General features: G+C 39.3%; 1 protein-coding gene across 1 annotated transcript; it reads left to right on the plus strand.

The window, feature by feature from the left end:
• Window positions 1-20,118: 20,118 nt before the first annotated feature.
• Window positions 20,119-228,098, plus strand: LOC109621685 (scavenger receptor class B member 1). Its single transcript, XM_020075805.3, has 11 exons — window positions 20,119-21,220; window positions 143,290-143,633; window positions 180,528-180,619; window positions 193,917-194,074; window positions 205,841-205,979; window positions 206,039-206,242; window positions 226,124-226,379; window positions 226,459-226,587; window positions 226,648-226,766; window positions 226,829-226,954; window positions 227,011-228,098. The coding sequence occupies exons 2-11, from the start codon at window positions 143,501-143,503 to the stop codon at window positions 227,470-227,472; spliced, it is 1,818 nt and encodes a 605-aa protein (XP_019931364.2). The 5' UTR covers window positions 20,119-21,220; window positions 143,290-143,500; the 3' UTR covers window positions 227,473-228,098.
• The last annotated feature ends 15,428 nt before the right edge of the window (window positions 228,099-243,526 follow it).

Below are 243,526 nucleotides of genomic sequence, written 5' to 3' on the forward strand. Positions count from 1 at the left end.
GTCGACAATCTGAATGTGCACATCGTCGTACCCGTGTGTTGTTGTAGCAGTTCAGTGTAATTTCGAGGCTAGTTAGTGGAAGATGCTGCAGCTCTGGTTTTTGTGTATTTATCTAACAAATATTGAAAAGTTCGTCACGTGATGTGTCGGCGCTAGTTCCAAATGCACATTTAGTTGATAATAAATAATTTCCTTTCATTTTTTGCATGAACACAAAAATTTGAATGGTTCGTCATCTTCGGTGTCGACATTTGTAATATTTTAGTCCAAATGAATAAATGTTTTGACTCAAATAAAGGTTGCATGAATATCTGGAAAAAGAGAGGGTCGGTAAAAGATAGACGGCGAACCATGCGGTAAGATCTTTCTGATTTATTTATCACGTGTTATTTTGTTAATACTTGTGAATTGATCGCGTTCAGCATTGTCTCGCGCGGAAACGCAAACTACAGATGCGTCGGTGTTTAGCATTGTGTTCTCCTTAGCTGCGAATGAATAACTTATGTAGGGTGAGTTTTGAGGCACAAAAGATCGCGTTCGTCGTCCAAGGTTTAGTAGGGTATTTCTTCGCGAGCGTATTATTAATCGCGAATCAAAACATTACACTCGTTTACCACGGCAAAATCCTCAACACATCTCCATTTCCCCTGTCCAAACTCCTAGTGATTTCTCGTAGTAACGCAGAGAATTCCTCGGTTATTGGCCTAAGCGAGAATCACGTCATAACTTCCTTCCCTATCCTCAATTGACCTGCATTCGGACTCGGCTGGCGCTGGTATTGCTTATTGAAAAGTATTGGGATTCCAGTATTTACACAATGAAGAGAAAGCTAATCCCAAACATCATCTGTTGGTTCTTTGTGTAAATGTAGTTGTCCTTGCAATAACAGAGGAGCAACCGCGGGCGGTCAATCATGCTCATGCTCATGCTCAATTTTTAGTCGAAACCATCACAATCAGAGACACGCTTATCATATTTTACGTGCCTTCTGTTAGTAATGTGACACAACACAGTGTTTTGTAAAATAATCTCATCGAACTTGTGAATTGGTAGGTATCGACTTCAGCTGTACCCACTCTACTTGCTTGGATCCTTGTTGGAATACAATTCGCTCCATTGAATCTAAAACGAACGAAGCATCCTTCTTAACTGGACCCAAGTCTGGTCCTGTGTCATTGGTTTCCAGTCCCCTTAGGTGCTCTTCAACCACCAACAGCCGTCTTGTGCACAGTCCGCTACGAGATGCCGGACACTTCATGATTCTCTACTCGATATTATCTTCGCCTGTTCTTTTTCCGGTATGCTTGCCCTTATCTCGGTCTTCAGCGTGATATTAGCAGCGGTGAACACCACCCGCCGTTCGTTTGGCTCACCCTCAGTTCGTGCTCACTGCATCCGTCACCTTGCCCGAAACTGGAAGCATTTTCTCAATTTTTCGGTTTTTGATTTTTTATTAAATAACGAAGCAATATTTTCAAAATCGGTTTTCGTGCACATGTAGAGTATGGATCAAGGTACCTTCTGATTTTTTTTGAGGTGGAAAATGTTTTCCATTTTTGCAGAAACCATTTTTTCGTGAAATTTCGTTCAAAAATGGTTTCTGCAAAAATGAAAAACATTTTCCACTACAGAAAAAATTCAGAAGATACCTTGATCTATACTCTACATGTGCACGAAAACCGATTTTGAAAATATTGCTTCGTTATTTAATAAAAAATCAAAAACCAAAAAGTGAGGAAATGCTTCCAGTTTCGCCTTAAGTAGGTGCGGTGTAGGTTCGCAATCACTTGAGTCCACCAGTCCGACGGCCTCCCTTGCCCAGCATGCTCGTCACCGCTTACACCGAGTAGGTCCGCTTACGGCGGAGCAGTGTTGGTAAAATCACACTCAAAGCAGACTCATTAACCGCTCCTGCGTGAGCAAACTCGCGCGCGATTCTGAATAATTTTCTCACGCGCGAGATTTTCATGCAAAATCTCGCTCTCACGAGTCAACCGCCGAAATCTCGTTCGCTTGTAAAACGAATCCAAATCAATTTGAACAGCATTCCATGTTATTGTACGCTAGATTTGCTTCTGTTCTATCATATAATCCTAAAAACTTTGGTGTAAATAATAAGAACACTAAGAAATAAAGCAATGAGTGAAATCGTGAGTCAACTCATGCATGATTTTTTCAGCGGTGAGTTTGGCGAGTCAAGAATCGCGCGTGAAACAACTCAACCATGAGTTTTGAGAATTTGAGTTTTTACCAACACTGCGGCGGAGCCTCGTCGTCTAAGTATAATATCTTCGACCTTCGAGGGCTTGGCCTTGGCCTAGCCACCTCTTCCTCTACCTGCTGCCTGCTGTTTTTGTAGTCGATACTGTAACAAATCGCCAGGTGACCGCTGTGAGCGAATTCATCATCTACCCTCCAGTTCAAACCAATTGTTAGGCTAGGACTACAAAAAGTAATGTCAGTAATCCACTTCACATCGTTCCGACAAAAGGCACTCTTGGTACGGATATTAGCCAGGTCGACATCTGGCGAGGCCAGTGTCTCTAGCAGGATCTTTCCCCACTGGTTCGTGAAACGGCTTCCCCATTCCACGGCCCAGGTACTGAAGTCACCCGCTATTACAACCGGCCTTCACTCTTTCAGCACGGTCATCATACAGCCCAGCTTCCCAAGTAACACACTTGTCACCGAAAAGTCACGGCGGCGCAGGTTTTTGTTGCGCATAAGTCACTATGACTTTTTTCTAACAAATAAAACTTGGTAGAAGTAAGTCACAGTAACTTCTGCGCAACAAAAACCTGCGCCGCCGTGACTCTTCGGTGACAAGTGTGTTACTTGGGTTCGATCGACCACTGCGGAGGCGCATGACAGAAGACTCCGTTTATTTTAGCGACTACGTAGCCCTCATATGTAGTAGACACCAACGCCTGGACGGGATATTTACCTGTCGTCCATATCGCCGTCATTTTTTCCGGACCCATCTACGAATCAATTGCCGTTGCCGGCGGGTACTCGGTATGGGATCGCTATGATGGCAATATACGCCCCACTCAGAAACTGCCTAACAAAGCAGTTTGCTGAGATTCAGGTTCATCGGCAGTGATTCAAATTTAACTGCATTACCTGTACCACAGACAAACAGACGTAACTCTTAGAATAAATTCACCAAAATCTTTGCCCGGTGTCATTTTCATGAGCACACTGCCACCTGTTGGTAGAACCGCGCGCGACACTGGATTTTGATTTGACGTTTTGCTGACACGCACACTACTACACAAAGTGCCTGTAATTTTCGTTTGCACCGTTCAGCAACGTGTACACTGGCAGTAGAATAACTAGCCACAGAAGTCCAATGTCGCGACTGTTCGTGTGACTAACATCTAGTTTGCCACGCCCTTACAGCGTCAACAGCGGTACTAGAAGTGTCAAGTTAAATTTGTTTACCAAAACAAAAGGTCCTCTACAAGATGGCCACTTAAAAATAGTAAGTTAGTGCAATTAAAGTTATCAAAACAATTAAATGAGAAAAGTGATTACAGCGCCATTGGATTCTAGCGTATTTCTATTACACTGGCAAACGTCAAAGCGATCGAACACTAGCACATCTGGTAGAACGATCACACAAATCAAATGAAATTTGAATTGATCGTTAAATGCATGTGCCATGCCGTTTTGAAAAGTGTTACGTCTGTTTGTCTGTGCCTGTACTGTGATTTGTTCGCCCGTTGGGTGGTTGTTGTTCACGGATTTCTTGGAACCAATGAAACACTTGGGTGGACTGGTGCAGCTTGTACCTTAGGCAGTGTTGGGGGTAGTCATCTCCAGTTCGGCCAAACTCATATCGAAAGCAGCGTTTACTTTACGTCAGCTTCAATGCTGCAAATATATTTCTGTTTGAATTCAAAATATACTTATAATATAGAGTAAGTGTCTTACATGGTAGTTTCAGAGCCTATACTGGTAGAGATACATCCGCTCCAACCGATATCAATTTTCACACTGCCTAATTCCTATCACAATATACATATAATCATTGTGCGAAATACTACTTATGAATGTGTTGCCAGTTTCACCAAATTGACTTCAAGCGCGCCGCAACAGGCAGCATCCATTAATTACGTAACGCTACAATCGCCATTTTTTGACTCCCCCCTCCTCCTCCCTTCGTAATGCTTTTTTGTATGAAAACCCTGAAATTTTTGTATGGATCGTAATGCTTAGCCACACTCCCTCCTTCCCCCTAGAGCGTTGCGTAATTTATGGATGGCGCCTTATGGTTTTCCCCGTCGCATCGCCTGCACCGCTTGCACAAGTCCAGGGCCTTTACAGTCCCATGACTTGTGTCCTGGTTCCAGACACCTGAAGCAAACCTCCCGTGGCTCATGCAAGGCCAGTTGGCATACTGACCAGTACTGTGACGATCTCTTCCGCTTCGGTAATCTTGTCTAGACTCTTCACCATCAGAGTTGCCTCAGTTGTAAGAGCCCTCACCTTGACTCCTTCTCCAAGCACCTCTTCTGCCAGACACTTGTAGGCGGTGCCCTAGCGCTTCTTGTAGCGCTTGAGCTTGAGGTTCATTCCATTCGTACGGGTACGTGTAATACTGTGCGAGTCTGCTCCCAGATCCACGACCTTGGCGTCGCTTCGCATCGTCTTCAAGACGCCCGAGTTCTTAGACTGTTCGGTCTTGATGAAGAGCGCGTTGCCCTTCTCGCGTTTGGCACCTACTCTGCTATGTCCGCCGTGGATATGTATCCCTACGCTCTTCTCCATATTTTTTTTTCTTTTTCTGACCTACTTTGGTCCAAAAGGGGTCCTTCTCCCGACACGCCTTGACTTGTGGTTGTTGAGAATCAATCGTGGTCGTAGCCCCCTGTTTCCATCAATCCAGAACCAACCGGCCTTTTCAGGCCTACCCTTCCCATCTTACCGGAACGCCTAGCTGGGGTCCGACTTGCCGGTTTTACTGCCGATCTTCGGAGTTAACGGCCGCCTAGCCTTGCGGGTGCCGCCTTTTTTTCCTCATAAACCATAGGGGAAAAAATCTGCTCAACAGACACCACTCGCCGCACGCACTCGCCTGCTTTTGATTTGTTGTATTGTCTCGTAGCAGCGTGTGCGGGTGTGCAAAGAGTTTTGAGTCGCACCCTATCCCTGCTTGTACGAGTACGTCTACTACTACGCACGTCGGCTCCCAGATCTTGGCTTCGCCCCTCATTGCCTTCAAGGCTTCCGAGTACTTGGACAGTTCTGTCTGGATGACAAGCGCACCGCCTTTCTCACGCTTGACACCTGTCCTCCTACGTTTCCTAGGCCTGGTGATCTTACGCTCATGTACTTCCTACGGTTTCTTTGTCTTCATTTTCCGCTCTACTTTGGTCCGAGGGGCGTCCTCCTCCTAACACGCCTTGAATCCTTGAATCAGTGGTCGCAACTCCCTGTTCCCTTCGATCCAGAACCGGCCGGCTTTTTCAGGCCTACCTTTCCCGTCCTTCCGGGACGCTCGACTGGGGTCCGACTTGCCAGCTTTACTGCCAACTTTCGGGGTTAACGACCGCCTAGCTTTGCCTTGCCTGGTACCCTAGCAAAGTCTGACAGCAAATTGAAAACAAATTTTGATGTTGTGATATTGCAAATTATGATAACTCAGGTTATTTTCATTTTGGTCGTTTTAACGGTTAAAACATCAAAAATGAGAGCAGATAAATGTTCCCGAAACAGCAAGCTGAAATCAATTCCTGCTATCAATGATAGCAAATTGATAACTATTTTTGTTATCAGTGCAAAAAATGGAATAACTATTAAATATAGTGGTTTTTCGATTGATATGAAATCCTAAATGCCATAAGATAATTACACTAATGGTAAATCCTTAGATTTATTGTACAAGGCTGCCTAGGAGTTTAGAAATAACTTAAAAGCTTGATTTTCATAATAGTTTGTTGAAGTGACAGCAAAACGAAATCTAAATTTGAAATCAAATTTAGCCAAGACAACCTGATATCAAAATGTGATATAAATTTGATGCTTAATACAAATCGAGTTTTCGATTTGCTATCATTTTGTTGTTAGACTCTGCTCGGGTAGCTCCCCACATGACGGCTGCCTCACACGCTTCTACGATTACTTGTCATAAGCAACCGCATCCGCCACACTTTGGGAGCTACCCACGAAAGCGAAGACCTCAGACATCAGGGTAGAACTCGGAACCTTTGAATGCACGCTCATGGGTTCTGCCTCTACCACAGTTGCCATAAGCTTCTCATGGTCTTGCTTGGCCGCCGTCATTGTTTTCCGAAGTCTTAACAGGGCCTGCTTGAGATTCTTGCTGGTAACGTCGCATCTACCACTACCGCTTGATTGTTGTTATTCGTATTCTCATAATTTGAATCGCACGAATAGCTCGAGAAAAAAAAGGTCCACCATGATGTTGTAGTCAATAGCTGGCTGCTTTACGGGATAGAAATCTCTGGAAGATCTTTCGAAGATCCTATCGCCCGCGTACAATAACTGTGTCCGAACTCTGTCCGGTCTTCTTCCATCAATTCCCGCAACAACGGCATGTGTGTAGGCTTTTCGACCATGACACTGTTTTCGCGCAATGGGCTACTTGAAGAGAACTAGAGGTAGGGAGCAGGACCTCTCGAAGCAGGCAAACCGTGCCCTTAAACTTTCACCGAAAATCATCAACAAACGTAATATATAAGATTTTACGGTGACATAAACTCAACAAAGTCTGTGAACAATGGTCTGAAAACTACCCGAATGCTGATGTGTACTATACAGACGGTTCAAAACTGTCCAAGTCCAACCGTGTTGTAGTCGGAGTGTTTGGCCCCGACACTGAGATAGCATTCTGAACCAATGCACAGTGGGAAAAAAACAGTGCAAACCTACACTAAATTCTGTATCTCACGAACGCATCCGGCTTTTCTAATGAACAAAACGGTTTTAGGCGTAAAATTGTCTGGAGAATCGAATGGAAGTGTTAAAACAGACCGCACGGATCATTATCTTGCTCATTTTGCCCTAATTCCCCAATTTTTATTAACATTTATATGAAACTAGCTCCAAAACAATTATGAAACATGAATGTGGTTTGCCTTGAAGGACTTTTGTGAAGGATTAAGATGTAGAGAGTCGATTTGAAGGGATTGCAGTGACCGCATGAATGTATTTATGCTTATTTTACCCTAATTCCCCTCATATATAGAGTTTTGTATGAAATAGCTCCATAACTCGCAAGGAAATTATGAGTGGTACGCTAAGAAGGCTCTCTTTAGTGAATTATGATACAAGGAATTGATGAGAAGTGATTGCAGTGACCGCGCGAATGTAATTATGCCCATTATACCCTAATTCCCCACATATATTGAATTTTGTATGAAATTAGCTCCTTACTCGCAAGAAAATTATGAGTGGTATGCTAAGAAGGCTTTCTTTAGTGGATTATGATACAGGGAATCGAATAGAAATGGTTGCAGTGACCGCGTGAAAGTTATTATGCTAATTTTACCCTAATTCCCCACATATATTGAGTTTTTTTATGAAATTAGCTCCATAATTCATAAGAAAATTATGAGTGGTATGCTAAGCAATAGTTTTTTAGTGGATGATGATACAAGGAATCGATGAGAAGTGATTGCATTGACCGCGTGAATGTTAGTATGCTCATTTTACCCTAATTCCCCACATATTTTGAGTTTTGTATGAAATCAGTTCCTTAATCGCAAGAAAATTATGAGTGGTATGCTAAGAAGGCTTTCTTTAGTGGATTATGATACAGGGAATCGACTAGAAATGGTTGCAGTGACCGCGTGAATGTTATTATGCTTATTTTACCCTAATTCCCCACGTATATTGAGTTTTGCATCAAATTAGCTCAATAACTCGCAAGGAAATTATGAGTGGTATGCTCTGAAGGGTTTCTTTAGTGGATGATGATACAAGGAATAGATTAGAAGTGATTGCAGTGTGTGTGTGTGCGAATGTAGTTATGCTCATTTTACCCTAATTCTCTACATATGTTGAGTTTTGTGTTGCATTAGCACCATAACTCGCAAGGAAATTATGGCTGGTATGTAAGAAAGGCTTTCTTTAGTGGATTATGATACACGGTGATTAAAAAAGATTCCAGTGAACACATGAATGTAATTATGCTCATTTTACCCATTAGCATACCAATTATAATTTTCTTGCGAGTTATGGAGCTTATTTCATACAAAACTCAATATATGTGGGGAATTAGGGTAAAATAAGCATAATAACATTCACGCGGTCACTGCAACCATTTCTAGTCGATTTCCTGTATCATAATCCACTAAAGAAAGCCTTCTTAGCATACCACACATAATTTTCTTGCGATTAAGGAGCTGATTTCTTACAAAACTCAATATATGTGGGGAATTAGGGTAAAATGAGCATAATAACATTCACGCGGTCAATGCAATCACTTCTCATCGATTCCTTGTATCATCATCCACTAAAAAACTATTGCTTAGCATACCACTCATAATTTTCTTGTGAATTATGGAGCTAATTTCATAAAAAAAAAACTCAATATATGTGGGGAATTAGAGTAAAATAAGCATAATAACTTTCACGCGGTCACTGCAACCATTTCTATTCGATTCCCTGTATCATAATCCACTAAAGAAAGCCTTCTTAGCATACCACTCATAATTTTCTTGCGAGTAAGGAGCTAATTTCATACAAAATTCTATATATGAGGGGAATTAGGGTAAAATAAGCATAAATACATTCATGCGGTCACTGCAATCCCTTCAAATCGATTCTCTACATCTTAATCCTTCACAAAAGTCCTTCAAGGCAAACCGCATTCATGTTTCATAATTGTTTTAGAGCTAGTTTCATATAAATGTTAATAAAAATTGGGGAATTAGGGCAAAATGAGCAAGATAATGATCCGTGCGGTCTGTTTTAACATTTCCATTTGATTCTCCAGACAATTTTACGCCTAAAACCGTTTTGTTCATTAGAAAAGCCGGATGCGTTCGTGAGATTCAGAATTTAGTGTAGGTTTGCACTGTTTTTTTCCCACTGTGCAATGCACCAAAAGCAGCAGCAATACTCTGCCGTTCTACGCATAATTGTCCCATGTTACATGGGATTCCCATATAACATGGGACAACTTGGCCTAGAACGGCAGTACTTCTCGCTGCGAAAATACCATCTGATCAAAGAAAATTTATTGTTAGTGACTCAGCTAGTATTGCATCTTGCTTTGCTTTATAGATTACCGTGCAAATGTTGAATCGTCTAAAATATTTGTTCACACGTCAATCACAAAGGAAAGTAGCAAGTAAACAAACCGATTATTCCATGCACCACCGAAAAAGTGTAACCGACGCTTAAAATTTCTAGCAGCGAAACGAACCAATGTATGCTGAAACTGGTGGGAACATATTGTGGTGTGACAAAAAATTTCTGCAGGGGGTCGAATACGGTGCAAAAAAAGCAATACGATCGCCGCTATCTGCTCCGATACAAACGAATATCCTTTCATTCAGGCCATTCAGGATCTCTTTGCTGATGCGGAAAACCAGCCAACACTAATGTGGGTCCCTGGTCATTGTGGTATCCTGGGTAATGAATGTGTTGATAGATTGGCAGCCATAGGCCACCAAAAAATTCTTCTGACTACAAAAAATCCTGGCGACGATGCCAAGACCTGGGTGAAATCAAATATCAGAAACGGTTGGGCTTCAGAGTTGCACAGGGATCGGTCACTCTTCCTGAGAAAAATAATCGGAATATGGTTGAAGACGAAACGTACAAATATCTCGGCTTCCTGCAATTTATTAGCGATTTCTTCACCCTGGCTTAAGCGCCGATTTCTTCACCTCGGCTTAACTGGTAAGCCAGGCTTACCCATATACATATATTCAATGATAAAACGTGTCAGATAATTATTACTTTATTACACACCATAAAAAGGGGGATCAATTCTCCCCATTTTCAAAATACGGCATATCCTTAACACTTTAAGAAAATCTTACAATTCCAAATACACTATATTCGTCAAAAATAAAAAAAAACAACTTTAAAAGAAATGAATAGGAAGCTTCTGGAGTCCTTTTCCCTTTAAATGAACCATGTACTCAAAAGGGGATCAATTGTGGCCCATTTTTAAAAAATACATCTTAAGACATGCCTCCACAAAAACACAGTTTTGAAAACTTTAACAATAATTTGAAGTCCTTCTTTGGTGTATAAACTTGCAATAGAAGCTTACCTTCCATTGTGTACGAAATACGGATCAAGTTTTGTGTTTTTCTTGAAATTACAGGTAATTTAAGAAAAAGGGATTAAGTCTACCCAGTCTCCCCTAAGGGTCGCACACGTGTACCAAAGTCGTGATGAGGCCATGAAAACAACTCTCCACGAGGTTAGCGTAATTTACACTCATCTCATGGAGATTTGCTTTCAAAGCTCTGTCACGACTTTGGTAAACGTGCTTTAATCGGAAAACTTTTAGATAAAACTGTCCTCCCTACACTGTTTTTGAAAGCATGCTTCTGAGTTGAGAAAATAGCAAGTGAGTGTTCCCATCCCTGTGCGAATATCCATACAAAACTTTTGTTGAATCCCTCCAGTTTTCTGCATAAGCTCAATCGCAAACAAACATTTCCTTACAACCGAATTATTAACGAAGTTTTACCAAATCATCTCCAATTCCAACAGATCATGGCGCCTCCAAATTCGGAATCTGCACATAAACCACAAACCCTTTTAGAGTGTTCTGCCTTCATAAGAACAATGCAAATCCAACCCAAGTTATGTAAGTTTAAGCAAAAGGCAACGACCGTTCCGCGTTAGCAACACTCATTGAAATCGATAATAGTAATGTGGAACCACTTCTGATAGAGTACGATAACAGTACTAACAAATACTAGATTCAGAACTGTTAAAAGAATTTGTCAATTGCTACTTTAGCGAACGAAAAATGTCAAACACAAACTCTTCCAATACACACCTATTTCCTAAAATCACGACTACCTAGCATCGCGGACATTTCAATCGTTTCGCGCGTGCAATCACCCACCCAGCCGTACCGCATCACTCGTGGTGAATATTTTGCGCGCGCGTTTTCCAATCAGCAGAACTCGATCACTCGAGGTGAATATCTACCTGTGAGAAACCAGCAACTCAGAGCTCACGAATGCGCGCAATTTCAAGTGAACCAACCCCGATCGTGGTCGTCGTCGTTGCCCCATCCAAGCATTCAACGATTCAACCGAACCACGCTGTTAGGCTGACTGGAACAGAAGCAGTCAGTCAGCTACAGCGATCACACTGCACTGCGCTGTGGTGGAGACGCTTCGTGCCGCACCGCACGTCTGTATTCGCAGAAAACGTTACATGTCCTCGCTAGCGATTTGAATTCCTTTCGTGGGGTCAAGTTCACGGAACTCTCGCTGTACATGTTCGCGTTGCTATATGATTCGTCGCGGAAAATTTGGCTATACATACGCTGACGTATGCAGTGACGAAATTGCTAAAATAACATGACGAATATGTATGTTAAACAAGCGCGATGGGAATGGGACTTGTTTCCAGAAATTCTACACGACGAGCAGACACAACACGCGTCGTCTCGTCATGCGCTTTATGGCATCCGGGGGGATGCGTAAGCGGGTGGAATCTTCCTACAAACCCAAATGAGTGTAGCCGAGGCGTTATAGCTTGCTGCGAAGAATTGCTTGTTTATGCGAAGATATAAAATCAACATGTTAATTGCATCAAGCACATTCGGAGGAAACAATCGCATTTTGCATGATTGTCTTATAAACTTTCCATTTCAAGGAATGGAAAAGACTTCTGCTTTAGAATGCTTTCTGATGTGCAAGTTGTGCACCCACTTTATTACCCACACAGATCAAAAAAAGAGTGTAAAATTCAGTGACATATGATGCACAAGATTGGACCGTGGGATATCACAGAAGTTTACATGACATGTCATGTGAAAGTCATAAAATATCATGTAAACTTCCATTATATGTCATGTAATTCAGCATGACTCTGTGTGTTTACATAACATATAACACAAATTTACATGATATATCATGTAAACCATCATAACACTAAGTTTACATGACTAAAATGAAGTTTACATGACGTGTAAATCTCATTATTTTTATCTGTGCATGTAAATGTGCGCGTCCTGAAGGGTTAATGAAAATTGTAAATTCGTCTTCTATTAAGGTAACATCACCTAGATAGGATTTTATTTGTACTCTGAGCTATTGGGGATTTAGGTAAGAAATTTCCGGAAAGGGATGGAGGAGGGACTAAGGTGAGCCCGTGTAGTTGCCGGCTTAGATTAGCACCACGGACCACCTGTTCCGGGGGTAAAAGTCCACCAAACAGGTAACTCCAATCCAATGTGTCAGGCGACCCGTGCTGATGAATCCTAAGAATAGCATCAAATGGGACCAAATTACTTGCTTTCCTTCTTTACTGTGTCGCATTCCCACTTGACTTTCACCTGTTTCATGGCGAACAATCTTAAATTTCCACATTACTTCGAACTATGACGATTATTTTAAAAGTTCTGTATAATCGTCATCGAGTGAGGTTGGGTCACTGTCATTGGCCTTCAGTGCTCGGTAGTGAGCCGAGAAAAGGTTACCGTACCCGTGAACCCGTTGGTGTGATGAACTATTCCCAACTCTATTCAGCACTCACCACCCGGGCCAGGCTACCAGCAGAATCTCGTGTTCTTTCTGTTGGAGGTATTTGGAAGCATCGTTGACTAATCATATCTGACAGAAAGAAATGCCCAGCAGTTGCGAGCACTTACACATCCTTAAACTAAACTAAAGTCCCCTGAACCCGAATGAAAGCTCTTTGAAAAAAAAAACTCCTATAAATACCTTGTAACGCCTTTGAATCCCTCAGAAAACCTCCTGCGACCCCCGTAGACTTGCAATAAACTGTGTTGAAGCCTCTTAAACCCCTTTAAACTCCCTTAAGCCTATCAAAACGCCTTGAAACGCCTGGAAACCCCTCAAAATTCAGAGCTCCGTAAACTTCCCTTGAAGTACTAAAGCCTTCTGAAACCGCCATGAAACGCCTCGAAACCCCTCAAGATATCCTCCATTCCCCACCACTATGAGGGCCTCTGAAACTTCGCAAAAACCCTTCGGGAGCCCCACGACACTAACCGAAGGAGTAATTACGCGGGGATTCAGCAATACCATTCTGAGGGTATCGGAATTGATTCCCGGTTGACCCAGCAGCATTTTGTAATGGGAATTTCTTTGACTTTATACAGAAATGAGTATCTTCTTGCAGGCCACACGATATACATTGACAGTCAGTCTCAGTTATCAGGACAACCCCTTAAACCTCTCTGAACTCCGAGTGAAGCCTGGAATCCTCATAAAACTTTCAAATGTATCTTTGAATCCCTCGTTGAACTCCATCGACCATGTTTAAATCCACCCTCCTTGGAACCATCCCTTCCTAGGGTAGACCCAAGAAACTTGGATTTGGTTGATCTTTTTCAAGCTTCCTTGAAAACTCTCTGAATCCTCTGAAGCTCCACATGGCCTGCTCTTGAACTCTCCATAAAACTCCTTTGGAGATTTTTCGTCCTTGCAGTCCTCAGTGAAGTTAAAACGACATATAGTTCTCAAGCCCGACGTTTCAATGGTCTGTGACATCTATCTTAAGGGTTAGAAACCTCCTCAAATTCTCTTAAAACCTTAAAATCGTATTTAATATGATAAAAAGACATTCCTCCATGAATTCTTCTTGAAAATCATCCTTAATTTTCCCCAGAAATTTCTCCGTGGATTCTTTTGGATTCAAAAATTTTCCCGGGGATTCTTGCAGAAACTCGTCCTCGAGTTCTTTTATGAATTCTTCTGGGATTCCTGCGAAGTTCAGAATTCCTTCAGATTTTTTTTCCAAGGATTTTCTTTCGAAAACTTCCAAAGATTTCTATTGAAATTCTTCCGAAAATGCCTGCAGATTTTTTTTTATGGATTCCTTAAGAACTCAGAAAGAGTTATTCCAGAATATTTCCTTAGAAATTCTTCCAAGAATTTCTTTAGCAATTTCTTCAGAAATTGATTCAGAAACTCCGTCAGAGATTCCTCCACGAATTTCACAAAGATACCTTTGGAAAATCTTCTATTGATTCTTCTAAAATCGCTTCATAGATTTCTTCAGAAATTATTTTTGAAATTCGATTATTAAATCTTCACTGTATGCTTTCAGAATTTACTCCAGCGGTTTTTATACATAATGTTCCTGAGAAACTCTAAGGAATTTCTCTAGAGATTCGTTCGGATATCCCAAAAAACAGAAGTAGCTGAACAACAGCGGGTTATACTGAAGTTTACTTAAGAATGGTTTATTTCTCTTCTTGAAAGCAAAATGTTTGATGCAAATCTCTGAAGAACTCAGAAAATTGATTCATTATCGTTGCTTTGAAAAAATTTTACATGGATACCTTCTGAAACTCCTTTCAGAAATTCTTGCAGTGAACTCTTTAGTAAATATTCCAAGAATCCCTTCAGGAATTCGTAAAATATTTCTGCAAAAACTCCTTCATAAATTTCAGAGGTTTCCGAAAGGTATTCCATTGGAAATTCCACCACCAAGTATTCTTCCATATATTTCCCAGAAATTTCTCTAGCATATCCTGCAAGGATACTTCTTTTTACAATTCATTCAGATATTTCTCTATTTCTGTTATTTCCGAGAAATTTTAAGAAGTTTTTTGAAAATTTTACAAGATATTTTGCAAGAATCTTAGCTGACATTTTTTCTATGTATTTCTCCAAATATTCTTACAACGATTCCTTCAGAAAAAGGTCCACATAATTATTTTTTAAGACTGAACGAAACGTACACGACGTACATAACGCACCAGTAGATACGAGGAAGAAACATTTATAACGAAAGGTTTCGTCATTCGGAGCGGGAATCGAACTCTCACCCCATGGCTCCCATGACATGGCGGTTATGCGCTTGTTGACACTAACCGCCCTACCAGGAGGCTCCACATAATTTCACCAAGAGGTTTCCGAAGAGTTTTTCCAGGTATTAGCAGAAATTTCTGCAGTAATTCCTCCACGAATTTCTTCAGGGTTTGTTCTTCCGGGATTGCTCTGGATATTCCTCCAGGGAATCTTCCAAGGTGAATGTATCAGTAGATCTGTTCCAGAGGCACCTTCTTCTCCATTTGGGAAATTTGTGACAAAAAGGAATTTCTATAAGGTTTTGTTTCAGAAAAATCATTCCCAGGTTCCTTCTTTCTAAAGATTTTATTTCAGGAATTCCTTCAGAAAGTCCTTTAGAAATATCTCCTGAAAGCATTTCAAGGATTTCTTCAGGAATTTTAGCATGGGATATGTTCTATAGTTCTTTCATGCTTTTTTTTCAGAAATTACTCCATAATGTTCTCCAAGGATATCTCTAAGAATTAAAAAAAAAATGTAGAAATTTTAAAGTTTTTTTTTATTAGTTCATTCAGATATTACTTTATTTCCATCTCTTCCTAACAATTTCAACAGAAACCCCTGTAATAGATCCATAGAATCATTTTTCAAATTTCTCTATAAATACTTCTACGAAATCCACCAAAAGCACTATCTGCAAAAAAATGTCCTTGAAATAAATCAGGATTTTTTTCTGGGATTCCTCTGGATATCCCAAGTAACAATTCCATTGTTTTGTTCAATTTTTATTAAGGTTTTATTACAGCTATAGGTAAAACTCATAGTTTTTTGACTACTTTCATGAAAACCATTGATGAAATGTTTTATAGTATACATACTTGAAGATACCCATAAACCCAGATTTTAAGAGTAAACAAAACTCTCCGATATGTAAACCTTCTGGCATTCATCATTACCACAATAAAACTGTTCAAACTCTCAACAGATGGCGATCTGTTCGATTAGTAACGACTTCTGTTGATGGAAAAAGCATAAACTACGACACTGTGGTCATCATAAAAGTAAACTTGTTTTCGTTTTATTTTCGCTAATTATGGTCGTCGAAGAATTAGCTGACGTGAATGAAAAATAGTTTATTTTGCTCACATAAGCAATGAATTGATAGTTTGCAGTCATTTCCATAACATGCTTATATAAATAAATTCTCTCAGTTGAGTTTTCTTGTGATTCGAGATAGTTTTACTAAATTTACAAATTTTATTTTATTTTATTCGAAGATGATAATATCCACCAATTTCGAAGCGCATTAATTTTATGTTTCTGCAACCTCTATATTCACGGTAAAATGGAATGCGAATAAGCCTACCAACACAATAACTGCTCAAATATTACTTTTCAATGATAGCTTTCTACTTATGATGTATCCTCCTGATTTTTACGTGCCATCGAAGAAGCATCTCTGCATCTTGAGCTGTCATAGTCATCATCATAATCTCTTTTGAGAATATAAAATTTTTCAACTAGGTTTTGAAACAGTTTTATTGCTACTCTTAATGTGATTTATAAAACCTCTCCGAGAGTGGTCCACTTAACCGGAAGATGCTTTTAAAGAGGTTATCAAGAGGTTATGATGTATACATCAGTTTTATTGCAAGTTTTATAAAATAGGTCATTAAGATCTATTATAGAGCCGAACAAAACATAAAATACCACATAAAGAGTGGATAACTGACACTGAGGAAGATTACAAGTGTTAGTCGAAATAAGTGTATCTGTCAAAGGATAAGCAATTAGAGCGGAATTATAAGGTACGAAACTGATTACACTCATTCAAATAGGGTATTCTGCTTAGAGGGTTCGAGAAGCTGGTACAAGATAAAATTCTACTTGTCTCCTAGGTTTCTTCTAAGGATGCCTGTAGGTGTAGAGATTTAAATATGAGCTAAACAGGATTTCTTTCGGAAAATCATTCACTGGTTTCTCCATAAATTCAAACCACGATTCCTTCTCGAATTTCTGCAGGAAGTCCTTCAGAAATGTCTCCTGAAACTATTTCAACATTTCTAACATTTCTTCAGGAATTTCAGCAAGAGATTTGTTCTATGATTCTTCCATGAATTTTTTCATTCAGAAATTAATCAACGAATTCATTTGAAACCCTTCATTGGGATTTCTTCAGAGCTTTAGAGAGCGTTTTCCTTAATGCATTGAGCCAACAGTAAACGTATTTTTCTCATTGTTTTTGTTTTACTTGTTTTTACTTTATGCATAGGTTTTGTCTCAACACCCAGAAGTTTGTTAACCGAAGAAAAAGCGAATATTTGATTAATCATTTCGTGTGTGAATAAAAAAGAAAAAAGTAGTGCAGTTGTGTTTCTTGCGTGGTTTTAAAGGATGACACGGCTAGTTTACATTCTATATTTCTCCGTTTGTCGCGTTACTTGTTCAATTTTTGTGTAAAATTGTCTTCTTTTGAAAATATGTTTGGACTGTGTCGAAAGTGAAGCTAACTGGTGCAACTTTCGGCAAAGATGGCATAATCCGGTCGAAGAGATTTTGGGAGATTGTTATTTTCACACAAGAAAAAGTTGTGAAAATTTTCACGTGAGTTCACCCGTTTTTCGTCATGGAGAAGAGGGCAGTCAAGACACAGTGATAAGTTGCATGCGGTGCCATCTTCGTGGAACACAAAGAAGAACGCAAAAGAACGAAGACGCATAGAGTCCGTGGGTTACACTACGATGGAACTAGGTGAGATCTTTGTAATTACATTCTTTTTGTTCTAATTTGTTAAATAACTACATATAAATTGAAAATTCACTATTTTCAACATAGTGTAGAACTAGCATTTAAGTTAAAATACACAAAAATAAAAACTAAAAAAAATATTTTCAACATCCGTTCATCTATTGGAAGCCGCTTCAGTTCTGGGCTCTTTCTAAGTTGATGATTGGATTAATAAAATGCTTGCAAGGACTTGGCCAGGTGTGTGGAGTTGAGTGGGTCTATGACATTATAGATAGTAGCGACATCAGCAATGTCAATGGATGTATTCAACTTTGCAACTCCATCCACGATTTGTGCAAGTATTCATGCTATGCTATGCTAGGTTTTGTCTCTACACCCAACCATATTTGTGTTTTAGAGCAAATTTGGACCTTTTTATATGTTATCCGAAATGATCTGAAAATCCACATATCTGAAAAATAATTGATTGTTTTTTTTTTATTAAACAGTAAAACAGTAAAAAAAAATCTCGCATAACATTTCACAAGGTCCCATACGTTTTTCTTAATTTTTGAATTCGCTGTAACTCAAGTTTGGTTGGATGCAGGAAAAACATATATCAGGCCAAACATTTCAATAGTCTTATCTGCATTTGGGAGGCTCTCTTTGTTCACTTTCTCTTTCAATTATTGCAATGTAATGGTACACTTTTCAACTACTTTTGCAGTACAAATCAATAGACGATTATTTTGACCATCGTTCAATGCAAGAGGACAATCATAATTCAAATAAACAACTGAGATATTAACGAAAGAGAGGGAAACCAAAGAGAGACTCTCTTTTGCAGAAAGGACCTTTAGATATGTTTGGCCTGATATAGTATTTTCGCTGGAGCTGGTAGGTAGAATGGCATACTTTTTTTAATTGTTTATTTTTGCTCGTTTTAATAACTGATGAAAAAAAACGAGAAAAAAAAACAATTTGAAGCATTGGACCATTCTGAGCTACTTGGAAAATTTCGAGGCTGTAGGTAAGCTTCCTAAAGAAAACTAATAAAATAAATTGAAGTAGGGTATCGCGCCACTTGGGCGGTGGCTTCTATATTCGTCTGTTTTCCACCATAACTCAGTCAATTTTGAACAAATTGACTTGAAATGTTGTACACGGGTAGATACTATACCTATCTCACCGCATTCCAAAAGTTGTGTCAATTGGTTCAAATTTGACTGAGTTATAGTGGAAAACAGACGAATATAGAAGCCACCGCCCAAGTAGCGCGAATTCAAATAATATGATATTTAATTCACATTTAATTAATCAAAGATCAGGAAAAGAATACCTAAATTGACATGGTTTAAAATTGGGAGAATAACGGAAGCAAGCGGAAAGACCCCAACCGCTTATGTTAAATTAACACGCCTCTTGGAAAGCGACAGAGTATCCGGATCTTACATTCATGATTTGATGTTCAAGGTTCGTGTGAAGGGATTCACGATCGTGTTAATTAAATTATATTTTGTTAGCTAAGACGTTCAGTGTTATTCAAAGCAGCAGCAGCTGTAGCTGTGCAGATGATTAAGAGTTGATCAATAAGATAGGTTGATAAGAACAAAAGCTGTCTTGTTCCGGTAGAGATAACTATGTGTTTGTTAAACCTTTTACATTTAAAATAATAAGACTATTGATTATTTGGTTGAGCTCTCAATAAGTAATTTCTATGTTGTGAGTTATTTACTGTGAACGATAATTCCTGCAACAGCATAAGATTTAAATATAGATGTTCAACAATATAAATAATGACAACGAATGATAAAAGGATACAACCGAGAATGTACTAACAGATCATGATTCGATATAAAATATTTAAACAGAAAAGTTATGGGGAAAAGATATAAAAGATTAAAATTAAAATAAATAAACATAGGAAAAAGAAGGAGTCAAAAAGTAACAACAGATAATAAAGTTGGAAAAAGAGAATAACAATGAAATTTATAAACAGAATATTTGAAAACTTTCAATCACATGGAACATTGGGAAACCGAACGCAATTCAAAACGCGTAAGCCACACAAACATCCTGCTTGCTGTGAAGAGCCACATCAAAAAACACCTCTCACAATCGAACCACCCTCCGATCGATTTTCCACCACACCAGGCAACCCAACGGTTACTCAGAAAAGCTTCTTACGAGAAGTACTTGATCTCACAGCAAACACACTCTCATTGCGCTCGGCTTTCAAGTACTCAGCAGGGGTTCATTTGCGCGCGCGCCCCTTAGTGTACCTTCTCAGTAAGTACATACCGTACGTGTGTGCTGTTGCCACAGCCTGCCATGCCATGCTGCCCCGGGTATTCTACAGCAAGTACTCGTTCGGGCGCGCGTCTTCTCCTTACTTTCAGCTCACACACAGTCAGTGGTGTCTGTCTACTTAGCAGCGCGCGAAGCTCACTCTAGCCCACTAGGGGGTAGTAAATTGCTAGATCTTTGCCCGTTCGGATCGTTCAGTGTGGAGCTCTCGGGGTGCGCGATCGACTAAAGGTGATCATCGTATGATTTCGCGCGTGCTAGCATAGTGGTAGTAGCGCAGTACTAGAATCGAGCCAGGACTCTTCTGTTCTGAACTCGCCAGCGGATCTATCATTCGGTTGCAGGCCTCTGCCAGTCGTGGACGTGTCCGGTTTTCAGTGTTGCATTCTGTCGAACGCGTGTCGTGTCTCTGTCTGACCAACCAACCAACGTGTGAGTGTGCCGCGGGGTGATCTTCTGTCGCCATTGTTTCGTCGGGCTTGTGTCTAACACGGGATTAATTTCCTGGAAGGTGGCCGGCGGCGTTGCGTACGGAGACGCATCAGTTATATTAGTCTCTCTCGCGCGCGGGAATTAGCGTTGATCTTGACCCATCATCGGGGGCATTGTTGATTGTTCTGCTGCTGCAGCGTGCTTAGATTGTGTGAGTGGGGATATAAAGCAACGGTTCCCGACCGTGAAGCCGGTCAATTGCAACCTGACAGTGAAAGGATACGTACGGAGAAAGCTTCCAGAATCGGAAGGAAATTTTCTCGGTTTTTTGGAAGATTTTATGCGGAATGTTTTGAAAGTGCTATTTGCTGATAATTTGCTCAATTGAAAGCAATCGCAAGGAAGATCGTGAAAACGGAAACCATATCGTGGAGAGAAAGGTTGTGAATCAATTAGTAATGCAAATTCGGTTCAGTTCTGTTGCACACCGATGATGTCAGTGAAAGTGAATTCTATCACTAATCATTCCCCGCAAACAAAAGTGAAACAAAACAACTGTAGTGTGTTACGACAGTGGACGAACGAAAGGAAAATTCAGCAACCGCACGGGATTATCTGCTGATACAGAGAAGAAAAATTGCTCCAGCGCCCTCTCTCCAAACTATTGTGTTCTGAAAATATCCTCGTACCGAACGGATCGTTCCTTTTATCGACCAAATCTACCAAAACCATCATCTTTAACCAGTTTCAAGAGCATCATTTCAAGGTCCTCGTAGTTGGCTGCCATCTATCTATCTGTCCATCGAGACCCATCTGAGACGGTAAGTGCACTTTTCCTACGGTTTTGGGTCAAGCTTCAAACAACCTGTGCGAGTCAACAAGCGACGAACCGCGCCAAAACAATCCCGTGTACCATCATCAGCGCGCATCGCATCGATGATAGTCAATGGACACATGCTTGCCATTTGGGCAAACAACCCGAGCCCGACAGGATGGTTGCGATTTTTGGTTTTTCTTGTTACATACTATGTGAATAAAAGTTACTCAAGTTTGAACTGCATTGAGTTGCTGGAAAATTCCTTGTTAGTTCGTGTCTTTATTCAAATGTTTGATTATTATTTAAAAAAAATGCTAAAATTTGGAAAGTTTATAATAATGAAACAAATATTTGAAAACATTCAAAGGAATATTCTTTTTCATCAAAATGCTTCGTAGGACCTAAGAACAGCTAACTACACATATTAAAAACATTATCCGCAAGATTTATGTTTACTCTTTCTGAATTGGTGCTATAGTTTGCATGGATAAGTTGATTAGAACTTACTCAGAAACGTGCAATATCATTGTTTTCTAATAAAGAAACGCATTTCTCTAATGTTGTTCCAGATAATATCAGTTTTTCAGTTTTTTATGCAGTTCTTCATTTGTTATTTAGGAACAAAAATGTATTCGACTTCTTTTCAATCATTTTTTTTTTCAATTCAAAAAAAAATACTGACAAACGCGAGTGTTTGCAAACCACGTTAAAATTAGTTTTAACAAACAAAATCTGTCGCTATCTTTTCATTAACATAAAAAACGATGGTCGACTGTTACTCTACGATATTTAGGTTAAAAGGGTATAATGCGCCCCACCGGCGCAAAACGCCCCTCTTCATTTTTTAGCGATTCAAGCGCATGCGTGATCGATTAGAAATCTCAAATATTGAAGAATTATTGCCATCAAGCTGGTCCGTTAGTGGATTGGTACAGAAATGCAATAAAAATATCAAAAAGTCTGAAATCGAGGCTTTTGGCGTAATATTTTACCTCTTGTAAGCTGACTTCATTGTAAACGAAGCTAGTTCTTTTCGCTTGTGTTACTTTGCTGCTTTAATGCAGTTAAACACTAGTTAAAAGACTCTCCTAGGATAAGCATGTGGTAGAATTATCCACTGGGACAGTTTTATCACGGGGCTGAACGTTTTTCTTTTGATGGGGCGTATTGCCCCGTTTGTTTTGATAAGGAAAATTTTGGAACGTTTTCGAAAAACGTTTCAAAGCTTCAAGCTGGCAACGCTGCTTTATTAGAGAAATAAACTCCATTTACTTTCGTTTTTATCATAAGATAGTAATTTCGAATGTTACGCAAACCTAAAGGCAACATCAAGGTCTCCTCAAGGCAGGGACGCCATATACACATATTTATCTGTATTATAATGATTTTTAAGGATCCGTACAAATTCATTTATAAGAAATAAAGATTTTTGAGCTATTATATTTTTGTATGGGATCCGGATTTTTTTTTATTCTTAATCACTTAACCTATTTTACAGCTCTATTGTCCACTAGGGCACTACGTGAGCGATTACAATTGACAGCTGCACTTACACTTTGTACAGCGTCTAGAAGTGTTCTATTTTACTATATCGAATTGGTTGCCGTCTTGCTGCTTTCACTTTTCTACTCTTTTCTCGGTAGAATGATAAGCACGAGGATGTCGATGGAAGCTTGTTGTTCCTTTTCCAGTCCGATTGGGGGTCCATTATGAGTTGCATTTCGCCGATGTCCAGGAATCCGGGTCCGTTTGAGCCATGGGCTCAGAAGAGGGTCAATGTCAGGCACTCTCGGGGAGAAGAGTAACTGACGCAAAATTGCAAGTGCCGGGGCTGGGAATCAAACCCATGACCATGCGCATATGAAGCGAACGTGTGACCAACTACGCCACGGGCCCTGGCTCCTGGGATCCGGATTATTCACCCAAATTTTGCATGGGATACCGGTTTTTGAAAAGAGAGATAAAGCTTTTCAAAAAATCATGTGGCTTCTCTGCTTCAGGGATCCAATTTTTTGATTATTTTTAGAGGCTGCAAACATTGCCGATATACGATACAAACAATCTTAACTTTTGGGGTTCATTACAATATGGTTGTGAGCCAGGTTCAACTGGATACAAGATACGTCATAAATGGACAACCCTCTAGAAATTATATAGTGGCAGTGATTTTTTTTTTTTTTTTGAGCTGGTATTATTGCTCAATTGACGCTGCAGAATCACACAGCTATCTTATCACTCAGGACAAATTGCAAAACAGAATGTTCTGCAAATGTAAAAAAAGAAATTACATTAATTGTGGAAAATTGTTGCATAGCTGGCAACACTGCAGTAGTGCCAAATGATGATTTCTACAGCAAGAGTCGTACATTTATCCAACGAGGCTTACCAAGCCAACTAGTATTTAACATGGAGAAGCATGATGTTCTTGGAAACTGCCAACACTGTCCGAGTTAACTAAAGTTGTACTCAATTCAATTGTATTTTCTTTTCAGATATCAATTTGATGTGGCAATTTGCCAATTGCTGAACTGTTAGCACTGGAATTTTCGTTTACATTTGTTTTGCCGTGCATTAGTCCATGGTAGCAGAAAAATATTCAGTGTACGTCTGAATAAAGTCATTACGTATACTTCTCATTGAATGTGAATTCCCTTGAATATCAGGTGGTTTCTCAAAGAAGTTATCCTAAAACTAGCCCATCATTATGTTGACCGATTCTTGCTAATTTTCAATGGCTTACTTCAGTAGTGGAAGTTTTAAATTATCTATTACAAATTTGTCACTTTTTCATTTCCAAGTTTCATAAGGAATTCCAAAGGGGCTTCGGAGGGGTCCTCGGGAGTTCTAGGGGGCTTCAAAAGGGATTTGCGCATTTGTTTTGAAGGAGTTTCAAGGTTTATCAAGGCTTTTCAGGGGGTTTCAGGAGGGTTCCGAAGGGTTTTCCTGTGTAGATTCAGGGCATTTCATGGCGTTCAAAGGGGTTCAAGGTGGTATCAGGAATTTTCAAGGAGATTTTGAAGTGGATCCGGGGGTGAATCTGCTTAACCCACGAGCGATCGCGCTGTTGTATTTTGTACAACACGTTGAAAAAATCTCGCTTTTAGTACTCAGCATTAGCGTGGTGCTGTCGGTGGGGGCCAACTGCGCAAGATACGGAAGGGTAATTGCAAGGAGGTCTTAGAGAGATGTTTCAAAGGGGGTTCAATGTGTTTCAAGACAACCATTCAGCGGATTTCTGATGTTTTTCTTTTTGGGGGTTTCAGGTGGTTTCCGAGGAGTATTTCTGGGTTTATATGAGCTTGCGAGAGAGTTTCAAGGAGTTTTATTAGTGGTTTCAATACGTTTTCGGGTATTCCAGGTGGTTTGAAATGGTTTCAGGATGCGGTTTCCTATGGTTTCAGGATACTTTTGAAGAAATTTCAGAGATGTTTCAGCTTTGTTTTAAGGCATACCAAGGCGTTTCAAGATGTTTCAGACGGTTTTAGGGGACTTTCAAGGGACTTTCAGCGGGGATTCCAGAGAGGTTTCAAGAAGCTTCAGTTGGTTTTAGGTGGTTTCAGAACACCCTTGAAAACTCCTGAAAACTTTTGAAACCTCTTGAAATTTCTCCAAAATTTCCACTAAAACCCTCTAGAATGTCCTTGACACCCTTTGGAATCCTCTGGGGCATCCTGGAACGCCATTGAACGCCCTGGAACGACTCGGAAACCATCTGAAGCGCCCTCGAAGCACCTTGGAATGCACTATTCTTGGGACTGGCTGCAATACCCCTGAAGCTCCATAGAACACCCCTTGAACCTCCTGAAGTCTGCTCAGACTCCAAGAGCACCACTGGAACTCCCATGAAACCCTCAGAGACCACAAAATACCCCTGAAACGCCCTAGAGGGCGCCTGAACACCCTGAAATCACCTAGAACTGCTCTGAAAGCCCTTGAAACTCTCTGGAACCTCCCTGGAACACCATTAGAACGTCCCTGAAACTCTAGAAAATCCCTGGAGTATCCCTGAAACCCCTGGAATGCTTGAATTCTCTCAAGGGGGTAATATATGTTGAGGTCGAGAAAAACGTTTTTTTTTTTATTTTTTGAATCTTAACTTAAAAACTCATTTAATAATGCCGTGCTAAATTTTCAAAGAGATCCCTGCAGTAAAAACAAAAACATTGCGTTAAAACGTGTTTCGTGCGAAAATGGTGGATTGCCTCACGCTTTCATGGATATGTTATTGTTGCGGTCAATGCTCACTTGAATATTTTAATGTTCTGAAATGCTTAGACTTTCAGCTTTCTTATGGTGAATTCAGAATTGAAAACTGTAATTGTGAACGCTACTAAAACCGAGAATAATTGATAAAATTCAAAATGGCATCTAAATCCAAGATGGCTGCCAAAAAGAATTCAACTTCAAATGAAAGGAGCATATTCTCCCTTCATAGAAATATGAATTTTTGTACATGTTACGACATTAGACTGTGGCTTATTTTTCAAAAGTTGTTGAAAACTGGAATTCGTTAACTCTTTTGGATTCAAATGACATTAAAAGAGAAACTTCCGAGTTTAAGCCAAATATATTGAGACTAAGAGGCGGCGTTTGTTTGTTTGGAGTTTTTTCTGCAAAGTATGGGGCTTAAAGTAAGGAAAAATATTCAAAATAATCATATGGAAGCCTAAAACTTCAATTCACAATGATACATTATGCCCAGGGAAGTCGAGAAATGTTCCCGACTGGAACGGGAATCGAACCTGTCGTCTCCGGATTGGCGATCCATAGCCGACTAGGCTTACTAGAGATTCCATGATGGATCAATACTGCCAAAAAATCGTCCCAAACTTCAACTTTACATGAAAATATCAAGTTTTAAGGTATGTTTTGGCAGTTTTCGGTGATATATATCATAAAAATTAAAATTTAAACAAATAGCCTTCTCAGGACATGTAACGGCAATAAAAATATCTACAAAAGTACGCTTAGAGATTTGAAATTGGTCAAACGGTTTGAAAGTTATCGGTTTGTAAAGATATTTGTAAAAAAAGAGAAAAAAAACCCTAATTAATCCACCTAGCGGTGATGGCGCCTTTCTCGTGCCTTCGAAACCCCATTTCAATAAAACTCTTGCGAAATGTTTATGTATATCGCACTTTCATACAATTAACAGAAACCCATTTCATGATACCAGACATCATATCGTTTATCTGGCTTTTAATGTTTGAGCCTCAAACTCTTAAGAAAAAGACGCTATCTTGAATTTGAAGCCGCCATTTAGGATTAAAGATTGCCATCTTGAATGTTCTGGTCTGGAATCCAGACATCATCCCCATACCAAATATACCAATCCAATACAATGCATTGTATCAGGCCCTAAAACTCCATTAAACAGCCGCGATATTGAATTCGGAGCCGCCATCTTAAATTTTAGATCGCCATTTTGAATATCCTGATCGTCATTTTGGACTCTGGAAGTCTTCCCCATACCCAGTGGTGGAAAGCATCATGCGCTTGACGTGTTTTTTGGTTCGCATCAAACACAATCTTTGCTCACGCGCTCGCGAACCCAGAAAGAGAGAACGGTTCACGATTTTCCGAATCGACGAACCAACACAAAACAAATATCGAGCGAGCAGAATCGCAGTTGGTTCGCTAGAAGGATCACAATGTAGAACAATTAGTTTGTTGCCATTTTTTGTGCACTTAAAAGTTATTATTTGGGTGTTTTTTGATTATACTGGTCAGGTACCATTCCAATAAATGACATCGACGAAAAAGTTTACCAATATTTGATTTCATTACAGAAATATCGGCCGCGAACCTCTAAAATAAAAAAGCATCGCGCTTGCAAAAGATGCGATGCACTCGTTGGCGTTCGTGTCGTACGATCGTGAGCCACAGACGTACGAACACCATCGCACAGCAAATGTTTGCGATGCGATGGCATTTTTTTGTAGCGCGTAAGCACACGTTCGCGATCAATTTCCACCACTGCCCATACCAAATATATGGTTTTAGAGCCGAAAACTTCATTAAACAGCCGTTTGCGCCTAAATCTCCATCAAACAGCCGCCATCTTGAAACTGAAGCCGCCATCTTGGATTTTAGATCGCCATCTTGTACAGCCTCATTTTTTGACATTTTTTGACTCCGGACATCTTCCATGGTTTTAGAGCCTTAAACTTCTTTGAACAGACGCCATCTTGAATTTGAAGCCACCATCTTGGATTTCAGACCGCCATCTTGGATATTCTAGTCGCCATTTTAGGAGTCCAGACATCTTCCCCATACTAAATATTCCCATATAGCATGCTTTAACAGCCCAAATCTCTAGTAAACAGCCGCCGTCTTGAATTTTGAGCCGTCACCTTGAACATTTGGCTGCCATCTTGAATTTGGCCGACATCGTGGAGCTTCTGGTCTCCAGTGTTGATTTCCGCACAAAACTCGTCAACCATGCTAAGGGTTACAAAAATGGCCGCAGTTTGATTTATCGCATGATAAGCTAGTTCAGTTTTATATACGGCCTGTTCTACCGGTGCTGGTCCGGATCACTGAAATGGCCATAACTCTGGAACGCCTTGGCGGATCTGGACCATTTTGGATAGCAAACAATTCCGGTTCGATTCAAGCTATAATCCGAAAAATCGGCCAATAAGAAGTGCCTTAAAAGTGAGTGAACTTATTTTGCGCACATCAGGTATCAGTAGGTCGGCTCTAGAGGCACGTTCTCCTTCATTCGGGAAATTTGTGCCTTTTTTCGAAAAATCGTTTTTTGGGTGAACATATAGTTTTTTAGTACGCTAAGTGTGCGAGAAAGGCAAAACACTACTTTCGAGCTTTTTTGCTTTAGTTATCAAACTAAACCAATAGATTCCAAGATCTTTTTGGTAGCAAATTTAATAATCTATCAAATGTGATAAGTTTGATCATTTTCAATTTATAGCCAGCTTGAGACAAGCAAAGTCAAAAACATGTAATGTTCAATTAGGCGCCGTCCACAAATTACGTAATGCTCTAGGGGGAGGGGGGAGTACGGCCGAGCGTTGTGGCCCATACATTTTTTTTTGGGTTTTCATACAAAAAAGCGTTACGGAGGGGGGAGGGGGGGGGTCGAAAAATGTCGATTTTAGCGTTACGTAATAAATGGATGCTGCCTTACTACGTAACGGTTGATATTTGACCATATGCGTAAAACATTTTTTTCACCAGTCGGAACCGGTTTGCTTGCTAACGTTCATCAGGTTATCAAAAAAACCTAGCCTTGCTGTGACGCATACATAGGTTCAGTTCAATTTTATATTTAGCCTCTTTCGGAGGAACACCCGGAACTGGTTACGGCACTACCGGCTGTCCCTAATGTGATTCTTACCTATTTCTTTTATAACCAGTCATCAGGTTATCAGAAAAGCCGTTTTTGTTGTATCACATGCATGGGTTTGGTACTCTTTTATATTTGGCCACATCCGTCGAGACCCCCGGAACCGGTTCCGGACAACTACCGGTTCAGATATGGTCTGATACTGTTTTCCTGCTAACCGTTCATCAGGTTATCGAAAATGCCGCTGTTTGATGTGTCGCATGCATGGGTTTGGTACTCTTTTATATTTGGCCACTTCCAGTGGGACATCCGGAACCAGTTCCGGAACACTACCGGTTCAGATATGGTCTGATTCTGTTTTCCTGCTTACCGTTCATCAGGTTATCGGAAATGCCGCTGTTTGATGTGTCGCATGCATGGGTTTGGTTCACTTTTATATTTGGCCATTTCCGGCGAGGTACCCGGAACTGGTTCCGGAATACAACCGGCTGTCTCTAATGTGGTCCTAATCTATTTATTTGATAATCAGTCATCAGGTTATCAGAAAAGCTGTTACTTTTTGTATCGCATGCATGGGTTTGGTACTCTTTTATATTTGGCCACATCCGTCGGGACCCCCGGAACCGGTTCCGGAACACTTCTGGTTCAGATATGGTCTGATATTGTTTTCCTGCTAACCGTTCAAAAGGTTATCGAAAATGCAGCTGTTTAATGTTTCGCATGCATGGGTTTGGTACTCTTTTATATTTGGCCACTTCCGGTGGGACATCCGGAACCGGTTCCGGAACACTACCGGTTCAGATATGGTCTGATTCGGTTTTCCTGCTTACCGTTCGTAAGATTATCGAAAATGCCTCTGTTTGATGCGTCGCATGCATCGGTTTGGTACTCTTTTATATTTGGCCACTTCCGGTGGGACATCCGGAACCGGTTCCGGAACACTACCGGTTCAGATTTGGACTGAGACTATTTTCCTGCTTACCGTTCATCAGATAATCGTAAATGCCGTGGTTTGATGGGTCGCATGCATGGGTTTGGTGCATTTTCATGTCTGGCCCCTTCCAGGGGTACCGGTTCCGGAACACCTAAATGGCCATAACTCCGGAACGGCTGGACCGATTCGAACCATTTTCAATAGGAAACAATGGGACCAGATTCCGCGTCGAATGAGCCGTCGATCGTTAAAATCGGTTGATATTTACTATCTAAAAGTGAGGTGACCTTTTTTTGTACACATACACACACACATACATACACACACACACATACACACACACAGACATCATCTCTACTCGTCGAGCTGAGTCGATTGGTATATGAAACTCGCCCCTCTGGGGGCTCTATCGAAATTTCATTTTTGGAGTGAACATATAGCCTTTCGGTACACCTTGGTGTACGAGAAAGGCAAAAATAATGTAATCATAAAAAATATATTTTACTTTGGAAAAAAAATAATGTTGAACAAATAAATCCATATTAGGGAGATTCATGAAAAGATTGAAAATCGGTTGAAAATTGAAAAAGTTATGAAAGCACCTTTTTATTACTCGTAAATTTAACTTTGAGGTCTTTTACCTCTAAATTTCAATATTTTGGCTCAAACTCAGAAGTTTATCTTTTTTGTCAGTTGAATCCAGAAGAGCTTACGAATTCTAGGTTTCAACCATTTTTCCAAAATATGCCGCAGCCGCATTTTTGTCACCTTGTCAACCCCTTGGCAAGCGGGGGTCCTAAATTGACCCAGCCAAACTGACTTTCATTCTTTTTCACGCAGAAAAAAATATATTGAACTCAAAAATAAAGTGCTTTGAATCAAAGAAAATAAATCATTGAACTACGGCCTATTTCGTTTTTTGCTTTGAATCTAAAATATTTGGCATTAGTTTCAAAGCATTTATTTCATTGTTTCTAAAATCAAGCCGCGCGGCGTTGATTTTAGTTTCAAATACTTCTTCACTTTGAATCTATAACATTATCGCTTTGAAACTAAGCAATTTTGTGATTTCAAAGTCTATATTTTTTAGAAACAAATATCCATCGACTTAGATTCAAAAACAAAATATTTTTGTTCAAAAGTGGTAACGAAATGAAAAAAAAGCATGCGAGAATTGAACACGGGTACTGTTATAATATGCATCACTGATAGCGAGCTATCGTTCACGGCCAGATCTGCCCTTGAAAATCTGAGGGTAAAACTAAATCATCTTTCTCATTATTGGCTATGTGCAGTGCATTCTCCGATATTGAAATCAAAGAAAATATTTTTTGATTCAATAAACCCCGCGACTTAGAAATGAAGTCTCTTTGAATTTGGTATAACATGTGTTATTTTTCTGCGTGTTTACTATATACTTATGAATATGCAAAAAAATGTGAAATTCCAGATTGTGTGCGATTGGCGGCCTGTTTTCAGAGAGAATTACCCATTTCTGGATGTACTGATCTATTTCCAGGCACAAAAATCGAAACCCCACTGTACCGACAAAACAAGTGCGTACACCACTCAAAGTACTCGAACTAGGCTAGGCCTAGCCCCTCACATCGTATACATGTTTGTTCAATGTCCAAAATCCAAAACATTCGACCCTGACCATACACAACCGCGGCGGCAGGAGATCCATCCCCAAAAACTGATCCCACAAAAAGAGATAACTCCACTAAAATTATCACCTCTGAGCTGTCTATGAGGGGTCGGCCGAGGCGCCCATTAAGTAACCAACCGCGCAGCAAGCGGACGGAGATGATCATAACGCGCTGACTGTGGACGATCTTCATGATGATGCGGTTTCAGTTATATTTATTTGCATCTGTTGTTTGGGAGAGAGACGCGAGCAGTTCGACGTGAGCATTGATCTTACTACCCACCAACCGCCGCACCACCGCCTCACACTTCCCCCCATCCTATCCACATTCCAATAATTTTCGGTTAGACACAGACGCCTTGTTGGAAACAGTGCACCACCATCACCAATCAGTGACTCGTGCATGTGGTGTGAGCGCTAAAAATTGAAGGTCGTCCGTTGTGTGAGGTGAAATGGATGTGGTTTGAAATTTTGCACATCCCGCGCACTCGTTGACCTTGGCGAGATCACGCCGATCGCGATCGATCGTCGAATTTGGGGGCGCTACACGGCGTAGTCCGGCATTCGGCCGGGGAGTGCCCCTCGGTTTGAACTTGGCGGATGACTTCGGAAAGGTGACAAACAATATGTCATCGCGGCTTCCCGAAAAGGAACGGGCGGGGTTTGTTGGGTCCGATGGTTGAAGCGATGCGATGCTCGTAACTGTCTATGATGATTTGCAAGAATGGATTATTGTGTGAGAGTAGAAGAAAGGCCCATGTAGCAGGTAAGCTCACGGGTATTCAGCAATGCCATGCTGAGGGTGACAGGCTCGATTTCCGGTCTGTCCAGGAACTATTCGTAAAGGAAATTTCCTTGACTTCCTTAGACTTAGGGTGTGCTCGTGCATGCCACATAATATACAAAGCATTATAAGAAGAATAAGATGAATATGAGAAAAGTGAAGTTTTTCGAAGAGTATAATGCCGAATGTTGTTGCTCATACACTACAGATGAAAAATAAGAACTAGTCGTTGCAAAACTCGTACTGAATAATACAGTACCTTGAAAAGTTTCACATTATTCTGCACAAAATATTCTAACTTCCATGATTCTCTTTATAAATGCATTTCTAGGTATAATCAAGTTGTTTTATCATTTTCTCGTTGTTTACTTTTTATTTTGGGATGTTGCTTGAATAAGAAGATCTTATCACGGATTGATTGTGTCTTCAATAGCCTCGCTGAATGGGTTTGGAAAGTTTAATTTTATGTAAGAAAAATAGTTCTGGAGCAACATTTGAAAAGGGCATACAAGCATTGGTAAACAAAGACTTCAAACGCCGCTGCTGAGCCTCCATCAGTTTATTCACACAAACTAAGACCGTTGGGCTGTCAATCATTCATATTAAAATTAATAAGTAACGTATAATAACAAATCTCAATTATTGCTTACTGTTGGTTCACCTCTTCCTCCCATCCTCTTTAACTTCATCGCATACATGCTTCGAACATGGAAACACCGAAAACTCCGCCCACTTGCTTTTTGAGCTAAATCATGCCGGCTTGATTTTTGCCCGCTGAAACTCATTTTCTGAGGAGGAGTTCGTATTGATGGTGTATGAGAGCTCAGTATCCGAACACTTCTAATGCTCATCGATTCCACACTTATACACTCATCCAGAAGCACGTTGTAAACAACAAGACTCTCAAACTATTCTGATTACCTAGTGTGAACTAGTATGAATAGAAATGTTAGTTCACTAAATGCAATAATTTGATAAATTTATTGACAGGTAATGTCGACAAAAATCTGCTGATATGAAGAAACAATGTTTCTGGGGACATTGGCCACCGGGAATCTGCTACATAGGACACCATGTAGGGCATGTGGAATAGCATAATATTTTGACAGTAGTTGTGCAATTTCTTGCGTTTAGAAGGTTTCCCAAAAGACTAAAAACTTGCTCATAAAAGAAATAGTTCGAAATTAACTCACTATTGGCGCCAGTGTTCTTATCAGCTTCCAATTCAGCCTAAGCGTAATATATCTCACATTCTGGAAGGACACTGTCTTCGTCAAAGTTGCACAAAAGAATGAGAGCTTTCACCTAGCAAACAATTTAGTTCGAAATTTGCTCAATAAGTGGCCTAGTACTGAAATGCATTGCTAGTTTGGTCAGGGTGTCGTATATATCGCATTCTTGATCACTTGATTGAATACTGTCTTCGGTAAAATTGATAAGAAAAATAAAAGTTGTGATGTACAAAACAGTTTAGTTCGAAATTCGCTCACTACGTGGCGTTATTGTTTCAATAAGTTACCAATTTGGTCTAAGCGCCAAACATCTCTCATTGTGGGCCACTTAAAATTATATTGATTTCGGAAAAGTTACTTTGAAAAGTAAATGCTTCCATATAGAGAAAAAAAATAGTTTTAAATTCACCTTCAACGTGACGCTAGTGTTTTTGTAAGCTATCCGTTTAGTCCAAGCATTATATATCACGTTAAAACACCATTATATGCAGAGTTTTTCAAAAGACGCGGACATCGTCTTCAGCCAGAGGCTGTACAGACTAAACGAAACTTAACACTAGAAAACGAACACGACATATATTACGAGCACCAGTGGATACGAGGAAGAAACATTTCTTGCGAAAAGTTTCATCACTCGGAGCGGGAATCGAACCCATGGCATGGTACGTTTATACGCTTGGTGACGCTAATCGCACGGTCACGAGGCTTCACAAAAGAATGAAAAATATTTGTTTGAAGCTTTTTTTTTTTTCAGAAAATCGGTTTGGAAATTCCCAAGGAAATTTCTCAGACAATGAAATTGAAAAAAATCTAGGTTTTTGTTTATATTTTGTTTATCGGGAATAACTTTGGGAAGTGCATCGGCAATTCTTATAGTGAAAATTCTTCTGCATTTAATTAGAGAACTCAAGCAGAAAATACTCTATGTTTTTTTTTCAGCTATTGATTTGAGAAATCATCAAACCGTCCCTTTGAAAGCTTGATCCGAAATTTTCTTGGCAGTTATTTAGGCATTTATTTTAGAACTTTTTCAAAAATTACTTTTGGAACTACCTGGCCATTTCTTTAGAAATACACTCACCAGTGCTTTTTAAAATTTCTTGTACATGTTTATGATTTTTTCGGCAATTTATTTGAAATCTTCTTCGTTTATTGCTTCGGAAATTTCTTCGACAACTACCTCTTCGGCACTTTCTTTGAGAAGAGACCAGACGATTCTTTCGGAATTTTCTGCGAGATTTCTTTCAATAATGCCCTCATGAATTTCTTCAGCAATTCCTTTAAAAAATCTTCCTTTTTGTCAGTTTCCTTGGAAAATTGCCCTCATTTTACTTTGAATTTTCATCATTTTCTAAGGAAATATCTTTGGCTCTTCATTCGGTAATTCTGTCTGCATAATTTTTGTTTATATCTGGCAATATGCTTGCAATTTCTTTAAATGTCTCAAAGGAAACAATTATTAAGGAAATTCTTTCTTAATTGTAAGAATGTAAGAATTTATGTTTCTGCAACTCCGTCAGTAAATTCATTGTGATTTTCTCTGGCAATGTCTTTGGAATTCTCTTCGGCAATTCCTTTGGGAATTTCTGAGACAACCCTTTGAACATTCAATCAGAATTTCTTTTCTTGGGACTTGATGTGGCTATTTTAGTAAGATTTATTTCGGCAGTGCCAATGAATTTTTCTTTTGTAATTTATTCAGCAAATGTTTTAGATGCTTTTTCGGAAAATTATTTGGGATGTCCCTTAGGTACCCTATGTCTGTTTTTGTTGCAATTCCTTTGTAAATCGCTTAGGGATTCCTTCAGCCATTGCTAAGCGAGCTTTTTTGGAATGGCTTTGCGAAATATTTCAGCAAATTATTTGGAGATGCCTATGGCAATATATTTTTATTAATTCCTTTGGCAATTTTCTTTGAGATTTCTTTCTGTCTGTGAATCATTATTCTGTGGAGTAATATTTGAAATCTTAAAGAAATTCCTAAAGGGATCCCAGATGGAATTTTCGAAGCAATTTCTATTGGAATAGCAGAAAAAATCATTGAGAAAATTTTGGTGAAATTCCTAGGAGTATTTACTGATAAATATGAAAAAGAAATCCTTGAGTAATTATTTTTATAAAATTGCTGGAGGGTTTTTGGAAAGTATTCCTGGATATATTCCTTCAGAAAAGAAAAAAAAATCCAGTAGAAGTATTTTTGGAGAAGGAAGTATCTTTAGAGAAATTTCTTTACGAAATCCCTAAAGAATTCGTTAGGAAATACCTAAAATTTTCAAGTTATTATTTTTGAACTCTTAGCAGGTCCCCAATATAAAATATAACAGAGCCGAACAGTTTTAGAGCTCAAAACTCACTAAAACAGATCTTGGATTTTGAACCGCCATATTTGAATTTATGGTTACCAGTTTTGATCATCATTCTAATAATCTTTTCCCGACTCCGATTATCTTCTTCATATTTTCCATTATCTTAGATTTCAGTCCGCTATCTCGGATTTTCTAATTGGCATTATTTCAACCATAGACAAAATTCGTCAACGACGTGATTTGATATGATGACGATAGAGTTTTGTGCAGTTTCAATTTGGCCACTTCCGCCGATCCAGATCACCTAACTGGCCATAACTCCGGAACGCCTGGACCGATCTGAACCATTTTCCATAGCAAACAATTGATTTGTACTTCGGTTTGATTCGAGCCAAAGTTTTTTTTTAATCGATTAATAGAAAGAAAAGTTAGTGAAATTGTCTGAACACATACACACATACACACAAACACACATAAATACATCATTTCATTATGATGATACATTCCAATGGACCAGTGATGCCATATATACAGATTCATCTGTATTACACAGATTTTTGAGCATGCGTACAGATTTCGTTTTATATGAAATACAGATTTTTGAGCTAGATGGGCTATTTTATTTTTGTATGGGATATAGATGTTTCTCCCAAATTTTGTATGGGATACCGATTTTTGAAAAATGTGATACAGATTTTTCAATACATCATCTGGCATCCCTGCAATAGACCCATAATTGATAAACTAGCAACACTGTTATAAATAATATTTTTGTCTTTCTCGTATTTTTGTACGAGTGTACTTTTTTCTTTTAATTTATAACATTTTACACTAAGAGTGCATTCACTCGTGTCAAAACTAAAGTGTACTGAAAGGCTATATACTCACTCAAAAATCGAATTTTTGATGGAAGGTTCCGAGAGTCAACTCACATATACCAATCAACTCAGTTCTGTTTGCGTGCATATATGTGTGTGTGTATAACGAAGGTCACTCACTTTTAAGGCACTTTCCCATTCTATTTCTCTGATTTTAGTACGAATCGAACCGGAATTTTGCCCCATTGTTTGCTATTGCAAATGGTTCGGATCGGTACAGGCGTTCCGGAGCTATGGCCATTTAAGTGATCCGGACCACCACCGCCGGAAGTGGTCAAATGTGAAACTGCACAAAACCCTATCATGCGACATATCAAATCACGCCAAATTGTAATCTAGGTCATAGTTGACGAATTTTGTTCGCAGTCCAGGTATGGAGACCATAAAATACAAGATGACGGTATAGAAACCAAGATGATGGACAAAAATTCAAAATGGCGGCTGTTTTGTGGAGTTTTGAGCTCCAAAATTATGCAATACATATAACTTAATCACTTTATGGCAATATCGGTATTTTTCTACTCAGAGTGTAAGGGAGTAAAGATCAAAGTGAATAATGAAATGATAGATATGATAGTATTCGCTAGATTGCGAACAAGTGTGATAAATTTAAAGAACGTGAAGTTAGGCAAAGTAGGCCATGTATTGAACGTTGGTGACTGCTTTGTGGAGTTTTGAGCCCTAAAACTATACAATACGGTTGTATTTGGTATGGAAAAGCTGTTCGGAGTTCAAAAATGGTGACCAGAGAAACCAATATTGTGGTCCAAAATCCAAGATGGTGGATACAAATGCAAGATGGCGGCTTTTTTGCGGAGTTTTGGGTTTTTAAATAATGTAATATATGTATAGTTAGTATGGGGAAGATGTCCGAAGTCTAGAAAAAGGTACTAGAAAATTCAAGGTGGCGGTCCTAAATTCAAGATGGTGGGCAAAATTCAATATGGGTGTTTTGTGAAATATTGAGCTCCAAAACTATACTCTATGGGTATGTTTTGTATGGGAAAAATGTTCGGATTTAAAAAATGGTGACCAGAAAATCTAAGATGGCGATCAAACCACGCCAAGTTTGGTAATCTTACTCATAGTTGACGAATTTTGTTCGCAGTCCAAATATAGTGACCACAAAATTCAAGATGGCGGTCTAAAATCCAAGATGGTGTACAAAAAAAATTAAAATTGCGGCTGTCTTGGTAGTTTTTGAGCAAAAACTATGAAATATGGGTATATTTGGTATGGGGAAGATGTTTGTGGTACAAAAATGGTCACCGGAGAATTCAAAATGGCGGTCCAAAATCCTAGATGATAACTCATCTCTCAAGTTAGAGCCTATTTAGTAGGATTTTGAAACCTTACAATTCGGACATATTTGGTATGGGAAACATGTCTAGAATTCAAAATGTGTATGGGAGCGTCATAATTTACGTAGCATTTTAGGGCGGAGGGGGGAGGCTGGGGCTGTGTAACGAGTCATGCATTAGATATTTTAGAGAGGGGAGAGGGGGAGTAAATAACCGGCCAAAAAATGCTACGAGTATAAAATCCAAGATGTCCACTATTTTACGAGGTATCTCAAACCATGCAATATGACTATAATTTGTATGAGGAAAAGTGCCGGACTCTGTCCAAAACTGGTAACAAGAAACAAGACGGCGTGCCAAATTCAATACAGCGACTGTTCTATGTAATTTTAGGTGCTAAAACCAAGAAATATGGATATATTTAACATGAGAAATACGTCCGGAGTCCAAAAATTAGTACCAGAACATCCAACATGGTGTCTCAATGTTCAAGATGGCGATTGGTATGCTCTGAAACCATGCAATTTGAATTTCTTTAGTAGTTGGGAAAGATACTCGGTGTCTAAAAATGATGACCTGAAAGTCCTAAATGACTTGAGTATTGTAGAAAGGATATTTTAAAGCACAAGAAAGGAACCATCACCGCTAGGTGAATTAATTAGGGTTTTTCTATTTGCCTTGGTTCAAACCTGAACAAAACACACCTTCATTGCATCGAAGAATTTTTACGCGAAATTTTTAAATTTGCACCTGATTTTACATGAGAAAACCATGAAAACGCTATTTCTCAGGATCGGCTCAAAATGCTTTTTCGAACAGAAAACGTCTGATAGGAAAGTAAAACCATCTCGACAGGGCTTCTATTTTGGGCACTTTTCTGCTATAACTCAGTCAATTTTGAACCAATTGACACATTTTTTGGAACGCAGAGAGATACCTATAGTATCTAGCCGTGAACAAAATTTCAAGTCAATTGGTTTTAGAATTGACTGAGTTATAGCGAAAAACTGTCCAAAATACCGGCCAAGTGGCTCGGTACCCTATACATGGTGGAATCAATATTTTCAAAATCAAAATACACATTTACGTATTCGAAGAGAAATCTGTTTTAAATTTTTAAATAGAAAAAATATCATAGGTACTCAAAAACTAATAAAAATATCAGCTCTAATAAATGAATCGACATTGGTTACAATTGAATGATGCTGTATCTCATCGGTATTTTTGTGAGTTAATTAAAATTTCCATACAACGTAGAGTGCACTAATTTAGATTTTTTTTTCTCTCCTGTTTGGATCAAATTCCATGCGGTGTTGCATCTGCTGAGTGTTGACTGTTGCTTGATTAGCAATGAACTGCCCATAAATAACGCAACATTCGAAGGAATAGGGAAACTTTTAACTTTGTGACGAGCTCTGAACGCCACATGCTCTTAGTAAGGGGCATGGGCAAAATTCTACCACAAACACTTCCCGTCATTCATGGACGCCCCTTTACCCGGTCCAACGTACGTCCGTAGGTAATTATTTAATGTGTTCTCGTTTCACATCCCCGTCCGAGCAATAATTCGATTAATCACGGTTTCTCATGTCGTCACTACTGCGGGTGCCCCTGAGAGTTCACACAGTAAGTACATCTGGGGAAACCCACTCGGAACATATTGGTTTCGGTGCTTCCATTTTCCTCGCGTGTGTGTGTGAACTTCCTTCGCTTCGCAAGAACAATAATGGGAAGGTTCCGTCATACCCAGCGCTAGTAGAATGCGATCCTTCCGAAGCTTCATGCGGAAATTATGGCCGTCGTGAGGAAATTTTCCTGCACAGGTGAATCGATGCGGAAAATCCTTGATCATTGTGGAGAGCTCTGTGGCAACTTTTCGCGCGTGTCTGCTGAACCTTCTAAGCCACTACCAATAATAGGAAAGCGAAACAGCGTTGACCTTCCTCACGAGCAGAAATGTACGCGCGTCATGTACCGGCGGCAGAGAGTTGCACGCACAATTACCAATAATTGCATTGATTCGATTATAAGATTTGGCTTTCCGATCGTCGGATCGATCGTTCGATCGGTTCGTTCAATGTTGATGCAGGGGTCCGGATCGGTGAGTCCGAAGGTGCCATGGTAACAGCGCCAATGATGGACCATTTTACCAACCGATTGAGCCACTGACCTACAGACGGACCGCCGCCACCGGACCACCGCTCGCCAATAGCAATTGCCCGCCGCCATCATCGCCTGCTGCTTTGCCGCCAGCCAAACAACCACCACCAGCGCCATCCCTCGGTTCTTGGAAAAGCTATTACGCAACAAAGACGGCCTTGAAAAATTATAAAACATTTCCAACATTTGTTTCTCGAAAGCGATTATTGATTTGATGGTGTGTTGCTTCTGCAATCCTCGGTGCTGTCCGTCTCTGTGTGTGCGCCCGCCCGGTTGGTGGGTTCGGAGTTTGCCAAGTACCTAAGCGGTCGGTAATTGAAGTGTGGTGGTTTAAAAAGTGCTAAACGTTAGGAGCCAACCGAAGCATATCGGGCAGCTGCTGCGTGCGTGAATCGAAGCCAAACGAGCATACTTTGTGCACTTGATTAACACAATTCGACGAATGGCCATTATTGGCCGCAGGGTGTTTTTTTTTATTACGGAACCGACGATCGGTAACGAGTCGCGTGGAATACACACGTGTGTGGTGGCGGCCCGCAATCACTCGATTTCGAAGGATTGTTGTTTGTAAATTCTAAGTCCAGTGGGGGTTGGGGGGCTTTCGAAATTCAAGAAGTGCATGCTAATGCATGCCGTGCGATAAACGGTGGTTTCCAAGCCGGGAATGAATATTCAGCGGGGACCGGTCATGAACTTGAACGCAACCGGGTGGTGGAAGTAAACCTGTAGCGGAACACTTACGTTTGCAGACTTATGTAGATCGTACTGAAGGTGCGATGAATAGGTAGGACAGGATCGGCGTGTCCTATCAAACAAAAACTCCAATCAGTTAGGGTCCCATTACACATGACAAATATTTGGCCAAACAAGCTCGAAAAAAAGGCCAACACAACGTGAATCATGGCAAGGAGGGATTCCTCTCCAGGATTCCTCATCGGAGAAAACTCTGGAGCAACCTCCGGAGGAATCCCGGGAGAAATTTCTGGAGGAATTCCTGGCGAAATCTACGAAGAAATCTCCGGAGGAATTCCTGGAGGAATTTTTTAGAGGAAATTCTGGAAGAATCTCCGAAAGGTTTTCCCCGAGGAATTTCCGAAAATATTACTGCAGGAATCTCCGGAGGAGTTCTCGCAGGAATCTTCGGAGGAACTCCTGGAAGAATATCCGGAGGAATTCCTGGAGTAATACCTGGAGGAATCTTCGGATATGCCACACAAGTTCAGCCTATTGGACGTAGTGGCTTAATTTCCCCAACAGGGGAGGAAAAAAAAAATCTTCGGATAGATTTCTGAATTGGATTGGAGATCTGATTAATGGAGAAATTTCCCCGATGCCACTCCTGGTGTAATCTTAAGAGATAATCTTGGAGAAATACCAGAAGAAACTATGAGGGGAACCCATAAAGTTACTCCTAGAGGAGACCTACAAGGAGCTTCTGATGGAATCTCGGTAGAAGTTGCTGGAGGAAGGATTTCCCAGATAAATCTGATAACAATTCCTGGAGCAATCCCAAAAGCAATTTCTTGAGGATTCATATAAGAAACGCCCAGAGAAAACCTAGAGGAATCCTAAATAATTATTTTTTAGAAAAAAAAACTCCTGGAGAAATCTTAGAATGCATTCCTGTAGAAACCCTAGAAGGAACTCTTGGAATGATCCCGGAAGGAATTCCTGCGGGAATTTCCGAATTAATATCTGAGTGCACCCCGGAAAAAAAAAATACTAGAGTAATCCCGGATGAAATTAACGAAAAAAATCCTAGTAGAAGCTTAGAAAACACCTCTGGAGAAAATCCTGAAGGAACTCCTAGAAAATCCCATGCTTTTAAATCCTGAAAAAACGTGTCCGTGTGTTTTTAAAAAAAAAACATTAAAAGGAACTCTTGAAGGGATATTTTGTAGAACTTATAATGAAAATCTCAGAGACAATTTATCAGAATCCCCGACGAACTCCTGGTGGATTTTCCGGTGGAACACCTGGAAGAATTTCAAGATGATTTTCTGTGAAATCTCAAAGAAAAACCTTCGTACGGAATGCCTGAAGAATCATCACAAATAATCCTTCGTGGATCTTCATTAAATTTCCATTAAATTCCCCGTGAATCTTTGTACCAGTAACCATAAAGTGCAGCCGTCAGTGTCCGCAGAGCCAGACACGCGCGCGAAAAAGTAAATTTCAATTTAAATAACAGGCTGAGACTAAGTCTAAATCGTAAACAAACTGGTGCACTTTTCGTCACATCCTTCTTACAGCATTGTTTAGTTAAGTTTTGTCAATTAAACAAATGTCAAAATTACTTAAACTTAGCTTTAATTGAGAAACTCGTCCCGAAATTTCTTCCCAAATTTATTCAAGTTATACCCCACAATGTCTCCCAGGAATGCCACTAAGAGCTCATTAAAAAATCTTTTAATGTTTCGTTTGGACTTTTTTTAGAAATAAGGAATACAGATATTTTTCCAAAATTACACAAAAGATTATTTAAGAAAATCTTGCATTTACATATTGTTTAGAAATTTCTCCATGATATTGTTCAGGAATTCTCCAGTTAGCCTAGTGGTTAAGGCTATGGATAGCCAATCCGGAGACGGCGGGTCAGATTCCTGTTCCGGTCGGGAAAATTTTCTCGACTCCCTCCTAAGCATAGTGTATCATGCAATGGCAAGCAAAGAAAGCCAGCCCTTCAATTAATAACTGTGGAAGTGCTCAAAGAACACTTAGTTGAAGCAAGGCAGGTCAAGTCTCAGTGAGGACGTAGAGTCATAAAGAAGAAATAAGAAGAAGAAGATTGTTCAGAAATCCTTGAGAGATTCCTTCAGAAATCCTTGAGAGATTCCTCCAGAAATTCATCGAAGGATTTATTTTGAAAACCATCCAAGGACATTCCCACTTCCGAGAAATGCTTCCCTCCATGAATTATTAAAAAAAAATCCTCCAGGAAATCCTCTTAGGGATTTTTAAGAAATACTGCCAGAAATAAGATCAGAGATTTATATGAGAATTCCTTCGGGAGTTTTTCCTGAGAATACTCAAGAAAATTCATGATTTTCTATTGAGTTTTTTTCGAAGATTTTTAAAGATTACCCCAGAAAATAATTAACCAACTCTTTTACAAAACCTTCCTTGGAATCCTTCCGAAATTGTGCTATAAATTTCTTTAGAAAATGCCCCCCAGAAATTCCTTCCAGAGAGTCTTACGCGAATTTCTGTTGAAACTTCTTATAAATAAAACATCTTGACTGGTTTAGAAATTCCTCTAGTATTTGATTCAGATAATTCTCTAGAGGATCCCATGAGTATTCTTAGAAATTATCCTATAAATTCTTTCAGAGCTCAGTACAAGATTTCTTGCAGGAAATTATCCACGGATTCCTTCAGAAATGCTTTCAGAAATTCTTTAAGAAAATCAAAATTTCAGATTTCCTTTAAAAGTTTCTCAAGAGATATTTTACGAAAATCTTCCAGACTCCTTCAGAAATTCTTCAAAGTTGCTTCCAAAATTCTTCCAGAGACTTTTGAGAATTTTCCCTGGAGATTCCTTCTGAAATTTTGTTTGAGATTCCTAGATAAATTTGTCCAGGGATTTTTCTGTAGATTACTTCCAAATTCTCCAAATTCTCCAGATTATTCCTCAAGAATTTCTTCAGGATTCCTTCTAGGTAAATTTTCAAGAGGTTTTTTCTTCTACAACTCCGTCAGGTTGAACATTCTTCCAGGAAAATCAATCGGAAATTTCTCCAGGAATTCCTTTAAAAGTTCGTACAGATATTCCTTCAGAAACTCTTTCGATGATTTCTTTAGGAATTCTTCGAGAGATTGCTTCGGAACTTCGTACATGCATTGCTTCAAGAAGTCAATAAGAGATTTCTCAAGAGAGTTAATTGAAATTTTCACAGATACGTGTCAAATAATATCTTCTGGAATTCATCCAGAAAATCCTTAAGGAATTCCTCAAGTGATTCTTGCAGGGATATCTACAGGAGCTCGTACATCGTTTTCTTCAGGATTTCGCCCAAGTTATTGCTTCACGTGTTTCGCTTGAAATTTATTCGGCATTTCCTCTTAAGATAACTATAAGAATTTCTACATGGAATTTTAAAGGAATTTAATCTTACATATTTCCTAAGAAAATCTACAGGAATTTCTTTAAAAATATCTCAAGAGTTTTTCCCAGGGCTTTTATAAGAAGTTTATCTATTATTTCTTTAGAAATATGTCCGCAGACTGCCCCAGAAATACTTCAGAAAATCCTCCGAATATATGATTTAGGATTTTTTCGGAAATTCCTATTCAAGTTCCTTCTGAAATTCCTTCAGTGATTCGTTCAAAACTAATTTTAGGAATTTCTTCAAGAACTTCAGCAAGGGATTTCTTCCTTAGTTCCTTTTCTGGAACTCCACTAAAAATGTATATAAAATTCGATTCATTCTGAAATTCTTGAAATTGGAATTCAAAGAAATCCGTGAGAAATTCTATGGCTGTTTTCGTTAACGAATAAATAAAAAAAACTCCTTAATTCTTACAAAAAAGTAGTTCCAAAGAAAAAAAAAAATGCTTGAGAAATTTCTGGAGAGGTTCCTAGAGAAATCTGGAGGTAGCTATGGAAAAATGTCTGCAGAAATCCCTTCAAAAATTACAGACAAAGTTACTGATGAAGTTCTGAATATATCTGAAATATCCCTGGTATTATTTCTGAAGGAATCCTTGGAAGAACTACTGAAGATATCGCTGGAGGAATTCATAGAAGATTATCTTATACAATTTCTGCAGGGATTTGTATATAAGACTTCTTAAGGACATCCTAAAGGATTTTTCAGGAGAGCTAGGAAATGATTTTTTTTATGGAAGCTTTGTAATAATACTTGGAAGAACTGGAGAACCCTTTGCAGGTATCTAAAAAAAGAATTTTGAAAATTCCTGGAAAAATTATAAGGAACACAATATTATTCGAAGGAATTACTGAGAGAATCTCTGGAGAAGTTTCTGAAGCATGACCGGAAAAAAATCTGGAGAAACCCCCGGAGAAAGAGTTTCTTAAGAACTTTTAGTGCCTCTAGAAATATTTTTAATTTTTAAATAAATTAAAGAGAAAATTTCTGATTATATGGAGTAATACCTGTAGGATCATCTGGAGTAATTCCAACAATTTCTGAAAGAGCTCCAGAATTTCTAAAGCAAACTAAGAATAATTTCTGAAAGAATCCACTGAAGAATTTCTTCAAAAATTTCCGACAGAATTCTTGGAGAAATTCAAATCAAATTTTCCTTGAGCAATTTCTTGGGAAATATTTGAAGAAATGCACGAAGGGATACATGTACGCGCTTCTGTAGCAATTTTTTAAGAGATTTTCTCGAAAACATCGGAAAGAATCCCAATATGAATTTCTGAAGGAATTTCTTAAGAAATTTTTCGTGGTAAGTTTGAAAATAAATATATCGAGAAATTTCTTGAAAAAAAATCCTGAGGAGGACCGAAGTAAAATTCCTGGAGAAAGCCCTGCAAAAATCTCTGGAAGAATCTCTATAGAAATTAAAAAAAAAAACATGGTTTAGGATACATTACAAAAGGATACTTGGAGGAATCTTTGGAAGAATTCTTGCTGCAATCATTCTAGGAAATCCTCTCTCTATATTTTTTATAAGAAAGTCGAGAAAAAAATGACGAATTCTGAGAGAATCGCCTTTGAAATTTCTGGAGGTGTCCCTGCGGGTAATCATGCAGAAAATTCGAAAGAAGTACACGAGAAAGAACACGTTCCAAAAGAAATCTCGGCGGAATTTTCAGAAGAATTGAGCATGCGCATGAGCATAGATGACCGTGAATATCTGTTTATTTGTATAAGGATCTAGATATAATAAAACAGTCTGTACAATCTGTTGGGTTGAAGACGTCGAAATAAATAAATAAATAAATAAAATAAATTCGTAGTTGCTACTCCGTGATTGACCAGAACAATCGAAATTGCACAAGGAACCAACAAACGGAGCTTGGGAGTAGCTACCGTTCTCAATGTGCATTTTCGAGAATTCAAAGCATTTTAAGTCAATAACAGCGCCGGCCACGTCCTTACGGTCATCGAGGAAGGGAAGGAATGGTAGTGTGACGTACGTTGTTACTAGAGACCGAGATCATCTCATCTTCTCCACGACCGTCACGGGAAGGAGTTTTGTTGTGGGGAGGGGGAGAGTCACATGATTTGGATTCACTTTGGCAAGTGATGTGATTCATGCAACCTTTATTTGAATCAAAACATTTATTCCTTTTGACTAAAATATTACAAATGTCGATACCGAAGATGACGAACCATTCAAATTATTATGAGAGTGCAAAAAAAAATAAAAATATTTATTATCAAAAAAAGTGCTCTGGGAACTAGCGCCGAAACATGACGTCACGAACTTTCCAATATTTGTTAAGTAAATACACAAAAACCAGCATAATTTTCTATTATAATGGTGAATTTTATACATCAGCATTAATTATTATAATAGAAATAAAATGGAACAAGCTCACCAATAAACATCCATCCAAGTGTCCACTGCAGCATCTTCTACTAACTGGCTTCGTCTCCGAAATTACACTCCTGCCAAAACTACAGAGCTGCCAGATATACAGAATTATCTGTATTTTACAAATTTTGGACCATTCATACAGATTGCGTTTTGTACGAAATACAGATTTTTAAAATGATGGATTATGTATGCGATGCAGATTTTTTATAAGAATTTTGTGTGGGATACAGATTTTCTAATATTCTCATACAGATTTTTCAAAAAAAAAACGTCTGGCAGCCCTGCACTCAACCGCTCCGATTACACCCAAGAAACGACGCTGCGTACAGTCAAATCGACGACGACGTGACCAACTCGAATGAAAAAAGCGGCACTTCCACTTTGAGCATGAGCATGATAGATGACCGCACAATTCGTAGTTGCTACTCCGTGATTGACCAGAGCAATCGAAATTGCATAGGGAACCAATGAATAGGGCTTGGGACTAGCTTACTTTTCTCAATGTTCACAGTTCGGGAGCTCTCAACTTTAATAGGGCCAATAACGGCGCCGGCCACGTCCTTACGGTCATCGAGGATGGGAGGGAATGTTAGTAAGACAAACGTTGTTATAAAGACCGCGAATCGCTGCATCTCCACGTTTGCCTCATTGTCAGTCCGGGAGTCACCTATGGTTGGTGATATGATTTGACAATGGATCAATATACACAAACCGCCGTTAACAACCGACCACTTTTCGACGCAAAAACTAGCCAAAAAGAAATGCTAGCGCGCGTCTCCATTCCACTAGGAAGCAGAAACCTTTAGTCTATTCTACACAGAAATACACTAAACGCGACTCACTTGTTGGCGCCCAGATTTTTCTCTCGACCGGCGAGCCCGAACTAATACTTTTCACTCTTTTGTGTAAATGCAAAAAATGAAAGAAAATATTTATTATCAACTAAAAGTGTATTGGGAACTAGCGCCGACGGGAAGCGAAAAATTCGGAACCGACTCGATCAACCGCACACTAAATTCAACCGCGTCGATTTTATTCTTTCTCGTTCACACTGCAGCACGATGGGAAGCGAAAAATTTGGAACCGACTCCGCCGTCGAAATCTGAAAAAAAAGCGGCACTTCCACTTTGCCTCCCAAAACACACTAAGCCGCTCCGACTGCACGCGAGTACGACGATGCACATCTCTCGGCGGAATTTTCAGAAGAATTCTTGATAAACTCATAGAAGGAATTCCTATAAGAATGACCCTTCCGTGATTATTACAGAAAAATTGGAGAGATTTCTTGGAATTATTCGACCAGTAAAACAGGCGCTGAATTTTGGAACTCTTGAGTAACCAGCACTGATTTCACCATGATAGGGTTCCCAGGTCAATGTTATCTCCACCATTCAGGTGTTGTTTCAACCTTCAAGGGGCTTTTGTTTTTATCCCTGCATATTGCAGCTTCCGTTTCTTGAGAACTTAGCACTTCCATTTCCTTGCACTTCCCTGTTTCCTGGTGGCGTTTTTTTTTCTACTAAAAGAGTCGAGTCTGCCCGTTTCCAGTTCACTTTGTATCCTGCCGCATTCTGTCGGATTCCATACTGCAGCATTACCTTAGCATTACTTGTGTTGCGTATTTCTCCTCCAAAATCTTTCTGAATTCTTTGTCAAATCATCACTTTTTTTTCGTTGACTTCTACTTCTCTGTCAATCTATGATCAAAGTTCTCACCTACGTTGGCTACCCGATCTTCCCCAAGATTTCTTGCAGCCTGATCGAAACCACGCGGGCGTATGGATAGGAATTACTGGAACGAAGCTAAGAAACATAGTCTAATTTATTCCTTCAGGTACGCGATACCAAGACTTCACAGTGCCTGCCGTATACCAAGTTAAAAACAAACATATTTTCTGTACCTCTAGTCTTGTTGTAGGATTACTTTGTAATGTACACATTATACAACATGCGCAATGAAAAACATCCATTCTCTCGTTGAATCATCCATCTTCAACCGACTATTCACTTACCACTAAATCCTGACACTAAAATTTTATGCAAAATGCCTCACGTGTAACTGCAAGTGCAAAATTCCACAACCTTCCAGCATTTATAGAAACATGCCGCTCCAACCAGTTACACGAGTATACCAATCACAACAGAACCCTGACACATCAGTTTTCTCCCGTCCGCATGGCCTGGAAGATGCGCTCCCTTGGCTACCGCAACCTACCCGTTAAGGCGATGATGACCAAGCGACCCTATCGATTCCACCCAGTCATGCTCGTTCGATGTCATAATCGCCGATATCGCCAACCACCCAACCGCCCGACCTGACGATATGCTATTTATTGTTGTTCTTAGCACGCTGCGGCATGCCACCCGATCGGTTGTTGAGGTTGAGGGTGCAGGCTCCGCCCTAGCGTGCACGTGAGGACCGGTTTCAGTGTGATCAACGTGACATCGCATCGTCAGCGGCAACGTCGGCGGCCGGCCAACTCATTTTCGCGCATAGTTTAAGACAGTGCCCGCTGGGCTGACGACGGTTATTTGCTTCATCGTTGATGAAGTCGTGCGGAGATCAACGAGCGACGCGGCTCTCCGATGGGCATTCCTGCTTTTCAATAAGGGATAGCGGGACTTCACCGATTTACTGATGAGGCGCCGCTGCGCTGTAATTGTTAGGTCCCTAGGGCTAATCAATTTCGCTTTCGTCACAAGGTCAGCGTTGATCCGGGAATATTACTCATTTAAGCGGAGCTCGACGGTGTAGGGAGAAACTTTTCCATTCACAAATTTAGAAGATTAATTTAAAATTTCCACTGGAAAGCTATTTATGTTTGCGTGACCAGATGAAACAAGACAGTAAGAGGTGTGTGCGCCATGAAAATGTACAGCGTTTGTATAGCTCTTACTTTTCCCTATTCTTGTCAACTTGCAGAGTTTCAACCCGCTCTATTGAGTCAACACTGAATGAAGAATCTTTCTTCATTGAGGTCCACCCTAGATAGGCCTATCCTTTTCAGCCCCCCTGTGCTCTTAGGTCTTCTTCAACTATACAAACGGCTATCGTCTGCACAATTTGCCACGGAGCCACGAACTCCACCCTGGTTATTTAGTGATAATTATCTTTCCATGTCGTGCTTCCAGCATTCGTGTGACGTAACCAGCCCAAGGCATCCTGATAGCCAAAAATGTGCTCAGAATTGCGATATTAGGGATGCAGTACCGGTAGTACCGGTACCGAAAATACCGGTATTACCGACCAATTTCTGGTACCGAAATACCGGTACTGACTGGACCTTGGTACCGGTACTTTCGGTACCGTGAAATCTTTCCCGAAGTGCTGAAATCCGGTCATTATAATGAAAATAAACGAAAACATTTAAAACCAAGTATTTTAACAAACAAACATTTCATATATGCAACCTTTCTGCAAATCAAGGATATCATAGCAATGATTGGTTTATTGAACGTTGAATTTTGGAAATGGATTTACTAGTATGGAAACTTTTTCGGTTATGATTTCTTGTTATTTCTTCAGTTTTGAAATTGCGTTGCTAGCATTATCAAGGAGAAATCAGTTAAATCTTCTTCTGTTTTCACCTTGCAGCTATCTATCTGATTTTGGTACACGTAAGGTGGTTTCTGTTACATTTTAGACTGACCAAGATACTGACTGTGAAACTGCGCAGAAGCTTAACAAAAACTCTTGCAATAACTCCAGGTTCATACAACTCATTTCTTTCTATATTTTTTGTTTAATTTAGTATTTTCTGGTTAGCTTCTATGACACCCTTAAAACCAAAATTAATATAAGCCGGGAAAATTGTAAATTTTCTGTGTAAAATCGATTACTCTTCATTTTAGTGAAAATTTTCCAGTACCGGTATTTTATCGGTACTACCGGTACTGTAAGTCCCAGTACCGAAATACCGGTACTCAACAAAAGTGGTCGGTACTGCGACCCCTATGCGATATCTCTTTTCGTTTTGAGTTATTGGACAAAATATGGCAGGTTTCCTCAGGAATCTTATGAAATGGTCAAAAAGTTTTTATGTAGTTTTTCGTCAATAACTCAGAAACGAAAAGAGATATCGTAATATTGAGCACACTTTTGGTCTTTTAGGGTTGTAAAATCACCGATTTTAGTAGAATTGGGTATTTTTTTTCGTCGAAAAAAATTCATGATTTATCTGACCCCATATAATTTTTGAGAAGTTTAGGCCCCGTGGGGGACCACTTAGCCTTGAGATAGGGACTTCAAATTTTGGCATGATGGTTTTTTTTAGCTAAAACGATCGTTTTGCACTATTGAACTTTTAACATTTCCAACTTTTGCAAAAATAGGGACGGCCTAGCGCACATCGATTTGATGATCCCGCAAATAAAGCCCTATCAGTCAGCACAAAGAAGGACGTGTCGACATGGGTCCTCCACTTGTCACGACCTTGCAAAGACTGTTTCGCAACCAGGGCACGGATCCAACCAAGGATGGAAACACTCACTTGCAAAGAGTTACACTCACTTGCTGTTTTCTCAGCTCAGAGGCGTGCAGTCAAGAAACGATGTATGGACGACTTTTACATTGTCGTTTTGTCTAAAAATTTGCCGAATAAAGTAGAGGTCGCACACGAATCCCAAAGTCGTGAGGGAGCTGTGAAAGGAACTCTCCACGAGGTGAGTGTAATTTACATTCACCTCGTGGAGAGTTGCCTTCGCAGCTCCCTCACGACTTCGGTATGCGTGTGCGACCCCTACTCTATTCGGCAAATTTTTAGACAAAATCACAAGGCAACAGTCGTCCATACATCGTTTTTTGATTGTACGCTTCTGAGCTGAGAAAACTGCAAGTGAGTGTAACTCTTTGCAAGTGAGTGTTCCCATCCTTGGATCCAACCCAGTAGACCAACGCTACAACGCGACAGCAACGCTACCAGGCTGTTCTCCCCGCGGCCACCTAATCGCTGTAAGGGTCGATTTCGACCACAGGGCATCGGTATGACCTACGTAGCCGTTGATTTTCAACCTGTCCTGTGCAACAGATAGTTCCACATAATTTTCACTAAGAAGCCGAGAAGATTGTGAATCTGTAGCTTATACACCACGCCATCGTGCCATCGTGGCAAGGCCATCGCAGGATTCTTAGATACGGACTTGTTCTGCTTTGCAAGTTGGTTTCTCGGGTCAGTTGTGCACGGTGGATCAACCGCGTCGAAAGCCAAACTGTACCTCGAGTAAGTCGTCTGTAGATCGCCTTTTCAAAGGGTTTTGATTACTTTTAGAGAAAACTAGTAGGATGATATCTTTTAAGGTAGGAAGAATCTCCTCCAGGCTTCCAAATAGGTATGACTTCAGCTGACCTCCCGACAAGGGAAAGTAGCTAAACCAGAACAACTGAGCAAAACTGAGCAAAAATCAGTGCCTGATGTTGGTATAACTGGAGGCTCAAGTTCTTTGGCGTAAACCTGAGACGTTCATATTTTTAGAAACTTTGATATAGGTCGTCAGTTCACCAGCTGTGATCTCCAGTTACATTGGAGATCAGTTGCAGATTTGAAACATGCTCGATAACGACAGCTTTGTGCGGGCTGATAATGGCGTGACCATTGTGTGAACTGATAAAATGCCTACCTATCTCGGCAGGAGTTGATAATTGATCTACAAAGTCGGTGTTTAGTGGACGCAGCGGTGGAATGGGTCGCGGCTTAGTTTTTAAATTGTTCGTCATCTTCAAGAACGGCTTATTCAGCATGGTCTGCGAGAGAGCGGATCTAATTGGAAAAATCTTTGCTTCTAAGGTCCGCCATTCTAGCCTTAATCATTATATTTATGCGATTTACATCGCTTTTTGAACGAATAAGATCTCTGGTAAGCGTGGAGTGGACCTGGTGTGATGGTTAGAACACTTGACTATCACGTCGAGGACCTGGGATCGAATCCCACTCCCGACAAACTCGGATAATGTGAGCTCTTCCTTCGGAAGGGAAGTAAAGCGTGGGTCCCGAGATGAACTAGCCGAGGGCTAAAAATCTCGTTAATACATAAAAAAAATCTCTGGGAAGACTATTAATGTTTGGGGAGTTACTGCCAATTGATGCCTTCAGGCGTGTCTGAGTACATCTCGTAGTCGACGTTCTTATCGATACAACAGTGGCACTGTCTCCAGTAGGGCTGGTGGTAGTTCCTCTAGGTATCGAGTCCCGGTTGACCGGGGAGCCAATCAGCCAATATTGATCACTACCGGAGCTAATTGTATGCACCTGGTGAACGGTCGACTGGAAGATGTTGCTAGCCATGTTCATATGGAGTTAGCTGCAGTACGGTTCAACCGATTGGGAGCGCTTCCAAGCACAGGATGGTGTATTATCCTTCCTCCAGATCCTGTTACGAGAACTTTTCCATTATGATTGCAGCGAGTATTTCGCCACGCTACGTGCCTTGCATTTGTTTCCAACCAGGACGAACTGTCCCCAGCACCTAATGAACTTTTGGAAAACTTTGTTTCACATCTGCCGATGGCACAAACTGATGATTTTGTTGGCTGATTTGGAGCAGCATACTGTAATAGGCCCCGGTGATGGTATTGGTGATTGACCGACGACCTTGCTGAATTGTAGCATCGCAAGGTGATGGCAACTTCTCCTCTGTCGGACCCGCACCGGCACAGCCCTAAGATCTGGAAGGCTGGTAATAAGACGGTGAGCTCGGTGCGTCTTCGTGAATATGAGGATGTCAATCACATCTTTAGGATCTATACTTATTAATTGCTGTCCTGAACCGTTTCGCAGTCGGTGTTGATCTGATTCCGTTCAGAACAGCACGAGTGTAGCCGTTCGAAGAGATTTTGAGGGCATAATCGCTTGCGATATCGGGGAGGAAAAGGTCAACGTTTACGTATGACCCAGCCAACACACGATAGCATTTTTCTTTTTGTTTATTTTTGAAGTATCATAAGACATTGTCTTTCATGAATGTTTTTTTTTTGTTTTCTCTCTCTATACAGGTGAGTTCTACATACACATAGATCGGTTCTCTGTATTTTTCACCACATTGTAAGTAAGATTATGTTTCTTGCTGCGTAAAGCAGTATTAACAGAAAACGAAAATATTTATAATGTATTTAACAAAGGTACACCGGGGCAAGTTGAAACGAGTGGGGTAAGATGAAACAGCGGGTTAACATGATGTGTTCAAAGGATAATTAACCATTTGATTGCTATACTGCCGTTCTAAGCATATCTGTACCATGTTGTTTTTCTACTCATACTGTCCCACCGCTCTAACTTAAGTGACAACTAAAAATCAATGTCAGAAAGATGCTTGACGTTATCGTGGAATATTTATTTGTGATGCAAAATGAAAAAAATATTAAATTAACTTCATATGGCTCTGTTACTGAGAAAAACACGGTAAGAATGCAAAACAACATGGGACAGATATGCTTAGAAGGGCAGTATAACTATGTCATAGTTTTTGATTCAAACAATCTTTTAGCGAAGGATGAATTTCCAAATTTGATTGAAATCTGTTTCCAAACTTCGTGTTTCAACTTTCCCCGGTGTACATTAACCTAAATAGATTTCAAGGTTGTTTAGGAACGGCGAATGACTAGGAGATTAAGAGAGAGGATCATACGGGATTACAGTGATCTTCGATCGAGTTTCGGGAAGGCGGCGGAAGGGATTTCAGACTCGTTTCAAAGCATATCAAAGCGTATCAACCAAGCTAATCATGGTTGCATATGATGTTGAACAGGATGCAAAAGTGGAGGCGATATGCGTATACTTTACACACGGTCAAATGGGAGCATGTACGCATATGGTCTCCACTATTCCACATAATATACGATTTCGTGTAAGCTGGGTAGCTATTTCTTGATAGATGCCTTCTTGCGGATTTCAATGAATTCGCTTAGTACTTACCACACCGTCGGAGTATTTCTTCTTCCTTGGTCGATAGCAAGGCAGTTGGGCCATATCCCTTTCGTGACGGAGCGCGAAAAAGTGAAATCTCCATACAAATTGCTCAACTTTGGATCTCCAGAACTCTTAGATTTCCCAACAAACCAACAATTATTTTTCCTCATTTGAAAGAACTACTCTTTATCTTTCGATTTCTAGCTTTGACTGCCTTTATAAATCGGAAATAAAAAATATGCGATAGATAAAACTTTTTCATGTTTTCGGTTTTTGTCCACTTTTTGTTTACCTTGTTGTGGTAAATCCCACAGGCAACATAAACAAAAGTTTATTTACACACATACAAGTACAAGTGATGGCTGAATTATGGAAACAGTTTACATCACTTAAAACAAAGTCTAAACAGATGAAAAAAATATGCAAACCTGTTACTGCTCAACAGCCGGTTCGTCACGAAAGGGATATTGGGTGGCGTCACGGTTCATCAGGTTGTTTTTATTATGGCGTTCTTCAAGAAATGCATTATCTATCGTCATAAATAATTTCTCCTGGGAGAAGAGATAGAGTTTTCATGCCTGCTGTTCGCTAATATAACTACTTGGAGAGTCTTCTCTTGCTACACTATCTCACAATCAGGGTACGAAAAATGGATCACGTCGAAAAACAAACGCTTTGTCCTTAGCGGTGCATGCTGATAACAAAGGCGCTCCGCAACAAGCGCATGTCAGGCGATGAGAGCAATAAAACAAACATCGCTTGCCGTGCGTGTACCGATATTCCGGCTTTTCTGCTGAAATTTTCGACCCACATCATCGAATTCTTAAGCATTTTAACGAATTAAGACTCTTGCAAACCTAAAAGTTAAGTTTCAGTAGTAAAACAATGTGACAATCATGATGTGAATAGAACGAGACAAATATTCCTACCGTTTTTGTTATGAACAAACTCGGGAGCGATCTTTGTCATTATCTGCTAACGAAAAAACAAAGCGTTGTTGTCGTGCCTTCTTTGTTGCCTATTTTTCGCTTGCGGTGCTATATTTTGCGTACGCTGAGGCACCGTTTGTCGTGTGAAAGTTAAGCAAGAGAAGACTCCCCAAAATTTAAATATGAACACTATCAAATGACACTCAGATTCTTTTTGGAATTATGAGTTACAGGTTTTTATAATTGCTATCGGTGTTCGAAACTGATGAGAATGCCTCTTGGAAATCACCAATGAACAATGTTCTTTTAGGATGTGGAGTTTTGATAATCTATCCTCTCAAAGATTGTAGTTTCGAGTTACACAACTGATAATTGCCAAATTTAGTTCTACTTGCAAATCATCTCATTACTGTCTTTGTGTAATCCCATGGAACCTATGTCAAACCCAGATAGGTAGTCAATTTGCATATTTTAATTTGATAAAAGTATACACAGAATGCATTCGAATATAAGTAACTTTCCACTGATCGCTGTACATATGTAATCAAGTTATGCAATTCTGAACCAGGCAGGATGCCCATGTAAACTGTTGACAAGTCCATTCGAGCAAGGCAAGCGTTTACAGCCGATCATCACTTATCGGTGATTACGGTTATAGGCATGACTATTCAAATTTAAGTTCCTGTGTAGCGTGACGGAAATCACGAAACGGGCAGCTCCCTCGATACACACGCACACTCGCATTAGAAGAAGCCTATACCTACAAGATCTGACACACCCGCCTCTGTCTCGGCGATTACGGCGGTAGTCGTCACCGAGCAAGTCGGAAACTCCCCGTCTCCGATTCCGGAGGAACTCAGAAAGTTTCCATCCGAGAAGCAGCTCTACATTGTTGCTACCTACGTGTATCGTGTTTCGCTTACTCAGAAGCACCGACCGACCGCCCGGTCTGGATAATTTACGTCGAGCTAATCAAATGCATCCATTCGCACATGCATGTTATCACAACGCAACAAGCCACACTTTCGATTTCGCAATCTTTCTGCACAAACAAACCGCGCGCAGAAGAGATCTACTGACCTGATGATCGTCATGGATGGGGAAGAGCTGCTGCTGCAAAACCGGTGCGCGGATGATGGAGACAAGCGAGCGAAGCGACGCGCCACCACCAGCATAGGCAGAGGAGGTAGGTAATAACAAGATCTGATTCATGAAACTTGCTGGTAGCTGCTTTACTGGGTGAAGTTTTTCATTCACACCCAGCCAGTCCAGCCACCAAGAGACGGAATGGGAAGCGCCCGAAGAAAGAGAGAAAAAGACGTATTATCATAATTTATTGTTATGACCCCCTATTTACAACAATATGTGAAGAAGCCCTGAAGCATCGGTACAACTTATGGGACTGCTGTGTCGCTATTAAAGGTATCGAGATAAAGAATTGCCAAATGAACTCGATTGGAGCTTCTTAGCTTAGTAGCTTGTTACGATTGGAATTGATGGAGCATATTTTTAACCCAAAATTCAATATAAGAAGGCATCGTAGCACCACCGGTGTAAACAGAGGCGGCGCCATCGATCGTGGTCTTGATTACGTGTGTGCGAAATAAAAACAATAAAATCAACTTCTCCGACGAAGAAGGCTGCCGTTTCTGCGGTGGAAAGAAGTCTCCAGAAGAAGATAGTGGTTCGATTCACTGAGGAGAGAGAAACGGAGGAGGAAGGAAGATCGGCACTTTTATTACTCTCGCGTACGTGAACATGTTTCTCCGTAATTCAGACGGTTCCTCAAGAAGCAACCAGGGGTGTAGGTAGTTGTGGGGATTGTTGCCTGCACCACTGGTGGCCTAAAGATAAACCGCTTCTAATATGTATGCAGAAGGCGCAGAGATTAGTCTGAGAGTTCCTGCATGGATTCCTTCAAAAGTTCCTTCAGGAAATCCTACAGGAGTTTCTTTGGGAACTAGTCCAGGAGTTTCCTCAGAGATTCCCCCAGGAGATCCTTAAGAAATTCCTGGAATTTGTTTAACAATCCCTCCTGAAATACCTTCGGGGATTCCTCTTGGAATTACTTCGGGATGCCTCAAGAATTTTTTTTTTCTGAAATTCTTTCAGGAGTTCTTTCAAGGATTGCTCTACAAGTTCCTTCGGTGGTCTCTCAGGGATCTCCCTAATAGCTCCAGGAGGATCCAGAGATGCCCCCAGGTGTTTATTAGGAATTACTTCAGAAGTTCCCTAAGCTATTTCAACGGGAGTTCGTTCATGTATCCTTCCAGAAGTCCCTTTAAAGATTCTTTTAGGAGGATTCATAAATGCCACCTGGAGATCCATCATGAATCCCGTGAGAAGTTTATTCAGGAATTCCTGCAGGAGGTCTTTAGAAATAAGTCTAGGAGTTCCTGCAGAAATTCCAACAGGATTTCTTTCCATCAATTCCATCAGAGATTCCTCCAGGAGTTTCAGGGATTCTTGCAGATGTTTTTTCAGAGATTTCTCCTGAATTTCTTCAGGGATTCATACAGAAGTTCCGTCAGAGAATCTTATACGAAGATCCAAGGATACAGGGGAATCCAGGGATTACCCCAGAAGTTTATTCAGGGATTCCTATATGAAAGTTGCTTCCAAGATTCCTTCAGGATATCCTTAGGGAATTGTTCAAGAAGTTGCTTCAGGAATTCTTCCAGGGATCGCTCCTGGGGTTTTTTCAGATTGTAGGTTGTGATTGACATTTTTCCAGGAAGATTCACGGATGCCTTCAGGAGTTACATCAGACATTTCTCCAGAAGCTCATTCAGGAATGCCTACAGGAGTTGCTTCAGGGAATCATGTAGGAGTTCCTTCAATAATTTCCTTTGCATTATAACAAGGCATATCTCCAGGATATTCTTGAGGGATCTTTCATGGAGTTTCCACAAGAATTCCTCATGGATTTCCTTCTGGAATACTTAAAGGAATTCTTAAAGGAATTCTTTAGAATACCTCCTGTAAATCCTTCCCCCTACTCACAAAGATCCGCTGAAAATCCTTCGAGGATTCTGCCTGGAAATCCTTCGAATATTCCTACCGAAATTCTTTCGAGCATTCCCCTGAAATCCCTGCAAGGATTTCTCCTGCAATTTTTTCGGGGATTCCTCCTAGACTTCCTTCAGTGGTTCCCCCGGACTTCCCTCGGGGATTCCACTTGGCTTTTTCCTGGAATTCTTTCGGGAATTCCTCCAAAGATTCTTCCTAGATTTTCTTTCGGGGTTTCCTCCTGAAATTCTTTCGGGGATTCCTTCTACACACTTAAAACAGTATGCCGAGATCGGCTGAGCGGATCTCGGTTAAAGTTCATTTGCTGAAATCTCGGCTGAACGCTTGACGTTTGATGTTTGATGATAGCGGCACCCATGGGTGCTGCTATGAATAAACTTTAATTTTTGCTGATATCTCAGTTAAAATGCGATTGCCGAGCGCTCGGCTGTGCGGATCTCGGCAAAAGAATGAAAATTAGCCGAGCTCAACTGAGTGTGTAGTATTCAGTGGTGATTCCTCTTAGAATTCCTTCGGAGATTCCACCTGGATTCCTCATGGAATTCCTCCAGGGATTTCTCCTGCACTTCATTTAGGGAATCCTCTTGGTCTTCTTTCGGGGATTCCTCCTAGAATTCATTCTGGAATGTCTCCTGGAACTCCTTCGGGTATTCCACATGGATATCCTTCATGAACTTCTTCTGAAATTTCTTTAGGATTTCCTCCTGGAATTTCTGTGATGGTCCATCTTAGAATTCCTTCGGATATTTTTCCTGGACTTCCTATGGGGATTCCTCCTGAAAGTCCTTCGAGTATTCCGCTTGGAAATGCTTCGGAAATTCCTCCCAGATTTCCTGCTGGGATTCCTGCAAGGATTTCTTCTGTAATTTCTACGGGGATTTCTCCTGGCATTCCTTCAGGAATTCTTCCAGGGATTCCGTCGAGTATTCCTGCTGGATTTCCTTCACGGATTTCTCCTAACAATTCTTCGGGGATTCCTCCTAGAGTTCCTTCGAGGATTTCTCCTGGAATTCTTTCGGGAATTCTTCTGGAACTTTCTTCGAGGATTCCTCCTGAAATTCTTCGGGGATTCCTCCTAACGTTCCGCCGGGGATTCCTCCTGAAATTTCTACGGACAATTCTCTTCGAATTTCATCGGAGATTCTTCCTGGTTTCTACGAAGATTCCTTATTGAAATACTTTGAGGATTTCTTCTTGAATTCCTTTAAAAAAAATTGGAACTTCTTTGAGGATTCCTCTTGGACTCATCAAATCCTACTGGGATTTTTCGGGGATTCCTCTAGATATTCCGTCGTGGATTCCTCCCGGAATTCCATCGGGGTTACTTCCTGGAATTCCTTTGGTGATTCTCTTAGACTTCTTTCGGAGATTCTTCCTGAAATGCCTTTAAAATTTCTCATGGAATTACTCCAGGATTCTTCCTGGAATTATTTCGGGATTTCCTTCTGAATTTCTTCGGTTATTTCTCCTAGAATTCCTTCGGAAATTTTTCCTGGTATTCGACGAATCTTCCTAGAGTTCCTTCGAGGATTCCTTCTTGAATTTCTTCGGAGATTCTTCCTGAACTTCCTATGGGGATTCTTCTTGGAATTCCTCTGGGGCTCTACTTTGAAGAATCCGCTTGCAATTCCTTCGAAGATTCCTCCCGAAATTCCTTCGGAGGTGTCCTCTCGGATTCCTGCAAGGATTTCTCCTCTAATTTCTTCTAGGATTCTTTCTAGACTTCCTTCGAGGGTTTCTCCTAAAATAATTCGTGGATTCCTCCTGATATTTTGTATGGGATTACTCCCGGAATGCCTTCGGGATTTCCCTATGGAATTCCTTTGGTGATTTTTCTTCAAATTTCTTCGGAGATTCCTCCCGGAATTCTTTTGGGAGTCCTCCTAGAATTCTTGCAAGGTATCCTCCTGGAATTCCTTCGGTGATTCTTCCTAGAATTCCTTCGAGAACCTTGGACTAGGAGTGTTCTAGCGACGAGTGCCAATGAAGATCTTTGGCAGCGTGCAGAAGAACGATGTATAGTGACGAAGGATGAATCACGAGCTTGTTACACTCTACGGAAAACCCAACATCCTGAAAGTGATTAAAGCCGTTAGGCAGAGCGTGTTGCATGAATGCCGGACGACAATCCTTCAAAGTTAATGTTCGCTACTGAACCGGTTGGCATAAGAGGGCGTGGAGCGCAAAGAGTCCGATGGGCGAACATGGTGGAGCACTCTGGTGAATGACGTTGAAGAGCTGCAGCTGCAAATCGAGTATTAGGGCCGCTCTGATATCAGTTGAACATAAAAAAATGAAATGAACACACTAGCATTTTTTTTATATAAACAAATATTTTATATTATATAGATGTTGTTACAACCTTCGTTCCGTACCTGACTACGCCCTAGAACGCATTGCCACCTTTGTTCGACACGCAAATACGGCCTACTACGTTGATTCACCGGAGATCAGTTGGTAACCATGGTAACGTGCCGGTACTGAGGCAAGATATGTGTATGGAAAATGTTTCATGGCATGCGTAGTTGAGAGTTAATCATCGTTTTATTGCAACCCGGGCGAGAGCGTTGTCAAGAAGAAATTCGCCTTGAGTGACCAGCAGAGGAAATGTTTTGTTGCTTCTCTATTCGTTGCTCGTCGTAGTAGTTGATTTCTTCCTTTATTGCTGCACTGTCGCGGCGCTGGTTTGCCAGAGGCAGTGCAGATGCGTAGCAAAAGTTGTCTTCTGACCTCTTCTTCGGGCAAAAATTGGCTGCGGCGTTCCAGCTCGGCCGCAGTAGTTGAGTATTGATTTACCACCGCAGCTCAAGATCTGACCTAATTGCGACGTGTACCGGAGAGAGACCTGATCCGAGTAGAGCCGAAAAGCTGTTCATTTGGTCAGCTCTGATGGCACAAGTTCAAGTTGATAGCTCTTCTCTTCGGGCTGAATTACGTCCTTTGGACGGCCCATGTACGGTTTAAGGCTGTCGCGGCCTTCGTTTGAATCTCCCTGTGTCGAAGTGCGGGAGATTTTTTACTTACGATGACCGACACGTGTGGGAATTTTAACGATTCGAAAATTCTTCACTGTTAATTATGACCGCCCCTGCGAGGATGTTAATTGGGTGTCGTGATAGTTGACAACGACTGGCGTTCTTCAGTTGCAATTACATATGCCATTGCTGTTGACTGGAAGATCCGACTTCAAATGTCATATTTCTCTACTTTTCATAAGAGTTCACCTCGAAGTTATCTAACGAAGATCAGTGCAGGAAGAGCGCTAAATGAAAGTTAAAACTTCATAAACTAGTCTGGTGTTCATGTCGAGATGCTTGGGTCGTTTCTATTACTCCACATGCTTTTGCGCCAACTTCCATGGAAATCCAAACGATTCGCAACGATCTCACGACGATTATGTAACCAGACCCACCAGACGCACCGCGTTCAAAATAGAGAGTGAAAAGAGTGTTGTCATCTCATGCGCTTCAACCCCACACGTCCGTCAACTTCTGATCTGAGTAGAACACCTTCCATCCGTTCGCGTGGGGACCCTTGACAATGACAGCTCGACTCCAGAAGAGGCTGCTATCGTCTCGGTGTGTGATGTGAAGTGCCATTGTGGGGTGAAAAACAACATGTTTTCAGAGTTGTAGGCATGTTCCGCCGCGCTAGAAATGCTGGTCACGATCGGACGGGCGCAACTACCGAAAGGGAGGGGAGGAATCAATTTGCCGGATAAGATCATCATCATCATGTGCTTTATCATTGCGCGCGCGCGGTTTGAATTGATCGTAAGTTTGCTTGATTAGTGTCTCCGATGTGAATTCCGGGAGGAGGGTAGCGGCGATTCGAAGATTAACTGCCGGAAGGGTTAAAAGTTAATCGATCTGGCTATCAATTAGAACATTTTGTGATCAAGTTTCGCTGGAGGTCACGCCAGGAACAGTGATTGATAATTGTAAGGAAAATGTAATTTGCTCATTGCTTGTTGATGTTTTCACAGGTAGGTACATTCGATACTGCCGAATGCTACATTGAATTATAAAAAAAAAGATGAGAGGTGAGAGAAGGGCGAAAGAGATTAGAAAAAAATGTGTGTAGTAGTTACCCAAGTACCATCCAGATTACCTATTAGTCTTGTAGAGGTTTTTATAACTGTCATAAAACCTTATACTGTTTATTTTTGTTTTATGATGGATCCAAGAATCTCTTTTAGTCTGTTGGACTAAAATATGTTACTTCGAAATACAAAGCTTTAGAAACTTACAATGAAAATTGTTTTTTTTTTCAATCCTTCGATGATTAGATGTTTATGGTATACAAATGTTTTTTTTTTTAATTCAGTAGTGCAAAAGTTATTCAAAAAAAAATTTGATTATTAACCTTCTTCGTGCATTGACTGATGCTCACCTCGCTGGTGTTGTGCACGTTTTGGGGTCATAATGACTCCAATGCACGACTAGGGTTAAAATAAAATGCTTATGTGGACACGTGCGCGAAGACGAGGGGGAAAACATGGGACTGATTCCTCTATAACTTCCTTTTCAAAATTTCACCTGACACCTCTTACCCCTTGAAGCCGGAATATTTCGAAACGTTATTATAGAGTTTTTTCACGCATTTGTGTATTTTTGGTGCTCAACAGCATAAAAAGTGAAGAATATTATGCAAAATATTGTTTTCTGGATATCCTAGGTCATCCAACCTGTTCTTGAGTTTAGATCCTAAAGTCTACGGGTGTAACGATAACTCTTTAACCCTCGAGTAGTCGCGCTGTTGTATTTTGTACAACACGTTAAAAAAACTCGCTTTTTGTACTCCGCTTTAGTGTGGTGCTGACGCAGGTAGCCAACCGCGCGAGTTACGGAAGGTGATTAAAGATAAATAAATTATAAATCTTCCATAATACAAAGCTACGATTTGTAGCCTATCATGTCTAGTAAGTCATCTGGAAGGTCAATTGACAATATCAGATCAGTAGGGATATCCTTGGTCAATCAAACTGCTCTTGAGTTTAAAAATTAAAGTCTTCGGGTGTACCGATAGCTTCTTGCTTTATACAAAGCTACGATGTGTAATCTATCATGTTTAGTAAGTTTTCTCAAGGTTCAATAGACAGTATCTGATCAGTCGGGATATCCTAGGTCATCACAACTATTCTTGAGTTTAGATCCTAAAGTCTACGGGTGTAACAATAACTTCTTCCATTATATGAAGCTACGATGTGTAGTTTATCATGTCCAATAAGTCTTCTGAAAGGTCAATAAACAGTATCAGATCAGTAGGATTATCCTAGGTCATCCAAAACTGTTCTTGAGTTTAGATCTTAAAGTCTACGGGTGTAACGCTAACTTTTTTCATTATACAAATCTACGATATGTAATCTATCATCCCAAGCAACGTTTTGAGTTTTGATCGGCTCTTTAAGAGATCTTCATGGCCAATTTTATGAAACTTGCAATAAAACTGATTTATACATCTAAACCTCTTGATAACCTCTTTAAGGGCGTCTTCCGGCTAAGTGGACCACTCTCGGAGAGGTTTTGCAAACCACAATAAGAGTAGCAATAAAACTGTTTCAAACCCTAGTTTTAATTAAGAGGTTATGATGCTTGTTGATGTTTTTTTTAACAAAAACTATGGCAGCTCAAGATGCAGAGAAGCTTCGTCAATAGCACGTAAAGTTCAAGAGGAGACATCATTCGTAAGTAGAAAGCGATCATTTCAAAGTAATATTTTAGTATTTATTGTGTAGGTAGGCTTATGTGCATTCAATTTTACTGTGAATATTGGGGTTTGCAGAAACATAGAATTAAAGTGTTTCCAAAATGGGGAATATTATCATCTTGGAATGAAATAAATCAATTTGTTAATTTAGTAAAATTATCTGGAATTACAAGGTAACTCAGCTGAGAGAGTCTATTTATGTGAGCATGTTATGGAAACGACGGTAAAGTTTCAATGCATTACTAATTTGAGCAAAATTAATTATTTTTCCATTCACGTTATCCTTTTTTTCAATATGTTGACGACCTAGTGAAAATAAAACTGAAAGCAAATTTACTTTTATGATGACCTTTATAAACCTAGCAGCGTAATTGTTTCAGCTTTTTCACCAACAGATGATGTTACTAATCGAACGGATCGCCATCTGTGGAGAGTTTGAACAGTTTTATTGTGGTCATAATGAATGCCAGAAGGATTACATTGCACACTGGCCGGGCTCCATACTAAGGGGCGGCCAAAACTCCCAAAAAACGAATTTGATATTTTTAAACTTTATTTCACCTTATTACAAAGTTAATGTTTTGTATTTTTATGATCCTTGATTAAAAGCATATCAGCTTTTGAATTTCAATGACATTTTCACTGCCAAAGAGACCTATGTCATAAAGTTGAAAAAATAACCTTTGGAAAAAAGTAAAATATTAATATTTTGAGAATGGAATGTATGCTTTAAATTATCCAGCATATGAAAGCTTGGTATTGGACAGTTTGAATGCACGTATGGCATAAAATTAATATGTCACAAAACTTTTGAAATTTTCATATATATTGTACCTATGGAATTTTAGTAATTTTGAATCTTTTCGTCATATATTTTATGTTATTTTCCCATTTTTCACTGAATTAAAATTATTCTTCTCACGAGAGATCACAGTAGTCCGTGCGTGCGCGTGGTTGTGTTTTCGAATAGCTTGTCGCGTTTTTTCTCGTCTCCGCTTTATGTCAAGTTTCGGCCGAATGACAAAATTTACTAGTGAAAATGGGAAGTGTTGATGGAATTTAGCAATATTTCAAAGAAAAAGTACTCTTTAACCTGTCAGTATTGTATTCATTTCGATTTTTTTAGTTTATTACAAGATTTGAAAAATGTGCTTTTATGGTGCCGTGAGTTTCGGCCGAAGTTTCTCGTGTCGCGATTCAGTTCATTTCGACTGGTAAAAGTAGTAGTCTAGTAGTATGGCTTCTATGTTAAATTTCGCAAACTCTAAAGAAAGTTTTAGAATGTGATCGGGATACGCATTTGAAGCCGTGGTTTGCGACTGAGGTTGTGGTGTTATAATTCGCGATTGTCCGAGTTCTCGATGCTATCGGGGTGCCGGTACTCGTATTCATTGTCGTGTTACTTTCACGCGATTTTAAGCGATATCGCTGCTCAGGGTCGTGCAATTTCGAAAGGAAAACATGACGTACGAAAGCTGTAGCAAATCGTTTCCCATACGAACGGACTGCTGTGATGCTTCATCTCTCACCCAGCAACACACTCGTTCGCTGCTGCTACCGAAACAAGTGTGTATGAAACATGGAATGACACACTTGGATTTTCGTTTCATTTATGAGTCATTGAAATACTTCAACATGCTAAAAACACTTATTATAAAACGAATTTTTCAATAGTGGTGCACGCCAACAGAATGATAATTATGTTTTATGAAAGAGGATTACAAATTCGACTACTTAAATCCAATTATTTGGCGCCCGTAACCATTGAGAGACTAGCGCGCACCAGTGAGACACTGATGCTCTGCCGGATGAAGCACAAGCAATGCGACCGGGTGGGAGACTACCGAGTGCTACGATGAACGGAAAAGTTTTTTTTAACGAACTAGTGATTAGAAAAATGTATGAAACGGTTGAAGTGACTCATTCAAATGTAGCATGAAAGTGTATCATTGAAACGAAATTGTACGCCCCTGTCGCTGCTGGATGTCCGGGATACACAAAAGTCAACAGTTTCGTCTCGCGAGTACAGGAATTGATATGATTTGGTGAGTTTGTTCCTGCATATCGTTTTAAAACATTATTGGTGCCTAAACGTTGACCAACCGTGTCCTTTGGATATTATCCTTCCACAAACAACCCCCAAATTCACGTGACGCCTCGGCCTGAGAGTCTCTATACCTTTCATAGGTGTTCAACTAATCTTCTTTCCCCATAACTCAGCTGTCGCAAGGACGTGGCCAGGACAGCTCTCCACTGTTTTAGGATTGCGTCAATCTTATCTTAGAGTCAGTGATTAATCCTAAATCTTTGTGCTTTGGTAACGGACGGGAAGGAGGCAACCCTCATAACAGAGGTCTAGACTGTACCACCTACAAATTTGTGCGACTTGCTCAATGCTAATGCTAATGCTAATTTTAATTATTCTTCTCACATTTTTTACACGTTTTGAACAAACATGATTCAATTTGATCATAAGGTGATCATTTAATTGAATTGAAATTGAATTTCTAAGAAAAAACGCAAAAAATGTGGGATTCACTGACTTACAGGGTGCGGCAGGAAAAAAAGGCGAAAATCTCAAGGCGCTATCACACGCTAAATATGGGATATATGTGACTATTTTTTCATGACAGTGTATCAGTCAATGACTATATTCTAGCACTACAAAATAAAAATAAATATATGTATTTGATTTTTTACATGTAATAATGTAAGCCTAAAAAGCGGGTGTCAATAAACTGCTCGCCCAATGGTCATAAGACAAAATGGCTAAAAAAGTAAGCTTTTATTAGATGAAAAACCAGCTCATACTAATCCAGATGCATGTAGTTTCACATACCAGATGAAATAAGCACATAAATATGATGATTTTATTTTATCAGACATGGAAATTAGCGACTTGTGTACTTTTAAGTGGTTTGAAAATTTTGATTGTCTGCAGCTTCAGGCGCCGTCTTGTAAAGGTGAATGACCAAAATGTGATTTTTTAAAATAACTTTTTAGAAAATTAACTTGTTAGAGATCATGGAACGTTAGAACATACATTGGTTAACGTCAAATGGACGAAAATGAGGCTTGAAATTGAATTGCATATCATCCGCAAAACAGACAAATTGGCCGGATTCCGTGAAGATCGTACCCTGGCTGTTGAGCCCGGCTCGTCGCATAACACCTTCCAGAGCGATGTTGAATAGAAGGCATTACTTGTGCTGTACATACCGTGAAATGTACCGATCAAGTGCTTCTGCATATCGCACATCAAGATGAAAGCTGTCCAGTATCCATGGTTCATCAGTTGATCGGCGAATACGTATCATCTCTCACTAATTGAATCGGACATCCTAATTAACGCCATGAATGCACTAATAATCGATTAGCATCCCAAATCAGCACCATCACCGTCAAGCTAATAAAACTCCCAGCTACCTACTAGCCCCTCAGTAGTAGCCAACCGCATGAAATCCAAATTTTCTGCAGAGCCATAAAATCAACAAACAATAGGTCTAAAACCGTCCGTCTCCCCGCGTCCAGCCGAAAAGACGATCCACTCGGTAGCTGCTAGTGCTACCGCGACCACACGCACGCATCCCCAACCATGGGTCCCACAAGTAACGGCGCGTAAAATTGGCCGAATGTGTTTTTGTCGCGTGCAGCGTGGCGCGGATACCTACCGCGCCGTCATCTGTCACCACCAAGCCACGCCACCACGCAGCATGTGGTTTTCAGTCTCGCCCATGCGCAAGCCACTCAACTCCGTATATCACTCACGTGGTGGAAAATTGCGCGAGTCACTCAAAAAGCTCGCAAGTCTCGTCGCCGCGCCATGCCGCGATGGAAGACAAGTTCATTTCAGTCAGATGACGATGGGCTGAGAAACCGTGAGGCGGTGAGATGTCTACGCTGTTTTTTTTCCTCCTGAGACTGTTCTTCTTTTTTCGTTTGACTCCGAAGCAAACAACCGGAAAATTGGCGCGCTCAGCTTTATATCACCTTTTGTTGGTTGTTTAGAGGGGTGATGTTAGACAAATCGGTTTTCAACGACTGTTTATTGTGACGATTTATTGGAGCAAGTTTTCGTTTCGCAGTGAGTCAAGTTGAGATTTGTGGTGTTTTGTTTTTGTGAGCGCAATTTCGTAGGGAAGAAAGCATAATAAGAGATTATATCTTCCTATGTTTCAACCGTACCGATCGTTTTGCTTTAGGTAATTAAGACACCAACAGAGATCATGTGGCACACTCGCAGGGTAAAAAAGTGCTGGTTTTTTTGCGAACCAGCATGCGCGACTTAACGATGCCGAAGGTATCGTAAACAAGTTGGAGTCTATATGGTGTCAAGGAGAGGTCATAGCCCAAACAAGAAGAAATAGTCCTGCTACGATGACTGTGTAGACATTTGAACAGACTAGTTTTTGGGAGATATATGTATTTCCAAGCGTTTGCATTTGGAGGTGGATTCAGTTGTGGGGTCGTGCAAGTGCACGCATATCGCCCGCGGATTTGTCACGCTCGAGCACTTTATCGGCGTTCGTTTTGTCGGTAAGAAGAGCACAATTAAGGCGGTTTGGTCAAGTACCGCTAGGGGTCACGATGAACCTTGAAAGAGTCATAAGGTAGTTGAACAGGTATTTAAGTGTGAATCAAACACCCCATAGTCTAAGCGAAACAACGTGAATTTAAGTACTTGGACGCTGATTCAGTGTAGAGTCCATTCATTTTGTTTTGCCTGTCATTGTGAAATTCGCTTCAAAATATTTGAAAAGGTAAAGTTGCCGAACACACGATTTGATTTATAGAATTGCAAGGAATCAAAGTTTTTCAAAATGCAACATTTGAAATAATTTGTAATCTTGTTGCATTCTATTTGTGTTTGACATAGATCGATGAAGGTATTTTGTTACCAACAATATTCATGAAATGTTAAATTTCCGATTCTGAAAACGCCTTGATTGTCAATCATAACTGCCGACACTCAAAGCAGAAGCTTAAAAAACAATACAATCTTAGTTGCATCTTTGAAATGCAAATTTTGAATTGGTGTCATCAAACCTATCCATCATGACATACACTTAACACGCCGTTTGACAAGGAACCAATTCCTTTTATGCATTTATCTATCTTCAGCTACACAGTTTCCTACGGGTCAGACCTCTCACTTTTGTCTTGATTTGTCGAAAACATGCAAGATGATCAGGGCCCATATAGCCGAGGCGGTAAACGCACGGGTATTCAGCATGACCATGTTGAGGGTGACGGGTTCGATTCCCGGTCGGTCCAGGATCTTTTCGTAAAGGAAATTTCCTTGACTTCCTTGGGCATAAAGTATCTTCGTGCCTGCCACACGATATACGCATGCAAAATGGTCATTGGCAGAGGAAGCTCTCAGTTAATAACTGTGGAAGTGCTCATAGAACACTAAGCTGAGATGCAGGCTTTGTCCCAATGAGGACGTTACGCTAAGAAGAGAGAGAGATGCAAGATGATGTCAATTTCTTGATTTTGCTTAGGCTGACCAAGCCATGTGGGAAATTACACTGTTGAAAATGCTTTCACATCCATGTGCATAACAGAACTTGTGCTCGATGAACAAATTGAGATTTGAATTATGAAAAGGAATTCATGTACTCCGGCGAGACTCGAACTCACGACTCCCAATTCGCTAGACGGGTGCTTCTATTCCTTCAAGCTACGGAGTCACTCGACTATCTCCGTCCCCAGTAGGCCTAAACTGAACTCGATTCCACAGTCGCACATGGTTATCTTCTTATGTGCACAACAGTATGTGTTCAGGGGTTCCCAACATTTTTCAGGTGGTGACCCCTTTTAAGAATTTTCAAAACATCTGGGGCCCAATAACAAATTTAGAAAAAAAAAATAAATGAACGATACCTATTTGTTTTGGGTACAGTGACGTAGCCAGAAATCTACTGTGGAAGGGATTTTCGACGATCAATGATACGCTTTTTTATTCAACACTCACATTTCGTAAACAATGATATCATAAACACTAAATTTGAGTCGTAGCTGAAAAATAGCAGCGCAGCCGAAAAAATATTTCTTCTGAAGGCGTTTTATACTGATAATTTGTTCCTAAAATTGTGACTTTTGGAGGTGACTGTATATAAAATTAAAAATTGGTATCATTTGCACAAAATAGTATAACAATTAAGGGTTTTTTTTTTTGGTAACTTCGCGGCCCCCTTGGACTGGCTTCACCCCCCCCCCCCCCTGGGGGGCCGCGGACCAGCGGTTGGGAACCCGTGTGTTAATCCCATCCGAAGGAGGTTTGCATTGTGAAAATTGTGGATTGTGAAGATTGTGAAAATCAATCAATATTCACGATGAACAATACAGTTGCAGCCGAACCCGTCCTTCTACACGGTGCGAACGGTAAACTAGCACTAAACTTCAAATAGGAATATTCCATCAACAGGTTGGGGTAAAATATAAATCAAAATCATCACACGCACCACGTCTCTAGCGCACTTTGAAAATATTAAACCATTAGTAATTAAAATAGTGGCGGTCGGTAAGTGAACAAAAAATTCATATTCTATTTGTTACACTAGCGCGCCCAAGGTTCTGCTCTTTAACGTGTGAATAAGATGAAACCAGTATGTAAAAGCCTGACAAACATACAACGTACCGAAAAATTTCAGATAAATTGGGGAAATCATTATATAATAAATTTTTGAATAGTGATTTTAACATTGCCAGGACCCATATAGCCGAGGCGGTAAACGCACGGGTATTCAGCATGACCATGCTGAGGGTGACGGGTTCGATTCCCGGTCGGTCCAGGATCTTTTCGTAAAGGAAATTTCCTTGACTTCCTTGGGCATAGAGTATCTTCGTGCCTGCCACACGATATACACATGCAAAATGGTCATTGGCAGAGGAAGCTCTCAGTTAATAACTGTGGAAGTGCTCATAGAACACTAAGCTGAGAAGCAGGCTTTGTCCCAATGAGGACGTTACGCCAAGAAGAGAGAAAGAGAGAGAGATTTTAACATACTATGGAGCATCAATAGAAACCGGGTGTTTTTTGTGTACGTAGCCTTATGCATAACTTCGTTCCTACAAGCATCAGAACACTTTGCTGTCATAAACAAAATTGATGTGTACAGAATTCTCGAAAATAATACTAAAAATAGGGGAGGTATCAAGTAACAATTCCATTGCTGATTGATTTTGTTTGATTTCTTAAATATAGGGTTTTATAGGGTAGAATTCACTAATTTGTCATTTATATCTCACTTCCAAGCTCACTTCCATCTTCTTTCGCACTTTCTATATCTAACTTGGCTGATTTAGCATGGATTTTATGTACCGTTTTCTACCTTAACTTCAGGTATTAGAAGGCCGGCTTCAGAGGCACGTAATCCTCAATTTGGGAGATTTGTGCCATCGCCATAATAATAGCCTATTTGATCATCTACCTGAGCGAAACGGAAGGAAATAAGGATAAGGATGATGATAAGGACAGGTAAGAATAGGAAAAATACCCAGGCAGAGGATACTAACGCATAAGCGTACCACAATGGGTTCAAACTGCGCCCTGAAAAGGGCACTGTATTAACGCATAAAGCGAAATAGAGCCAATAGCTCTTTACCATAGCGAGGTAAAAACAACAGAATATCCTGAAGATTCAGGTTTCTGAAGCCAGTTTCCGTTACCGTGTTTACCGAGTACTCGGAAACGCAGTTGTTGGACAGTTACATATCAAATGGTACGAAGTTTCATAATCAGATTCACAGCTATCACACACAAATGAATCAGCTTGCTGAATATTCGCCATGTGATAGCTGAGTCGGCAGTGGCCAGTCAATGCTTTGACCAGAATGCTGCAATTCTGCTTTGACAGATTTGTAGAATACTTCGCCACCCTTGGAGATGGGTCAGTACCATACAATTTAGTTTGACGACATGACTCCAAACTATTCCAGTATTGTTTGTGCTGAGTGGCAGCCCAGGTGTCAATCTGAAGCTTCACCCAACACTTGGATACTGGATTTGCTGGCTCAGGGCCAATGAGATCATGTGATGCTCCAGTGCGAGCTAACTCATCAGCCAATTCATTTCCAGCGATGGAAGAATGGCCAGGTACCCATACAAGGTGAACAGCGTTTGCTGAATTCAGCTCCTCGATTTGAGTTCGACAAGCAATAACTATCTTCGACCTGGAGTTGACCGTAGCAAGTGCTTTAATAGCAGCCTGGCTATCTGAACAGAAGTATATTACTTTGCTCATTACGTGCTGCTGAAGTGCCGATTGCACTCCGCACATAAGAGCAAAGATTTCGGCCTGAAAAACGGTACAGTGTCTACCAAGTGAGTAAGACTGATACAGCCTTAGCTCACGAGAATAAACACCAGCACCTGCTCGACCTTCGAGAAGGGAGCCATCAGTGTAACATACGATGCCGTCTGAAATACTTCTCTCCAGATAACCAGATGTCCACTCTTCCCGGGAAGGGAATTTCGTGGAAAATGTCCTATATGGAAAATTACAAGCAATTGTAAGATCACTTGGAGCAAGGACAACTATGTCCCAATTCACCAAAAGTGGAAACAACGAGGTGTGTGTTGAACTGCGGTTCACAGGAGTTTCCTCTAGTAAACCGAGTACCCATAGGCGGTAAGTGCAAGAAAGTGCTTCTTGTTTGAGATGAATGTGTAGTGGGGCAACGTCAAAGAGAACTTCGAGCGCTGCCGTGGGAGTTAAAGAGAACGCTCCAGACATCGCCATTAAGCACATCCTTTGGAGATGGCCTAACTTTGATTGGACCGTTCTCACTTCGCCCTTTTGCCACCACACAAGACATCCATAGGCCAATATTGGCCGAACAACAGTTGTGTAGATCCATTTGATATACTTGGGTTTTAGACCCCAAGTTGTACCAAAGGTTCGCCGGCATTGCCAGAAGGCCATACAAGCTTTCTTGATTCTGAACTCAACATGAGGTGTCCAGGAAAGCTTGGAATCAAGAATGACTCCAACATACTTTACCTGTTCAGTCACATCGATTTCAGAATCAAAGAGACGCAAAGGTCGAACGCCATTACGGTTTCGCCTTTCCGTAAAAAGAATAATAGATGTTTTACTCGGATTAACCGAAAGGCCATATTGGCGACACCAATGCATCAGGTCGAAAAGGGTGGTGATACACATACCAACTAACAATGTTTGGTAGTCGTCGGCAAAACCATCAGTAGGAAAACCGCTATTATTGAGTTTCCTCAATAGCGTATCTGCTACGACATTCCACAAAAGCGGTGATAAGACTCCCTCTTGGGGGCATCCACAAACACTCAATTTCCTAATTCCTGCTAGACGCAATATCGAGAAGAGATATCGGTTTTTAAGCATTTGATGAATCCAATTGAAAATCATTAGAGATATACCATGACTCCGTGTGGCTTCTAATACAGCATCGAATGGCACATTGTCAAAGGCACCCTCGATATTCAAGAAAACACCCAAACAAGATTGCTTTTGAGCGAATACTTTATCGATATCGTAAAAAATCACAGTGGACTTACCAGATTGGTAGGCATGTATAATGCTACCACATAATGTATAATGCTAGGTTCACATGAAGAGGCACGTTGACCAGATGAACATCACGGATGTGATGATCCACAATGCGTTCTTTTCAGAAGAAAAGAGGCCAAACTGATAGGTCAGAAACTCTTTGCTTCTTCAAACGACGCACGACCCACTTTTGGAATAAACTTTACAGTATATCCCGCCAGGATTTGGGAATATACCCTGTAACAAAACTGCAAACAATTAGTTTTTAAACATCTTTGAAACAATCAGATCCCTTCTGAAATAAAATAGGATAAATCCAATCTGCCCCAGGAGATTTGAAAGGAGCGAATCTATTCTAAAGTGACAATACTTCGAACCGAAGCCAGGGAATCATAACTACAAGAAAAGACATCAGGTTCATCCAAAGATGTAATATTCATACATCCAGGGAAGTGTGTGCTGAATAAACATTCCTGAACTTCCTCATCAGAGGAAGTTCACTCGGAAATCTTACGATTTCGCAAGGATTTTGTTTAACCAACTGGCTTCACTCAAACTGGAAACATTTGTACAATGGTTTTTCCAGCCGGATCGTTCAGCAGACCGGAAAGCTTTCCTATAGGCCTTGCGAGCCGATCTGAAAGTCTCCGTATCAGCCAAACGTCGTCTGTTCCAACTCTTTCTAATTTTACCGCAAGCAAATCAGTAAAAAGATCCCAGTTTGTTGACCGGGGATTCCTGAAACACGATGTTTGCGAAGTAGCGATAACATGTTCAAAAATGATGTAGCGATGGTCAAATAAAGATTCTTCATCTGACACATGCCAATTGGTCAGCTCGTGACTAATTCTGCTAGAGCAAAGCGTTATGTTTATCACTTCCTCTCCAGCATATACTATGAAGGTTGGGCGGTTGTCTATGTTAAGTAATGAAAGATCTGTACTACTTAAGTACTCCATCCAGCCTCTCAAGTTGATGTCTGAGCTGCCCCAGATGATATGGTGAGCATTAGCATCACTACCAACAATTAGCGGAAGGCCTTTTTATAAAAAAGACAATTACACCGTCTTCGACCTTGCGGCCTCTACAGACTGAACACTACTAACATTTGACACGGACAACACATTTGAAAGCATCCGTAGAGGATGGTTCATCATGCGATACCAAACAATAGACGTATTTCCTGTTGAGGTTTCCAACAGATACATCAATTATGATAGCACATACATCTCTGGTGGTTAGTTCAGAGATGAGTGTAGCAACTATTGCGTTGTTGACAAGCACACAGGCTCGAGGCATGACACGCGAGTTTGCCATTTCATGTTTACTGAAAGTAGCAAACACCGGGTTCACAAGGTTTCCTAGATAGAAATTCCCGGAAGTAAGATTCTTGGACCAAGGTCACTTTGGTTGTACCATTTTGCATAAGTCTGCAAAGATTGATTGTTGCTGTTCTTTTATGCTGAAGATTGATCTGAGCTATCCTAACCGTAGCCACTACCCAAACTAGGTAAGATTAAACTCTTCGCAATTACAGCACAACAAAGAACAGCAGCAATTAAACCAGATCGGTATCGATTGAAAAACGCCAAAGGCGAGGATACCCAGAATACACTGTGTAAATCACATAATGCGAAACCATATAGGTGAAAATTTAGACTAATTAACAACACCTTCATAATCCCGCCTTTATTTAGCCTCAAGTGAGACTAAAGAAGGGCAGCCGATTGTCTCGGAGAAACACAAGGTCTGCTGCACCATTGCTTCGGCTAGCGCAGTAAGGGCAACACACTGTGGAGGGCGCTATGGTACTCCACAGGCTCCGTTTGCGGTTAGGTTTTTATTAGACCCCCCTAGCCATTCATTCCTAGGCACGGTAAGCATAAAGCTGCATCACACCATGAATTGGTGACCCTGTTGGTGGACTTTTACCACCGGAACAGGCGGTCCGTAGTGTTATTCTTAGCCAATTGAGACAATCGCTACCGACACTACACAGCTATCTAGGCTGATCGAGAAAAGAAGTTAATTTTGATGATCAACTTCATACGGGCTCGATCAGCCGTAAATAAAAATCCGACTCAGTTTTCATTTGTAAGGAGACCCCAAACTTTTGCACGGGTGTACTTTTCTGTATTGAACCAGCTGTAACATTCACCAATTCTAACCTAGCGTTTGAGCTCTCGTCTCATTCATGCAGAGTGATAAATTATGCTGGCAACTTCGAAGCTTAAATTCAACTAACAGATATGGATCGCCACGATTTGTGTGCTTTGTAAGAGCACAAATTGGCTTCTTGCTTACCACCTGAGACCAGCATCTGATTACCACAACAAAACTACCTTGGCCATCTATGTGTGCATCTGATCCTGCATTGAAGATACGCCAATCAAACGTGTTTAAAAGCTTATTTTTTTAGAAACACTTTTAGGTATACCACACGTGATGGTGTGACGCGCAAATGTTTAATTACAGTCTCGGTTGCAATGGAATGTTTTGTTCCAGTCCTCACCATGTGATTCATTTACCCGAAATATATTATCCCGGGGAGTTAATTTTTCAATCAAACTCACACGCTGTGAGTGGGCGCAAATCATGAGTTCGAAATAATTCGCAATCTCAGTGCATCCTTGATCTCTGTACTCCCGGAACGAACGATACCACCTCCCCGACAGAACAGCGCACTTGTAAAACACGTTCCTAATCTGATTGAACGCTTGATTATTTTCGAGCAATGAGAAGAAAAAAAGAACAAGCCATTTTCATTACCGACAATTCACCATCTCCTTGCCCCGGGTGCTGCTGGCTGCTTGTTTGTACATCTAATTCTCGTTCAGCAAGCCACAAAAGATCGCTTGTTTGATTTCTTCATCCTTCGTGAAGGAATCCACAGTCTTTGGCTCCGTCGCCATCATTGCTGGCACAAGTACAATGGAATTAAGAAGACAAACCCACCCGCCAGGATGTCAAAGATCACCGCACATATCGTGCTTTCTGGTTGTTGTTTTTCTGGTGTTCTGCCGATCAAGCGTGATCCTCATGGCGGTCGGCGGGTTGGTATTAGACGAATGCCAACGACGAGATGGTGACGAGCAAAAGATGTTATTAATACTATAAATATCAATTACGCAAACGTACTGCATGCACCGTGCAAAAATGGGATACATGTTTTGAGCAATAATTTACATTTCATATTTCTTCAGTTAGCCTAGTGGTTAAGGCTATGGAACGCCAATCCGGAGACGGAGGGTTCGATTCCCGTTTCGGTCGGAAAAATTTTCTCGGCTTCTTGGGAATAGTGTATAATTGTACTTGCCACACAATGTACAATTTCATGCAATGACAGGCAAAGGAAGCCCTTCAATTGATAACTGTTAGTTCTCTCAGGACCCACGGCTTCACTTCCCTTCCGAAGCGAGGGGAACTACAGGAGTAGGGGAACAGAGCCCAAAATGCCAAGATGGGGTAAAACGGCCAAGTCATAAAATCATTCCTGACTGGGACTTGGTCATTGCTATAGGTGAATGGTGTCAAGATATGATTGCATTAAACATTCTTCTAGAAGCTAGACCGCCAAATTAAGGTTTTCGGGTGATTTTATAACCAACCACGTGTTTCCAAGGAGATTAAGGCACCCATGGAGGCGCATGGTTGTTGATGTCTACGCTATCCATGTTAGGGGTAATTCAATTATAACGACCATCGTTTAGCGGGGAGGAAGTTGTGACACTCCATGTATTGAGTATACGAAAAAAAAAACGTGACAGAGGGGTGAAAGTCAGTCGAAAATGCCAGAAAACTGACGGACGTAATTTTTGACTGTTTTCATGAAGTGGCATGGGAGATGGCCTTTTTGCACCACTTCCGTTTTACGAACCAGTTTTTTAAATCGATGAAAATGCAATAATTTAGTGAATGTTTTTGCTGAAGCATCGAGCAAATATTGTAAAGTTGCTGTTACCACTTTGAAAGCTTAACAAATGAGGCTACATAACATTGAAAACGATGAAAGCTTAAAAAATGGCATCTTACCCCATTTTCCCGTACTGTTTATGCTTTCCAGGTTCGGTTTCATGGGGCAGCAGGGATTACAGTCCCGGGACCTGAAGAGCCTCCCGCTTGCGAATCACCGCGTAGTCGCCGGCTAAGAATAGGACTACCAATCCCAATTCAAGGTGTCAAGCGACCCGCGCCGAGCATTGAGTGATCGAGGGGATGAAAAAGATGCTCGATCGTTAACAGAGCCTCTCCCTCCGCACAATATTTCGTCCCTTACCGCGTTAATGCAGGGTCCACCATGCCAGGGTGGACCTCTTCTCCCGTGCTACTCGTGGGATTGAATATAAATTTAAGGACAAACGTCTTGAAGTCCCGCTTCAACAATGCATCAAACCTTCAGGCGCACAAATCTCAAGAAGCAAGCTTCAAACAACAGTACATTTCATTATTCTGCTCCTGCTCACTTGTAATAAGTTTAAAATAAGGAGATCAGGTGTACTGGTTTTGTTTACGAAGAGATTTGTGCGCTCGAAATCGTGAGTAGGTAACAAATTCGGCCATTGTGGCAGCCATTTTGGGATCCTAACAAGTCTGTCCTTAAACTTAAATAAACAAAATCAAACAGGACGAAGTGGTAGTGGCGAGGCTAACCCCATCGCAAGAAGTGGTTGGCGAGGTCTCCGTTAAGGAGAAACAAGGAGGTAGGATTGGGAAGCTGCCCACGCACGTACTCGTACGGGTGAGATGTTCCTAGAGCTAAACGACATCGATGTGGAACTTGCGGGGATAGCGAAGTCGCTTACCGTAGGTAAGGCCCTAGGTCCGGGAAGAGTTCCAAACCTGGCTTTAAAAGTAGCTATTGCTAAGGCTCCTGAGATGTTCTGCTATGCAGAAATGCCTGGACGAAGGACGCCTGCTAAAGAGCCTCCACAGCTATAGCGGCACTATCCTGAATAATGTCCAATAGCTTTGTGGTGTATGCCAGCAAGCGCAAGCTTCTGGGTAGTGTCGCCTCGTCCATTCTAAGGTTTGGCTGCTACAGTGGTAAGCTGGAAAGTACTTATAGGCTAATGTGTGTCATCACTGGTAGGGTTCCTATCAGTAATCGGTATCCTCATCGCGGAGGACATAGCATGTTTCAAAATGCGGCACAAGAGGCATACGCAGACTACTAGTTTGCCTTCCATGGTCAAATGGCAGTGGGCGTGGGACAGTTCCACCAAAGAAAGGTGAATCCACAGGTTGATCCCAAGGTTAGTTGGTTAACATATGCCATGGAGAACATTCCACCTGACACAGGTCCTTTCAGGCCATGGTTGCCTCCGAGATTATCTGCATCGTTTCGGCGCATGCTTGCCACATGCGGAGAAAACACAACAATTGCACATCCGCTGGACAATCGTGGATGTGTAATGACGATTTTGGCTAGAATGCTGTTTCAAAGGCTATCACCCACATTGTCTTGGAGCTACAGAGGAGGTGGCGCGTGGACTCGGAAAATGGCTAGTGTAGACACTACACAAGAGATGGTCCAAGGTTTCGCAGTTGGCTACGTAGGTCATACAGTAGCACCTCTCTGAAGTAACGCCTTCTTGGGTGTTTCTGAGAGACGAAGGGCGTGGTGACCATGGCAATGTTGTTTAGTGGGTCGAGGACAGAGTAGTCCTAGTTTTTTTTTGTAGATGCCGATTCTTAACCCCACGCTACCTGGAGCTAGTTCCACATACATTTTTGTACATATTTGTATGAAGGAAAGTCTACAAGGTGGTGTGGGATCTGAGATGACCAACATTTGGTCTACATGGTTTATGAAAGGTCCCTTGGTGGGACTGATATACGAAGTTATGCTAAGTTATATGCAGTGCATTTTCTGCTGGGATTCTTCCAAAAATTTCCTCCAGAGATTTCTAGCAGGGTTTTAAGAGATACCACCATTAATTTTACTTGAGACTTCCCCCCGGACGTTCGCCTGTTCGAGCCCAAAACTTCAACAACGCTTGTGCTGTATACGACGAGCGAGTTTTACAACGGCGCGCGTCCTGAAGGGTTAAAAAATTTCTGATGGTGTTCCTCCAACGATTTCTGCAGGAAAATAATCCCTCAGATTCCAGGCATTCATTCTGTGGTACCTCCAGAAAAACTTATGATTTATTAAGGAACTTTTACTGGGATTTCTCCAGATCTTTTTGCTGACAGGAATCTTTCCAGATATTTCTACAAGAACTCTTTGCGGGATGTACCCAGAAATTTCTGTAAAGATTTTTACATTATTTCTTCCTAGAATTACTCCGTAGAAATCCATCCAGGGATTCTTTAGTCTAAAATTGCATCGGGAAATCTCGCTGAAATTACTCTAAAGATTTCTCTATCAGGCTTTTTGTGTGGATTTCATGCGGGTACCTCTTGGTATTCCTCCCTGATTTCCCCTGATTGTAGTATTTCTACAGGAATATCTATGAAAATGCGTTGAAAATTATCTTGTGGTTTCTTCCGGAAGAGATTTTTCAAGATTTTCTCTTTACTATTACTTTGGAGCTTTTAGTAGAACTTGTTACTTCAGACTCTAGTTTAATTTAAAAACACTTCACTAATACTTCACTTTTGCAAAAGAAAATAAAAAATGAATAACTCTTTTAAAGAAAACTAGAAAGGACGAGCAAATTCCTTTTAATTCTACTACTGTGCTTATCTTCGGACAGATAGGCCTATTTCGTCTGTGACTTACAGACTTCTTCAGTGTCAAGTGCTCGACAGTCGAGCACTTGACACTGAAGAAGTCTGTAAGTCACAGACGAAATAGGCCTATCTGTCCGAAGATAAGCACAGTAGTAGAATTAAAAGGAATTTGCTCGTCCTTTCTAGTTTTCTTTAAAAGAGTTATTCATTTTTTATTTTCTTTTGCAAAAGTGAAGTATTAGTGAAGTGTTTTTAAATTAAACTAGAGTCTGAAGCAAGATTTTCTTCCTGAATTCATCCAATAATTTTTCAAGTCATTTCTGCTGGGGTTCCTAACAAGGATATGTTCTATAGATTTCACTAAGAATTCCTCCAATAATTCTTCTTGGAAATACTTCAGGGTTTTTTGAGGTTTCTCCGGAGATTGCAATTGCAATTCCGTTCAAAACTACTCAATGGATGTATCAGGGAACTCCTCTAGAGGTTTTTACAGAAAGAACTTACGGGATTCCTTCAGGAATTCCTGTAGAGTTCCGTGTATTTATCCCTCGGATAATTTCTCCAGAAATTCTTCCAGAGATTCCTCCAGAAACTTCACCTAGAATTCCACCAAGGAATACTCTACCTTCACCTGGAATTCCATCAAAGAATACTCTACCTGTTCCTCTCAGGATTTTTTAGAGTTTTGAGGGTTTTTTTTTTACAACTAAGCGTACTTTCCCATTACTGACGCAACCACTCCCAGTATCAAGTGTGTGTTGTGGACTAGCGGCTGGGATTTTTTTCGTCTAGGAATACTTTGGAATTTGAAGCGGAAAATCAGCAGAAACAGCTGCGCTAAACCGGTTCCGCTTCCAATCCCCTCTACAGTTCTTTCACAATTACTATAAGCTGCGAGAAGGCTGTGTTCCAGTGGGGATATCAGAACAAGAAGAAGAAGAATCAATGATTCAAAGGTGAGCTTTAGATGCAAAAAAAAAACATTTCTTATATTAAAGCACTGAACATTCACTTTAAAAATTTCATTTGTTTTTTCTCTGCCCTTAACATCTACTTAAGCTTTTGAACATAAAGCATCCCCTCCCCACATCCATCTCCGGCACACCTTACACGCAGCTTTTATGTATGGTTAGCTCAGAATCATTTTTATGAGTAAAGATATGAATTTATAAAATATCCTGGTTTTGTCAGCATGAAATTATACTAGGATCCTTACTGTTTGTTAGGGCTTAGAACGATTCTACCCCATTACCCCGAATGCCACTACCCCGAACGCCATTACCCCGAACGCCATTACCCCGAAAGCCATTACCCCGAATAAGACATTACCCCGAATGCCACTACCCCGAATAGGCCACTACCCCGAACGCCATTACCCCGAAAGTATATTTTAAAATGGGTTGTTCGGATGATGGTTTATATATATTTTTCGTAAAGGATATTGAAAGAGAAGCCATTGTTGAAAGAAGAAATAATTCAATAACATTACTGACAGCTTCAATACCAGAAGATACTGTTTGAAAGAATAACCTTATAACAACATAAAGGAGTTATGCGTACTCTAGCGTGCGCAAGTTTTATTTGGGCTGGAAGTCTCTATAATAAAGATAAATCAATCAATCAACTTTTCTTTTTTTCTCACTCACTCTCGTAAACAAACACGAGAAAGAAACAGATAAAAGAGGGGGCATTTTGCCTCTTCTATCTCGCTCTTTCTTGAGTATTCAACTAATGGGTATCTTCTCTGATCAGAGTGAAAACACTTGTTTTTGTGCACGGTATAAACAATGATCATATGTCTTATTGAGAGGCCTTTTTATACTCGCATATCAACACTCACAACTACAATGGTATACAATGATTATTCTAAGTAACTCAATGATGGGGGGGGGGGGGGGGTTTAGTTCACATGGTCGAAACCTTATACCTTACAGAGTACATCAAAGAGAATGAACGAGAAAAAAGAAAAAGCTGCGCACGCAAGTGAATGCGTGTTAGAGCTGATCTTGCAAAGGTCCGTTAAATACTGGTTGTCAATACTGGCTCATAAGGCCGCAAATACATTTGGACAAACTATCACTAATGCCAAATGATCATAAGGCTAGATCAAAATAATACCGAGCCTCGAAAGAATAGCCTATACCTAGAAGAAGGGAAAATCTCTTAAGGAGGAATAGACAGTTTGGTAATGAAACTCTGTAACAATGTAACTTAAAGAAAAAGCAACACATTCTTAACAAGAGGAAAAATGTTATTAATAGGTTGGTCGCCCACAAGGTCTGCAAGGTTATAACGTCTCAGGTTATAACTAGAAAGAACAGCCTATAAATTAAAGAAGGGCAAATCTCCTATGGGTCCATTCATAAACCACATAGACCAAATTTCGGTCACCTCAGACCTCTTCTCCTCCCCGTCATATGATTTTGTCCATACAAAAATTTGTAAAATTGTATGAAGCGTAGACTATGGCTAGACCCCCTTCCTCTGAAACTCTATCTAGTTTATGCACGGCTTCTATACAGAAACCTGCAAGGACCAATAAACCACCAGGCTACCGAACAACTCTGTAACAATAGCGTGATTGCACCCGAAAAGCTAGTTTTTAGGCCACATTTGGCTTTCACGAATTTTAGTAATTTTTGCTCAACTCCTACAGCATTGATGTCAAAGTAGCAAACAATCAAAAAACATTGGAGAATATGATGCTGTTTTGAAAAATCCAACTTATTACGTGTATTAGGGTGTTCCAGAACGAAATCTTTCAAAAAATCAACTTTTTAAGGTTTTTCTGATTACAAATGTGATAATTACACATGTTTCCTTTAATTTTATTGGCACATGTTTTTCGGAGAAGTTGTAACAAACAAGTATAGCTTTCAATTTCTGCTGAAAGAATTAAGTTTTGACAAGTTTTAGTGTAGTTATGATTTTTTAGTCGAAAACACACAAAATTGATTTGATGCACCTCTTAATTTCAATGGATTTGGCTGAAATTTTGACCAGTCACTTCTTTTAGGATGCCAATCAAAATGTGGGGGTGGACTTGAGAATCAGAGAACATTTTTGAAAAGGTGGACAGGCCTAGTATTCATACACTAGTTACTGATTACCGTTTTCTAACTTATAACCATCAACTTATAATCGGCCATCACTTTTTTGCTGATCTCCTGGATGATTGGGAGTAATGCCCATTCGGGGTTGTGGCTTTCAGGGTAATGACCCATTCGGGGTAGTGGCTTTCGGGGTAATGGCCTATTCGAGGTAATGGCATTCGGGGTAGTGGCTTTCGGGGTAATGGCCTATTCGAGGTAATGGCATTCGGGGTAATGGCTTTCGGGGTAATGGCTTTCGGGGTAGTGGCGTTCGGGGTAATGGTCTTCGGGGTAGTGGGTGGAGCCGCTTATAACACATATCAAATTAACCTCAGGAGCGTTAAGTTGAAATGTAGGCTCCTAGGGAAATCTTCACCAAGGAGAAGAAGAAAACGAACGTATGTCACATTTCTAAATGAACTATTCTTCAACAGTCAAAGACCCATAAATGCCACCACCGGGTAACGAATATATGGCAAAGACTGGTGCAGGGACCACTCTATTTACCGCCAATTCAGTACGCCATGGCTGCACCTCCCGGCCATTGCTGGACGGACTGGAGGGAAAAGCCACATACCAGCTTCCAAAGGACCTTCAAATTTATTAAAGCCAAGCTCTCGCTTTCAAACGGCAGCAGCCAGCCAGTGGCTTGGACGCGAAAGATCGATTAGAATCGTACTTGTTGCTCTCATTGACGACCAATTGAACGACTACGACGGCTGCACTGCTACCGTCTATTTGCAGAGCAAAAACAAAAAACATTGTGCAATCCACCACGACCAGTAAGAGAGAAGGTCGTGATCACGCGGAAAATCTTGTAGTTGTTTGAGTCACTATTGCGATTCACCACCGCGCACCGTCCGTACCCGGGGTGGTGGAAGGGGGTATGTTTAATGCATAATAAATTCTGTACTGGTTGGTGCAAAGGGGGGTGTCACTACTGCTGGGGAGTGGTGAAGGAGAGGTTCAAACGGTTTGATGACAGTCGCGTATGCTACTTGTTTTCGAGCTGGAGCGCAAGTGCCATATACCATGACCAGCGCACCGGTGTAATGGTAAGTGCTGCAGCTTAACGATGTAATGAGGGGTACCTACATTGGGGAGGGGAGCGAAAGTCTGCCGTTTTGTAAATTGCATTGGTCCGTTGCGCTACTTATTGCAGGCTGAAACGGGTTTCTAAGTCAGTAGGCGCTGATGTTGTCATAGGGCGTTCGTGTCACGGTTCGTTGCCGGATTGGGGGAGGAAAATCTGAGTGGATTGCTTCGATGGGTTTTTATTTTGACATTTGAGTGATTATTTAAATTGTCACAGCTTCTATAATAAACACAAAAATAAATTGCCACTGGATGAACTTTTACCCCAGTAACAGCAGCATAATCATATCGTTATTTCTGCTGGATTTTGTTAAATGTCATGACTTTGACAATTGGTTTTTAAAATTTTGAAAAAAAAATGAAATTGATTTTATACGAAAGAGCATCTATGATTTTGTCCAGATTTTTAGAACTTTATTTTTGGTACCTAAAATCAATTTCAAAGAGATTTTTTGAAATCACCTGACAGCTGGGCAACTGCTTGACAGCTCCGCACAGTACAAAATGCGACGAGGGGTGATTTGACAAATCGCTCCCATACAAACTTCAAATTGATTTTTAAATAGGTTCCCGGGCACCAAAATTCATGAAAATTTGGATTTCGGCTCAGTTTGGCATGCAGATTTAGAATATAGAATTATCCCAACACCTTTAAAGAAGCCAATTGAATATTAGGCAAAGTACACAACCTTATTATGTTGTTGCCTTAAAAGGTCAAATTTCCATAGCATCTTGCATTAAGAATCAGGACATCTTGTTTCCAGCAATCAAACGCGCGTTCTGTTACTACTAAAAACCTTGGGTAGACGTGCAATATCCGTATCATGATACATGTTCTTCATATGGCCAACGCGATAAGCGTGGCGATATTCATCGAGATGGTTCGATTCCGGTCGGTCCAGAAGCTTTTCGTAATGGAAATTTCCTAGACTTAAACACAATAATCCAGGATTTAGGTAGATGAGGCAAAGTACTTTAAGCGCCACTGAATGAATTTTAGACAAATATGGCCTTTAACAACGTTGTTTATAATATTGTATATTGATTCTTTACATGAACATAGTAAATTAGAGTAGGCCGAGCAACGATATTCATTAATATTCATATACTAGCAGTCCCGGCAAACGTCGTCCTGCCTGCCTACTCTGTTTTTTGACATCCGATTCCATGAAGAAATGCCCCTCAAAATGGATTTTCAAACTTTCTCATTTTCGGTACGTTCCCGGTCGATTATTCTTATTATTTTTTCGTACGAACACGTCGGAGCCCTGTACGAATGAAACACTGAAAGAATGGTGTAGATCCGTTGGCCCGTTCCCGAGCCTTTTTGTGACATACAAACACCAATCCATTTTTATTTATATCCCTTTCGTGACGAACCAGCGCAATTGTGCTGTTGAGCGGTAACAGTTTTAAATATTTTTTCCATCTGTTTAGACTTTGTATCATTGATGTAAACCGTTTCTATAATTCAGCCATTACTTATACTTGTTTGTGTGTAAACAAACTTTTGTTTACGTTGCCTGTGAGATTTACCACAACAAGGTAAACAAAAAGTGGACAAAAACCGTAAAACATGAAAAAGTTTTATCTGTCGCATATTTTTTATATCCGATTTATCTAGGTAGTCAAAGCTAGAAATAGAAAGATAAAGAGTAGTTCTTTCAAATGAGGTAAAATAATTGTTGTTTTGTTGGGAAATCTTAGAGTTCTGGAGAGCCAAAGTTAAGCAATTTGTATGTAGATTTCACTTTTTTGCGCTCCGTCACGAAAGGGATATAGATAACGAAGCCACACCTCCATTTTTGAAGAGCACAAATCTGAGGAACCAAAAGACGGATTGCGCTGAAAAGCTGACCAACCGATATGACCAACCGATCAACTTTTCAGCGTAAACCAATACTCCGTTCTTCAGATTTGTGCTTTTGAAAATTCGAAGTGTGGCTTCGTTATACAAAATGATCGGGACAGGCAAAATTTTCACTTTTCAAAAAACGTTCAACTAGCTGTAACTTTCCGTAAAGTGCATCAAATATTCTCAAATTTTTACTGTAAGTTCATCAACTAGTTGTGTATCAGTGGTCAACATTTGGGGAAGATCGGGACATTTTCCACGAAGTTATAAAAAATTTTGAAAAAGGTAAAATTATCCGATAGTCAACTTTGAGCTATTATATCTCCGGATTTAATAAACCGATTGCAATGAAATTTTGACCATACATGACTTATACAATGAACTCTAGAAAACTTTTGACTAAACTTGAAATTTTCAACAAGAGAAAAAATTGTAGCGATTTTATTTTTTTCACGATTTTTTAGCAAATTGGTCTGTTTTTAATATGTATTCCATTACTTTTTCAAATTGTTGGCGGCTATGTTGTTAGTTTCCTTCAAAACACGTTTATATATAAGTCAGTTAGAGGGAAATTAAATAAACTATAATTTGCATCTTGAATTTTGAAACGATGTTGAAGTTTTTGATAATTTGGTGTTTTATTAGAAAAATAATCTAATCGTTATAATTTTCTTCCGTGTTAAGAATTGCAAGTTAAGTTAACGGTTTTTCATAGCACATTATATAAGTCATAAATGGTCAAAATTTCATTGCATTCGGTTCATTGAATCCGGAGATATAACAGCTCAAAGTTGGCTATCGGATAATTTTACCTTTTCCAAGAATTGTTATAACTTCGTGGAGAATGGTTCGATCTTTCCCAAATTTTGACCACTGATACATAACTAGTTGATGAACTTACAGTAAAAATTTTAGAATATTTGATGAACTTTACGAAAAGTTACCGCTAGTTGAACATTTTTTGAAAAGCGAAAATTTTGCCTGTCCCGATCACTTTGTCTATCCCCTGTATATTCACCTTAATACAGTTTTGTTAGAATAGGCAGAAAGCTTCAGCTTTAGTAGATTCCGCAGGGTCAGGCGACTGATCGAATAAAATGAATCCAGTACTAAGTTCCGTGATAAACTCAGACGCGATGCGTTACACATGTACGTGTCACGAGCTTGCAAACATAACTATTGCTTCTGGCTGTAAGTAATTTGACTTATGAATAAATCGTACTATACTGAAGCAGCTACAACCGGTACCTGAATTCGACCACCTCCTTTTTCCTCGAAACCCTTACCCAAAACCCAATGACATATTGGACGCTTCCAATCCAAACACTAAAACTTCCCCATTCATCAATTAGTAGTACACACAACCCTGGGCAATGTCAAACCACAAACAGAGTCCATTTGAAGTACACCCGGTCGATTACCAGCCAGCAACGGCCAAATTCACGGTCAATGAAAGCCTTTACCTACGGCAAGCTCAGCCTCAGCAGTGGAACTGAATTGTTCTTGCCGTACTTACCGTAGGTACTCTATGAGATGCCGTGAAGCTGTTGAAAATTTCGACTCCGCTCCGTCTTGGCCAATGAACGACGACCATTTGGATATAGATGTTCCAAGGTGGACCACTCGTCACCAGCCGCCGCCACTTCATCTCCCTCCATCATAGCGTCCCAATGGCTTCCACGCGAGAGCAATTGAAGCAATTAGGCATTAGTTATGATCGTTCATGTGCTGCATATGCTCCGTGTCCGTCCGTTTGTCCATTCATGTGTGGTGCCCAGGCGGTAGGTAAGCCGGTAAGTCGTTGAGCTTGAACCATCCACCATCCATCCATCCATCCATTCAGACACAAGTGCACAAACCCTCCAGCCAAGATTGGCCCGGGCAACGAGATGCCAACAAGATCTATGGCACCGATCATGGAGTGAAAGACTCGGCCTCCAACGGGGTTCGACCTTCGCCATCGCATTTCTAAACCAACAGCCGGTGGTTACTCTTAATGCACTTGTGGGTCCTGCAATATGGTCTGCGACGTACTTACTGTCGAAAGTTGAGACTTAGGAATCGAGCAAGTCACCTTCATCACTCCTAAATCGATAATGTGCTCACCAAAGTAATCAAACAGATTCAAATTGGAAAAAAGCAAGACAAATGAGCATTCTTCGGATTCTAAATCCGGCAGGCCATAAATGTTGTCGAACACACGGAGAACAAATAAACGTTTGGCCGGCTAATTGTCATTCAGTCAATATTTGACTCGAAATTTTCGAAGATCGTGCGGTACACCCGTGGCTCAAGGTTCCAGCATTGGGTTGGCCAACGCAGTTATCTTCAGGAAGTGCCTGTTTGCCAAGTATATCAAACAACTTATTTACATGCAAAATATATTCGTTTTTTCATCTGTTCGATTTGAGCGAACTACCTACCATCATTGTGCGAAACATTTCCTATTTGATTGTGATTTTGTCGATTATCCTTAGGATTATTTATTATTCGTCTTGCTTGGCATTCAAAATCAAATTTGTTTTTACTTTGTTCCGATGAATTTAAAATATTCGTATGCATTTAGATTTCAATGTCAATGCACACCAGCATATGCAAGATGAAACAGTCGAAATTTGTCGCGAGAGGCAATTGATCTCTGCGGTGACCCTGTTTATTAACGCCGACATGCACGTATGTATTCCAAAAGTGAAACAAAATCTAAATCTAGACTGAGTTTTCGTGTGTCTTAGTAAGGCATTATTTGACGAAGTGGTTTACCTTCAACAAGAACTTTTATATTGATAACTAGCTGTACCCGGCAAACTTTGTCTTGCCTACTGCGTTTTTCGACGTTTCAAGTTTCTATCCAAGCCCAAATCCTCGGTCACAAAATGTATGGAAGATCGAATTTCAAAAACTCAATTTTTCCATGTTTTTTGCCTCATAAACCTTCCTTGGGTGAAAACTAACAGAACAAAACTAAGACGATCAAAATCGGACCATCCGTTCGTAAGTTATGCGCGGTCCCACGTATGCCACTGCATTTATATATATATATATATAAATATATATATATATATATATATATATATATATATATATATATATATATATATATATATATATATATATATATATATATATATATATATATATATATATATATATATATATATATATATATATATATATATATATATATATATATATATATATATATATATATATATATATATATATATTTATATATATAGATTTCTAGATTAACTTTTGAAAAAGACTCATGCAAATTGCTTTTAGTTCTTTTTCAAATAAGCACAATATCATGGCTTACGCAGCAATTTAATCTGTTTAGTGAGTCCCCTAATATATATATATATATAGATGATTTAACCTGACTAAAAAAAACCCTGTCTGCCTTTAAAACTATCACTGGTTTCGTGAATTACTTCACGAAGCTTATTTGGAGTATTTTTAAGCAATGTTTGACGACTTTCATCCGAAAAGTGTTCTAGGATTCATCATAAATTTAATGATTTTTGATTGATTCTATAAAAAACCGCGTATCATTGAAAAGCAAAACTTTCTCATCAAGTAAAAAATACAGTTTCTTTCATTATTTTGACAAAAATCAATCATCAATTTTCGCCAAAGAATGTTTTTATATATATCTATGTATATTAGGGGACTCACTAAACAGATTAAATTGCTGCGTAAGCCATGATATTGTGCTTATTTGAAAAAGAACTAAAAGCAATTTGCATGAGTCTTTTTCAAAAGTTAATCTAGAAATCTAACATGGGTGCAGTGAATCATTTAGCACAGGCACAGAGTTCAATAAATTCAATTTTGCATATGATTATCTATGTACAAACAGTGAACAATTGCCGCATCTGAAGTTCGAATCGATAGAATACAGAAGCAAAAATGCTGAAGGCTAGTATTCACCAGCCCTATTTTCTCATATAATTTTATTTGGTATTCTATAAAAAATAGTTTTATTTCATTGATGTTTTTTTTTCATTTTTTTCAGGTAAGTTTGATGAACACAAAGCTGCATCCTCTTTACAACATGGGTGTCATTGTAAGTACCATTACATTGATTTCTAAGAAAAAAATGAATACAAATGTGCACTGAAACTCCAATTAACGTTCGCTTTATTTGCGCAAAACTTAATTTTTGCTCCTTAGTTTTACGCACTGAATGAAACCCCCAAATAACCCCCTCTCAATTTACGCTCCTGGGCGTTTAATTCTAGATAACCGTGGACCAGAGCGTTAATGATTAATCATAAATTTAATCATGATTAATGATTAATGATTAAGATTAATCAAAATCATTAATCATAATCACAAAAACAATCTCATTTAATCATTAATCATTAATCTTAATCACAATGTTTTTGCAATCTAATCATTAATCAGTAATCATAATCATTAGAAAAAATATTAATCAATCATTAATCATTCATCACCAAAAATGATTCATCATATAAAATATATGATCCAATTTAAATTGGTTCAAATGCTGTTCTAAATAATATAATTTATGATTCATTTTTCAAAAAATCTCCCGGACAGAGTTACCTTTTACTTTTGAAACTTCAAAAACATGTTAAACAATAAATATATTTAATCATTTCCAGTTTTTTGTGATTGATTAATCATGATTTTTAATCAATGAGCCATTTTTAATCAATAATCATAGATAAAACCAATTTTAATCATTAATCATAATCTTTAATCATTCTAAAAATCAAATTAATCATTAATCATAATCAATAATCACCAAAATTGAAATTTTAATCATCAATGAATAATCATGATTGAAATTTTTGTTAATCATGAACGCTCTGCCGTGGACAACCAACATATCACACATTCCGATATTTAAGTGTTTTTCAAATTGTTCGTATCAAGGAGCACTTGCACCAGCACTGATGTTACATTTAGTGGTTCCAATTTTAAGTGACGGCAACGGGCTACGTAGTTTTCTGAAGAATCGAAAATGCTAGCCTGTTCATACAGATTTTAGCAATGCATCCAGTGAGAACTTTTATTTCTAAAGTGGCTTGAATCATACTTAACTAATAGGGTCTTCAAATCCTCAATGACAAAATCCCGTTTTTATTGAACGATACGATCGAATATGGTATTCTTCTCGGAACAACATTTTTTTTTCACACTGGGCTTCGTGGCCGAGCTGTTCGCGGCGTCAGTCCATTAGGTGTCTCGTAAGCCTCCTCGTCAAACGGAAAATTGTATACTGGGCCACTTGGTGTTATATGTTTTGTCCATTGTCGAATGTTATCAGAAGTTTGCAACTTTTCCGCATAGGTGGCGCCACCATCTAATTTTTTAGTTCCACGTGCTAGAGACTTCGTCTTCGGCAAATTTGTTCATTTTGACAACATGTGAATTATAAATATTGTCTGATGCAGATGTGTCAAATAATTACTTTCGAACAGAAGTTAGTGGAACATTAACATTAGAAATTGATGATGATGATGATGATATTGTTCTACCATCTATTGTAGCAAGGCAGCTGCCTATAGCACTGGAATAATCTGAAAAGCGATTTGATCAAGATTGTACTGTTGTTAGTGGTCAGTCATTCTCCTGTATGAAGGGCCAAAAAGGGTTGTGCGGACCCGCAAGCAGAAACACTTGCGCGAAACCCGCGTCAGGGGAAAAGAATCTCCTTCCAGAAGAAAGTTCTCACGAACAACTGCAAAATCAAGCCGTCGATTGACAGAATACTCCCAATAGATGGGGTCGAAGAGCCCGCCCTCAATCCACGAAATGTTAACAACAAGGAGGAGGCAGTTCCAAGCTCCTGTCCAAATCGTTTCAATCGGGTGCCCTGATGGTCCCTCCCTTTCCCAATATATGATGAAATATGTATATGTAATGTATGTCAGTGTGTGTTGTGTATGTTTTGTTATACATTTGTTTGAAAAACAACCATAATCATGATTAATAAGCATTTATAAACAAAACATTTACCTGATTACTCCTGGAATAGAATGTGGATTGGCAACAAAACATTAAAAAAAAGCACATCAAATCTCCATCCTGGAATGTCTGCTCACCACTGATCGGCCACTTTAGGCATGAAAACATTAACAAGATCGAAATTTGATGCGGTGGTAGATCTTACGCCGCAACACACCATTCTAAGGTGATCTACCCACGTTACGGGGCTGGAACATAAACATTAGAAATTGAAGGAAAAACTAAAAAATAGTAAATATGGTATAATTTTCAAATTATAAAATCTCACAAAGCGCTAAAAATCACAACGTTAAATTTTCAGGAAAAACATATCATTACTAAGCAAACATGCTGTCAAAAACATGGAGATGTGTGTTTTGGTGTTCGTGAGATATTTGATCTGTATAAGAAACTTTAACAACGTCACCATGTGTCGGAAATGTTTTGTTTCGGAGTAACTATTTTGTCCCGCTAAATTGCGATCCTGGTCCGCAGTGCAATGGCAGACAAAGAAAGCCCTCCAATTAATAACACGGTGTAAGTGCTCAAAGAACACTAAGTTACTAAGAGAGGCAGGCTAAGCCCTAGAGGGGACGTCAATCCATAAAGAAGAAGAAGAGGAAGAAGAAGAAGGTTTGTGAAATTCTAGCACAAAGTCCACAAGAAATTCCAGCAAGATATTCTAAAGAAATTCCAGAAGCATTACGAAGAAATCCTAAAGGAATAACCAATAAAAACCCTGAAATCTATAGAAGAAGTCCGTCAGAAAAATCTATAGAGAATTTCTAGAGAAATTCCCAGATGAATTCCTGTATGAGTAATTCCTGGAGAAATAACTGAAGGCATTCATAGAGAAATACTTAAAGAAATCTCTAGAGGAATTCCTGAAGAAATTCCTAGAGAAGTTCCTTAAAGAATCCCTTAAAAATTCTCAGATTAATACATGGAAAAATCCACTGAGTAGTTCTAGGAGGAATTATTGCAGAAGTACCTACGAAAATCTCTGGATGCATACCTAGTGGAGTTCCTGTAGAAATGACTGAATGAAGTACTGCAATATTACCAGGAAGGATTTCTGGAGGAATCCCAGCATAAGCACCTAAATCCCTGAAGGGATCACTGGAGAAATGCATGGAAAATTATTACGGAAATAACTGCACGGGTTCTCATATAAATCCCTGAAAGAATTTCAGGAGGAAGACCCACTGAAAATTCTGGTAGACTTAACCCTTCAGCGCTCGCGCTGTTGTAAAAAGTACAACACTACCAAAAAACCTCGCTTTTGATATACAGCGCGAGCGCGGTGCAGTTTCGGTTGCTTGATGGCGCGCGTCCTGGAAGGTTAAAGCAGATATTTCTGAAGGAATCTCACAAGGAATTCTCAGAAGAATCCCTTGGAAAATCCCTAGATGAATTCCTGGTTAATTCCACGTAGAAGATATAAGAGGAGTTATTGGAGAAATTCTCACAGAAATCCCTGGATACAACCCCGTAGGAGTTCCTGTAATGTTTCAATAAAAAAAAACCCTACAGGAATACCAGCAAGGTTTTTGGAAAGAATCCCAGCAGGACTTCCTGCAGGAATCCCTAGAAAACAAACTTCTGGAGGTAATACAGGAGGAATGCCAGGGATTTTTTTTTGGAAATATCTGAAGGAATTGTAATAGAAATCTCCGGAAGAATTCTTGGAGGATTTTTTTTTTTGCAGATTTTTTGGACGAACACCAGCAGAATTGAAGCAGAAATTTTCGAACGAATATCAGCAGGCATTTTTGGAGGAATTCTCATAAAACTTCGAACTGAAAAGGAGACTGTGTCAAATTTTGGACATTACGACATTAAGAAGAGAGAGATAGAGTCTTTCAGCGATTAAACAACATTGGTTCAAAATATTGACTAGGGTTAGGCATCAAAGAAGCAGAAATGTTTAGCCGTTTTTTAAACAACGGGAGATTTTTTCGTTATGTAATGGCAATGCTGCGCGTGAAATTTGTGTGAGCGAGGGAATTTTTACATTCTTGGCCGGCTGAACTCCTCAATTGCCGACTGCACGTCATTATACGACCGGTTATTCGCGAGAAAGCAACTATGCACTTCCACCAGCATGGTAAAACGCCGACTCAGACTTATTATGAAGACGATAGAAGGTGAAACTTGGCATTAAGTGCATTTCCACCCGAAATTACCAATCGACCAAACTTGATGGCTCATGATTCGAATGAAACTTTCACCTTTATTTCAAAATAGGAATCAAAATAAAATCCGATGAAAAAAATGTTTCGACCCTCGAGTTATGTTTTACAAGATGCTAAGTGTTTTCGTACAATTGCTTTGAAAAATTGTCGCTTGGAACCCAATGGTGCTATGAAAAAAAAACCAGATTAATCCACCTAGTGGTGATAGTGCCTTTCTCGTCGAATATGTACTCATAAACTTTTCTTCGACGTTAGCCAAAATGTTCCTGAATCCTGAAAACACTAGCAACAATTTTAACAAAGCCATCATCGATTTTCGAAACTTATTGATGATACATATTCCGACGTTATGTTCAACAACAAAACAGAGCAGAAAAAGATCAGACCTCTCAGTTGACTGCTTGACCACCTTAAACCTAGTCGTGTATTGGGGTCATTGTGACCCCATTCCATCCACTACGGCAGCGGGGTGAGCGTCAGCTAATGCTTGAAGAAGGTTAACTTTATTCACAATCACAGATCATCTTGTGATCTTCGCCAATGTTTATTTCAGCACACTTTAGGCTATATTTTATTATCATTGGTAACACGATTCATGTAAGATTTGACCTTCCTACGAGGAAAATGCAGAAAATGTAGATTTTCCATTCAAATTTCAATCGCAATGAGAAGAGTGAGGGCTCAACCAGCCGCACCCAAATTGTGAGCCGTAATTTTAGAAGCATAAGGAGATTGGAGATTGAAAAACTGTATAAGGTTGATGCGATTAAATTATATTTTTATAGAAAACGTTGATCCATTCTGCTATACATTTATACCGCAGGAATCTGAAATAGTGTGATTTGAAGAGATCGCTTTGATCACGATTTCGTTCTCTCGCATATATGAAGACTTTGATCATTTCTTCATTTATAATCTTACCCAACGTTTACACGCTATCAAAAAAGCCACAATTTGATTTATCGCTTTGACATTTATTTTGTTAACCTCTATAATTCCGCTATTTGATGTGCAGCTTGCATGGGTTTTGTTAAATTTTACGTTTGACTACTTCCGGCGGGACACCTGGAACTGATTCCGGTTGTCTCAAATATGGTCTTAGACTATGTTTTTGTCAACTGTTCATCACGTGACCTGAAAAGCCGGAAATTGATGTGATTTGAGGTTATTTTCTTGCTAACCGTTCGGCAAATTTTTGAAAATTCCGCGATTTTATGTATCGCATGCATGGTTTTGGTTCACTTCTATCAAATCACACCCGCAACCGATTCCGAACTACTGTGGCCTGAGACTATTTTCTTGTTGACCGTTCATCAGATTATCAAAAACGCCGCTATGGTTAAGTTCCTTTCTATATTTTACCACTTCCGACGAGTAACGCGTCTTGTCACCAGTTCTGGAACACTACCGGTTCTCCCAAATATGGTCTGAGATTATTTGTTGGTTAACCGTTTATCTTGTTACTGAATAAGTTATCGATATGTCGCATGTATTGGTTCTCTTTTACATTTGATCATTTCTGGCGGGATACCCGTAATCAGTTCCGTAACACACTGATAGGGCTTGCGTCTATTTTCTTGCAACTGTTCATCATGTTACCTAAAAAGCCGTGATTTGAGGTATCGCATGCATGGGTTCGGTGTCACTTCCGGCCCGGAACCGGTTGCGAAACACTACCGATAGTCTCTTAAATAGTCTGAGCCTATTTGCTTGCTAAAGTTTATTAGGTTATCAAAAAAGCTATGGGTTTGGTTCAAATTTAAATTTAGCCGCTTTCGGAGGGAACTAGTTTCGGCACTACTGACAATCCATATTGTGGTGTTAGCCTACTTCCTCAATAACCGGTCATCGAGTTGTCGAAAAAGCCGTGATTTGATTTGCCGCATGCAAGAATTTTGTCAACTTTTATATACGGCCACTTCCGGCGGAACACCCGGAACCGGTTCTGAAACACTACCCGTTCATATAAGGTCTGAGACTGTTTTCTTGCTAACTGCTCATCAGGTTATCGAAAATGCCGTAGTTTGATGTGCCGCATGCATGGGTTTGGATCACTTTTATATATGACCACTTCCAGCGGGACATCCGGAACCGGTTCAGATATGGTCTGAGTCTTTTTTTATGCCAACCTTTCATTGGGTTATCAAAAAAGTCGCGCTTTGATATATCGCATGCATGGATTTTTTTCACTTTTATATTTGGCCACTTCCTGCGGGACTCTCGGAACCGGTTCCGGAACACTACCGGTTCAGATATGGTCTGAGACTGTTTTCTTGCTGACTGTTCATCAGGTTATCCAAAATGCCGCAATTTGATGTGTCCCATGCATGGATTTGGTTCACTTTTATATTTGGCCACTTCCGGCGGGACTCCCGGAACCGGTTCCGGAACACTACCGGTTCAGATATGGTCTGAGACTGTTTTCTTGCTGACTGTTCATCAGGTTATCCAAAATGCCGCAATTTGATGTGTCGCATGTATGTGTTTGTTACATTTTTATGTATGGCCCCTTCCAAGGGTACTGGTCCGGAACACGTAAATGGCCATAACTCCGGAACGGCTGGACCGATCCGAACCATTTTCAATAGGAAACAATGGGACCAGATTCCGCGTCGAATGAACCGTCGGTTATTAAAATCGGTTGAGGTTTACTGCCAAAAAGTGATGTGAGTTTATTTGTACACACACATACACACACACAGACATCACCTCAATTCGTCGAGCTGAGTTGATTGGTATATGTGACTTGACCCTCCGAGCCTTCTATCGAAAAGTCGTTTTTGGAGTAAACATATAGCCTTTCCAGTATACTTAGTGTACGAGAAAGGCAAAAAGTGCTATATATTTAAAGTTACTCATTTGATTGTTTTGGTGTAAAAGTTTAAATTTTCATGTACATTTTGGAAAACTTAGGGATGAGGATGAAGAATCTCGAGTAACTTTTGAATTTGTAAAAGACAAAAATTACGAATATAAAAAGTAAGATATTCAAAATTTTTAATTAGTTTTGAAGTTTTTTCTTGAAAAATAAAATTTAATGACCAGTGTAATGTTTTTCTACTCCGAAATGAACTAGCATAGGGTTAAAAATCTCGTTAATACAGGCAAAAAAATGCTTTTCCACAAAGCATTATGAATCCCCTAGAGCTTGTTTTCAAACGGTTTTATTATTAAAATCACCATCGGATTCCAAGCTACAGTTTTTCAAATTAAATGTGTGCGAAAACACTTAGGAACTATTAGAAAATTACTCAAGGATCACGAAATATGCTTTTTAAGTTATTTTTTTTTAATTGCTATTTTTGAAACCACAGTAGGTATTATCTAAATCGCAGTTGTTTATAATTCGACTTTTCTCGTCATTGTGTGTGGAACTCAAGGCAGAACTCGTCATGTATCAACGAATACATCGGGATGCGTGAAATCTTCTTCCGTACGCATTTGGGCAATGTTTGTTGCAAGAATGCCAGATAACCCGAGTAGAGGAGAATAGCAAATTGATAACAACAGAATCACATAGCCTGTTTTTATATCATAATTTGTTATTGTTAACTTATCAAAATATATCTTTTTAATAACATGTTCTGTTGGGCAATTTTATTTTGTTATATTCAAATTTTTGGGATATATCCACAAGATAACATTTCAATAATATATTTTGTTGTAGAACATGTTTAGTTATTATTCTGCTGTAGAGAATGTACAAATATGTGATGAAGAATAACACAACAGTAACAAGTTCACAAATTTCCTAATATTAAGTTGTATTTGATCTAACAAAACATGTTATTGAATTATTCTTCTAGGAACATTTTTTTTGTTATGATATTTTTTATTTTGCCATTTTGATTCCATTATACAGTTATTAGGCCAAAATAACATATTTTATTATGCTGTTGATATTTTCTTCTGCTCGGGAACAACCTCACAAATATTTTGAGGCCAATTCAATACCAAAACGCGAATTCATAAATTAGCTTTCATCTAAGTATTTTTTTATAAAACCACAACAATTTCTTTAAAATATAGATAAAAGTGAATAATAATTCCACGAAGCTTATTTCCATATACCTCAATTCTATTCTCAGCGCCACATGAATTCAATTTCAGTCATTACTTCAAGAAAGCACTATGGTACGTAAGATGGTCATAAACTATAATATGTACAACCCTAATAGTGTATTAGAAAAGTCGGCCAAATTCTTCGCTATCCAAGTAAATTAATGTTTTCAAAGTACTAATACCTCTAAGCAAAAATCTTCGAAGTTAAACAAATTTTGCCAATCCTACACATCCAAAACAAACTAGGCAATCATTTTGTACACCATCAGTGCACCGAAAAATTATTTCTGTCATTACGTTGTGAAAACGACAACTTTTCACTGACAAAAAGAGCGCTCAAACAGCCTACATTGAAACAAAAGTGCTACTTTTCGACACTTGTGCTAAAAAGTAGTACTTTTCGGCACTTTTGCCAACATATATTCACAGAGAAACAGACGTAACTCTTAGAACAAATGTCATTGGAAAAACATACATCAAACCATAACCGTCCAATGCTAAACATACTGTACTTGGGGAACGTTCAAAAATTACGTCCAGAAAAGTGTGACAGTACGTGTAATAGGTATAGGAAAATAGCGTGACAGAGGGGGGAGGGTTGTCTAGAAATCCCAAAAGTTGATGGACGTAATATTTGAATCTTCCCTTGGCCGGGCAATCACTAGGTGACAGTAGGGAGCAAACGTCAAACAAAAGCAAAAACGACGCCAGCGCAGCAAGTGGTCAATCGACCTACTACCGAAAATTTAAAGCAGCCGCTGAAAAGGTAATCGATGGGAAGCGAGCGGAGTGTAACGTCTGTTTCTCTGTGATATACGTTTCATTCATTTTCGTGTGTGCAGTCAACAGTTGGATGAACTACATGTTAAATAAGGTTGATTGACCATGATACTCAGTCGTACCTAATTCTGTAGACGCGTGTAGCCTAGAAAAAATCCTTTTCAAACCTTCTTTTTCGTAATTCCAAACAATTTTGTATGCAACCCGTTGCAAAACTCGATTTTTTTTCAGCACTAGTGTTGCATAGATAACTATTACCTGTAGTAGTAAAATAGTATGTTTCATACGCATAAAAATTACGCACACATCTGCTTGTACTCTCCCTGTGACGAAGACAAAAGATTTATATACATGTCATCAATGGATTGATTGATTGATCAGCTTTTGCTGCATTCTGCAGCAGTGACATCAGACATTGAAGTACCACAGAGCTTTTGTGGAGTGTGAATTTGATGATCAGATCAATTGATGAACTGAATATTGAACGGTGACTAAACACCATTTCGCTAACTGCTGCTTCTGCTTTGATGCGGTTTTCTTCGGCATATTCAAATCGGGAGGTAAACGTCAACACATAGGTGGAGTGAAATATTAGTGTGCAATTTAGAAGATTTATACGATTTCTTGTGCTATGATGGCTGGTTATTGATAGTCTACATCCTTATGCTTCGATCTATTCTGTCATAGGCGAAGATAATTTTAAAAATTCGTGATTATTGATTAATTTCCGTCTGATATGACAAGAATTACCACAAATGGCGAAGTAAATTTTTACCCTACTATTCGAGACAGACCTCGAAAACAATTTATTGTTTCTCTGACAGAGTAAGCAATATTTTATTTTATATGAAAAAATATGTGATTTCGTGCATTTATTTTCTGCAAGCCACTTCTCGAATTTCTCATTCCTTTAGTGAATACCACCCTGCTCCCTAACCATGGAATCACTTATGCTGCACTCCTCGGTCACAGTCAGTTAACGTTGACCGTTCGCGTTGGTCAGACAAAACATCCAAAGAATGAGCGAAACCACCCTTGTATGGACATCTCGGCGCTATCCGATCTCGGTCTCGATTGGCAGATCGAAAGTCAAGTGAGACCAAAAGGCATCGCGCGCGATCGAGAATTCAAACCCAATGCTCTGTGGTGGTGCGATCCGATGACAGTGCACAAAACGATCTACTGTACATACCTACCTAGTTGGCTGCTCCTAATCGAATCTAATCCGCGCGAGTCCGTTCCGTATTCATCGTGCCTACCACCCACCCCCCTGCGGGCATTATTTGAACGAGGGGGGCTCTAATGTGTGAAGAGTTGATTGAAGGTAGCAGTCGGCGGCGGCAGTGCAAATCAAAGCCAAACGACTATGCACAGATTGGCGCGGGGCCTCCTCAAGAATTGAGCCATTAAAACACCATCGACCGTCTCTACGTAGGAACCGACAGTGCGAAGTGTGTGCGCGAAGGGAAGGCGCTGTGCATTTTTCGATGAAAAAGTGTAGGTAGGAAGGAAATCGCTCGTTCGCAGGTGGAAAAAACAGAATGAAGCGGATCGAGCTCAGTGGCGGTGAGGTGCTTGCTACTGCTGCTGCTATTGGTGGTGGTCTATGGGCTATTGATGGTGTCTGCGGGCTTTGTTGTGGCTAATCTAACACACAGTGCTCAATCAATCCAAGGTATATTTAATAAATATGTGTAATTTTGTTTGCGTTTAATTGTACGCCTTTGGCGGAAGACCGATGGAGGACGATGCGCGAGAACTTCTTGCGATGGGGTGTTATAGGGGTTTCCAACCTGTTCTAACGTCGAGTACCGCTTCCTACAGCAGTGACCAACATTGTTTTAATACTATCTAAGAAAATTGAAATAATGTGCTACCTGTTAAGTTATAAACTGAAAGCTTCCTCTGCCAATAAACATTTTGCACTCGTATAGTGTGTGACAAACACGTAGATACTCTATGCCCAAAAAGTTCAAGAAAATTTATGTTGCAAAAAGTTGCCACTAGAGAAATAAAATTCGCTCTGGACGAAAATCCACCACCGGTTGGAAACCACTGGTATCAGCTGGCTGGCGCTGGCTTCCAGTTCTAGAAAGGCTCTGCTGGCTAACAGGGCCATGGGTTTTCCGTACCTGAGTGCTAATGCTAGCGGAATTTGGTTTGGACACTGAGGGGGTTGATGAAAGAGCATGGAAATTCCGCACCACCACCGCCGCCGACATCAGCCACCGTGATCGCGTCTTTGCGTCTTCTATTGTTGCAGAGTAGTTGCGCTTTCGATTCGATGGATGATGAGTTGTGATTTATGGATGTAATCAGCACCACCAGCCAGCCAGCAGCAGGCGGCCGACGATCAGCTGACGGTCAAAGCTCCGTGTGGCTGTGCGGCATGCCTAATGCGTAATTAAGAGAAGCAATCGACCTTACCGGAATCGGCGCGGTAGAATCCTCCTGTTTGAAAACGAAGCTTGACGCTGTTGGCGTATGACGATGGCGACGACGACGGTGATGTTCAATGATGATTATTATTATGACTGAACTTGACTCTCGGCAGTGAGGGTCATTGAAGTGAGCGTTACGCTTCGAATCGGTGGTCAGTCAACGTCCAAGTCTACGTAAGATGTGGCTCCGATACGCAGCATATTCGGTCCGTTGAGGTATAATGCTTCAAATTCGGTTTGTTTTCCGGTTCACTTTATGCTGCAGGCTTAATTGACTCAGCCAGGATACCTGGCTGCTGGCATGACGTCGGAACAAAAAAAAACTAGCTGTAGCGAATAACGCATACATTTTGATCTTCATGTTGTTCTACGCCAACGAACGGGCAGAATGAGCGAAGATGGATGTATAAGAGTCTGGTCGACAACCGACACTTTTTCTGACGCCATAGATATTAGGTCATACGGGTACAATTGTCCTGTGTTTCGAGCACCGGAAGCAAAAGAACCATCCAACGCTTGTCATGTCAGCCGAAGCGGTTGCTGCATATAGGTATCCTTGGACAGATTGATGATACCTTGGTGAAAATATTCAGTCTGGCAGCTGCGGTAGCTTTTCAATCTTCCGTAAAGTGGAAAGTTTTCTCTAAATTTGCAATATCATCAGAAACTAAACGAGAAGACAGGAGTCAACATGAAACAGAGGAAACAATAGCTCAAGAGGTGATTGGTACCGCTCAGCGAGAAGAATGCGACCAGGAATCGAATACTAGTGGCCAGTACTTGGCTTACAGAGTATGGTACAGAGTAGCAACTAGCAACTGCAGGAAGGAAATTAATCCCCAATAGCAAAAACCAGCAGCATGAAGAAAGTGTGAGAACCGAAGCTCAGGAAAGATTTGATCGGTACGATATGAGTAGGTTTTATGCAACTTTCAACGGTACGTGGCACAAAACTGTACTAGAAAAGAAATATTTTGTGGGATTTATCAGTAGTTGATCCAATAATCCTTCAGGTGTTTCTTCAAAAATTTCTTCAGAAAGTCTTCTAGGGAATTTTAAAGAAATTCTGCTATGGATGCCTGCGGAAATGTCGCTGAGAAATCTTCAGGAATACTTTTATTAATTTCTTAAGAAATACTAAGTTTCCTTGAAAACCCTAATTAATCCACCTAGCGATGATAGCGTCTTTCTCGTGTCTTCGAAACCCCATTTCAACAAAACTCAAGAGACATGTTGATGAATATCGCACTTTCAAAAGTTTAACAAAAATCCATTTCATGGCACCAGAATGATTCGCTTAACTGGCGTTTGATGTTTGATCCTTAAACTTAAAAAAGCCGCTACCTTGATTTTGAGCCACTCTTTTGGATCAGTCCGCAATCTTGGATATTTTGGTCAACATTTTTGGACCCTAGCCATCTTCCGCATACCAAATATACCCAAATACGTGGCTTTAAAGCCTGAAACTCAATTGAACAACCGCCATCTTGAACTTGGAGCCGTTATCTTTGATTTTAGACCTCCATATTGGATATTTTGCCCGCCATTTTTGGACTCCGGACCGGACATCTGCTTCATATCAAATATATAAAAATTTCATGATTTTGGAGCCTTTGACAGCCGCCATCTTGAATTTTGTGACGCCATATTGTATATTCTGATCGCCATTTTTGATGCCAGACTTCTTCCCTCTACCAAATATACCAATATTGTCATCTGGAAGTTTAGGCCGCCATGTTGGATTGTGCGCCGCCATCTTGAAAATTCTAGGCGCAATTTTTGGACTTCGAACATCTTTCCCATACCAAATATACCCATAAAGCATGGCACTATTAAAAAACTGCCATCTTAAATTGGGAGCGGTCATCTTGGATTTTAGGCCGCCATCTTGGATATTCTATTGCCACTTTAGGACTCCAGACATTTTCTCTATACCATACATACCCATACTGGATGGTTTTAGAGCCTAAAACGCTATTCAGTAGCCGCCATCTTGGATATTTTGGTTGTAATTTTTGGACTCCGGATATCTTCCCCACACCAAATATACTCATATAGCATGGTTTTAGAGCCTAAAACATCATACAACAGCCGATATCTTAAAGTTAGAGCCGCCATCTTGGATTTGGAGCCGCCATCTTGTATTTTATACCGTCATCTTGGATATTTTTTTTGTAATTCTTTAACTCCGGACATCTTCCTCATACCAAATATACTTATATTGCATGGTTCTAGAGCCTAAAACACCATTGAACAGCCGCCATCTTGAATTTTAAGGAGCCATATTGGATTTTATACCGTCATTTTGGATATTTTGGTCGTAGTTTTGGACTCCGGACATCTTCCCCATACCAAATATACCCATATTGCATTGCTTTAGAGCCTCAAACGCCATTCAACAGCCGCCATCTTGAATTTGGAGGCCATATTGGATTTTATACCGCCTTCTTGGAATCTTGGATATTTTGGTCGTATTTTTGGACTCCGGTCATCTTCCTCATACCAAGTATACCCATATTGCGTGGTTTAAGATCCCAAAATACCATAAAACAACCACCATCTTGAATTTGGAGCCGCCATCTTAGATTTTATACCGTTATCTTGGATGTTTTGGTGGTTATTTTTGGACTCCGGACATCTTCCCCATATCAAGTATACCCATATTGAGTGGTTTTAGAACCTAAATCACCATTAAACAGCCATCATCTTGAATTTGGAGCCGCCATCTCGGATATTTTGTTCATCATTTTTGGACGCCGGACATCTTCCCCATACCAAATAAACCCATATTGCATAGTTTTAGAGCCTAAAACACCGTTAAAAACCGCCATCTTGAATTTGGAGCTGCCATCTTTAATATTAGGCTGTCATCTTGAATTTTGGGCCGATATCGCGGAATTGGTGATCTCCAGTGTTGATTTCCGCACCAAATCCGTCAACCATGCTTAAGGTTTCAAAAATTACCGTAGTTTGATGTGTCGCATGATGGGGCTTGGTTCAGTTTTATATACGGCCAGTTCTACCGGTGCAGGTCCGGATCACTAAGATGGCCATAACTCCAGAGCGCCTCGACCGATCCGAACCATTCTCAATAGCAAACAATGCGGTAAAATTCCGAAAAATCGGCCAATGGGAAGTGCACTAAAAGTGAGTGAACTTATTTTGCTCACAGACATATATACAACACACATACATACACACATACAGACATCATCTCAAATCATCGAACTGAGTCGTTTGGTATATGCGACTTGATCCTCCGAGCCTTTTTTCTTTTCGAAAAATCGTTTTTTGAGTGAACATACAGCCTTTCCAGTACACTTAGTGTACGAGAAAGGTAAAAATTCTCAAAGTTTTCTAGAGATTACCCCAAACATTAATTTAGGAACTCTTTTTTATCTTTCCTCCAATATTGCTGCAGAGATTCCATTAGAAATTATAAGAAAATCCTCCAGGAATTCCTTTTGGAAAGATATCCGCGGATTTGTTTTAATTCTTCAGAACATCTTCCATAGATCACTTTAAAATTTCCGCTAGGATTTACTTCGGAATTTTCGATGGATTTCTTCAAGAAATCGTAGGCGATTTTTTTTTTCAGAAAACCACCCACGGATTTATTCAAAAATGCACTAAGCGATTCCTTAAGAAAATCAAAGGTTCTTAAAGATTTTTTTCCAAGGATTTTTTAAGAAAATGTTTCACAGGTTCCTTCAAAAATGAAATATGAAATTAGAATTAGTTAAAATACACAAAAATAAAAACTTTAAAAAATTTCCTACAGAAACCCCTTTTGAGATTCCTCCATAAATTTGTCCAAGGATTCCAAGTCAAAGGAAATCTTCTAAGGATTTCTTCTAAGATCAATCCATGGTTTTCTAGGAATTCGGTTTGAAATGTGGTTTGTTTCAAAAACTCCTCCGGTGATTTTGTTCCTTCAGAATTATTTCCAAAGATTCTACAACGAAATTCTCCCGCACCTCCTTCTAATATTCTCTGATGAATTTCTCTTGAAGTTTCTCCAATAGACGAAAAAAATCAAACTTTTTCGAAGACACAGTCTCGGATACTTATTCAAAACGACGTATCAACATAGGATTTGCGTGTATTATACGTCGTTTTGAAAAAGTATCCGAGCAGTGTGTGTTTGACAAAATGAGAGATAAATTTGTGAAAAAATTACCACTTGTTTTGGTGGGATTCGAACCCACGACTCCGTATCGCTTGTCCGGCGCTTTAACCAACGTAACAGAACAAGTTACGATTTTGTGAAATAGAAAGTCAAACTAGATTCCAAGCACCACTCTTACAACTTTATCTCTCTTTCGGCTTAGATGTCAATCTCCCACACTCTCGCGGATGCGCCTTCGGAATTATGAGGGTGAGCGAATTGTTTATGCGACGTGATATGATGCCCTACGGCCGCATGCTTCTCCACCGACCGAATGGAACTTTCTCCAAGAATTTTTTTGGTAGATTCCTTCTGAAACTCCACCAGGTATTACTTCCGAAATTTTTGTAAGGAACCGTTGAAACAGTTCATCGGTTATTTCTCCAGGAATTCCTCAAGAGTTTTCTACAGGGATTTCTTTAGAAATTCTTTAATAAATTCTTCCAGTGGTTTCTTCAGGATTTTGTTTTTTTAATATTCATTAAGAAATTTGTTGAAGTATTTCTTCAGTCCACCAAAGATTTTTTCTAAGGAATTGCTTTAGGGATTCCATTGAAAATCCTCACATGATTTTTTTCCTATAAATCCCTCAATACTTTTTTCTAGGCATTTCACCAAGAGTTTCCCGAGAACTTTCTCCATGTATTTCTCCAGGAAATTCTTAATAAAAACCACGTAGGACGCTTCCCGGGTATACTTTGGGGATTTCTCCAAGGATTCCTCTTGTATTTTTACTCCTGAATTCCGTTAGGAATTCCTCCCGAGATCTTTCCATTGATTCGTTCCAGGATTCTTTAAGAGATTTGTTCCGGGATTCCTTTACCAACTATTCCCAGTATTCCTTAAAAGATTTTTCCTGGGATTAATTTCTAGCTCTATCTTATTTCCGAGATTCCATCAGGGATTTATACCGAGCTTCCTTCAAGGATTCTTATAGAGGTTCTTCCCTGCATTCCTTTCGATTTTCCCGGTTTTTTAGCGATTCCTCCCAAGATTCATTCAGGGATTCTTTCAAGGATTTTTCCCGAGATTCCTCTATAGATTTTAGGGATCCCGTCCAAAATTCCATCATTGAATTCTCCCGGGATTCCTTAAGGATTTTTGTTGGACTACTTCCGGCATTCTTCCAAGATCTCTTTAATAATTCCTCCGAGGATTTCTTTTTTTATTTGTCGTGGGTTTTTGACAACGTAAAGAAATCGTTGTCAAAAACCCACGACAAATATCATAGTCTGTCCGGAGACTATGTTTCTTGACGCTAGTTCTTGACTTCTAATTACTACCCTTGATGGAAGCAGTACCTGGAGACCAGGGTGCTAAAGGATGTTTCGGTATGTACAGAGTACATTGAAACGCATAGCATTTGAGTCAGAACTAGACTGACTTGGTACTGGATCCTACGTTCCTTTTATTTGGTTTTCAAATCGATTCTTACAATATAATCAATAAGTGTAAAAAGGATAGATATAGACGCCTGGGGCGGCGGTGACAATATTTCGGCAGTAACATATTTGGGTTTGAAACATGAGCAAAAAACAAAACAAACAAAAAAAAAAACAAAACAAAAAAAGAAATCCCCGGAGGAATTATTAAAGAAATCTTGGAAGAATGCGTTTCCTCTCTATGTTCCTTTAGAGGTTCCACCGGGATTTTTTTAATGATTTCTCCCGAGAATATTTTATGGTTTTCTTCCCATTCATCCCTGGGTTCTTACAGAGATTCCCTTGGAATTCCTTTATTCATCCTTCGTAGGCTTTCTTTAGTGATTTCTTCTGGGATTTCTCGAGAAATCTGTCAAGGACCCCTACGTTTCTTTTTCTGGAATTCCTTTAGATATTCCAGGATGTTCCAGGATATTCTTGGGATTTTGTCAATGATTCTTACCGAGTTTCCTATAGCGATTTCTGCTGAGATTCTATCATGAAATTCTTCTAGGATTCTTTCGGAGATATTTTCCGGTAATGCCACTTTGACTCCTCCCAAAATTCCTTGCAAAATTTCTCCTGGGATTCTTTCCGAGATTCCTTCACGTATTATTCCTGAGATGGCATCAGGGGTGATACACAAATTATGTCACGCAAAAATCGACCTTTTTCAACGCCCCAACCCCCCTCCCCCCTATGTTACACTTTTTGTATGGGACCTCAATATTTTTTGTAAGAGTCGTCACGCTCAGCAAAACCCCCCCTCCCCCTAAAAGCGTGACGTAATTTGTGTACGACCCCTCATTGATTCTTCCTGGGTTTTCTCCCGGGCTTCTTCATGGATTTCTTCCAGAATTTCTTCGGGACTTCGTTCATTGATTTCTCCCGGAATATCTTCATTGATTTTCAAGGTTTTCTTAAAAAAAATATTCGGGGATTCTTCACGTGATTCCTTTGAGTATTTCTCACTGGATTGCTTTTGAAAAAAGTCATTAATTGGTTTCTCCAGGACTTCTTCCAGAATTTTATCACGTATTCATCTCAATATTCATTTGGGTTTTCTTAGAAGAATTCTCCCAAATTCTTTCAGGGATTCTTTATAAATTCTTCCTGGAATACCTTCATTGATTCCTTCGGTGTTTGCTTCAGGGATTTCTCACAATATTCCTTCACTGATTTTGGCTGAGATTACTTTAGGGATTTTTCCAGGGATACCTGCCGGCATTCGTTCAGGTATTCCTCTCCAGATATATTTAGGAACTCTTTCGAGATTTCTTTGGATTTTTTATGGATTACTTGAGAGATTTTTCCCACGATTCCTTCATTGATTCTTCTAGGGTTTTCTCAATGCATTTCAGTTGGGAATTTTATATGATTTTCTACGGAGAGTTTTCAGGGAAATCATCCGAGATTCTATTAATGATTCACCCATGAATCCTTTCGAGATTCCAACAGGGTTTCTTTTAATATTTTTTCCTAAAAATCATTCCGAGATTTCTTCAGGGGTTTTTCCAGGTAAAAAGTATTGCAGAGTTAACCTAAGGATTCTTTCATGAATTGCTCCCGGAATTCCATGAGATTTCTACCGAAACTCATCCTGGATTCTTCTACACTGAAAAACGGCTTGAGGTTGAAATTTCTATTAAGAGGGTCAACTCAAATACACAACGCCACTAAATTTGTGCAGGCTGAGTTTCGTTTCAATTGAACAGATTAATGTTTTCAATTGTACTATAGTCCGATTTACAATTAAAAAAAAGTTTCTGTTGGCAATCGGATTCGAGCCAAGAACCTTGAGATCACCAGGCTCGCACGCTACCACTCGGCTATCAAACCGGTTGATGTAAGAGGAAACAAAACGCACACAAGAAGCGTTTGTTGGTGGATGGTCACGGTTTGCCATGGTAAATTTGAAAACTTTTTATGCTTATCATTACCGCAAGCTGTCTTTCAGTGTAAGAGTCGTCCCGAGATTCCTCCCCAGATTTTTCCCGGGATTCCTACAAACATTTCTCCTGCATTTTTTTTTACGGATTCATACCGATGTTCTTTCTAGAGTTCCTCCCGGGATGTTTGCTGATATTTTCCCACGGTTCCCAAGAAGATCACTTCCTGGGTTAGGGATGTGTTTATGAAAAGAGAGCTCCTCAACTCGCGTACGGAAAAATATGCTAAATATAGGAGGCTCGAGAACATCAAAATTGATGAAAATGCAACATCATTTATGCATTCTTCCTTACGAAAACATACTGGACCGAACAGGAGCCACTAGGTACTTAAAAAGATATGAGGGAAGACAGAACTGCCCAGTGCCCACCAGCTGGCCATTCCATTGAAAATCGATACAGTGGATCTCCGAATGTCGTGATACTGTGGGTATACAGTCATAGATCACTTAGCGGTATTTTTGGCCTCCAAAATTCAATAAAAAATAAAAGAAAACAAAAACTACTCACCGTTGGCTATGTTTTGATTCGAACTTTTGATCACCGAACCATTTGAAGTATAATGGCAGTCATGTTTGCGTAAAAAAGGAATATTTTACTGTTTATTGAAAGCCCTATTATAACCCGTAACGTGGGTAGATCACCTTAGAATGGTGCGTTGCGGTGTAAGATCTACCAAATCAAATTTTGATCTTGATATTTACCGTATTTATAAATATTTCAAGATCAAAGTTTGATGCTTTTTTGTGTTTTGTAGTTAATTTTGTTTAAATGTACTGCTATTCAACATTTTATTTCAGCAGGTTTGAGGTAAATTTATCGCATGATATAAATAATATTGTAAAAATATGTAACTGTGGCGAGCGTATCACTAATATGTAGCTTATTTGACGTACGTTGTTAATATTATTTTATATTTCAGATTATCAACCGAAGAATCTAGTAATTCAACCAAATGCCATCAAGACGACGAGGAAGCCATGATGAATCGGGCAGACAACTGATTCGAAGAAGACTTACCGTGGTGTGCCTGAACGTTGACCAAGCGTAATCTTTGGAGTTTACCCTTCCACTAACAACACCCAAAGTCCCGTGACACCTAGGCCTGAGAGATCGTAGAGTTGTCTACATTTTTCATAGGTGTCCAAAACTAACCATCCTTCCCCATCCCTCAGCAGTCGCAAGGACGTGGCCAGGACAGTGCTCGACCATTGGAGGATTGCGTCAGTCTTGTCTAAGAGTCAGAGATTAGTCCCAAATCTTTGTGCTTTGGTTCGGACGGGAAGGAGGCAACCCTCATAACAGCGGTCTAGGACTGTACCACCTACGATTTTGTGCGACTCGCTTAATGCTAATGCTAATGCTAATGCTAGTTTATTGAAAGCCCTATTATGGATCAGCACCACAGACTCCCATATATTAAGGACCAACGTATGCCAGTGCGTCATTACTCCAAATTCTTGGTTCAAAATTTATTAAATTTGCGTTAGTAGTGCTAAACTATGTAGTGTGTTGACTATTTTATCGATATAGTACCCGATATTATAACAGAAATAAAAAGAAAATATTGAAAAGTTCCAAATCCATATAGGGTATCGGGATGCTTCGTTGGCATAGTCCCCTCGTTCGGCCTATCTCAACGTTAACCAAAAACTCAAACAAACACGCATAACTGGATATCGGGAAAGCTATGCGGCAAACAACTGTAACATTTCGTTTCAATTTGAGCACTTTGGAGCATTAAAACTAAATGAAAATGTCACTTTGTTTAGCTTTTGTAGATGCCATGATTCTTCGGTTTAGTGGGTAGTCTATACACATGATCATAAATGGCATGATTCTGGAACATTTCGAACTGACTTTTCAATAACTGAACATTTGATGCGACGGTCGAAAACGCTATTTTGATCTTGTATATTTGTTTCCAACGAATAATAAATATTTTACAAATTGAATGTGGGCCGAATATTGAGGACATTTTTTTTCACTATGTACCCAAATCTTGGCCCATCAGTAAAGTGACGTCAACAACACCGATAAAGTGACGTCAACTACATTGCTTGCGTAAGAACCTGAAAGAACGAACAGGGAGAAAGATTTTGTGTACGGTGACTGTAAAAATATAACACAATAATAGGGTTGCGTTGTTTTCGTTAATAAATTAAGAAAGAACTTAAGTTTAAGTAATTTATTTACAATTTTTGAAAATTAGGCTCCGAAATGTGATGTACAAGTAAGATTAGTGAACAAACAGAGATAATACTTCAGCAGAAATATTGAAAAAATGAGATAATAAGTGGTTCTAGTGCATGGGAAGTAATAGGCCAACGTTGTATCCACTAATAGGCCAATGTTTGTACCATAGACCAACGTTGCATACCATCGCATCGAATCTTTTCAACTTAATTAAGTAAATTCTTAAATATTTACGTTAGTTTACTTCCAACTGGTGAAACATGCATTGCCTAGAGTGTGTAATAGGGTCAACATATTATTTCTAGTGCTATTAATTCATGAGTTATGGTCAAAATTGTCAATGCGGCTTGCAAATTAGGCCAAGGAATGGTACATATACCCTACTTTGCAAGCGGTACGCCACTAGGGTTCAGAAATGCTCTACATCTTAAGTATAATTATTGCCATTCTACGCTTGAAGATCCTTGGTTTTCAAGGTTCTATGTTGTAGAAAGATGCTTTTGACGCTTTATGCAAAAAAAAATGTTTAAAGTGATCCATGATAGCGCCAAACAATCAGTTTCTGGGTCACATTATGGATCACTGTTGAAAGTCCTTTTTTTTTTGTATTTGAATCCCAGAATCAAGCAAAACTTTGCTGGATAGATACAAATATATCTTACCCAAGACGTTCGAGCGGTTTATATATCAAAACCGATGGATTTCGACACTTTTCGAGCATAGGGAACGTCCATAAATTACGTCACGCAAAAATTGCCCATTTTCAACCCCCCCTCCCCCCTATGTCACTTTTTTTGTATGAGACCTCTGAAATTTTTGTATGGGTCGTCACACTTTGCTGAAACCCCCCTCCCCCCTAAAAGCGTGACATTATTTATGGACGTTCCCATACCACTGCCCTGTAGGAGTGCATTTTTATAAAATTCCGCTATTTTTCTGGCAGTTATGAGAAGATTACTCCATCGTTGCTTTATAATACAGTTGATTTACAGATTCAGCTCTTTTAAATCGCTTTATTTGTCAGAGAACATGCTACGAAAAATAATTTCGTGCCGAAGTATATGTTTTAAGCAAGATATACGACTTTTTTTTTTGAAGTGATCCGTAACTGCTGTGATCCATAACTTTGTATGGACGTGGGTTTGTAGTTCTTCGAAAATATGGAACGCTGGAGTAAAACTACGCTGTAGTCAAAAAGATATATTAAGCTTGGTATCATTAAGCAATCAAGACTTCAAAGCACGAATCAAGAATTAGTTCAGATTTGAAAGATAATGTCTTTTAATGTTGGCTCTTAATCACAGCCTGTAAAAAACTATGTCTAATACTCTTAAAAAAAAAATAATTAACCATCGGATTGCCCAACATCTAAGATACCGAACAAGTTTACAACTTTGTAAATTATATAAATCATCACTCAAAGCCTACCCAGTATCAAGTTTACACTAATTACACATCCATACAACTGACGTCGCTGCTCGTAGTGACTCGTCATCCTCGTCCGGTTTTCTTTCAATTCAATGGGTAAAGAGCTACCTAAGGGTTGTCAAGGCACCTTCGTCGCATCGTAGGTCAAGCCGACTGCAACTTTCCGCGGCATGACGGCATGTGGTGGCGAGGCTTGGTTGGCATAATTCGATTATCCAATAACAACAACCCCGTCATGAGGCGATGGCTTCCACACGACGACGACGACGACGACGGCCTATGTGTATGAATGCATGTTTAGATTGAAAATTAACAGCTCATTTATCAGCGCCGGTGACCGCCGGTACCGATCAGCGTGTGCGCAGCGTAGTAAATCGATGTTTCCAAGAGAACCTTCGCATCGATCGGCTGGGTGAGCTAGAATTGATCGACGCTTTTCCACTAATCGGCTTGTTGGCAAAACAAGGGTCTTCTGATTCATTCTTAGCACACATCCGACTCACGCGCGGTAGTAGGTCAGAATGTTCTGCCATCGCCGCCCCTCAACCGCGGTTGGTAATTAAATTTCTTTAGGTGCTGAAACTCCTCCTTGCGAGTCAGGTAGGTAGTGCGGACGCGCGAGAAACCGATTAGGAATTACAGCAACCAAGCACGACGACTTGATCGGTCTACTAATGGAACGTGCGCGAGGTGTCGGTTCTAGCGGCGTAAACAAGCGTTTTTATTGCCCCTACGAGGAAGGTTCTTGCAAAATCCATCAAATGGTTCGAGTGCTTTGCAGGGCTTTAAGAATCCGGTGCGGTGGATAACGATGACTGAGGGGGCTCCTAGCCGAGCACGATATGCCACTAAGAAGCGAATTCGTGAAAAATGGTGACGGAAAAGTCGCGTGATGTCAGCGCAGCCCTCAGCCGACCGAGAAAGGCATTCAGCGTTGTATGTACATTTGCGACAGACGACTTTTTGCGGACGGAGGAGGGTGGGAACGGTTTGCGTGAGCAGAAAAACAAACCATTTATAGCGGAAGGAATTTTAGGTGGCTGCTTGGTTTTGAATAGCTGGGATTTCTATCGAAAGTGATGAGAAACTAGTATGCCTGTTATGATTAATTAAAAATATGTGCATGGTTGACTTTCAGATAGAAAATTACTAAATCACTTATTTCGATTCTATTTTACTTGCATAATAATTGATAGGCTATGACTCGTAGCAGTGAGTCTTCGTCGAATGAAGCATTCCCCTGCACTGGTCTCGGACTGAGCCGGTCCCTTCAGGCCACCCTGAACATCTATAGTCCTTAGAGGTTCTTAGGTCCTCCTCAACTGCAAAAAAAGCCAACGTTTGAGCAGCCTAAAAAGGCGACGGCCACTTCCTAAATTTCTGCTGAACATGGTTTAAGCTTGTCGTTCTTCCGGCATACGAGCTACGTGCCCAGCCCACCGCAGCCTGCCGAGTATTGTTCGCAGCCCCTTGCGTTCGCCGACTGCAAAGACTCTCCGATCAACTTCTCTCAACGTCCACGATTCTTGATCGTGTAAAGCAACCGGAAGAATCAGAGTTTTGTACAATGCGAGTTTTGTCTTCGTTCGCAGCCCACGGGACTTCAGCTGGTATCGCAGACCGAAAAAGGCTCGATTCGCAGTCGCAATCCGTCTTCTTACTTGGCGGGTAACATTGTTTTGTACGTCACTAGTGAGAGAGTCCTTACACTTAGTCTTTGTAGTGTTAATCGTAAGTCTAATCGACGCAGTCTCCCTCTTAAAAGGTATGAACGCCTCTCCATCGCCCCAAGGGTCGAAACCCAAGTACATATGCGACAGCGTGACAATAGCTCCGCTCCTTTGCACTACAGCTCTCCAGCTATCGATACTTCCATGTTGAATAGTAACTTCTAAAAAGCATGGCCTTGTTCCGTCCAAGGTTACGAACATTGACGAAATTTGGTCCGTAACCCGTACACTGTATTTCGATCCTTCATACGTCCCACGAAGCAGTCTTAGCAGCTTCGTCGGAAAACCATGTTCGATCATAATCTGCCATAACTCGTTCCCCTTCACTGAATCGGACACCGCATTAGAATCAATAAACAGATAATCAGGCTTATTCTGCGCGGCGTGTGAGGTGAGACGAGTCGAATGAGGTGACAAATGTCGAATCGATCCCATTTCATTTGCATTAGTCGTCTCACGTCACGTGAGATGAAACCGTCCGTCTCACCTCACACGCCGCGCAGAATAAGCCTGAATGTGTCCGCAAGTTTTACTCCCGAAACCCATCAAGAATCTACTGTAGGATGAAACATCTGATGCGTCATCATTGTTCTTTATCTTCTTCTCCTTTCTCTACTTCCTCTTCTTCTTCTTTTACTTCTTCTTCTTCTTCTTTTTATTCTTTTTCTTCTTCTTCACGGCTCTACGTTCCCACTGGAACTCTCTCCCTTTATCTTAGTGTTCTTTGGGCATTTCTACAGTTGTAAGTTGAAGAGCTTATTTTGTCTGCCTTGCATGAATTTGTATATTGCGAGGCAAGGACAATGACACACTATGCCCAGGGAGTCGAGAAAATTTTCCCGACTGGAACGGGAATCGAACCCGCTGTCTCCGGATTAGCGATACATATCCTTAACCTCTAGGCTTACTGGAGATCTCGTCGTCGTTGATCACCCTGCACGAAAACCCTCCTGATAATCATAGATGCAGCACTCCTCAATCGGCTTCAGCCTGTTAAACGGAATTCCGAACAATTTTTGTACGCTGAAATTAGAAGTGCAATTCCTCTGTTGATCGAGAGCTCCAGTCGATGCACTTTCTTGTATAGAGGGCAAATGAAATCATCCAACAAACTAGCAGTCAGTTCTTCGTCTTCCCATATCTTCAATGTAATACGGTGTAAGATTTGATACAGCTGATCACTACTGTGCTTGAGAAGCTCGACTGAAAATTCGTCCTTCCCAGCAGCCTTGTTGTTCTTAAACCCTCAAATGGCTGTCTTGACATCGTCTAGTGTTGTATAATTTACAGCCTGTCCATCGTCGTGAATTCAAATTCTGTCTGTCGTTCTTGCATTCCAATCGATTAACAATACCTCGAAGTGCTCACTCCTCCTGGTAGCCACCATTGTTTTATCCGTCAGCAATTTCCATCAACGTCGTGCTCAGCACTTCGTAAAATTTCTGCATGTCATTTTGTTCCATACTCACTTGTGCCTGTGTAATAACATTTGCTTCTTGCTTTCTTTTCTTTTTTTCGTTTTTCGTCTACTCTATATCGCTCCCTACATCAGCATAGGACTTCTGTCTACATTCTTCTCGTCCGTTACACTCATAAACCGGAACGAATCACTTGTGCCTGGACATGTGCGCCGACTATATTTTCTTCGGCGGTGGCGTGAGGGCCAATTTGGGCCGGCAGCGTCATCGGCGCAATTATCAACTTTTCAAGGATTTTTCCTCAAAATTTTTGTAGGCTTTATTCTAAGGATTCCTCTTGGGTTATTTCAACAATTCTTCATGATATAATTCTAAGGGTTGTTCCTGAAATACTTTATAAAACTTTTCCAGAAATACTGCCATGAATTTCTCCAGAAGTTATTTCTATAACTCCCACAGGAATTCTTCCTAGGACTTCTCCAGGATTTCCTCTTAATGTTCCTCCAGATATTATTTCAAGGAGTTTTCTACGGAATTATCTCAAGATTATCTCCATGAACTAGCAAGGACTTACAAGGAATTTCTCTAAGATTTTTTTCTGGAAATCCATTTTTCACTGAAAAGTTAAACCAAGGATCTCACCAAGCATTCCCTAAAAAAAACTCCCCGGAATTCTCCCAAGGATACTCCCAAGAATTTTTCTAAGGATTCCTCAGGAAAACCGTTATCTTTCTGGGTGCGAATTGTTCTATCAGTGCTGCCGTGAACACGTTTGTTATGTCCGGTTTCATTGCTGGGGTCATATACAGCATGCAGGGATGCCTCGTATACAGATTTATCTGTATTATACAGATTTTCGAGCATCCGTAAAAAAATCTTTTTATATGAATTTCAGATTTTTGGGCTAGAGAGACTATTTTATTTTTGTATGTGATCCAGATTTTTCACCCAAATTTTGTATGGGGTACAGATTTTTGAAAAGTGCGATACAGATTTTTCAAAAAACAATTTGGCATCCCTGGTTTTATATGATCCTTCTGGCTCCAAAGGCTTAAAGGGTACTTTTGAGATTATTTCCATGAATCCTCAAGAAAATCTCATCAGGATTTTTCCAAATATTCATTCATGTATTTCTCTAGGATATCTTTCAAGGATTTTTCAGTTTCTTTGGATTCATCTAGGAGCTCTAATAAATATTAAAGAGTTTTTCAAAACAAAATCTTTAGAAATTCTTGTGATGCTTTTCTTCAGCAATTCTCTTAATTAAATCTTCAATCATTCTTTAAAGACTTTGTCCAAAAATTCTGCGTGGGACTTATCCGAAAATTTCCAGTTTTATGTTTTAAGAATTTCTTGCAATTCCACTAGGAATTCTTTGTAGGTTTTTTTCATAAATTCTTCTAGGGATTTTGTCCATTAAATGTTTAACAGTCCTTTCACGAATTTGTTCAGAAATGCTTACAAAGATTCCTCCTTAAATTCCACCAAGAATTTCTTCATCAGTTCTTCCAACGTCTTCTCCAGGAAATTTTTGAGGCCCTTGTCCACGACATATCTCCAAAGCTCCAAAAAATACTTTCAAAGTTTTATCAAGGAATCCTTCCAATGATTCATATATAAATCTCACCAAGGACTTCGTACAGGGCTTTTAAAATACTTTTCTTTAAGATTCTCCCAAGAATTTTTCCAAAGATTTCTCTTATAAATTAAAGAAAAAAAGACACTACACCGTCTTCAACCAGAGGTTGTACAGACTGAACAAGCACTAACATATGACAACGGACAACACACATAACACCCAGTGGCCCAGTGGAGAATTTTCCGTTTGACGAAAAGTTTTCCCCGACTGGAGCGGGAATCAAACCCACACTCCGAGGCTTACGAAACGCCTAGATGACTGACACCTCTAGCCGCACGGCCACGAAGCCCACTAAAATAGTCTACAAAACTTATATACTAAATAAGTCTTCTTTCCTGTAATTCATCCAGTGAGCAGTACCCTTTGCAGTAATTCTTCCAATGATCTCTACAGATATTTTTCCAAATAGATCTCCAGAATTTCTCTCTAGGAGTTTCTTAAAAACTCTTTCACGGACTTTGTAGGTAGTCCTTTCAAGATGTATCCAGGAATTCTTGTAGGAACTTCTTCGGGGATTCCTCCAAGAATTTCTACAGAAATTGTGCCAAACATTTATATCAGAAGTTCTTACGAGGATTTCTTTCAAGAATTCTTTCAAGGACAGCTCTGGGATTCTGAAATTCGAACTAAGATTTCTCCGGAAAGTCTTCTGCAGAAGTAGCTAGAGAAATTCTTTATAAGAATCCCTAGAAGATTTTTGGATGAAGTTATGAAGGAGCCTTCGGAAGAATTCTGGTAAGGAATCCTTGGAGGAATAGTGTGAAAGAGTTTTTGGAGGGTTTTAAGGATAAATCCTTGAAAGTTTTCATTTAATTATTTCTTATTTTTTTTGGATTTTCTGAATATTTTTTTTCCAAAGATTTTTCCCGGAGATTTTTTTTTTTCAAAAATTTCTAGAAGTTTTTTTTTTGGGTTTCCTAGTAATTCATTTTGTAATATAAATGATCAGATACACTTCGCAGTAATTCTTTCAATGATCTTTGCAGGTAATTTTCCAAAGATTTCTCCAGAATTTCTCTATAGGATTTTTTCGAAAATTCTTCCAAAAATTTCCTTAAGAATTCTTCCAAAGATTTTTTTCAGAAATTCTTACGAGGATTGTTCCTTAAATACTTTGTTTAAAAATTCTTCCTGGGACTCCCAGTTTTTTTTAAGAATTACTTGCAATTCTTCCAAAAATTTCTTCAGAAATTCTTCTACGGGTTTCTCAAGAAATATTGTTTCGAAATGTTCGGCAGTTCTTTCAAGAATTTGTTCAGTTATTCTTACGTAAAATTTATCAAGATTTTTTTCAAGGATTCTTCCAACGTCTTCTTCAGGAAATCTTTTATGCTCTCGTCCTCGATATTTTCAAAAAACTTCAAAGGATTTCTCCAGATTTTTCTCCAAGAACACTTAAAGATTTATTAAGCAATCGTTCCAAGGATTTCTCTTTAAAATTCACTAAGGATGTCGTTATGGATTTTTTAAATAATTTTTCCAAAGATTTCCCACGATTTTTTTTCTGAAATACCAGTAAGACTTTTCTCCAGTCTTCTTTTCAGTAACACTTCCAATGATCTCTATAGGTATTCTTCCAAAGATTGCTCCAGAATTTTCTTCTAGGGTTTTCTCAAATATTCCCTCACGGATTATTGTAGGTAGTCTTTTGAAGATGTTTCCAAGAACTCCTCCAAGAATTTATTTGGAAATTCTTCCATTTATTTCCTCAGGAATCCTACCAAAAATTGTTTTCGGAAATTCTTACGAAGATTTCTTTGAAGAATTCTTCTAAGGACATCTCTGGGATTTATTTTGAAATTCTCACAATATTTTCACCGAAAATTCTACTACAGAAGTTACCAGAGAAACTCTTTGAAAAAAATCCTAGAAGTGTTCTTGGATGAACGTATGGAGGAATCTGCGGAAGTATTCTTGTATGGATTCTTGAAGGAATCCTTCGCGAGATGATTTGAAAGAATTGTTGGAGGTTTTTAAGAATAAATCCTTTGAAGTATTCATTGAATTATTTCTGGAATCAAAGAAGAAACTGGAAGAAATTCTTGGAGAAAATCATGGGATGAAAACCAGAATATGTCATTGAAGCTATTCCTAGGTGAATCCTTAGAGGAACTCGAATAGGAATCATGGAAGAATTCAAACTGCATTTTATGAAAAAGTGTAGCGGACCTGGTGTGGTGGTTAGAACATTTGACTATCACGCCGAGGACCTGAGATCGAATCCCACTCCCGACATACTCACAAAAAAATATGGGTTCTTCCTTCGGAAGGGAAATAAAACGTGGGTCGGTCCCAAGGTGAACTATCCTAGGGTTAAAAATCTCGTTAATACAGATAAAAAAAAATATGAAAAAATAAAAGAAAAGCAGTTTGGAGAAAGTATTGTAAGAAGTTATGTACAATATCCTGGATTTTTTTGGGATTTCGCGTAACAAAATGATAATGGCTAATGATTGAAGAAATACTCAGATAAATAAATATTCGTTGGAGCAATCTTCTGAAAAAAATACTGGAGAAATCTTTAAAGAAATCCCAGAAAGATCTGCGGAATAATTCCTTTAGAAACATCAGATTTTAGAAAATTATTGAATAAATCCTTGTAGAAACTCAAGGAGGAGGCCTTGGAGAAATCACCGAAGGCACGCATAAAGTAATAGTTGGAGAAATACTGCAAGGAATTTATTAGAGTAATGCTTGGTAAAATTTTGAGAAAAAAATCGAATCTATTTGGAGAGTTTCCAAAAAAAAGTCCTAAAGGAAATCTTAAGAAACTATTTAAGAAAAATCCTCGGAAGACCTTCAAAATGATTGCTTGGAGGAATCCCGTTTCTATGAGAAATTCCTGGAGCAGAGCATAGAGAAGTCATAAGAAGTACTCGGAGAAACTTTTAGAAGAATTTCTGGAAAAACTCTTTAAAGAATAACTCGAGAAACTCTTACAAAAATATCTAGAGGAGCTACGGCATGAATTCCTGGTTATATTGCTGGAAAACTGGTTATATATACGGCAAACTCCTGGAAATTCACGGGGAAGTCCGAGAAGATCTTCCGTAAGAATAACTATACAAACTGCTGGTAGAACATCGGATGAATTTTTGAAAGAATACCTTTAGAAAGCCCCCTACAGTAACTTTCGAAAAACATTCCAAAGTAATTATTGTAAGAATGCCTGACACAACTATTTGAAAAAATACTACCAGAATTGCTGGAAAAATTACCATAACCACTTCTTAACCAGGAACTGTTGAAAGAACTCTTCAAGGAACTTTTTGAAAAACTTTCCGAAGAATTTATTAATTAACTCTAGAATGAACTTTTTACCTAACTCACGAAGGAAGTTCTGAAAGAACTATCGGTAGAAATTCTAGAAAAATTACCAAAAGTAGATTAGCAAGAATGTTTAGAAGCTGTTGCAAATGAATCCAACGAGCAACTTTTAAAAAAATCTCAGACAAATTTCTCTAAAAAATTCCAAAGACTTCCAAAAGAGCAATTCTTGTTCCAATAAAGTTTCAATGAAGTACAAAACATTATCTTTTTATAAAGTATAAAATAATCAAAAAAGTTTTGGCTGCCATTTTGTTTGGAGCCCGACCTATGCAGCTTTTTTCAGGAAATAGAATTCAGGAATCCGGAGAGCTCAAATCCAGCTATTAAGTAATTAAACCTTTATCTAGAATCATTGTAACTTCGAATAACCCGATCTTTTACAAATTCGAATCACTTCCCGAGCAAAGTCTGACAGCAAATCGAAATCAAATTTTGATGTTGTGATATTGCAAATTATGATTACTCAGGTTGATGTCGTTTTGGTCGTTTTAACGGTTAAAACATCAAAAATGAAAGCAGAAAAATGTTCCTGTGAGAGCAAGTTGAAAACAATTCCTGCTATCAGTCATGGCAAATTGATTACTCTTTTTGTTATCAGTGCGAAAAAATGGAAAAATTGTGAAATGAGAGTTTTTTCGAATAATATGGAAATCTAAATGCAATACGTTAATTGCACTGATGGTATATCATTAGATGCTTTATACAAGGTCGCCTAGAAGTTTTGAAATGACTTAAAAACTTAAATATTTGTAGAAATTTTAAATGACAGCAAAATGATATCAAAATTTGAAATCGAAATTTATCAAGATAATCTGATATCAAAACATGATATCAATTTGCTGCTGATTCCAAATCGTATTTTCGATTTGCTATCATTTTGTTGTTAGACTTTGCTCGGGTTATGAAACAAGTAGTTGATCAACTTACAGTAAAAATTTGAGAATATTTGACGCACTTTTCAAAAAGTAACAGCTATTTGACCATTTTTTTAAAAGTGAACATTTTTCCTTTCTCGATCATTTTTTTCTTTCCCCTGTATCTGGCAAAATTCTAGGAAGGATTCAAAAACTTGTTAATATTTGATGCACTTTTCGAAAAGTTACAGTTAGTTGGACATTTTTTGAGAAGTGAAAATTTTGCCTGTTCCGATCATTTTGTATGCCCCTCTGTAGTTTGGGTGGATAGAAAGTATAATTTCAATTGAAGCACAGATTTGTATGTCAAAAATCATTTGAAACTTTTATAAATCTTTAGAAACACTGCTAAAAAAGAGGAAGCCTACAGCCACGTTTTTAAATTATATACAAATTTTCAAAAACTTGATTTTTTGAACTTACATTTGATTGCATTTTGTGTTTTCAATGTTTTATGACACAGTGCATTTAGTTTATGAAACAAGTAAAATTTCTTAAAAGTTTAATCACTCAGCTTATTCTGCTGCAGTGATCGTGTGGCACCATCGCCATCAGCCCTCAAATGGCTGGTCTGACCGAGCCAGGTGTGACGATCTTGTTGGGTGTGCAGAAAGCTATTTATTATTTGCTGAAACTATGTATGCTTCCACAGCACCGGCAGCGCAGTCAATGAATGAATGGTAAACGCCAACCGGTAGCTCTAGCCGCAAAAGCTTAAGCCCACTTGACTTGGGCTTTTTGCGAAATTCAATGAACGCGTTCTTATGGTTGTGCTCTAAATACTCCGTTTATGTGCGCCCGAAGAAATTGAAAACATTTATTAAGAATTGTCAAAAGTTTTTTTTTTTTTTTTCATTCGAACCGGTTTGACTTCGGGTAGAACTCCGCTTTCCTTTCACTCGATTGTCTGCCTGGAGCTCAGTGCCAAACGTTTCCACGTTCTGTTAATGGGGCACGTTCGGTGAAGTACTAGATTTGTAGTAATGAGCTGGATTTTAGTATGGTGAGAAGGTCAATTCTCTGTTTCTGCAATGAAATGGTACAAAAAGCGTGAGTATTATGATTCTTTACCTAATTTGAGGCTGTTTGAGCAAAACTTTGGATAACTATGTTGTTTATGTTGCTAGAAATTGAGAAAACGACAACACTGTTGCACAAAGTTTTGCTCACACAGCATCAAATTAGGCAAGGAGTCATAATACCCACGCTGTTTGCACCATTTCATTTCAGAAACGGAGAATTGACCTTCTCACCATACTAAAATTCAGCTCATTACTACAAATCTAGTACTTCACCGATCTCTCCCATTGAACACGATAATTCTGACATTGCTCCCACAACTTTACAATAAAACCACTGTAACTTTCACCTTAACCCAATTATTCTCAAAATGGGTGAGAATGCTCAACAGGCTGCACAGTCAAGTTCAACTTTCCAGTCCTACTGCTGAACTCTCCCGGCACTCATTATGCCGATACGCCCATCAAGAGACGGGAGATCCAACGAGCGGTGACAGAGTGGTCCAACAAGCGCAGCAAAAATTTCAATAAAATATTTTCGCCGACAGTTATTAACGCATTCCCTGCCGAGCCAAGGGAGCGCGAAAGAGTTGAAGTTCACGCCGCCGACTATTTAAATAAACGAACCTACCTTACATTCAGGTTGGTACAAGAGAAGACAAGGCACGCGAGATGTCCGATCGCGATCTGAAGCCAGCCAGCAGTCAGTGATGTAAGCGAAACCGGTCCCAGCTCAGTGCGCGGTCCCCCTCAATTTCCGTACGCATCTATAAACTACATGAGCAATAGGCTGATTCACGGTTTTCAGTATGTTGATCGCTGACTAAAGTATTTTTATGGTAAGGAAGGCGAATACAAAAATTCTGGGTCAACTTTAATTTAAATTTGAAATATTCTATATTTTATGCATCTTTTTTTTCTATTTTGTTTTTTTTTTTCCTTTTTTTCCTTTTGTGTTTATTTTTACTTTTTTTCTTTTTTTTTCTTTTTTTTCTCCTTTGATTCATTTATTTTTCTACTTCCTATAATAGTTTACTTTTTTTTCTGTTCACTTTAATTGAGACAGAACCTGCATATTAAATAATTCTTTTATGAACCCGTCTACCCTTCCCATGCGTGGCTTTTCTCTTGGTCTGTTAACAACGAGTCACATATACATGGTGTCTTATCGTATCAATTTCTGAGCTCGGCCGCCTGACCTTTGCCAATTTATCTTGACTTGCGGTATGTCACTGACTGACTGGTTCACTGGTGGTAGGTATCGATCGAGCGAGCAACGGTTCACGAAGCGGAGGATGGACGGAGAAATTGAAGGAGAAAGGGGGAAGCTGCTACGCAGCGGAGGAATGTAAAAAGAAGGAATTAAGCCATAGCGGTGCCGGGTCTGACAGGGCGTGCTGAGGGCAGCTTCGATGGCAGCCAGCCAAGCCAGCACACGGTACTTATCACACGGGTGTCAACTATGTGGCGAGCCTTGTGAGCGGTGCCGATGGTTAAGGTTGGGAATTTTGCATGATAAAATATGACTGATTAAGGGAACGAAATATGAATGTCTGAGATTGTGAAAACTGTGGTGCATGGTACATCAATTGATCGAAGCTTATCGTCAGCAAGTACGTCAAACTATAAGTGAACATTGTACTTCTAGGATTGTTTCCATTAAATGGTGTGGACGCCAATTTTTTTTATTTAAACTAGGATTGAAATACTGGAAATTCTCCCAAATTTCTCTAGCGGACTTTCTCCCAGAATCCTAAAAGAGATTTCGCCTGGAACTCCTCCAGGAATTATGCTTGGACTTCCTTAAGGTATTCCTTCAGTAACTCTTTCAAGGATCTCTTCAGAACTCTCTACAAGGACTCCTTAAGGAATTCCTCCAAGAATTTCTTCAAAAGGGGCTCCAATGATTCCTACTAGAAATGCTCCAAATATTCCGTCGGCAATTACTTCAAGGATTCTTTTAGGAATTTGTCCAAGGATTTCTTTAGAATTTTTTCCAAGGATTTCTTCAGGAATTCCTACAAAGATTGCATCAGGAAATTCTGCCAAAATTCCTTACGAAATACCTTCACGTATTCTTCTGGGATTTCGCCAAGTGATGCTTCACAAATTCCTCCGTTGATTTTTTCTTGGATTTCTCCAGAATTTCTTCGACGAATTCCTCCAATGATAAACGAATACTCCCAAGAAATTGTTCTAAAATTATTCAAAGTATCGGTGATAAAATCCTGCAAGGATTTCTTTAGGAATTCCTCAATTAATTCCTTCAGGAAGTTCTCCATTGATTCCTTTAAGGATTTCTTCAAGGATTACTTCAACAATACGACCCAGGATTTTTTCAAGAAATATTCCCCAAGATTCCTTTAGAATTCCTGCATAAATTTTTGTTTTCAGAAATTTTTCCAAGGAGCTCTGAACCAATTTCTCCGATGAATCCATAGAGAATTCCCCCAAGAATTCACTCAATAATTCGTTTAAGAATTCTTTCAGATATTCCATCAGAAATATCTTCAAAAATCTCTCCATGAAATTTATTCAAGAGTACTTTTAATATATATTCCCACGGATCCTTTGAAATATTTTCCCAAGTATTTATCCAAGAATTCCTTCGAAAATATTCTCCTGGGATTCCTCCGAAGGGTTTCCTCAGAAGTTTATCAAAGTTTTTTGCTGACATTTCTCCAAGGATTCGTTCTGGAATTTTACCAAAGGTTTCTAGAAAATCCTCCAGATATTTCTCTATGAATAAGACAAAAATACCATCAATGATTTCTCCCAGTATCTAAAAATTCCTACGAAGTTTCATTCCGGAATTCCTTCCAGGATTCTTACACACTTCTGGGGGTTCACAAATTCCTCCGTTAAATTTTTCATGGATTTTGACTTTGAGCATATTTTTGACGAATTCCTCCAACGATTCGTTTACGAATACTTCCAAGAATTTGTTCAAAAAATTTTCGCCAATAAAATCCAGCAAAGGTTCCTTCAGGAATTCCTCAATTGCTAACTTCAGGTATTTCTTCATTAGGGATTTTTTTAAGTTTTTTTTTAAATCGATCCAGGATAATTTTAGGAAATTTTCCCCAAGATTCTTTAAGAATTCCTACAGAAATTCTTTCAGGGATTTCTTCAAGGAGCACTGAACTAATTTCTCTGATGAATCCATCTGGAATTCCTCAAAGGATTCTCTCAAGAATTCGTCTAAGACTTCCTTTGGATATTCTTGGAGAAATATCTTCAAAAATCTCTCCAAGCGACTAATTCATGAATACTTAAAAAGTATATTCCCATGGAAGTGTTTATACAAGAAATCCTTGAAAAATTTTATCCTAGGATTCCTCCGGATTTTTTCAAAGATTTTGCTGACATTTCTCCAAGAATTCGTTCAGGAATTTTTCATTTTTTTTTTTTTTGAAATTCCTCCAAATATTTCTTTAAGTTTTTGCCAAGGGTTGCTTCCGAAATCCTCCGTTAAATTTTTATGGATTTCTCCAGAATTTCTATGACGAATTCCTCCAGTGCAGTGATTTGTACTGCATTCGTACTGCAGTGATTCGTACAGGAATACCCCCAAGCATTTGTTCAAAAATTATTTAAAGTGTCGTTTAGAAAATTCTGCAAGGAGTCCTTCAGGACATTCTTAATTGATTCTTGCATGAATTTCTCCATGGATTCCTTTAGGGATTTCTGCAAGGTCTACTATAAACATTAGAATTTTTTTAAAGAATTTCTACAGATTTTTTCCCAAAATCCCTTTTGAATTTCAGCAGAGATTCTTTAAGGGATTTTTCCAAGGAGCTCTGAACATACTCTTCCGACGAACCCATCTGGAATTCTTCCAAGAATACTCTCAAGAATTCCTTCAAATTATATTCAGATTCTTCAGAAATATCCAAGCGATTTCTTCAAGAATACAACATATTCCCATGGATCCTTTGAAATATTTTTCCAAGTATTCAATCAGGTATTTATCCAAGAATTCCTTTGAAAATGTTCTCCTAGGATTCCACCAAAGATTTCCTCAGAGGTTTATCAAGGATTTTCGCTGACATTTCTCAAAAGATTCGTTCAGGAATTTCTCCATAGATTTTTTGAAAATTCCTCCAAATTTTTGTTTGAAGCATAATAAAAAAATACCTTCGAACATTTCTCCAAGTAACCAAAAATTCCAAAGAAGTTTCATTCCGGAATTCCTTCCAGGATTCTAACACGCTTCTGGGATTTCGACTAGGGCTGCTTCACGAACACCTCCGTAAAAATTTTCATAGATTTCTCCAGAATTTCTTCGAAGGATTCCTACAATGGTTCCTTTAGGAATACTCTAAAGAATTTGTTCAAAAATTATTTGCTTATAGAATCCTCTAAGGATTTCTTCAGGTATTACACAATTTATTTCTTCAGGAATTTCTCCTTTGATTCCTTTAGGAATTGCTCCAAGGATTCCTTCAAATTTTTATCCGAGGATTTTGTCAAGGTATTCAGCAGAAATTTCAAGGCATTCAACAGAAGGTTCCATCAAAATTCCTCAAAAAATTTTTTCAGGGATTTCTTCAAGGAATTCTTAACAATTTTCCCCAACAAGTTCATATGTAATTCCTCGAAAAATTCTCTCAAGAAATCGTCTTGAAATTCCTTCAGATATTTTTTTCGGAAATATATTCAGAAATCTCTCCAAGTGATTTACAAGAATACTTTTTTTCTCAAATTTTACGGCTCCTTCAGCCTTTCTTAAGCAGCTTAAACGTCTTTAGCATCTACTGTACTGCGTTTCATTTGAAAAAACTACACACTGTCATGAACGTACAATGTATTTAAAAAAAATACAAGCGTAGGACAGTAGACGCAAAAGGCGTTGGAGCTGCTTAATAAAGAGTGAAAGAGCCGTAAAAATTAGGAAAAATATATTCCCATATTTTCAAAATCAAGGATTCTCCGAGATATTTCTCTAACGTTTTGCGGAAATTTCTCTAAGGAGTCGTCCATGAATTTCTCCAAAGATGTTTTGAAAATTCCTGGATATTCCTTCAATAATACCAACCAGGATTTATTCAGTATCTGCTCCATATATCTACAAAAATCCTTCAAAGATTCATGCCGGAATTGCTTCCTAGGTTCAACAGGATTTACTGCATGAATTCAATCAGGGTTTTTTGTTTCAGGATTCTTTAGGGAATTCCATAAGTGTTTTTATGAGAATTCCTCCAAGGAGTTCTACAACAAATCCTTCAAACATTTTTTTTATTTCTCTAAGGATCCTTACAGCAGATTCTCTCAGAATATAAAGAGAAGTTCTATCAATGATTCCTTCAAAAATTCCTCCAAATATTCACCAATTTCTCAAAGATTCCAAAAATTTCAACAAAAGTTCATTCTAAAATTCCTTCTTGAATTCTAACAGGATTAACTGCATTCTCAATTTTTCAGGATTTTTTTTAGAAATTCAGGAATTTTAGTTAATTCTCCAATTTTCCAAAAATTCCACCAAAGATTTCACTAATTTACTACTAATTTCACAAAAAAAAAACACTTTCATAAGCTCGTCCAAAGATTTCTATAGAAATTTCTCCAATGATTGATTGCTCCATCAACTTCTCCAATGATATTTTTAGAAAGTTCTCCAAGAATTCTCTCAGGAATTCATCCACGGAATCATTCAGGAATTGCTTCAAGGGTTCTTGCAGGAACTCTTCTAAGAATTCCTTCAGGAATTCTTCCAAAAATTTTTTTCAGGCAATACTTCATATATTCGTTATGGACTCCTTCTAAAGGTTTCTATAGGAATATTTTTTTTTAAATCCTCCAAAGATCAGCTTAGTAATGCTTTTAAGTATTATTTTGTTTTCCTTCATAATCTGCTGCAAGGTTTCTCTCTGGAAATCCTCCAAAAACTTATGGAGGAATTCCTTCAAAAATTCTTCCAATGGATCCTTTAGGAATGCCACCGGAGCCCTTGTTGGAGCTCCTACACTAATTTCTTCGAGAATTTCTTCAAAAACTTATTCAGGAATTCCTTCTATTATTGTTTGAGATATTCCTACAAGGATTCCTTAAGGTAATTCTCCAGGAACCCATCCTGAATTCTTCCAAGTATTGTTGCAGAGATTCCTCCAAGAGTTCCTTTAGAAATTGCTCAATAATTTATTTTGAAATTGTTTATCCTTCTTCGAGCATTATCTGACGCGCACCTCGTTGACGTAGAGTACACTCAACGTGCCTGTCTGGGTCATAATGCAAGACTAGGGTTGAAGGTTTTCTCTAGAAACTCCTTCGATGAGTCAATCTGTCAAGATTTATTTAGGAGATGCCTTTAAAAATTACAATATTTTTTTTTCTAACTAATTCTTCCTTTCAGAAATTCCTCTCAAAGATTCGTTCTTTTTTTTTCTTCTCTTCAGTACTTCTCCATTTTTTCACAGTTTTGTTCGGAATTATTCCTAGGGATGCTCCAATTTTTTTTTTCTAAAGAATTTTAATGAATTCCTCCTAAGATTCTTTCGAAAATTCCTCCAAGGACATTACTGTCAAGCATTATTTCAGAAATACCTCCAAGGATTCACTCTTAGGCTGTCGTTAAGGTTTACTTCTAGCATTTCTTCACAGATTTTTCTTCTGGAATTGCCTTAAACATTTATTTAGAATTTTTTTCAAGGATTCTTATGGAAAATCCTTAAATGACTCGCCTAGTGAATCTTTCAAGAATTCCTGTGGAAATTTCTCCAAGGATTCCTTCACAAATTTGTTTTTTCAAGAATTAATTTATAATTTCCTCCAAGGATTTTATTGAGAATTTCTCAAATAACTACGTCAGAAACTCCTCAAGGAATTTCTTAATTTATTCTTTAAAGCTATCTTTCAGAAATTTCTCCAAGAATAACTTCGAAAAATCCTCCAAAGATTTTTTTTCTGGATTTTTTTTTAGGTCTGGTCCGAAAATGTATGCAAAGATTTTAATGAATTCCTCCAATGATTGTTTTGGGCATTTTTTTAATTATCGTACAAATTGGGCCGAAGGGTCTCAGATTTTCATGAAACTTTTTCCATAGGCAGGGCTCATGGATATATGAACAAAAAAAATGGGAAAAACTCAGGCCTGTTTTCCCGAAAAACTCAGGTGGTAATTTTTTGTTTTCCCCTGACACTACTGACTTTAAAAAATCATAACTGAAGAACGAAGCATCGTAGAAACAAAGTTTTTTAATGAAAACCATATTCTTGTTTATCGACCGTATTCTATTATTAACTTGATGATTTTTGTGGCTATATCGGTCTCTTTCTACTCATAGTATAAGGGAGTAGAGATCAAAGTGGATAATGAAATGATAGATATGATAGAATTCGCTAGGTAGCGAACAAGTGTGAAAATTTATAGAAGGTGAAATTAGGCAAGTAGGCCATGTATTGAACGAATACATCGAATGCGTGAAACTTCTGCCGTGCGACCTGTGCTTTTAAACAGATCGGCTTGGTTGGTAGTTCGTACCACCTTACCAAGACTGGCAAAAGTTTCAGGCACCCGACTTTAATGAAAACGAAAGAAAATTTTCTCAGGAATTCAAAAAATATATGAAGTGGAAAAATATTTCCTCAAAAATTTTCAAAGCTTATGCAATTACCTTCTCAAAAATATTTTATTGAAAATTTTCGAACATAGTTTTTCCGGCTTTTTTATAAATTTTCTCAACGGTGGGAAATTTTGTGAAAAACTTTTTCCACTTCATATTTTTTTTGGATTCCTGAGAAAATTTGCTTTCATTTTCATCAAAAAACTTTGTTTGTACGATGTTTCGTTCTTAAGTTATGATTTTTCAAAGAAAAGGCTTTTATGGCACATTTGGATATTTTTCAACAAACTTGGCCATAACTCAAAACCGAAAAAAAAGTGCATTCCAAAAATTTTAGCGATTGAAGCTTATAAAATAACCTTCTCAAAAATATTTTTTCGAAAATTTGAAAATTCAGGTTTGTCTCCAATTTTACTCCAATAGCTTTTCAGAAAAAATTTCCAAAGTTTCTAATGAACTTCCTTCTCGCGAATTTAATCAAAGATTCATTCTGATATCAATTTCAAGGATTCTTTTAAAAACTCCTGCTTAACTTACCTTATATTTTCAATGTTTTTTTTTCAGAATTTCTTCCACGCAGTCTTTCAAGAACTCCACCAAAGATTTTTTTTCGGAATTCTTCCTAAGGCTGCTCCAAAAAATGTTCCACAGATGTTTGGGAGTTCCTCCGAAGATTCTTTTGAGATTTCCTCCAACGACTGCTGTAGAAATCCTTCAAATACTATATCGGGAACTCGTCCAAAAATTCCCTCTAAGGCTTTTATCAGGTATTTCTTTTGAGATTTTCCGTGGATTTTTTGTTGAAGGAATTGCTCCATAAACTTTCCGTAAATGTAATATTAATGTAAATGTAAATCATTAATTATGATGAGGGTTCCTACGGATCTTCTTCCAAAAACTCCTTCGTGCATTCTTCCAATGATTTATTCCGGAAATAATTTTAAGGATTCTTTCAGGAACAAGGATTCCATCAGAAACTTTCCCATCGATTTCTTTAGGATTCAATCCAAGGATTCTTCAAAAATTCTTCCAAAAATTCCTTCAAAAAATTTTCCTATGAAAATATTAAGGAGTTCAGTCTAGAAGAATGTCAAAACGCAGAATAAATTTTCAAGTCATGTATATCTAATAATATGGCTCTACCTGTTGAAGTTTTTGATTTTCTCGTCAGTCTTAACGTTTATGACATTTAAAAATCGTAAAATATGTAAATGAAACAAGATACTTGAAATCTCGAGCGTTACTAATGAAATTTATAAAGCCACATCCAATTGGTAAACAATGAAAACTCATTATCATTTAAAAACATTTGTAAAACAATCCATGCACGTACGTCGTACACACATCACAGCTTTGACAGCGAACCGCAACGACTTCTTCGCCACTTTAATTGATTTGCTCCGCTCTTGACAGCCCGATCCGTTCGCGAGTGACACTTCAGTTTCGCACGCCTCTTCAATCCCATGGGTCATTGCTGTTGTAGGCTTGCTGTAGCAGAAGGTACACCTCCTATAAGTATGCTTTGCAAACATTTCGTTTATTGCCCAGTTATGGGGCGACGGTTCGCACCTTTGCGCTGCACACCGACCGGACTTCTTTGGCGCTGACTGGCTGCAAACATACCCCAATACCCATATGTGCAAGCCGTTTTGTTGGCTGGCCACCACCACCGCAGCTCGAGCATCCTCCTCACGATGCGCGAGGAGTAGGCACAAGGTCAGCTTTTTTCTTCGCCACGGCGGCGATGCGCGGTTCAGGTTTCGGCGCGACGCGAACTATCCGACCAAGTTCACCCAATGTTTGTACCGGTTTATTATGTGAATGCATCCGGACGACAACGCGACGGGCTGAGTCAACCGCATAATCGGCGGAACGTGATTCCATGCAGCTTGTGTCGCTGCATCATCGTCCAAGCAACCAACCAAGGGAGAGAAAGATGAGAAGATGCTGCACGGCGGGTTCAGCGGTGATCGAGGCATCCCACGGTGTGGTGTGGCGATACAACTTTCCTAACTGATTTCGTCTTCGTCCGTATATTCTCAGGGTCGTGGCCGAAAAGATGAACCGAATGTCAACGACTTCGAGGGGGTGTTTGTTTATATTTTTGAGTCATCCGTTATCAACGAGAAACGAGTTGGTGGCTTTTCAATGTCACGACGGATACTGACTTAATATATTCTTATTTTAAAATTAGACTTTGGTAGAAAATTCCAGTGGAGTTCGAAGGGTAATTCTGGCAGATTTCCATAGGAAAAGTATAATTGAAGAAATTTATTCTGCAATTTCTGGGAGATTGGAAGAATCACCGGAGACAATCCTGGGAGAATCCCTGAAGAAAATCTACGGGACATTTCGCACCGAGTCTTTGGAGAACACACTGCAGAAATCACAGAAAGAGACTCTGGAGGATACGATTTTCTTATGGCATTTTTTTTTTCCGGGATACTTTCAGCGATGTCCTCTAACATTCCCTTCGGGATTCTTTGTAGGATTCTTTCACTAATCCTTCCTGGGTTTTCTTTAGTTATTTTTCAAGGAGTTCGTCCAGAACTTTGACAAGGATCCTCCAGATTTTTTTTCTGCGAATCCATTAAAAATTCCTCCCGGGAATCTTTCATTGATTGTCACTGGAATTCCTTTAGTCACTTCTCCCGGGATTCCATCAGGGATATTTTCCGGCATTCCATGAGGGATTTCTCTCGAGATTACATCATTGAGTCCTCCCGGAATTCATTCCAGCATTCTGGGGTTTCACCCGAGATTCCTTCATGAATTTCTTCCAAAATACCTTCGCAGTGTTCCTGTATTGATACCTTCCGGGGCTTCTTCATTGATTGTACTCGGGTTTGATTTAGGTATCTCCCCCACGATTCATTGAGGGAGTCTTTCAATGACTCTTCTCTAGATTCCATTAGAGATTTTTCCTTTAATTCCTTCCGATATTCCTTCACCGACTTCTTCTGGAATGTGGACCACACCCCTTATTTTTATGAGAAATTCTTTCTCATGGCGACAGTAAAGCATTCCACATTCCACAGCGCATCTGGATGACCGCACCCCATACTTTTGTAAGAAACTCTTTCTCATGGCGACAGTAGAAACAGTTCACAGCGGATGATAGCACCCTTACCTTTGTAAGAAACTGTATCCAATTCTTTCTTGTGGTGACAGTAGAAGCAGTCCACAGCAAGTCCGGATGACTTCACCCTTACTTTTGTTAGAAACTCTGTCTCATGACGACAACAAAAAATGTTCAGAGTGCGTCCGGATGACCGCATCCTTACTTTTGTAAGGAATTTGTCTCATGGTGACAGTAGAAATAGTTCCCAGTGTGTCCGGATGACCCTACCCTTACCTTAAGAAATTCTGTCTTATGGCGACAGTAGAAACAGTCCACAGCGCGTCTGGATGACCGCACCCTTATTCCACAGCGCGTCCGGATGACCGCAGTCTTGCTTTTGTATGGAACTTATGTCGAATTCGTTTTTGAACCTGGGTTGGAACTGGATCGGCGGAAAATGTGTAAACAAACAACGTCAAACAAACTTTAATACAAGCAAAACCGAAGTCGGGTTGGGGTTGAAACTGTGATCTGATCCAGTTCCAACCCAGGTTGGAACTGAATCAAAAATGAAAACGACATTAGTCTCATGGCGACAGTAGAAACTCTCCCAATCAACCAGTCATCGTATAAGATGTGGCATAGGATGTTAAAGTGGAGGCGATATGCGTACAATTTACATGCGCCTAAATGGAGGCATGCACGCATATGGCCTCCATTTTATCATCTTATGCAGCATCTTATACGATGACTGGTTATCTGGGCTGTCTCATTGCTGCAGAAAAACAGACCACAGTGCGTCCGGACTCTTACTTTTGTAACCAATTCTGCCTCATAGTGAATTGAAACCATCATGTGGTCTAACGTTTAAACTTTTCCTTGATTGATTTCCCCCGAGCATTTCTTCTGGCATGCTTTCTGTTATTCCTCCCGAGGTTCATGAAGGGTTTGCTTCATACCATGTAAGTTTCTCCCGCGATTAAGAACTTATCCCAGAATTTCTGCGGGGTTTCTCCTGACATTCTTCAAATGTTTATCCACGAATTCTTTCGAGGATTCCTCCCTGAATTTCTTCAGGGATTTCTCCTAGTATCTCGTCAGAGACTCCTTTAGGGCCTCCTTTCCTTTGCATTCCTTCCGTGGTTCTTTCAGGGTTTCCATTTGGTCTTCCTCCAGGAATTTCATCAATGATTGCTTAAATGTTTTCTCCTGAATTCCTGCTGGGATTCATCCAAGATTATTCTGAAGACCCGGGTAGACGAGAATATCTAAATCATATCTCAAATCGAACAATATTTGCTGTCATAGCTCGATGTGGTTTTGATGTGTTATTCAAAATTTAATGAATATCGCACGAATAATTCAAAGTGATATGATATCAGTTTTTGTTCTTGTCGAAATATCTGAAAATTTCTACATGAGATCTAATATAGCTCTTCTGCACGAAATGGAACCCATACACCCATAGAGTTGGCTGAATGTTAGCGAAATGCCATGTGCCCCTTTCTGAGCTGTGGAAACGAAGAACGTCATGCTCCTTTTCCCATGACATTTACTACAGTGAGCTACAGTTGAGTGGTAAGCATCGCTGCCTGTGAATCCTAAGATCGTAGGTTTGATGCTGGATGTTGGCAATTTTTTTTTAGAAAAATGTCAACAAATCTTGTCTGATATTGATTCGATCTTGTAATATCTCAATGAGCTATTATTTCTGATCTTTTATCTCTTATATCAACCAAACCAATATCAGATTTTGTTCTTCAGAAATTCAATCAGTAATAACTGAATATGCTATTCGTTAGATTTTTCCTCCTACTCGGGGATGTCTCACGGGATTCCTCTTCAACAGACTAATTTTGAAATTATGTCATGGATTATCCAAGATTCCTTTTCTGCTGCTTCAGGGTTTTCTGAAGGGATTCCTTCAGAATTCTTCCTAAAGCTTTCCCCTCGATTCTTCATTTTGGAAATTCCTTCCCTACACTCTTTCAGGTATTTTCATTGATTTACCGATTACTCCCGAGATTCCCTCAGAGATAATTCCGGAATTACTTTAAGATTTTCCCCGGAATTCTTTGAGAGATTCCTCCAGTGATCCTTTCGATATTTCTCCATGGATTTCTCCCAGGCTTTTTCCTGAGACTGGATTCCACTAGATAATGTTTCCAGGATTCCTGAGAGGATTACTCCATGTGGGGGAAGAGAACTCTCCGGTATTGTAAAGAGCCTTGTATTGAATATGGAAAAATATGCTGCAAAAAGCAGGAGAATTTCAAAAATTCAGTAAAAAAAGCAATAAAAAGTCATGTATGAATTCTCACTATCGAATAAATCCTGGTCTAGCGGAAATCGAATCCAGACACTCACATCACTTACTGAATTAAAAACATTTGAATTAGTTCAAATAAAAGGATTTTTCATATAGACAGACATTTATATTATTCAACCGTAATGTAATCTGACAGTTCTTTTTCTATTCTTTATGAGTGGCTTCCTACTCTTTCACTCTTTCTGAGTTGCCTTGTATCTACACGGATCAGAGTGTAATAATAGCGAAGAAGTTGTGCTGAAATGAAACTTGAAAAAATTATCAGATGTTAGAAAGCCACATTGAATTTTCTTTAACTGCTTTCTATTTTTCTTTCGTGAAATTATAATCATGTTTATTTTATTTGGTGTGGCAGTAAACTTGACAGATTTTGATGGGTACACAACTTGGACGTTAACAAATTAAGTTGGATATGTTCTGCCACATATTCGTCTACTTCGGGAATTGGCCTGTTTTAAGTTTGTTATTTTTCTTTTTTTTTTAATATTTTGGACTTTTGGTACTCTGTAGTGGTTTTTATATATGTATGGAAATGAGCCAATTCATTAAAAAAGGTCTTTAAGCAGTCATAAGTAACAAGAAGTTTCACCAGAAAGGGGAACAACATTGGATTCAGGGGTAGTTTACCTTTACCCTTTCTTGATACAATTTTGGTTGACGTAAAATGACTAAAAATTCATATCATCGTTGTTTCTGGAACGATTTTCTTAATTTCTATATCTAAAACAGAAATGTCATTGACCACAAGGTTCCGGAATCATTCCGGGTTATCATTTGGCACGTATTTTCCTGGGTTATGGTACGTATGCTACATTCTACCGATAAATGCTCTTAGATATACCAAACATCATGAATTCACGATACAAGTTCAGTTGTGGCCATTGTGGGCATTTTTAGTCACATTGACCGCATTCCAGAAACTTCCGCCTCCTTTTCCCAGGGAAGTGTCCTGTTTTTTTTATTTTTTATTTTTTGCGACATGTCAAATTTTATGAATTTATGAAACAGAGCAATAGAATCTTTCACCAGGATATTTTCCAGTAGTTTCTCCCGGAACTCAGATATTTCTTTTGGGTTTCATACAGAACCTTCTTCACGAACTCCTCAAGGAGTTTCTTAAGGGATTCTTCAAGAAATTCATTCAGGGATTTCTCCTGGAAATCCTCCTGGAAATCCAGAATGTCCATACTGTACTGTCATAGTTTTCCAAATTTTTTCCAGCTTTCAATCTATTGTTTTTTCCTTGACTAGATAGATTGTTATGTCACTAATAAATTTACAAATTTCAAAAAAATATATCTGGGATTAATCCAAATAGATAAATGAATATTAGGAATTCCAGATGAACGGCGTTCAGAAACCCCAGAGAGAAATATTTGATGATTTCAAAGGACCTTCTGAATGGATCGTAGAAGAAACTTTTGTAAGTATACGAGAAGGAATTTCTGACAAAATTTCAGAAGGATTTTCAGTCATTTCTTTTGGGGATACGTCTGGTCTGGAGCTCCTCCTGTATTTTTTTGTACGTGTGTGTGTTTTTTTTTTCAGGAATTGCTTCTGGTGTTCCTCAAGATATTTAGCTTAGGATTCTTCCAGAAGGTTCTTCCAAGATTTGTTATAACTCAAAGGATATCATCCCGAGACGCTCGTTGGAGACGAGACCTAACAAACCTGGCCACCAGAGGTTCCCAATCTCTTCTTTACAGGGTCGGATCTTCGCGCTGATCAGAAGCTCAAAACCACTATATTCCTTCTTTCTAATCACTTTATTCAATTTACTGTTGTGTAGTTGGATCAAAGGGAAAAGTACCCGAAATGGTAACGGATTTTTCTAAACTTTCCTGTGCCTTCTAGAGTTTCTTCTGGAATGTTTTTAGGATTCCTACCTAAGATTCTGGGATTCATATTTGGGATTCTCAAGAAATTCCTCCCCAGGTATTTCAAAGAATTATTTCTGCCATCCTACATGAAGTTCCTTTGGAGATTTCTCCTGGAAGTCTTTCTGTAACTTTTTCAGTTGTGCCTCCTGATATTTTTCAAGAAGTAACTTATGGAATCAAGAAGCTTGGGATGCATTGGAGAAATCACTGCACAAGTAAAGTAATTTCAGAAAATCCAAAAGAAATTCTAGTGGAAAGTTCAAAACGATTTTCTTGAAAAATAAATTTCTCAAAAGAGTAGAACTTTGCAGACGAATCCCACGCAAAATCTGTGGAGGAATTATAGAAGTAATGAGGTATCTAAGATTATTCATTGAGAAATATCAGAATAAAACTTTTGGAGAAATTGCTGAAGAAATATCCTTAGTAATCTCAGAAGGAATTCCAGAAAAACGACACAAGATCAGGAAGATTGCCAAAAGATAAAACTGGAAGAATTCCAGACGGATCTCCAAGTGTGAAAGAACCTCCCTGAAAAAACTCCTTGGGAAATCCCAGAGAAAACGCTTCGAATATCGGAAGGAGCCTTTTGCTGAGATTACAGTAGAAATATCTGGAAACATTTCTTAAGAAATTCCTAAAAATATTCCCAGAAACAATTCCAGGAAGAATGCTAATATGAAATCCAGTTGAAATCACGAGAGAGCTCCTTGAAGAGCTTCAGACAGATCATCTGCAGGATTCCCAGAAGGAATTTCGAAAAAATAAATAACAGAAAGAACTCCTGGGGGTACGCCTTGCAGTATCTCACAAGGATCTTTCGGAGGACTCCTTCAGGAATTCCAAAAGGAATTCCTGGGAAAACTACAGGAACTGCAGGATACACACCAAAAGAATCTAGGAGAAATGCCTAAAAAAACTACTGGAGGAATCTCAGAAAAAACTCTTAAACAAAACACGAAAAGCAATCCAGCGGTAATACCAGGATATTTTTCTGGAGCAAATCCAGACGGACGTAACGAATAATAGTCGTAATAGCTTTCAATAACTTTGTTTTGTAAATTCATGGAATTTGAAAAGTCACAAGCCTGGATTTGCTATAAAAATTACTAAACCGACTAAAAGGTGAATGTTTTGATGAAGATAATGTTTTTAGTCATTCTACGTAAGCTACAAATGTATTAAGGAGGAATAAAAGTTCATGAAAAGTTTAAGGAGAGGCTTTCAAGGGTAGTTTAAGGTTGAGTGGCTAAGGAGGTTTTATGTTTCAAGGAAAAAAAAAAAGAAAAAAAGCACCTTCTTAGTGTGTTTAGGCGACATGCGCATGTAAAATAATAGTTTTTTTTTCATGTTTTCATGGTCTCGAGACCAAGGAATGCTGTTAAGATTTTTATCAAAAATTTTTAAATATTTGACGTAACATAAAAAATACAACGATACATTCTTAAGTTAAAAAACCCCAATTAATCCACCTAGCGTTGATGGCGCCTTTTTCGTGTCTTCGTAAACCCATTTCAACAAAACTCAAGTGACATGATGAATATCGCACTTTCATACGTTTAACAGATATCCATTTCATGGCACCAGAAATCATAGCGTATTTCTGGCTCTTGATATTTGAGCCTCAAACTCTTGAAAAAAAAAAAGCCGCAATCTTGAACTTTGAGCCGCCATTTTGGATTTAAGTCCAGCATCTTGGGAATCGTGGTCGCCATTTTTGGACTCCAGACTTCTTCCCCATACCAGATATGCCCATATCGAATGGTTTTAGATCCCAAAACTCAATTAAACAGCCACAATCATGAATTTTGAGACGCCATCTTGAATACAGTTTCTAACCGATTTTGGCAACACGAGGTGAATTTTGTGTTGCCAAAATGGGGTGTTGCCAAAATCGGTAAAAAAAATTTGTGATATTTTTTTCATTTTAATGCGTTATTTTGTCTTATTGTATAAATATGGACTATTCAAAAGTTATCATTATTCCCTGAGGTGACGTTCATATATTACGTTATGATTTGTAAAATGGTGGTTTTGAAAAACTTGATGATTTTTTGCGTTATTTTGGAGAAGTTTATAAATATTCACAAGATTCACAAGATACAAATCAATCCCATAATGTATCGTTCATAAATTACGTTACGATTTTCATAAAGTGGTGGTTTTGCAAAACTTGACGATCCGTCTATTTCTGTTTTCGAAATTCCATTACAACAGTGTAATGAAGGGGTAGAGAAAATGATTTAAAGAGTTAAATGTGTGTGATTTACAGTCTCGATGTTGCTAACGGCACCATCATCCGTTACAACTTTTTGTTGAACTTCCTTTGGTTTGGGGTCTTCAGTTGTAGATTCCAGATTCCAAACATTTTCTTCATCATCCTCATCATCATGCAAAACCAGCTTTACCACATCATCATCGCTCAAAACTTTGCATGAGTATCACTGATCCACATCATGAGGAACTATTTCCGGAGCGCATTCTGTTTGAATGTTGTACAGTTTGACCAGCGGAAGATCATCTTTGTGCATCAGTAAGTCTCCATCGATAATTCCAATCTTCCTCCAGGATTGACGAATGACTTTGGCTTCTACAGCATCCCAAGCCTCGTGTAGCCAAAAGCAAACGTTCTTCATGTTTACTTTGGCCAGCCGTTCTTCAGCATCATCGTCCTGGTCCATTCCCATTGTCTCCAGCAATAATTTGTCCCGATAGCGAAGTTTGGCATTTTGAATAACATTCTTATACATTGGCTGGATTATTGTGGTAACATTGGGTGGTAAGAAGAATACCCTAATCAGCCCGTCATCACTTACAAGTTCATCATTGAAGTGATGTGCAGAACAATTATCCAATAGCAATATGGCACTTGGAGAGATGTTACGTTTCGCTGCATAACGCCTAACAGCTGGGACAAAGTGCTTGAAGAACCATTCTTTGAATAAGGTTCTTGTCATCCATGCGTTTTTAGATGCCAAGTAAGTTACTGGTACACGAACATTTTTCATTGCCCTTGGATTTCGCGATTTTCCAATAACCACCATGGGTAACTTATGACTACCTGTAACATTACAGCATGGCATAAACGTAACACGCAATTTGGAGGCTTTATGACCCTGGGCACTTGTTTCGTGTGGTGCAACCAAATTCTCTCCTGGTAGCATTCTGAAAAACAGTGCCGATTCGTCAGCATTATAAATCATTTCCGTCGTCAAATTTCGCAAAAAACCTTTTACGGAACGATTCAATGCTGTCAACGTCGCAAGACAGCGACTCACCACATACCTTCAGTTTTCGTATTCCATAACGAATCTTAAAATTGTGGGACCAGTGTTCGGAGAAGCGAACGGTATTCGGAACACCAAATTGAGGAGCAAATATTTTAGCCTTCCTGATGAGCATCATGGTTGATACCTTGAGACGCAATCGCCGTTGGTTAAGAAACCAGAAAAACAATGCTTCCTCCAGTTGTCGATACTTGCCTTTTGCCGCATACTTCCAGTGTTTCCTGTTTCGGCCAGTTTTATTCGCTGCAGCTGCCAAAATTGATTCAGAATTTTTTCAATTTTTCGAATCGTACACCGGTGGACATTGAATCGCCTTACCAATTCAGCTTTTGGCGTTGAATGCTCCCTTATTGCTTGTAGAACTGCAACCTTATCGCTCAAGGTGAGAGAGTTTCGCATTTGTTTCTCTACGCTTGCAATTTTTCGTGATTTTGCTGTGAACAACAACAATTTTGTAATTCAGTCTGCAATAGGTTCACATGAAACAATGAAACTCACGATATGATCAACAATTTCAACGAATTTCGATCTAAAGCTGCTTAACAGGTTTTTTCAGACAAATGTACCAACACTGTTTACACAGATGTATCAACTATGAAAATCACACGGTCATCGGAATCTGATCAAAACTCAACATTCTTTACTCAATCGCTCGTGCCGAAGGGAGGAGGAGGGTCCTATTTAAAAGTAAGGCAGCATCCTTACGTAACGCTAAAACCTACATTCCTTGACCCTACCTTCCCCCTCCGTAAAGCTTTTTTGTATGAAAATCCCTAAATTTTTATATGGACCGTAACGCTCGGCCATGATCCCCCTTTCCACTAGAATGTTACGTAATTTGCGGACGCCGCCTAAGGCTAAAATATACATTTATCGGTGAAAAAATTGTTGTCGAAAATAGGTGTTGCCAAAATCGGTGAAAAATTGATGCCAAAAACGGTTGTTGCCAAAATTGGTAAGATAATGTTGCCAAAAACGGGTGTTGCCAAAATCGGTAAGAAACTGTATTCTGGTCGCCATTTTTGAACTCCGGTTGCATCCCCATACCAAATATACCCATATTAAATGGTTTTAGAGCCAAAATCTCCGTAAAACAGCCGCCATCTAGAATTTTGAGCCGCTATTTTAAATTTTGAGACGCCATCTTTGATATTTTGGTCGCCATCTTGGATATTTTAATCGTCATTTTTGGACTCCAGACATCTTCTTAATATCAAATATACCCATATTGAATGGTTTTAGAGCCTAAAACTCTTTTAAACAGCCGCCATCTGGAATGTTTAGCCGCCATCTTGGATATTCGACCGCCATTTTGGATATTCTAGTTGCCATTTTTTGAGTCTAGATTTCTTCCCTTGCTTCTTCCCCATACCAAATATACCCAAATTGCATGGTTTAGGTCCTAAAACTCCATTAAAAAGTCGCCATCTCGAATTTTGAGACGCCATCTTGGATATTTTGGTCACCATCTTGGATGTTTTATTCGTCAATTTTGGACTCCAGATAACTTCCCTATACCAAAAATACCCATATTGCATGGTTGAAGAGCCTAAAAGTCCATTAAACAAGCGCCATCTTGAATTTGGAGCCACCATCTTGGATATTCTGGACGCCATTTTTGGAGTCTAAACTTCTTCTTCATACCAAATATACCCATATTGCATGGTTATGGAGCCTAAAACACCATTAAACAGCCGCCTTGTTGAATTTGGAGCCGCCATCTTGGATTTTAGACCGTCATCGTAGATATTGTGGTCGCCATTTTTGGACTCCGGAAATCTTCCTCATACCAAATATACACATGTTGCATGGTTTAAGAGCCTAAAACTCTTTTTAACAGCCGCAATCTTGAATTTGGAGCCGCCATCTTGAATATTCGGCTGCCATCTTGAATTTTAGGCCGACATCGTGGAATTTCAGGTCTCCAGTGTTGATTTCTGCCCAAAATTCGTCAACCATGCTAAAGGTAACAAAAATCGCCTCAGTTTGATTTATCGCATGCTGGGGCTTGGTTCAGTGTTGTATACGACCAGTTATACCGTTGCTGGTTCGGATCACTGAAATGGTCATAACTTCGGAACGCGTTGACCGATCCGGACCATTTTAAATAGCAAATAATGCGGTAAAATTCTGGTTCGATTCGAGCTATAATTCGAAAAATCGGCCAGTTGGAAGTGCCTCAAAAGTGAGTGAACTCTTTTTGCGCACAGACATACATACATACACACATACACACATAATCTCAATTCGTCGAACTGAGTTGATTGGTAAATGTGACTTGACTCTCCGAGCCTTCTATCGAAAATTCGTTTTTTGAGTGAACATATAGCCTTTCAGTACACTTCGGTGTACGAGAAAGGCAAAAAATAAAAAATACTAATAATGAACATTTCATCTCTATTTCCAGATTGTTTCAATAAGAAAATTTTTCCATCCACCATCCGGAGATTCAGCCACCATTTCCGTTTCGGCTCTCGGGGCCGACACGACGACGACGGCGACAACGACCTCCGACAATCGCCAACGATATCGTCGCACCATACTAGGACCCTCCGGGACCACCGACGACGACGATCCCCCTCCGACGCGAAGCTCTCAGGACAGCAGCACACCACGGGATGGGATTGCACAAAAACTATTTCAAAGTAGGACAAAATGCCAGTAATCAGCTGTTCGGCCTGCCACCTCGGGGCCCCAGTGGCGCTACGCCGCTATCGATGCTTATATCGCAGGGAGCGAAATTCAATAACAGTGAGTACCCCATACCGACCATTATTACCATAAATCAGCATAAATGACAAAAAAAGTCAAGGATCGCAACCGCCCGTAAAAATTAACAAACTAATTCGAAAAACCCACACTGCCACTCCAAAAATGTCAGTCCCCAAGCTCTTCATCATCAGCGTTCAGGTTCCAGGTGTGGAAAAAAACGGACAGCATTCGACTCAATTACATCAACGTCAACCCGTGCGGCCACTTGATGTGTAAATCATTTTCTGATTTACGACCAAGAGCTGCCCCTACTGCCCTATCCTGCGGCCTACCTGTTCTCACATTGAAACTGATCTCCACCCGGGAGAGTACCTACCATCCAACATGTAGTTCAATTTCTTAATCATAGAACTGAGTCTGAAGCTTGTCGTCAGTAGATGCTCTCATCCTACCAGGCTGGGTTGTTCGACCAAGGCACGTGGTAGTGTGTAGTCCAGTGCGGTTAACCACAAAGGTACTCCTGCTTGCCAACTGCATTTTCCTCTGGTGGCGTCTTATCACTGCACTGGCTGTGAGGGAAAAGATGCAGATGTGCAGCTGAAGCAACAGTGCTGGTATTGGTAACTACTAATGGGGGTTTTTAAGAGGCAAACCTGAAATGTTTCACGCATGCGTTAATTGAACAGTTTCTACAGAAGCTATTAGGAATTTCATCAAAATAAATGTTGCATTTACTGCTCAACATTTGGAATAATTTCACTTGATAATATTATCCACACACTTTGTTTGTTCATTTACGTTAATTTGTTAACGTGTGCTGCCTGTGAGAGCGACGACGCTCTAGGATCGCCTATGCACTCAGCCAGCCAGTGCATTACCTACCAACCAGAGAATCATCTCGCTAAAGAACCTAACGAACAGCTATCTTGGTAAATTACGACCCGCGGTACCGCCCACCATAGAATTATCGGTGATGTATGCAGCTCTCTACACGCAAGGAGGAACGATATTAATTTGCGGTTAAGCCCTTCCTCTGTTTGACTAGGCGGCTACACGCAGAACTCGATGTACACAGCGCAACGAGTAACTTTCACGCAGTGACCGAAAAGACAAAAGAATTTTCACACAGATTTGTGTAACACCGGATCAGCACATTTTTTGTGTTGATCCAGTCGTACGCAAATATGAGTGAAAAATCCTTTGTGTTTTTGCTCGCTGCGTGAAAGTTACTCGTGCGCTGTGTTGTTTCATTTAAGGGTGTAGTACATCGGATCGGTAGCCATAAAGAACCATACACAGAATTGAACCGCAGGCTTCCACATACCTGTGCGGTGGTAACCAGTAGTCGAGGAAGCAAGAGGAGGACGAGGTGGACAGTTTTGATTTATATGGAAATTTGTCTACTGTGATATAAAAATTGTTGGGTGAATGGGGAACTTTTTTATTGTTTTTATACTTAGGAAGGTTTACTCGCATGATGATGAGATTCGAACAGGTGCTAATTTTTTTATAAGCGCCATTCAGTTTTACTGTTAACCTCGCTGGAAATGCGATTCTATACTTCCTGGTTCTCAAATGGTTTGGCTTATAAGTGATGCAGAATGAAATCATAGTCGTGTACATGAGTAAGCCAAAATTGGATAACTGAACTTCTGACAAGGAAGTAAACCAGCTTACTCCCTCTTTCGACGCTAAGTGATCTAATTTTGTCTAGAAAATGTCACAGTACCTCACCAGAATCAAAGGATCCGACAGAAACTCGATTATTCTGTAATATTTTTTATCTTGATCATCGGAGCAGGAAATACCAAATTCAATAATCTTTTTTGCTCAGTGAACTTTCGGCCTGCTGATTCGGCAGACTGATGGATAACAATTTTGAAATTGGCGACACAGTTCGGCGAACCTGACCAGTCCACGGTTAACATCTATCGAAAATGCGCAACGTACAAATCGTTGTCTATTGGAACGGGTTTTTATACTTATGAGATTGAGGGGACCATACTGTCAAGTCAAACATCCATCACGTTTGATATGTTAATATGCTATTTATAAATTGGCAAAGCACACACCTTTAAAATCAAATGCTGTCTCGATAGCGGCTGGAAAGAAGCTATGATACAATGCGGAATAGATCTTTTTTTTTTCATTGGGTTCAAGGATATTGTTTCAAAATTTTTGATTGGATCCAACTTGTTCCACCCGCTCAGTAATAATTTGTTAAGCCTTAAACATTTCTCTCATACAAAGCTAGCGTCTGTTGAATTCCACGTTGCAGCGATACATCCAAAGAATCCGGGAATCATTTCAAGGGTTCTTCCAGGAATTCTGCCTAGAAAGCATAGAATTTAACCGCGCGACTGTGTGAAGATTAATCCAAATACCTTTCTAACTATTCTTCGAAAAATTTCTCCAAAGTTCTCCTAAGAACTCCTCCTGGGCTACTTTCAAGGATTTTACAAGAATTTCCATAAATGTTTCGTCTACGAATTCCTCCTGGAAGAATTCTTCTAAGGACTCATGTAGGAATTCTTCCATGAATTTCACCATAAATTCTTTAAAAGATTCCTAAGATAATCATTCGAGGGGCACTTTTGTGATTCTTCCTAGGTATCTTTTTTTTTCAGAAAAATCTCCCGGAGATTAATCAAAAAAATCACTAGGATCTCTTCCATGGAGTTCAATTTCTTCTAGGAATCTTTCTAAAGATTTCCCCCGATATTCTTTAAGAATTCGGGAATTCTCCCAAGATTTTTGGCCGGAATTCCTGCAAAAAAAATCTTCTAGTTGTTTCCAAATAACTATAAGTCAAAAGATCGACAATTCTGGAGCTCGATTTGAAAAGGTCGTATGTGCTTTTGTCGATTAAAAATTCGATCAGTTGGATTCGCTTATTATAGCAAAAACCGTTGAAATTGAACAAAGTTGATACATACAGCAGAATCGTCACAAAACAGGCTTTCCGTTCCATCATTAAAAGTCTCCAAAATATCTCCCTATTGCTACAATAACTAAAATAAACTGATTGAATTTTATTTCGACAAATGTACATACGACCTATTAAAATCGAGCTCCAGAATTGTTTTAGAAGAAATTCTTTCAAAATTTTTTGGGAATTCTTCCCAGGTCTGCTCCACGAAGTCGCCCAAGTCCTCGTGCGCAAGTTTTCAAATAATTTCCCCAAAAAAATAATTGAAGGATTTCCCCGAAATTCTTCCCGAAAATCTTTCAAGCACTTTCTTGGTAATTTTTTCAAGAATTCCTGCAAAATAATATAAGGATACTTCCAGAAACTTATTCCCTGATTTTAGAAGGCATTTATCAAAATTTGTTGAAGAATTATTTTAAGCATCTCTGTAGAAAATATTACATAGATTTCTCTAAAAATTCTTCCGACATATACTCCAGAAAAGATATTTCTTTATAAAATAAGGATTTTTTTTTCAATGATTCCACTAAAAAAATCTCTAAACAGTGCTGACAAGGACACTCTTTTGTAAAAGTATCCATGAATTCTTGTAAAAAATCATAAGAAATCAAAGATGTATTAGGAATTCTTTCGAAGATTTATCAAAAATTCCTATAAGAATACCTTCCGAGAATTCTTCAAAGGATTTCTTTTTGGGATTTTTTAAGAATTTCTTCAGAAATTCTTCAAGGATTTTCTGCAGAAGTCACAGGAGAAATTCTGGGAATTCTTAGAAGTGCTCCATGGAGAAACTTCCGATGCAACCGTGGATGCAACACTTGGAGGTGGCATTAAAAGAAGCAATTGAAACCATTCCTGAAGGAGTCCATGGAAAAAAAAAATGCTGGAAAAGAAATTCTTGATATAGTTCATGGTAATTTTTCTAAAGCAATGCATGAAAGAAAGATGGAATACTGCATAAATTTCCAGCTGTAGAAACCCCGGAATATTTTCTTGGAGAAGGATTTTTGGAAAAGTCATTGGGCGTATCCTAGGAGAAATCGTTGGAATATTTCCAGGAGGATTCCTTGGAGGAAATCCTAGAAGAACTTCCTATAGGAATCCTTGGAGGGATTTCTGGAGGAAATCCTGTAATAATTATTTTGGGAATGCTAGAAGAAATTCTTGTAGCAATTCTTGGAGAAGTTTGTAGAGAAATCCAAAGTGGATATATTTTTTTTTATTTTGAAAAAAAAATGTCTGAATGTCTGTTAAAAAGTATGACTGCATGCGTTTGGCAATCTTTTGATTTTTTTCTAAGAATTCTTCTAGGATTTTTTTCTAAAAATTCCTCTAACAATTTTTCCGAGAATTTCTATAGAAAAGTTTCAGCACAGTCTTCAGATGATTGTCCAAAGATTTTCACTAGGAATTCTTTTAAGGATTTCCAATTTTGCCATTAATTCTTTTAAGGATTGACCTACGCATTGATTGACGACAAATAAATAAATTAATAAATAAATAGAAATTCGTTTAAGGATCCCTTATAAAAATCTTCCAAAAATTTCTGCAGAATGGCTTATCCAGCAATTCTTGCATCTATAATTTTCCCAAAGAGTACTCCAAAAAAATTGAGAATTTTTCAAAAATTTATTGGAATTCTTCCAAGAATTTCCTAGAATTACTTCAAAAATTCTTCTAGTGGTTGCTAAAGAAAACTGTCCATCAAATGTTCGGCAATTCTTTCGAAGTTTTGTCCAGAAATTCTTCAAAGATTTTTATAAGAATTCTTTCAAAGTCTGCTCCAGGAAATCGCTCAAGCCCTCGTTCGCTAATATTTCAAAGAATTCCCCCAAAAATTATTTTAAGGAATTTTTCTGAACTTGCCTTGTAATTCTTCTGAGAATTCTGAGAATTATGATATAAGGGATCCTCCAGAATTTCCCCGCTGATTTATCTAGGTGTTTGCCAAGTATTCTTCCAGATTTTGTTTTCTATATGCTCCAAAAAAGGTTTATCAAGAAATAATTTCAATGATTCAGAGTGTGTTTTGGGAGGCAAAGTGGAAGTGCCACTTTTTTCATTCGGGATGACGTCTTCGTCGTCGATTTGGTTACGTGCATCGTCGTACTCGCGTGCAGTCGGAGCGGTTTCGGCGCTAGTTCCCAGAGCAATTTTTGTTGATAATAAATATTTTTATTTCATGTTTTTGCACTCACATAATAATTTCAATGGTTCGTCATCTTCGGTGTCGACATTTGTAATATTTTAGTCAAAACGAAAAAATGTTTTGATTCAAATAAAGGTTGCATGAATTGCATTACTTACCAAAGTGAATCCAAATCATGTGACTGCCCCCCTACCCACTAACAAAAACTCCTTCCTGTGACAGTCGTGGAGAAGATGAGGTGATCTCGGTCTCTAGTAGCAACGTACGTCACACTACCATTCCTTCCCTTCCTCGATGACCGTAAGGACGTGGTCGGTGCCGTTATTGACCTAAAAATGCTTTGGATTCTCGAAAATGCACATTGAGAGCGGTATCTACTCCCAAGCTCCGTTTGTTGGTTCCTTGTGCAATTTCGATTGTTCTGGTCAATCACGGAGTAGCAAATACGAATTGTACGGTCATCTATGCTCATGCTCAAATTAGTTCAATGATTCTTCAAGAAAATTCTCCAAGAATTTCTTACAAGGATTTTTGAACAGTTTTTGAAAGGTTCCTCCAGGAGTTTTTTTTTTTTTCAAATATTTCATCAATAATTGCTTCATGTTTTCTTGCAAGGCTACTTTCAGAAATAATTTCAATCATCTATACAGATATTATTCCAGAGATTTCTCGAAAATTTCATTCTCAGATTTCTCCTGGAATTCTTTCAAGGATTCTCGTAGGCACTCTTTTGACGATACATCCAGGAAGTCTTCTAAAAATTCATCAGGAATTGAAGATGTGTCTTTGTGTGACTTTCAAAGTTTTTTTTTATATAAATTTCTACGAGGATTCCTCCCAATATTTTTTTCATGAATTTCTTTTGAGGTTTTTTTGGATAAACCTGTAAAAATGCGTCAAGGAATTCTGGCAGGAATCCCCTAAAAAGTCAGTTATGGATTTTTAGTGTGAATCGTTGGAGGTAGTTTTGGAATTATTTCGGGAGAAATGCCTGGAGAAATCCTAGAATCTTTGGATGAAATTTTGTGGGAACACTTGGAGGTAGTAATAAAAAAAGCAATTGAACCCATTCCTGGAGGAATGCATGAAAAAAAAATTCCGAAGTCATCCTTGTTATAGTTCTTGGTGAATATTTCAAAGTATTTTTTGAAACAGAGGAGTATTACTGCAAGAATATCCAGATGTAGTAATCCCGGAGTATTTACTTGAACTTATTTTTGAAAGAGTTCCTGAATGAACTGCTTCCATCCTGAAAGAATTTCGGGTGATTTCTTCAAACAACTCCCTTAGACATTTTTGTAAAAATTTCCATAGAATCAATAAAAGAATTCCTTGGGAGGATTCCTGAAAAAAAATCTAGAAGAAGTCGTTTGACGTATCTAAGGACAACCCGCAAATTGGAATATTTCCAGCAGGAATCCTTTGAGTAAATCCTAGATGAAAGTACTATAGAAAACCTTGGAGAGATTTCTGAAAAGATCCTCAAAAAATCGTTTTCGGAATCTTTGGAAAAATTCGTGAAGGTTTTTTAAGAAAAAATCTGAAGGAATTCTTGTTGGAAGTTCTGTCGTAAATGGAAAAATTTCACAAGGGTTCCGACAAAAAAGTTGTTCGAAACATTTTCGAAAAAATCCTAGAGCAATTAATTGGAAAAACATCTAGAGGGATACTTGAGAAGATTCCTGACAAACTCTTGCACGAATTGAAGAATATTGCGGAGGAATCCTAGTGGAAATTATGGGAAAATTGTTAGCAAAAATTCTTGAAATAAACTTCGGAGAATTTCCTGGTATAATCATTGGAAGAATGTCTTTCCAAGTATCAGAAGGGATTGGCAAAAAAAATCCTGAATAAAAACCTTGCAGAAGTTGACAGAAGAGGCACTGGAAAAATCCCCAGAGGAAAAATTTTTAGACTAAATGCTGAAGGAATTCTGCAAATAATGCATGCAATTTATCCTTGGTCAAATTTTGGGAAAAAATTCTGATCAAATCGAGTCGATTTGACAAATTTCTGAAAAAAAAGTCTTGGAATGAAGTTCTGAAAAAGGCAGAATGCTAAGATGAATTCCTGGATGATTGTTTGGAGAAATTTCTAAAGGGTTTCTAGGAGGAATTCCTGGAGCAGACCTGAGAGAACTCCCAAAAAGTTCTCCTTGAGCAATTTCTAGAGAAAAAAAACTCCTAGAAGAATAGCTTCAGATACACTTGAGAAAATCTCAAGAAAAACTGCAGCAAAAATTCCTGGTGATATTGCTGGATGAAATTTTAGTGAACTCCTGAGAAAGTTTCTGGAAAAACTCCAAGAAAATGCCTTTGGGAGGTCCTCATAAACCTTCGAGGGGCATTACTATATGAACTTCCAGAAGAACACAAAAAAAATCAGGAGAAACTTCTGCATAAAAAATTCAAGAACACTTGGTAACATTCCTACGAGGAACTTCTAGAAGATATTCCAGAGCAATTCCTGTTGAAATTCCCGGAATGACGCTTTCTTAAGAATTGCCATAGGATTTTCGGGAGGAAACTTTTTGAAGAATTCCCTGAAGATTTCTTGAAAAAAACCTTGAATGTACTTCTTTGAAGGAACTTCTGTAAGAATTCTCGGTGAGATCTCAAAAGATTCCCCAGAAGAACACGTGGAAGTATGCTTTGGAAAACCTTTGGGAAAATCTCAGGGAAACTTCTCGAAAAATTTACGAGGAGAAGTTCTTGGATGAACTTAAGAAAAAAAATCCTCAAGAAATATCAGAAGGGACAAACTTCAGGAAAAATTCATAAATGAGGCTCAGTAGAAATTTCTAGAGGATTTCCTGAAAAAAATCCTTGAAATAATAACTGAAGGAATTACGCAAAAAAAAAAATCTGGAGTATTTTTTTTTTTTTTTGATGGTGTCGTGGGAGAATACTTAGTTGTATTCCAAGATGACTGTTTGGAAGAGTTTCTAGAGGGTTTCTAGAAGGAATTTCTGGAGCAGGTCTATTAGAACTGCTAAAAACTATCCTTGAAAATTTTCTAAAAAAAAGTTTTAGGACAATAGCTTCAGAAACTGCAGCGTAAATGCCTGATGATAACGCTGGATTTGGTTCCAGTGAACTCCTGAGAGAGTTTCTAAGAAAACTTAAAAAAAATCTGGTAAACCTTCAAGGGGAATAACTTAATGAATTTCCGGAAGAACATTGAAAAAAAACTGGAAAAGCTTCTGGATTTTTTTAAGAATACCTGGGAACATTTCTACCAGGCACTTCTCAAAGATATTCCTGAGCATTTCCTGTGAGAATGCCCGGAGTAAGGTGCTCTGAAGAATTTCCAGATGATTTGCCAAAGGAATTTCGAGAGATTTTTTTTCAGGAAGTTCCCGAAGGTTTTTTGGAAAACTGTAAAATGTACTTTCAAAAAAAACGCTTACAAAGGAACTTCTGTGAGATTTCTGGGTGAAAAATTCTGAAGAATGTTTGGAAGCTCTATAAAAAGAGTGCACTGAGGAACCTTTAGAAAAAATCTCAGGGAAACTTCTCGAAGAATTCCCAAAGAGACTTCTAGACGTATTTACGAAGAGAAATTCTCGGATGAACTTCCTGGAAGAAAATCTTTGCATTAGTTCATAGGATTATCTCCTGGACAAATCTTTGCAGAAGTGCAAAAAAAAACCTTGGACACACTGTAAGTATCTGTACAGCCAGACAATACTGTAGAGATTCCTCCCAAAAAAGGGTTTCTAGGAGGGATTCGGAGAGCAGTTGTATGAGAACTTTTAAAAAAATCTACAAGAAAGAATTTAAAAAAATCTATTGAAAAATAGATTGACAAACTCTTTTGATAATTTCTGGAGCAACTGTAACGATTTTTGAAAGAATTGATATTTCTGGAATAATTTTCAGCAACCCCTGAGAAATTTCCTGATGAAACTATTAAATAGTCCTTGTAAGCCTTCAAGGGGCATTGCTATGGGAATTTCCGTAAGAACATAGAAAAAAAATCGGGAGAATTTTCTTGAAGAATTTTTTAGGAACACCTTCTAAGAGAGATTTCAGAGCAATTCTTGTGACAACTTCCATAATAAAGCTCTCTCAAGAATTGCCAAAGGATTTCCTGGAGGAATTTCCTGAGAAACGTTTTAAGAAATTTCCCGAAGATTTTTTTATAAAGCTCAAGGAAAACTTCTCGAAAAATTTACGAGGAGAAATTCTTGGATGAACCTCAGAAAAAAAATCGTCAAGAACTCAAATGAGTGGTCCCCAAACTATTTTCTATTGCATCATTTTATCAAAAAGTTACTAAAATGTCGGAGCACATTAAAACAATATCGTAAATAACATTCAGTATCATATTTAGCAAAATTTTGAGGAAATGCAACTTATGAATATAAAAGTAAAGTGTACATTAACCCCATGTAACTTAAACAGTTTGACAAGCGATGTAACTGTATCGAAAGTTCGATCATTCCGTAATAAATTTTTAAAATAAAAAAAAACGGTTACAAATTTCAAATATTTTGAGACTATGAAATTTGATGAAAGTTTTAAAAATCTGCTAGGACTTCAAAGATGCTAAGTAGTTCAAAACAGTAATGTTCCGATTTTATTATGCCCTCCGCACGTCAGTACTTCATTTTTCATTCAGATGCTGCTACATTTGAGAGCAAATGTTTCCCCTCTTCTTCAAGATAAATGTTGAAAACATTTTGCAACGTTAAAAATATTTAAAAGGCGTAAAGATTTTCTAAAATATTAAAAACATTTTTGAAAAAGGGGCGTGGTACTTCGAAATCGTTTCAAGAAGTGTGGCAAATTTTAGCAATCTTACTATTGTAGCGAGGTAGGCGAAAGATGTCTACTTCATATTTCTGAAATATTCACTTCAAATTACTTTGATTTGAAAATGTTACATACATTTTATTTTGAGCTTCTCACACAAATTCCTGAAGAGTCTTCTTAAAAAATTAGCAAGGAAAAAACTCGAACCATTTTCGTCAACTTTAACACAAAAATGTTGCTGTAAAATCTCTCACGGCATTTAGTCAAACAATGTTTCAGAAATTCCTCCCAGAAATGTCTCAAAGAATTTCACAAGAAATCTTCAAAAAACTTTGCCAAAAAATAAAATAGAAGTTGCATTTGGAATTGTTCCATGAATTTCCCTAGCTACCCAAAAATATCCTTCGCAAATTTTTCTAGGATTCCTACAAATGTTGAAGTTCACCAAGAATATTAAAACAATCTACCTAAACCATTCAGATGGCTGGCTCCAGAGGCACGTTATCCTTCTTTTGGAACATTTGGGATATCATTTTCCCTTGATTTTTCTAAACAGCATTGGCAACATTTACACAAGAGATTTTTCAAGGAATATAAATATTTGTTCGGGAGTACAGTATCTTTTTTAGAATTTTTATCGAAATTCTTAAAAAAAAAAGTATTTGGTTAATTCTTTTAAAAATTTCTGCAGATACGTCCCCATTTTTGACAGAGGAAATACTCAAAAATTCAGGAATTTTCTAGGATTCAAATATATATTTAAAAAAACAGTCAAAAATATCCTGTTGTTTATTGTTAAAATATAGGAGACATTTCTTCAATATTGCGTCCGTCTCACATTTATTTTCAAGAGTTTTACATGAATATCTTCAAGATACATACTCTTAAGGACAAGGTATTTGGAGTACATAGCTCAAAATTTCTAGAGCACCGTTTTTTAGAACCGTTGAACGGATTTGGATGAAAATGCATCACGCTAATTGTTCAGTGGTTGTCAATAGCGTGATGCATTTTAATCCAAATCCGTTCAACGGTTCTAAAAAACGGTGCTCTAGAAATTTTGAGCAATGTACTCCAAATACCTTGTCCTTAAATAATGCTAACATCATTTTATCAAGAAATACCTGTGGAATGTATGAGCAAACATTCTCTGAATCTGATTCAGTAGGAAAGAATTCCCTGCAATATTGTTCTCAATTCCAGTTTCTCATACCATTGCACTGGGAATTCATGCGGAGACACTTACACATCAAAGCTTTGACAAGATTGGTCTACTGTCTCAGGTTCTACCATGGCTGACCGAGATATGATTGATGGTCTTGTCGGTGACGCTTGAAACACACGCACGTAATCGTAAACCATGAGGTCGGTAACTATAAAACATGAAATCCATAATTCACTTCCTTGCGTTAATTGCCCATTGTCAAAAGGCGCCAATTGAAACATCTCTAGGGCCAACGATGGCGACGTTGTAGTTGCTGGGTTGTTGTAGGTTTCGCTGCTTTTTAATGGGGGTTTCCTAGTACGCAAAACACGAGGATGTTGGAAATGTATTGTCATTGAAGGGACAATATTAGCCAGTGGAATTAGGTTAGAACTTCTATATTTTATCGCAGCGCCATCAAGGGTTTGTAAATGTTCCACATTTGAAATCTACAACCACCGAGCGGTTTCATAGAAAATCATTCGAAACCAGTTCTTGCCAACAATGAAGCCGGTGCCACCCCGCTCGCTCTGAAACAATCATCACCATTTCTTAAATTGGCCGTTTAATAACCCCCGCAAGCCACAAAACAAGAAATGTATAATTTGCAACCGCAGCCAGCCATACTCATATTGCATATTGTAATAGCTTATGTCCATAAATGCTCAACGACCCTTGCGCGACTTGTGTCGTTCTCCGCTCATCATCTTCTTCATCGCCGTCCGTCCGTCGTTCTGCAACTCTTCGAGCTACAACTACTATGTGATGGCCCAATCTGTACAGGACGAGACTCCGAACGAATGCTTCTTCATTCATAGGATTGCTCACTGCATACATTATGGTTCGAACGGCTAGCAGACCTTTGCCTTTGCACTGTGGAACAGATGTGAAAATTTCATAATAAAATTCAACAGTTGTTTTGAAAAAGTCTTCAGTAACTATTTTCTGGCACAATATTTTATTTCAAATACTTGAAAAATGTTGCCCAAGTAACTGTTTTAATACAAATAGACCTGAAAAGATTGTTCAATTGATAAGCATTGGCATTTTAAGTCGATTACAAGTTTTAACTACGATGATTACAGTTAATCATTTTTATGATTATTTGGAATGATAACACCATTCAGTAACGAAAACTTCGTTTGAAGGAACTATTAAAATGATCCAACAGTGGCACACATTTATCGAAGAACTTCTAGTTTTTTGTCGGATTTCTAATTTTTGTCCCACGGTTCATCGGAGGTAGTGCATTCTACCCCGATGAGTTCGATGTTAGCCTTTTCGATATTTAGGGTTTGTGTGCCATCAGTAATCTCATGCTCCCAATTTCATCCTATTTGAAAACAAGCGATTACGGCACCGATTAATTCCGTTCTTTTTGTTTTCATGCGTGCTCACTTCTAACAAAAAATACAAAAATAAGAAACAAAACAAACAGTGCTTCAATCCTTTGTTTTTCGTAGGATGAAAATGGGAGCCACATGCTTAATAAGGGAACTAATACCCTATATGCACTATTATATAATATCCCCGCAGCAGCTCGCAGCAGTCGACCACCTCCAACCCTCAGACAGACAGCCTCAAATTGATGCTGTTGTCTGATCGTCAACAACAACCAACAACGGGAGGGACTGACAACGTTGATGGCAAGAATGACTGAGCACAGACAGTACAAAGCGAAGGGAGGGAAAATCAATCATTGACTTTCTCGATCTCTCTGGGCTTCGTTTTTTCCTCCTATTTCTAATTTCGATCTACCAATTGAGAAAGAACAAATTTGCATAAACGCATGCGATTGCAGTAAAGAAGGGGCAACCCATAGGTGACGAAGCAGTTCGATGTGGTTTTGTGCAGTTAGTCAGCAGCGGTTGCTTATACGGTTGGTTTATGGTGTCGTCGAGCAAGTGGGTTCGTGATCAGCTGATTGGTAAATGTTGCAAGTTGCTCGCAGTCAGTCAGTGGATGGTGGGTTGACCGGAGAAATATGCAGCTCGTGAGCGCATATATGGCGGTTTTTTTTAATAGTGACAGTTTAATTGATCACTTTCAACACACTTTTGGTCTAAGCGGAGTGGAAATTTTTTTGCATCGTTCTGGTGCTACATAGTTAGAAGGACTGATATTTGAAACATTTAGGGTAGGGTTTGTGATATTGGTACAAATCTTTAATTATTTGAATCTTGTTATCATAAAGTGGATTATAAATCGATGATACAACGAATCCCATCAATGATAAAACTCATCATTTTTGAGAGTATTTCCACCAAAAATGACGATATTTTGTCCAAATTTAGTTCTCTTTTTTAATTGTCTCAAATTAAACATAAGCTTTTTTTTAATACCAAAAAGAATAATTTGCACATTCTCTCTCTCTCTCTTGGCGTAACGTCCTCCTGGGACAAAGCCTGCTTCTCAGCTTAGTGTTCTATGAGCACTTCCACAGTTATTAACTGAGAGCTTCCTCTGCCAATGACCATTTTGCATGTGTATATCGTGTGGCAGGCACGAAGATACTCTATGCCCAAGGAAGTCAAGGAAATTTCCATTGTGAAAAGATCCTGGACCGACCGGGAATCGAACCCGTCACCCTCAGCATGGTCATGCTGAATACCCGTGCGTTTACCGCCTAGGCTATATGGGCCCATTAGTTCCCCTATTTGACACTAGCTTTACTTTCAATAGCCTAAGTAAATTAGTAATTTTGAGGTGGAATATAATATTTTATTGCCTAAAATATATTTTGTACACATTTGTAGAAAGTATTCCTTTTTTAATCGTGTTTTTATTGGTTTGTGATCTAGAACATTTTCCTCAAAAAATAAATTAATCGTCAAAAACGGTTTGTTAGATTGAAATGATTTCTTTGAAGATATTTGGGGATATTTGAAGGACTTCTAGAAGAAAATCATTGATCTATGTTACACAGGAAATAGACAAAATACAATTTTTACTTTTCACAAAATGATCAAACAGCTGTAACTTTCAGAAAAGTACATATTTTTTTATTTTACTGTAAGTTGGTCAACTAGTTGTCTATCAATGATTCTAATTTGAGAAAGATCGGTCTATCATACATAAAGTCAGAAAGATTCTAGAAAAAGGCTATATCGAACTTTAAACTGTTATATCTACGGATTCCATGAACCGAATGTTATTAAATTGTGAGCGTTTATTGTTAAGCTCAACTTAAAATTGTTAATAAGAAAAAAAAGTTATATAGATTTTATTTATACGTAATATAATTTTTTGAACTATTTTTAACATGCATTCCATATTTTTTCTCATTTTATTGCCTGAAATTTTGTTGCTTTCTTCCAAAACATATTTATATTCAAGTCAATTAGAGTGAATTTAAATAGCATAGCATAGCATAGCATAGCATAGCCGACCGCACACATCGTGGGGTGGCTGTCGATAGAGACGTTAAATGCGTCAGAAAAGCTGCCTGGGACTTGACAGACCTTTCATTGAACGACCTCTTTGTTCGACACCTGGCCAGGTCCTTACGATCAGCGGGGATGGGGAGGAAATGTTGATTAGATATCTACTCAGAATATGTCCAAGAACTTGGCCCACTTCATAGATATCTGGAGTTGGAATTTGGATGGGATTCGATGGGATGCTTTCCATGACGAAAAAGCGTACTACCAGTTATATTAAATTAATATTTTACAATTTTCATTTACCTGATTACCGCTGGAAGAGTAAAAATTAGTAGCAAGTATTGGAATTGTTTAATCTCACCATAAAAACGCGTTATCCGGGTGCTATTTGACTATTGGAAAAAGCCGAACAACGGCCATGAGTAACCTGCAGTCCGAGTTCATGCACCGCTGGGAATCCGGCTTGGTGAATATATGGCGTATTTCGGACGAACCAATTCTATAAGTTGCCTTGTATCCTTGAAAATCTGCCGTAGACAGCCAGGAGGCACATATCCGACGATTGAGCAACTGCGTTTGAATGTCCCTCGTAACTTCCGGATGTTTTTTTACTGTACACAATTCGATTTTCGATTTCTTATTCATTAAGCACTGCACAATCTTCACAAATTATGTAAAACGGGTGACATTGGCAAAATCTGTATTAGGTTCAAATTGAAATTCCACAAAAACGGAAAAAAGCCGTGACAGAAATTTTCTAACACACAACCGCGCGCACGGCCTACTCATGTTCAAGTCAATTAGAGTGAATTTAAATGTACTAAAATTACTATCTTTAATTTCAAAACGATGTTCTTACGTGTTAACAATTTTTAGTAAAGTCAAAAGTTTTTCGAAGGTCATTGTATAAGTCATAAACGCTCAAAATTGCATTGCATTCGGTTCATTCAATCCGGAATTATAACAGTCCAAAGTTGGGTATCGAATAATTATGCCTTTTTTTAGAATATTTTTAACTTCATGTAGAATATCCCGATTTTTCCAAAATTTAGAACAATGATAGACAACTCGTTGAACAACTTTCAGTAAAAATTTGAGAATATTTGGTGCACTTCTCGATAAGTAACAGCTAGTGAGCATTTTTTTTTGAAAACTGACAAAATTTCCAGTCCTGATCATTTTGTCTATCCCCTGTAGATGTCATAATTTATTTTTTTTCAAAAACCCTATCCATCGATTTTTCTTTTATTTTTCTGTAGGAAGCTGAGTTCCAGCATCAAAATTAACCAAGCAGCCAGGGATGATCTTATGCTGATAACAACTTCTTCTGGAATTTTTAAATTTCATTGATTATTAAAATATATATCAAAACTTGATTCTTGGTACAGACTACAATTAAACATACTTGAAATACAGTGAATTTGAAAAAAAAACTAGGAAAATAGTTTGAACCTTGTTAAATGATATTCTAGACTGAGAAATAATCGATCGTTTTTCGATAAAATCTGTGAAACAGAAAAAATCTTGAAATCACAAAATAAGCATACATTTTTCTTATTTTTTTTTATATGCAAGATATGTTTTTTTAATACGATTAAAAGAATTTCCCAACAAACATTTTTGCTGTATAAGAGTGCAAACTTTGACTTATGAAACGGCTATTCAACTAGTTCTGATACCTGGGATACCATCCTGGACTGCTAGACAAGTTTTGAGACTGGTGTTCGACAAAAAATTTTAATACAATTTAAGAATAAGGCTTTTGGAATACTGAAATTATATGACATCAAACAAAATTTCGGGATGAATATTACTTTCAGTGCATTTTTTTCTCTCTAAAAGTCATCATATCAATTCAAGAAACCGTTTTTTAGAAAAAGAAAATCGGGTTAAGTACTGTTTTTAGTGATATTTTTTAAAGTAGAAAATTATGTTTTTCATATGTTCTTTTCAAAAGTTAGGTGAGAAAAAATGATTAATGTGTTAATGCAAAAGTAAATGATTCACGAAATCCAGCGCTTGATCAAAATAACAATGAGTAACATAAGATCTTCTGAGAAAAAACCTTCATGAAAAATATTTAAAAAAGTCCAAAAGTTGGACATTTTCAGTAAAATTTATAGCAAAATCGCCGTATCTGGAAATTTTTTTTTATAAATTAAGTTCAATGATAACCTAAGTATCAATTTGCCTTCAAATTTAGCTATGAAAATGGGATAAAAACATAACAAGACAAAGGGTCTTCTATAAAGTATGCTCATTTGTGCGCAAAAGTACAAAATAATATCTTGCAATGCTTTAAAAGTAATATCTAGCAAGAGTGAAAAGGCAGCTCTTTTGGAGGTTGCCTGGACATAAATCTAAAGTGCAACTGCTGGAGCGACTTTAGAGAACTCTACAAATAAATCACAAACACAAGTTTTTCAACAACAAAAAAAAGAATCCAAATCCAATTTTAATGGAAAAAATGGAGGTTAGTGTACGGAAAGTCATGAAAGCAAAAAACTACAATGATCCTTGGCTTTATTTCTAACAACACGTTTAAAGTATTTATGAACAGAATTTCTGGAAAATTTCAAACCAAATGTTTCAAGAAACTTAAAACACTGGTCAATGGTTTCAATCACAATTTATGTCGGTATTTTTCTTGCATAGATTTCTTGGAGATCGTCGTGAGAAATTTGAAGTTGAACACGAACGAGAGGATTTTAAAACGGTTTGTAGGCAAATAAAAGCAGTTTTGAGAATTTCCCTGGCGAATAATCAAAGGATATAATGAACTTTTTAATGAAAAAATTAAAAAGGAATCCTCAATTATTTGTACATATTACCATATAATTTGCAAGAAAAATAAATAGAATGGCCATCGTAAAAGCCCTTCGTAGTCATTATCACTTACTTAGCTACAGCAACCTCCCTCCAATATAGTTTGAAAACATGACGCAAAATCCAAATTAAAACCAAAGACATCTTTAACAGAAAAAAAACTAGCAGCATTTCTGAAAGTCCAAAATCATAGTTAGCAGCTAGTGTACGTAACTAGGAACAATGGAAATTCGCGAAATTAGGCTCTGGACGCGAAATTTAAGAAATCCCGCGAAATAACGCAAAATTTGACAAAATTGGAAAAATACACTATGAAATTTCAAATATTTTACATTCGGAAGTGTAGCTACGTCATACTTTCAACTCAAGCATTAATCGCCTATTAAAAGTGTGAATCATTTACTTTTTTTAAATACTAATGATGTAACATTTTTTTTGAATACTAATGGTTTGTGCCTATTACAAACCAATTATTTTGAAAAAATGACAATTCAAATTATTTTCAAAACATTACCCAAACATAGACGTAATAAGACGTACATTTTTCTACTTAGTTTCCATGAGTACAGAAGTTATCATCTCAATTCATTTTGCTCTGAAAATTAGAGGAAAACTTGAGTTTTATTTGACATTGGTTACTCTCCATTGCATCATAATCCAAACAAGTTCGATTCATGAGAAGTATCTTTGAGCTTAAACACATCTAGAAGAAATCATTCAAGTCGTTTTCAAAAAAAATATATATTCCACGAATTTCTCCATAAATTTCGCCAGGTATTTCTTAAGAATTTTATGCTGGGTTTCGTTCAGTAAATCTGTCAAAAAATATTTGAGAATTTAAAAAAAATCTTTAAGAATTTCTCCAGAAATTATATCAGAAACTCCTTCAGAGATTCTAAAAGAATACAAATCAAATATTTATCTGGAGATCCTACTTGTAAACTCTCGCAGGATTCCTTTAGAAACTCCTTCAGGGAGGCTTTCAGGAAGTTATCAAGAAATTTATTCAGAAATTAATCAAAGGATTCCTCCCGATATTGATCCAAGGATTATGTTCCATAATTTCTTCAAAGTTACGAAGTTTCAATCGAAATTTCTATAGAGATTCCAGCAAAAATATCTTCAAGGATTACCAAGAAATCCTTTAATAGATTCCTATAGAAATCCCTTCAGGGATTCAGACATCCTTCCAGGGTTTTTTAGAAAATTTTCCAGATTTCTTTAAATCCAGAAAATCTTTCATGAATATTCTCGTGAATTCCCTCCAGAAAATCACAAACTTGTGATTCATTCAAAAAATCCTCCAGGTATTCCGTAAAAGAAAATATGAAATTGATTTTATCCCAACTTTCTCCAAAGGTTTTCTTTGAAAGCCTTCCATAGATTCTTTCAAAAATTCCTCTAAAAATTTCTTAATAAAACCTTCTAGGGATATTTATAATTCGCCAGAGACTTCTTAAGAAACTTTTTCAGAAATTTTCCTAGTGGCTCTCTACAAATTCATGCAAGCATTCTTCACGAACTGCACCAGGAATCCCCGCAAGAATTACTCCATGGATTCCATTGGAAATTATTGCCGAAACTTCACCAGATATTCCTCCGGATATTTTGCAGAATTTCATCCAGCTGCAGTGCTTGAAAAATGAAAAAAATTCTCCTCTTTGACCGGCGCTTTTTAACCCAGAGCGGGAGCAATATGCCATCATTAGCTAACATGCTTCAGAAGCAAGTGAGAGCATGAGCAATCAAATGTATTACTGAGAGTGAGAAATAATGCTTCAGCAAGTGGTGGCTCTCAGAATCTTTCTCTTCGCCGGCGTATACGGTAATGAAAACACTTAGTTTTTATCCCGCTACTACAGTACAAGTGACAATAACTCAAATTAAATCTGTTATAATAGTCACGTACAACATTCCCATACCAACAAAATGGTTGTATTTACAAATTTTGAGAAACAAATAAATCCACTGAATCATTTCCACATTGGCACACTCGCCGCATCAAGTGAGCATGAATGATCACCAGCCAGTTTGCTTCACAAGCCTTACAACGGATGAGGAGCAGCAGTCGCAGTTGGTTCGGTTTCTCGTCGCTCCCTTCGCGTATTCCTTCGTAGTGATTGCTGGTCATATTTTTCATATTCACTCAGATTCAAGCACTGTCATTCAGTAATTCCTGTTGGTATTCATCCATGTCCATGATTCGTCTAATGAAAACTGAAAATATTCTTTCAAGGCTTCTGAGAAATATTTTGATTAAACTTCAATGGAAACATTTAGTAGTGATATTGGAACATTCTGTTGAAAATTTAGTTGAACAAAAAATCCAAAAATAAAAATTAAAAAAAAGTATCGTAAGATTTCCTGGAAAAATTAATGCATAATTTACACCAAGAACAGTCGTAACCAATTTGCATAATTTAGGTTAGAAATCAGAAATGTGATTTCTAACTTTTGTTTTGGTCTAAGTGAAATTTTTGAAATGCAAAATGTGTTCGTACTTATACTTGTATATGACAAATAAATTTCTGATATTTTTTGGGTGTCTTCCATTGAAACAAATAAACACACGAATGGAAAAATATAAAAATAAAAATAAATTCAAAAAATCGGGAGAATTTAATGCTTTAAAAAACCAAGGACCACACTACGGCTCTGGTTAGAGGTTTCCCTTTGGCTTCTTCTAAGCAACTTCATCTTTTTAAGATGAATAAGATTGGTACCATTGTTGTGGGTGAGAATGGGTCAAAAAAGCATATTTCCACAGTCATTTTTCCATAACTTTTGCTTCTTTGCATGAATCACTGAAATGTGATCTTTGGTTATTCATTAGGTTGTCCCAAAATTGCACATGGTCAAAAAGCTTGGGGGCTCACCCTGCAAATGATAGCTAAGGGTGTTATAAACAAACTTTTGTATGACGGCAACTTTCAAAAATGACGTTTAGAGGTCGCCCCGGCGAGATTTTTGAAAAATGGGCATTTTTCGTAATAAATTTCATTCGAATATTTTTAACTGTATAAAAATTGGCAATACTCACTGTTTTTATATTTTTTACAGCTTGATATGGATCCAAACTTCTTGGGAAAAATAATTAACGACACGTTTTGCAAGTAACTTTTTGATACTGAATTTTTGAATTTACTAAAATTTGTCATTTTTTGATCTACTTTGCATTTTATCCATCATAAAAAGAATCTGAACCTAATGCTAATTTAAAACAATTTCCATAAAAAGATAGAAAATTGTATGAGGAAAAACTTTGCCGAAGACAACATGGCGTTTTTTTCTATCCGTTTCAGAGTTATTCACAATTTACTATTTGGTGAATTTTAAATTTTTAGGTATTTTTCTAAAAATGGCACATAAGAACTTCTCGAAAACACATACAAAGTAAAAAATCACATATGCTCAACAAGTTTTTCTTCTTGATTGTGTTATGGAATTATGGTGACATCATTATTTGATTTTTATTTTTTGTTATTCAATCCCGTCATATAGAAATTAAGGGGCCGTTCATAAACCACGTAGACTTTTTGAGGGGAGGGGGGGGGGGAGGTTGTGTTTGTCTGGCCAAAGTCTACGCTCCACACAAATTTTTTGTATGGACAAAAGTCTACAAGGGAGGGGGGGTTCTGAGATGGTAAAATTTTGGTCTACGTGGTTTATGAACAGCCCCTAACTAGCAAATATTTCTTAAAAAGTTAACTCTCTTGGCAAGCTTTGTGCAGTCTATTGATTTTTTAAAGATATTCTCCACAAAATGTTGAGCCATATTTTCGCGTTTATCTTACTTTCCTGTCGATATTCTCAATTATTTTTCTACATGAGTACGTATGAGTCCTGGACCAGTGAAACAACCCAGGAAACAGTGGCAAAGTGAATAAAGGCGAATACGTTGAACCATGCCAAATCAAAATCGCGATTACGAACATCTTACGTAAGAATACCAATTTTTAGATACTAAGTTCCAATTCAAGACATTCTGAAAAGCAGGGTATGTCTTTTTTTACATCTACTGATTTGAACTATCTTATCAGCACCAAAAATAAGATACAGCGAGGTAAATTGAAACGGGTGGGATGAGATGAACCAGTGAGTTAACGTAATGTTATCCAAAGTTAGAACAATTTGACTACCTTAACACATACACGGCATACAATAAGACAAGGTAGGCTATTATTGGTAAACAACAGGTTTGGTCGACAAGTGACGTCATTTTTATCGTCCTATATGTTGATCAAAATGTTAGGGACTACTAGAACGTTTTATTCATGGCTATGAACGATTGATAAACAAAATCGGCATGTTTTGCGGAATGTATCACCTTCTAAATGATATAGAAAATGTGCTGTGCGTTTCATTGTGTATTATGCTCATATAAACCATTGTCAGTACATAACCGTTAAGAATGCCATGGCCTACTGAGGCATCTCAAAATGGTACCTAATGATAAAGTTTCTCGCTAGTAGGTACCTTTCTAGATCAAAGAAAATGGATTTGTTAACGGAAACAAAAATTCAATGAATGATGCCACCATAATTCCTAAACACAATCAAGACAAAAATTTGTTGAGCATTCGTGATTTTTTATTTTGCATGTGTTTTTGGGCAGTTCTTTTGTGCCATTTTTAGAAAAATACTTAAAAATCCAAATTTTACCAAATAGTAAATCGTGAATAACTCTGATACGGATAGAAAAAACGCAATGCTGTCTTCGGCAAAATTTTTCCTCATAAAATTTCCTATCTTTTTATGGAAATTGTTTCAAATTAGCATTAGGTTCAGATACTTATAATGATGGGTAAAATGCAAAGTATATCAAAAAATTAAAAATTTTAGTAAATTCAAAAATTCGGTATCAAAAAGTTACCTGCAAAACATGTCGTTAATTATTTTTCCCAAGTAGTTTGGATCCATATCAAGCTGAAAAAAATATAAAAAAGTGGGTATTGCCAATTTTAGTACGGCAAAAATATTTGTATGAAATTTATTACGAAAAAAGGCCATTTTTCAAAAATCTCGCCGGGGCGACCTCTAAACGTCATTTCTGAAAGTTGCCGTCATACAAAAGTTTGTTTCTAACACCCTTAGCTATCATTTTCAGGGTGAGCCCCCAAGCTTTTCGACCATGTGCAATTTTGGGACAACCTATTATTCATGCACAAATGATGAAAACAAATTTGGAATTCTTCAATTTTCCTTGAAACTACAAGTGCTTGAAAATTGACCCATTCGCATCCCTTCGAGGGGGTGAGAATGGGTCAGGGGAACCGAATTGTTTCGAAGTTCCGAGTAGCATCTTATGCAGCTAACAAGCTAAAAAGGCTAAGCATCGTAATAATTGTTAAAATTTCTGTGTGTAATTCCAGCAATGCTAATTTATAGCCTAACCTATATCACTATGTTGTATTGTCACAAGTATTGTCATACCAAATGCAAATTGTCATTATTGTTGGACGATAGTTCGATATTGATGTTGTGTACATTGATTCAAAATGCATGCTATTAGGAACACTTCATTTACGAGAAATTGAGACGATACATGGTGATAATTGGTATAAAAATAGAACTTGTTTTCTTCTTCTTCTTCTTTATGGCTCTACGTCCCCACTGGGACTTGGCCTGCCTCGCTTCAACTTAGTGTTCTTTGAGCACTTCCACAGTTATTAATTGAAGGGCTTTCTTTACCTGCCACTGCATGAATTTGTATATTGTGAGGCAAGTACAATGATACACTATGCCCAGGGAGTCGAGAAAATTCTCCCGACCGGAACGGAAATTGAACCCGCTATCTCCATTGGCGATTCATAGCCTTAACCACTAGGCTGATTGGAGACCCCAGAACTTGTTTTATATCATGTTTTCAAAAATCCATTTCTTAAAGCTATCGATGAAAACAAACATATTGCGCCTTTGTTTCTAGCATTTCGTGTGTTTGCAAATAACGAAAAACAAAAGAAGGTAATAAAAAAATGTTTATTGAGATCAATTTAAAAAAAATCAACACCAGGAACGCCAGGAGCATCAGTTTTCTCGTTCGTTCTACAAAAAATAAACCACTTATTCTAAAGTGTAATAGATACACGTGTTAAACATTATAGGCTACATTGAGATCCTCATTTAACATTATACTCCCATTAAATATGAAAGCTTTTTTGTTTACTATTCCCCAGCTGACTCTACTAGGTCCGTTACCTATCAGGTCACTGCTACCGGAATGAATCAGCTGTTTTCCATCAAAACAAAACTACAAATCAACAGTTCCCCACCGCCGTTAATGGATCGCGAGTAAGATCGCAGTAATTATGTTCCATCTCCGCGTGTCCGATCCAGCACTACTACCGGCTCTAATTGATGCTGGTGAAAACCCACGTTTGCAAGACCTTCGATGGCCCATTAGAAACCGCGAAGGATCCCAATCCCTCCTCCTCTTGACGGCTGGTTGGTCGCAAACTTTAATTAGAATCTACCACTTCATACCAACAATGTATTTTTCATTGTCTGTATCGGTTCAATTATAGAGATATAGGTCTCTGCGACTGGGGCTTACGAGGATCTACGGTGGTGGCGAGGGAATCGAAGTCAAGCAGCGAGTGAGACGTGTAGTAAATTTATCGATTGATTTAATTGCTCTGTTGTCTGCTGCGACCGTTCGTTCAACACTTCACGTTCGGATGGATGGATTAATACGGGGAGATTCTCGAACCTGTTAATGGGTGTCATTTTCCATTGGCGCGATGAAGCGTCCCCCCGACACGTGTTGATGTACGTGTTCGCGATCGTTGCCTTATCGACTCACACAGAACCGGATAATTGGGACCACTCATTAGAATACAGCTCCTAGGTAGTCCCGGACACGCGAATCTTGTCGTTTAGTATTCATAGCACTTGCTTGTTCACAACCGTTCTGAATGGGTTAATTGACATTAATTGACGAGCGAGATGCAATCTTTCACAATTACGATCGGAAATAGAATATACATAGTAACTCTATTAGAGAACTCCTTCACCTAATGAATTAGTACCCTAAGATCGAACGTTAAGCAGCGTGAACCGGATACCCATAAAAAAAAGGATTGTGTTGTAAACCACAACAAATGTTTAACCGATGTCTCTCAATATCATATAAAGCTCCCTTTTACGTACGAATGAAGAGTCGGAAATGATGCTCATTGTATTAAAATTTCGTTTTCATCCTCAAGCACATTGCGAAAAACAAATCATCAAACATAGCTACTTACTTCCATTTCCATCGCATCAATGCGCCTAAACGTTAACCACATATCGTTTAGTGTTCGCAGCAGTAAATATTGGAAATGCCCAGTCGCAGACGGTAGCCCCCTTCTTCGCCCCACCATCATATGGCACACCACTTACCGACCTACACTTGCACTTGGCTGACCGACTAAGCACCCACCTCCGAGCCTAAACTGCCCTTCCACTCGTCTTTCGATGGTCCGAAGGTGCTACCGCTAATTAGGTTGCCGCAGGTTGCATAAAGCAAGAAAAACTCTAGAGGCCCTCCCTGCCTCCACCTACCTTCCTTTAGTGCAGCGCGTTCCTCGGCAACACCATCGCCGGCTCGACCGCCACTTACTTATTTGCCATTCGGGTGGAAAACTAGGTTAGACACTTCTAGGCTACTGCTGCGCTGGGGCCGGCCGCAAGAAGGTGACGAAAGTTCCTTCCAACCAAAACAAGTACCTACATTCCTACTAGGTACCTAAGGTCCGCTGCGCACTCGAAGCCTGTAATCAACTTGGTCGCCATGTGGTGGTTGGTAAACCTTGCCTTTTGCCTTTGCATACCGGATCGGAGACGCCAGCAAAGATCAAACGACCAACGGAGGATTAGAAAATCTTTCACTGCCACATGTTTACCAAGAAAATTATGGGGGATGGCGGTGTGAAATGCGCACTTGCGGTAATGGAACTACCCTTTGATTAATTTGAGCTTGAACAAATGTTTGGCTAAAGGTGTACAGAAAGCTCCGGAAATGACCGTACTAATCTTGTGTACTGTCGAGCGAGGCCGTCCAACCAATCCCGGTACTTCATTACTACTTTCAGTCCTGATCACCCATAGTGGTGCAAAGGGCCGTATTAAAAGATTTCCATCCTGAGCGATTGCCCGCCATCACCTTGACCTGCGGCCAGGTCTAATTTCAGTCGACTTCCTTTATTTCGTTGTAGAGGCTGTGCCGCCATGATGCTCTAGGTCCGCTTCTACTGTGACGTCCTGCTGGGTTCCAATCTAGCCCTTACTTGCCGATTTTGTTTTCGCCCGTGCATCGAGTGTGGCCGACCCATCTCAACTTTCGCTCCCGAATTTCTGTCGCTATCGGCTTTTGATGACATCGACAATGGAACTCCTCTTCGGAGCCACCATGAACGATGGAGCTCCGAGTGTAAGGCCACCAGACACCGCAGGCATCTATTGATGAAGACCTGTAGCCGTCGAGTGTTCTCCGCTGATACAATCCAAGTTTCACTGGCGTACAGCAGCACATATTTCACGTTCGAGTTGAAAATTCGAGTTTTGGTGCGTTGATTAAACAGATAGTTTTTCCAAACATTATTTCTAAAACTCGCTAAGCCAGCCCTTGCGTTCTTGATCCGTGCACCTACAGGGGATGGCCAAAATGTTTGGGATAGGCAACTTTTTTTCTCTTACAAAAAAGTTCAACATGCTATAACTTTTCATAGAGTGCATAAAAAAATCTCAAATTTTGACTGTTTATCAACCTGTTATATGTGCATCATTGGTACAATTTTGGGCTTGATTGATTAATCTTTCGTAAAGTTAGAACCATTCGGGTAAAACACTATTTTTTAGACAACTCATTTTTGAGCTGTCATATCTCGGAAACCAGTGAACCGAAATGAATCATATTTTGAACGTACACTAACAATGTGTAAATGCTTCACAAACTATTAAAACATAAATACTTTTTGAACGTTGGAAAAAGTTATCATGGATTGACACTTTTTGGATTTTTCTTGAAAAAATGTAATTTTTTTACGTCAATGTCAATAATTTTTAGTGTTGATGTCCAAAGATTTTCCACTTCTGTTCTCAAGTTATCTTCAATCAGATATATTAGAGCCTATTTAGATTAAAGCAAGAACACATTTAGTAATTTTTGTGTGGTATTGTAAATTCGGCTTATTTTCCTCTATAAGGGTAAAAATTTCAACCCGGTATAACTTAATTCGCCGTGAGAAAATATTACATTTTTTAATGTTGTATTGAGTATCAATATATTGTTGATAAACGTTAAAAAAATCATTCAATTCGGTTCACTGGTTTCCGAGATATGACAGCTCAAAAATGAGTTGTCTAAAAAATAATGTTTTACTCGAACGGTTCTAACTTCGCGAAAAATTATTCAATCGTGCCCAAAATTGTACCAATGATGCACATATAACAGGTTGATAAACAGTCAAAATTTGAGATTTTTTGATCCACTCTATGATAAGTTATAGTATGTTGAACTTTTTTGTGAGAGAAAAAAAGTTGCCTATCCCAAACATTTTGGCCATCCCCTGTATGTCGATCTTGGCCATTTGGCTACCAAGATATGGGAAGCTTTCAACATTATCTACTGACTGCTTGTCCAGCTACCGTGAAGCAGGAAAGGTTGACCGTATTTACATCCAACGATTCAGTCTAGTTGATGTTGATGGGAAGACCATCCGCCGGGGAGTGATTGGCATGATCATCGAGCTTGCTCTGCATACCATAGCACCAATGAGCTAGGAGAGCAACGACATCAACTAGTTCGAAGACATTTAGTTGCTCCATGGTAATGAACTGCCACAGAAACCCACGATTTGCTTGACGATCAATCGCACATACCACGATCCTGGACGATTACGATGAGGAGCAGTAGCGGTGATAGTATACATCCTCGTCTCACTCTAGCAACGACACGGATGGGATTGGAATTCGTTGATTTGCTCCAAGATCATACGGAACGTGATAATATGATCCACACAGGATCGTCCGGCACGGGATCCTGCATGCTGCCGTCGGAAAGTTGCGTCAATCTTCCCCTGTATCCTGTTTAGGATCACTTTGCAAAGAACTATGAGACCGATATACAGTAGCATGACTAGTTTCATCTTAAAACTGGTCCACGAATTTCTTCAGTCTACTATCTACCAAAGGAATTTCATTCAAGGATTACTACCTTTCTTGATACCTTGATGGCTACAAAGTAACTTTACTCCAACGCCGAGCGTATAGTAGAGCACCATCTTCGTCGGTCTTGGGCGATGTTCCGTGTAGGGATCGTAGATCTTCTTCAACCGCGTGCAGCCAGCGAGTTCGCGGCCGCTCACGAAGTCGCCTACCTCTACCGGGTTCTCTGCTGAATATTGTTTTTGCTATTCTTTCTTCCGACATTCGCACTTCGTGTCCAGCCCACTGAAGTCTGTCGTATTTTATACGTTTCACAATATTCGCATCTTCGTACACTTGGTACAACTCGCGATTCATGCATCTGCGCCACACTCCATTTTCTTGTTTCCCACCGAGAATTGTCCGCAGCACTTTGCGCTCAAAAACTCCAAAAGCTTTTCGGTCTACCTCCTTCAACGTCTACGCTTCGTGACCGTAGAAGGCAACCGGAAGAATCAGCGTCTTATACAGAGCGAATTTTGTTTGCGTTTGCAAGTTACGGGACCTAAGCTGGCTACGCAATCCGTGAAAGGCCCTATTCGCAGCTGCAATACGCCTTTTCACTTCACGGCAAACGTCGTTGTCACATGTCACAACTGTTCCAAGATAAACAAATTCTTCAACAACTTCAAACACTTCCCCATCAATCAATACCTCAGCACTAACACCACTAGGCCTGCTTCTGTCTCTACCCGCTATCCTGTACTTCGTCTTGGTAGAGTTAATCGTCAAGCCTATCCTCGCTGTCTTTCTCTTCAGAGGAGCATAAGCGTCCTCCACTGCCCTACGATCGATGCCGATGAGATCAATATCGTCCGCAAAACCGAGGAGCATGTGCGACCGTGTGATGATAGAGCCATTCCTCTGCACGCCTGACCTCCTAATCGCTCCTTCGAGTGCAATGTTGAACAATAAATTTGAAAGAGCATCCCCCTGCTTCAATCCATCCAAAGACACAAACGACGTAGACACTTCGTCCGCGATTCGAATACTTGATTTTGATCCATCCAGCGTTGCGCGGTTCAGCCGGAAAACCATGTTGTGACATTATCTGCCAAAGGTCATTTCTTTTCACTGAATCGTACGCTGCTTTAAAATCAATGAACAGATGGTGAGTCTGCAAGTTATATTCCCGAAATGTATCTGGGATCATCCGCAGGGTAAACCATTTGATCCGTCGTTGATCGGCCCTCACGAAAACCAGGTATTCGCCGACGAAGGACTCCTCAAGAGGTCGCAGTCTGTTGAACAGGACCAGTGATGGAAAACAGTGAGGAATGCAGTTGAGCACACACAAACGCAAAACTATCCTATTCGTGAACAACAGAAGCCAGAATATATTTTCGCACTTCCTTCACTCGCGAGCTAACGAAGCTGGTCGCACTCGTGATTGATTCGCGAAGCAACTCTGAACATTTTTCAATTTTGTGAAAAAACGAATTTACGCGGCCAACAGATTTATTTTTCGGGAACAATAAAGCACAAAACACTACTATCTAATGGATAATTACTTGTTTTGCTATTAAAAACGCACTAAAATGCAATTCCCGCAGCTCCACTTGTTCTTCGCGAATAAAAATTCATGAGTGTTTTTGTTTTTGTTTTGCTTCATACTCGTGAAGCAAGCGGGTGCGAATAAACTCACACACGGCTTACTCTTGGCACCGTGAGTAAACCGTTTGTTGGTTTTACACTCGCGAGTTGATTCACGATGAGAGTGTTTCCATCTCTGAACAGGACACGCGACAGTATCTTATATGCTGAATTTAAAAGGGTAATCCCTCTGTAATTGGCACACTCCAGTCTGTGCCCTTTCTTGTAGATTTGGCCTATGAGGCCATCCAACCAACATCCTCCCAAATCTTTATAATAATCTGGTGGATTGATTGATGTAGCTGCTCGCTTCCGTGCTTAAGAAGTTCGACCGGGATCTCGTCCTTCGGAGCAGCCTTGCTATGTTGATCCTGTTCCTGAGGTGCTCCTTCGCTGGTACCATTTAACAAATCTTCGAAGTGCTCCTTCCACCTGGCTGCCACCATTGTTTTGTTTGTCAGCAAATTTCCTTCCCGGTCATTGCACATGGCGGGCACTGGCATAGTCTTGTGCCGCGCGCCATTGACAGTTGCATAAAATCTCCGCATATCGTTCCTGTCCATACTTTCCTGCGCTTCAGCAATAACACTCTTTTCGTGTTGCCGTTTTTTCCTGCGGTGGATTCGTTTCTCTTCTGATCTTGCAACCCTGTACCACTCTCTGTTCTGCCGGCTACCGGCCACTAGCATTCGACTTCTGGCGGCATTCTTTTCGTTCGTCACTCGGTGGCACTCCTCGTCAAACCAACCATTACGTTGGCGTCGCTGAGCGGTACCAACCACCTCTTGCGCTGTTCTTGTCCCTGCTTCGTGGAAAATTCCCCATAAGCTGTTGACATCTCCAGATCCGTTGGTCTCTCCTACCCTCTCGTCTAGCTTCTGATGGTACTGTGCAGCAACCCCTTCGGCTGACAAGCGCTGGATATTGAAACGCATCGTCCTGTTGTTTCTTGAACTCGTGACGCTGGATAATCGCGCACGAATTTTAGCGGCTACAAGATAATGATCCTAGTCGATGTTCGGGCATCTGTAGGACCTCACATCTATGACGTCCGAAAAATGTCGCCCGTCGACCAGCACGTGGTCTATCTGGGAGCAAGTGTCACCACTCGGGTGTCGCCAGGTGTGTTTTCGGATATTCTTACGTGTGAAGTAGGTACTGCTGATTGCCATCCCTCTAGCAGCAGCGAATGTCACAAGGCGCAGACCATTATCGTTACAGTAACAGAATGAAGGCTTTCCGTTCCAATGACAGGCCGAAAGAAACTTTCTCTGCCGATCTGCGCATTTGCATCTCCGATGACTATTTTGACATCTTGTTTTGGGCACTCTCCGTAGGCCTTATCAAGGCTCTCATAGAACTCATCCTTCATGTCATCGGGTTTGTCGTTCGTTGGCGCATAGATGCTGATCAGGCTGTAGTTGAAGAACTTGCCCTTCATCCTCAACACACAGATTCGGTCGCTTATCGGCTTCCACTGAATAACTCGCTTCATCTGCTTCCCGATCACTATAAAGCCAACTCCGCGTTCTGCCTTATCGCCACCGCTGTAGTAGATGTGGTACCTGAATGAAGTGTTGGCGATGGGATCCACCGCTCGGAATTCGCGTTCTCCAGTTTTGGGCCAGCGTATCTCCTGGATAGCGGCCACATTAACGCCGACATTCTGCAGTTCACGAGCCAGGAGCCCAACACGTGCGAGTTCATTCAAAGATCTCACGTTCCAAGATCCGACTTTCCAATCGTTGTCCTTTATTCGTTGCCGGGTTTGTTACCGTTGAATCAATCCGATTACTCTACTTTTGCTATTCTGGGTGTTTGAAGGTTTTCAGCAGGCTACCTCACCGGGGCCGCGCTGCCTACATTGCGTTGAAGGGGCTGCCTTGTTAGGTATAGCTGACGCAATACAGCATTTCATACTCAGCCGCTTGATGCCAGAACAGACGCTGTTTGAGCCGCACCTCCTTGGTGAACAGACGCTCGGGACGTACCTCCTCAATCTAGCTGAAGTCAGAAGGACAACATTGCCCAGGCTGCACTACCAGCTAAGCACACAACTCTTAGCTGGCGGTCTTTGTCATCGCTTCCCAACCAGAAGCACCTAACAAGATAATAACAAATTTAAAACAACCGTTGGTAGAAATAACAGAATTTGATATAATTTTGTTGTAAGGATTCTTATATGTGAATGACCATAACAAAATTGTATCAAAATTTGTTATTATTTTAGAAACAAAAATATATCAAATCTTGAATTATTTATTCAAACAGGTATATTACAAAATTTGTTTCATTATGCATATTAAAATAATTGCCTATAACATGATTTCGTAACAGATTTATTATAATGTTTGCTATGATTTTTGCAACAAAATAATTTCAAAATTTGTTGGATTTTTGTATCGACGCGAAAAAGTTTGATCATTTTTGTAATATTGACCATTCGAGCCAAAAGATTAAAAACAAAACGTATAACATAGGTAGCATTCATTTATAACGCATCGCAACGCTAAAATCGTCATGTTTTAACTCCCCCTCCTCTTCCAGTACACTTTAGAGTATGAAAGTCCTAAAGTTTTTGTATTGACCGTATCGCTCGATTGTACTTCACCTTCAGCGATACGTAATTTGTAGACGGCGTCACATTTCTTATGAAAAAAGAAACAGAATTTGTTATTATTTAGTTTTAATCTATCAAATTCACATACAAGTAGTGTTTTGAAGCTATCATTATGAGATATCTTTTTTTTTTATTTTTTTATCAAAATAGAATGTAAGCTGGATATATAGCTGCAAATCAAATGATTCACAGGTATCTATTTTCTAATTTTTTGGGATTCTTTTATTGCACTCTAATCTAAATCCGGAATAGTTGCTGGATGATATGCCAATCGAATAAGAATCCAACCAACAAAACCGTTGCTTGTATATAGTTTATTTTGTAATGTGGCAGCTTTTGTAGCGTTCTCTACTAGAAATTGAAGGGCCGGTGGAGAAAAAAGGCTAACAGGAAAGAAAAATCTTCTCTAATGAGCTTCGCATAACTTCGAAACTGTGGAAAAGCAACGTAGAGAAAGTCGTGTAGAAGTGAATCCACTATATAGCAAATCTGCACGAAATCGGTAAACGACAAAACTTTAATACCTCGGTTTCAGACGAAACGTAGCTAACGTATTCAGCAATAACAGGATTTTACGTGAGAAAAAATCGCTTGGTTTCGAGAGTAACTTTTGAGAAGAACGAATGTTTTTGACATGAATGTTATGAAAAACTTGTTTTACTCATAAAAAAAAACATATTTTAACACAAAAACTCCAATCCCCAAAATACGTATTTTTTAACAGTGTATAATTTTGAAGGAAACACGGGTATTTGACAAAATGAAACATGCAAACATTATTATAAAAAAGCTTTTCTAATAGCAATTTTTATGAGTTTTTTTTGAAAAATCTCTTTCGGTTAACTTTTAGTAAGAACAAAGAAATATACCTTTGGATAACTAAATTCTCAGTTTGATGATCAACTATACGTTTCATAGTTTTAAACAAGCGTCATTTTTTCTGCGTGAGCAAGTTTAAGGCAATGCGGCCGACAAAACCCTAATGACGAAAATAACAAACCTGCTTATAATACCCAAAGTCACCCTGTCTAAAACGATGGATATTGCATGTGCTGTAATTTCCGACCAGATGTACAATCCTTCCGTTACATGAAACTTGCAATACTTTTGACTTGAATTTTACACAAATGACACGCGCACCAGTTTGATCCTGAAACTGCACCGAGCTCGCGCCGTATTCGATGAGCGAGCTTTTTTTGTGGTGTTATACTTTTTCCAACGGCGCGCCTCCTGAAGGGTTCAATAAGTACGTCACGCTAATATTGGAAATTTTCAACCCTCCATACCTCCTCTAAACGTGACGATATACTTAATGGATGACCACTTATGTGATGGATTTCATTTCATTGCTTAAAACAAAATAAAATTTTGGATTCATATAACTAAATTATATCAAAAGTTGTTATCATATCTGCATATGATATAATTGTTATCGATTAAAACAAGATCTCTATCGACAAATCAAGTCTATTATGTGTCAACGAGCTCAATGTGACGTCATACTACCCCTCTCGTGTACGTCTGATAAACAAGGATTTGAATGACGGAGCTGGCAATACGTAGAACCAGTAAAGCTTTTATCACCGCTCTCCTCAAGAGCCGTGATGGCCTCATTGGCAGAGGCGCCAGATTTCTACTGATGGTAGGTGTCTTGGATCAAATCCTGTTCGGACCCAAAAATTTTATATCGTTCTGGAAACTATTTTTTATGTTACTTACTTTTTTCTAAAAATAGAATAACACACTTAAAAATATTTACCCAAAAATGAGTATAAAAATTAGTTTTTACCCTAATTGGTGCCAAAGGAATTATAACACAATTTGTAATAACTTTGTTATATTCTATCATATTTCATGGAACAAGTTTTGTAGTATTTTCGTTATGATCCTAACACAAGTTATTACATTTTTGTTCTTTTCAGAGGGAATTTTGTTAGAATTTTTGTTATTTTAACTACTAACGGTACATGTTTTATAACAACCCTTGTTATAAAAATTTCTTGTAACAAAATAACACAGCTTGTTATAATTTTGTAATGTCCATCTAGTCGGGTTGACCCGTGGAAGCATGAGGTAGGAACTTGTGAGGACCAGAGCTATGTCGGGCGCTCTCCTTATCGACTCACCGTTTTGGATTACTATGGAAGCGTAATTCTTCCAAGAATATGATCAGAATTTGAACCACGAGTTTTTCTCTCGGATTTCTCTAGGAATGCATCCTGAATTTCTCCACAAATTCCTTCAAATATTTCTTTAAAGAAATGCTCCAGGAGACATTATTTTTTTTCAAAGATTTGGAGTTCTTTTCAGAGATTTTGCAGGATTTCCTTTAAGATTTTGTCTTGGATTTTGATTCAGATATGCGGAATTTTATCCACAAACTCTCCACAGATTCTCTCTAAAATTCCTTCAGAAATTATTCCAGAATTTTTTTCTTGGCATCTTTCAGGAATGTTTATAGAAATTCTCCCATGAATGCCTAAAGAGTATTCTCCAGGTTTTCCAGGTATTCTTTCAATGAATCCATCAAAAAATATTTTTATTCATAAATTTCTTCAATGGTTCTCTAAAGATTTCCCCAAGGTTTTTTTTTTGTTATTCAGCTGGGTTTTGTCTTGAAATTTCTACAGGTTCAAGGATTTTTGTACACTAGTACCTTCAAATATTGAATAGCACATTCTTCAAAGGTATCTCCATGAGATCTTCCAAGCATTGCTTCAGAAAATCCTACAGAGATTCCTCAGAAATTTATTGAGGAATTTCTCAAGAACTGCATTCCAGCAGACATTTTTCAAGATATTTGTTCAGAGAATACTCTACGGATTTCTCCAGGAATCTCTCCAGAAATTCCTCAAGCAATTTTCATTGTAATGGCATCCAAAGTTTCTCCAAAAGTTTCTTATGATTTTTTTCTTGGAAACCTTAAGGATCTTTTTTTTTTCAGATATTCTCTCTGGTATTCACGCAAGAGTTCCTTCAGAACGACCTCCAGAGAAGTTTTGTTTCAGAACGACCTCCTGGATGTTTAGCTCAGGAATCCCTCCAGAAGTTTGTCAAGAAATTCTACTGGGAATCTCAGGAGGTATCTGCAGGAGTTATTTTTAGGATTTATTCAAACAACCTTCCAGGGAAATCTTTAGAAATTCCTTCAGAGATTCCTTCAATAATTCTTACAGTATTTTTTGTGCAATATCTGGAAGAACTTCCGATAAACCCTGGAGGAATATCTGTAAGAATCCCTCCAGGAATCTGCAAAGGAATTCCCGGTCATATTTATAACGAAACCGTTGAAACAATTAAAAAAGTCCTTGAAGGAATTTCTGCAGGAATCCCTGAAGAATTTTTTCAAATTATTCCTGGAGGATTCCTTGACATAATTTCCAAAGGAATCTCTGTAGGATTCTTTACAGAATTCTTTGACTAATTTCTTAAAAACTTCATGGAAAACCCATTACTAAAAGTTCAGTAGAAATACCTAAGATCTTCGGAGATATTTTTCAAAGAATCCCTGAAATAAAAATCTGAGAAGAGATCCGAGCCTGAATTCTTGAAGGAATCCCAAGAGCAATTTCTGAAGAACTTCCTTGATCTGAAAAACCTCCTCGGGAAACCCTTGTTGGAATTCCTAGAAACGTTTACAGAGGAGTTTTAGGAATAATAGGACACGATCGGTGAAGTACTAAAATTGAAGTAATGATCTGAATTTTTGTATGGTGAGAAGGTCGATTCTCCGTTTCTGCAATGAAATGGTTCAAAAAGCATGGGTATTATGATTTGTTGCCTAATTTGATGCTGTTTGAGCAAAACTTTGGGTAACTGTGTTGTTTAAGTTATGACAAATGGGGAAAACAACAACAGGGTTACCCAAAGTTTTGCTCAAACAGCATCAAATTAGGCAAGAAATCATAATTGTGGAAACGGAGAATCGACCTTCTTACCATACAAAAATTCAGCTCATTACTTCAATTCTAGTACTTCACCGATCGTGTCCTATTCTGGAGAAATAATACATTTCCTGGAGCAATCTTTGGACGTGTTTCTGTAGGAATACCTGAAAAATACGCCAAGATAAGCTTCTGTAAAGATCCCCAGAAAAGTTTCTTGAGTTTAGAAATCTAGAGAAATTCCTGTAAAAATTCCTTGGAAATTGTATGAATAAATTCTTTAAAGAATCCAGGGAGAAATTGATATCCTTAGGAGAAATGCCAAAAAAAAATGTTTTGGAGCAATACTAAATGGTGGAATATCTGGAGGTAAGCCAGAAGGAATCTGTATATGAAAACCTGGGAAAAAAACAAACTTTTGTAACAGCCATTTGTATCGTTCAAGACTAAAATTTATAAAACGCATTTCACACCATTTTACGGCTTGTGGTAGGTCAGCGCATTTGGCCACACCAATTAGAGCCTTCTAGCGGCGACGGCCGCGGCTGCCCGACCTACCGACGACCAACTGCCTGACTGACTGGTTTGGCACACCACAGAGGTCCATTATGCAATCGCTCTTCGTTCGTCGGAGTGTCAAAGGACCATACCGTAAGAAGTTGTTGAAATGCAACACCAATTGGTGACGACAACAACAACAACAACACCAATCGAGAAATGTGACGCAGCTGAGTGTAGCTACAGCAAAAGATTAATTCAAATCAATTATCCGCCCGACGACGACGACGACGACGACGACGACGATGTCGACGACTGTAATATGAGAGGGTTTTTCTCCTTGTTGGGGGTGACGTTGGGAACCGCATCTCCACAGAGTCATAACCATCATCATCATCTGTTGGTCTGGTGTGGTAGGTGTCCGTTACCCGTTCGGCAAGAAATGCTAGAAGACACCATCATATGGTACTCCTCTTGGACTGGAGTTGGTGTAAGAAAAACCACTTTTACTCTTTTATGTCTCATATCTCACGATGGGTTGCTGCCACTTGGTGTTTGCACGACGGCGGTGTGGAAGCCCTAAGAAGGCAATCGCTATTCATGGTTCGGCAGTTTTTGCAGGCACTACTCGGTGGTACATACTGCCAGTCATCGAATGGGTGATTTTCAGCGGCACTTTTAACTGCATGATTGTTGCGGATAATGTGACGGGAAAAAACAAAGCCGGCTTGTTTATCAACATATCGGATGATAACAAGCGGTGTTTTTTTTTTCCTGACTCTCCAACTACTAGGAAAACAGGCGTTTGCGATCCGACTTGTCGATGGTAGTGTAGGATGTTGCGAGATGTTTGAGTTCTAACTAGTAGCTTAATGTATGCCTATTTCCATTTCAATCTCGTTTCAGATCGCATAGCAGTAATTATTTTTGGGATAGCAACCCTCATAGCTGGTGTGATATTATCTTCGGTTCCTTGGTTAAATATTTTTATTATGAAGGTATGTATCATTGGAATAACGAAACAGTAGGTACTCCATTTTACAGGGTGGGCCAGGTTGATTGTCAGTAATCTAATCAGTAGTATGTCTGACGACACGAAGAATAAAGAATACAGGTCGTGTTTTCTTGGGAGTGCATTTTATTTAGTTATCATGAGCAAATTGGTTTTAAGAATGTGTTGAATGGAGAACCGGTTCCGTAAGCTTGTCTTCGATCATCACCCCCAAGTGTTTGGCCGAGCGCTTTGAAGCGATAGTGCAACCGCCTACACTGATCACCGCTTGCATCTCCGACTTTCAATTGTTAACAATCACTACCTGAGTTTTGTGGTGAGCCAATTCCAGCTTCCTGGGGCTCATACACTCCCCCACAACTGCGATCGAGTGGGCTACAGTCAAATCCATTTCTTCGATCGATTCACCGTAGATCTTCGACGTAATATCATCAGCGAAGCCGACGGTTGCCACTCCCACCGGGAACTTTAACTTCAAAAATCTGGTCGTACATAACATTCCATAACACTGAACCCAGAGTGGAACCTTCCGAGACTGCTGAGCTGAGGTTATGTGAAAGCACTTCCGATCCACGTCTGTGTCATTTATATGAGTAGTCGAGTCTGGAGTTAACTTCCGAGACTTCTTGTACTTACCCGGGTGTTGGGTACACAACTCTCACACGGAGGTAGGTTCGCTACACAAGGTTGCACTTACCTTTAGCCTTCGATCGTGCCACCGACAGCTGCCCTCTCAGCAATCACCAGCGGTGCGATGGGTTTCCGATATGTGCACTGCCAGCCTGACCGTCGTCACTTGCGTGCCGATATTGACACACCAAGAGTAACACCGAATAAAAATAGGAAAATTATCTAAATAACTCCTGGTGCACTCTTGGACAATCAAACCAGCAGTAAGCACGGCCTCCTACAGCACCACCAGCGCAGGTTAGCCTCGGAATGCCGAACTATTTGCTCGAGATACCCTCGGTGTGCATCAACATTCTGTTGAGGATGATCTTTTCGAGCACCTTCCCCGCCGAGTCGATCAAGCTATTAGTCTATATGCCGACGGGTCTCCGGGTGCCACCCGGTTTCCCCGCCTTCGGCAATAGAGCACGATGTAGTACTAGATTTGTAATAATGAGCTAAATTTTTGTATGGTGAGAAGGTGAATTCTCCGTTTTTACAAGGAAATGGTACAAAAAGCATCGGTATTACGGTATGCACGATTTTTTTGCAGAAACGAGAACTTACCTTCTCATCATAAAAAAATTCAGCTCATTACTACAAATCTAATACTTCACCGATCGTGCCCTGTAGAACCAGGCTCTGCTGCTTCCAAACCTCTGGAAATATTCCCTCATTCAGGCATTTCTGTATTAGCAGACTTGAACATCTCGGGAGACTCTGCAATAGCCAGGTGCGGATCTCCGTCTGGACCTAGGGCCTTACCTACGCACTATGGGCCAGAAATAAAAATTTCGCGACAAAATTCAAAAAAGGTGTTTTTTTTTTTAAGATCGATCAATTTTCATATATGTATGATTGTTTAAGCTATGTTTGATTGTATACCGACTGATTTTTATGATTTGTAACAAAATTGTATCGTTTTTTGTATGGAGAAACTTCTAATAAGCAAAAATTCTCTTTGAGTTTAAATTACAATTGTACAATGTTTACTCAAATTGTACAGTTTATTTGCCAATTTGTTCAAAAAGTAGACGTATTCGACCGTATTCGACATGCAACCGATCTAGGAAGCTAGTTGAGACTCTTCTTTTTCGGATGCTACCGGACTTTTTTTGCGGGAATTAGCGGGAAACCAAGATAGAATGATTTAAGCGCATGCGTTAATTTTACAATGTTTTACGATGTGCTTTAATATCCATCCACTCTTAGATAGACTTTTGCCATTACGACGCAATCTCTTTATAGCTTGCGAAACAATACACATAGCAACATACTACTATTACTCTGGAAGTTTCAGGTAAGAATGTGATTGCAGACGTTTAAATCAGTATCACACACTTACTCAAAGTGCAAAGTTTCGGTACATCAATTCGTGTGGTCAATTATGATTTTTAATAATCTCAATTTATGTATAGATGTCATGTATGTATAGTTTTTGGTGAAACAATTCGCTGCCCAGGTGTTTCAGAGGTCCGGCATTTGGCAGAATGCCACTTGGCCGAATTATGTCCAAAATAATTCAGAGACCTCTTTTCACATTCTAGCTGCCAATTTGATCATCATTAATTTTTCCTTTTTCCTTTCTCCAGTCATTGACTATTCTTTCTTATTTTACAATTCAGGGATTAGTAGTCGTTAAAACTGTCAATATTTTATCAGAGATTTTTCCTCCTTTTAATCAAAGGGGATTATTTTGAGTTATACTAACGTGGTGAACAGTGGCACGAGTGGAGCGGACCTGGTTGGATGGTGAGAACACGTGACTATCACGCCGAGGACCTGGGATCGAATCCCACACCCGACATACTCACAATATGTGAGTTCTTCCTTCGGAAGGGAACAAAAGCGTGGGTCCCGAGATGAACTAGCTTAGGGCTAAAAATCTCGTTAATACAGATAAAAGAAAAAAATTAGTGGCACGATCGTTTTTTCTTCAGCCAAATGATGTTTGGCCAAATGGCGTTTGGCCAAGCGGCAATCAGCCAAATGACACTCGGCCAAATGACTTGGAGTCGGTATTTGAACAATAAATTGTGTTCGCTCTTCGATCATTCATATGTATAAGTGGGATGGATATATTTGCGATTAGGGAAATGATTTGATTTCCTTTATAATATATAAAATGCCGTGTCATTGATAGGCTCGGTAGCTTGTGTAGCATACCCAAGTAACAATCAGCATGCCTTGAAGGTTTATTCATGTTTTATCCTGGTTTTATACGAGCATGTCAAAAAGCTAGTTGTTCTAAATTAGTTTTATGTGGTAGTTTTTTACTTTGAACCTTTGGCGTTCCATAAAACTATCATATAACTTCTGCTATAAACATATTCAATTAAAGACTTGCAAGTAGACATGAATTGGTTTTATCACTCATTATATACCATTTAAATAAAACTTGCATTTGCGGTTGTTGTCGGAGAGATTTTTTTTTGTAAACAAATACACAAAACTGTGAGGCAATGCATAAAACCAACAAAAGATTTCGTGGCCGTAACATAAACCAAAAAAATGCTGTGATAAAACCGCTAGTTCTATCATGAACTCAGTTATGACTACCTCAGGAGGGTTAGCCCTATTGGAGGAATCATCAGGAACACAGAGTTTTATCAGAAAAATATGTCGCCCAGCCGGGATAGTTCATGTAAATACAGAACAAATATTACTCAATTTTATGATTTCACGTACATCTTAAGATCAAATTAAACCACACAACACGTTTCCGTCATTTTATTTTTTCAGAAAAATTACATAATGTCTTTTAAACTCCGCTGTGTTGAAATAACCTTTTTTGCACCCAATTCCACCGAGTAAATTAAATGCATTTATCTTCCAAATTATGCATAGTTTGTGTGGCGCACTTAGTTTTTGTCATTATCACAGTCACATTCACCACAAATTTTCCGTGGCATGTCTCCTGACACGTATTACATAGGAAAACAAATCTGAATTCCATATCTGCATCTTTCCAATTGATGGCTGGATAAACAAACAAGCATAATTTATTCTGACGATCGAACATTGAGAGTGAAAAATAATCAAAACAATTACTTGACAAGTCAGAAGACGGTTTTATTTAGAAGATTGATAAAACTATGATACAACCCGAAATCCTAAGCCGGTTTGCATACGATGTCCTGTACACCCTAATAAGACTGGGCCAACTAGCCAGAACGTGGGCTTATTGAGGCATACAAGAACTCGAGAGCATTTTCAAGTCGGCATCAATGGTTTTATTTTTAGGACTTTTGAATCGCTAAAAAACTTTGATAAAATTAAAATTGTTACTTGGGTATAAGGGCCTGAGTTAAAATCTCACTTGAGCTGTGGATTTGCTCCTAATTTCACTAATAATGTATCCATCTGTAGATGTGTATGTACGTTGAGTTTATTTAAAATTCTAATTATGATTGATATACCGAAACTTTGCACATTGAGTAAGTCGGTGGTCTTGATTTGTTCGCGAGAGCCGCAACCCCTTCTTGTATCGATGTGCTCCGATTGAGCTGAAATTTTCAGGGTATGGTTTTCCATATAAAAGATGATATCTGGCCGATTTTCAGATTTTTCCGTTAGGGGGAAGTGGGGTAAAATAGCCCTCAAAGATTTCATGTCTAAAAATAGGTAAAATCACTAAAATCGCAATAACTTCCGCAAAAGTTATCGGATTCAGCTGAAATTTTGGATGGACACTCTACTCCTATGGCACTTCCATTTAAGCCAAGCGTTGGATATTCTTTGATATTTAATTTGAAGAAATAGGTTATTTTCATAATTTTTTTGACGATTTTCAGGGCTCCTGTTTTCGTACCAACAGAACTAGGATGAAAAACTGAGTACTACGTTTTGAAGGATTACCCAAGAGCTTTCATTTGATATGTGACCCAGATGCGCCAACTTAAAAACTTTCGAAAAAAAATTTTTTTTTTTCTCGGGTATGCATTTTACCCCATATTTTTAGCTGTCTAAAGAAGTATTGTCGCAAATTATTACAACGTTATTTAACTTTCAAGGGTTTTTCTTCAATATTAATTCAACAGAAAAATTATGACTAAGAAATGCAATTATTAGATTTTTTCATTTGGGGAAAGTAGGGTAAAACGGACTAACTCAACCTCCTTTCGAAATAACCTTACTACGATGTTCTCTGATCGGTCTTTAATTTTCAGAGTTCTTTATTCTATTCAAGAAAAGATGCTTTACCACATATTTTTTTCTTGAGAGGATAACGGGGTAAAACAATTCTCAGAAAAAAATGTTGAAAATAAACAAAATTTCAAAACCTACAAATGCTTTGGTAAAACTTGGCGAAATTTCATGAAATAAGAAAAAATTTCTTAATTTTTATTGCTTATTCAAATGAGCAAGTCTGACAACATTTTGACGTCGAGAAATGTCACAGATTAGCACGTGGTGTGTGATTCACCGGATTCTCTCTCGATTTTTTTTTGGCATGTATCTCCGGTTCAATTTTCTCTTTTTTTCTCGTAAAAGTTGCAGCAGTGCACAATGGTCCACGACAAAGATTTAAGAGGAAAGATGCATTCAGCGCCTTCAAATGATTTTTTGGACAAATATGGTCTTCTACAAAGTTGTTCCCAAAAATCAGGCCCTCTTTTCAATGTACATGGGTAAATTAGGGTGGTCCATATTTTCAAAGAAATTGGGAACCAAACTTTTTTATTTGCAAGAATAACTGTATACATTCTTCGGAAAAGTTGTAGATCTATCAATTTTGAGCAAGTTTCCTGAAGACTTTTTTATGTAGCTTTGAAATTGACCGATCTAGAGATGTTTTTCTGAATAAGCTTAGGGTGGTCCAAGAAAAACCGGTTTTCTCGCGTTAACTTTTTCAGTTTCGATTTTTCATCAAATCGCTCATGAAACACTTGTAGAGCATTTGCAGACGCGTCGTTTCATGCGCTGAAATGGTCCTCTTATCTCTTTTGGTTCAAAAGTTACAGGTGTTTTTCCTAAAAAATATTTTTTTTAAAGGTGATATGACCGATTGGTGTGTGAAAAATGCTGGAAAAGTGCCTATTTTTTCTAGAAAACCATCAATATATTTTGAATGGAATGACGAAGCAACATTCCCAGCGCACGAAAATGTGCGTTATTTTTGAGTTCTTGAATTGTTCTTAAACAATTTTGACGTGAAATTTGAAACAAAAAAGATAAAGATAAAGGGTGACGCTAGAACAAATCGTTTTATTGCTTTACCGTTTTTGTTTAAAATTTCTCGTTTAAGTCGCGTAAGAACCACTTTTACAGCTTCCAAAAAAAGCGCATTTTCGTTCGCTGAGAATGTTGCTACGTCATTCCGTTCAAAAGTTATTGATGATTATCTAGAAAAAAATAGGCACTTTTCAAGTATTTTTCACTTGAGTTACAAAAAAACACCCCTCTAATTTTTTGATGTGTTTTATAACAACGTTTCTTCTTTTGAATGCGGGCAAAAGATAATTTTTATGATTGCCCCAACCCGTCATAACACCTTTTCAAAAAACTATGCTCTACAAGTGTTTCTTGGGTAGCTTTGATGAAAAATCGAAACTGAAACAGTTAACGCCAGAAAACCGGTTTTTCTTGAACCACCCTAAGCTTATTCAGAAAAATATCTCTGGATCGGTCAATTTTAAAGCTACAAAAAAGTATCTGCAGGAAACTTGCTCAAAATTGATAGATCTACAACTTTTCCGAAGAATGTATACAGTTATTCTTGCAAATAAAAAAGTTTGGTTCCCAATTTCTTTGAAAATATGGACCACCCTAATTTACCCATGTACATTGAAAAGAGGGCCTGATTTTTGGGGACGACTTCGTAGAAGACCATATTTGTACAAAAAATCATTTGAAGGCGCTGAATGCATCTTTTCTCGTAAATCTTTGTCGTGGACCATTGTGCACTGCTGCAACTTTCATGAGAAAAAAAAGAGAAAATTGAACCGGAGATGCATGTCAAAAGAAAAATCGAGAAAGAATCCGGCGAATCACACACCACGTGCTAATCTGTGACATTTCTCGACGTGAAAATGTTGTCAGACTTGCTCATTTGAATAAGCAATAAAAATTAAGATTTTTTTTTATTTCATGAAATTTCGACAAGTTTTACCAAAGCATTTGTAGGCTTTGAAATTTTGATTATTTTCAACATTTTTTTCTGAGAATTGTTTTACTCCGTTATCCTCTCAAGAAAAAAAATGTGATAAAGCATCTATTCTTGAATAGAATAAAGAACTCTGAAAATTAAAGACCGATCAGAGAACATCGTAACAAGGTTATTTCGAAAGGAGGTTGAGTTAGTCCGTTTTACCCTACTTTCCCCAAATTAAAAAATCTAATAATTGCATTTCTTATTCATCATTTTTCTGTTGAAAAACCCTTGAAAGTTATATAACGTTGTAGTAATTTGCGACAACACATCTTTAGACAGCTAAAAATATGGGGTAAAATGCATACCCGAGAAAAAAAATATTTTTTTTTTCGAAAGTTTTTAAGTTGGCGCATCTGGGTCACATATCAAATGAAAGCTCTTGGGTAATCCTTCAAAACGTAGTACTCAGTTTTTCATCCTAGTTCTGTTGATACGAAAACAGGCGCCCTGAAAATCGTCAAAAAAATTATGAAAATAACCTATTTCTTCAAATTAAATATCAAAGAATATCCAACGCTTGGCTTAAATGGAAGTGCCATAGGAGTAGAGTGTCCATCCAAAGTTTCAGCTGAATCCGTTAACTTTTGCGGAAGTTATTGCGATTTTAGTGATTTTACCTATTTTTAGACATGAAATCTTTGAGGGCTATTTTACCCCACTTCCCCAATCTGAAAATCGACCAGATATCATCTTTTAAGGACTGTTCATTTTATAAAGAGGACAACTTTGCAAGGCTATGAAAAGAAAATGCGTAGTTCAAATTTGAGCATCCTTGGTTAGTTGTTCAGTACATTATATTAGCAGATAATAACCATAAAAAAATTGGTTTAAAATTATTGAACTTCATAGAAATGTGGCAAAGTGTTTCGAGAGATCAATTTTTCAATTCCCAAAAACTAAAGATAAACACAAAATTTCTGTAAAACATCGGTGTATCGTTTTTAATTGCATAAAAGTGGTTGCCATGCTGCAGCAGTTTGAGTGATACATATTCTGGCAAAATATAAACCTAATCGGAATAATGGTTGCTGAGATATTAAAGTTACAAATTGGACTCGATTTTCAGAATAAAATTTATTTGTTAAACAAAAATGTATAAAAATATTAAATTTTGAATGTTTTCAATGGATCTAGTCGAAAGTACTAATAATGCAATTTCAAATGCAGAAAACCGCTTCTTGATAGTAATGTTGGCTTGGTTACTGTGCTTCATGGCAGTTACCGGAGATAAAACCGCTTCGTTCTTTCAAGGTTCTTCTAAATAACGATGTACTCTATTGCAAATACAACTTAACAATGATGTCGAAAATAAAAATTAACATGTAGTTATTTTCAAATAAGGTATTTAATCACATAGGGTCAGACCTTGCTGAAAATAAATAATAATAAGCTTCTCTAGAATCAAAAACTTGCATTTATGGAGCAAAAAGTATGCAATTTTTCATTATGGCCATCATTAAGTATTAAATTTATGATGAAGAATGTACTTTAAAGCATATTTTTCTTCGGTATCATTTAGAATGCGATTCTCTTCTATACTGGACAAATTTTGAACTGATTCCGTAGTGTTATTGCATCACTGGACTTATATAAGTATTTTTTATCAATTTCATTGATAACAAGGTAACTCACTATATCAAGCTGTATAATGCTTGGTGCATTATTACTGACCAACTATTACACTCTACCTTTAGAAGAATAGTATTAGATCCCAACACATTGAAAAGTTCATGAAAATTTTAAAGTTATGTATGTGGAAAGTTGTGTAGAATTTTGAGAAATGGGGTTTTATTGAGTTTTAACGAAAACCGCTTCAGTTCCATAACTAAGGACAATTTGTATGATGTTATATTTTTCCTACACTGTAGAATAGCTATGGAAATTTATGCAAAAAACCGATAATGATTTTATTGAAAAATAAAAAAGATATCACACAAATAAAGTGTCCTCTTTATAAAATGAACAGTCCTTATATGGAAAACCATACCCTGAAAATTTCAGCTCAATCGAAGCACATCGATTCCACTTCCTTTGGAAAGGGGGTCGCGGTTCTCGCGAACTGGCTCTTAAAAGCTTATAATCACATTTATATTTAAAACAAAACCTTCCAGAACGAAAGTTGTTTGTTGCTTTGTATATTGTTTCGCAAGCCATAAAGTCATAGCGTCGTAATGGCAAAAGTGGATGATTATTGAAGCACAGCGTGAAATATTGTTAAAATTTAAGGACAAACGTCTTAAAATCCCGCTGCAACAGTGCATCAAAACTTCAGACGCACATATCTCACGAAGCAAGCTCCAAACAACAGTGCATTTCATTATTCTGTTCTTGCTCACTTGTAATAAGCTTAAAATAAGAAGCTCAGGCACGCTGGTTTTGTTTACGAACAGATTTGTGCGATCAAAATCGTGAGTAGGTGCCAAAGTCGGCCATTGTGGCGGCCATGTTGGGATTCTAACAAGTCTGTCCTTAAGCAAGCACTAAAATCATTCTAACTTGGTTTCCGCAAATTCCCGCAAAAAAGACCGGTAGCATTCGAAAAAGAAGAGTCTAAACTAGCATCCTAGACCGGTTGCATGTCGAATACGGTCGAATACTCCTACTTTTTGAACACATTGGCAAATAAACCGTAAAATTTGAGTGAATATTGTAAAATATGCAAAATATACTAAATTTACTTTTAGGAAATGTATGCGTTATATTTTTTAATCACATTTTTCAACACAAATCACATTTTTCTTAATATTGGTTAAAATCAAGAATTTTCGCTCATAAGAAGTTTCTCCATACAAAAAAACGATACAATTTTGTTACAAATCGAAAAAAATCTATCGGTATATAATCAAACATAGCCCAAACAATCATACAAATATGAAAATTGATTGATCTTAGAAAAACAACTTTTTGACTTTTGTCGCGAAATTTTGATTTCTGGCCCATAGTGCTACGCTAAGGGACTTTGCTATCCCCGCAAGTGCCTCATCAGTGACCCTCATCGCCAGCTCCAGTCCTACGAAAGGAGGCCAAGGACTAGGATCATGACGCGGAAAAAGCCCTTCGATGAACCCCTCCAATATCTCTGGAGACTGTTCTGAAAGTGCCATTACACTTCTTGTCTTGGCCATCATGATCCTGTAGGCATCACCCCCACGGATTCGCATTGGCACTCTGACAGAGACCCTCAAAGCAAAGACCCTCAAAGACTCTTATTTCAGTCTTGAGCACGACTTTAGCAGCGGCGAACACCACCCGCTGCACTCGCCATCTAGCCCATAGGCAGGCGCGGCGCAGGTTCGCAATCGCTTCAGTCCACCAGTAAGCCGGTGGTCTCCCATTTCTTGGTTGGACTTGTCTCGGTATGGTCACATGGTTGAAGTCTGACGTCTTCCACCTTCGAGGGCTTGATCTTGGCCTAGTTGTCTCTTCCTCTACCCGCTGCCTGCTGTTGTGATCACTGTAAGTGTAGCATTCGTCTACCCTTCAGTTTGAACTACTTTTTAGGTCAGGGCTACAAAAAATGTCAATAATCGACTCCGCACCGTTCCGACTAAAGATACCATTAGCCATTAGCCAGATGGACATCTAGCATGGCCTGTGTCACTAGTAGGATCTGACCCTGCTAGTTGCTGGTCTGCGTGATAGCGGTTCAGGTTCTGCTGCCTTACCCGCACTATGATTTGTCAGCTGTGGTTCTTCTGAAAGCCAGGCATCTTTGGACTTCCCGTCGATTGTTTGCTGTTCGCAGTTTTCACGGAACAAATCAAACACTTCGGTAGACTTGAAAGAGGAAATCTGCTTTTACAGATACCCAAGAGGTGGTTTCTCTGGATATGTGGGGTCGACACTAAAACCCCTTTTTCTATCTCTTCCTTACCTTCGCGGTACGCCCGTTTTAGGGATGACTTCGAGAAGGGCGTGACTTCGCACATGAGTACACTCTAATGGTAAGCGTTCCACCTGCTACCGCCTTAAGTTGTTCACCCTTCCCCGGAGGCTCGAGTCCTGGCTAGTACTTAGACCACCCGTTGGACTCAAGCTCCTGGATGGGGAAGGGGAGCCAACTCAACTATCTGTTGTTCGGCTCGCCATTTTTTCTGTTGAACTACACGATTCGAAAATCCGTGGAAGTAACGGAATCCCACTTGTCTCTCCTCGTACATATCCTTTCAACAATGTTGTCAGGAGTGATATCTCTACCGCATACCTCCTGCATACTCGACCTTTGCTGCCTCACGTCTTTCCGTTCTACCCTCATCGGTACGAGCTCTTTGCATACTCCTCCTAGCTCTTAGGCAGGATGCTCGGAGCTCCGCGATTTCTGGACACCACCACTATACTGGTTTCCGTCAATTTCTGGGTACTGTGCGCCTAGTCATCGCGGTGTCGCACGCACGGCTTAGAGTTCCGACTAGATCTTCACTGGACAGATCGTCAGTGTTATCCTCCATAAGCAGTCTCTCGGCAAATGCCGCCCTATCGAAGCGCGAGGTCAGCCATCCTCGATGACTGTCGATGACCTTCGGCCGTGTCCTCCTTCCTCCATGTTCTACCTTATATCGTACCGCCAGATGGTCACTGTACGTGTACCCATCGTCAACCCTAGGATTTAGACCCGGGCTCCAGAAGGTCACGTCGATGATCGACTCTTCAGCGTTCCTACTGTAGGTCATTTTTTCATCTACGTTCGCGACATCCACGTTCAGTCTCGCCATGGCTTCGAGTAGTGCCCAGCCTTTCGCGTTAGTTGATCGGCTACCCCACTCGATCGCCCAAGCGTTGAAGTCTCCGCCGATGACCACAGGACTCCACCCTACTAGCGCGATTGTTAGCGCATCCAGCATTGCTGAGAACTGATCTATCGGCCACCACCTGGGTGGGGCATAACAACTACAGTAGTACACCCCATTGATCTTCGCTATTGCGAAGCCCTTATGCGACCTGGAAATTATTTCCTAGATCGGGAAACGACCGATTGTACAGATCGCCGCTAGCTTAGCCTTATCCGCTACCCAGTTCCCGTTATCGCGGGGGGGGGAGGCGGTAGGAATCATATTTGTCATATTTGTCTGTAAATATTTGACTCCGAGACTGACTGACACGGCAACTGTTGTGCGGCTTCACAGTGGTTCAGGTTTAGTTGTGTAACCTGCATTACCGTTTTAAACTTCGACCTCCTCTAGAGGACTGCTGGAGTACAGTACGGTAAAAGCAGTCATCAACGACACAGCTGAGAGCATCATCGGGTAGGAGGAACGGAGTCAACGGAACGAATGGTTCGACGAGCAGTGCAGAGCGATTTTGGAGGAGAAGAACGAAGTGCTGGCGGTAATGATATTGCAACGAAGGAACCTGACAGAACGTAACAAAGAGAAAGGGAAACAGCAGACTCTCCTATTTCGGGAGAAGAAATTACGCCTGGTAGAAGCGCTGTGCAAAAATGGAACTGCTGTGCCGTTTCCAAGAAATACGAAAGTTGTACGAGAAACTCAACGTATCCCGCAATGAATTCGTGCCGTGAGCCGAAACCTGCTGAAATAAAGGTGGGTGTTTTCCGACGGACGGTTGTGAAGTGAATGAAACATGGAAGCAGCGTCCCGATGAGCACCTGAATGGAGACCAAGACAACATAGAAAACGACTGGATCAGTGCAACAGACGGTAACGATCCAACTCCTACGCCGAGAGATGTTAAAAATGCCATTCTTCACCTTAAAACCAACTGGTATCACAGATGAACTCATCAAAATAGGACAGAAAAGTTGGTCACCTGCCTTCTTCATCTTCTTGATGTAACTTCCTTACCAGGATAAAGCCTGCTTCCCAGTTTAGTATTATAGGAGCAATTGCACAGTTGTTAAATGAGGGCTTTCTCTGTCAATGATTACTTTTGTGCCTTCAGGGGACTGAGATGGTCAAGTGGCTCCGTAGCTTAGAGGTAATAAGCGCCCGTCTATCGAATTGGGAATCGTGGGTTTGATTCCCACTGGAGCACGTGGTTTTCTTTTTATAACTCAAATCTCAATTTGCTCATAAAACACGTGCTTCTGTTAAACGTTGTAATTTCCACTGGGCTTGGTTAGCCTAAGCAAAAATCTTTTTTTTACTTTTCATTTCTGTGTATTTTAACTATGCAAATTCTACACTTTCCAAAAAAAATCGATAAATTGACATTCAACAATTTTGTCTGGACAAAACTGTGCGACGTTGAAGGCTGGACTATGATACCCAATATTAAGCTACGTGGATAATGAAAATCTTCTTGTAATACGAAAAAAAAATCCGTTCTTCAAATCATGATAAGGCAAAATTTCTAGCCATGTATATCAATTTTGAGATACCTGGTGGGTTGTTGACGGCTCCTAAAGTTCAAAGTGGTCGCTAAATGTTTGTTTCCGAAAAGTAACGATTATGTTATTGCCAACACTCTTATCACATTCTCTTTTTTCACTTTATTTTTACAGAATCTAAGACTATGGAACGGCACGATAAGCTTCCATTACTGGCAACGGCCAGGCGTCACTAGGTTAACTAAGGTGTATATATTTAACGTAACTAATCCGGAGGGGTTTCTCGCCGGTGAAAAGCCAAAACTAGTTGAAGTAGGACCATTCGTTTATAGGTGAGTACAATGGGCGGGATGCAAGTCGCTCATTCATCCTTAGAATAAGAGAACACGCTCCTGATTCAATCTTTTGCGGAAGCTGGCAACCTACACGCGGAAACTCCGAACGTGCTTTCGGTGGAAACGCGTGATTCATAATCGTAACCCTAGATCGCGCTCATATGGTGTGGGAACCGGTAATTGCGATCAAAACGATCAATCTCATTAAGATAGCTTTGGAAACGGGAATTCCCGTTTTTCTCAAAAACAACAATACGACTCAACCCCGGGGTGCACGTGAGATTTTGACTTAATGATCTCCCACTCTCAAACAATCTGCCCGGGGTTTGTAGGATTCCACTCTAACGCGCGTTGTTGGTCACAAAAAAATACGGATAAACCGAACAAATCGAAGGAAATTTCCTTTGGAGCGCGTGGCACGGCGATCGTGGGACGGGAGATGCGTTTGAGAACGGTGATTATATGCTAATATAGACATGCACCTAGGCAGGCTTAGTAACCGCGAGCAAGCGAGGGGGATTAGCCTGACAACAACTATCTTAGTTGTGGGGTTGCATTTGCTCTTCTATCAAGGGGCTGTATTCAAAGTTTCAATAATGTTAGTTTGACGTATATCAGGAAAACAGTATTTGAAATATTCACATAGTTGCTATAATTTATGACATGTCGTTCACATAGTATAATTATTATAAAAATATAGTTAGATATTGCTCTTGGTCATGATATTATTGTGAAAGTATAACGAAATCGCACCTCGAATTTTCAGAAGTTCAATTTAAAAAAACTTAAAATTACACTGAAAAGTTGTTTATTTCCACTCCACTAACTGTTTAAATGAATATTTGATTTGGTTTTCTTCATTTATTCTCATGAAATACACAAGTTTACAAAATAAAACGAAAGTCGTGAACATCTGTCAACGACCAAAATTTTTGAAGCACAATTTAGTGCTGATTTCGAAACCGATCTTCAAAAAAATTTAAGTAGAACAGTTTTTGAGTTTTAGCTCAATATCGAGTTTTACTACTTTTCAAAATATGTAATTTATTAAAATTCAAATATATTCCGTTTTGTGAGACCAATTTTAAATCTTTTTTCATCAATTGAAAGCTGAATACAATACCATTCGATCATCTGAATACAGGTTTTGCGTCAGATTGATGAAATTCAAGATATTGGCCAGCTTAAGGGACGATCTTCTAAAATTTTAGTCAAATTCCCAAAATTTTTTGAAGAAATGTATTTTCTTCAATGAGAAAAAGTCAACTTAAAAATTCTTCCTCGACGTTTATTTGACATATCATGAGGAATTCCACGGAGTCATGTCAGTCGATCCTGAGCGACCATTTCAAAAATATCTGAAACTTTGCACAGTTTTTGAACTTCATCTAAATCGCCATTTTTCGATATTAAACCTTCATATTCACTCACGACTAACTTTTCAAAAGGGTGTATGCGAAAATAGTTCAAAAATATTCTAAAAGCTGTACAGCAAAAACGGATTGTTCGATTGTTATGAATTTTTCAGCAAAGTTAGATAACTAAATGATGATTCCTTAGAAAATATACACTGTAAAAAATTTCTTTTTTTACTTTAAAAAAATATGATCTTTGTCACAAAAACTCAAATATCTCAAAACCCTATCTTTTTACCAACGTCAATTTTTTAGGGGAAATGGCCCATTATATCAGCTATCTACCATAAAATTTTGGTGATGGTAAACTGATAAACAAAAAAGTTATGACATTTCAACCATTTCACAATTTTTACATTTAGTAACAAAATTTTTTTTTTCTGTGTAAATTATTTCGAGAACTATATTTTGATGCTGATTTTATTGTACAGGCTACCGCCTGAATTGAACAAGTTGTTTTCATGATATTTTTGTTTGATTATTCATAATTACTATAGTATCTATTTGAAACTTAGACGCGATCCAGTGTTGTGATTAAAAATATTGAGAGTGTCATACTTTTATTGTACGTGACTGGTGAAAAAATCCCTTGATAGTGTTGAAAAGCTGTTGATTATAAGAAAAATGGAATTAACCTTTTTTTTTCAAGACAAAAGCTGTATAATAAAAGTTTTATATACGCGTATACGTCTAGTTTATCTGCAAAAAAAATTCCTCTTAGAGAACAGACTTTATGATCGGAAGAATGCGAGTAACTTCAACAACAACAAATGCATGAGAGGTACATACCACAGACAAACAGACGAAACGCCTAGAACAATTTTCGTGGAAACCCATCGCCCAGTTCACACTACCACCACCTGGTGGAAATGTTTCACGAAACACTGCGTTGTGCAATATCGTCATCAGAAGACGCTAGTGTGAAACGTCAAACGCAAAGAAAAACGGTGGGCGCTCTTCTGGTTATGAAAGCCACAACCAAGATTCAAAATGATCGTTAACCGTTATGTGTCCGACAAACTTTTTGCTTTTTTCTACACCGTGCTTTTTAAATGGCTGCTGGATACCCGGGTACCCTGTCGGCCACATAAGGGTTAAGCGTGGTCAATGAAAATTGCGTCAGTGTTACGTTTGTTTGTCTGTGAACATACCATGACAATGCTCACGAAAAAGCAAAAAAATACTACCGCTGTGGGTATTAAAAATTTTATAGTAATTTTTTTCTTCAGCCAAGCAAACAACACCAAACTAGTCAGTTAAAACTAATAAGTGATTTTGTTTATTATAATCTAACGAACAACATGAACAGTCGCTTTCTCAAAGGTCTTCAACTCAACGCTCTCTTGTAGACCGTTTGATGAAAAAAAAAAATGTTCAAAAGAGTTACGAAATCTCATCGAAAGCGCCATAGATAAACTGAAAGAGACTGGTTATGCCCAAATGTCCATATTGAATACAAATTTACGCATTTGCACGTCCTGTCGTCTAGACTTTGACAAACGAGCTATCTGTATATCATCGTTAAAGCAGGGCGCAGGAAGTTCGATAACGATAACAACTGAGAAATTTCCAGAAGTGCTAAGTGCAGAGAGTCATGCCACCGTACCATCAGCGACATCTGTTTAAACAATTTAAGCACGCCCCTTTTCAAAAATGCTTTGAAATATTCTTCAACATCTATACCCATTTCAATATTATCAACGTTGCAAAACACGCCTTCAACATTCATCTTGAAGAAGAGGGAAAACACTTGTCCTCAAATGTAACAGCAAATTAATGAATAAACGACTAACGCGCGGAGGGTGTGATAAAATTGGAACATTACTGTACATATAATATACATAATACATAATAAAAACAGCTTGTTTTACTCACGCAAGGCCATTAACAATAAAATCAGCATCAAACTGCGATTTCCGGCCGAAATAATTTACACTAAAAAAAAAATTATTACTAAATGTGAAAATTGTGAAATGTTTGAATTGTCATAACTTTTTTGTTTATTAGTTTATCATCACCAAATTTTTAATGGTAGATAGCTAATACAATGGACCATTTTCCCTAAAAAAAATACGTTGGTAAAAAGATAAAGTTTTGAGATATTTAAGTTTTTGTGACAAAAATGATATTTTTCAATGTTAAAAAAGATTTTTTTTACAGTGTATATTTTCTTAGGAATCACCATTTAGTTAACTAACTTTGCTGAACAATAAAATCATCATCAAACTGCGATTTCTGACCTAAATAATTAACCCAGAAAAAAATATTTACCAAATGTGAAAATTGTGATATATTTGAAATGTTATAACTTTTTTGTTTATTAGTTTACCATCACCAAATTTTTATGGTAGATTGCTAATACAATGGATCGTCTTCCCTAAAAAAATTACGTTGGTAAAAAGATAGGGATTTGAGTTATTTGAGTTTTTGTGGCAAAAATTATATTTTCCATGTTAAAAAAGATTTTTTTCACAGTGTATATTTTCTTAGGAATCACCATTTAGTTATCTAACTTTGTTGAAAAATTCATAGCAATCGAACGAACCATTTTGGCTGTGCAGATTTTTGCATATTTTTGAACCATTTTCACATACACCCTTTTGAAAAGTTAGTCGTGATTCAAAATAAAAATTTGATATCGAAAAATGGCGATTTAGATGAAACTGAAAAACTGTGCAAAGTTTCAGTTCAATAGAAAATCATGAATTAAAAAAATTCCTTAATTTTGATGCTGTTGCTTGGAATCGCTCTCATATGTAGGCGAGTTACAGTAAAAATTTCAGCTCAATCGAAGCATTGATTACGGAGAATGAGATGTTTGAAGTGAGCGACATTGCTTAAAAATAGAACAAAAATCGATTTCAAATCATCAACCTTGTATGGAAAGTCGAAAAAATTTCCGCTCTACTGTAATTTTTTTCTTTCGCGTTTTCGAACTCAGGGCATGATTCTACACCAAAAATGATCATCAGCTTACCGAGTTCAAAAATGCTGTAAACTAGTGATATTAAGGTTTAGCCTCAGTTTATATTTCCCTTGACTCTGAATCAATCGAGCAAAATCTAAATTCAGGTTGAATCTGATGAATTCAAAATTATTACAAGTTCCCATCACTCACCAACTCGCTGAGTAATACCAGCGATTTACCGGTTGCAGTCTCCGGTGATGCATCATCTTTTTGCATCTTTCCGTCTTCGCGTTCGCGCATGCACTGCACACTCTCCTAATGATCTTTCTTGCCTTGGCGTCTTCAAAGGTGGCTCGCCGTCACCCTAGAGTGGCTCCCTACACATCCCATCCGCCTCGGGACACTTCTGTACCGTTTGTTTGCTCTTGGAAATGGATTTTGATTACTGTTTTCGCGACGACAACGATGGCGACGACTATATTTAGCACCGGATAAAACTCGGATGTCAAACGAGCAAGGACAATCCAATAGCAGCAGCAACCGCCTTAATTGAACGGGTGGAGCTGCGGTTGAGTGTCCAAGTTCATACACAACATCCAAAGGCATCCGTATGGATTAAGACTGCTAGCTAGAAATTACGGTACTGGATATAAAATTGACATTTTACGATGAGTCGACACGACGGATATCAGCTACAGGATTTATAGCCTGGAGAGTACAATGCAGGGTGCTGTTTTTACTTGATATTAGAGGAGAGTTTAGCTAGAAGTGTAACACTAAGAAGCTATAGGCTTGAGGCTCCACATATTTATAAACTTAAGAAACACCTGCTCGATTCCTAGCGTCTCCCAAGCATTTTTTTATTTTATCTGTATTAACCACACAGCTAAAAAATGGTTCCGGGTCATTTGGCCGAACGCCATTTGGCCAAATGCCGTTTGGCCGAACGCCATTTGGCCGAATGGGTCATTTGGCCGAATGCCATTTGGCCGAATGCCGTTTGGCCGAAAATAAATGATGAACTTAAGTGACCATGTCACTATTCCTCGCATCAGTATAACTCGAAAGAACAGCCTATGATTCAAAGAAGGAAAAATCTTTGATAAAATATTGACAGATTCAACGCCAACTCATCCCTTAATGTCAAAACTAGAAAGAATAGCCTATGATTAAAATAAGGAAATATTTCTGATGATCGTATTGGTAGTTGGAATGTCAAAACTTCCTCTGAATTCTTTTGAACATAATTCGGCCAAACGGCATTCGGCCAAACGACCATTCGGCCAAATGACATTCGGCCAAATGGCGTTCGGCCAAACGGCATTCGGCCAAACGGCATTCGGCCAAATGGCCGGACACCCTAAAAAATGTTACATCATATAACCTGTAACAAAATGACCCCGTCATATCGCACACATTTTTCCATCAGTTTATAAATGTACAGGGGATACTCAAAATAACTGGGATATGTAAAATTTTCACTTTTCAAAAAATGTTCAACTCTCTGTAACTTTTCGAAAAGGGCATCAAATATTCTCAATTTTTTACTGTAAGTACACACTAAAAAATTCTGAATATTACAATTGACACAATCTTTATAAATGCCGTAATGACATATGCCGTAAGATAAAATATGACTGATTTTTGTGTCATATCTGACGCTGTCATGAATAGCTTCCAAAAAAAGTTAATGTATCGTCACTCCCAGCAAATGTTTGTCTCATATACTATATTTTAAGATACGCCAACTGTTTTCTGAAGGGAATGACTCAGATATCGATATTAAATGACATAAAATTACACGTCCTTGAACATAAACAGCGACGTGCGCGGCAAACGTCAAATTTCAGTCTTGCTTCTCATGTTTTCGTTTAGTTTCGTTCGGTAGACTTTCGCAATTTTAGTCCACGTCCACATCCAGTTAAATCTTAATGGGAATATTAATTGCAGATTATTCGGGAATACGCGGATGCGCAAAGCAATTTGCATTCAGCTCAAAGCAGAGTTTTGAAATAATATACGCTACCGGCAGATTCAAAATAAGTGGCAGTCTCCGAAGTGCTGAAGCGGCAGTGTTTTCGTCACAGGCTGAGGCAAAAATACATATTGTTCATTCGAATTTAGTTGTTATCTTGTGTATTTTGTTAAACTAAAAGTTTTGAGAACTGACGACAATCCCTAAAGGATAACAGTATGAAAATCAGGCATCAGGTGATGGGTTCCAGTGTGCAGCGAAGTGACGGGAGTTTTTGTGGTACAAATCACTAACAAAGAATTCTTAATATTATTAGTGATTAGTGTTTGAGTGTTTGAAGCAACGGTGGTGATGACGATAGAATCGGTCCAGGTGAGTGGTCTTCATAAATTATTTGTGGTTAGATGGAGATGGGAAGAGTTAAACTCTTCAGTGAACATAACCTTAAAATACACGTCATGTCGTAAAGCTTATTATTACGTCATGACGTGTATTTTTTTTTTAACGCCGCTCGTCTCATGTAATTTTAAGAGCGAACGTAATTGTACGTCTGAAACTAACCTATTTTTCCGTCATTCTACTCGCTGCAATATGTCGGCGTAAAATGACGTAAAATTACGCATATTTTTCGAAGTGTGATATATCAACTAGTTGTATATCAGTGGTCAAAATTTGGAAAAGATCGAGCCATTCTACACGAAGTTATAAAGGTTCTAGAAAAGGTATAATTATCCGATAGCCAACTTTGAGCTGTTATGTCTCCGGATTCAATGAACCGAATGCAATGAAATTTCGATCATTTATGACTAATATAGTGAACTTTGAAAAGCAGTTTACTTAATTTGAAATAATTAATAAGAAAAAAAGTTATGGCGGTTTCATTTATTCTATGTTTCTTTAGTAAATTTATCTATTTTCATATGCATCCCATTACTTTTTCAATTTAATGCCAGTTATTTTGTTACTTCATTTCAAAACATATTCATATTGATGTCAATTAGAGGGAATTTAAATGAACTATAATTACTATCTCGAATTTTGAAACGATGATGAAGTTGTGGATAAATTGGTGGTATATTAGAAAAATAATCCAATGGTAATAATTTTCTTTCGTATAAAGAATTTTAAGTTTAGACAAAAGTTTTTGATAGCTCATTATATAAGTCATAAATGATCAAAATTTCATTGCATTCGATTCATTGAATCCGGAGATATAACAGCTTGGCTATCGGATAATTATACCTTTTCCTAGAACCTTTATAACTTCGTGTAGAATGGCTCGATCTTTTTCAAATTTTGACCACTCATACACAACTAGTTGATGAAGTTACAGTAAAAAATTGAGAATGTTTGATGCCCTTTTCGAAAAGTTACAGCGAGTTGAACATTTTTTGAAAAGTGAAAATTTTACCTATCCCAGTTATTTTGAGTATCCCCTGTAAAGTAGCTTGCTCTAAGTATGAAGCTCGCTTTCAATATTCCATACAAGAAATTCTTTAATGTAAAATTCAGTGAAATAGAATAGAAACTTGTGTGCTATTTTTTTACGTCGGGTGTAATTTTCAGGTTTTTTTTTTGCTGTGGCAACTTTGTTATATTAGTGTGAAAATTACGTGTTTCCTACAAACGCCTTGTACAGGGGATGGTCAAAATGTTTGGGATAGGCAACTTTTTTTTCTCTCACAAAAAAGTTCAATATGCTGTAACTTTTCATAGAGTACATCAAAAAATCTCAAATGTTGACTGTTTGTCAACCTATTATATGTGCATCATTGGCACAAATTTGGGCTCAATTGATTAATCTTTCGCAAACTTAGAACCGTTCAGGTAAAACACTATTTTTTAGACAACTCATTTTTGAGCTGTCATATCTCGGAAACCAGTGAACCGAATGGAATGAAATTTTGAACGTACACTAACAATATACAAATGCTTCACAAACCATTAAAACATAGATACTTTTTGAACGTTGTAAAAAGTTATCAAAGATTGCCACTTTTTAGATTTTTCTCGAAAAAATGTAATTTTTTTACGTCATTGTCAATAAATTTTAGTGTTGATGTCCAAAGGTTTTCCACTTCTATTCTCAAGTTATCTCTAATTAGATATATTAGAGCCTATTTAGATTGAAGGAAGAACACATTTAGTAATGTTTGTGTGGTATTGTAAATTTGACTTATTTTCCACTATATGGGTAAAAATTTCAACCCGGTATAACTTAATTCGCCGTAAGAAAATATTACATTTTATAACGTTGTATTAAGTATCAATATATTGTTCATAAACGTTAAAAAAATTCATTCAATTCGGTTCGCTGGATTCCGAGATATGACAGCTCAAAAATGATTTGTTTAAAAAATAGTGTTTTACCCGAACGGTTCTAACTTTACAAAAATTTATTCAATCAAGCCCACATTTGTACCAATGATGCATATTAAGGTGGCCCAGACTTATATGAAAAACAAAAATTTTGAAAAATGGCAAGTCTTACCTCCTGAATTAGTTGTCTTGGACTCCCAGAAGCTACGTTCAAAATTTGAGCGAAATTGGTTGAGCCTAAGGGGGCGCTCAAAACGCTTGAAGTTTGTATGGGAAAACTTGGCCAAATGTATGCAGAAATTTTAAGTTTTCGAATTTTGCCGCTAGGTGGCGCTGTAAGCGTTCAATAATCAAACCCTTTGGTATTATTGTTGGTGACTATATTCCAAACAACTTTGTCGAAGACCGCAAAGTGATCCAACGTCTGTGAAAAAAGTTATACCCTAGGTAAAGTGAGGATAAACTTTTTTGTTATTTTTCCAATACATGTAAAGGAATAATATCAATAATGAAATCTCAATACTTTGCCTCACTGAGGTAGTCATAACAGAGCTCATGATAGAACTAGCGGTTTTATCACAGCATTTTTTTGGTTTATGTTACAGCCACGAAATCTTTTGTTGATTTTATGCATTGCCTCACAGTTTTGTGTATTTGTTTACAAAAAAAATCTCTCCGACAACAACCGCAAATGCAAGTTTTATTGAAATGGTATATAATAAGTGATAAAACCAATTAATGTCTACTTGCAAGTCTTTAATTGAAGATGTTTATAGCAGAAGTTATATGATAGTTTTATGGAACGCCAAAGGTTCAAAGTAAAAAACTACCACATACAACTTATTTAGAACAACTAGCTTTTTGACATGCTCGTATAAAACCAGGATAAAACATGAATAAACCTTCGAGGCATGCTGATTGTTACTTGGGCTCTTAAACCCTGGAACACCTCTGGAATATCTCTGTAACACCTCTGGGACATCCTAAAACTTCCTGGAACGCACTTGGAACGCCTTGGAATGCTCACGAAATCCCTTGAAACCCACCGGAACACCATGGCACGTCCTTGAAAGCCCATGCCCCTGGACTACCTCTGTGACCCCCAAATTCCCTCACACAACCACTGAAACTTCCTGGAATGCCCCAGAGACTCTTTGAAAACCCCTGGAACGCTCCTGAAGCCCCATTGAAAACCCTTGGACCGCTCCTGAAACCCCCCGAGACCCTGAAACCCGATGGAACGTCCCTGCAGCACACATGAAACACCCCTGGGACGCCCATGAAATACCTTGAAAACCCTTTTAGAACGCTTTTTAAACCCCCTGAAACCCACTGGAACAATCCTTAAACAATGATCGACCCTGAAACTCCTTGAAACGTCTCTAAAACCCCCTGAAAGCCCCTAGAACGCTCCTGAAACCCGCTGGAACACCCAAGGAACGCCCTGAAACCGTCTGGAACTCCCCTGAAACTCCCTGGAACGCCCCTGAAACCTCTTGAAAGCCCTTGGAAAGCTCCTGAATCCCTGAAATCCCACTGGAACATCCTGGAACGCCCCACAAACCCCCTGGAATGCTCCTGAGACCCCCTAGGACCCCTCGACTGCTAACAGTTTAGTTTATGCCAGTGTCCAACAATTGGATCATGTGAAGGTGTGATAAAAATAAAATTATCTAATAAAATATCAAGGCAAAAGTAATTTTAAACTATGCAAAAGTGTAAAGCCTCCCAGTTTTTGAAACTATGGTGTGATTTTGATATTTGTGGTCGGTTTGTCAGCAAAGCTTATTTCGTAACAGCAGTTTCTTAAAGTTATTTTTAATTTATTTTTTTTATCCCCACTAGGGATCAGAAGCCACACAAAAATGATCTGAACGTGACGATCGACAAACCAAAAAAAAAACTGCACACCATATGCATTCACCATAAGCAAAAGACAACACAATTCTAAACACACACGCGCATCTACTAGTTACGTTTCCGCGCGAGACAACGATCGATTATGGTGCGGTGGACACCCCACCCCAGGACGATGAAGTCACAGCAAAAAGACAACACATTACTCTCTGCACCACTACGGACACACAGTACCAAAATAATTGGTGAGCTCGTTCCATATTTAATAGAACTGTATAAGATTTCGAACTATTCCATTTAACGGTAAGGGTAACGTCCTAATTAATATGTCCTTTAGAATAATTTGGTAGAATTCACGTAAGCAATTTTTACAGAATATTTCTGCTTGACGAAAAATTCTGACAATGAAAGTAATTACTCAACGAATTTCTATCAGTTATATTTGTATGATTTTTTAATGAACATGTTGACGGTTCTCTTCTGGTAATTAGTCATCAAATTTATTAAATACTACTGAAGATTAGGAAAAGAAGCTTATGGTGGATTTGTATTTTACAGTTTTACCAAGATACATGTAGTTCGCTGTAAACTCGGAGAAATTGCTAATTAGGGTCAGATGGAACTCCTGATGGAAACCAAGCAAAAGCTTGTAGCATCATTGCTGGCCGATTCTGGATAAAATTTCACGATGATCTCAGAAGAATTTCTACAAAACTTCTTGAATGACGCGATTTTTTTTTTTCAGAGCTGTTGGAAAATATTAGAATGAACTAAAAAATAGGTAAAATCCTATGTCATTTTTGATGAATACACGAAGAAGATTCATACTACGTTCCTTTGGAAACTTCTAACTTTATCGCAGAAGAATATAACAAAAAAAAAACTTCTGATGTAGTTTCAGACCTATTTGCGAAATTTCAGTGCGAATGCTTTGAAGCAAAGATAACAATCTTTAATAATTCTGCAAAAATTTCAAAGTTTATTCATCGTAAGTTTTTTAATAAATTAAGGCAAAAGTCCTCACAGAATTTCATCCGATTTTTCCGTGAATTGATTAAATGAAGTTGGTTTTTTATACTCAAGTTTCTGACCCAAATTTTGCTACACACTCCTCCAAGAATTTAAACATAATTTGCTGCACAATTTCTCAAAAGGGTCTATGAAAATTTTATTTTATTGATCGAGTATACTTCCAGAGATTTAACTGAGCTCGTTTATTTTGTCACCAAAATCATCCATGACCATGACTGTGTCACCTAATGTTCCACTTGCTTTAATTTTTGTTCCAGAGAAGATATGGAAAAGGTGAATATCAAGTTCCATGACAATTACACTGTAACATATCAGCACAAGAAAATCTTACAATTTGTTCCTGAACTGAGCGTAGATAAGAACCAACGAATAACGACACCAAATATTCCACTGCTGGTAAGAAAGGACTACGTATTGTTGATGCATCTTGCTCATAAACTATCCTAATTTTTCAGACCATTTCCACCCAGAGCAAGCATTTGGGGTACTTCCTGGCAAAGACCATCTCGCTAGTCCTGACGGCGACCAAGTACAAGCCGTTCATTTCGCTGACTGCCGACGAGCTGGTGTTTGGTTACGACGACACACTCGTGAGCCTCGCGCATCGATTCTATCCTCGAAATCGACGGCCAATGTCCAAGATGGGTCTGCTGAACGGGGTAAGTGCCGGTCGAAAGCCTAGACCTACTGTGCACCGCGAACCGCAACCGAGAGCAATCTCTTCATCTCCTGCATTTAATCGATGAAATATCAACAGCATCGCTTCGCCATGTCGTCCTCGCGCTCGCGCCATGTTTCCTTCTTCTACTTCTTTTGCAGGGACGCGCCATTCCAGGATGAGCGAGGCCCATGCCCCGATGGACGACGACTTCATCATCAATTCATAACCAGATCAATCTCATCAACTGCATGCATCGACTGGGTTCAACTGTGGTATCATTTTGCGCTTCGGCTCAACTCTATTTGCATCGTAGATTGTTAGTTTGAACATTTATTTCTTCCCCCTTTGTAGCCTATCGTAGTACTTAAATCTAGAACTTATTACCACATCTGTACATTCCTTTGACCTGTCATCTAACGATCTGAACTGATATTTAAAACAAACAAACAATCGACCATAAACTAGCGCCGTATAATCTGTCTCTTGGAGTCGGTTCCGCATTCACAAATCGATTACCCATGCTGGAAACCCCCTGGCAGGCATTCAAAGCAGCAGATAGCTTTCGGTGAGAACAGCACGCCAACGAGCCATTTCAGTTACCTTTCAGCATCTCGCCAGTGTTACCCATTAATCTGCATTAGATGATACCGTACAGATTCAAGTACCGGACATCAAAGAAATTCTCTGAAGCGTAAGACGTATAGCGAATTGGAACTGGGTAGAACCCCATTCCTCGGAATACCAACCGGTCCGTAGTTCGAACCGATACGGTAGATTACCATACACAGCAAGAAAGGGCGAGGAAGGTGTAACCAGAACGACTCAACAAGCACTCACAACTTATTATTAGAGCCATCCAGCACTGCCAGGCACCCGATTTCCTCCCTCTCTTCCACCGACCGCACTTGAATTCAGAGATGCTTCTTAGCGCAGCCGCTCGCAGTCAGTCAGTGTGATGTGGGTGTTACACCCGGGGTATAATATCATAATGCTGGGTACACTTGCTAAAGTTATATTGCGCGATGCAGATGCCAAATTGATTAGTAGAGTTATGATATGCTGATAGGCTCTGGGAGGGAGTGTAATTGATTTCTGTGAGCACAATTTTTAGACGCCGGTGCTGAAACAGTGATGCTGTAAGCGGCGGAAACCGCGAACAACGTGTAATAGTACGTTTACATAACAAATTGACCGTTAGCAGCTTATAACCGTTATAAGTGGAGAATCTTGTAATTATTGCTCATCATTTATAAAGCTTGCTAAAACAGTTGTTTCCGTGGTGACAGTTTTAACTAACTGGTCACTATGAGTTTTAAATAAGAAACTATCATTTTCAGAAGATCCGACCAATAATAAATCTGTACCATGTGTTCAGAAATTTATAAAATCTAAAGTGATAATTATCATTGAACATCAGCTAAAAATTCAATCTCTAAAAATTCAAGACTGAATCCATCACATTTCACCTTCTAGGGCGAGGTTCAACAGCAGGAGAGCCCATTACATTATCCTAATCTTGGGCGGGTTTCAAATGAACTAGATAGTTCAACCGAAACTATTACATAGCTTTGCCTACCATCGTTACTCTTGAATCACCCTGGTTAGAATTTCGGAAAAGCCATTCTCGTCCATTATTTTGTTGATGAACAGGTGATGTGTTCATACCTGGAACTTGTTGGAGCATTTTTGGAGAATCATGATAATAGCCGACAGGAAATTATCCAGGATAGCTGAATTGAATGATTGAACAAAAATTCTCGCGCCTGTCACTTTTCTATCTACATTTCCGGTAGTTGTTTTGTTCCTCATATCTAGATTATTTACCATTACAGGAAGATCAGCTCAGCGGCGATACCATTCTTATCAGTTGCTTTATGGATGTTGATCTGGTGATTAGCTTTCTTTACATCCCGCAACGTAATAGTTGTTCCATTCTCGTCCTCTGGCTCTGATTCTCTTGGGGGCCGTCTTTAAACCACGAGGTCCATGGGGGTGGTTTAGGGCGGGAGGGAGGTAAATCCAGTAAAAATGAACACGTGGTTAATGAACTGCCCCACATAGACGTTTTCTCGTCTGCGTCCATTAGCGGAGTCAGCATTTTTTATTTTCTTACTCACTCTCCTAAACATACACGGGAAAGAGAAAGATAGAAGAGGGGGCAGCTTGCCTCCTCTGTCATCTCGCTCTTTCTCGTATATGTTTAGGAGAGTGAATAAGAAAAAAGAAAACGCTGGCTCCGCCAATGTCTGCGTCGATCCTCTGGTACCCCGTTCAAGTGCTCATCGAAGTGTTGCTACCACCTTTCAATCATTTCACATTCATCCATCAGAAGGATGATCCCGTGTTCCCCGCATTTAGGCTCGTTGCACGAAGCCGAAGCGGGATGTGTTGAGCTTCTGGTAGAACTTTCGTGTATCTTCTTCTTCTTCTTCATTGCGTAACGCCTGCTTCGCAGCTTAGTGTTTTATCAGCACTTCCATAGTAATTAACTGAGAGCTTCCTCTGCCAATGTCCATTTTGACTGTATTTTGTGAGGCATGTACGAAGATACTCTATGCCCAAGGGAAGTCACCGTAAGTTGAAAAGTTCATGGAACGACCGAGAATCGAACCTGTCACCCTCAGCATGGTCATGCGCTTAGCGTATCGGCTATATAAGCCCATGACATTCGTGTATCTTGATAACAACACAGCCATTCCATTTTCTCGCATTTGCGTCTTCCAGGTGGTGTTTTTCCTTGCGAAAGTGGAAAATGCTTCCTTTGCTTCTGTTTGAACCGTATTCAACGTTCCACATTATGTCGGGTTCCATGATGTTGCAAACCAACCGCACACATTACACACGTCTCCTTCAAAATCGCTCTCAATTCCTCGTCAAAACAATCGTTCCGTCGGTTCTATTCCACGCATCCGACAGTGTTATTGGTTGCGTTGTTGATGGCTGCTTATACTGTACTCCAGCAATCCTCTCAAAATGTGTGGCTTCGTGGTCGTGCGGCTAGTGTCACCAAGCACTTAGTCGCATCGTGCTAAGGAGCGCGGGTTCGATTCCCGCCGCAGAGTCAGGAAAAGTTTTCGGCTATGCCACTGGGCGTTGCATGCTAGTCTTGTCTAGTGTCGTGCTTCCTTCAAAGAGCGTACAGCTCACTGGAAGTACTAAACGTGTCCATGTTTTTAGATTTTTAGGATAGGACCCTATGGAGCTGGCCCTCATTCGGCTAGCTGCTGAAAAGATCGTGTTCCGTTCTATTTATGGTGAAAAAACTACAGGTACCTTTTTTGTTTGAAACTTTTTATTGAAATTTGAAAATACGATTTTTTTTCATAAAAAAAGTAGTTGTAACTTTGAAAATCGATGAGATACAAACTTGGCGTCTTCGACAAAAATGTGAGTTTTTGGCTGCTCTAAAAGTGCTCAAAACTAAGTATTGCGAAAAAATCAACACATTAAATTATATTGAATAAAAACAGATTTTCATATGGAAAGCGGAACAATTTAAGCAAATTCAACTCGTCTTTGTTAGATAGATCGAAGTAACCATGTCAAAAATGTTTAAATTTGTTTATAATTCATATATTGTCAATGAAATCAACTTAAAATATGATTTTGAGCTGATTTCCATCAATTTAATTTTAATTTATGACTTCAATGTATGGATAGCGAAAATGTCAATCACTAGTATATGTTGATGTTAACGTAAAAGCCTATCAAAGTTACATGATTTACAATATCTTATCAACATTGTGCCTTAATGGTGATGACAGTATAAATAAACATTGGTTCTAATGAAATGGATGACCATTTACCAAGCTACTTTGATCTATCTAACAAAGACGAGTTGAATTTGCGTGAAGTGTATCGTTTTTCATATGAAAATCTGTTTTTACTCAATATAATTTTATGAGTTGATTTTTTCGCAATACTTTGTTCTGGGCACTTTTAGGGCAGCCAAAAACTCACAATTTTGTCGAAGACGCCAAGTTTGTATCTCATCGATTTTCAAAGTTACAACTGCTTTTCCATGAGAAAAATCGTGTTTTCAAAATTTAATAAAAAGCTTCAAACAAAAAAGGTACCTGCAGTTTTTTTCCCCATAAAAAGAACAGAGTACGATCTTTCCAATGCAACCGAGAGATTGAAAATCAATTTGCTCCTTTTTGAGATATGAATTTTTGAAAAAAAGTGATTTTTCAAAGAAAAATACCAATATCTTTTTAACCTTGAGAGTTAGAACATTGAGCTCTTTGGAAAAAATATGCGTCGTTGATAGTTCTAAAAGTGCTCAGAACAAAGTTTTTACGAGAAACGAACGAATTAAAAGTTATTTCAAGAAAACTTAATTTCATGGATCACCCTAACATGATTTTTTTCAAAAATTATAAGTTAGGAACCATAAGAGATAGAATAATGGTTTCTTCGGCAAACTTACTCCAAATAAGTTGTTTTACAACTTTGTAGAACATTTTGTAAACGTACATAAAACTATTAAAAAGCAGATATTTGGATCAGCTAAACTAGAGGGACCACCCTAATTTCACAATGATGAGAAAAAAGGTCGAAAAATATGAAGAAACTTTCCCAAAGACATCAAGTATCTAAAACTTAAGGTTTAGGCACAAACATTTTTGTCTTCGTAAATGCGGCTCTGGACCCATTGTGCATTGCTCGCTTTCCGTCTGGTAGCTGGATCATGGCCCACGTCTTGTTGGTTCTCAAAGAATACATTTTTTCTTTCACCGCATCCTTTCATTTTTTTCGGGTGTTCTTGGCTTCTGCAATTGTATACTGATCTCGAAGTTGTGCTGGTTGAGCCACTTCGAGGTAAAAAGGTCTCACATCATTGACATTCTTGGTCATGTCTTTCAGCTCCCTCAGAATCTCCATAGAATTTTAATCCACGAAGGTTTCATCTTCCTGCAAAATTAAAGTATTTCTAAAAGCCGGTGTGCCAAATACAGGGGATAGCCAAAGTGTTTGGGATAGGCAACTTTTTTTTTAACAAAAAAGTTCAACATGCCATAACTTTTCATAGAGTGCATCAAAAAATCTCAAATTCTGACTGTTTATCAACCTGTTATATGTGCATCATTGGTACAAATGTGGGCTCGATTGATTAATTTTTCGCAAAGTTAGAAAAGTTCGGGTAATACGCTATTTTTTAGACAACTCATTTTTGAGCTGTCATATCTCGGAAACCAGTGGACTGAATTGAATAAAATTTTGAACGTACACTGACAATATACAAATGCTTCACAAACTATTAAAACATAGATACTTTTTGAACGTTGAAAAAAGTTATCATTGAATGACACTTTTTGGATTTTTCTCTAAAAAATTTAATTTTTTTACGTCGACGTCATCATTAAATTTTAGTGTTGATTTCGAAAGATTTTCCACTTCTGTTCTTAAGTTATCTTTAATCAGATATATTAGAGCCTATTTAGATTGAAGGAAGAACACATTTTGTAATTTTTGTGTGGTATTGTAAAATTGACTTATTTTTCTCTATATGGGTAAAAATTTCAACCTGGTATAACTTAATTCGCCGTGATAAAATATTACATTTTATAACGTTGTATTAAGTATCAATATATTGTTGATAAACGTTAAAAAAATCATTCAATTCGGTTCACTGGTTTCCGAGATATGACAGCTCAAAAATGAGTTGTCTAAAAAATAGTGTTTTACCCGAACGGTTCTAACTTCGCGAAAAATTATTCAATCATGCCTAAATTTGTACCAATGATGCACATTTTACAGGTTGATAAACAGTCAAAATTTGAGATTTTTTGATGCACTCTATAAAAAGTTACAGCATGTTGAATTTTTTTTGTGTGAGAAAAAAAGTTGCCTATCCCAAACATTTTGGCCCTGTACATGCAGATGAGCCAAGTTCAGTTTTGATTCCATCCATAGCTCGCTCGGTGTTTGACTTACCGCAGTTATTAAGAATAGATTTTGCATCTTGGATCATAAATCGCACCTTCTCGACCAGTGATTAATCCTTGCTGTACTATTTTGCTCTTGTGATTTAAATTGTTGCTGGATTTCATTTCATCTCAATACTCTTGGATTGTCCTTCTTGAACTGATCGTAGGGTTTTTGATTTCTTTTCAAATAGATTTTTCATGTATCTTACGAATTGCTTGAAATATCCAGGTATCTCCGACTTTCGTTTCTGAAAAATTGCCGTCGTGTATCTGCTGCCGTCATACCTGAAATACCATCGTTTAACCAGGAGTTCTCGTATTTATTAGTGCGCAAACGTCGCTATAGATAGATAGAGAAGTTGTCGAGTGACATTAAAGGAGGGAAAGGCAAGCGATCCGCAGAGGGTAGGTCACGTACGAAACTCGGATCAGCCGCTACTGTAAGGAGGCTGGACACCTAAAGCAGAATTGCCGGAAGTTGCTGGTAGACCAGGAAGGACCAGGAAGGACGAGCATTTGACGAAGGCGGGATCGAACTGGAATGCGAAGGCCAAGGCTGTACAGAATGGTGCGAGAGATGTTGCGTTCACGGTTGCGGCGCGACCCATGACAGCTGGGTCATCGACAAGACCCGCTCACCAACGACAAATAGTTCTTCCGATCTTTGAAGCAGTTCGCTGGCGAACGCAGACCCAGGACAAACGATCCGGTGTGGTGTACCGCGTTGACAGCAAACGAAACACCCAGAAGATCGACGTCAACGATTCCGTTCCGAAAACACTTTTCGAGCTATGGTAGGGAAAGAACCCAGAACTTGTTCATCTCCGAGCATTTGGCAGTCAAGCTTTCGTTCACGTACCAGACACGAAGAGGAAGGAGATGGGTAGGAAGGCTACAGAGCTCACCTTCATTAATGACGCGATCGAACAAAAAGGTTATTCCTTCGTGGACTTGGACACGATTTTGATCAGCCGTGAAGCCCAGTTCATCGAGCTCGGGAACGACTTATCGTCGGTGGGAGTAAAAGTAACCGAGCCCAAGAAACCCCCGGTAAAAGAAAACATTCAAGTTATTCCTATCAAAGAAGGAAGGAAACATGCCAACGAAGAGCCACGTGCATCCTGTAGGAAGTGATGAAGCTTGTGGTAAAGAAGAGGATACCAGTTCTGGTTCCGCGGCAGAAGGATCAGAAAGTTATCGGCTCGAAGTGGATTTACCTACAAGGTAAAACAGAACAAGAACAACCAAATCGTGGAACGCAAGGCAAGGTGGCTCTACCCCATTTGGCATAATGTCATTTGGCATAATGCCGTTTGGCATAATGCCGTTTGGCATAATGCCATTTGCCATAAAGGTCATTTAGCATAATACGAAGAACAGCCTTCTTGCTAAGAATGTGCATAATCCTTGTTATGCCAAATGACTTTTATGCTAAACGGCATTTTTCCAAATGGCATTATGCCAAATGGGGTAGAACCAGCAAGGTTGATTGCTCAGGAGTATACTCAGCGAACCGGAGTCAATGTTCACGCCGTGGTCGCTCCTGTGACGTGCCAGGCAACATTCCCGACATTCATCATGGTTGCGCTTCGAACCTCAACAAGGACATAAAGACAGCGAATCTCTATGCGCACCTCGAGGAAAGCATCTTTATATGGCAACCAGCCGATTTCAAGGCCGCAAACAAGGGGAACCTTGTATCCCAACTCCAACGTAGTATTTACAATTTACAGTCAACTCGGTGCTATAGCAAACGTTTAGATGAAGGGTTGTCGAAGACATGGTGCCGAACGACAGCGAATCCTTGTTTGTATGTGAAGGATGGCGGGAAAGCGAAGGTAATCCTGATAGCATATGTAGACGGCCTTCTGGTCGATTCTACGGACAAAAGACTGCGTGCGGATTTTGAATTGACGTGTCTCCAGGAATTGCTCCACTTCCTCGGCGTAGAGATTCAACATGTCGGAGGTGTCTACAAACTGAGTCTTCGCAATTACATCGAGAAGCTGATTACCATGTTCGGGATGAAGGATTGCAAGATGGCCAATTTGCCGATGGACTCCGGCATCTTCAAGGTGGCTGATACCGAAGAAGTGTTCAAGGGCCCAACGTCCTGCCGTATCAGGTATCAGTAGGTTGGATCCACAGGCGCGTCCTATCGTAGCATAGTAGGTGGACTTCTGTACTTACTTAGCAGTCGTAGCAAGGCCAGACATTGCAACAACTGCTGCGATCCTTGGGCGAAAATTCAACGAACTCCGCTACTTGAAGGCGACCACATTCCATCGACTGCAGCTATGAGGAGACAGTAAGCAGGACTTCATCGGCTATTCCGACGCTTACTAGGCGGGAGACGTTCAGTAGACGTTCCACGTCCGGAAAAGTCTTTCAATTCAGAGGCGGGACATTCTCCTGGGCAAGCCGCTGTAGCATCTGCGCTGTTGGCCGCTCCCTGTTGCCAGTTGGCCTGATGATGGGTCGCGGCAGGTACCACTTGTGTGGTCCTTCTAGAAAATATGGTTGCTATGCGGGACATGTGGAGCGCAGATGCTACACCGCCGCCAATCAAGTGTCACTCTATCTCCCATCTTATTTGGCTAAAATTTCCAAAATCAAGCTAAAGAGCGGCTTATTTATCTGTTTTACAGCAATAATGTTTGTTGGTTTGCTTCATTATTATTAATAAATCGAATGAAATATTGTTAAAACTATACCATTGTTGGGTAGTTGGCCTTGGACCTCCTTCGATAACCGTAGAGCCGGTGGATTAGCCAACCACCAACAGAAGTAGGGTGTTTGAAGGGATGTACAGGGGAGTTCTATATAGTTCCATTTCCGGAGCCCTGAGCCCTCCTTGGTGGTAGAAGCCACTTCCGTCGTCTTTCGGTATTAGAAACACTGTTGAAAATGCTTTGACATCCATGTGCACAACAGAACACGTGCTCGATGAACAAATTGAGATTTGAAATTATGAAAAGAAATCCACGTACTCCGGTGAGACTCGAACTCACGACTCCCAATTCGCTAGACGGGCGCTTCTATTCCTTCAAGCTACGGAGTCACTCGACTATCTCCGTCGCCAGCAGGCCTAGAACTGAACTCGATTCCACAATCGCACATGGTTATCTTCTTTTCACAATCCAAACCCCCTTCGGATGGGATTAGATGAACATCTAACACATTGTCTGTTGTGCACATGTATGTCAAAGCGGGAGAGGAAGTGTAATTTCCCACATGGCTTGGTCAGCCAAAGCAAAATCAAGAAATTGACATTTGTAAGGTGCTACGGTCACCCTTATCGTATTCGGTCGGCCGAGGACCGACCCGTCGAGAGTCCGACTGCACACTAATTGCCATACCAATAAGTGATTGGAAGGCAGTGCCCGAAGCTCTCGACAATTAAAAATAACTTCCTCTCCCGCTTTGACATACATGTGCACAACAGACAATGTGTTAGATGTTCATCTAATCCCATCCGAAGGGGGTTTGGATTGTGAAAAGAAGATAACCATGTGCGATTGTGGAATCGAGTTCAGTTCTAGGCCTGCTGGCGACGGAGATAGTCGAGTGACTCCGTAGCTTGAAGGAATAGAAGCGCCCGTCTAGCGAATTGGGAGTCGTGAGTTCGAGTCTCACCGGAGTACGTGGATTTCTTTTCATAATTTCAAATCTCAATTTGTTCATCGAGCACGTGTTCTGTTGTGCACATGGATGTCAAAGCATTTTCAACAGTGTAATTTCCCACATGGCTTGGTCAGCCAAAGCAAAATCAAGAAATTGACAAATTAGAAACACTTCTACTCGTGGTTTTGGTTTAATAAAACATAGAGAACAACACTTTATTTACACGATTTACAATGTTTAAACGGCCTGTAGCCGCCGCCCATGGCGGTTCGGTATAAACTGAATTTACTTATAATAAAACCTAATGAGTTCCCTGCACTACGGTATTGTTACTCAGAGTATATAATCTAGGTCGATTTAATAGTGATAATTGGGGCCAATTGAGAATTACAACCATTCGTGGGAAGGTGAGTCAATCCCCAACATACTCACCCACCCTGAAATTCCTGGAATTTCTGAACTATCCTAACAATTGCATACGTTTTGAAATTCAATCAAACATTTCTAATGGAATCCTATCAGAACATGAAACGTGCCAGTCTAAGCTCACCCAATTCATTCATATGTCTAGCCCCTCTGATACCTAGTGTGTATGTAGTTGGTACAACGAACTCATGTCTCGTGTATAACGTCTCTGCAAACACTACAAGCACCTATTGTGTGCACACTAATTCGTTATCCAGTACTAATTATCTACAGATGTATTGGAATTTCGAACATCAGTCTACCTACGTACTATGCAGCAAGTCAAAACAAAGTGATCCAACACTGAACACTGAAGATCGAATAGAGAAACGAAAAATTGTGATAAAACGCGGTACAATCCATATTTTGCTTATCCTATTGACTTGTGTAAGCCTATTAGTTGACCCGTGAGATTGTGCTCTGTGCCTAACCCCGTTAGTCACTTGGAAGGAGATGAAAAACTGTTGCCCTGTGCAACAGCCGCAGCCCTTGCTGCTGGTGTTTTTGTACCGTGAATGTTGAGCAATCCCAGTTGACTGCTCTTGGAATCCTGTTTGGGTTGAGCGAAAGACACCCCTAGTGCCTCTCGACTCTCCAGTGATGCTGCCCGATGCAACAAATGCAGCCCTTGCTGCTGACGTAGTTGTTGGAGAAGAATAGTAGTGCCATTATTGATTGGATGCAGTAATGTTTGGTTTGGAACGCCCTAGTGTTGTTTGTGCTTCAGTTGAGTGGCCTTGCTGCGTGTACGATTTCCTCGTTATGGTTGAGAAAATTGGGTTACCGCCTGTAGGAGCACAGCACGGCCGTGGAGTGCTGAATTATGAGCGACTTCAGGCCGATCATGGAGATTTGGAAAATCCGCTGCAAATCAGCAGTCCAGGTAAAGTGTTCCAAATGTTTGGGTAGGTTCCTTGATGATTGTGGGTGGAGGGTTGTTCCAACGAATGCCATTGTTAGATGAATGATACTGCGAAGTTGACGTGGTTTCCTGTACCGCATACGTCGATGCCATTTGTCGATTGCCAACCAGTTGGCCACTGCGCCGATTCGCCATTACGTTGTTGATTGAGAGATGATGGCGAATTTTCCTTGCACTTCCAGTATGCTGATTCTTGGCCAATTCCAAATCCAATAGGCCAAGATCCGGCTCGAAGGACCATTTGTTGGGTAGTTGGCCTTGGACCTCCTTCGATAACCGTAGAGCCGGTGGATTAGCCAACCACCAACAGAAGTAGGGTGTTTGAAGGGATGTACAGGGGAGTTCTATATAGTTCCATTTCCGGAGCCCTGGGCCCTCCTTGGTGGTAGAAGCCACTTCCGTCGTCTTCCGGTATTAGAAACACTTCTACTCGTGGTTTTGGTTTAATAAAACATAGAGAACAACACTTTATTTACACGATTTACAATGTTTAAACGGCCTGTAGCCGCCGCCCATGGCGGTTCGGTATAAACTGAATTTACTTATAATAAAACCTAATGAGTTCCCTGCACTACGGTATTGCTACTCAGAGTATATAATCTAGGTCGATTTAATAGTGATAATTGGGGCCAATTGAGAATTACAACCATTCGTGGGAAGGTGAGTCAATCCCCAACAACCATGTTGAAAGAAATCGAGTCTTACGACAATGCCGGTATGAACATTATCAACGAGAACGAGAGGCATGAGAGAACCAAGCTGTTACAGAACAAAAGGTATCATCCTTCAAGCCGGCTGAGCATACACCGCTTACAGGATGATGTTCAACTTGCAGGCATAGTGAAAGCGCCCGACAAGTCTTGTTTAATAAATTTACGATTCGTATTGTATATGTAGTTGTTACATAACAAATTGTTCAAATTATAGAACAATCACTTACCGGGGAATTTCCCAGATCTACGCTCATAAGAACGCAAAAAGACAAGTTCCTACAGTCATTTCAATTTCACATGCAGTCATTATAAAACAAATATTCCTACTCATAACTCATAGAAACGCACTTCCATCCAGAGATACTCTGGATACTAAACATAGTTCCCACCAGGTCTACGTATAGTTTCGCACGATTCCAATTACCTGCCCAGAACACACTACGAACAAGCAGAGAAACCGTTAGACCGCGTTCAATTAGAATGTTTCGCACCGGATCACGAAGCACGGGTTAGCACCCTCTCGCTCGGATGAGCACCCAATTATGCAACCAATTAGAACACAGTTTATCGCCTTCGACAAATCGAACACTCATCTCGTACTGCAAACCACTGGAACCGATTTTAATTGCCCTTATGTAAATACACAACTCCACAACTCGTACAAACAAAGTAGTGGGAAATTCGCTCGGCAGAATCCTGATAGCCATCTACCGATATGATGGTGCACAATATTCAAAAGCCGCTTTCCTTGATAGATACAGATCACACTACGCCGTCGCTGCCAACCAGTCCTCAGCCATTCAGTCAATCAGTGCAATATTTATCGCCCGCAGTAGTGGGTTCCCCACTAAATGGCAATTATTCGCTTCAAGGGGGTGCCCGGCTAATGACTGAATTGTCCTTTTACATCGTTTTACCAGCAGAGGCGTGGTCCACGACCGAAAGCAATTTGTTTTGAGCCTCAGCGAGATGCAGGAACTCATCATTTGCTAGCAAAGTTCAAGGACCTCTTAACTGACCCGTGTGGCCTGCGCCAGCCGACGATGCGGGTCCTGCCTAGTGGCGCGGCTGGTTCATGCAGAACCTGTTGAACGGGAGAAATTTTCAACTCCAAATATTGATCACCAATTACCATCAACTTTATTGGACTACAAACGACCTATTAAATTATACTATTTTCACGCTGAACAAGACCCTAATTTGGAACGGGAGCTCCCGCCAACAGCAGTAGCTGGGCAGGGGGCTCCCCGGAGTTCTTAATGCGAGTAATACGATAATAGGCTGCTAATAATAATAGCTTGTCTCTCGCTCCGGTAATCGATTGGCTTTTTATCGGCCGCGGTTGGATGGCGCTGAAAACTGTTGTGTGCCTTCTTGTCGTGGGTAGATTGAGCGGTATAACGTCTGTCGGCAAGATGCCGGCAGATACCTACATAGAGCCATATTGACAGGTTCACATGGATTGTTCCGATGCTATGATTAAGACGTCTGGCTCTATTAGCGGGGTAAATTTGCCACTGATAGCTCTGGTCGCTTGTTGTGGTGTCTCCGGCCGGCCGCTGCCATTTCGCTTCTGTTGAGGTGCGTTGATATGTTTACCGGCGGCGGATAACTACACGCTGGATGTCGGTTACGGTCAAGTGGTTGAGACCTATATTTTTTACTGCCATGTGCAAGGCCAGATCGTGACCATATCGAGAAAGACTTTTCCGAGTTGGCCTGATGAATCAGAGTGGAATCATTGGAGGAAATAGCTTTATAATGATGTATGTGATCTGAATGCTCCATTAATAGCCATATAGGGTTGTTTGTCCATTACGATACGCGAGATATACTTTGCTTAATAAATTATCATGACATTTAAATTAACGGTTGATTAACACTGAAGTACTGCCTCATGGCGCTTAAGTTTTCAAACAAGACTGATGCAAAAGTTATTTGCTTTACCTTCAAAATTCGAAAAAATGGTCCCCTTGACCAGAGAGTCAAATGTCAATGAGAACAATCAACATGAATTTCTTAAATTCAACACTAATTTATCAAAATAAATAACTTGCGTATTTCACGTAATTCCGTAACGGATACAACCAGAAATTCCTTTGGGAATTCCATCACAAATTCATTCAGAAATTCCTTCAGGGATTTCACAAGAAACTCAAGGGATTCTTCCAAGGCTTCCGCTTCTTCATGGAACTCCTTTAGGAACTCCTCAACTGATTTCTTCAAAGATTTCTCCATTAGTTCTTCGCTCCAGCTTCAGAGATTCCTCTAAGAATTCTTCCCGAACTCCTTAATTAATGAATTACCCCACGAAATCCTCCAGGAATTCTTCCAGGAATTCCATCAGTCATTCCTCCCGGAGTTCCCCCACAGATTCCTTCACGAATTCCTCAAGGAATTTCTTCAGGGATTCATCCAGGAATTCCCCCAGGATATACTCCAGGATATATTCCAGCAAATACTCCAGAAATTCCTTCAGGAATTCCTCCATGAATTCCTCAGGGATTTTCTCCAGGAATTACTCTACGAATTCCCCCGGGAATTATTACAGAAATTCCTCTAGGAATTGTTCCGGAAAATGCTCCAGAAATTCTTACAAGGACTGTTCCAGTAATTCCTACAAGACATCTGCCTAGAATTCCTCCAAGAATCACACCAGGAATTCCTCCAGAAATTCCTACAGATATTTCCCAAAGAATTTCACCAGGGGTCTCTTGAGGTGTTCCTCTAAAACTATCTCCAAGAATCTTTTCAGAAATTTCATCAGAAATTCCTTCAAGAATTCATCCAAAAATCCTTCAGAATTTCCTTCATTGAACACCAACAAGAAATTCCACTAAAAATTCCAATTTATTGAGGGATTCTTGGTGGAATACTTGGAGGATTTTCTGAAGGAATTTCCGGAGTATTTTCTGGGGGGAATTTTAAGATGATTTCCTGGTGGAATTCCAAATAATTTCGCCAATCCTGATTCCGAAAAAAGATTTTTTAGAGTTATTTCCTAAGACATTTTTTGAGAAATTTCTGAGAAAATCCCTGAAGGAATTCTCGAACGGTTTCTTAGAGTTATCCCAGAAGTATTTTCTTGAAGAATATCTAGAGGTTTCCTAAAGGATCCTGGAGGTATTTGTAGAGGAATTTCTGAAGGACTTCTTGAAAAGAGTCTTTGAAAATCCCTTGTAGAATTCCTGAAAGAACTCTTCGAGGGATTTCTGCAGAAGTTCCTTCAGGAATTCGTGAAGAATTCATTAAGTCATTTCTGTATGAATTCCTTGAAAAATGTCTTGACAAATTCCTAGAGGATTTTCTGGAGGAATGCCTGAAAGAGAAAAAATAATGTCAGAGGAATCCCTGGAGTAATGTTTGAAAGAATTTCTGGGTGATTTCTTGTAGCTTTCTGAAGGATTTTTTCGAGGAATTTGTGGAGAAATTCCACGAGGGATTTGTGGAGAAATTCCTCGATGAATTCTAGGAGGAATTCTTGGAGAAACTCTTGGAGGAAATCCTGGAAAAATTCTTGGAGGATAACCTAGAGGTTTCTTGGCCAAAAGGTTGAAATTCTTGAAAGAATTCCTGGAGAAATTTCTGGAGGGATTATTGCAGGAGTTTTAAGAATTCTTAGAGGAATGCCTGGAAGAATTTTCAAGGAATTTCTTGAGGAACTCCTGGAGGAATTATTGGCAGAAACTTTTCCAAGAATACCTGGAGGGATTCTTTGGCGAATTCTTGATGAATTCCTGAAGGATTTTTAGAGGAACTTTTGGAGAAATTCTTGGAGCGAATCCTGGATGAATTCCTGGAGGAATTCTTGGAAGATTTCTGGAGGAATGCTAGGAGGAATTCCAGGAGGCATTCCTGTAAGTATTTCTGCAGCAATTTCAGGAGGATTTCCTTGAGAATTTTCCTAAAAAATATCTGAGAAAATCCTCGGAGGAATTCTTGGAGCAAACCCGAGATAAATTTTGGGAGTAATTCCTGGAGTAATCCCTGGTGTAATTCCTTAAATTATTTTTGAGGTCAATCATTAGTTTTGTAGAAAATTCTTGGCAGAAGTCTTGGAGGAGTTGCTGCAGAAATTCCTAGATTTACACCGATAAAATAAAGAGATTCAAGAGTAAAGCTGTAGAGCTTGAAGATCTTAAATCCAGAATAGTTTGGATGACCTAGATCACCAAGTGAATGTTGCTAAGTTATCAGAATTGCACTCTGAGGCTCTAAGAGTAGCGTATATTAGACTCTGTGAGCATTTGCTAGAGTAAAAATATCCAAAGATACTGCGACCCATACCTCAAAATTGTGGACCATTTATATGCCAGTGGACACCCAACTAGCAACACTTAGAGATGATCGTAATATTATGAGGTGTAGCAGACATAATCGTGAAAGAATTATGCCGATAGAGTGAAGAGAAACAGAAGTAGAGCCTGTAGATCTTGAAGGTGCTTGAATTCGAAAACAGTTTGGAAAGCCTGGAATATCCCATGAATGTACCAAAAGCATTATGTTGTACACTGAGGCTCCTTCATATACTATTTACATTCCATGAATATTTTTTTACAATTAAAGCATGATACAGTGTATTGATACTTTAACGCAAACTTCAAAATGAACTGGATGCCATTTGTATTTCACAGAATGTCCAACTACCACAATATCGAGTTCTCGTAGCATTGCGAGATCTAATGGACATCAAAGTGAATAAATGTCTGGAACAGAGTGAACACAAATGACGGTAGATCCAGTAGATCTTTTGAAAATAAATTCCATGGTAGTTTGGATGACCTAGATCACCCAATTCAAGTTTTATGAATTTTCTAGAGGTGCTTTGAGGCTTTTTGAGTACCGTAGACTATGCCCAAGTAACCACGGTACTGAATCCTTATTGCATGCAGATATAAGGTGTATTTTTAGAGCAATCATTACTTTACATGAACATGGTTGATGTAAAGTGGAAATGGTAATTATGCGACTGATCTAAGATTATACCAGTATAATCTTAATTTGATTCTATAATTGCCCACTTCCACTTTAAATCAACCTTAAGTTAGCATGTAAAGTAATGATTGCTCTAAATACACCGTATATCTGCACGCAATAAGGCTTCCACGGTGCCCCCACAGACCGTTATTATAAAATAAAAATGTCCATCAAAACTAAGTTCAGTGGTCGAATCCTGGTGCCATTCTGCACCTCTGGGCAAATTTTTAAAATAATCCCTAGGAGGAATCTCGAGAAATCTCGATTTGATGTTTTATACTAATAAATTTCAAAGAAATCCATATTCAGATTCAACAATATCGCTTAAATACCTACAAAAAAAGTCCCCAAAATATTCAAAGTTGTTTCAAACCAGTATATATTTACCAACGCAACTTTTATTATACATATTTACTACTCACCCAACTCAATTAACTGACTTAACTGACATAAGTATGTTTTTCCAAGCCATGCATCGGTTTTAACGTAAGCATTCAAAAGCGATTTTTCCCTATTGTTTTATGAACATATTACACATCCCAGTGTTATACATTAAAATTTTCCTTAATTCTACAACATGTTTACTATATTACGAGGAACCAACCCTCCGAAGACCACAAAGGGATCTAAGATATGTGGAAAAAGTTATTGACTGAAAACCGAATAGCATGGAAACGTTGTTTAACATGTAAGGAATAACAATAAATAACCAAATCTCGTCATTTTATCGATCGGGTAAGGCTTCATAACTTTTTTCCATGAACTTCGCATCGCTTTGTGGTCTTCGGAGGTCTAATTCATCGTGAAGAAATCACTCATCGAATTATTTTTAGGGACCAAGGGGTGACCCCAAGCGATTTTTCATTGAAGAAGTAAATTTTCTCATAACATCGTCTGAAAAACTAAGAATAACGGGCGCAAAATAGTTATTTATGTAACGAGTTGCCAAAAGGTGATTTTTTTAGCACGAGTCGTACATTTATCCAACGAGGCTTGCCGAGTTGGATAAATACGAAGAGTGCTGAAAAAATCGATTTTTGCAACGAGTTCCATACAAAATTTTATGCAATGATTTTTTCATAATGCAACCCATTTGAGTTGCATAATGTTCATAATGCAACTCAAATGAGTTGCATTATGAACATTATACAACTATTTTTCATTATGCAACTCATTTCAGTTGCATAATGAGCCAGTTCGGAAAACTTGGCCATTATGATACCAAAATGAGTTATATAAAATGTAAATTATGATACTGAATTGCATAAAATAGTTTTCCCGATCGACCTGATATTTTGCACAGTTGATATGGGACCAAAATGGAACTCAAAAAGTATACAAGAACTAGAGTTTTTGCATATTTTATATTTTCCCATATAAACCGTGTCCCATGTTATTACATATACGTCGTAGTTTCCTGTTAATTGATTTAGATGAGTAGTCAATATGTATAATTGAAGTAACGTTATTAAATAAATATGGGTTTGAAACAACTTTGAATAGTTTGGGGACTTTTTTTTTTGTAGGTATTTAACCCTCTTATACCCAACCCCGCCTTTAGACGGGGTATAGATTGAGCATTTTTGTAATTTTTGTTTCGTGGAAAATCATTTTTTTACATTTTTAGCTGATATTTAGGACTGTTTCGTGTATCTCAAAATGGTTTTTGGTGTATTTTAAAGCGTATCTACATTTTTTTTAAATCATCGAAAAATTGCTGTTTTAGTCACCTTCTAGAAGTCATTGTTAATTTTGTATAAAATCGCAACAATTAACATATTTTAAATTTTTCCCAAATCATTCTATCCTAGTTCTATAGTTTAAGGGGATCGAATACACTCTTAAATTATTTTCCTAAAAATTACACGGAAAATATTTTTTTTGTGAAAAAAATAAAAATATGTTTACAATAATCATAAAATCTCAAAATGTTTTCATCTCAAAAAATCCGTACCCCAAATAGGCTTCCAGGAAAAATATAAAAATGTGGGGATGTTCAAAAATAAAAATTAGAAAAATCAAAAACTGAAACTCACGGAATCAAGAATTAAAAAGAATCATCTTCCAAAACATGTTTAAATCGATTTTAGATGACGAAAAATGATATTAAGATCAAAATCAAAAATTTGGGTATTAGAGGGTTAAGCGATATTGTCCAATCTGAACATGGATTTCTTTGAAATTTCTTAGTATAACACATCAAATCGAGATTTCTCGAGATTCCTCCTAGGGATTATTTTAAAAATTTGCCCAGAGGTGCAGAATGGCACCAGGATTCGATCCCTGAACTTAGTTTTGATGGACATTTTTATTTTATAATAACGGTCTGTGGGGGCACCGTGGCTTCAGCACCGTGGTTACTTGGGTGTACTGTTACCATTCATCGTGTATAAAATTTGGTTTAGAATGTTGGATTTTGATGATTAACCTGGGCTTGTTAGGGGAATATCTGTAAATTAAAAGAAAATCGGGTTAAGTACGGTTCCTTTGAATTCCACTAAGAATTTGCATCCTTTGACAGATACGTATTTCGACCTCAACTGCCCAGGTTAATCATCATCATGCAGATTTATAAAAAAAACAAAAAAGCCACGTATTTTCGGCTACCCGCAAAAGGGGGGCGGGTGCAAAGGGGGGAGGTACTATGCATTTCTTAGCACAACTATTCCCCTTTACTATAAAATGTTTTAAAACAAAGAAGATATTGCATTTCTACCAAAAGAAGATCGTCCCGGGATTTACGGGTTAACATTTAACACCTAAAACATCTATTTCAAATGAGTTTTTCGTCCTACATTTTCGTTAAAAGTAGGACAACTCAAAAGCTGAGTGAGGTGTCGGTTATAGCACAATTTTCAAAGAGTCTATAAATAACGATAATTCAGTTCAGAAAAGTTGACAAAAACTAAATAAGCTCGCTCGATGATAATGAGGTAGTTTAGTTAGTAGCAATGAACAAAAACTGTTTACACTTGTGTCAATGGCCTTTTACTTTGTCCTTTTCACTTCGCTCCAGTAGTTTTACCGAGTAAACCAACTTTCACTAACGTATTGATTCCATTTCAGCTAATTACAATACTCTTCATCTTCTTATATTTTAGAATATTTTGTTTCTATTTTCCTTCGATCTTTCTTTATCGTCATTCTGCCCATAATCATTTCGACTCTCCAACACCCGCTCCGGCACACCCACCACAAAACAACGAAACAACCCCCCCAATTTTTTGTTTTTCTGTTTTCGGAACCAGCGAAACGGTACCCTTACGGAGTATGCCACCATGTACACCGGCCACACAGGGATGGAGAAGTTTGGGTACTTTGACAAGCTGAACGGGCTGGACCATTTGCCGCACTGGGACAAGGAACCCTGCTCCAGTATCGAAGCCTCGGAGGGATCGTTTTTCCCCCCACGGGAGGTCACCAATTCGGATGTGGTGTACATCTACGACAAGGATCTCTGTCGATCGCTGCCTTTGGTTTATCGGCATCCCGTTGAGAAGGATGGTAAGATGAGGGGGGGGCGTGATGACTGAGTCATTGCAGGATGAATGTGGCTAACGAGTCGAGTGTTTTCAATTTTCAGGCATTCCAGCTGATCTCTATACCCTAGCAGAGGATTCGTATGGACCACCGAATGGAAACAACTCATGCTTCGATCACACTGACTACAAACCTTACAGAGGTCTTCAGAACATAAGCCCGTGCCAGTATGGTAAGACTGTCGATAGCGTTGTAAAGTTTGAGTTAGGAGATTATTATTATCTGATTACAGGGGCTCCCGTGTACATTTCCAATCCACATTTCTACCAATCGGATCCACAACTGCTGGAGGCAGTAGAGGGACTTAATCCTCAACGAGATGCCCACGAAACATTCTTCAAGATTCAGCCGGTACTGATAAAGACTTTAAACTAAATCAATCGCATCTAACACATTTAATGTTATTTTTTTAGAAACTTGGAGTTCCACTTGAAGGACAGGTCAGAGTCCAGCTCAATCTGCTAGTCGAAGAAGCACCAAATGTGATGGCGACCAAAAACTTCAGAGACTTTGTATTTCCCATCATGTGGCTGGAAGAGGTAAGTCTTTGCCCCGAAAGTAGTTTTAATTGATGACTATATAATCCGTTCCACAGGGTGTCAGTGAATTAACCCCTCCAATCCGACGATGGATCTACCTTGCCACAGTCTTCGCACCCATGGCGTTACCGATTGTCTCTTACGGGATGATCCTCACCGGAACATTTGCCCTGATCTACGTGTTCGTGCGAGCGTACAAGAACTTCGTGTTCACGTCAGATCCAACGACCGAATTCTTGGAAATGGGTCGGCGATCGCTTCGCCGCGGAAGCAGCATGATCATCAACGGTCAGCACAGGATACTGATGCAACGGGATAGCTACATCCTGTTGAAGGCCAGTGAGGACGCGAACCTCTACCACCATACATCGAACAACAATACGGTCAATACCAACAACAACAGCAGTCACCATAATCACAATCTGTTCCATTTACCGCACATGCCTCACATGCCCCACATTCCCCACCATCAACCCAAGGACCAAAGTCTGCTGAGCGACGAGGACTCGCCCGCTTAGATCCTGTGAATCTACCTTGCGTCGCACCCCGAGATTGGGACTCATGTACCTTATAATTGTCATCACTTAGGGTTTCTCAAACTAGCCGTTAGACAAAATCATGCTAATCAAACGATTATGGGCGAATTTTTTGTCGCCCGAAACTTAACGATAAAAAAACGACAACCGGTGATAGAGACTGTGTTTTTTAACTCTACTACGTTTATTGCTTCTTACGAGCCACTAGTATTCAGTCCCCTCCTGAAAGATCGAAATCTCAAACGATCAGACTCCAGTCAATAGCTCAGTCGCCCGTCAGTTGCTCAACCCAAATGACCCGATTGCTCAAATTACGAATAGTGAATGATTTTCAAAAAAAAAAAGTTAAGCTAAGTAAGCAACCAATCGTGATGAAGAACACTCATTGCTAGTTTTAAGGCAAGACTCATCCATTCAGACCACCAACATCCAGTGAATAGCATTCCCCCACCATTGTAAATAAGTCCAAACGGCGTCGAAGTCGTTTACTTCATGAGAGTGTGTAGTAAGTTAAAGTAGCTTTTAATGAAATTTTATGAAGATTGTTCGAAGTGTTTTACATGTACATACAGTTTTTTTTTGTAAATAAAATTTTCATCACAAAACCGGCCGACTTAGTTCTTATTAATTCGAATGTTTCGTAATGTAATTTCATAACACGCCAACATTTTGTTTTACCTGAAGAAACATACCTATACTGTCTTACCCTGCTAATTCGTATTTTTCAATTCTTACCTTACCGATCTGGCTAAGGCCTGGGTGGACATTGCTGTTTGTCTCCAGTTCCGCACTCTGCGTAGGGTCCGCAGATCGTCCTCTACTTGGTCGATCCACCTAGCTCGCTGCGCTCCACGTCTTTTTGTACCGGTCGGATGACTCTCGATAACCATTTTAGTCGGGTTGCTATCCGACATCCTGATGACGTGACCCGCCCACCGTAGCCTCCAGATTTACGCGGTGTGGACGATGGTTTGTTCTCTCATCAGCTAATGCAGTTCGTGGTTCATTCGCCTTCTCCAAGTCCCGCCTTCCATCTGCACTCCGCCGTAGATGGTATGCAACACCTGCCGTTCGAAAACTCTAAGGGCGCGTTGGACCTCTGCACGTAGGGTCCATGCTTCGCGCCCATAGAGGACTACCGGTCTAATAAGCGTTTTGTAGATATTTAACTTCGTGTTTCGGCGAACTTTATTCGATCGTAGAGTTCTGCGGAGTCCAAAGTAAGCACGATTTCCTGTCACAGTGCGCCTCTGTATTTCTCTGCTCGTGTCGTTGTCGGCGGTAACCCGTGAGCCTAAGTACACGAATTCTTCAACCGCCTCGATTTCGTCACCGTCGATAGACATTCGGGGTGGTGAGCGCGAGGATTCCTCCCTGGAGCCCTTTGCCATCATTGTGGCATACCAGTTTACCCTATGCGCAGAGATGCGAATCGTCAGCATTCGCGCATCATCGTTGTTATAGCACTTCACAACTCTTCTTACTGTAGTTAGTCAGGGATACAATTGACCTCGGAGAAATTGTCTTTCTTTCCGTTTCTGGTTCAACTTCTTGGAAAACGGGATCTTCTGAATACTGCAAAACCCGAGCGAAGCAGTTTAATGCATCTGAACACGGTGGAGATACGATTTCAACTATTTATTGTTCTGTATCTTATATTACTATTCACATGAAGTTTTTTACACAGTGTGCTAGTGTGGTCTTGTCTGGGTAACAAATTCAATATTTTTTGTGTGCGATGGGGTGTGTTTCGAAATGAATAAAGAAATTTCATTCTATATCTATGTTAGTTTTAAACAATCGTATATACCGCGACCCAACCGCGACAACAATATTCGCGCTCCATCAGACATCGCGACTTCGTGACGTCGCGACGCGCACGTCGTCGGTTGTCAGCGACACGAAGACTCGAGCCGGTCGGTCAGGAGAGACCGCGCCGCCGACGATCGTGCTCCTTCGCATCGCAGCAACCGGGCGGCAAGCACGTGTCATCCAAAACAGGCTGGAGGCAATTTTGCGGCAATCGGCCGAAACTGTAGTGCGGAAATTTACAATCATGTACTTTGTCTCCGACACATTAATGACTAATCCGATTCGCCTGGCTTCACTCTTTAGTCGTATGTACGTTTCCGCCATCGTCTCAAATTAACGAGCTATAATTTCATTTTCTTCAGCGAAACCAAGCAGCTGAACGGACTTCGTGAAAATCGTACCACTCGTGTTTACCCCCGCTCTCCTTATTACACCCTCCAAAGTAATGTTGAACAGCAAGCACGAAAGACCATCAGCTGGCCGTAACCCACTGCGAGATTCGAAGGAACTCGAGAGTGTCCCTGATACTCGAACTACGCACATCACTCGATCCATCGTCGCCTCGATCAATCGTTTCATTTTATCCGGGAATCCGTATTCGTGCATAGTCTGCTGGTCTCGATCGATTGTATCATACGCCGATTTGAAATCGATGAACAAGTGATGTGTGGGCACGTAGTATTCGCGGCATTTCTGCAACACCTGGCGGATGGCGAACATCTGGTCCGATGTAGCGCGTTGATCCATGAATCCAGCCTGATATTGCCCCACGAACTCTCTTGCAATCAATGATAGACGGCGGCATAAAATTTGAGAGAACATCTTGTAGGCAGCACTCAGTAGTGTGATCGCGCGGTAGTTCCCGCAATCCAAGTTGTCGCGCAGATGGGACATACGATACCTTCCATCCATTCCTCCGGTAATACTTCCTCCTTCTAAATCTTGGTAATGACCCAGTTTAGTGCTCTCACCAGTGCTTCTCCACTATATTTTAGAAGCTCGCTTGGTAGTTGATCTGCACCAGCGGCTTTGTTGTTTTTCAACCGGCCAGCCTCCTCCTCAATCTCTTGAAGGTCAGGGGCCGGAAGTCTTTCGTCCTGTGCACATACTCCTAGATCTGTTACCACGCCACCTTCGGTACTTGCAACGTCGCCATTGAGGTGCTCATCGTAATGCTGCCGCCACCTCTCGACCACCTCACGCTCGCTCGTGAGAATATTCCCGTGATTATCTCGGCACATGTCGGCTTGTGGCACGAAGCCTCTGCGCGAGCGGTTCAGCTTCTCGTAGAACTTTCGTGTGTCCTTAGCGCGGTACAGCTCTTCCATCGCTTCGCGATCTCGTTCTTCCTGCTGGCCCTTCTTCATCCGGAAGACTGAGTTCTGCCTGTTCCGCGCCTGTCTGTAACGTGCTTCATTCGCTCCCGTACGGTGTTGCAGCATTCTTCTCGTTTTTCAACTGTTCACATTCGCCGTCGTACCGTTCGTTTCTGTGGTTCGGAGTCACGAAACATAGTGCTGTAGCCGAGGTACTACCTATGGTGGATAGGACGGCCCTCCAGCCATCTTCAAGTGTAGCTGCGCCAAGCTGCTCTTCCGTTGATAGGGCCACTGCTAGATGCTGCGCGTAGTCTTGAGCCATTTCTACGTTATGCAGCTGCTTGATGTTGAGCCGCGGCGTTCGACTTCGATGCGTGGTAATAACTGTCGAAAGTTTTGAGCGCATGCATACAGCGACTAAGTAGTGATCCGAATCTATATTCGCACTGCGGTATGTGCAGACATTGGTTATACATATCCAAGAAGAATTTACCGTCGATTAGAACGTGGTCGATTTGGTTTTCTGTTTGATGGTCGGGTGATCTCCAGGTGGCTTTGTGGATATCTTTGCGGGGGAAGAAGGCGCTTCAAACTACCATACCATGGGAGGCTGCAAAGTTTATGCATCGCTGACCGTTATCATTTGATACGGTGCACCCGAGCAAAGGTGGATAACAAAATGATAACAAGTTCTGTCATCTGGTTATCATTCGTTTGATAATTGATGTTGTTATCATTTAGGTTGAATTAAGAAACAACATAACAAAACTGATAACTAAAATTTACTTCTCGAATTCCAAAATAATAACACGTTAAGTTATCATTGAGTTCAAGTTGATATTTTGTTCAACATTACGTTTAGTTATCAACACGAAAAAATACAGCTGATTCATAACTGACTTTGTTATCATTCAGGGCTATTTTATCGACCAAAATAATAAAAATCTACTTTACCGAGACCGCCCACGCGGGTCTCGAACCCTGATCGAGTATTTGTCGGTCGCTTCCGGTAGCCCCTATACTAACGGGACTAAATGAAAGTGAGAGTAATTAAAGGCTACGCTTTCGTTCTACAGCCGCATTGAAGGTGAAAAGCGAAATCTATTTTTAGATTCGAGGTTCTTCAGACTCTCAGTTTCGGGAAAGCTTTGAAATATGGGTTTGGAAACAGATAACATATTTTGTTACAATTTAGTATTTTTATGTTATCGCGATATACCAAAACTTACTGCACCGTTATGGTCCTTGTAGATTTTTCTCTAGGCTTCAACTGCGTGAACCACCGACTTCTTCAAACCAAGCTGCAGAACGAATTCTTCTTCTCCCAAACAGCGTGCGACCTGGTGGCATCGATTCTTGAACATAGGAAGCAGTCTGTTCGCCTGGGAAATGTTGTGTCTGATGAACTGGACGTCCTCGACGGTACTTCTCAGGGATCATGCCTCAGTGCGCTGCTTTTCAGCCTATATATCAACAGCTTGCCCTCGTCACTAAAATGCCACTATCATCTTTACGCGGATGACCTCCAAGTCTACATATCAGGCCCAGTATCTGAAATCAACAGACTGGTATGAGCCATCAATACGGACCTTGAGGCTATAGTCACATGGGCAGGTGCCACCTGCCTGGCGCCTAACCCGAAAAAGACGCAAGCAATCGTCTTTAGCAAGGCGGATGTTGTACCGCAAATCGACATAACATTCAGTGGGAAAATTGTACAGTAGTCCAACGAAGTCACGAATCTAGGCCTCAAACTTGACCATAACCTCTAGTGGTCGCAAGTGAATGATGTTGTTCTTAAAGTGTTAAATGTCCTTCGCACTTTTCGTAGGTTTGCCTCTGTGCTCTCCATGCAGACACGACGTAAATTGGTTCAAGCAGTTGTAATGCCCATCTTCACATACACGGATGTCATGTACTATCCGGGACTTTCAGCGGCGCTCAAGGAACGACTGCATCGCTGCTTCAAATCTGCTGTACGTTTTGTATATGGTCTCCGGCGGCGTAAATCAACAGAAACTCTGCGAAGCTCCATTCTTGGTGTCGACCTGCCATCAAACTGTCGACTGAGAATTTGCTGCTTCATGAGGCAAGCATACTATGGAGAACTACCTAGCTATATCCAACATCATCTACAGCGAGGACAGATGCAGCGAGCTCGCGGTTTCATCATCCCAAGGCATACAACCTCGAGCGGGAAGAGTGTACTGGTTTACGGACTCACCTGCTGGAATGGCTTACCTAATGATGCCAAGCTGAAACCAACATTAGCCACTTTCAAAGCATTAGTTAGAAATCTTGTTTAGTATGTTATTCAATATAGTCCTGCTAAGAGTTCCATTACTTCATTTGTTTAGTTGTTTTTTTTTTGTTTTGTACGTTGTGGCTTTATTCATTCCTACATGTAATTTTCCTAAAATCAGATACATTGACCTAAGATAAAGTATTGTACTAATAGGTTACCGTTACAATAAACATACATACATACAAAAAAATTATGGATAACTTAATTTGTTATCATCTAGTTATCATCAATTGGAAAATATAATAACAAAAATAACAAAATGATAATACCAATAACATAGTTAATTATCAAAGTGATATTACTTTGACATCCGCCTTTGCTCGGGGTGCAGGCTGTTTCGCCCGATTACCGGTCTGTACATTTCCTCCCTTCCTACCTGCGCGTTCATGTCGCCGACAACGATTTTCACGTCACGCGGCGAGCAACCATCATATGTTTGCTCTAACTGCCCATAGAACGCTTCTTTCTCGTCATCAGGTCTCCCTTCATGTGGGCAGTGGACGTTGATGATGTTATAGTTGAAGAAACGGCCCTTAACTCTCAACATGCGCACATCCTTGCGTTGATCGGCTATCACACGTTGTCGCATCTTACCCAACACTATAAATCCTGTTCCCAGTTCATTGCACAATGGGTCCAGAGCCGTATTTACGAAGACAAAAATGTTTGTGCCTAAACCATAAGTTTTAGATACATGGTGTCTTTGGGAAACTTTCTTCTTATTTTTCGACCTTTTTTCTCATTATTGTGAAATTAGGGTGGTCCCTCTTGGTTCGCTGATCTAAACATCTGCTTTTTAATAGTTTTATGTACGTTCACAAAATGTTCTACAAAGTTGTAAAAGAACTTATTTAGAGCAAGTTTGCCGAAGAAACCATTATTCTATCTCTTATGGTTCCTAACTTATGATTTTTTAACAGATTCATGTTAGGGTGATCCATGAATTTCAGTTTTCCTGAAATAAATTTTAAATCGTTCGTTTCTCGTAAATACTTTGTTCCTAGCACTTTTAGAACTATCAACGACGCATATTTTTTCCAAAGAGCTCAAAGTTCTAACTCTCATGGTTAAGAAGATATTGGCATTTTTCTTCGAAAAATCACTTTTTTTCAAAATGTCATATCTCAAAAAGGAGCAAATTGATTTTCAATCTCCCGGTTGCATTGGAAAGATCGTACTCTGTTCTATTTATGGTGTAAAAACTGTAGGTACCTTTTTTGTTTAAAGCTTTTTATTGAATTTTTAAAATACGATTATTTTCATGGAAAAGCAGTTGTAGCTTTGAAAATCGATGAGATACAAACTTGGCGTCTTCGACAAAATTGTGAGTTTTTGGCTGCTGTAAAAGTGCCCAGAACAAAGTATTGCGAAAAAATCAACACGTAAAATTATATTGAGTAAAAACAGATTTTCATATGAAAAATGACACATTTCAAGCAAATTCAACTCGTCTTTGTTAGATAGATCAAAGTAGCTTGGTAAATGGTCATCCATTTCATTGTAGAACCAATGTTTATTTATACTGTCATCACCATTTAGGCACAATGTTGATAAGATATTGTAAATCATGTAACTTTGATAGGCTTTTACGTTAACCTAAACATATACTAGTGATTGACATTTTCACTATCCATACATTGAAGTGATGAAATTGAAATTAAATTGATGGAAATCAGCTCAAAATCGCATTTTAAGTTGAGTTCATTGACGAATTATGGATTATAAGCAAATTTAAATGTTTTCGACATGGTTACTTCGATCTATCTAACAAAGACTAGTCGAGTTTGCTGAAATTGTTCTGCTTTCCATATGAAAATCTGTTTTTACTCAATATAATTTTATGTGTTGATTTTTTCGCAATACTTTGTTCTGGGCACTTTTATAGCAGCCAAAAACTCACAATTTTGTCGAAGACGCCAAGTTTGTATCTCATCGATTTTCAAAGTTACAAATGCTTTTCCATGAAAAAAACCCGATTTAATCCACCTATGGTGAACAGAACCCTTCTTACACTTATTAAAATTATTGTTGTATTATTTGTATTTAACATATTTGTTTTGTGGAATTGACCAAAAGTTCTAGAAAATATTGTGGATTTGGCATCTAGTGGATTGGTTTCCAAAATAGCATCATGGACCATGGACTAAACTACCAAAAATGCCAGACACTTCCTAGAGTCTTGTATGGAATGTTTAAAAAATAGCTTACATATTCTGGAATTTTGTATCTTTTATTAACTGCTAAAAGATCTTGAATCGATTAACAAATGGGTAAGAAAATCAGCGAGATACACTTTGTCTAAATCAGTCAATTAAATTAGCTCCGAAGTACTTGGTATTCATGGTTTTGGTGTAAAAACGACAAAAATGATATATCTACTAAGTTAGTCAGTTTTGGAATTAGCTAGTTATTTTGGCTGTCTGGTTCTCCAAAGCTTTCATTTAACATATTATTAGTTTCCATAAAATTCCTGTGTATTTGTAATTTGTTATTTATAATTTTGTTGAAAACAATAACCTGCTAGTATACACTTTGTATGAGGTCAGCATCATTTATTGAAAAATAATTTCCCATAGACTGGTCAAAAACAAATGCAAGATAACAAGTGAATATAATAAAAAAAAAGAATTTATTGAAATACTCTTCGTAAGATATCTCAGTAATCAAATGTCGAATCGAAATAAAATTTCAGGGCCGTATACAAGCATATTGTAGCTTTCATTTGGTGCTTAGAGAACCCAAATCGGTTGACAGACGGCTGAGATATTTATTATGGTTCCCTTGGTCAAAAATCTCTCAAAAAGTTAACCTGTATTACTCCCAAGTACTCTTTGAAAGATATCTCGGTAACCAAATGTCCAATCCTAATGAAATTGTATAGGGTTCTACTAGAATGTTGTAGCTTCATTTGGTGCCAGGATAACCGAAATCGGTTGACAGACGGCTAAGATATTTATTATGATACTTTTGGTCAAAAATCTCAAAAGGTTTAGTTGTATAAATCCGAAGTAATCTTCGAAAGATATCTCTGTAACCAAATGTCTAATCGAAATAAAATTTCTGGGCGATCTACTAGGATGCTGTAGCTTTCATTTGGTGCCAAGAGAACCCAAATCGATTGACAAACGGTTGAAATATTTATTATGATACACTTGGTCAAAAATCTTAAAAAGTTTAGAAGTATGACTCATAAGCACTCTTCGAGAAATATCTCGGTAACCAAACGTCCAATCGAAAAAAAATTCATTAGCGTTCTACTAGGATGTAGTAGCTTTCATTTGCTTCCAAGAGAACTCAAATCGGTTGACAGACGGCTGAGAAACGTGCGTGACTTTTTTTGTAACGCACATACACACACACACATACACACATACACACATACACACACACACATACAGACATTTGCTCAGTTCGTCGAGCTGAGTTCATTGGTATATGAGACTCGGCCCTCCGGGTCTCGGATCGAAAGTCGGTTTTTCGAGCGATATTTATACCCTTCTTATGGGTGTAAGAAGGGTAAAAAACGTATTTTCAAAATTCAATAAAAAGATTTAAACAAAAAAGGTACCTACAGTTTTTTCACCATAAATAGAACAGAGTATGATCTTTCCAATGCAATCGGGAGATTGAAAATCCATTTGCTCCTTTTTGAGATATGACATTTTGAAAAAAAGTGATTTTTCGAAGAAAAATGCCAATATCTATTTAACTATGAGAGTTAGAACTTTGAGCTCTTTGGAAAAAATATGCGTCGTTGATAGTTCTAAAAGTGCTCGGAACAAAGTATTTACGAGAAACGAACGATTTAAATGTTATTTCAGGAAAACTGAAATTCATGGATCACCCTAACATGAATCTATTAAAAAAATATAAGTTAAGAACCATAAGAGATAGAATAATGGTTTCTTCGGCAAACTTGCTCTAAATAAGTTCTTTTACAACTTTGTAGAACATTTTGTGAACGTACATAAAACTATTAAAAAGCAGATGTTTGGATCCGCGAAACTAGAGGGACCACCCTAATTTCACAATAATGAGAAAAAAGGTTAAAAAATAAGAACAAAGTTTCCCAAAGACACCATGTATCTAAAACTTATGGTTTAGGCACAAACATTTTTGTCTTCGTAAACACGGCTCTGGACCCATTGTGCATTGGTGGTGCCACAGCTTTGGTAGAAGGTAGCCGCTCGATGCCCGCTTTTCTACACTTTCTGTTCAGTCCAACAAAGTTCCTGCAACGCCACGATGTCGAAGTTGCGGGGATGTAGTTCGTCGTAGATTATCCTTTCTCAGCCTGCGAAACTAAGTGACTTACAATTCCATATTCCAAGTTTCCAATCGTAGTCCTTATTTCGTCGCGTGGGTCTTTGCCGATTGTATCGAGTCGTATTTTCTCCTATGTTATTCGCAATGGGGATTTTTACGGGTGGCTTATTGGGCCTACGCCAACACTCCTGTCTCGCCGGAGGGCCATCGTGCCAGTTCTGTTTAACGTCCCAACCAACACTGGGACGACCACGCTGATGGGGCTACCACCTTGGATCTAGCTGGGCGTGGTGCAGCGTTTCTTACTCAGCCGCTGGATGCCAGAACAGACGCTATTTGAGCCGCACCTCCTTGGTGAACAGACGCTCGGGTCGTACCTCTTCAATCTAGCTGAAGTCAGAAGGACAACAGTGCCCAGGCTGCACTACTTGCTAAGCACACAACTCTTAGCTGGCGGTCTTTGTCATCGCTTGACCGGTGGAAACGTGAGGAAGGAACTTGTGAGGACCAGAGCTATGTTGGACGCTCTCCTTATCGACGCACCGTTTTGCAGCCCAATTTCCTTTTCAATTCGTACCCCGCTAATTCGACAGTTTTTCAACAAAACAATCCTGTATCTATTGCTATTGCTCCAAATCACAAAAATTGGGCACAATTTTTGAGGTTCTTCTTGCTTTCAATACGAGCATGCCGAGATGACTAAAAGCAATTATTTCGAACAGCCAAATTAAACGGAAGCTATTTTGATAAGCTTCAACACCAACAGGATAATTAATTCGTCATTGAATGCTTCGACCCCCTGAAGAAATTCTAACTTACCCGACTCGTGCTCCACGCTTTCTCCCTCAAACCATGAATCAACAACATCAAAAGGACCAGACTTTGTTATGATTAAAAACAGATCACCTTCCACGTGTTCCTTTCGCTCATTTGCATGATGTTGCTTTACCGCCCCCTCCACTCCTCCATAGCTTTATTAAATCTAAACACGCTCAATTAATCTCAGCCCCTATCCACCCTATGAACCGCCCCAAGCCGAAGAGGTGTCTAATGAAATTACGCAACTTCATAGAATGCGAGCAGAGAGAGAGAGAGGGTGGGGCAACCGCGGGCAATTACCGGTCCGACTCTAGCAGGTTGTTTTGAGCCTTTTTCCCGGTATTGCACGGATCCGGCCGCGTGCTCCAAATAGCAGTCTGGTTAGTGACTTTATCTCGTTCACTCAGGTTGATGCCGGCCGATGACTTGACTGGGGCGAATGTGGTATCAAGTTCAAGTATGTCTGGTAGCAACGTGACGACGACGACCGACGGGCCTATCCGCTGACGTGTAGGTCGTAGATATTGCTTCTACGGTAATACATAGTACGGTGGCAGTGTTTAGCTCTACCTATATGTAAATTACTTCGATGTCGTTTAATTGTCGGCTCTTGGCCTGATCGAAGTAGTAAAAACCTATATGTAGTTTAGAGTTTTGCGTGACAAAATAGCCATTGATTATATTTAATTCATAGAATGCGAAAAATATATATAATGCTTGATACATTTGAATTTAAAAGCTTCAAGAGGGTGTTCTATTTCCTAGATTTCGATTTACTTTAATTGAAGCGTAATCAAATTTACAAATCGTTTAAAGATACAGGGCTGCAAAACGGTGAGTCGAAAAGGAGAGCGCCCAATATAGCTCTGGTCCTCACAAGTTCCTACCTCATGCTTCCATAGGTCAAGCGATGACAAAGACCGCCAGCTAAGAGTTGTGTGCTAAGCTGGTAGTGCAGCCTGGGCACTGTTGTCCTTCTGACTTCAGCTAGATTGAGGAGGTACGACCTGAGCGTCTGTTCACCAAGAAGGTGCGGCTCAAACAGCGTCTGTTCTGGCATCCAGCGGCTGGGTAAGAAACGCTGCACCACGCCCAGCTAGATCCAAGCTGGTAGCCCCGTCAGTATGGTCGTCCCAGTGTTGGTTGAGACGTTAAACAGAACTGGCACGATGGCCCTCCGGCGAGACAGGAGTGTTGGCGTAGACCCCATAAGCCACCCGTAAAAATCCCCATTGCGAATAACATAGGAGAAAATACGACTCGATACAATCGGCAAAGACCCACGCGACGAAATAAGGACTACGATTGGAAACTTGGAACATGGAATTGCAAGTCACGAGGTTTCGCAGGATGTTACATGATAATTTACGACGAACTACATCCCCGCAACTTCGACATCGTGGCGTTGCAGGAACTTTGTTGGACTGCACAGAAAGTTTGGAAAAGCGCGCATCGAGCGGCTACCTTCTACCAAAGCTGTGGCACCACCAATGAACTGGGAACAGGATTTATAGTATTGGGCAAGATGCGACAACGTGTGATCGGGTGGCAGCCGATCAACGCAAGGATGTGCATGTTGAGAGATAAAAGCCGTTTCTTCAACTACACCGTGTCCAATAAGTTCTCATACAAAATACAAATTTAGGAAATATAATTTTATTTCACATCTGTGATTCATATTTTCTAAATGAATGCATGTACTGAAGGGCCACATAATACTGATTAAATAAAGCATACGGTTTAGAATAACTTTATTTTCTATTAGTTTTTATAAGCCTAGCAGTACGCTTCCATTTTCTGAAATATGTTGTCTCCGGCACGCAAGAAAAATGTTCGAAAAGTTTTTCATTCTACGGTAGCTAAATAGAGTCCATAAGATTAAATTTTTATCCCAAGTATTGTACCAAATGGATATACTAAGGATAAAACAATCAACTTTAGTGATGATATGGTAAGAAATTTGCAAGTATGCTCAACTTGGGCTGATTTTGTTGAAAATGACCGTTATATTAAAGATAAACATCATAAAACGTAAATTTTGGACAAAATTCACCACAATAGGGATTCAAGCATGTTTTCGAAGTGAGAATGGTGTGATTCGACACGATAAGATGCAGCTATGCTTCTTTAATGCAACAAATCTCATTAAAACAGGTAAATGGACATGTTTGTTTCATATACGATTTATTTTGTACAAAATAAAAAGGTTTCGCACTTCACCCAAACAGAGTCTCATATTTTTTTCCCTTATGGTCATAGTTGCTACTAGCAATGGTGAGGACACGCACCTAATTTGTTTCAACTTAAAACCATTACTCGTTAAAATAAGACGGAATGCCAATGAAATGAAGTGCGTGCCATCTGAAATGTACTTACGACACATAAGCGATCAGCAGAGAGGGATAAAGGACAGTTAATTCCAAAACATTTGCTGTATTTGATCAGTGTTAGTTGGCCTTTCAATAAATAAATTCACTTTAAATATCCCAATCACAGATGTGAAATGAATTCAATTTGATTTTGTATGAGAACTTATTGGACACGGTGTACAGCATCATTAACGTCCACTGCCCACACGAAGGGAGACCCAATGACGAGAAAGAAGCGTTCTACGCGCAGTTAGAGCAAACATACGATGGTTGCTCGCCACGTGACGTGAAAATCGTTGTCGGCGACATGAACGCGCAGGTAGGAAGGGAGGAAATGCACAGACCGGTAATCGGCGAAACAGCCTGCACGCCGTATCGATTGATAACGGCCAGCGATGCGTAAATTTTGCAGCCTCCCGTGGTATGGTAGTCCGAAAGCACCTTCTTCTCCCGCAAAGATATCCACAAAGCCACCTGGAGATCCCCCGACCATCAAACAGAAAACCAAATCGACCACGTTCTAATCGACGGTAAATTCTTCTCGGATATAACCAACGTCCGCACATACCGCAGTGCGAATATAGATTCGGATCACTACTTAGTCGCTGTATGCATGCGCTCAAAACTTTCGAAAGTTATCACCACGCGTCGAAGTCGAACGCCGCGGCTGAACATCGAGCAACTTCGTAACGTAGAAGTGGCTCAAGACTACGCGCAGCAGTTAGCAGTGGCCCTACCAACGGAAGAGCAGCTTGGCGCAGCTACGCTTGAAGATGGCTGGAGGGACATCCGATCCGCCATAGGTAGTACCTCGGCTACAGCACTAGGCTTCGCGACTCCGAATCACAGAAACGACTAGTACGACGGCGAATGTGAACAGTTGAAAAACGAGAAGAATGCAGCATGGGCGAGAATGGCGCAACACCGTACGAGAGCGAATGAGGCACGTTACAAACAGGCACGGAACAGGCAGAACTCAGTCTTCCGGATGAAGAAGCGCCAGCAGGAAGAACGAGATCGCGAAGCGATGGAAGAGCTGTACCGCGCTAAGGACACACGAAAGGTCTACGAGAAGCTGAACCGCTCGCGCAGAGGCTTTGTGCCACAAGCTGACATGTGGGGAGATAATTAAGGGAGTATTCTCGAGAGCGAGCGTGCGGTGGTCGAGAGGTGGCGGCAGCATTACGATGAGCACCTCAATGGCGACGTTGCAAGCCCCGAATGTGGCGTGGTAACAGATCTAGGAGTACGTGCGCAGGACGGAAGATTTCCAGCCCTTAACCTCCAAGAGATTGAGGAGGAGGTTGGCCGGTTGAAATACAACAAAGCCGCTGCAGCAGATCAACTACCAAGCGAGCTTCTAAAATACGGTGGAGAAGCACTGGTGAGAGCACTACACTGGGTCATTACCAAGATTTGGGAGGAGGAAGTATTACCGGAGGAATGGATGGAAGGTATCGTGTGTCCCATCTAAAAAAGGGCGACAAGTTGGATTGCGGGAACTACCGCGCGATCACACTACTGAGCGCTGCCTACAAGATACTCTCTCAAAATTTATGCCGCCGACTATCACCGATTGCAAGAGAGTTCGTGGGGCAATATCAGGCTGGATTTATGGGTGAACGCGCTACAACGGACCAGATGTTCGCCATCCGCCAGGTGTTGCAGAAATGCCGCGAATACAACGTGCCCACACATCACTTGTTCATCGATTTCAAATCGGCGTATGATACAATCGACCGAGAACAGCTATGGCAGATTATGCACGAATACGGATTCCCGGAAAAACTGATACGGCTGATCAAGGCGACGATGGATCGAGTGATGTGCGTAGTTCGAGTATCAGGGACACTCTCGAGTCCCTTCGAATCTCGCAGAGGGTTACGGCAAGGTGATGGTCTTTCGTGCTTGCTGTTCAACATTGCTTTAGAGGGTGTAATCAGGAGAGCGGGGATAAACACGAGTGGGACGATCTTCACGAAGTCCGTTCAGCTGCTTGGTTTTGATGATGATATTGATATTATTGCTCGTAAATTTGAGACGATGGTGGAAACGTACATCCGACTAAAGAGTGAAGCCAGGCGAATCGGATTAGTCATTAATGTGTCGAAGACAAAGTACATGATGGCAAAGGGCTCCAGGGAGGAATCACCGCGCCCGCCACCCCGAATTCATATCGACGGTGATGAAATCGAGGCGGTTGAAGAATTCGTGTACTTGGGCTCACTGGTGACCGCCGACAACGACACCAGCAGAGAAGTTCAGAGGCGCATTGTGGCAGGAAATCGTGCTTACTTTGGACTCCGCAAAACTCTACGATCGAATGAAGTTCGCCGTAACACGAAGTTGACCATCTACAAAACGCTGATTAGACCGGTCGTCCTCTATGGGCACGAAACATGGACCCTATGTGCAGAGGACCAACGCCCTTGGAGTTTTCGAACGGAAGGTGTTGCGTACCATCTACGGCGGAGTGCAGATGGAAGACGGGACTTGGAGAAGGCGAATGAACCACGAGCTGCATCAGCTGCTGAGAGAACCAACCATCGTCAATACCGCGAATATCGGTAGGCTACGGTGGGCGGGTCACGTCATCAGGATGTCGGATAGCAACCCGACTAAAATGGTTCTCGAGAGTCATCCGACCGGTACAAGAAGACGTGGAGCGCAGCGAGCTAGGTGGGTCGACCAAGTGGAGGATGATCTGCGGACCCTACGCAGAGTGCGGAACTGGAGACAAACAGCCATGGACCGAGTGGAATGGAGGCGGCTACTATGTATTCTCAATTTAATTGAAAATCGGAGTTTTCGACTAGCGAAGTTGGATTTTTCTCCAAATCCATGCTTCGGACCTAACTTCGGAAGTGGTGCGCTGTATAGTAAACCTGGTCCGCTATACAGCGCACCACTTCCGAAGTTAGGTCCGACACACGGATTTGGAGAAAAATCCAACTTCGCTAGTCGAAAATAATTACGGGATTCAACTGCACGTACAATACAGCAGAGGCCACCCCGGCCTTAGCCTGATCGGTATAAGTAAGTATGCGCAACCAGAGCTCACTAATACCAACATTCACTCAATACAGCAGCGGGAGAAAATAAGGAAAAACGCACTTTGGCGAACAATAATGTTTGCAAAAAGAGGT

The sequence above is a fragment of the Aedes albopictus genome, chromosome 2 (assembly GCF_035046485.1).
Source record: "Aedes albopictus strain Foshan chromosome 2, AalbF5, whole genome shotgun sequence".
NCBI lineage: Eukaryota > Metazoa > Arthropoda > Insecta > Diptera > Culicidae > Aedes > Aedes albopictus.

Excerpts from the sequence above, each read along its gene's own strand:
- LOC109621685 (XM_020075805.3), top strand. The coding sequence starts at position 143,501 with ATGGGATTGCACAAAAACTATTTCAAAGTAGGACAAAATGCCAGTAAT. Across the intron at positions 194,075-205,840 it reads GTAGGACCATTCGTTTATAG|AGAAGATATGGAAAAGGTGA; the intron begins GTGAGTACAATG and ends TTTTTGTTCCAG. Across the intron at positions 226,380-226,458 it reads GCATCCCGTTGAGAAGGATG|GCATTCCAGCTGATCTCTAT; the intron begins GTAAGATGAGGG and ends TTCAATTTTCAG.